Source organism: Panthera onca, chromosome D1, assembly GCF_046562875.1.
Source record: "Panthera onca isolate mPanOnc1 chromosome D1, mPanOnc1 haplotype 2, whole genome shotgun sequence".
Classification (NCBI taxonomy): domain Eukaryota; kingdom Metazoa; phylum Chordata; class Mammalia; order Carnivora; family Felidae; genus Panthera; species Panthera onca.
This window is the reverse complement of record NC_138348.1, coordinates 28,338,202-28,554,152: the sequence shown is the minus strand read 5'-3', so window position 1 is coordinate 28,554,152 and position 215,951 is coordinate 28,338,202. Positions and strand designations below refer to the sequence as shown.

The window sequence follows — 215,951 nt, the reverse complement described above, 5'->3', positions numbered from 1 at the left end:
CCTTGAAAGGAAGGTGGGGGAAAAAAAAAAGAAAGGAAGGAAGGTGGCAATTGCTTTGCACCTTGAAAGGGTCCAATAAAGAGAGGAGGATTAGTCTCCAGATGAAACCACGTGCTAAAGTGAGAATCCCATCCATTACACATCCATTTCACATACAGTGGAGATCATGACAGAATCTGGATGTCCAGAGTGGAGGTCTGTCAAAACCATCCCATCTTTTCATTCCACCATTAATAAAACTATCCCATCAAAAAATGAAACACCTGGTGCAAATGCTGGATGGGAGTTAGGAAAACAGGCATAAACTCAGAGTGTCTGGGGTAAACCAACCTATGTGCTCATCTTAATTTATAGGTATGTTACCTAATTCATAGGTAACAGAATGCTGCTGAATCTGTGTGCTCAAGAATATTATTTCACACCCTATAACCTTGAATGGATGCAGGACTGTCCTCTGGCAATACCAATAGAACCAAAAAAGCTCAGAAGAAAACTAAAATTCTTTACTCTGTAATATACCCTTGGGAGATGTCACAGAAGTTAGTGATAACCCATTAGCATGGTCTTGATAAATATTTTGTGGGTAGAGATTTCTATCGATACAGGATGTAAGATAACCAAAGGCTTAATGACGAATATCAACAAATGCAAACTGCCAAGACTCAACAGCCAATTTCCAGAGTTTCCACAACTTGTACATGTGAAAATTTCTTCCAGTGCAGGTTGAGGGTGATGGCATCCATGGCTGATGTGAGCAGAATCAGAGGGTTAGAGATGTAAAACAGCCATTTTAGACAAGGTAGATTTCATTGAACAGTTTAAGTGTGCCTAGTTGAATTCTATTTGGATTAGGCAAAAAGGAAATATTTCAAAGGGCCAAAAAATCAAGCAGAGTTTGCTTCATCAACACAGGTTCTGGGCCTCTCCACTAGGCTTCGAATTGGTTATTTAAAAGTAGAGGCCTCTGTAGTAACTGTAGAAATATCTAACTTCTACTCTTGAAAGATTGGAGTGTAGAGTCATTTTTCAGTTAGTTTAATTTAGAAAGATGTCAACTAAATCTTTTAACTTAATATCAGATACAGATTTCTATACTTGTGTAAGAACTTTATACGCTTTAAATCTTTATAGCAACCCCATGACATTGTGGTAATTAAATTAGTTAATACATGCAAAACATTTAGAACAGTGCCTGACACCTGGTAGAGACAATAAATGTAAGATGCTGGTATTAATTTTCTTTGGGGGAGAATTAGAAACAGGAAAAATTTCAGAAGTAGACAGTCTACTGAAAAATTTTCAAGCAACTTTTGAGACATCTGTTTAGGATTTTCCCATTCATTATTCATTTATTCAGCAAAGCATTTGTTCGGCACCTGGTCATTGTAACTATTCTGATTTTTTGAGGCTGCCTGTCATATAACCAATATAATTTAATCACGCCAACATATGATTAATACCATTCTATTGTTGCATCTAATTCTTTAACCAATCTTAACTGAATCAGATAAACCATATAGCAAAAATTTATGAAGAAAATAGCCTTTAAAATAGTTTGTAGATCAAATGAATTCATTCTGGTATTCAATTTTCAGACAATAATTGCCCTTCAGAAATGCCAGCAAGACACAAGAAGCTGTAAAGGCAGAGAAATGTGACCATTAACCGAACAGCCGGGTCAGTTATGATGTCATTAAATAAAACACACACTCACATAAGCAGAAGCCAAATAGACCATAAAACAGCTGATTCCTTTCCACGCAGAAAGACCAAATGCATCTATCTCAAGAATGAGGACTGTATATGCCAATTGAGTTGTATATTAGATATTTTCTGCAAGTTGAATGAGTGTAATCAGAAGCTCCCAGGATTTGATAAAACGTACACTTAAAGCATGTGGCAATATAAAATAACTTTAGCCAAAAAAAAAAAAAAAGCATCCACAAAGCATCAATTTAAAAAGCGTGATATTCCCAAATCTTTTTTAATATAATGGGCTAAATAAGATACATCTAAGTGAAAGAGGAACAGATACAATTAATAGTCATTTGATAATTTCTGGTTAAAGCTTTAAGGTTTATGTCCTTGTGATTTATTTAGAAAACAAATTATTCTGATAGCTGAACAAATCCTTTTACAACATTAAAGGAGGGTATAATACAGCTGGCAACCAAGAGAAAATTAAAAATAATTTTTATGCTAGAGAATATAATTTAGGGGCACCTGGGTGACTCTGTTGGTTAAGTATCCGACTCGATTTTAGCTCAGGTCATGATTTCTCAGGTATGGAATCAAGACCTTAGTCGGGCTCTGCAAAGGGAGTGGAGCCTGCTTGGGATTCTCTCTCTCCCTCCCTCTGATCCTCTCTCTCGCCTGGGCATGCTCCCTCTCTCACACTCTTGCTGTCTCTCTCTCTCTCAAAAAAAAAAAAAAAAAAAAAAAGGTAAAAAGGTTTGCTGATGAATGTTTTAGTTATGAGTCTCTGGGTAGCAAGCCTGAGAAAGTAGTTTAAGCAAGAAAAGTGATGGTGTGAAAAGTCCAAGGAAGAGGTGAACACCCAAGCAGGAATCAAGGCAGCTGAAGGAACTTGCCCTGGAGCACTGGCTGGACTCTTCAGGGGGAAGCCACTCAACACTTCAGCTCCAGTCATTCCCTATCTCCAGATTTTTTATATATTTTTAAATGTTTATCCATTTATTTTGAGAAAGAGTTCATATGAGCAGGGGAAGGGGCAGAGAGAGAATCCCAAGCAGGCTCTGTGCTGTCAGAACCCACGAACCATGAGATCATGACTAATGAGCTGAAATCAAGAGTCCAACACTTAACCAACTGAGCCACCCAGGCGCACTCCCCCTACCCCATATCTAGATTTCTATTCAAGTTTCAAACTTCTGTGAGACTGGCCTAGCTAGGGTCAGGTTTCTCCTCTTAAATAATCAGCCACTGCCATGGTATATGATAACATAGCACAGAAATGGCTGGTGGGACTGAGTTAGAGAAGCAGGAACCACTGTGAGCAGGAAGCCACTCCAGCTGGGGGCTGCCACACATTGCCTCCACCAGAGAAGTGGTGAGAACAGAAGTCAGACTGCAGGGCTCAAGGAGTGAATGGGAAATAAGAAAGTAGGCTTTTAAGAACTTGGCCATGATGGGACAGAGTATGAGAGATGGTAACCAGGTTGAGTGATTGGATTAAGAGAAGGTATCACCAATGGAACATTCTATATATATGTCCAGAGTTTCTCCTCTCTCCCATACACATAAGATTCTTAAAGTCCATCTATAATAGGTTCCCAATGTTCCTGAACATTGTTGAACAATAGTCAATGAAGGGAAAGAGCATGGAGTTTAGATATGGAAGAATTGGGCCCTGGGCTCTGCTGAGTTGATGTATGACTTTTGGGCAAGTCCTTAATATCTTCAAGCCTCACGTTTCTTATATGTAAAATGGGGATAATAACAATTGGGGGGGGGGGGAGGGAAGAACTGTTGAATAATCAAGTCACAAAATGTATGTAACTATTTTATAAACTTTAAAGAGCCAAAAAAATAATATTATGTAACATCCATAACAAACATGCAAATTTGAACTGACTCACATACATAAATTCCACTCTTGAAAATTCTATGCACTTGTTAGTCCAATAATATTTTTGTTTTGGAGAGCTTAGAATTTTGAAGCTGGAAAGGTCTATCATGATTATCTGATCAAACTCTGATTTTGTTGGTAAGAAACATGCTCGGAGAAGTTTAATAACTCATCCAAGGTCACACAGCTGGTAAGAGACAGGATGAGAATTTGACTCAAGCTTTCCTCAGTATGTGACTTCTTGCATTCGACTTATGTGTTGAAGTGTAACATACTTTTTCTGCTATATCATATGTGTTTGTTCAAATTATTTCCACTATAATGAAATCTATTTCTGTGGAAGTAAGAGAGAGATCTATATTGCATAGTCTCAAACGGGAAGAGAAATGTCTGTCAGATCACAGAGTCCTTGCCTTCCAAGCAAGTGGAAGAAATCACACTGGTATAGCTGAAGGAATGGCTAGTAAGGGCCAACGGCAGCCTGAAAATATGTAACCGGCTTGGGGGCACAGGTTTGAATCTTGGCAGGGTCAACATGTGAGCTTAACCTTTTAAGACAGATAAATTGAGTTCTTGGAATGTCCCTGTTTAGTGGGCTTGCAGGGGTCTTTGGATGAGCCCCTTGCTAAGTGAGGCTCCGTCTGCTTTGCATCAACTTTGCACAGTCTCAAGATAATCTCAGACTAGATCTCCATGAAGCCAAAGGCAGCAATAGGAAATTCAGTCTATCAGCTCTTTATTTGGCAGGGGAGAAACTGCTATATTGTCTATTGTAACATTATTTATCATAGTGAGGGTTGGAAACCGCCTGCATGCTCAAAAATTAGGAAATGTTTAAATGAATTATGGTCTATTTGTATGAAGGAATATTGTGCAGCCAATGAAATTATGCTTTCTTAGAATCTAAGCATCTTATACAGATAATTATAAAAGTGGTTTAATTTATATTTTTGACTCATGTTGGCACAGTATTGACTCAGCCTGGGTGAAATTTTATATAAATCCCTCTATAATGTTTTATAATTATTGCATCATCTACTCCGTCCTGTAGCCTCTTAACTATAACCACAACAGAAAACTTCTAGGTTCCAATGGGATTCCAATGGGTGTAGTTGTGTAACTCCAGAAGTGGGGTTTTAATTCTTTATAGTATACTGAAAGATGCCAAAACTCTTGAAAAGTGAAAAGTGCTACATAAATTTTAGGATTATATCTCTGTTAAATACTTTTTCCAGACTAATTAAATAATTAAGTACTTTTTCTACTAAGTACATATTTTTCTAGCCGAATACTTTTTCAGTGTCTTGTTCTGGCACTGTAACAACAGTACAGATAAATGCAGACAGGCTATGATCAAAAACGCTGTAATAACCAGTTTTAGAAAGTATATGGAGACATTGAAACCCTCAAACATTGCTTGGGGCAATGCAAAGTGGTGGGCCATTTTGGAAAACGGTTTGGCAGTTCGTCAAAATGTTAAACATAGAGTTACAATGTGACCCAGCAATTCTACTCCTAGGTATATACCTACAAAAATTAAAACGTATGTCCAGACAAAAAACTTGTGCACGAATGTTAATAGCAGCATTAATTCATCATAGCCCAAATGGGGAACAGTCCAAATTTCCATCTGAATAAAAACTGGTGAATGGATAGACAAAATGTAGTATATCCATACAATGGCATATTATTCACCTATAGAAAGGAATGAAGTACCAATGCATGCTACAACATAGATAAACCTTGAAAACGTTATGCTAAAAGAAGGAAGCTAGTCACAAAAGACAACATAGTGTACGATTCCATTTATATGAAACATCCATGATAGGCAAATTTATAGAGACGGAAAGTGGAGTACTGGTTGCCTAAGGATGGGGGGGGGGTGTTTGGTGGTGGGGAATAGGGATTGACCACTAATGGGGGCAGTTTCCTTTCAGAGGGGTAAAATGTTCTGATATAGATTATGGTGATGGTTACACAACTCTGTGAATATCCTAAAAACCCTTGAATTGCCTACTATAAATGGACAAATTGTAAGGTGTGTGAATTATAGCTCAATAAAGCTGTTAAAAAAATAAACTCAGATACTAAAGGGCTCTTGTCTGATTAGATGCAAGGTCCCACACATTGGGAAGTAGGGTATTGAAAGGTCTGAGATACCTGAAAGTTAAGATTTCAAGCAAACAGGAAAAAGCATATCTGAAGCCACCAACAAATTGGGGAAATATCCAATCTAAAAATTAGATCAGAAGTGCAATACATGTAGACTAATTTTTAAGACACCATCAAATGGTGGATCACAAAGTTGATGCAATTAAACAAGCTAAATGTAAACAAAAGCATTCTGTTTTATACCTCTCCCATAAAAATAATTTAAGTTATCACAAAAGTCAGTGGAAAACCATGATTTGCATGGTATTTAGTGATACTAGCTCTGTGATTTCCTTAGCCAATTGATCCTAATCTGCCTATCAGAAGCAGAGACAATTTTGATATATCTTTTGCTTTAGCCAGAGGGAGGAAGACATTCCCACATAATAATCACATCCTCATAGAAATTGAAAACGTATGTTCCAGCCATGGTGGTCCTACAAAAATATAAACCCATAAAGGGGTTCTTGATTCATTGTTGTCATTCATTTTGTTCACTGGAATAAGCAGAGTTTTGCCAGGCCACACAATGACTGATAGCTTTTTCATAAAAGGATATTTTATGAAATATTGAAATGTAGCCCATTTCTACCTGATAAATGCCTGGACCTGTAAACTTTGAACCCTCATTGGCCTTTGTTGCTTCTGACCTTGTTTAAATGATTAATGTTCTTTTAACAACTGCAGGCTGCAGGAGGCAGCATGCACTTACTGTGTGCAGATCCTTCATTCGAGGCAAAATCAAGTTGTTCAAACCTAAAAGTGCTCACAGTGTGCACTCTAGATGCAGTTGCATCATTTTTTACTTCAGTTGCCCTACTAGTATGCATTCTTCTGATACATATTTTTTATTTTAAAAAGTTGCAGAGGTCCCCTCAGTTTTTAAATTTCCCCGCCAAAATATGAACACGATGTTGACATAATTTATTCATCATTCCCAAACTAAAAGTGAATAGACAGTTAAGATTATTTTATCATGCATTTAAAAATATCATTGTGTTATCAATGCTTAGTAGAATTTTGTGCCATCTTACCATTATCCTCAAAGTTGGTGAGTTATATCATTACTGAGCTATCTGAAGTCTCAAACTCCTCAACTCCATCCACTGTTAATATTCATCACTTAAATATCAAAGATCTGCATTTGCCAGATATCAATGGAGTTCACTTTCAGAGACTCGATAAAAAATGGACTGGGTCTTTCTTAATTAACATCACTCTGGAAACGGTGAAGACATAACAAATTTTTCTCACTGGCTTTATACCAAAATTGAAAACAAAAGCAAAAAAAAAAAAAAAAAAAGTTCTTCTGGCTTACAAAATGTTTTATGAGCCCAATATTCCCTGAAAAGATTCTTAGGGAATAAATAAAATTAGAAGTCTTTAGCAGTTTGCTTGGCATACATCATTACTTCCAGTGGGTAAAAAATATTTGCAATTCTAAAATACATTTTCTTATGACTATAGTAATAAAGATCCTCCTTGTTTAGGGATAAAGGAGAATGAGAGGGTTACCCTGTTAAGGGGAGCAGCTATGTTTTAAAGAATTCATCTACCATGAAATCAATAGAGTATTACATCAGCACTACAAACATGACATTTCTTTTTTTCAAGTTTTTATTTAAATTCCAGTTAGCTAACATACAGTGTAATATTAGTTTCAGATGTAGAATTTAGTGCTTATCACTTATATATGACACCCGGTGCTCATCACAAGAGGTGCCCTCTTTAATCACCATCACCCATCCCCCCCCCCCCCCCGCCCCCCGACCTCCCCTCTGGTAACCATCAGTTTGTTCTCTATAGTTAGGAGTTTCAAACAAGACATTTCTTACCTTATTCAGGATCCACATCACTATCAGTAGGGGTTAGGGTTAGCAATTTACATAAAATATTACTAGAGGTAAGTTTTTTTTTTTTCTTAATGGCTTCAAGGTTAAAGTTGAAAATACCAACTTGAGGTTGTACAGAGATGTGGCCATGTTGAATGTCATTTCCACGTTTTCCAGTAAATCATTTCATTATCCATAATAATAATCTTCACCAGCTTTACAAAAAATTGCTTTGCTAAACTTAAAGGAAGTCTGATTTTAATTTGCTATCTACATCTACATTCTCATATTCTTTTTATAGATTTTTAACAAGTTATCAGTAGAATCTTCCTTCACTCAAACATAAGTGAAAGTTTTATCTATCTTGAGATATCACTAAAATAATTTATTGCAGGGGAAACAAAACCTTTTGTCTCAAAATATATTTCTTCCCGACAGCTGTGGTATTTCAGGGAAAGCACCAAAGCTATGATGGTCTGGACTGCAATCAACCGTTCTTAATAGGAAATTTTACAGACTTTTAATAAGATATCCTCAAATAATTTATGGGGAGAGGTTTTGAAGTGAAGAGGCATTGTTTGGCAATATGTTCTTCCTCTAATCTCAGGAAATTTAAATAAAAGAGTGCTCATTTCCTCTGAACTCAGCAGTTCTCCTTAAAAAAAAAAAAAAAGATTAAGAAAAACACCTGCTACAATAGTCCTAAAAGCGTGGCTTACTTGCTTCAAACAAAATTGTGCTAAAACAAACAAATAAACAAATACTTCAGTACTACTGGAGACTTCTCTTGTAGACTTCCTGGTCTATTACAGGTTAGGAATTTCCACAAGCAAATCCACAAGGCCAGGGTTGTTTGAAAATCATCAGAGAAGTGTCCCTTGTTTACTAAATGTCTAGAGTAATCCCTAGGTCAGCCTGCTCCCTTGGACCAATGGTTCCAATCTGTCCCAAATCATGGCCCCCACTGCCCAGTTGGTTTTGTTGCTGTTGTTTTTGTTTATTTGGTTGGTTTTGGTGTTACCTTGATGCTACTCTTAATTCTTCCCATTAAAGTCATACATTACATTTATCTTCTTTGATTTCCCACCATTTTGTTGGTTTTGTTTGGTTGATTTTGGCTTAAAATTTTGTTGTTTTCCCACTTAAAAATGGAAATTTGAAGTGTCTTTACCTGTCATTATAATGATAATTTCACCATCTTAGGATTTGCCAACATTCACTCTATTTGGTTCCTGCATGGGTTAGGAGATGGACTAGATCCATGTCCCTCATGCTTTAGTGTACACACAAGTCACTTAAGTATTCTGTTAGGAAGGTAGTTCTGCAAACTGGTGGTTACCAGAGGGGAGATGGGTAGGGGAATGGATGAAATAGGTAGAGGGGATTAAGGGTGCACTTATTCTAATAGGTGTATGGAATTGTTGAATCACTATATTGTATGCCTGAAACTAATATAACACTGTATGTTAATTATACTGGAATTTAAAAAATAAATGAAAATTTATTAATTACTTTCTTTAAAAAGGTAGTTCTCACTTAGTAGATCTAAAGCGGGGCATCTCTGACAAGTCCCCCCAGATGATGCTAATGCTACTGGCCCTTGATCCACACTTTGAGTAGCAAAGATGATATTAAAGGTCTCTTCCAACTTTAATGCCATATCCTGGGAGTTCCAGTGGGGTTCCTGGAAGGTCACTGAAGAGTCTATGAAATGACTCAAAATCCTGATCAGAAAATTTTTGAAAATTTGAAAGCCACATATATTGCCCTTCTTCAAGAAATCCAACCAAGAGAATAAAAATAAACCTACATTAGCAGATTAGCAGCAAGTGTGATGTTGAACTTATCTTTGTCTTGGGTCAAGAGAAAATTACTTTATTCGTTCTCTTGCTATCTCTGTCTCCTCCCCTCTCTCTTTTCTTCCAATAACCTTGACCTCCCTCCCACACATGCATTCAGTTGGGTAGCTCCTGTACTTACATAAAATTTGCTTTCATTCATCAGCCATCCTCCGGAAACTCACAACTATACTGTTAAAAGAAAAGAAGAAAAGATACCAAGATATGCCTCTGATAAGATATACACAAATTTACTCAAAGCATAGTTGTGTTCTCAAGGAAGGATGGGAGGAAATGTGGATTCATCATATATGCTCTTAAGATATCCTGAGGCTTTAGCCACTAATCCAAGAGACTTCTTTCTCCAAGACCAGCTCATTTTTATATCATTCATACTGTATATGTAGCTAGAGATGGATGATTCTTAAACTTTCAGCCAAGATATAAATCAAAATTCACCCCAAGCTTAAAAAGTCATTGACTAGCATAGAATCTATTGTTGTGGACTGGATTTCGTGGATTTTTCTTCTTTACTCTTTAGAGTAAGAGATATCTAATTTAGAAAAATGAAAGTGTCTCGGTTTTCTTTGTTTCTGTTTTCTGTATTTTTTAAAATTGTAGATCAAGGGTGATAACTTCAATTTTTCACTTAACTTTGTACATAAGTACCCAACTAAATGAAAGGAAAAACTTTAGGAACATTCATGCTATATTGGATAAATGTTAAGTGGAAAGAATTGTTAAATCTTTCAAGAAATTACCTTTTATAAAATTTACAAATGTATTTGTGTATGATAAACCTTAGAGGTCAGTTGTTTGAGCTATTCAGAGACCAAAACAACTAAGATCTGACATAAATTCAAAGGCTTTCATCAAAAGAGCAAAGCAAACAAACAAAACGTTGGAGGATGGGGCAAGGGACAAGGAAGGGAAGAGCAGGCAAGAACTGAAATGGCTGTCTCTCCTTGGGAAGATTTCTCTTTGGAGAACATTTAGATCTATGAGGGGGGAAGGAAATATCAGCTTAGCCAGTATAATCAACCCAAGGGATCAACAGTATAGCAGATTATGCAGACAGATGATCTTCAGTTTCAGTTATTTATTGCTGTGTAACAAGTGATCCTGATATTTAGTGGCTTAAAACAATAGCTCTTCTTAATGTATCTTGTAATTTTGTGCTCAGGTTTTTGAGAAAGGTTTGACTGTTCCATGTGGTGTCAACAGAAGTCACTTAGGGGTATTTATCTGGTGGATGGGCTCATCTGTAGGATCCAAGATGGCTTCACTCCCACATCTGGTGACTGATAGGAATGGCTGTAAGGCTAGGCTCAGCTGGCACTGTTAACCAGAATGACTTCATGAGGTTTCTCCAGCATGGCAGTTTGAGGGGTCAGACTTCTTACAAAAGCCAGTGTCCAAGTGAACAAGGTGGAATCTGCATGGTCTTTTATGACCCAGTTTTGGAAGTGTACTTTTTTTGTCAAGACAGTCATAAGCCTGCCTACTTTCAGAGAAAGGGAACATAAGCCCTAACTCTTGAAGGGAGAAGTGCCAAAGAATTTGTGACCATCTTTAAAAACTGCTACACCCTCAAATCCATGAAATACTTCTAGAAATGGTAGAGGTCAGTATTTAACTACTGGTTACCATAGTGAATGCAAACTCAAACAAATGTGCCTTTTTCTCAGTGTATGTATAAAAGGATGCATTTGAAATGAAAGCTGTATTTCCTTATTCACATTATATTCACGTGTATGAAGTCAATCTTCTGAAACTTTATTACTCATTTTGGCAATAACTCAGTTGCTATTTTTTTTAATATTTTACTTTTAAGTTTCCTCTACACCCATTCAGGGGCTTGAACTCCACAATCCTGAGATCAATAGTCACATGCTCTACCAAGTGAGCCGGCCAAGAACCTCACCAGTTACTATTTTTTACATTACCCATTACTGGTATTGTATTCTATTGCTGCCTACTGTGTAAAAAGCATGCAGATATTGGTATCCATTGTCAACTACAAGAAAATTAAATTGTAGCTCTTGATAATAATAATACACTATCAGTATATTATAAGGTATTTTTTACATTAGGGTTTTACTCAATTCTGAAAAACAGATAATCAATGGTTTGCAAAGTCTTCTTTTTTCTAATTGAAGTATAGTTGACATACAGTGTTACATTAGATTCAGGTACACAATATAGTGTCAATAAGTCTATACATTGTGATAAAATCTTTTGATATCTATGAATTAAGTATTATATGAGGACATAAATTATTATTGGTAGTAATGTGAAAATTAATAAAAGAAAATCTTGTTTGGAATGGGAGGCTGACAGGGGGAGCTCTCAGCCTCTCAATTGCAGACCCCACAAGAAGCCAGGGACCTTGCCTTGAATACTGCTTCACTACCCCAGCAGGAAGAAGAAAAGTCTTTTCCTCCTTGCCCTGGCAACAGCCCAGCCAATGAGAGACAGTCACAACTCAGCCAATGAAAAGCCATTATACTTTGAACTGCCAGTTTACTCCAATGGACCTTTTGTTTATAATAGTCCCTCCCCCTTTCCTCTATAAAAGGAGAGTTCTCGCCTTTGTTTTGCAGTCTTGCCTATGATTTTGTCGTGGCTTGCTTATGAGGAAATGTGTTTCTGTGCTATTCCCAAAGAAACCAATTTTTGCTAGTAAAATAATTAGCGGTTTTATTTTTTAAAGTTAATGGTAACAGTAGTCATAGTTTATTTAGTGGCTCTGTGCCAGATAATATTTTAGATCATTTACCTACAATTTCCAAATTGCTGCCCACAAATTTGTAAGTAGATTATTACAGTTTTATTAGTAGTAGTAACTAATAAGATAAATAAAATCCAGGGAAATATTTTTAAGGGAGTGATATAAAATGATATGTAAAACTTTTTTCAAGCTGCTCGTTATCTCACACTTTTAATTCTTCACTGTACACTTTCTCTGTATTGGCAACAGCTGAGATTTGCATGCAGTTAAAAAAAATTAAATTGGCAAGAATCTGAAAAACCAAGGGCCTGGCACAAGCTAACTTATCAGAGAAAGTGGCACCCTCACAGGATTTAATTTTTTTTTTTAACATTTATTCATTTTTGAGAGACAGAGCTGGAGCAGGGGAGGGGCAGAGAGAGAGGGAGACACAGAATCTGAAGAAGGATCCAGGCTATCAGCACAGAGCCCACGCAGGGCTCGGACCCACGAACCATGAGAGCATGACCTGAGCCAAGGTCAGATGCTTAACCGACTGAGCCACCCAGGCACCCCACCCTCACACCATTTTAAAGGTATGTCTTAAGCACCTGATTCTAATAGATAATGTATTCCTGAACAACCTCTCTTATTTGTAAGTTAATTAAATATAACTACACTTGGGGAATTACTGCTAATGGGTAGTGGTGATGGTTGCACAAACTTTTGGGGGGGAAAACCCCCCACTGAACTGTACATTTTAAAACGGTGAATTTTACAGCATGTGCATTGTGTTTCAACAAAAATATAAATATACTACTAACAATATATGATCCTTATAGAAAAATTAGGGAAAGGAATATTGTTAACAACTGAAAACCTTAAAAAAAACCCTTAATTAGCAAGTGAAGTTATTGTATACAAGATATTGTAGAGCCTAATCTAATTTATATTTCCTATCATTGTGTTGACAGCCCCAGTGGTGTATTAAATTCTGCAGGCAGGCAAAATGAATAGTGAGTTAATCTTTGCCACTTGTCCCCACTTACTATTACCATACCAGCCACACTCCCTAAACTGCTCATTAAAATGTCATGGAAAGAATGTGACCCATCCTTTTCAGCCTGGCTCTAAGAAGACTATTAGGGCTACCAAATCAATATGTAAACTCACTCCATTTGATCAGCTATCCAAAGTAATGTTTACTTTGTAATTCATTTGAAGCCAACCCACCAAAAAACCCCCACCAAACTGAAAATTGCTACTCATGGTTATGAGGGTTTGTTTGTTTGTTTGTTTATTTGATATGGACATCTTCTCCACTTAATTGGTTTTATCCCTTATTCAGGCTCACACTATGTGAAAAATGCAGTTTTCATTTGATCCTTTATTCTAAGAAAAGGACCCAAAATACTTGCCAATAACTAGTACTTAGTGAGCATGACAGTGGTACTAAAGTACTAAGATACTACACACAAAATGTCTTTTAAATTTCAGGTATAAATTGGTAAAGAAAAATTCTTGCATGAAGTCACCAAATACTAGGGTTGCAGGTACAATTCAACAGCCCCTACCATATTCTCCTGCAATAAAAATATTGTCCTGGATTTTTGCTCCTGGAGATCAGTATGATGGATTTGGCTCTGAAAATAGCCACTGTGCTGATTGGGCACAGAGAGAGTAGATCAAAGTCCTAACAGAGCAGAAAAGAGAGCGTCAGCAAACACCTCCCTCTGAGTTGCGGGGTGCAAGACACTCAAGCAGTGAAGTCATCTGGAGCATGTTGTCCTTGGCAGTGTCTCCTCTCCTGGGCTTCGCAGGCCCCTGTTGGCCCTGAGGGCCCTTGTGATGCCTGCAGCTCTCTGGTGCATCTTTCCACTCCAGCTGTCACCTCTGACCATGCCCTCTGCTCCCAAATTAGTCCTCCCATATCTCTCCATCAGAGCTCCTATTTCCTCCCTGATCTTTCCTCATAGATGTTAGAAAAATTATATGGAATATCACAAGATGATGCTTTGAAAACTGCAGAGCACTATAGAAAGGACTTTGTTATTATAACTCAGTATGGTGTATTTGTATATTAACAGAGGCTGCTTGTGGTGATACTTTGGCCCAAGGTAATGGTAGAATGGAAAATGGGAGGAATGTTTTGGGAGATAGGTTTCTCATCCATCCATCCATCCATCCATCCATCCATCCATTACATTGTATAGCTGTTATCTACTCTGTGATATTACTAAACATATAGGGTTTCTGAATTTCTCAATAGAGACTGAACTTTACATCTTTAATGCTAAATTTCTTATTGTATGTTTACAATCCATACGGCTGAGAAAATGTGAATCACTCACTTCACTGAGTTTCTATGTTTATCAAAAGCTTATCATTACACCAGGAGGTTCATTGTCCCAGGGGGTGCCTTCTACTCTGGCCATTTAAGTTGCCTAACCCCCCAGGCACCACACCTTAGCTCTTCCTGAAAAGAAGATACAAACAGCCTGCTGGACCCCCATGAGGACCTTTTCCCAGTTTCTTTCATCACTATGTTGTTCCTCTACAGTCTCAGATTCCTGGCTCTACACCCTTACTTCAGAATGTGCTACTCCCCTTTCTTGAAGACCCACCATGCTCTTTTCTGGCTTTTTGAACTTTGAATTTTCACTACATTCTAGACTCTGCTCCCTCTCCCAGTTTTGGTATCCCACTTAATTTCAGATGAGAACCTTCACCTGCATAGAATCTGACAGGGACCAGTTCAGTCTCCCAGCAAAGCGGTGGTTGAATTCCTACCTTCAACACTAGTAATTGCTGTGTAAGATAATAATTTGTTGTAGAATGGCTTACTTAGATTCAGTTTTGCTGGGACAAGCTGAGAAAATGATTCTTTTATTTTGTAAGACTACAAACCCCATTTAACCAACTTTAGATAATGCTAGAAACATGACATATTCTTGCATGTCTTAAATAGAATGTTTCTTCCATGGCATGGTATTCTATGCCTCACACTTAACTTCAGGAGCCATATTGTCATGTGCCATCAAAGGTTGCTGTGCATACAACAGTAGAAATGAAAATTACCCAAGTTTTTGTTTTGCTTTGTTTTGTTTCTGTTTTTACAAAAATGAGATACCTTCTGATGCTTCATAAATCAAGATAAATTTGGCCAGTTTAGACTTGGCCCAAAAATCTTTAAACAGGCAACATTTTTTTAAATTAAATTAAATTTTATTTATTTATTTTTTTGGAAATATTCGATTTCTTAAAAATTTTTTTTTAACATTTATTCATTGTTGAGAGACAGAGAGAGACAGAGCAAGAGCAGGGAAGGGGCAGAGAGAGAGGGAGACACAGAATCTTACACAGGCGCCAGGCTCTGAGCTGTCAGCACAGAGCCCAATGCGGGGCTCGAACCCACAGATTGCGAGATCATGACCTGAGCCAAAGTCAGACGCTTAACCAACTGAGCCACCCAGGTGCCCCACAACATTTTTTTTTGAAAGGGAGGACATTGCTCTTGGCATTGTACTTTATGTGTGTTTAGTTGGTATGGATTTATTTAAAGACATATACATGGAGGCTGGATCTGTAGACTTGTATTTTTTGGGGTTTTTTTTTGGTTTTTTAAATTTACAAATATTGATTTATTTATTCCACACGCGAAGCATAAGATGAACTTACTCTTATTATCCACTCTAAAAATAAGGGAACCAGGGGCACTTGGGTGGCTCAGTTGGTTAAACATCTGACTCTTGATCTCAGTTCAGATCTTGATCTCAGGGTCATGGGTTTGGGCCCTGCGTTGGGCTCCATGCTGACTTTTAAATGTAAATAAACTGATTTGAATTTAGGTATCACCAAACAGACATGCTCAGAAGAAATCTTTGTTCTATGGTGATCCATGTAATTTCTATTTCCAAAGGGTAAACATGGTAGTTAGCACTCGGCATCCATCCACCCTCCTTCTGGTAGTGTTCTTATATGGCAGAGGCTGGAAAGCTGAGGAGAAGGACACTTGTTAGAGTCACTTGAAGCTAGGCATATTATTTCCTAGGGTTGCCATAACAAATTACCACAAATTAGATGGCTTAAAACAACAGAAATGTATTTCTCACAGTTCTGGAGGCCAGAAGTCCAAACTCAAGGAGTTGGCAAAGCTGTGCTTCCTTGAGGCTTAGGGGAGAACCCCTCTTCCAGATTCTGATGGCTCCAGGCCTTCCTTGGTTTGTGGTGGCATCACTCACTCCCATCTCTGCCTTCATCTTCATGTGGCCATCTCTTCTCTCTGTGTCTTCTCCTCTCTGTCTCTTATAAGGACTTGTCATTGACTTCAGGGCCCATGCAGGATAATCTCAAGATTCTTAACATAATCATTTCTGCAAAAACCCTTTTTCCAAATAATGTAACATCCTCAAGTTCTGGGTGGACATATCTCTGGGGGAGCCCCCAGTCAATCCATTATGCAAGAGTTTCTGGATGTGAACTAGGTTAGATGCACTTTGTGGAAGTTGGAATGCAGAAGTGAGGAAGGGGCCATCTTTCCACTTCTTTGGCTGACGCTGTTGGTAATCACAGTTATGAACGTCTTAGGATTTACTGCAACAAATTGACAGGAGGCAGCCTTTAAATTTGTGAAGATCACGACAGTTGCTGTACAGTGGCTTCCTGATCTCTAGTGAGCAGCTCCAGCCTTGTATTCTTGAAGTCAACAAGAAGGAAGGTGATTCCCACTTTCCCAACTGGGGCAGAGGTAACAGTACTCCAGATGGGTCAGCTTTTTGGTGGTTGTTCTGGGAGTAATTCTGGGTGTCCAACCTATAGCCTTATATTAAATTACTTTCTGCTTCAAATAGTAATTTAGGCAACTAAACTCCACCAATACATTCCTGTTTGGTCAATACATTCCTACACACTTTTGGAAAAGAAGATTTTAATATTTAAAACAGTACCATTTGAGATTGAACCCCATACTATCTACTATCTTTAATGTCTGGGTCATGGTAACTAGACTACAAAGTCATTTGAACAGTGAAGCACAAGGCATTTTTTTTTTTAGGGCAGTGAACTAGTCTGTTTGATATAGTAGTGGTGAATAACTGATTCTTTTTAAAAAAATTTTTTAATGTTTTATTTATTTTTGAGAGACAGTGAGAGACAGAGCATAAGTGGGAGAGGGGTAGAGAGAGAGGGAGACACAGAATCTGAAGCAGGCTCCAGGCTCTGAGCTATCAGCACATAGCCCAATGTGGGGCTTGGACCCAAGAACCATGAAATCATGACCTGAGCTGAAGTTGGATGCTTAACTGACTGAGCCACCCAGGTGCCCTGTGAATAACTGATTCTATACATTTGCCAAACCCCATAGAACTTCACAACACAAAGAGTGAACCCTAATATATGCAAATTTTAAGACTCATTTAGGAAGCTAGGGGATCCTTCTGAAGAATGTGAGAAAATTATCAACTCTAATACAATTGTATGAAACAACCTCAACAAAGGAGTTGGGGAGAAACGTGCTGACCCCAGTAAACTCTGGAAGTGAGTGGTCTAGAAGATTAAAGGCCAAAAGACCTTTTTAAAAAACATCACTTAAGTGATTATTTTCCTTCTTCAGCTACATAAAATAGAGTCTTCTGTATAGAAGATACAAGAGAATCCCGGCCTTTTCTCATAAATAACCTGCATATTCTCAAAAATGTGAAATTTGTTCTAAGCTAATGCAAAAGATGTAAAATGGTGGCTCAAGGGCCAGATGCAGCCTACAGACACACTTTGTTCAGTCTGTGCAATGTTTTAAGAATACTGGAATTAGTTGTTTACATTTCAAAATCAGAAGATTGCATATAAAAATATGGATTTCTGGCTTTTTAAAAAACTTCATAAGCTCTAGCAAGACTAAGCCCATATTTGCATCTGACCATGTGCATGGTGACAATGGGCTGGAGCTAAGAAGATGTCCAGCTTCTTTACACAAACCTATTATCATTTCCCATGGTCATCACCACTCACTTATGCTACCTTGTGATGTAAGATGCCCCACTGACATCGGAGTTTGCAACTCCTGAGATAATGAAAAGATTGGGGGCAACCCTTTAAAATACTGTGAACAGGATTAAGTTTGTCCTTTCAGCTAACCTCATTTCCCCTTTCCACACTTTTCCCCATCTTTCAGCCTCTTTTCATCCCTACCTGCAAGGCTTCCTAACTGCCTCCTGTTCTCCCAGAGAAAAGTAATCTGACCATGTGTGACTTAACCTAGCACCCTTTGCATTTGCAGAGAAGAGAATCTAGAAAAGACTGATTTTAACTGAAAGCAGTTCATCTTTTTTTTTTTTAATGTTTTTATTTATTTTTGAGACAGAGAGAGATAGAGCATGAATAGGGGAGGGGCAGAGAGAGAGGGAGACACAGAATCCGAAGCAGGATCCAGGCTCTGAGCTGTCAGCACAGAGCCCGACGCGGGGCCTGAACTCACGGACTGTGAGATCATGACCTGAGCTGAAGTCGGAGGCTTAACCAACTGAGCCACCCAGGCGCCCCTAAAGCAGTTCATCTTTAATCACAATATTCTAGGCACCATGAGGCATATATTTGCCAAAGCCTTTACATCAGTGTTTTACCTTTTCATAAAAGAGATCTTGAGCACATTCTTTGTATTAAAGCTTGGGGGGGTATGTCAATTAGAATTGAGATTCTTTTGTGGTTTTTTAAACATGGACACAGTAGCAGTGAAACATAACAAGCTAGTGAGTCTGTAGTGTTGAAAACTACTCATTAAATTTATTGGTTCTTTGATGTCCCATTTATGGCAAACTCTCATGGTTATTTTGCCAAAGATGTCAAAGTCATCAAATCAAACACATCAAGTTGTGTTTTTTAATGGGGATTGATACACTTTTATGAAAGGGACTTTGTGGAATTTTAAAAGGACATCCATTTCCCTTCTTCCTAAATACAGTAACCTTGTGATGGCCCCTTGAGACTACTCACCACCAGCATGAATTTGCTGCTCTTTCATGAATTTCACAACCGATCCAACAAAATGTTCTGACTTTTTCACCTAAGTATCAAAAACTTTCAGTTAGGCAAGAGAAGAAAACATCATTATCAAAAGCCTTTCTCATACTTGATTCTCTGGAAACCACTGACCATATATAGGAAAAATAGCAGGCAGCCAAAGTTTATATTGGGGCATTCATCTTCCCTTTGTGATAAAAAGTTAGGCTGGTGACTCGGGAACTCGCTGCACGCTTCATTGGCAGAAATGCTCTCTTTCTGCTTGAAAGCGTGGGTACTTCAGAAGTGCCTCCCCTCCCCAGGATGAGTAAAAACAATATCATTTTCCCTGATAGCTGCTGAATTGAAGTGAAGCATTATCTATTTAAACTTTTGAAGCATGAAGCAAAATGCAGCCAGTATGCACCGTGTCCGTCCTAGAAACCATAAGTCAGAGGGAAGAGTTTACGAAGCGTTTGGTCAGCAGGGTGATTCCCACTTTCTCGTGTAAACCACACATGCAGTACCAGCCTCTGAACGCCCATTAAAACAAAAGCGATAGTTTTAGCTTCTTAGTTCCTACTACTGCACAATCCTATTACTTCTTCTTTCCTCACAAAAATATGTTTTGAATTATTCCACTGCTGATGGGTGATGAAAAGCTCTTTTATTGCTTGCTAACAGTCACTGTTATTACCAAGAAGTATGAGTCTGAAAGCCTTTGCTATCCCTGCCTCCCATCCTGCTGCCAGCCCCAAGGAACACCATGGGTTTGCCAAATCTCATCGTGTTAGCACCTAATTGCTCCTGTGAGTTCTACAGGCTCCTTAAACCTGGCCAGTGGCTACCTGCAATTAGACCTCCTGCCCTGGGGCCTCCAAACACCTCTCCAGAGCTGTATGTTTGAGTTGATGAAACAGATGTGGAAGGTGAAGTTTAACAACTGCCCTGTTAACTAGCCCTTTTACTTTCATCTAAACACAAGCCCTTCCCCAGATCCTAGAGGCCCCCTAAGGCTTGCAACTTTTCTGATTTTCTGTTACACTTCAAAATATATGGTCTTACTTCCTATCTCATTTTCGGACGAGGCTCTGTGTTTGTTTCCTATTGTTGCTCTAACAAATAACTGCAAAGTTAGCGGCTAAAAAAAAAAAAAAAAACAAAAAAACCACACACAGAAATTATTCTCACAATTCTGGAAGATCAGTGTCAGGAAGGCCAATTCTTTCTGGAGGCTCCAGGAAAGAATCTATTACTTGCCTTTTCCAGCTTCTGGTGGCTCCTGGCATTCTTTGGCTTATGGCCACATCACTCCCATCTCACTTTTGTTGTCGTTTAGCCGTTTTCTCTTCTGTAGTCAAATCTCCCTTTGTCTCCCTCTTGTAAGGACACTTGGGATTACAGTTAGGGCCTACCTAGATAATCTGGAATAATCTCCCATCTCAAGATCTTTAATTACAGCAACAAAGTTTCTTTTGTCATATAAAGTAACATGTAGAGGTTCCAGGGATTAGGACACTGGCATCTTTGGGGAAGCACACCCATTCAACTTACCATAGACCCCAAGTGTGAGTTAAAGACATTGTTATTATTTGCTTCTAGGTAGTATGTTTTCTTTCTAAATTTAGATGTTCTGACAATGCAGTGCTTGTCAAAGTCATAACTCTTTAAGGGGAAAAATCTTAAGGAAGCTTGTGCTGCTTTAAATGGGTGGTACTTTAAATATTCAAAGGGTTTTGGTATTTGGATCTACAAAATTGTTGTTGTTGTTTTTAAATTCAAAGAAGTCCTGGGGCACCTGGGTGGCTCAGTCGGTTGGGCGTCCGACTTCAGGCTCTGTGCCAACAACTCAGAGCCTGGAGCCTGCTTCAGATTCTGTGTCTCCCTCTCTCTCTGCCCCTCCCCTGCTCATGCTCTGTCTCTCTCTGTGTCAAAAATAAATTAAAACATCAAAAAAAATTTTTTAAAAAGATAACAACAACAAAATTCAAAGAAGTCCTATTCCCCAGACTGTGGTTTCTAAATACCATTTTCCTGCGAAGTGACTTAGAGGTCCTTGGAAAAATAGTTGATGCCAGGTCTAGGGGACAAAATCTTCTAGATGAGCCTGAAACATTTCAGAGAAAAGCTAGAAAAGACTCCTGGAAAGGAGTCAAGGGACATTTTGCCAACGATCCCACTGGCCCCTAATCACAATGGATTGAAATATATCAAAGATACATAAATCCATGAGTTTAAACTGTTAAAAAATATCTCCCTTGTCATCGTTGGAGGATCTAGGGAATCAACGTTCTGTTTTAAAATCTGGTAAATAAAAGCAAAGAAGGATTTGTCCTGCTTTTCTTATGTGAGCTATATCCTAAGGTAATCAAATAGTTGATCAGAGAAACATTCCCTTTATAGGATTATTTCATCTGATAAATAATGAAGGAATTTTAGAATTAGAAAAATCAGGGTAACCCCTAAGGAGTTAGTGAATTGTGCACCCCCTAAAGAATTAATGGATCTATGTAATGATGATCCTTGGTTGCTAACATCACGAAGACTAAAATAACCAAGTATAAATGCCTGCTGATAGAACATACTCATAAACCACTACTTATATCCCGCCAAAATGAATCTAATCAAAACTCTAGATCTAATAACCATTTCACTGGAAATGGAAGGACAAAAAAAAAACCCATGTTAACAATACTAGGTTAGATGTAATTTATAAAATCTACATGTGAGCTACTCTACAAAACCAAAATCACAAGATAAAAAACGATGGAGGGGATCCTGTAACTTGAGGGACTAGACTGCCATGTCGGTCAATCACAAGGTATAGAATCTAGTCGCATCCTTATTCAAGCACACTACAAAAATCAGACAATAATAAGGGAAGCTTGAACTCTGAATAGATATTTGGTGATGTTAAAAAATGATGATTAATATTTTAGGTGTGGTAAGTTTAAAAACGAAGTTCTTCTGGGGGTGCCTGGGTGTCTCAGTCAGTTAAGCAACTGACTCTTAATTTTGGCTCCGGTCATGATCTCACGGTTTCATGAACTGGAACCCTGCATTGGGCTCTGTGCACTGACCTCGAGGAAACAGAAAGATTCTCCCTGTCTCCCTCTGTCTCTCTGCCCTCCCCCGCTCACACTCTCTGTCTCTCTCAAAATAAATGAGTGAACTTCAAAATAAATTAATTAAAAATAAAAAAGAAGTTCTCATTTAGAGCTATATACTGAAATATTTATAGCCAAATGACAAGTGGGATTTGCTTTGAAGTAATCTGGGGTAGAGTGAAGACCAATGGATGAAACAAGATTGGTCACAAATTAATAACTGTTGAAACTGAATGATAGGTGTATAAGAATTCATCATATTCCTCTCTCCACTTTTGTGTAGGTGTGAATTTGTTCCATAATTGCCTTTTGGTTTTGAGGTAAAATCTTGCTTTTGCTCTTGGCTTTAACCTAACAACAATAGCAGTAGCAATAATACTAAACACAGATTATTTAGGGTATCTTATTTTAAGTTAAACACAGTCAAATGTCTTCAGCTATAGTTGCTTAGTAGTCCAAAACTCCCCATGGACTTGTTAGTAAGGAACATAAGTTCCAAGTTCAGACACTGGGGCACTGGCTAGCCATTCTATGCACCTAGCATCCTACATGAATTTTTCTTGAATGTCCCACTGTGTTTTGTTATATATCAAGGCTAGACACAAGATTTAAACATGCTATAAATCCTACCAAGTTCATAGATTGCTCTTATTACTTGTTCTCAAATATCTTGATAATATTCAAGGCTATAAATCTCATATTGGTTTCTGCCCTATTGCACCTTGCCACTTGAGAGAAAATTACAAGCAAAATTCAGCCTATCTTCTAAGGCAGACTTTTCTAGGGGGAAAGGATGAGAAATATACAAACTTTTAATAATAATACCATGGTTATTAGTCTGTAAATATCTTCTAACTAAAGAGTTAGCGATCTCTCAAAAGCTACACAATTCTCTCGGTAAACCAGGCTCAACACCTTGGAGTCATCATTGATGTATCCCATGTGCTCTTTTGGGTGGATGCTATATGCAGGGAACCATGCTTGGCACTGAGGATTCAGGGGAAATACAACACATTCCTGTCCATGAAGAAATCAGCCTGGTAGGTGGGAGAGAATGAACATGAATGAACATATCTGATAAATGCTCTGATGGAAGTCCTCAAGTTCTCCAGCTTTTGTGTGTCCTCTTTCCCTTCAGTTCCCAAAGTACTGTGCCTGAACCAGCATCCTGTGTGACTGTAGATGGCCTGGTCCCTTTCTAATGTTCAGGAGACGTTAGAGTTCAATGGTTAAGAGCACAGACCCAGCTGCCAAACTGCCTGGGCTTGAGTCCTAGTTCCACTGCTTCCTAGAAGTTTTGGAGGTATTAAGCTGCTCTGTCCCTCTGTTTCCTCATCCATAAACAAGGGTAATAACGTTGTTGCAAGGATTAAAGGAGTTAATGTCTATAGAAGTCTCAGAATAGTAGTACCTGGTATAATAAGCACCATATCCACTTAAGTGTCTTATCCACCTCTTCAGATTGCTATTTTTCCCATCCATCTATAGCACTTCCAGCAGTCATAACTGCTTCCCTTAATTCCACAAAACACTGCTAATAGGTAGTCTAGTGTTTATGAGAACATTGCTAGAACTTAGGGTCTGTTAATGATGCCCCTTTCTGGGAAGTCACTTACAGTACATCTCTCTGCTCAGTTGCCAGCCTGTTGTTAGGTTATAGCAGGCAGCTCTTCAACCTCAAGACAGATGTCCTCTATAGCCTGTCCTCAGCCCCCACCCAAGTCAAGAACCTCAACATCTCTCCCTTGGCCCCAGCAAATAAAAGCCCTGTTTAAATAATAATTTCTATAGCAACGCTCCCTGCTCAGTGAGACTATATTTTATATTATTCTGTAAAGTAAGCTACTCATCCTTAACGGCTCTACCACAAAGCAGGACTTGCTTTTACTTTTGTGAAACTTAAAAGGAACATAAGTTCCTTTCCTTGCAAGTAAACAAGGAATCTTCCCTTAAAGAAGAATTCTGCATGTGTATAAAATATTATAAGCACAGAGGACGTATCCTGCATGGAAATCCAAAAGGGCTTCCCAGAAGAGGTGATCTGTAAGCTTTAAATCATCTTTGTCTCAGTATTCTCCCCCAATACCTATGAGGGTAATGAATGTGGAGGGACTCAGAAGAAATATGGCAAGACGTAAGCAATGAGTATCTCAGGGGGAAGGACTTTGGGCAATTATTTTCTCCTTTATATTTGTATACTTCCCAAATTGCTATAATGCATGTGTTGCATTTGGTATAAGAGGACAAAATGGTATCTCATATCTGGTTTTTGCTTTCCCTTTCCATTGTCGCTACCAGCTCCGTGATCTGTCACTTTTCTCTGGGCTCTCCCCAGCTCAAGACCTAACAGTGGCTTCCTCCTACTTTCTCCTCAAGCCCACTTAACTCTGCAAGGCTTTCAAGATTGTCCATAATTCATCCTACCCTACCTGCCTCATATACTTCCCCACTACACCCTCTCATCACCCAAGGATATAATCCTACCTTTCAGCAGGAAAATGATCGCTTTTCCCCTGTTTCTGAGGGCTCTCAGGAAAATACCTCACAATGGCTAACAACCCTTTCTTGGGTAGATGGTAAGAAATAGAACTAAACACAAAGATGTTGGCCTGCATATCTTCTTTCTAGGAATTGTTACTGTTTACAAGAGTCCTAATTGCTACTATTAATAGCTGCATTTCATAGATGGGGTTAAGTAATTGGCCCATGGTCATAGACTAAAAGGTATGAGAGACTGGTTAGGACCCAGGTCAGCTGGATGCCAAAGCTACACTCTTTCCATTACACCACGCCTTTGGCAAGGAGGACTAGTCATACTTTCATCCACTAGCGGTTGTACACATTGATACATCGCTGTGGAACAAAAAAATTGTTTCTAGCCAAGCTAATTCACTCCTGTAGGTCTTTTAGCTTGTGGCTCATAATTTTGCACATTTCATTCTGTATTTTTATTGTTTCTTTTTAAATGTTTATTTACTTTGAGAGAGAAAGTGTGCATACATGAGCAGGGGAGGGGCAGGAGGAGAGGGAGTGAATACCAAGCAGGCTCTGTCTGTTAGCATGAAGCCCGACGTGGGACTTGATCTCACGAACTGCAAGAGCATGACCTGAGCTGAAATCCAGAGTCTGATGCTTAACCGACTGAGCCACCCAGGCGCCATGCTAATTGTTTTTTATGTATAAATCTTGTCTCCTTAACCAGATCATTGTTTTAAGGAGGTGGTGACCATGTGCTAAGCATATACTAAGTACATACTAAGAATTCACAGGGTAAGAACTTCATTTCAGTTGAAAGCTTGCTTTATCAAAATAGTATCTTGGGGCTCCTGGCTGACTCGGTCAGTAGAGCATGTGACTTTTGATCTCAGGGTTGTAAATTCGAGCCCCACATTGGGTGTAGAAATTATTTGAAAATAAAATCTTAAAAAAATAGTATCTTAAAGATTATATAATTCCTCACTAAAAACCTTGAGTAAAAGGATAATTTACCAATGAATCCCTTATTAAGCTATTTATTATATCATCCTATCTCCATCTGTCCCAATCTTTCTGCCACTCTTACAAAGATATATACATTGTCATTTTACAATCTACAAAAGAAAATACAGATGGAGATAAAAATTTTAAATGCTGTATATTTATGGAACAGTGGAGGCTAGCTGGAGATAAAAAAGATACCACTCTAAATGGGTGAAACCAACTCAAACTTGCATTCAAGAAGGAGCCTAAAGAGGGGTGCCTGGGTGGCTCAGTCAGTTGAGCGTCCAACTTCTGCTCAGGTCATGATCTCATGATTTGTGAGTTCAAGCCCCACGTGAGGCTCTGTGCTGACAGCTCAGAGCCTAGAGCCTGCTTCAGATTCTGTATCTCCCTCACTGTCTGCCCCTCCAGCACTCACGTTCTGTCTCTCTTTCTCAAAACCAAATCAACATTAAACAAAAATTATTTTAAAGAAAAAGAAGGCGCCTAAAGAAATAATTTAATATGCCTAGGATCTGTTTTTACCCAATAAATATCTGAGAAGGGAAAAGCACTTGGTAGACTGACCCAAGATATTTCTGTAACGAGGCTTACTGTGTTTGTTACCAAGTAACTCATAATTTTAAAAATGTCAAAATGTAATAATTTTTTTATTAGTGTTGCTGTTTAGAACAATAGGTTGCATGCTGCAACCAAATATGAAATAAAATTTCTACCTTGGTAAATAGTTTCCTGTTTCCTCTACCCATTTTGCCTCATAAGAGGGAGTGGAGTGACAGATGTGCTATGTTATTAGCAAATCATCATCTCCATTAAGACAAATTTCATGACTGCCTTTTCTTGTAGGGAGTCTCAACTCCTTCAATCTCTGCTCCCTTTCAGCATTTTCCTTTTGGATTGGATCATATTTTCATGTACTTGTTTTCATTTCCTAGAAGTATTACGTCCCTCCAGGTAGATTATATGCTCTCCAGGGTTGATTTTCTCTATATTCTATAACCCCCCTTAGCCCTTTGTAGTGGAGTGCTGAAATAGGCATTCAACAAATTAGAGCATTATTGGATTTTATTCTTGAAGGGAGACAGAAGTGGGGTCATCCCTCTGCTTTGCTCCTTAATTCTTTGGGCTTCTCTAAAACCACATTTCCAAACACAGCACAGCTGAAATAACAACAGCATCAGCTTGCATTTTTACAATACCATATACTTATCAAAGTGTTTTCACATCTCTTATCTATTTCTCACCCAAATCCTAGGAGGTAAGAAGAGCAGATATGGCTCATCTCACTTGATAGATGGTAAAACAGAGGAAGAGGGAGGTTAAGTGACTTGCCCAGACTCTCACCACTCCAGTACATCTGCCAGAATTATCTTTTTAAAAATAAATATAAACATGACATTCCCTTGCATAAAATCATCAACAGGACCCCGGCTGTCTACAGGGTAAAGTGCAAACTCCTTAGCGGGGCATGCGAGTCCCTTCACATCCTGGCCCCATGCTCCTCACCAGCTTCATCTTCCACTGCTTGGGCCGGGCACTCCACACTCCTCGAACCACCCAGAGCTGCCCCCCACACACATACACATCAGCAGCACTCAAGACTGCATGCCTTTGGACATGTGGCTTCCGCTGCCTGGATTGCCCTTTTGGGTTTAAACCTCTCACTACCACCTTCCAGCCTGAGAAATTCCTATTCAGTCCCCTACATGTAGGTCCAATGAGACCTCTTTTACAATTTTATTTCTGGCTTCCTTTCTGTTGGGTAAGTTGGCCACCCATTTACGAGTCACCAGCCCCTACCTGGTTGCTTCCTTTTATCCTACTCTATTTTTTTTTTCTTTTTATCCTCAAGAACTTGTTACCTTCAAGCATACTATGTGATTTGGTTATTTATTAAGTCTTTCTGTCTGTCTGCTTCTGCTAGAATGCACACTCCGCTAGGGCAGGGACCTTTGCTGATTTTCTTCACTGTTCTGTATCCCAAGCACCCAGAACAGAATCTGACACATATAAGTGCACAGGAGATTCTGAAAGCATTAATTAAGGGAACATTGTTCTGACACTGAGGCCACAGAGATGAAACACAGTCCCTAGTCTAGGAGAAAGAAAAGTGAACTTCAGCATTACAGTGTGCAGGCTGGGAAGTGCAGTGATGGTGGTATGTGCTGGGTGAGATGAGAACACAGATAAGGGGCAGCCAATGAAGCAGGGGCCTGGCAGGTGTAGATGAAAGCTGCAGACAGGAAAGGCTTAGGAAAGGCTTCATCCAGTGGGTGATACATAAAGAGAGCCTTGACAGCCACATGCAAGTTCACCAAGTTCAGAAGGAGGTGGGGAGAATCTTTGCAGTTGAGAAATTACAAGTCATTTTTTATAGCTTGATCTTAGGGTTCATATAGGAGTAGGATATAAGGCCAAAGAAGTAATAATTGTGGAGAAGAGACACAGAGCGTTCAAACATAAAGAACCCCATCTTTGCCTCACATTCAAATGCAACTAGGTTGTTTATACCTTCAAAACAACTATGTTTCAGAAGCACCCTTTTTCTGCAGCGAAAAATTGCCAGACATTATTAATTCTGAAGTTAATAGTTTAGAGAGGAAAATAGCCTGGAGTCTGGGCATTTCACCTCCATCTCCTGAGACTTTAAGAAGAAAATTCTAGAGTGTACACCTTGAAATATTAATCCTGCTCATTCACAGAGCTTCCGTATCAGCAGAAATTTGATATATTTTTCTTTATTAAGTCTTTTCTTTTGCCCTGTCAGAGTTTGAAAAGAATTTTTGTAGCTAGAGTATATCTAGTTACAGATGAGTTGTGGTGCTTGGCTTCATTTCAAGAGAGTAATATTTTTATTCTTTGAGTGGCTCAGTGTTTTAAAACATCCAATGAGTATCAAGCACTGTGCTAGGCCCTTTGCTACAAAGGCTAATAACGTAGGGTAACAACTTTTAAGGCGTTCATAGACTGGTAGGGATAGGTGGACTTACAATATTGTAGAGATCAAATATGGAAGTTTGTGTGAGATACAGAGGTCAGACAAAGAAGAGAGGGCTTTTTTTCTCTAGGGAGAGAGTGAGGGGAAGTGAGCATACAAGATTTCTCAAAAGAGATGATGCTTGATCAGTTTTGAAAGTTAGTGTGTGTTCATCAGTGGACATTGGACAATGGACATTCACGGCAAATGGAGAAGCATAAACAAAGGCTTGAGGATATGAAATAGGCTGGCAAGTTCAGGGAAATACAAACAGTTCAATATATCTGAACCTGGGCTGTGTGTGTGTGTGTGTGTGTGTAAGTTTTATAGTCAATGAGGCATATGATTCTTTATATGCCCTGGGAAGGACTTGGGGTTTCATTCAGTAGGCCAATGTTTCTCAAACTGTGATCCAAGGAATACCAGTCTTGGACTTTTCTGAGCTTCCTCATTAAAATGCAAATCCCTGGGCTCTAATGATTCAGAATCTTAAGAAGAATGATGGTTGATGTTGGAAAGACCCAAGAATCTGAAAACTCTCTAGGTGATTCCTATGTACAATAAAGTTTGAGGACTGCTATTATACGTATATTGATCATTCATTCTCATGGCATATGATACAGTGGGAGACATTCAAAGGTTATAAACAAAGGACAATCAGACTTGTTTTCAGAAAGATTTTGTTGTTGTTGTTGTTAAGTAGTATCATGGAAGATCCTAAACACAGGAGCTTACATGTACTAAGCATGTGAAATCAGTGACTCAAGCAGGCCAATTGTAACAACAGGGAATAGTAGGACCTGTGGCAAACCCAGGAACATAAACCTTGGTTAAAGGTTCAGCCAAGGTGCAGTTTCAGTCAGTTGTTGACAAGTAGGAATTTTAACCCAATGCTGTCAGACTGTTCACTTTTCAAATAAACTGGATCACCTGTATTTTAATGTAAAATCCCCTAGTGTTTAAATGGCAACTATATCACAATAAGGTCCTTAACTGCAAGGAGGTGAAACTGATTCTAGGTGAAAAGGAAGGAAATGTTTTTTTGAAAAAGATATTTAACACAGTAAAGCCACTTTGGAAAATACCTTGTGTTCCAACAAACCTCTTCCCTAGATATATACCTAACTGAAATGTGTAGGTATGTTTCCCAAAAGACACCTACTAGGATATTCATAGTAGCTCTATGAATCTAAGAAAAGATGGATATTACTCCAATGCCCACTAACACTAGAAAGGCTATTAGAGTGTAATATGTTTACACAATGGGATACTACGTACAGTGAAAATGAATGATCTGCAACCACGTGCAGCAATATGGATAAATCTTACAAACATAATGTTGAGGAAAGAAGCCAGAAACCAAGAGTACATATGGTGTGATTCCATTTATATTTAGCACAGAAACAGGCAAAACTAATCCATGCTGCCTCAAGTCAGAGTAGTGGTTACCCTTGGGAAAGAGTGTTGTTATTGGAGGGAACACAACAGGTTGAGGTTCTCAAAATATTGTCTTTTTATCTGATTCTGGATACACTGGTATGTTCAGTTTGTGAAGATTTATTGGGCCATACATGTATGATATGTGCAGGGGGGTCCCTAGCATATTTATTTTCCAACACCTTCCTCCTCTGCATGACAAAATAATTTTTAATAATGGTCATGAAATAAAACTAAAATAATAATGTCTATAAAAGAAACATAGACCATGAAACCTTTTGAAGTTAAATTTTATGTATGTTTGGGGGGGGTATATCGGTGTATATGCACATACACATTTTATATAAATTTTTAAATAATTGTGATACTGTGATTTATAATAAGAAATACATGTCTTGGTCTTCACCTTCCCTTCTGGCACAGAGCTCCTAAAACTCTAGGAATTTCCCTTGATTAGAGGGATAAAGGTATCTCTTGTTACATTAATGAGGTGGCCCAGTGGCTAAGGGCTGGTTGCTCAGAGAACAAACCAAGTGATTAGATTGGAACTTCAGTGCCTCCACCCCCCTCACCTTCTGGGAGAGGAGAGGGGCGGAGATTGAGTTAAATAACCAATGGCCAGTGGTGTAATCAATCTTGACTTTGTAATGAAGCTTCCAAAAAACCCCAAAAGGACTGTGTTCAGAGAGCTTCCGGGTTGATAAACACCCGGTGATGCTTGGAGAGTGTACCTTGCCCTATGCACGTCTTCATCTGGCTGCTCCTGAGTTATATTCTTTTATACTAAACCAGTGATGTGGTAAGTAAAATGTGTCTCTGAGTTCTGTGAACCTCTGTAGCAAATTGATCAAACCTGAGGAGGTGGCCCCTGGAAACTCCAGTCTTATGGCTGGTTCCTCAGCAGCATAGGTGGCAACTTGGACTTGGAATTGGCATCTGGGGCAGGGGAGGGCAGTCCTATGGGACTGAGCTCTTAACCTGAGGAATCTGATGCTGTCTCTGGGTAGGTGATTGGTGTCCAAGAATTGCTTGTTGGTATGGGGAAACCACACCCTCCACACACACACACACACACACACACACACACCACACCACACCCCACACCACACACACTGGAAATTGCTATCTGAATTCCATTAATAATTAATAATTTTTTCAAAAGAAATTTCAGTTTTAAAGATATTCAAATTCAGTAAAATACATTATGTATAAAGTAATATTTGTAAAGTAAAAATTTTTATGAAAGTATCCTGCAGTTCCCTTGGTTTTACAATTCAAATTTTGAATACAAAATAAAACTTGCAGTATTCATCTAGATTGACAAGATTGAAGTGATTTAAGTTCTGTTTCTTTGTCTTTACTATCACCACACTGTCAGTTGGTTTTTTTCAAACCCCTTACTTAAACACAGAAATATGTAGGACCCCAGGGGTTAGAAACACAATCTGAGTGGACAGCCAGCTCAAAAGATTTCAGAACTTTAAGAGTTACTTTTGAGATGTACACACATAGCTGAGTTCACATGTGTCAGGGTTCAACTGTATAATTGGATGACCTCCCAGTTAAATTCTTTATAGACTATAATGCCTATTAAAAGATAAGAAATGGGGATGCCTGGGTGACTTAGTCGATTAAGTGTCCGACTCTTGATTTCACTCAGGTAGTGATCTTTTTTTTTTTTTTTTTTTTTTTTTTTTTCAGGTAGTGATCTTGATTCGTGAAATCAAGTCCTGCTTCAGGCTCTGTGCTGACAGTGCAGAGCCTGCTTGGGGTTCTCTCTCTCTCCCCCTCTCCCTTCTCCCACACACACACGTGCTCCTGCTCTCTCTCTCTCTCTCAAAATAAATAAACATTAAAAAAGATAAGAAAAGTGTGCTAATTTGATTCTCATATATATGATATATACATATGATATATATTTATTTAATATATTAGCATCAGAATAATATGTGAATGTGTTTATATATAAATTAATAGTTATAAGTATATAAGATAGCATTGGTTTCCACAGGCTACTACATGTAAAATATATATTTTATATATTTAAAAATATTCTGTAGGCAGAATATTTATATATATATTTAATTGAGTAGTAACTGCACTGTTGTTTAAAACTTAACCATCATCTTGGGGCGCTTGGGTGGCGCAGTCGGTTAAGCGTCCGACTTCAGCCAGGTCACGATCTCGCGGTCCGTGAGTTCGAGCCCCGCGTCAGGCTCTGGGCTGATGGCTCGGAGCCTGGAGCCTGTTTCCGATTCTGTGTCTCCCTCTCTCTCTGCCCCTCCCCCGTTCATGCTCTGTCTCTCTCTGTCCCAAAAATAAATAAAAAACGTTGAAAAAAAAATAAAAAAATAAAACTTAACCATCAAAAGATTTTTTAAGAAAGGACTATTCTATCCTTGACATTATTTAGAAGTAATTGTGCATGGTGGTAACAAAAAGCAGAATCAGCTTTATTATTGTTTTTAAATGATCTACAGATGATGCACCTCCTTACTGTTTGCACCTGGGGGTAGATTGCTCCCACTACCCCACCCTTGGTGTGCCACCAAATATGTGTCCTTTCCTTATGCATATTACATTTCAATAAAAAAGTAAAAAGAAATCAAAGGGATATCTGGGGCAGCTGACAGAAATGTTGAGTGCACTGGACAAATGGGCTTGAGACACCCCAGACTACATGGCCCACCTGGCCTATCAAAGCCATTACTGCTGCTGCTGCCCCAGGGAACATATGAGGACATGCCACTGGCCAAGCTGCCCTGAAAGCTAGAGCCCTCGGCCGCCACCTTTGCCCAGCAAAGAGATTATGCACAGTTTTCTTCTTGAAGTTGCTCGTTTGCAAATATTAGCTTCAAGTGGGTCTATTTAACTGATGGAGCCTAAGGTCAAATGTTGGGGAATTTGTTTCCTGAATTCCCCCTCAGGGGAGATGGCAATCAGAAGGCTGGAAATCACAAGGATGTCCAAAAAGTGATAAATAGCCAAAAAATATGAGAAAGTCCACTACAACATATTTCTTAGCTATTTAATATCGATACATCCTTGTTCTATACTAAATAACAACACATGAACAATCACAATAAAATTCTCCTAAGGAATATAATGCAAATAATCTCTCATGCAAATAAACATGCTCCCTCTCTGTCCAAAAGGGATAGAATCTTAAAAAACAAACAAACAAACAAAAAACAGCAACAACAAAATTTCATCAAAGTACTGCATACAGTTCAGAATCTTAGTTCAGTTCCAGATGTGTCTCCTCAGGGCCCAGTGACCTTAGGACTAAAAGATATGGTGACTGCCTCCAATGCACTGAATATGCCATAGGGAAAGATCAGGATTTTGGTAACAACTTCATTTCAGGAAAGATGGGAATGGGAAACATACGGCAGTCAGAGCAAATATCAAACACTGTATCTGGCAGTGAGACTGAGGACTTTTTTGCCTTGGTGGTGGTAGAAGATCTTGGTTAGTACATCTAATAGACTCTGTTTCTGCCTTCTGGAGAAATCCTAGCCCATTATTATCCATGACATCATGTGAGAAGAGCTTTGGAAAGGACACCTTCCCTTGGGGTTTCACAGAACTTCATAGCACACTTCTGTCTAGTAGGTGTGAGTTTAAGGCCTGGGGTGGCCTTAGGGGCTCAACAATTAGAGGCTGTTGCCAGACAAGTCTGGAGTTTCTTTGGCAATATACTGTTGTGAAACGGTTTTCTTTGGGGTCCTTGCATCTGACACGTCTTGTATGCAGAAGCACCGATGGCCTTTACTTTTCAACTATCTCTTCAAGGATGTTTGTGTAGAAAACAGCCATGGAAGAAAGCAATAGTGTTTCCCTCCAGAACAAAGTTCAAGCATGCTTACAGTCCCCTATAAAATATTTGGGTTCCTTAGGCTTGGGGCTCCTTTCCTGTGACATGCACATCTGACCTGGGCCCATCCATTAGTCTGAATTTGTAATGCCCCCGATTTCGAATCCGAGAGACCACCAAGGAGCCGATACCGATGCAAACGCACGAGGGTTTATTTGCAAGCTCGAGCTTGGGCCCAAGTATACCCGACACAGCGGAGCAGGGACTTGGACCCTTAGGTTAAAAGGTATAACAGTTTTATAGGGGCCAGTGGCCAATGAGATTGTAACCCACACAGAAAGTTGCATAGTCATGTCAGTCCACACGCAGGTGGCCAGTTGAATTACAATTTACCCTATAGTAACTGTTTGAACTAGCCTATCACTCTGGTCAGAATTGGCGCGCAAGTTTGGCGGGCAAAAGGCAGGGTTTACATTCTTTGGTGGTTAGGGGTTCCGCATTCCTAAATGAGCTGGTTTCCAGTAAGGGTGTGCTCAGCGGCTTGACTAGGGTGGGGGAGTGTCTTAAGCAATAAGTAGGTCATATGGGGGTTATACATGAGATGGTGGGTGTAGCACAAAATGGAGTTAGTCTTGCTCTGCTTGTCCAGGGGTAGGGGATTTTTGATAAATTCCTTGGGTCCCACAAATTCACTCCTATCCTTTAGATCTTTGCTGAAAATGGCAAGACGTAACCAGAATATGTCAACATGAATTATAGCTACTCTTTTCTCTAACACAACAACAACATAAAATACCAGGGTTTATGTCCCAAGGAACAAAAGGAGAGAGTTCTCCATGAAGAATGTTTCGACATCATGTAATAAGGCTCCTGCTCTTTCTAGCCTGCAAAATCTGTGTCCGCATTGTCAAAGCCTTCTTTCTGTAAGCCATTACCATATTTTAGGTTCTCTTAGTTGAAGCACTCTACTTCTGATACCAAATCTGTTGGTATCTGTTGGGTTAGATTGGCTCCAAGTAATAAACTAAAATGGCCATATAATGGCTTAGACACATAAAGGGTGAATTTCACTCACGAAACTAGAAATCTAGAGGTAATTTTCCCAGGGCTGAAACAGTGGCTCCATAATGAATCAGAACCCCGGTTTCCTCTAGCTGTCTCACCCAGCCTTTTTGGCATGTGGAATTCATCCTTGACTTGTCACCTTGGGGTTGCAAAGTGGTTGCTCTGCTTTCAGCTACATGTCTATAACCAAGGTAGCAAGAAGGGGAAAAACAAAAAGATAAAGGCTCCTGCTAGTTAGGTATGCCTCCATTTAAAGAGCTTTTGAGGAAGTCCCACATAGTAACTTTCATCTCCTCTTATCAGCCGAAAGATGTCACATGCCCCCCTCCTCACCCCGAGCTGCACATAGTAGCTGGAAAACAAAATTCTGTAGGTGGCCATGATGTCATCTAAAGCAGGGTTCTGCTAGTAAAGTAAAAAGAGAAAACAAATATTGGATAAATTACCAGCAGTGTCTGCCACAGCAATTTATTGAAGAAAATTTAATGCTATATAGGACAAAATATATCTTAAGCTATATCTATTCTGCAGACTCTCTTGAGTACAATCTTATGAGTGGCAAGACAGTGAAATGGATATAGGGAGAAAGGAGATGCCTTCGATAATCTAGACAAGATATAATAAGGGTCTGACTAGAGATGTAAATAAAAAGGATAGAAAAGCTGTTCAGAATTGGGGGAGAGCATCCATCCCTAGGCCTGATGTTTCCTTCCAAGTGAAGAGAGCTCTACAAAGGGTCCCCTTTGACACTCTGGTCTCTGCATATCTTCATGTCCCTCTGCCCAATGAGGAGTGGAGTGATTTTTCTCTGATCAGTGCATGTGGAAAGAACAAGAGGCTCATTTCACATCTCCCGTTTTCCACTTGGGTGTGGGCCCCCTGTGACATGCAACATTGTGCTGGGAAATGGGAGGTTTCTTTCCCCACTGGTCCTGCATAGTAAGGAACCAGTCTATCACTGCTTATTTTTCCTCTTGGGCAAGCTGGCCACGAGAGCATAAGTTCAATGCTCCCCCGTGGTGTAAGTCTTAGCATGTCTGAGGCCTCCCTATTTGGCCTTGCCTGCAGCCAGGTGGGTAAATCTGCCTAATTCTAGAGTTAAGGTTTACCCAAAATATTTAGTTAACAGGTCAAAAGCCATAGGACCTGCCTCTATCAGGAATGAAGATGCTGTTTGGTCCCCTATCTGCCTCTCCTGTGCATTATTTATTTCTTTTTAAAAAACAACTCTGTTGATAAAATTCACATACCATATAATTCACCCATTTAAAGTATATATTTCAATGGGTTTTAGCATATATATTCACAGAGTTGTGCAGCCAATATCATAATTTGGGAACACTTCCATCACCCCACAAAGAAATATTTATCTTTAGTTATCACTCCCCATTCTCCCCCTACCCCTACCAAGGAGTCATACAATATGTGCTGTTTCTGGTTTCTTTCACTTAGCATAAGATTTTCAATGTATATTCATGTTGGAGCATGTATCAGTCATTCATTCCTTGTTACTGCCAAATAATGTTCCATTGTATAACACATTTGGTTTATCCATTCATCAGCTGATGATTGTTTGGCTATTATGAATGTTTTTGGTATTACAAATAATGCTGCCATGAACATTTGTAGACATGTTTTCATATGGACATACATTTTCAATTCTTGGCATACATACCTAGGAGTGGAATTGTTAAGTCATATGATAACTCTTTGTTTAGCCTTTTTTTTTTTTAATGAAATTGCCAGACTGTTTTCCAAAATGGCTGTGCCATTTTACATTCTCAGTGTATAAGAGTTCCAAATTCTCTATATCCTCATCAACCCTTGTTACTATCTTTTTTATCTTAGCCATTCTAGTGGATGTGCAAGGATGTCTCATTTTGGTTTTGATTTACATTTACCAGATGGATAATGAATGCTCTTTTGTTCACCTGGTTGGTGGTTACATGTGTATGTTCACTGGGATAATTCATCACAATGTGCACTTATGAATGGTATATTTTTCTGAGCATAATATACTTCAATTCATAAGTTTATTTAAAAGTACATATTCCACATCAGGTAAGGACTTCTTACATTTTGTTTTAAAAATGAAATCATAGCCAACCAACAAAAAAAGAAGAGATAAGAGCAGTGGGTTTTAAGTGAGAAAGACTCGGATAGGAATCCATGCTGGTTGATGCTGTGTCTCCTGGAAAAACTTCCTAACTCCTCTGGACCTCTGTTACTTCATCTTTAAATAATTTTGTTAATGATAATACTCCACAGGGTTGTGTTTAGTGTGGTTCATGTAGGAGCTCAAAATAATAAGGTTTTTCTGGAAACATAACACTTAATCGCTCATAAAGCTAATCTTACATTTGCATTGTTTGTAGCTGATAAACCTCTTGACTAGTGAGTGCATTTTCCCCCCTCTGGTATAGACATGTCTTTCTGAAGTCATCAAGAAACATAAATGATGAATGTGTTTTCCTTAGAAACAGATTTATGAAAGTTTCGATAATTGGCTATGTCATGTGAAGTGAAGAAGTTAACCTCATGAGTTTTCTCTTACTACAAACACTAATGGGAAGATTAATGTTTTCTAATGGTCAAAGTGTTTGAGATTTAAGGCATTTTATTTGTTTTATTGCTCAATCTAGAGCTCAGGTGCAATATGTTCCAGCAAGTCACCACTCAACTGGCTTAAAAGATTGTTTCACCTATAAAGTCACTATAATCATACATTGCATCACTAGCATAAAATTTAATTATTAGCTGTAAATCTCTGAGATCCTAAGTTGATAGTTGCTTTGTAAATTCAGTGTTACACCACAACAGCACTAGAAGAGATTCCAAGATTCCCACCATAAATACACATTATAAAAATTTGTTAACTTGCACTTATATAAACTTTTTAGTTACAAAATTATGGCTTTAGATTTTTTATTTTTCTCTCTGTGTCAATCAGGACTAGGTTCAGCTGCATGTAAGAGAAATCCAATATAATGGAGGATTAAATAAGTTGGAGGTTTATTTTTCTCTTAAGTAAAACAAGTCCAGAGGTAGGCAGTCATGAGCAGGCACCACATCTTCCTGATGTTATCGGGGATATGGACTCCTTGCATCTTTACTTTCCATCATCATGGCTTCCATCATTAAGGCCACATCATGGTTTTAGTTTGTTTACTGCAGCTCCCACCATCAAGTTCATGTTTTAGGCAGCAAGAAGGAGAAAGGGGTAAGGGTAAAAGAATCAGCTTCCAGGCCAGGTTTGCTCCTTTATTAGGGCTTTCCAAAAAGGTCTTCTCAAAATTCCCACTTATATCTCATTAGCTATCCCTAGCCATAATAAGGCTGATACGCTTAGTTGCATAAAAGGGTACATTGCAGCACCTATGCTATAGGGGGGAGGCCTTTACTACCAAAGAATAAGAAAATGGATAGCAGGTTGACAATAAGTAGTCTCTGCCACACTTCTTTTTATTTTTTTAACTCTTTTCCCTGTCTTTCTAGAATGTTATAATCCTCTATTTTTCATTCAAGACTAAAATTTAAAGCAAGTATCAGATTAGTTTAGTTAACTCCGTTTAGTTACCTTTTATTTTATTTTATTTTTTTTAATTTTTTTTTCAACGTTTTTTATTTATTTTTGGGACAGAGAGAGACAGAGCATGAACGGGGGAGGGGCAGAGAGAGAGGGAGACACAGAATCGGAAACAGGCTCCAGGCTCCGAGCCATCAGCCCAGAGCCTGACGCGGGGCTCGAACTCACAGACCGCGAGATCGTGACCTGGCTGAAGTCGGACGCTTAACCGACTGCGCCACCCAGGCACCCCCGTTTAGTTACCTTTTATAGTATCATTCACTAATGTAATAAATATTTATTGAATTTTCTTTGTATCTGACACTTTGATAAGTGAAGAGATGCAAGAATGAACACATCTCACCTCCTTAGAGGTCATTGTACATTGATTCAGTAAAAGGATGATGATTATTAATTTAAATGATGCCCATTTGAAACGGGTTACCCTTTATAATATATCATTACTATTTAGGTAATCAACTACATGTACTATTTTAACATAAAAAATATACTTTCCCTTATGAGATGAATAATTCCATAGTGTTGAGATTCCTGATACAGACTTGAAGAAAAATTTTAGGCATCAATATGCAAAGCATTCTCCTTACAGAAAAATTATAGTTTTGGCCCAATAATAAAATTTCAAGTGAAGATACTAATATGGCTATTGCAAATAGAATAATTAAAAATATAACTCAAACCATGCTTTCCAGAATGTTTAATCAGAAAGAACAAAGAGATGGCACTAGAGGGAAAGCAGATAAACAATAAAGAAAAATTATAAATAATTGGTTGTATTTTTTTAAGTAAAAAATAAGCTAGGAGAATATTGTCTTGCAGAAGATTGGAGTCTTGTTCAGCTTCTTGGCAATTCATTTTTTGAAAGTTCTTAAGTATGCTTTTAAGAAACTCTGAAGAATATGGTAATGCAAGCTGGTGAAGCCACTCTGGAAAACAGTATGGAGGTTCCTCAAAAAACTAAAAATAGAACTACCCTATGACCCAGCAATTGCACTACTAGGTATTTATCCAAGGGATACAGGTGTGCTGTTTTGAAGGGACACATGCACCCCCGTGTTTATAGCAGCACTACCAACAATAGCCAAAGTATGGAAAGAGCCCAAATGTCCATCGATGGATGAATGGATAAAGAAAATGTGGTATATATATATATACAATGGAGTATTACTCAGCAATCAAAAAGAATGAAATCTTGCCATTTGCAACTACGTGGATGGAACTGGAGGGTATTATGCTAAGTGAAATTAGTCAGAGAAAGACAAAAATCATATGACTTTACTCATATGAGGACTTTAAGAGACAAAACAGATGAACATAAGGGAAGGGAAACAAAAATAATATAAAAACAGGGAGGGTGACAAAGCATAAGAGACTCATAAATATGGAGAACAAACAGAGGGTTACTGGAGGGGTTGTGGGAGGGGGGATGGGCTAAGTGGGTAAGGGGCATTAAGGAATCTACTCCTGAAATCATTGTTGCACTATATGCTAACTAATTTGGATGAAAATTAAAAACAATAAAATTAAAAAAAAATTAAAGAAAGAGATGCAAACCAGAAAGAAAAAAAAAGAAAAAGAAACTCTGAAGAATATGATATAATAATAACATGTTGTTATCGTGGTGGTATAAATGACAACTCTTATTTTGTTGCCTTTGACACACTAGTGACTTGTATTTTATTTTGGGCATAGGATCAAGTTGAAATCAGCCAGCTGCAATTTGCACCGGCTGCAAATGTCTTCAATTTGCTCCAAATTTCTTTTTTTTTAAAAATTTTTTTTTTTTAACGTTTATTTATTTTTGAGACAGAGAGAGACAGAGCATGAACGGGGGAGGGGCAGAGAGAGAGGGAGACACAGAATTGGAAGCAGGCTCCAGGCTCTGAGCCATCAGCCCAGAGCCCGACGCGGGGCTCGAACTCACGGACCGTGAGATCGTGACCTGAGCTGAAGTCGGATGCTTAACCGACTGAGCCACCCAGGCGCCCCTCAAATTTCTTTACCTTAAGTATTTGGAACATATGGAACATGCCATAGATAGAAAAATAGACAATATTTCTTGTACCCCTTGTCTAAGTTAAGGAGACTTAGGTGAAAAAGAAAAAAAAAAAGTCCATAAATACTTATTTTATTGAACAAAAATAAAGCTAAAAAATTTTCAATTCCTTTAAAAATTAATTTGACCTGAGATATAATTTTTTAGGTTTATTTATTTATTTTGAGAGAGAGAGAGAGAAAGAGAAGAAGAAGAAGAAGAAGAAGAAGGAGGAGGAGGAGGAGGAGAAGAAGAAGAAGAAGAAGAAGAAGAAGAAGAAGAAGAAGAAGAAGAAGAAGAAGAAAGAGAGAGGATGAATGGGAGAGGGGCAGAGAGAGAGGGAGGGAGAGAATCCCAAGCAGGCTCCTCACTGTTGGTGCAGAGCCTGACACAGGGCTCCATCTTGCCACTGTGAGATCATGACCTGAGCTGAAATCAAGGGTCAGATGCTTAACTTACTGAGCCACCCAGGCACCCATGACCTGAGATATTATTTTTAAGTGACTATAAAGCATAGGAATATAAAATATATACTTTTCTCATGACGCTGGTTTTTATCACCCACTTGAAAGTAGTTCTCCTACCCAGTAGCTATTAGGAATGGAACCTAATTTCTTGTTTTGAAAATTAGCGGGCGGGGCGGGGGGGGGGCGGTGGGCACCTGGGTGGCTCAGTCGGTTAAGCGTCTGACTTCAGCTCAGGACATGATATCACAGTTCATGGGTTTGAGCCCCGTGCAGGGCTCTGTGCTGACAGCTCAGAGTCTGGAGCCCACTTCAGATTCTGTGTCTCCCTCTCTCTGCCCTTCCCCTGCTCACAATCTCTCTCTCTCTCTCTCTCTCTCTCTCTCTCTCTCTCTCAAAAATAAACAGTAAAAAATATATTTTGAAAATTAGGAGAAATGTTTAGAAAAAATGGATTTCAGGCTGAGGCACATAAGCATCCTATCCCCATTCAAGATAGTTTATTTTTATTCTTTCTGGTATCCCAAGTACCTAAACAGTACCTGGCACATAATTCAGATAAATATGTATGAATGAATGAGTGAGTGAAAGGTTAAAGTTTCAAATAATTTTGTCCATATCCTTCCACCATCTCCCTTTCAAGAACTTCCATTGAAAGGATGTTCTTTTACTTCACAAGGACTGTAGAATGAAGAAAAGTAACAAAAAAGATAAGACTTTTAAATGTTTGGTGAAATGGTACGTGTATTCTTAGTACTTCTTAGTCTGCATTCTTAGAACTTTGCTATAATAAGGTGTCTTTGGCAGGGAGGAACTCAGGTATTGTTCCTTCAGGACAAACCGATATCTACTGACTGCCTGCTGGGTGCTGGGCACTGAGGTGGCTACAAGGAATGCAGTGTAAACATGACACATAATTTCCCTGCCTTCAGGTTCAGTGTCTACATCATCAAGGATATTCCATGCAAGAATGAATCCTTTTAAGTTTGGTCTAGCCAAATGTTTTCTGCACTTCAGCCCTCCTTTTTTTTTTCTCCTTCACCTGCCGTTTTAAAATATTGAGATATAGGGGCGCCTGGGTGGCTCAGTCGGTTGGGCGGCCGACTTCGGCTCAGGTCATGATCTTGCGGTCCGTGGGTTCGGGCCCCACGTCGGGCTCTGTGCTGACGGCTCGGAGCCTGGAGCCTGTTTCAGATTCTGTGTCTCCCTCTCTCTGACCCTCCCCCGTTCATGCTCTGTCTCTGTCTCAAAAATAAATAAACGTTAAAAAATTTTTAAAAAAATATTGAGATATAATCATGATATCAGCAAACTGCACATTTTTCAAGTGTGCAACTTGGTAAATCTTGTATATGCTTACAACCATGACACAATCACTACAATCGAGAGAATGAACATAACCATAATCCCCCAAAGCTTCCTTATGCCCTTTGGTAATTCTTCTCTTCCTCTCCTTGCCTAGTCTGCCACACCCAGGCAATAATAATCTACAGTGCTGCCACTTTAGTTTGTGTTATCTAGAATTTTATATAAATGGAATCACATAGTCTGGCTTCTTTCATGTAGCACACTTATTCTTAGATTCATCCATGTTGTATATATCAATAGTTCATTTTTTTCTAATTGCAGAGTAGTTTTCTGTTACATCAATATATAATAATTTTTTTAATCTATTCAGCTGTTTAGGAACATTTATGTTGTTCCCCATTTTTGGTTGTTACATGTAATACTGCTGCCTTTTTGGAAACTAACTCCCCAAAAAGCTAAACATAGGGGCACCCAGGTGGCTCAGTCAGTAAGCATCCAGCTCAGGTTGTGATCTCATGGTTTGTGGGTTCAAGCCCTGCAGAGGGCTCTGTGCTGACAGCTTAGAGCCTGGAGCTGTTTTGAGTTCTGTGTCTCCCTCTCTCTGTCCTTCCCCCACTTGTACTCTCTCTCTCTCTCTCTCTCTCTCTCTCTCAAAAATACACATTTAAAAAATTAAAACAAAAAAAAACTAAACTAAATATAATTACCATATAACCTAGCGTTCCACTCCTAGGTATTTTCCCAAGACAGATACAAACATACATCCACAAATATTCTTGTGCATGAGTGTTCATAGAAGTATTATTCATAATGGCCAAAAAATGCAAACAACCTAAATATGCATCCCCTGATAAACAGAGAAACAAACTATGGTATATTCATAACAATGACATATTGTTAAACAATAAAAAGCAATGAATGACTGATACATACTACCACTTTGAAAGCATTATGCTAAAAGAAAGAAGCCAGATATATGGCACAGAAGGCCATATATCACATGATTCCATTTTTATGAAATGCCCAAAACAGACAAATTCAGAGACAGAGAATAGAGTGGTAGTTGCCAAGGGCAATTGTTCCAGCACCGTTTGCTTAAAAGACTAAAATGCCTTTGCATCTTTGTCAAAAGTCAATTGACCATGTGTGAGTCTGTTTCTATGTTCTCTATTCTTTTCCTTTCATCTATTTGTCTATCTTGATGTTAATACTACACTGTCTTGATTACTCTTACCATTCTGCATTCGTATCAGCAAGTCATTAGAGTTCAAGTTGCTGCTTCACATCCTTATAGAGCTTGGTATTTTCAGTTTTTTTCTTTTAACTAGCTATTATAGTAAGTATGTAGCAGTATCTCCTCATGTTTTTAATTTGCATTGAAATTGGGTTGTTCTTTTACTTATTGATCCTCCCATCATTAAAAAAAAATTAATTTCCCTTGTTTCCTAAAAAATTACCAGCTCTGGTGGGTTGCCTCTTTGTGTTTTCTTGCATTTTCAAGTAAGAGGATAATTTGCCCCAGAATAACGGAAGGCACTGGCTTGAATTCAGGACAAAACTTTGGAGTCACCTTGAATTTCTCTTTCTCTCACACCCCACATCTGATCTGTCATTAAATCTTACCAGTTTTATCACTAAAACATTTAGAATTCAGTTTCTCACCACCACTGCACCATTTTCTCTCACTCCACTTTCTGTAATAACTTCCTAACTGGCATCACCACTTTGACCCTGGTCCAACTTACCTCAAATTGCCATACACCTGCCAGAGTGATCCTTTACAAAAAACGTTAAGTTTGCTCAAAACATCTCAAAGGCTTGTCAATTCACTAAGAGTCAAAGCCAAAATTCTTGTTATGGCCAAGGAGACCATGACCTGGGCATGGCTATTTCATTTGTTCTCTCCTCTCCTCCGAGATCCAGCCCACCTGCCTGCTTGCCCCTACCTTGCATCCCTTCCTTGCCATTCTTATGAATGAAACGCTTTCCTGCAGGAAAGTTTCTTCATTCATACTTTGCTCATTTCCTTCAGTTCTCAATATGAATTGAGCAATTTTCTTCCATCACTCTATCTAAAAAGGCATGCACACACCTCGTTACACACACCACCCTTTTTCCCTACTTTGTTTTTTCTTCCCCTCCCCCTTCTACTTTTACCTTGTTGGTAGTGCTGGTTAACGTGTTACAGGAATTACGTATTTAGTAATAGTTAATACATTCAGTGCTCACTATGTTTTAAGTGCTTTATATATTAAGTTACTTAATCCTCACAACACCATAAGTACTTAATTGTTCTTTAATTTTTTTAATGTTTTGTTTATTTTGAGAGAGAGAGCACGAGCAGAGGAGAGGCGGAGAGAGGGGGGGAGAGAGAGAGAATCCCAAGCAGGTTCCACACTGTCAGTGCAGAGCCTGATGCAGGGCTCTAACTCAGGAACCTGAGCTGAAATCAGAAGTCAGATGCTTAACCTATTGAGTAAGACGCTTAACCTATTGAGCCATCCAGGAGCCGCAGTACTTAATTGTTCTCATTTTTCCAAAAGGAATCTGAAAACACATGTTTTCAAATGTTAAGCAATTGCCCCAAATCATACGTACGTGAAGTGGTGCAGCAGGGGATTCCATCCCTAGGAATTCTACTCTGGAGGCCATGAGGTAAAATACGATGCCATCCAGGGCTGCCTTTCTAATTACTTTGAAATGTTTACGTTCTGGGCACCCGCTGGAATGTAAGCTGCATGAGGGCGCTTCTTTTGGAAGCTACTGTTTATCCCCAGGTTAGAGAACACAGCCTGCTAGCAAGTCCCTCAATACGCTCTGAAAAGTGGGATAAATTTTAACTCGAAAAAAACTGTCGGGCTCAGCAAAAAAACTTAAAACTTGAAGCCTCTTTAGGACTGCCAAGAGCCAAGTCTTGGTGGCTGGAGGGAGCAAAACGCGAGGCACCCTTCAGTGAGGTCTGGGAGACTGGCTGGCAGAGGGGAGTGGCTGCAAAAGAACGACTATTTTGAGCACAAGTTTTATTGACCGAATAGATTTCAAAAAGGAGATGCGCTAAGGCGCAAGAGGGAGTTAACGCGAAGGGTAACAGGCGACACCATCCTAGAGGTTAGAAGCAAGGGCGCCGGGACGAAGACCGCGGAAGCGTGCCTATGAAACCCGCCCCAACGCGACTGCTTCGCCCCCAGAGTGCCGTGGGATTGGCCCCGTAGCCCCGCCCATTCGGGTGATCCCGCCTCATAAGATCAGCGCAGGGTAACCCGGAAGCGGTTGTGAGGCGCCTCAGCGCGCTGCAGTTCCCTTTTCCGGTCGGCGTGGTTTTGTGAGCGGAGCCACCGCGGTGCCTGGGCCTTCACCATGAGCGTCCCGGCCTTCATTGATATCAGTGAGGAAGATCAGGTGTGCTCCCGGGCCGCGACCGCCGTCAGGGTGGGGTTGGGGGAGTCCTCAAGGATGTGAGGGGCTGAGTCAGGGCTGAGTCGGGGCTGAGCCGGGACCAGGCGGGTGGGACGCCGCCCCGCGGTGTCGCCGCGGAGCTGAGAGCCGCACATCACATCACACACGCGAATAGGGAGGCCGTGAGGCAAGGCGCTAATTTGTGGCCTGGAGTAGCATTAGCACGCCGGCCGCCCGTTCCAGCGCTTGGCCCGAGACTTTACACCCAGCTAGCTTCCTGGTTGGCGTGGGGACATTTCCAATCCGAGTCACTTCTGACGACACTACCTTTTGACTGACTGGGAATGGTGTCTGCTTCCGCCTCCCAAATGCAGCCACATCCGGAGTGGGAGGTGGCGAATCTTTAGACAGCATAAGCAGTCTAGGGTAAAGTAATTTTGTACTAAAGGTGAAAATGGTTTTATTATGCGATCACAGAGGCACAGGTGACCCTACTTTTATACATAGGCCGTATCTTTCTTGTGCAGGAGTGAGAGTTATGAAAGCTGAAAATAGAACGTCAGTTTCACCCTCACATCTGGTGAACCATCCTAATATTTAAAAATTTCCTATTTCGGGCTTGGTCTTTTGTATGCATGACTTAACATTTCTCAGTTTTTTTCCATAACAAAAGTTAAACTTTAGTTGGTGGGAGTTAAAATATACATGAAACGTATTTTCACTAAGTTGAGTTTGTAGAACTGAAAACCGTATTCTGTGAAATCGCAAGTGTTTTGTATTTTTTGCTACTCCACTTAAATGGAAATTTCGTTTCCATAGAAGAAAACGCCATTACTGCCCTAAGATATCTCGTGGAATTACAGATGGGATTCCCACTCCCTCCCCCATGGTAAAAGCACATTCTCAGCCCTGAAGAGCAAAGAAAGGGGGAGAGGAGAAAAGACTAGGGAGGGAGTTGAGCACTTAGAAAGGAAAATGTAGAAGACCATGAAAAAAACCATATATGGATATTAATGGAGTGATATTAGCAACAAATTGGCTATTAGATTACCCATAAAAAGTATTTGATTTTAACATAGGAGGGAATTTGTAGCAGGGAACAGGAAGTTCTTGTCATTGCCCACATTTCAGTTTTAAAGTGTTTCTACTTAGGTTATGCTACTCTTGTAATACAACAGTTTGACACCAGCTATTCTTTTCAGGTAGCTAATGTGATTGCTTCAAAAATTTAACTTCAAATTCTATGTTTGATTAGAGTTCAGAAATGTAGTTCAGAATTTTGTCGTTCACTTGTACTTCTCTACAGCCACTTGGAGCCGGTGAGCATGACAGATAAAAACAATAAGCTGTTGATTGAACGATTCTTAGAAAAAATTTGCTTTGTATCAACAAAGCAGAAGCTGAACGAATGCTTTTTTTTTTTTTTTCTATTTTTTTGGACAGTTTCCTTCATAGAAAACATGTTCCCCAGTGGTGTTTTTGTGTTCTGTGGTGACATTTGTTTCATGAAATCTTGTTTATAATAGCAACTCACAGGTGAAGTTACTATGTTGTTATCTGAAAGGGTAGCACCATCAGACCTACAGATAAAATGTACTTTTCTTAGGCAGCCAAACATGTTTGTGGGCTCAGAAAATGTGATACCTATACATTTACTAATGGTATTCTTTCATCTCCCTGTTTCAGTTTTTCATTTTATTATTTTAAATACCGTCTACATTCATGTTTGGCTGCCATAAATACCAAGGCCTCAAAAGAACAACTTACTAAATATTATATGCATTAGAATAGAAAATGTCTGAATACCTGAATGCGAAACTGTAGTTCTGTTTTTTAGGTCCAGAGGTGCTCTCTGATCCAGATATGTATTTTGCATTCTAAAAGATTAGTTATAAAGTAGATCCAGTTTGAAAAGTATTATATTCGGGGCGCCTGGGTGGCTCAGTCGGTTAAGCAGCTGACTTCAGCTCAGGTCATGATCTCATGGTCCGTGAGTTTGAGCCCCACGTTGGGCTCTGTGCTGACAGCTCAGAGCCTGGAACCGGTTTCAGATTCTGTGTCTCCCTGTCTCTGACCCTCCCCCGTTCATGCTCTGTCTCAAAAATAAATAAACGTTAAAAAAAAAAAAAAAAAAAAGAAAAGTAGTATATTCAAGACATCATTCAAAGGCATCATGCTTTTATCTTTGTGTCTCCCAAAATGGTGGTCTCAGATAGGTTCTCAGACGTTTTATTGACACTTGATTACCTACTTGCCAAGGTAATGGCAAATGTCTACCTTTTTAAGATAGCTGTATTATGTAGCAATAAAATTGCATTTCTTTAAAACAAGTTGAATTTTTACCACGTCAGATTAATTCTCCTCCACATACAGAACCCTCCTCAAAACAGCTCCTCAAAAAAGAAGTTTTTTATGCACTGGAAGTTCAACAGCATATAGGTGATAGAGAAATTCTGAAGGTGATCCATGTGGGCCATAGTGGGTTTGTGTAGTCTCTTGGGTTTGTCGAAAATCTGTGGCTCCTGTGGGGTTGTGATGAGGGCTAAGGTGGGGGAGAGGCACTTCAGCATAATAATTTAAAGTCATCATTAAGTATAGTATTTACATCCCCTCCTCCCCTCCCCCCCCCCCCCCCCCCCCCGAAAAAGAATGGTTTGGGATTTTCCATTTTGGCATTGCCGGTTTTATAGATGTTTATCAGTCTTACTTGATTCAATAGGCTGCTGAACTTCGAGCTTATCTGAAATCTAAAGGAGCTGAAATTTCAGAAGAGAATGCAGAAGGTGGACTTCATGTAGATTTGGCTCAGATTATTGAGGCTTGTGATGTATGTCTGAAGGAAGATGATAAAGGTTTGTTTTTAATTTTTTGTAATATTTCTTACTGATCATAAAGGATCTACTTTTAAATTTTTCTTGTAAGTTGTATTTGTTGTAGAACTGTTAAGCCTTGTTTGTTTTTAATCTTCTCTTTGCATATACTTTCGGTTTATTTTAATCTGTATACTTATGAAGTCGGCTATATTGATAAAACATCTTTTTTACATCAGTTGTGTATTTTGAATGTTAGGTGCATACACTCAATACTGATAATTTCAGGGTGAACTGAAGAAAAATGAAGCTCTTCTTTCCTTTTTATAGGTTTATATTAATATCAAATTGGATAGGGGCACCTGGGTGGCTCTGTCAGTTAAGCATCCAGCTTTGGTTTGGATTATGATCTCAGGGTTTGTGAGTTCAAGCCCTGCGTTGGGCTCTGTGCTGACAGCTCAAAGCCTGGAGCCTTCTTCAGATCCTGGGTCTCCCTTTCTCTCTGCCCCTCCCCTACTTGTACTCTTGTCTCTCACAAAAATAAATAAAACGTTGAAAATTTTAAATATCAAATGGGATATAATTTCAAGTAATCTAAAAGACATTTACTTAATTGGCTAGTTCCCTGTTTATTGACATAAATGGGAAATTTTGAACATTGGGAATTTTGTGATCTTTAGTTAAGGTTTGAGATTAAACTTGGTATATAGTCAGTATCTTACACTCAAAAATCAATGACTCAGGAAGTTGACAGGTTTCATTTCTTAAATAATTTTCTGTTTATATGTAAAAGTTTTTTTCAGTTGGGAAAGCATTCTAGCCTAAGACCTAACCAATAACTTCTAAATTATTGAATATTTTGTCAATAAAAATTGACGCCATATATTTGACATGTAAATCAGTCTTCTACTGGTTGAAAACCAAACCTTACATAATAATTTCTTTTTTCTTTAATAAAATGTACAAATTGCTTTCTGGATGTTAGCTATATAACAGAATTGGTTTCATTTGAATTCACATATAATATATTTTTAGCATAATGCACATTATTGAACTGTTTTACAGTAGCCAGGTCCATCTTCCTAAAGTGTCTTATGTTTAATGGTCTTTGGTGTTTTAAAACACTGGAAATATATATTTAATTAGACATGTTAAGTATGATAGCATTGCTACTGTGTTATCCATACATGTATAGATGTTGAAAGTGTGATGAACAGCGTGGTATCGCTTCTATTGATCCTGGAACCGGACAAGCAAGAAGCTCTGATTGAAAGCCTATGTGAAAAGCTGGTCAAATTTCGGGAAGGTGAACGCCCGTCTCTGAGACTGCAACTGTAAGTTAAGAACTGAAAGAGGGTTGGTTTTTCAAGGGTCTCTTTTTATGTCACTATCATTTAATGGTTGAAAGCAAGAATTCTGGAACTTGGCTGTCAGCTGTGACTCTTAATTAGTGTAACCTTGGACAAGTCATTTAACCTTCTGGGCCCCATTTCCCTCCTTGTAATGTGAAGTATTAATAGTATTTGTCTTAGATTTGTCCTGAGAGCAAATAATCTCAGCTTAATCATCATAATTGCTGATCTCAAACACTGTTTTATTATTTGTTTGTTAACCAGGCTAAGCAACCTTTTCCATGGGATGGATAAGAATACTCCTGTAAGATATACAGTATATTGCAGCCTCATTAAAGTGGCAGCATCTTGTGGGGCCATCCAGTATATTCCAACTGAGCTGGATCAGGTAAGTTATTATGTGGAATACTTGTTCTGCATATATGAAGTATAGATTTAATTTATAGCTAAAGTAAATAGCAAATATGTATGTTCTGAAGTTATCTTTTAAATGGTGAAAGTATGTTCAGCTGTGTTCACTAAATTTCCTGCTTTTGTCAATCTTGTAGGTTAGAAAATGGATTTCTGATTGGAACCTCACCACTGAAAAGAAACATACCCTTTTAAGGCTCCTTTATGAGGCACTTGTGGATTGTAAGAAAAGGTACTCAGAATTGGTGTACTAACTTAAAACTTCACAGGCTATATAGCAGTCGAGGCTGTTTTTAAAAACAAGTAGGGTGATTTTGTTCTATTTTATTCTTCACAGAGTTGCTGTAAATGTATTTCTGTAAATTTCATCTAAGTTAAACATAACTGCAAAGTTTAAAAGTTTTTCCCGTCTTTCAGCTTTTTAAAAAGCAAAACTTGCTTTTGTTCCAAAAAATGGTACAGCTGTTCATCTGAAAGCTGTATATAACTTTAGACTAAGGTGTTTAATGATGCTTTGATGTCTTAGTATGGGATGTAGTGCTCCCACTTCTGTTTAATGATAGTGAGGGTTTATCAAAGTTTCCACAAAGTCTCTTAAATAAACAGTACTTCCGAGATCAAATTTTGCAATAGACTCTACTAAATGAGTACCTATTTAAATGGCTTCTGCAAGGTCTTGGGTTTCTAAGGCTTGTAATTCAGCCTAGCTAATTGCATGCCCAAAGTACTTATTCTATATACCCAGCTTTGGGATGCTTACCAAATGATAGGCTTGGCTCAGTTTTCAGAACTAATGTTGAAAGATAATCTTACTTTTTTGACTTAGCTTTTCAATTTCTCTTTTCACATAGTGGTTAAATACTTTTAGAAAAAGTAAACAGCCTTCCCTTTAGTTTTATTGCACAGTTTTTATACTGGCTTTTAGTGCTGGGTATTTAGTATATTAGAGAGGGTAAACAAGGTTTCTCTTATGTTAAGTAATGTAAACTTTTTGTAGTTTTTGTTAAATTTAACAATATAGAAGGAAATTTTTGTTGTGAAAGTTGGAAAGTCGTATAAAAGAAGAGAAGCAGGGGATCTTGCATTAATAGCCTGTTTCATTCTGATCAGTGACTACTGTCTGTTATATGTTCTCACACTTATGGCAGGATTCTAGCCTGTAGTCAGTAAAATGTTAAGAGTAAATAGTTAATAACAAACACCATTTCAAATGGAGAGAACATTAAAAGCTGTTAGAGAAAGTCTTTATTTTCATTCACATTTCAAATGTGCGGGCTGTGGAGCAAGACTACTAGGATTCAAGTCTTGGCTTTTCTACTTGTATGATTCTAAATAAATTACCTAATATCTCTGTACCTCAGTTTCCAGTTTCAAAGTGGAAATAGTAGAAGTACTTAACGTCTCGTGGGGTTGCTGAAAAGATAATAACATATCTAAAGTGCTTATTGAGGCAACACTCATTGAAAGTTGGATATTATTCTTCTCTCCTTTTCCTTTTTCAAGCTCACCTTTAAGAAGGTAGTCTTTTTTCTGGTAGAGTAATTTAAAATGATGAGTGTTAACAGTTTCCCTCTGAATGTCTAGCGCTTATCAGAGACGATGACTACTCACTGGATGATTTCTCTGATTGCTGTTCAGAAGGTCTTTAGTCTATTATATGTAGAAGGGAAGTGACTAAGGTTCTAAGGAATTCCAAACTTAATTTTCAGAGACATTGAAATAGGACATATATGCTCCACTAGACTTGTCCCAGCGTTAACATACTAGAGAATACCTGCAGCATTTGTCAGAGATGATCATTCTTTCCTTTTGAAACACTGTCTTCAGTTGGTTTTTGAGGCTTCCTTCCTTCTTCCTTCCCGCTCTTTATTGAAGTGTAGGTGACATACCATATATTAATTTCAGGTGTACAACATAGTGATTCTACATTTATCTACAAGGGGCTCCTCTCTCTTGATTCTTCTCTTCGTTCACAACTTGTTTATGGGTTCCTTCTTCTCTAAACATTAGGATAACTTATTCCTGGGACTTTTTCTTTTCAGTTACATTCATTCCCTGTGCATGTTGTTTCTGATTTTGCTGTGATTTTGGGGGAGGCTGAGTACCAAATGTATTTTGAGTGAAACAGTTTTTGTGTTGCTAGGTTGTTAACATTCAGAGCAAGGCATTTCACAACCCTGGCCTCACCTACTAATATGCTAGTGGTGTCTCCTAGTCCTTAGAACAGCTGTAGTAGCTCCCATGCACTTGCAAATGCTTTGGAGGGCACCTGGTGGAGAAAGCAGCTGTGGCCTGAGTGCTCTCATTCAGTTGCATGCCTTTATTTTTACTTTTTTTTTTAAGTTTGTTTATCCTGAGAGAGAGAATGTGGGGATGGGGCAGAGAGAGAGAGGGAGAGAGAATCCCAAGCAGGCTCTGTGCCTTCAGCGCAGAGCCTGATGCAGGGCTCAATCCCACAAACTATGAGATCATGACCTGAGCTGAAATCAGGAGCTGGATGCCTAACCAACTGAGCCGCCCAGGTGCCCGTACATGCCTTTAAATACTGTATATATACTGGTGATTTTCACATTTATCTCCTCTATTTCTTCTCTGAACTCCAGATATCTATTCCTGTTAACAGCTTCATTTAGATACCCAAAAGACATCTCAAACAACATCTGCAAAAGTGAGCTATTGATTTTTCTTTCTAAATCTGTTTTTATTTTCTCCAACTCAGGAAATGCCATTTCTGTACTTCCAGTTGCTCAAAACACAAAGCTGGAATTTCTTCATGATTCTTCTTTTTGTCTTATACTCCATATCTGATCCAATATCAAATCCTGTCAGCCCTGATAAATCTAAAGTCAGACCCACTTCTCACTACTTCCATTGTTACCTTATGGTCCAAGCTACCATTATTTCTTACTTAGATTATTGAAGTAGCCTCTCAAATGGTCTCTCTTTGGGGTCTTGTCCCCCTACAGCCTTTTCTTAATACAGCTGCCAGAAAGTTTTGTTTAAAAAAAATTTTTTTTTTTTAATGTTTGTTTATTTTTGAGAGAGAGAGAGACACACACACACACACACAGTGCAAGTAGGGGAGGGCCAGAGAGAGAGGGAGACACGGAGTCAGAAGCAGGCTTCAGGCTCTGTGCTGTCAGTACACAGCCCGATGCGGGGCTCAAACCCACAAACCATGAGATCATGACCTGAGCTGAAGTCTGGCGCTCAACTGACTGAGCCACCCAGGCGCCCCTCGTTTACTTTCTAAATTAGTCTTTATGTTCCTAAGTGAGACATTTTGAAGTGTAATCTTTTTATTTTCTCCAGTCTGTAACCATGATTTTGTGAAACACAACTTCCAGCACATTTTCTTCAGGGTACATTACAAAATTCATAGGCATGCAAAACCTTTCTGACCTGGGCTCCTATCTGCTGAGGTAATTTGGGGCTGGTGGCATGCTATTTTTGTATGGTGCATTGACATACAAAAACTGTGCTTTGTTGATAGGGATATTCCCTCCTTGCATTTACCCCCAGCACGGCCTTCTTCTTGGTTATCACACCCGAGACCTAGTGAACCTGTGTCAACTGCAGAAGCACCTTTCTCTTTTGTAGTCTGGACCAGGGGCTGGCACCTTTTTTTTTTATGGTCCCCAAGCTAAAAATGGTTTTTATAGTTTTAAAATGGTTAAGAAAGAAAACCAAAGGGAGAATAATATTTTATAACATATGAACATTATACAAAATTCAAATGCCAGTGTCCATAAAATTTTAATGGAACATAGCCATACTAACTCATTTACATATTTCTACAGTTGCTTTTGCAAAGACTTGAGTAGTTGCAGCAGAGACCATATAGCCTACAAAACCTAAAATATTTACTGTCTGTCCTTTCACAGAAAGTTTGCCTGCTCTTGGTCTAGACCTATACTCCACTTTGTTCCTCTGCCTAAAACACTACTGTCATATTTAGGTTAGGTGCCTTTCTTCTATAGCACCCTCTACTTTTATCATGGCATGTAACACCCTTTGTTGAAAGGTTTGTGAGGTTGTATACTCACTGAAGGCTAGGAACCTTATTTGTCAACCATTGTGTATTCCCCAGGTGTTTGGCACATTATGGGCATTGGATAGATAAATAGTACTCACCCTAAGGAAGGACAAGAGGATGGCCATTTTATTTAAACACAAAGTTTCTGTCACACTGCTCTTTTAAATTTTAAGATTTGGGTTTTGCCCAATACACGTAAAATGTAATTTTTTTTTCCTGCTTCTGAATTAGAATTCTTAGATTCACCTTGCCCTTTTATTTATATTGGTGGTTGATGAGTGCAAATCATGTAACATTTCTTGAGTCCTTATATGTCAGATACTATGTACTTTAAATGGATTATTTTATCTGATATTTGTGAAATTAGATTTCTTTAGCTGGTAAGATATATTAGATTGAAGTATACTGTGACTACTAAAACTGGAAAATGAAATGCACATGTGCTTATAGAGTGTCACAAAATAATGAACGAGTCGAATGCAATTTTTCTTTAAAATTTTCTTTGAATTCTTACAGTTCTTTCACTATATTTAAGATGCTGGTTACCATTTAACTACTTTTATATTTACATTTGTGTGACTTAATAAACCTTAGGTTTGTAGGAAGTTTTAAAATACCATTTAACTTTCAAAAAAATAAAAATACCATTTAACTTTTTAAAATAAATGATACAGCTCCTACTGATTGTACCCAAGTTGAATCCAGATGTGTGGAAGTGTTTTTAGAAAACAAAGAAAAAAAAAATGACTTTTCCCAATTAGCTTTCTATAACTGTCTGAAAATTCATCGGTTTAAAGGAAGAAATGAAGGGTGAAGATAAACATTTTCCAAGACTTCAAATTGAATGAATGCATTTTGTGCTTTTCACTGCAGTTAAAATTGCACAGTTTTAGGGATAATTTAATTGGAAGGCTATTTTTAGTAAAGTTACTTGAATATATGGTGTTGGCTCTACTACAGCTATGCTTTCCTAACAGTTTTGAGGGCATAAAACTTTTTTTCCACCTAGGGACTTTATACTGTACTTGGTCTTCCCTTTGCCTGAAAAATTATCTAACCCTCCACCTCCAGCACTTTTCATGGCCAATTATTTTATATCCTTTAGATTTCAGCTTCTGTATCAATCCTTCAGAGAGAGACTTTCCCTGTGTACTTTCCTGTCTCTGCTGTGTTGTTACTTTTACATCACCATTTATTTCCTTCATAGCACGTGTGTGTGTGTTCTATCAATTTATGTTTTTTTTCATCATGGTAAGTGTACTCTTCAATCCTCACCCCCTATTTTCACCCATCCTTCTACCCACCTCCCCTCTGGTAATCATCAGTTTGTCTGTAGTTAAGAGTCTGTTTCTTGGTTTCTCTCTCTCTTTCCCTTTGCTCATTTGTTTTGTTTCTTAAATTCTGCATGTACATGAGATCATATGGTATTTGTCTTTCTCTGACTTACTTTACATAGTATTATTATACTCTAGCTCTATCCATGTCATTGCAGATGGCAAGATTTCATTCTTTTTTATGGCTGAATAATGTTCGATTGTGTATTTATATAACACACAATCGAACAGTATTCTATTATACACACATATGTATATGTAATATATCGTACACACACATGCATACACATATATCTTCTTTATCCATTCATCAGTTGATGGACACGGGCTGCTTCCATAGTTTGTCTGTTGTAAATAATGCTGCTATAAATATCCAGGTGCATGTATCCTTTGAATTAATGTTTTTGTATTCTTTGGGTAGATACCCAGTAGTGCGATTGCTAGAACATAGGGTAGTTCTCTTTTTAACCTCTTGAGGAACCTCCATACCGTTTTTCCACAGTGACTGCTGCACCAAGTTTGCATTCCCATCAGCAGTGCACAAGGGTTCTTTTTTTCTCCACATCCTCGCCAACACTTGTTTTTTGGCTTTTTATTTTAGCCATTCTGATGGGTATGAGGTAACACTTCATTGTAGTTTTGATTTGCATTTCCCTGATGATGTGTGATACTGAGCATGTGTTGGTTGCCATCTGTATGTCTTCTTTGGAGAAAGCCTTTTACCATTTTTTAATGGGATTATTTGTTTTTTGGGTTGTCGAGTTGTATCAGTTCTTCATATATTTTGGATACTAACCATTTAAAAGATAGGTCATTTGCAAGTATCTTCTCCCATTCCATAGATTGTCTTTTCGTTTTGTTGATTGTTTCTTTTGCTGTTAAGAAGCTTTTTATTTTGATGTAGTCCCATCAGTTTATTTTTGTTTTTATTTCTCTTGCCTCAGGAGACGTATCTTAAAAAATGTTGCTACAGTCACTGTCAGAAATTCCTTCCAGCGGTCCCCTCTAGTATTAGGGTTTCAGGTCTCACATTTAGACTTTTAATCCAATTTGAGTTTATTTTTGTGTATGGTTTTAAGAAAGTGGTCCAGTTTCATTCTTTTGCATGTAGCTCTTTTCCACAACACCATTTGTTGAAGAGACTGTCTTTTTCCCTATTGGTTATTCTTTACTCCTTTGTTGAAGATTAATAGACCATATAATTGTGGGTTTATTTGGTTATTCTTTACTCCTTTGTTGAAGATTAATTGACCATATAATTGTGGGTTTATTTGTCAGTTTCTGTTTCATTGATCTATGTGTCTATGCCAGTACCATACGGTTTTATTTTTTTATCATTTTTTCCCAATACCATACTGTTTTAATTCTTACCACCTTGTAATATAACTTGAAATCTGGAATTGTGATACCTCTAGTTTCCTTTTAATTTTTTTTTTTTTTTTAACGTTTATTTTTGAGACAGAGAGACAGAGCATGAACGGGGGAGGGGCAGAGAGAGAGGGAGACACAGAATCGGAAGCAGGCTCCAGGCTCTGAGCCATCAGCCCAGAGCCCAACGCGGGGCTCGAACTCACGGACAGCGAGATCGTGACCTGAGCTGAAGTCGGACGCTTAACCGACTGAGCCACCCAGGCGCCCCACCTCTAGTTTCCTTTTAAAGATTGCTTTGGTTACTCAGGGTTTTTTGTGGTTCCATACAAATTGTAGAATTGTTCTAGTTCTGTAAAAAAAAATTTTTTCTGTAAAAAATGTTAGTATTTTGATAGGGATTACATTAAATGTGGGGATTGGTTTGGGTTGTATACATTTTAACAGTGTTTGTTCTTCTAACCCATGAGCATGTAATGTCTTTTCTATATCTTTGCATCATCTTGAATTTCTTTGTCAGTATTTTATAGTTTTCAGAATACAGATTTTTCACCTAACTTTATTCCTAGATATTTTAGTGTTTTTTGTATGATTGTAAATTGTTTTCTTAATTTCTCTTTCTGCTGCATCATTATTAGTATATATGAAAGCAATAGATATCTGTTCATTGATTTTGTTTCCTGTGGCTTTCCTGAATTTATTTATCCATCTGATAGTTTTTTCAGAGTCTTGTGTTTTCTATATATAGTGTCTGTCATCTGCAAATGAGTTTTAGTCCTTCCTTACCAATTTGGATCCCTTTTATTTTTTATGTTGTCTGATTACTGTGGCTAGGGCTTCTAGTACTATGTTGAATAAAAGTGGTGAGAGTGGACATCCTTGTCTTGTTCCTGGCCTTAAGGGAAAATCTCTCAGTTTAAGTATGATGTTGGCTGTGGGTTTTTCATATAAGGCCTTGATTATGTTGAGTTACGTTCCCTCTGGATCTGCTTTGCAGAGGGTTTTCATGATGAATGGATGTTGTATTTTGTTAAATGCTTTTTCTGCATCTGTTGAAATGATCATATGGTCCTTATCCTTTCTCTTATTGATGTGATGTATCAGATTGATTTGCAAATATGAACCACCCTTGCATTTCTGGAATGTATCCCACTTGATCATGGAGTATGAGTTTTTTGTTTGTTTATTTTGAGAAAGAGTATGTGCATGCATGCACACGTGACCAGGGGAGGGGTAGAGAGAGGAGTGAGAAGCTCAAGCAAGGTCTGCACTGTCAGCATAGAGCCCTGTGTGGGGCTCAATCTCACAACTGTGAAATCATGACCTGTGCTGAAATCAAGAGTCAGGCACTTAACTGAGCCACCCAGGCACCCCCGGAGTGTGATTTTTTTAAATGTATTGTTGGATTCAGTTTGCTAATACTTTGTTGAGGATTTTTGCATCTATAGTCATGAGCAATATTGGCCTGTAGTTTTCTTTTTTGTATATGTGATGTCTTTATTGGTTTTGGTATCAAGCCCATAGAATAAATTTGGAAGTTTTCCTTTTTCTATTTTTTGGAATAGCTTGAGAAGAATAGGTATTAATACTTCTTTAAATGTTCAGTAGAATTCACCTGGGCCTGGATTTTTTGGTTTTTTGGGAGTTTTAAAATTACTGGTTCAGTTTCATTTCTGGTGATTGGTCTTGTTCAAATTTTGTTTAGTTTTGGTAGGTTATATGTTTCTAGGAATTTATCCATTTCTTCAGTTATTCAATTTGTTGGCATGCAGGTTTTTATACTATTCTGTTACAGTTGTTTATTTCTGTGGTGTTGGTTGCTATGTCTCCTCTTAGTGATTTTGTTTGGATCCTCTCTTTTTTTTTTTTTTTTTTAATGTGTCTTGCTAGATATTTATCAATTTTGTTGATCTTTTCTGAAAACCAACTCCTGGTTTCATTAATCTGTTTTTTTAGTTTCTGTATCCTTTTTTTTTTTAAGTTTATTTATTTATTTTGAGAGAGCAAGTAGGAGAGGGGCAGAGAAAGGGGGAGAGAGAGAATCACAAGCAGGCTCCATGCTGTCTGTGCAGAGCCTGATGTGGGGCTTGAACTCGTGAACCGTGAGATCATGACCTGAGCCAAAATCAAGAGTTGGATGCTTAATCTGAGCCCACCAGGTGCCCCTATATCATTTATTTCTGCTCTGATCTTTATTATTTCCTTCCTTTTGCTGGGTTTGGGTTTTATTCTTTTTCTAGCTCCTTTAGTTATAAAATTAGCTTGTTTGAAATTTTTCTTGCTTTTGAGGTGGTAGGTCTGTTTTACTATAAACTTCTCTCTAAAACCACTTTTGCTGTATCCCAGAGATTTTGGACTGTTGTGTTTTCATTTTTGATTGTTTCCATGTAATTTTTGATTTCTTTGATTTCTTGGTTGACTGATTCATTGTTTAGTAGCATGTTATTTAGCCTCTATGTATTTGTGCTCTTCCCAGATTTTTTCTTACGGTTGATTTCTAGTTTCACAGTGTTGTGGTCAGAAAAAAATGCATGGCATGGCTTCGACTTCTTTTTAATTTAATTTGTTGAGACTTGTTTTGTGGTCTATTCTGTGATCTATTCTGGAGAATGTTTTGTGTGCACTTGAAAAGAATGTGTATTCTGCTGTTTTAGGATGGAATGTTCTGAATATGTCTGTTAAATCCATCTGGTCCAGTGTGTCATTCAAAGCCACTGTGTCCTTGTTGGTTTTCTGTTTGGATGATCTTTTCCTCGATGTAAGTGCAGTGTTGAAGTCCCCTGCTATCATTATTATTGTATTACTATCGATTCTTTCTTTTATGTTTATTATTAATGGTTTCATATATTTGGTTGCTTCCATGTTGGGTGCATACATATTAATAATTATTATATCCTCTTGTTGGAGTGTCCCATTTATGATTATGTAGTGTCCTTTGTGTCTTGTACAGTCTTTGTTTTTATTTTTTTTTTAATGTTTATTTATTTATTTACTTATTTATTTATTTAGAGAGGGAGAGACAGAGCTAGAGCAGGGGAGGGGCAGAGAGAGAGGGAAACAGAATCCGAAGCAGGCTCTAGGCTCTGAGCTGTCAGCACGTGGGGCTCGAGCTCGCAAACCATGAGATCATGACCTGAACCGTAGTCGGACGTTCAGCTGACTGAGCCACGCAGGCTCCCCCAGTCTTTGTTTTTAAAGACTTCTGTCTGGGGGTGCCTGGGTGGCTCAGTCGGTTGAGCGTCCGACTTCGGCTCAGGTCATGATCTCACGGTCCCATCCGTAAGTTCAAGCCCCGCGTCAGGCTCTGTGCTGACCGCTCAGAGCCTGGAGCCTGTTTCGGATTCTGTGTCTCCCTCTCTCTCTGACCCTCCCCCGTTCATGCTCTGTCTCTCTCTGTCTCAAAAATAAATAAATGTTAAAAAAAAAAAAAAATTAAAGACTTCTGTCTGATGCTACCTTGGTTTTCTCTTGACATCCATTTGCATGTTAAAGGTTTTTCCATCCCCTTTCAGTCTGCAAGCCCTTGTGATCTGAAATGAGTCTCTTATAGGCAGCATATAGATGGGTCCTGTTTTGTTTGTTTTTTTAATCCACTGTGTCACCTTGTGTCTTTTGATTGGCTTGTTTAGTCCATTTACATTCAAAGTAATTATTGATGAATATGTATATATTGCCAATTTGTTATTTTCTGGTGGTTTCTACAGATTTTCTCTGGTCCTTGTTCTTTCATGGTTTGTTGGCTTTCTTCAGTGATCTACTTGGATTCCTTTTTCTTTACTCTTTGCGTATCTGTTACTGTTTCTTTGTTGTTTGTTTGTTTTGTGGTTACCATCATAGCACTTGTAATTTTTCCTTAGTTTTTGGTCTTTCCTACCAGAAGGAAAGTTGCATGATTTTTCCCATAGAGAGAGGGACCATGTCTCTGGGGCACCATTGTATTTATCATCAGCATAGTACTTGGCACATAGTAAATATTTTTGAGTGAATGGATGACAGTAAGATATTCTGAAATTCCTAAAGCAGTATTTCTTTTTAGTGATGCTGCTTCAAAAGTCATGGTGGAATTGCTGGGAAGTTACACGGAGGACAACGCTTCCCAGGCTCGAGTTGATGCCCACAGGTAATGTTAAACACATTCTGATGGGGGCTGCCTGGAGCTTGGAGGTTGAGCATCCGTGTTTTTCATACAGCAGAAATCATGTTTGCGTCTCTCAGCGATCCAGAGCCATTTGGTACTGTGTGCTCTGTGGTGATTCCACCAGAGCTACCAAAATTCATGGTTTGGTATTGGAATAACCATAGATCGCATGTGGAATAGCCACATGGTGTTTTCTGTTTAGGGTATGGCTGGTATGGGTGTCATCACCCCAACCTGAGAAGTAGAATTTAACCTAAGGTTTACCTTAATATTAAGGTCTGTAGATGAGGAAAAGTTGGTGGCTTGCTAAAAGTTAGCCCATTGCTAATGAGAATAAGGGCTTCAAACAATCCTAGGTCTATTTAGTAGCAATAATAATAGGATCAGTTTCTTAAATCTAGAAAACGGAAATAGCTTTTTTATAGTGTGTGGCTTCACAGGGATCTGTGCATGATAGGTATTGCTAGAAAGTATAGTTTGTGGATGAGATCTCTAACTGAGGTTAAGACTGCCTACATTCAAATACTCCATCTCTTAATGAGTACTTATTGGGTAATTTCTTTCTGAGCCTGTTTCATCATTGATAAAATGGGCATGATAATACTGTCTGCCGGGGTGTTGTGAGGATCAAGTGAGGTAATGCATGTAAAGCACTTAACTCAGTGTCTGGCACATGGTAAGATGCCACTGCTGTTTTGCTTACTCTTTGATTACTTTGGCCATGCTTTCTCTCCAGCTACATTTTTGTCTGCAACTACTTTATTATTTTTTTTTGTTAAAACAGATATACCTGATAAATAGATTTATTGGCCGGTTTTAATCCCAATCCGGTAACTTTTTTATGCTGTGTGTATATTGAACTCTTAGATATTTTACTGAATTAAATATATTTTGCAGTCTGTTGGCAAAAAGTTCCTGAATCTCAGGACTGAGCTTGTATTTTTGTTTTATAATTAAGGTGTATTGTACGAGCATTGAAAGATCCAAATGCATTTCTTTTTGACCATCTTCTCACTTTAAAACCAGTCAAATTTTTGGAAGGCGAGCTTATTCATGATGTAAGTACTTTAATATGGAAAATATTCTTTTCTAAATGTAACATACTAAAGCGGAGCTCTTTTTCCTTGTATTCATGAGCATGACTGTTAGATCTGGGAAGACAATTGTTTATTCTTTTTATATCAGGAACAGAATGAAATTTAGGACCAGCCTTTTTTTCCAATCACTGAATGTACCTGTTCTTTCTCCCTTTCCTTCATCTCCTTACTTGCCTGTTATGAACTTAAATAATACAAATTTCTTCTTGTATGTGGTGTCAGCCAGCCCCAGTTAGGAGCATAAATCTGATATTTAAACACACATGAACACACTTTTCAAGTACAAGTATAAATAAAGACAGTTTGGGTTAGTTTCCATTTATACTATGCCTTTACTACTCAGGGTAAATCACTTAGAGCTCACTGAATTTACTGATTCTTTCATCTAAGTGTGTCTTAATGAAAGCAAATGGTTTAAATGGTAATTTTATCAAATAGATTGATATTTCTGCACTAAAAGAAGCATAGAGAGTTTTATTGCTGAGATTTAGTGCCTTAAAAATATCTTGAGTATAAATCTTGATTCTGTATTGAATATTATATCTTTATTTTCTGTCTGTAGCTTTTAACCATTTTTGTGAGTGCTAAGTTGGCATCGTATGTCAAATTTTATCAGAATAATAAAGACTTCATTGATTCACTTGGTAAGTTTTGGAGTTTATTCTTGGGAGGGGTATAAAGAAAAATGGGAACATGCTATTCTTGAGCTCACATATACAGTGAGATCCAGCAGATACGACTGTGGCCTTTTGTATAGATTATCCTAACCATGTATAATAGAACAGCAACAAACCTAGGTGGACAGTTTAAAAGATTACTCAGAATGAATTGGGAATTGGAAACCAAGGAGGTGTAAAGGGTAGCATTTGTGGTGGAAAGAACATGAAACTAGGAACCTGAGAACCTGGGCCTTTTTTTCTCTCCATAAGAACTTGTTGGACTTTAGGCCTTTCTTCTAGATCTACTAGACCAGCCTGCTTTGAGATAAAGTTCTAGCAAGAAGCAGGTGCTTAGAGGAGATTCAAATAGAAGTAGTTCCATTGATATATGTGTTTGTAAATGGTGGATGGGGATGGAGCAGAAAAGCAACTTCAGGGATCACCATTAGTTTGATCATAATGGCAACTTTTAGATGTACTCATTTTAATAGCTGACAAAATTTTGATGACTAAAGCTGCTTTATTTAAAATCAAATTATTTGTTTGTAAACGACCTTTTATTCCTTACATTTTGGGGGCTTTTTTTAAAAAGAAGCCATAGTTACATAATTGAAACAAATGGGTCCCCCCCCCCCCCCCCCGTCTAATATATTGTATGCTTGGTGCACACCACCCCCCCCCCATTAACAAATTCTAGAAGTGTATGGTATTGTTAGGCAGATCTAAGTGAAGCTGTAGATGGAATTGGAAATGAAGTTACATGATGGGAGAAACTTTCTTTAACTACAGCTTGTTGAAGACAGCATAGTCTTAGCTTTATATGATTTTAATCTTTGAGTTTTCTTTCTAGATAATCAGAGCTTAGTGTTTGGTAAGTTGAATTGAATCTTACCCTCACTGAGCAAATTCTATATACATTCAGTATTTTATTTCCTTCTGGAGCATGATTTTAACATACTAAAATTCAAAGAGAAAAATTAGAAAATCTGTAGTTGAACAGATTTATATTGTTTTAAAATGACCATTTTTTGGAGAGTGAAGTCAACTATGAAACTAAGGTACTTTGTTTTTCTACTAGGCAATAACCAGAATACTTTAGAGGTTGGTTATAGTTTCCATGTTAATATTGAATTGTTAGTTTCCTGGTTTGGGACATAGATGAAAAATACATTTATAATTTATTTTGATTATATTATTAGTCCTCAATTTGGTAATCATTAATTTCTATCCCTTGTACATTTTTCTGCAGTCATTGGAATTGGGGAAGATTGAATTATTCCGAACATAATAAGGCACTTGAAATACACCAAGATAAAGTAGATGCAAGTGTGTTTGTGTAGAATGCTTTGCCAGGTGCACTAGACCCAGAAAACCACATTCTGTCCCAGTTAATTTGTTTTGTGGCATGAAGCTATGTGATGGAATGTTAATGTCAGCAACCTCTTTATTTACGCACCAAGGAAAAAGGAGTAGTAATTAACACTTTGACACTCCCCCATTGATGTGTAATTGACTGTTTCAAAGGAGCACTGGTTCATAAGCTATTGCATGCATTAAAATTACGTTTTCTATATTGCAGCATTTTAAGACAAGGGTCAGTGACAATGCAGAAATTGCTCAATGATGCACATTTTTTTATTACTGCATTAAGGTTTTGACATATTAGTAATGAATAAATGTTTCCATAAAATTAGATTTTTTTATAACTTTAAAATTGAAATATGACACAGAACACTGTGACTTCCTCTTCAAAGGTAATGTTCTAGTTTCATGAAACAAAGCACAGCTTTCTACAAGTCTTTAACTCATACTTCACTGGCTTAATAGTTTTGATTTTGAGAACAAGAGTTCTAATGGCTTTAAGTTTGGGTCTTGTTTTAAAGTATCATCAATTTGATATGTTTTTAAATGCCAGTTTCCACGTGTAAGACAGATCAGGTTTTACATAATTCACTCTAGAAATAATCTTCATTTATCTGATAAATTTTTAAATATATGGCAAGCTTGTAACTACACAGAGGGTAGCAGAAAAGAGTTATTTATATGTATATTTATGTCAAAAGATTTTAGAAACTTTAGGAGTGTCTATCATTTTATCATACTAAAAGAGAACTGTGTGTACCCAGAGAACTGGGAATGTTAAAGAATTTTCTTGTACTTGAAAATATTTAGTAGTAGTTCTCTGTGATAGGAAGAACATAGAGTAACGTTTCTAATTTATGGTGCCAACTCGAAATCAAATTCTCCATTTTGCCGTTAGTTTCTTGAACACATATGCAAATTAGCGATCTTTTATTAGAAATTTGTAAAAGATACTTTAGGCAAAACATCTTATTAAATGTGTATTTTTGGTTTTACATGTATTACTAACATTTATTGCAAATCAGAATCTGGTTACGAATATCTGGATTCTACAGGTGGCATCAGTTTATCAAAAACACTTTGTTTTATTAACACTGACAACTTGGGCCAACAGTAAGCATTATCTTGTGTCAACTGAATTGCCCTAACATGTCTACATGTAATCCGGTGTTACACAGTTGCTACCTTCTTGCTTCAGAAAGTTAATCAGCATCTAATTTGCATTTGTTAATTAGGGTTAATGTGCACTAATTGATTTTTTGATGCTTGTAGATTTCCATTAAACCCGGTTAGCAATACTTACTTGGATACCTCATTCATTTGAGTTATGATGATCATGTTTTTGTTGAATCTGTGCCAGGTAGAAAGCCTGCATCATAATTACAGCTAATTAACAGATGATTATGTCCTATATTAATGGGCTTCCCTTGTCTTCTGCTAATATATGTTATAAATTTCAAGTTTATTTATGGAGTGCTTAGAACTTTTTTAACAATAGAAACTTGAGGCTCTTAATTATTAGAGGGTACATGATTGATCATTTGCTCAGTTTACATTATTTGAAATTTTAGAGAAAAGGAATGTGTAATTTTAGATTAATTTAGGAAGCTCGTTTTATATAATTAATAAATTAGCATCAAATCAGCAAAGTAGGATATTGTGTTATAATTCCGCTTTTTCCACTTAGGAGCAGGTAATAATTAGAATATTCAGGATTTGTAAATATTTATTTGCTTATTAGTTGTTTATGTTATAAGCGAATGTATTTTTTAAGCCTAGTACTGTCACTTTGACTATACGTTAGTCATTTAATCTCTTCGCTTTTCACATTTTCTTGTTTTTTAAAGTGAAAGCATCAGGACTAGGTAATTTGTTAAGTTTCCTTTTGGGTTTCGCAGTTGTTTGTGATCTGAATAATTGTAACAGCAGGTTTCATTAGAAATTATAAGGCAGAATTTGAATTATTTGTACAGTTTTCTACTTCAAGTATCCTTGTTAATGGTACTGTTCCATTTCATCTAGTACTAATCAGTGTAGCCTGTAATTGTTTTTTTTTTTTTTTAATTTTTTTTTTTTAATGTTTTTATTTATTTTTGAGACAGAGAGAGGCAGAGCATGAGCAGGGGAGGGGCAGAGAGAGAGGGAGACACAGAATCTGAAGCAGGCTCCAGGCTCTGCGCTATCAGCACAGAGCCCGACGCGGGGCTCGAACTCATGGACTGTGAGATCATGACCTGAGCTGAAGCCGGACGCTTAACCGACTGAGCCACCCAGGCGCCCCAGCCTGTAATTGTTAAATGATAAACACACTTTTGCAGTTTTGACTTAAGTGTTAAATCCAAAGTGACCTAAAGGGAAATGGAATGTTTTTGTAACTGAGTGTATATGAAAATATTTTAAGGCTTCATGTTTACTAGTAATACTGACAAAAAGTAGATAAGGAATCCTGTGTTTAAATAGAGAACAAAGAATAAAAATAAGTTTAAGTAAAAATGTTCTTATGAAATGAACTTTGTACATTTTATCTCCTAAAATGTAGAACTAAAACGTGTAAAATGTGCAGAACTTTAAGGGCTTAAAAAATACCATTTTATAGCTCATTCTTTTTTTTTTTTAATGTTTATTTTATTCTTGAGAGAGAGAAGACAGAGCATGAGCGGGGCAGGGGCAGAGAGAGAAGGAGATACAGAATCCTAAGCAGCTACAGGCTGTCCGCACAGAGCCCAACGCAGGGCTCAAACTCACGAGCCGTGAGATCATGACCTGGCCAAAGTCGGGCGCTTAACCAACTGAGCCACTCAGGTGCCCCTGTAGCCCATAACTTTGTTCCTATCCAAAGTTCTTAACTTTGAACCTATCACCTGTGGCAGTGTAGTAGTAAAGAAATGTGGTTCTAGAAAAATAATTGTAATATTCCACAATTTATTTATGGGGTCAGTTTATGGTTTGCAGATATAAGCAGCTTTGTCAGAATTACTCTGTAAGTGCTCTCACAGTGACTTCCACAAGAGTTTGATACAATAGTTGTGATTCTTCAGATCTTTAGTGTGGATATTCATCAGGCTTTACCCCTGTGTTATTCAGGTCTATTACATGAACAGAATATGGCAAAAATGAGACTGCTTACTTTTATGGGAATGGCAGTGGAAAATAAAGAAATTTCTTTTGATACAATGCAGCAAGAACTTCAGATTGGAGCCGATGATGTTGAAGCATTTGTTATTGATGGTAAGGCAGAACATTTTCATTTTTTTCCTAGAATTTCTCTTCTACCTTGCGGAATAGAAGAGTTTGTATCTTGAAACTGAGTCATATGCTAACAAAGCTAGAGTCTCTTACAGCAGATGTGTATGTTTTGCAGACTATTTTTGCAGCATGGTGAAAATTCACTGGAAATACAAATTGCTATGTGATTTTTGGTGTTCTGTCCCTTGAAATCATACAGAATAAAGGCCTTTAGGCAGTATACTACAGTGGTTAAGAGCCTAGATTTTAAGTATCAGACCTAGTTTGAGGGCCAAGTCTTCTGTGAAACAGAAAAGTAGGAGTTACTACGTAGTTGTGAGGATTAAATGAATGAATACAGGTAAAGCACTTAGCCCAATGCTTGGCACATAGTAAATGATCTGTAAATATTGATCATTATCAGTTTTTTACAAATGGCCAGAAATAATTGCATTATAAAGTGATTTAATTGTTAGAAATTTCTTTCTGGGCTTTTTAAATTTGAAAGTTAGGGGAATTGTACGGTCAGGATTAATAAAACGTACAGAAGTGTTGACATGGTTTCTTTTTAATGCTCTAAGTCTCAAATGGTCCAAAAAGAAGTAATATTAGGTAGGAAATTAGTATTCCCCCCCCATATGTGATTGTAGGGGAGAACACTTAGAATTTGTAATAAAAACTGTACGTGATATTCAGTGTAGATTTGCCTGCCCAGCAACCATAGGACAAATGCATGACCTTCCTCTTGGTTCCATCACATTGCTGTGCTTGTTATTAGATTGAAAGAGTCAGTTTGTAAAATATTTGAAAATTGTAAGGTTTTATTGTGGTTTACTTAGTTTTATATCTTAGCTGTTTTTCTTGGGAATTCTCCATATAACATATCATGTAAACCATCTTTTTTCAGCGGTAAGAACTAAAATGGTTTACTGCAAAATTGATCAAACCCAGAGGAAAGTAGTTGTGAGGTAAGACACTTAAGATTTTGCAGCATTTTGTAGAACAATTTAGTTTGTTCTCATTATTTCAACTTAAATGTTTAGAGAATGAAGGTGGTGTTCTTACCAGTTGACTGTAGTTAAATAGTTGCTATTTATCATAATTTTATTAAAGTTCAGACTGAATGTGATTAGCTTATTTAATGAAAGAGTCCTATTTTCCAGCACATTTCATTTAATGGCTCAGCATTGGCTAGAATACTAATGACTTTTGTGTCTGGTGTATGTAGTTCAGGAAAATAGAACGTTTAGCATCAATATGGTAAAGATTTTTAAAAAATAATTTAGAAGCGTAAGAGAATTAGAAGCTTATGCCTTTTATGTATATTTAACCTTGTTTTTGGCTAGATACAAGTGTGTAGTATTGTAAAAGAATGCCAGAAGGATAAAAGATTAACAACTTTGTTTTTAATTTTTCAATTTTTAGTCACAGTACACATCGGACATTTGGAAAACAGCAGTGGCAACAACTGTATGACACACTTAATGCCTGGAAACAAAACTTGAACAAAGTGAAAAACAGCCTTTTGAGTCTTTCTGATACATGAATTTTTATGCTATATAGAAAATTTTGTTCTTTTTGGAAAAAATCCAAATCATAGTAAAAAAAACTTCAATTTGACTACAGTCTGGACATTTATTGTCTTAAAAGAAATGTAAAAAGTCACAAATTTCAGAGAATACAAAGTAATAAGTTACAAAGGGTCACCACCTATCTTGTATAATACGGAAGTTGTGTTCTGCAAGGAAAGGGGTTGAAGGTGCAACAAGAGCTTTTTGGTAAAAGGATGTACAGAGGAGAGCACATTTTCTTAAGGGGAATTGGATGCTACCAAGCAATCTTAGCTACCTTAGATGAAGCATTTGCAAAAAAACATAATTTCATCACATGAAAAGAAATTGGAAAAGTGTGTATAACTGTAAAGCTTGAAGTGTAACATTCTGTTCTAGTCAAAACCATATGATTGATATTTCAATTAAGTCCATTCACTACTTGAAAGCATTTATCAAAGTCCTTTTACTCTGTCATTTTTTCCAGCATCTCTTCTGTTTTTCTTTTCTTAGGGTGGTTGTCATTTTCTAAGCTTAGGAACTTTTCGATTTCATTAACTTGATTTGTTTCCAGGCTCTGCCAGTCCTCTTCACCAGGAGATGATGCAGCCACATTGGTAGTATCTTTAATCTTGATTGCCTGAAAATGGCTTTGTGGCAGAGTTGATTTCAGAGGCTTTATTTTCACCTAGGAAAGACCAAACTTACTTTACTTAGTGTTGAAATTACTCATTTTTTAAAGTCACCAACAAGAGTTAAAATCCTTAAGGCTGTGCAATTACGACTATGTGATAAAGCCATCATTTTTCTTGGCTAATTTTCAGCAACTACCTTAATTTGGCACAAAAAAACAATAAAATGTGAATGTGGAGGCTTAGGTCTATGTAGTAGCTCCTTAAGATCTCTAATAGAGCCCAGTACTACCATGAACCTTTTCTAAAAGGTCTTAAGCTTACACTGAAAGAAGATACTTAAAACAATTACAGATAAAAATCTGTTTTGTCTGCTACTCCCCTTCCCTTCCCAAACATGTCTATGTTTTGTATCTTCTATCAAAACCAGGAGAAAATTAAAAATGCTAACAGAGGTAGACTGCCTTATAAAAACTGCCTTTTACTTCATGTTTCCTCTCATGCTTCAGAGCACCACTGTTGGACAAACAGGAAAGAACAGTGAGGTATTTGGAAGTTGGCATGTTTCCAAGGCACTGCATTGGATCATACTTCTAATACTGTGTTTAAAAATTATGTAAGTTTTTAATTGTAAGATTTTTTTTCTGGTAATTATTGGAAGTTTAGAAAATAGAGGAAAAAGTATAAAGAAATCAAATTCATTAGTAATCTATCCAGGGAGACCAGTCAACACATTTTGGTATTGTTTGCTACTATCTTTTTTCTATTTTTAGTGTATTTGATCATTCTATAGAATTTTAGATCTTGGTTTTTCCCTCGTGGGCTATTTCCTCAGTCTTTAAAATTTCTCATAAACCATTGTCAGTGGCTGCACAAAAATAAATTTGAGTTAATTTCCTGAAGAAAAATAAATCTTTGATGGTCTTCTTGGATTCCAGATAAAATCTTCTGATAAAAAGTCACATATTTTAGAAATGAAGAACAGGATAAGAATGACATTAAAATTACCTAAAATCCCAAGTACCATTAAACATTTTGATGTAAATATTCTGATCTCTCTTCTGTGTATATATACACTTTTAAAATCTGGATCATATTTCTGTCTTTTTCTGTTTTGTGTTAAAAATATTTTTAGTATTTTTCTCTGCTCTTAAAAACTTAACAACATCGCTCCATTATATTCCATGTTCCATAATTTAATATGTTGAACATTTAAGTTGGTGGGAAAAGCTCAGTTATAAATTAGGCTATAATGAATGTCATTTGTTCATAGATCTTTGTGAAGATCTTCGAGTACTGCCTTACATTAAAATCTCCCACTTTGACTGGAAAAGGTGGCATATGCATAACGTTTTCAAAGCAAGATTACAGAGTAATAATTCTTAAATGAGCTTAACTGTTTACATTTAACCTCCCTTTCCCAAGAGTTGCTCCTTCTGGATGGGTCTGTTTGGCTCCTGAGAATTCTACAGTCAGCCACCAGTCCCCTTGTAATCTTAGCCTTTGTTCCTTGCAGTGACGCTATGTCATAGTTTGATTGCCTATGTTTTTATGAAATAACATATGAAAACAAAAGTATCAGCACAGGACTGCCAGGAGACCACAGGCAAGTCATTTAAGTTTTGTGGCCTCACTCTTAGCACCATTTAGTTGCAAAATGCTACTGTAGAGTAACTGGTAATGGATAAAAAAAATGTACATAAATGTGTATTTCTGATAATGTCTTGAATGTAAAAGTGCCCAACATATGTCATTTAACTCACAGGGCCAAAATGACTGTAGGTCATCCATGCAATACAGAGAATAGATGCAGAGAAAGCAATCAAATTTAAATTTAGTTGCTGATGTTGAGATAAACTCACTGATGGTACCTAATTTTAACCTGTTCTTGCCATCACAGTGTGATGCAGTTTGGTGCATTTGTCATCAAGTATAAATTACCTGATTTTCGTTATTCTTTGACTTTTTATCTTGATGATGGAGAGGAAAAAGACATTTACACATAACTACTTTAGTTTCTTTCCCCTTAACTGCCTACTTGGTGGGAGGGGCAGGAGCAGGGATAGGCTGGAGAAGCAAGATGGAGCGTAAAGTTTACATTTAGCAAAACTTGTCCAAATTTGACTTACAGAGGTTTTGCAGCCTATAGCAGTAATTCTAGTTCCAGAGATGTTGCTACATATCTTTACTCCTTCCTTTCCTAAAAAATCATTACCTTTTTACCTCCTCTTTCTGCCTAAAAGATCTACTCTTAGGCCTAAAATTGCCCTGAGCCAGATTACTAGCCGCCTTTTTCAGCCTGGGCTCACTTTTTAAAATTTAAATAATTTAATTAAAAAAGGAAAGTAAGGGGCCCCTGGGTTGCTCAGTCAGTTGAGCATCCACCTCTTGATTTTGACTCAGGTCATGATCCCAGGGTTGCTGGATTGAGCCCTGAGTAGGGCTCCTCTCTAAGCATGGAGCCTGCTTAAGATTCTCTCTCTCTACCCCTCATGTGCACACTTTCCCTATTTAAAATAAAAAATAAAATACATTGTTAAAAGTTGTTACTTGTTAATGCTGTGTTAGTACTACAATTTTTAGTTTATAGGTGCTAAAGAGAAAGTTATTTAATATGTACTTCTAAAATTAAAAAAAAATACACGATGGTTTTAAAATCTGTCCCCATGTAGTTGATTTTTTTCTGTAAGTGATCTTGCCAAACCTTTTTACGTTATACTTTTTAGGGGTTAACACCTAGAATTGCCTGTTTTTTTAGATTTTGAACAATACAGCCTTTTTCATGCTAAAGTTTTGTACTCTGAGATAATAGTAACTTAAAAATTTTGCCCCAAAACTGGTCAGCTGTGCTTGCTTTTCATATGACAAATGGACTCTTGGAGCCATGTAATGTCTACAAATGTATATGCATACACACACATACATATTCCTATTTGATATTATATATTAAGGATATTTGATCCTTTCTCCTACTGTCTTCTAACCGAAGTAATTTAAAAGAAATTCCTTTGCAGTAGTTTCTCAAAATGATGTAATTACTTAAGCAGTGTCAAGAACAATTGAATTTAATTGATTGGATTATTTTAAGGCATCTTTTATTAAGAAAATTTTAAATGCTCAAATGCCACTACTCCTAAATTTAGGTGACTAAAAAAATAGAAGTAGATACATAATACACTACCTCACACTGTCCTTCCCCAAACAGGCTGGATTATATCTATTTGATTTATGCACTGTGACTTTTTCCTGCTGTTTTCCATCAACCTTAATTGTGAAAAATGGTGCCATGTTGCCCTCTTGATATTATTTTGGAGATCAGTTAGGTCTTAAAGCATCCAGATGCATACAGTTCTACACATATCTGTAGAATTAGCTCACTAAGGTCTGCTCAGCAATATTTTTAATTGACTTACGTGTTCTGTGGGAAAAGAAGAATCGTAAAAAGTCTTTGCAATTGCATTCCTCTCTTTGCTGGGCTCTCCCTTGGGATCTGGATGGATACTTGAGCTATTCAAAGTGTCAGCAACTCTGTTAATGCTGGTAGTATCTGGTTGACAAAGAGGAAATGGCAACAACTGAATTTTATTCTCCAGACACTCGTTTTAGTGACTGAACTTGTTTTTCTCTGATCCTATCTATGCTTTTGTATTTAAAAAGTAACTATTTCTATTTTGTTTTTATTTTTAACATTTTATAGTTTACATTGACTTTGCTGTTAATACACATAGGCATTTCATTTCAGAAAACATTTTTTATTGCTGCTTTCTAAAACCTGATTTCATGTTAAAATGTGTGAAATGGCATAAATACCTTCTAACATAACGTAACTCACATAAAACGTTATCCTTCTTCCACTGGTTATTGCATTGCCACAGAGGTAAACATTTATATGAAGTGAGCATCTTACAATTCAGATTAATGGGAAAAGTCTGAATCAACTAAAAGTCGTATTTATGAAATATATTTAAAGAAATGAGCCACAGTAAGAAGCCCAACAAAGGGCTGTCTAGTAGGGATCACTGGAATTTAATAAATAGGTAAAAATGATTTAGAGAGACATGTCAGCTTTGAAGGTTAAAAGACACTTGTATCTTTTATGAGTGGACATTTTACAAGCTGAATTTCTACAGAATTTTAGATCTCTCCCATTCCATCCTTATTGATATCACAGAGATTGAAGATTAGCCCCTTCACTAACAGCACTTGACTAATTGCAGCATTCAACAGATTCAAAATTAATGGAATCTGAAGTTACTACATTTTATTAGGAAAGTAGGAAGTTTTTACAGTTTTTGGTGTTTTCTGTTTTTCCCTACATTACTTCTCCATTTATGCTGGTAAACCTGATACACTTCATTTTGCTTTTAATTCCCAATTTTTCTTCAAAGTTCTATCAGTTGTCTTTTTAAAAGAAGCCTATTAGCTAGCTCTGAGGGCCATTCAGAGCTTTCCTTGTAATCTGCATTACTTTAATGGGTCTAAATGCATACTGTTAAACCAGCAAATAAATTAGTTTATATTTACAAATAATTCTGAGAATATCTTTAACAACCTCCGTAACTTTGATTGTGAGATTGCTGTTAGCAAAAGATTTTTTTTCATAATCTTAAACTATCGTTCAAATTACATTTGTACAGTACTTATACATGATATGTGGTATATTTCTATTTTTAAATATTTTTAGTGGGAAGAATTTCAGATACACAAAAAGAGTATGAACCTCGTACCATCACCCGGCTCCCAACACCCATCACTATTAAGTCATATGTAGTTCATCTACCTCTCCCCTATTTTTTTATTCTAGAATATTTTTATAAAGCAAGACTTGGACATAATGTTATTTCATGTGGTGGTTAGAATACACTATTCTCTGAAATAACGTTTGAATGTTTTAATATTGGTACATAATTAAGGGATTCCATTTAAAGTGTTTCAGTGACAAATATCAATGATCTGAAATGTATTAATGTTATACCTCAACAATACTTGTAAAATGAAGACAAAGCTGGATTCTAGTACTAGTGAAGGGACAGCTAAAAGAAAAATTAAGGAAAGCAGTAGAAAATTCGGGGAAGCAAGCGAGGGAAGGAAGTTTTTTCAGTATAGAATGAAAAGGAATAAACATGCCCACTGGCAGAAGCCTTAGGAACAACTTGACTCCAATTAGGTAGTTGTTCCTAATTTAAAATTAATGACCAGGGCCTGTGTTCATTTCTGCTGTTTCCAGTTCCTTGAGGACATTTTTTTTTTTTAATCTGCAATATGTGTGTGCACCTCAGTACCTGTTGATACTAGTGGCTCAGATTTAGGTGAAAAGTCCCACTTATGTTTAAGGAAAACCTTTCCCACTTTTACCTATATACATATATGGAGTATTCTGTATTTTAGGTTTAGGCAGTTTTTAAACGAAATGGTTTCATTTGAAACCTAATGGTTTGGAGACTATCAAGGATAAGGAGTAGAAATTCAAATTTTAAGAGAAAACCTAAACTTTTTTTTTTTTTTTTTTTTTTTTTTTTTTTTACCTGGGCCAGTATCCTTCCTGATATCATCAACATTTTTGCAAGGTGTCACTGAAACCATATTTTTGTTTTCTGATGGGCCTGTTGGTCTCTCCTGCAGCAACAAAGGAATGCTAGAGGTTGAAGTGCTCAGTGTTTGACTTTCAATTTGATTTACTTTTGACCAAGGACTGGGGTCTAAAAAATTCACATATACTGGAATTTTCTCAGTTTTTTTATCTGAAGTTGAAAGATCAAAGGCTGACCTTCCACTTCTGTTTACTAAATCTCCAGATGGCTTTATGTGAAATGAACATGATTCTTCCAGCTGTCCTTCACTGTAAATTTCTCCTGAAACGATGTCATTTAATGACTCTGTTTTCTCTGTATTATTTAACAATGTATGCTGTCTTTCATTAACATTCACAAAAAGGAAGAGGTCATTTTTTGTGGCTTCAGTTATCTGATTCTCATCAATCTGACTCTCTTTATTGGAAAACTGTATTTCTGTGGAAGTTTTTGTAGGAATAGCCGTTTTCATGTCTTTGGCTTGTGAAGTATGTACGTTCTCATTGTTAATCTGGAGATGGGAAATGGTGACACTGTTTTCTAAACATCCCAAACAGTTCTTTAGTTGACTAGTGTCCATATCGTTCAGATTTTTCCATACAGTTCTTTCCCTAGGGCTTGAGTTGGGTTTCACCAATGTAGGCATAATATTAACATTTTTATTTGCATTCTTAAGTACTTTCAAATTATCACTGAAAGCAGATGAAATGGGATGGTTAACTGCTGTATCAAAGGAAATATGTAGTTCTGGTTTCTCTGAGGTATCATTACAGATTTGCCGAAAAACTGAAGTTTGTTTAAATGGCAATACACTGCACTCACTTTTTTTACTTAACAGTTGCATTTGGTTTATTTTACATTGTTTATCATCTAACATAACATTACTTGAATCCTGCAAACTGTATTTCTGACACTGAACAGGATTTTTTACATTTAGAGATGAATCCAGATCTGCTCCGGTTTGGTCACTATTTGGAATTTCCTTCTCCGTGGCATTTTCTTGAATCCCTGGAAGCAATATGAATTGTTTGAATGGTTCATCTTCAGAACCATCTTTCTTTTGATTTGTATGGTGAGACATCTCATTTAAGATATTGTTAGATGATGTTCTGGTATTTTCAACCTCCAGGTGGATGTCTGCATAGTGAAGATCAGATCTTTCAGTTCTTTCTAGGTGTATCTTTTCTGTTTCTGTCGATCTATCTGCCATTAAACATGAATTGTTTGGTGACTTAAATTCTGTACAATCATTGTCTTTTTCCAAATGCACCTTGTCTTTTTTTTCTGAAGTAACTGCTTTTCTAAGGTCTGTAACATTTAAGGTTTGTCCTTGACTGATTAGTTCTTTTTCTATGCAGAGGGTTTTGCTTAGGGAGACTTCACTTTGATTTTCATCCTGAGGTATAGCAGGATCACTTTCATTCTTGGAGCTTTTTTCAAAAAGCTGTAAATCTGTCATGATGAGAATACAGTAAATTTTTATATTACACACTAAAGCCTGCTTTTATAAGACAAAATGTATGACCTATTTTTATAAAAACATATTTAGTCTTAAATATTTCATTGGCCATTACACAAAACACCAGTTTTACCTAAATGTTGAGTTATCTTTGTCATATATTTAGCATGCTAAATATTTTCGGCTCTCCTCATATTAAATTTTTATTTCATAACAACAAAAACATTTTTGGTTTAAAAAGGGGCAAGTAGGTTGAGGATATTACAAAATGGTTTTTAGTTCTCTAGTCTATTACACTTCCTTTTGAGCATACAGTACAATTCCATGTACACACAGCTGAGTCGATAAAAATGAATTTATCCTAACAAGTTAGACTCTAATTTCTATTACTACTGTCAAACAAAAATTTAACCAAGGAAGTCTGAAGATCTAACTGGCTTCATTAAATGATCCATTCAATCAGCATTCCACCTAGCAAATAGAAGCCCCACTGAGCTATAGAAAAGGAAAGGTTTTAAAAGAGAATGAGTGGAAAAAAGAAAATTATTACCAAAGAATCCATTGTTTTAGGCAAAGTCACTCTCCTAATGGGAAAGGGGCCTACCAGATTTCTTATTGCTGACCAGGAAATTCCAGGTTAACTGGTTAAAGGTTATATTCCTGGGGGTTGAAACCACAGTTTGCTTAGGTACTGAAGGCTTGCTGACATTGGGTTCTTAATACAAGTGATTCCATTTTAGGCCTGTGGTTTTCTTTTTATCACTATCTACGATCCAGAATTGCTAGCTGATTTCTTCAAGACTGTCAGTTGTCACTTGATCATTACCTTCTAAGTATTTAAAAATTTTTGGATACTTTTGGGCAAATGTTGAGAATACTTATTTTATTCATCTGGGTTTTAACCATAGATTTTAAATTTTCTGTATAGTTAAAATAACCTAGAATACAAAATTCAGGATTTGAAGGATTTTAGTCCATTCATTCTCTCTACAACATCTCCACCAAGTGGTTGTTCAGCCTAGGTTTGAACATGTTCATACAGTAAGTTTATGGTCTTTAAACAACTCTTTTTCAAGACAGACAAATTAGTAAATTACTTCAATGGTTACAGAAAGGTCTTTTGAACTAAGGAAAGTGTTCCAGGTCTGATTATCAGAAGGTTATGGGTAGCCCAGAGAACACACTCCCCAAGGCAGTGAAGGCAGAAACCATAATGCAAAACGCCATGGAGTAAGTGATTAGGGAAGACAGGAATGTAATTTTCCCCCAAAATACTGACTAAATGACATCTCAAAAGAAGCCTGTCTTAAGACCTACACAAATGAAAAAGTATTTCTTCAGATACAGTACAAGATCCTCAAAGACTATATATAACTGATGTTCCCCTAAATTCCATACATGGCCTAGCACAGCACTTTGACAGATCCTTTATTTGTAGGAGAAAAGGTGGGGGTGGGGCTCTCAATACATCAAATTAGAAAATAGAAATGTGTTAGGTTACCTTCTATTATTTCTATAAATGGGTCTTCTTTCTTCTCCTCTTCTCTGTAGTTAGTATCTGAACAAAAACTCATAGTGTCTGTCTTTATTTCTTGTCCAGAATTACATTTCTGTATGATAGTATTTTCTGGTTTTTCCATTGACATTTCACTGTTTTTAGTATTTACTTCTGGAAGATTCTAAAGTAACATGGAAAAAATACCTCTAATGTAAAAAACATTGTTAAAAAGTATAAGACATTTGAACAAATTTTGCTGGTAAAAGTGGAATCTGTTTCAAGTCAACCATTCAGCAATTTCTATTTAAAAGCCAAATTATTTTTTTTACTAAGTTTAATATACTACTTTTTAATTTTTTTTAATGTTTATTTTTGAGAGAGAGAGCACGTGTGCGGGAGCGCAAGAAAGCAGGGGAGGGGCAAACAGGGAGACACAGAATCTAGAGCAGGCTTCAGGCTCTGAATTGTCAGCACAGTGCGTGACGCAGGGCTTGAACTCACCAGCCTTAGAGATCATGACCTGAGCTGAAGTCAGACACTTACTTAACTGACTGAGCCACCCAGACGCCCCAATAACACTCTTTGTAACAAGATCACTTTAACTACATTTTGTATGGTCTATCATATTTAAACAAAATTGAGACCCTTTGATGTTTTCAAACATGCATTCCACATTATTATGAAATTTCACATATATAATAAAAGAACCACTCTTATTAAAAGCAAAGTAGTCATGGCAAGCAAATTGTTTTGAGTGTTTGGTATTTTTATGCATCTTTAAAATAATGAATCAATTCAACCCCCTGTATATTCAGCACTTGTTCCATGGAAGCACTGCACTAGGCTTTGGGATACAATGATGAACAACATAGTCCCTAGCTTCAAAAAACTCACAATCCAGTGGGGAAGATAGGAAAAGAAATAATGTAGATGGGAATAAGAAGGCACTCCAGGGAAAACATGGCATACACAGATGCTTAAAAGCAAGCAAGAGTATAGTCTTTACATGGAACTACTCATGATTTACTTCAGCTAGAGCTTGGACACTGGGAGAATGGAGAGAAATGAGGCTTGGGATGTTATGCCCAGGTCATTAAGGGCCAAATATAGGATGCTGAGGAGTTTTAGGAAGACAACTGAATGGTTTTAGACAAGTAACATCTGACTGGAAAGACCATTCTGGCTGCAGCATCAAGAATAATGTTTCAAACTCATTGATTAAAACCTGCAATGAGAAATAAATGTTTTACAACAGCAAGCACACCAAGTAATGTCTACTCTTAATGTGATGCATTATGTTTCATATGCACTTTATTTCATTTTTTAAAGAGTACTGGCCACAAATCACTAATTTCCATGACCACTAGTAGGCTGTGCATAGAAGTCTGAAAAATACTGAATTAAAGGGAGACAACATGAGACAGAGATGCATCAGAAGAGTGTCATAGTGTCACAGTCCATGTGATAGCAGTAAAGATGAAGAACTGAATAGATACAAGAAGTATTTACAAGCTAATCAATAGGACTTGATGAATGATAAGAAGGAGAGTCCAGATTGATTTTACAGAGTTCAGGTTACAGAATTCAGATTCACCATAGGTGAATGGATGTTATTTACTCAGCTAGAAAACAGGAGTTAGTAGCAGATTTGGAGGAAAATATCATGGGTTGTTTGAACCTGCTGAGTTTGAAGGGTTAGGAAGATATTAAAGTAGGGAAGTCTAATGAACATTTAGATACATGTATCTAGAGTTTATGAAAGAAAATTTACCTGGAAGTGTATATTTGAGAATCATGGATAGACAGATGGCAACAGAAGATGTACAAGTTGATGAAACTAATAAGAGTATATTTTGAGGGGGAAAAAGGGTATAGGATAAAATGCTAATGAAAACCATTGCAGGAAAAATCAGCAAAGGAGATTGACAAAAAACAATATGGTAGTTAGGAGAATAAATTCAATTCTGTTTATAAAGCATATAACTCATGGTTGCTTAATTAATGGTAAGAATATTATTTCCACTTTAAAGAGAAGCTTGAGAGGGAGAAACACAGAGGAGTAAAATATGGTAGAAGAAAAGGAGAACGGGTATTCAAGAAGGAGACCGTATCAATGTATTATCAAAAGGACTGAAAAATGTCCATTGGAAGTAGTGTCCATCCATTGGATGGGGTGGGAGGGGTGAAGCCAGATTGCCCTATGTTGAAGGATGAATAAATAGGAAGGAAGGAACTAAAGGGTATGAGTTTAGACCACTCTTTGAAGAAACTTGACTCTACAGGGGAAAACAGACTTGTATTTAGAGATGGACATAGGATCAAAAAGTTTTTTTGTGTGTACTTGTAAATGGGAATATATACACTAGTAACTCAAATGTAACTGACACACATGAAAATATGTTTAATAAAAATGTAAATAAAAACTGATAAAAGTAACAGGGCGCCTGGGTTGCTCAGTGGGTTAAGCATCTGACTCTTGATTTTGGCTTAGGTCATGATCTGACAGTTTGTGAGTCTGAGCCCTGCATTGGGCTCTGCACTGTCAGTGCTGAGCCTGCTTGGGATCCTCTTTCTGTCTCTCTGTCTCTCTCTCCCTTCTCCCCCCCTCCCCAAATAAATTAAAAACAATTTTTTTTAACTGATAAAAGTATTCGAGTTTGGGTACACAGGTACTTTTATATGTGGTTGGTGGGAGTATAAATTGGTATAATCTTTCTGGAAGGCAATATGTGTCAAAACTATAAGTAAACAAGCTCTTTGACCCAGCAAAACTGTTTCTGGAAATTTATCCTAACGAAATAATTGCAAAAGTACAGAAAATTTGTACAAGGATGTCCTACAGTAAAGGGCTGTATAAATTAATTATGGCACAGGAACTGTGATATGTCAATTTCAACTGACTTAGAAAGACATCCACTCTTTGAGTTAAAACAAGGCAGTTCCTCAAAATGTTTATTATAGAATTGCCATATGACTCAGCAAATCCACTCCTAGATATATACCCTCCAAAACTGAAAACAGAGACTCAGATGGTTGTACGTCAGTGTTCAAAAGAGTGTTATTCACAATAGCCAAAAGGTGAAAACCCAAGTGTCATTAACAGATGAATGAATAAACAAAACATCGTGTATCCATACAAGGGAATATTATTCTGCTGTAAAAGGAATAAAGTTCTAATACATGCTGCAACACGGGTCAACTCTGAGAACTTTATGCTAGGTGAAATAAGTCAGACAAAAAGGAAAAGTATTACACAATTACACTTACATAAAATATACAGAATAGGCAAATTCATAGAGTTGGAAAGTAAACTAGAGGTTATTAGGAGCTGGGGAGAGAGGGAAGTTGGGAGTCACTGGTTAATGGTTACACAGTTTCGGTTTGGGATGATGATAAAATCCTGGAAATGGTGAAGATTGCACAACTCTATACTTGTAATTAATGCCACTGAGTTGTAATTTTAAATGTCAACAGAAACAAATGACAGAGATGATGGATTTAGCAAACAAAATTTTAAACTATTATAAATGTTCAAGGATTTAAAGGACAACAACATGAATATAATAAAAAATATATACTCCCCCCCCCCACACACACAAAAGAAGTGGAAATTCTAGAGATGATATATACAGTATCTGAAATAAAAACTCACTGGATAGGCTTAACAACAGATTAAACAAAATAGAACAAAAGATAATTGGACTTCAGGACACAGAAAAAATAGAAAACCCCAATCGAAGAAGTGAGAGAAAAAAGACAAAAAGATGTGCAGTACCTGGTAACCTGTGGGATGTTTATCCTGCTAGTTTAACATGTGTAGTTGAAGTCCCATGAAAGGAAAGGAAGGGGACAGAAAAAAAATCTGAAGTAATGACCAAAAATCCTCTAAATTTAATGAAAACTATACAGATTCAAGAATTCATTCCACAAATCCCAAACAAAATAACCAAACCAAGGTACTACATCAGAGATAAAAAAAAAAAAAACACTTACAAAGAGGATGTGAATATAATAACTGTAGACTTCTTGCCAGATGCAACGTAAGCAAGAAAATAGTGCAACAGCATCTTCAAATTAATGAAAGAAAAGTATTGTCCATCTAGAATTTTATATCCAGTGAAAATACCCTTTAAAGATTAAGGAGAAATAAACATTTTTCCAGACAAAAGCTGTGAAAATTCCTCACCCAGATGCACCTGTGCACGCACACACAAACAGACACGTACACACACACACACACACACACACAATTAAAGGAAGTTCTTCAAACTTAAGCAATAGGATACCAGGTAGAAACCTGGATCTACAGAAGTGAATAAAGAGGGCCGGGAATGGCAAATATGAGTGAATATAAAAGATATTTTCTCTGATTTTTTGGGTGCCTGGCTGGCTTAGTGAAGCAGTGACTCTTGATCTCTCAGGGTCGTGGAGCCTACTTAATTAAAAAAAACAAAAAGACATTTTCTAATTCTTAATTTTCTTAACCAGGTAATTAACAATTAAAAATGAAATAACAGGGCTGTGTGGCTCAGTCGGTTAAGCATCTGACTTTGGCTCAGGTCATGATCTCACTATTCATGGGTTCAAGCCCCACATCAGGCTCTGTGTTGACAGCTCTGAGCTGGGAGCCTGCTTCAGATTCTGTCTCTCTCTCTCTCTGCCCCTCCCCTGCTCACACTCTGTCTCTCTCTCTCTCTCAACAATAAACATTAAAAAAAAATTGGGGCACCTGGGTGACTCGGTTAAGCGTCTGACTTTGGCTCAGGTCATGATCTCATGGTCCGTGAGTTCAAGCCCCGCATCAGGCTCTGCTGACAGGTCAGAGCCTGGAGCCTGCTGCTTCAGAATCTGCATCTCCTTCTCTCTCTGCCCCTCCCCAACTCGCATTCTGTCTCTGTCTCTTTCTCAAAAGTAAATAAACATGAAAAAACAATTTTTTAATTAAAAAAATAAAATTAAACTAAATAAAATAATATATGGTGGAGTTGGTAACATACATAAAAGTGTATTATAAAAATAACACAAAGACTGAGTAAAAGAAAATGAGAATACAGTATTGTAAACTTCTTACTAACCAAATAATTTAACATAATTTTGAAAACAGACTATGTTCAATTAAGCTCTAGAAAAGTAGTTGACAAACTATGGCCAGTGGGCCAAATCTGGCCTACTGTTTTTGGAAATATAATTTATTAGTACACAACCATGCCCATGCCTATTTATTTATGAACTTAATGCCACTGAACTGCACACATATAGTTTTAGTAAATTTTATGTATATTTTACCACAATAAATATATATATATATATATATATATATATATATATATATATATGAAACAGTTCTCAAAAAGAAAATATAAAAATTCCTCATGTTGATTTTTTTTTTTTAATGTTTATTCACTTTTTGAGAGAGAGTGTGAGCAGGGCAGGGGCAGAGAGAGAGAGGGAGACACAGAATCTGAAGCAGGCTCCAGGCTCTGAGCTGTCAGCACAGAGCCTGATGTGGGGCTCAAACTCACAAACTGTGAGATCATGAACTGAGCCGAAGTCGGACACTTAACCAACTGAGCCACTCAGGCACCCCAGACTTTCTCATGTTATTACTCAACATAAAGAAATTATGAATATTCCCACTGAAAAAGTAACAGGATGAAAAGGATATATAATGCAAACACTACCCATAAAAGATGGAACAGCTGCATTAATATTATACAAAATAGACTTCAAGATAAGAAATATTACTAGGATAAAGATGGATCAGTTAATCAAGAAATAACAATCATAAATGTATATACACCTAATAATAGAGCTTAAAAACACACAAAGTAAAAACTGACAGTACTAAAAATGGAAAGATAAATTCACAAAGATTTCAATAGTCTTCTCCCACTAATTGATAGAAGTACACAAAAAAGATCAGGACAGAAAAGACTTGAACATCATCATCAACCAGCCTGATCTGACATTTATAAAACATTCAACTGACAAATAACAGAATATGCATTCTTTTCAAGAGCACATGAAATATTCACCAAGATAGGCAATATGCTTGGCTAACAAGTCTTTTGAAAAAGGATATTTATATTTAAAAGGATATATTTATATTGAAAAGGATAAAAGTCTTACAGAAAATGCTCTCTGACTACAACTATATTATATTTGAAAACATTAACAGAAAGATACTTGGAACATTCTCAAATACTTGGAAATTAAACAACAGTTATAGATCATACCCATACCATGGTTCATACCCATTCCCACGGATCAAGGAAGACCTCACAAAAGGAATTTTAAAATATGAATAAGAATGATACCACTACAGGGGCACCTGGGTGGTTAAGTGTCCGACTCTTGGTTTCAACTCAGGTCATGAGGTCTCATGGTTTCATGAGTTCAAGCCCTGCATTGGGTTCTGCGCTGGCAGTCCAGAGCCTGCTTGGGATTCTCTCTCTCCCTCTCTCTCTCTGCCTCTCCCCCACTTGTGCTATCTTTGTCTCTCTCAAAATAAACCAATAAACTTAAAAAAAGTTAGAATGAAACCACTACATATCAGAATTTGTGGGACAAAGCTGTAACAATGTTTAGAGGATAGTTTATAGCTTTAAATGCTGATACTAGAAAAGAAGAAAGGCCAATAATCAATGATCTAAGTGTCCATGTTAAAGAGCTGAAAAAACCACATCAAATCCAAAGTAAGTAGAATGTAAGTAAGGCTCCATAATAAAGTTAACAGCAAAAGCCAATGAAATAGTAAATGAACAAACATGAGACGGATATCAATGAAGTCAAAACCTGGTTCTTTGGAAAGGCAAATAAAGCTGAGAGTCTAGCTAAATTGACGAGAGAGAGGAAGAAGAAGAGGAGATGGAATGGGAGGAAGGGAAAGGTGGGACGCACAAATGAAAGAGAGGACATCAGTATAGATCTGATAGAGAAAGGGAACAGTAAAGGAATATTATGAGCAACGCTTTGCCAATAAATTTGACAACTTAGATGAAAAGGACAAGTTCCTTGAAAGACAAAAATTACCAAAAATGATTGTTTTTTTTTTAAATTTTTTTTTCAACGTTTTTTATTTATTTTTGGGACAGAGAGAGACAGACCATGAACGGGGGAGGGGCAGAGAGAGAGGGAGACACAGAATCGGAAACAGGCTCCAGGCTCCGAGCCATCAGCCCAGAGCCTGACGCGGGGCTCGAACTCACGGACTGCAAGATCGTGACCTTAAAAATGATTGTGTTGTAAGTCTCCAAGACTACCCCCAGGTTCCATGATTTGCTAGGAAGACTCACAGGACTCAGTATACAGTTGTGTAGTAGGGTCTCCTCCCTAAGGAAAGGAAAGGAGAGGGAAGGGGAGGGAGAAGAAAGAAAGAAAGAAAAGAGAGAAAAGAAAGAAGAGAGAGAAAGGAAGAAAGAAAGAAAGAAAAAAGAAAGAAAAAAAGAAAGACCTCAAGGTATGCATACATGACAATATCCCTCATGACCTTGTAACCTAACACCACTTAATCAGACTACATGTTAATGTGTGACCATATATGGGAGACAAAGAAGTAAAAATATATAAAAAACTATGCCACTTGGCGTTCAAGGCTCAGTTCTTTGGGAATGAACCAAACTGAGAGGTGCCCACATGAATAAAGTTGCTTCCTGGAAAGAAAAGCCTCAGTGTCACAACTCTCTGTGTGAGAATCCTGCTACAATTGTACTAATGACTAAGACTTACTACAGCAAAAGAATACACAGCAAAAAAACATCACAAGGAAATATCAACGTGAAGTCTGGAGCAAACCAACAAATTCTATCTAATATTTAGTAAAGAAATAAAACCAATTCTACACAATACTCTTTCAGGAGGAGAGAACACATTCTAGCTCATGAAGCCAGTATTACTCTAATACAAAAACCAGACCAAAAGAATACAAAGAAAAAATAAGCAAAATATACAAATCAGTATTCCTAATCAATGCAAAATCCTTAATATACCATTAGCAAATCACATCCAGCCATATATAAAAATATAATACATATTTCAGGAAAGCATATGAGGGAGGGAGACACAGAATCTGAAGCAAGCTCTAGGCTCTGAGCTGTCAGCACAGACCCTGATGAGGGGCTTGAACTTACGAACAGTGAGATCATGACCTGAGCTGAAGTGGAATGCTTAACTGACTGAGCCAACCAGGTGGCCCAGGAATGCAAGGTTATTTTAACTTTGGAAATCAATTAATATAATTAATTGGTTAATATTAACATATTGACAGAATAAAGAAAAAATATGATTATCTCAACAGATACAGAAAAAGCATTTCTCAAAATTTAATACTGATTCATTATAAAAACTCAGCAAACTAGGAAGAAAAGGAAACTTCCTCAATCAGATAAAGAACACGTACAAAAAACCTATAGCTAACATTATATGAAATGGTGAAAGACTAAAAATTCTCCATCTGAGATAAAGCAAGTCCACTGTCATGACTTTTTTTTTTTTTTAGTGTTACTTATTTTGAGAGAGAGAAGAAGAGAGAGAGAGAGAGCACATGCATGAGTTGGGGAGGGGCAGAGAGAGAGGGAGAGAGAGAATCCCAAGTGGGCTCCAAGCTGTCAGCACAGAGCCCAACACAGGGCTCAATCCCACAAACCTGAGCCAAAATCAAGAGCTGGACGCTTAATGGGCTGAGTCACCGAGGCACCCCCACTGTCACCACTTCTATTCTACATTGTACTAGAAGGTCTTAACTACTGCAATAAATTGAGAAAAAAATAAAATTCATACAAAGCAGAAGGAAAGAAAAAAATATCCTTAAATTCACAGATGACATAATGTACGCAGAAAACCCAAAAATTAGGTTTGGGTTTATTGTAACTACCATTACAATAAATTTAAAAGGTAATAGGATACAAGGTCAATGCACAAAAATCAAATTTTACTTCTATATACTAGCAAGAAACAATTAGAAAATTGATTTTTAAAATACTGTTTATAATAGGATCCTAGAACATGAATTATTCAGGGATAAATTTCACCAAACATTTTAAAGATCTACACAATGAAAATGACAAAGCATTCCTGCGGGGTATTAAAGAATGTCTAAATAAATATAAACATATGCCATGTTCATGAATTGGAGGACTCAATAGTTAAGATGTCAATTTTTCACAAATTAATCTATAGATTCAACACAATACAAAGTCCCACAGACTTGTTTTTTAGAAAATGACAAACTGATTCTAAAAATTATATGGAAAGCAAAGAACTCAGAAGAGCCAAAACAATTTTGAAAAAAAAAAAATTGAAGGATTTGCACTACCACATTTTAAAACTTCTTACAAAGCTATACTAACAAAGGCAGGGTTGCATATTGACTTAATGATGAACATATAATCAATGGAACATAATAAGGCATTCAGAAATAGATCTATACATATATTAGATCAATTAACTTTCAAAGAACATACCAATGTAAAATGAGAGAAAAAAAATGTCTTTTCAAAAAATGTACATGTTGGAAAAAAAAAAAAAAATGTACATGTTGGAACTGGAAATCCATGTCCAAAAAAATGACCCTCAATCCTTATGTCATACTGTACACAAAAATTAACTGAAAATGTATTATAGACCACATGCTTATACTATTTTAAAATTTGAGACACTTAAAATATAAAGCAGGAATAAAACCATCAGTGATGGTCCTAATTTCTTTCAGTTTTGTAACCACAAAACACTTGAATTTTACCTGAAAGTTCTCGTTTTCCTCAAACTTCTTCTGATGACGTAATTCATTGTAATGTTCTTGTAACTTAATATGAGTTTCTTTAAGTGATGATAACTCATTTTTAATCTCATTAATTTCTCCAATAAGTTCTTCAACCTAATATAAAATTTAACCAAAAATAGTTGTATAAGTGTGTTTTATATGAGAATGTTTTATTAACACAAGTTTTTGGAAAAAGTAAAAAATAAAAAAGATGACAAAAGTAATTAATATCAAGAGCTACCATTTATTGAATTGTGCTGAGTACTTAATAAACATAATTTTATACTTATAAAAATCCCCAATTTACAGGTGAGAAATGTAAAGCTCATAGATGTTTAAGTAATTTGCCTAGATCAAGTGGATATAGTCAGGATCCAAACCCAAAGCTAAATCTAGGGTTTGTATTCTTAACTACTATATTAAACTACCTCTTGTTACAAATGAAAAAGTATTATTCTTAATCATAAAAGCTCTATAAAAGTTATGCCTTTATTGCTTTTTCGAAGTTTTATTTTATTGTTGCAAATTAGACATACAGATTTTAACTCTACTGAAGAGTACTGAGCATTAGTACAACAATAACTGACACTTCAGCCTAATATTTACATCTATAAACTGGGCTTTCACTAGCTATTTAAAATGTCATAATCTTTTTCTTGGGGGAATACTCTTTCATGGGAACCTCAAATATAAGACAAAGTAAGTGCCACTGAGTCCCTACAGAAGCTAACAGACATGAACTCACCTATTACTTTCCCTTCGTCTCATCTGTTGTTAACCTTTTAAAAATCTATCTGTGCAAGGTACTTCTCTTCCAAGGCTCAACTCTCCATGAGTTCTTTATCCCATCCTTTCCAATCTCCCTCAGAGCCTACCTCCAGCACTAATCTCCTCTCTGCTGCTTATTTACAATCCTTCCCAATATGCCAGCATGTTCTCCTCAGCCCACAAATATGCTCTTCTCACATTCCTAATTTATTTTTATCCTTGACCCATTTACTGTCTCTCTCACTTCTTAAAATAAAAATCCACACTTGCTACTTTCAAATTCTAACCTCCCATACTCCTTAACAACCTGACTTCTATCCTCATTGGTCTATAGATCCCTCCCCCCAGCCCCCGCTAGCAGATATCACCTGCAAATTAGCAAAAGGATTTTTCCCAAGTTTCATACCATTTAACAGCTCTGTAGCAGGACTACGTTGCCTACTTGTTCTTGGAACAGCCTCTTTTGTTTTCATGGTACTATTCTTCCTCTTTCCTCCAACGTTGCTCACTGTTCTTACCAGGCTCCCCGTCCCGCCCTGCCCCAACACACACCCACCCTACTCTTTCTTCCATAGGATTCGTCACAAGTCCTCCACTCCTTCCATAGATGATTAGAACCATACCTTCAAATTTCATCTTCATGCTAATAAATCTTAAGTCTGTATCTCATCTCCCAACCCCTCTCCTTAGATTCAAGTTTTCTAAATGCATGGTATGCATTTCAGGCTAGATGTCCTGCAGGCAGTATAAATTCAGCAGCTTCCAAATTAAACTCATTTTCATCTACAAATCTTCTTCTCCTTCCACCTTCCTTATGTCAATGACATTATCATTCTACTAGTTATACTAATCACAGAGTCATGTTTGACTCCTTTCCCCTTCTAATACTTGTATGTAAAATGTCACTTAACTCTGCCAATTCCACTTTTAAATGCTTTTCGCATCTACTCCTCTTCTCTGTTCTCACTACTGTTGTCCTCACTGACACCATCATAGGCTCAAGGTTAGATTATTTACAGTGTTCCTCTTACTGGCCTCTTTCCATAAAGCCATCTTCCATTCTGTTGCAAGAGTTATTTTCCTAAAAGATCTATGTCGCTTCTCTGCTTTAATATTCTCAATGGCTTCCCTTTACTTACAAAATTCAACCTCCTTAGTAAGGAGCCTTTTGAAAGATGATCTCAACCTATTTTCCAATGTCACATTTCACATATCCTATGCTTTATTCAAATCAGATTACTCATCACCCTTGAAGATACAGTTTCACACCTCCATGATTTTTCCCATTCTTTACTAAGTGGAATGCCAGCAGGATGGAAAGAGAAGTGTAGGAAATGGACACATATTGTGTGGTGAAACCCTATTTATCTTTCCAGGCCAAACTCTAGGTGTCATCTTTTCTCTAAAACTTTCTCCAACCTAGCTAAGTGATATGATTTATTTTGTACTTTCACAGTAATTTGTTAATACTACTTAAACTACTCCATGTTACTGTGGTTAATTTCATAGTTATCTGTCCCTTTTAGAGTGTGAGCTCTTTATTAATCTAAATTTATTTTGGGCATTTCTGAAAATCCAGTACCTGGAATGGTACCTAACACAGTAGATGCTCAACAAATGTTGTGAATTGAATTCCTTTTATAACCAACCCCTTCCACTAAGTATTTTCTGAACAACCTCATTGTCTTTTGTCTATGTATATCCATTAACTATATAACTAGTCAAATGCAAACAGATGCATACAACATGTTCTTTATAAATTTCAATGAATTTTAACTGTACTATCTAATAATAGTCACAAAGTTTTATTTGTACGGTATTTCTTTTACTGTTGTTGTTTTGGAGAGGGGTGGAAATAGCAGTTTATATGATTCCATCTTATTTTTGCCAGTATCTTTTTAAGTTTTTAAAAACCCATCTTGATACAATCCTCTAGCAACACCTGCACTGTCCTTCACTCAAGAATGGTGAAAAACTTACAAAGAGATAGAAATACAATTAAAGAGTAGATCTGACCTCCCACTCAAGAAAACTCTTATATAGAACCATAGCAGCTTTTTCTTATTTAACTATGTTTTGTTTAGTACTAAAGCATATGGAAGTGAAATGATTGTAGAAACTAAAGAATCTTAAGACAAAACCAATTTTATACAAATTTACAGATGGAGGCCTCACCTTATTGAAACTGCTTATTTTTTGGAATTCAATTGATTTTTCCCTGTGAGAAGGGCATGGTTATAGTTTCAGGGAAAAGGAATGTCTTATTTTCTTAGGGCAACTAATCTTTTTGCGGGGGGAGGGGTATGGTTGACATAGTTAAGTATATTCTCTTTTCACTTTACAGTTTTCCTTATCCCAACGGTATCATTTCCAAGGTTTCTAAACATCAGGAATAATAAGGAAGTGTTAAGATGAAATGTGAATTCGCTTAAGCTAAAATGAATGTTACTATGCTTCTTGCTTAACAGTAAACTTTACTTGTACAGAGAGCAAGCATTTTTTAGTATTCTGATACAACTAACTACAAATACTTTTTGAGATTTGGATAAACCTTATTAAATTCATCAGTGAAGACTTGATCTCTCCAAAATACAAATTAAGAGAACATGTTAGCTGCAAATGAATTGAAAAATCAAGAGTTACTTATATAACAATTTATATCAAAATCTATAAAATGTTTATCAACCTGGTACTCAGAGAGAGAGAGATATATATATATATATATATATATATATATATATATATATATATATATATGTATAAAATATATTACATTATTATAGTATTAGAAAAGTATAGTGTAATTAGTATAATAGTACAAAACATAATCTTTCTTTCCCAAAATATAGTTTCCATAAACTCATCATGACTTTCTATTGTGTGAATTCTTTTGAAAGAATTGAATGGAAATGAAAATACATATTAAAATAGAATCATCAGTTTTGGGGCCCACCAATATTTAAAGTGAACCTTTATATTTTACAATTTTAATTTATACCATTTCATACTTTTATTATCTACTTTACTAAAATGAAAATTTAGTGTAAAATAAATGGATGTGGTTTAAGGAAATATCTATGTTTATAACATATCAATTCTTTATGATAAAATGTTAATACTATAGAACTCAAATACTGTACACGTTCTAAACATGGTTTTAATACATCTCAACAAAACTGCTACTAATAATAGTACCTATATAATTATTTTAATAATTTACTAAAATACTATGCAATTATTTTATGAAAAGGTAATTAATTTTTCTCTGTCACATATGGGAAGTCATTCAAATTATATATATCAATATTTATATATATATAAATATACACACATGTATATGTGTGGTTTTTCAGGCATGAAAGCATTACAGGAAATTTTATTAAATTTAGCTTTTCAACAGCATTCACTTCTTGGAAATACAAGTGCAAGAAGAACATGTGTCTGATTTTATTCCTATATGATTTTTGCAATATTTTCTTAGTATTTAATAGTTATTTTAAATGTCTACAACTATTTAAAATATTTTAATATTTTACTATTTAATAAACCTACATGCTTTTTCCAAGTTCCCAGTGCTTTCTCATGCTCATTTTGAAGATTAAGGAACTTTTCTTCATTTTCTTTTACCTTCTCCCTTTGCAGCTCATTATCTCTTTCAAGGGTCTGCAATAAAATTAATTATCCAAAAAATAATCAATACCACATTAATGAATTTTGATGTGTTTTATGTTGCTTGGACCTTTGCTTCTAACATGCTGAAAGTGCCATACAGATCAGTGATAATGTGCTATCTCAACAATAATTTTCATAAATTAACAGAAAGGTGCTTATAGTTTAGTTAACAGGAAATAGGGGGAGGTTATGAAAAAGAAATGGCTATAAAAGGGTATAAAAACATTGCCATTATTCAGTTTCACTGCATAAGTTTTAATGTACTGAAAAAGTAATATAAAGTACAGCACTGAAAAATATGAAATGTAGCATAATCCAGCCCAACTCTACTACAAAATTTTAACTACCACAGAACATTTTTTCCATATCTATTTATTTTAGAAATTAACTAGCTAAAAAACCCTTAAATACAATTTTAATTTTTAATTTAAAATTAACACATTTTTAGTACAGCTTCAATATTTACCATATGAACTCATTACTTCATAAATTAACATTAATATAATCACTACACCCCCTCCAAAAAAACCTTTAAGACTAAAAAATACTGTTTTCTAAGACAAGGATTTGAAACGTATTAAATTATTGTCACCAATATTATTAGGTTTCTTCAATGTCTGCTGATAATCCAAGTAAACTTCTGTTAAAAAAAAATAGTTAAGAACTCTACCTACATGTCTAATACATCTGGAATTTTTAAGTTTATTTATCATTAGGAAAGCTATGTATGTTCAAAGTAAACATTTCAAGCCACACAAAGGATATAGAAAGAAAAGGTAAAGTATTCCTCTATCAGCTCTCCAATTCTCCTCCCCAGAGGTAACCACTCTAGCAGTTTTTTGCGTTGCCTTCCAGAAGTTGTCTCTAAGCATACTAGTACATAAAATATGTCTTTTCAAATACAGATGAGACCACACCATACATACTGTGTTCTTCTGCAATCTGTTTTTTCTTAAAAAATGAATATTTCTTGCTTACTTTCCATGCCATAAAGTACAGATCTATCTCATTTTAAAGGCTTCACAGTATTCTATTTAAATGGTATCCACCTGTTCTCAGTTGCATCTAGAGTATCAATACACAATGACATTATTATGCAAAATTATGGAAATAGCTAATAAAAAGCATTTTACAGTTTAAACATCAAAATTCTCCTTTAGCACATAAAGAGCATAACTGCACTTTAATAACTTTCAATGAATACCTATTTTGACTGCCTCTACCTCAGGCTACTGTAAATATATATATTTTTAAAGGTTTATTTTTTATTTTTGAGACAGAGAGAAAGAGAGTGTGTGCCTATATGCAGGGGAGGGGCAGAGAGGAGGGTACAGAGGATCTCAAATGGGCTCTGTGCTGACAGCGGAAAGCCCGATACAGGGTTCTAAGTCACAAACGGTGAGATCATGACCTGAGCCAGTCAGACATTTAACCGACTGAGCCACCCAGGAGCCCCGATAATGTAAATATTTTTATAGAAGTCATGTGTTCCTCTTAATTTACATGGAACATAATAATAGAACAGTTTCTGAATATTTACAATGCATATATTTAATAGATGCTTACTATTTTAACATTCTGACAAATACAGTATCTATATTGATAACTTTCAACCAGCTTTTTAATACTTCATTCTTAATATGAATATGTAGTTAAGGATCACTGGGCACTTGAAGAAAGTGATATTTTAGAAGATATACAAATCAAAGTTTAGAAGAGATGTGAGAGGAGATACTACAGTATCTATCCTAATAATAATAAATGACCAAGCGCATTATGTTCTTAAAACAGTGTATTACATATGTCAATCATTTCTTGTCCCGACCCATACCCTCATCTAAAAGAAACTACCTATATCAGATATTTTCTCGGTTTCCACTCTTTGGAGACTTTCCATTCTTTCATTACAATTTGGACCTATTGCTCTTTCAGTCCACTACACTGATCAGGTGATCACTGAGGATTTCCTTCTCTCTTCTGGGATGGGTCTCCAGTTTCCTAGATCCTATTGTTTCCTCTTTCCTGGTTTATTCTCTTGTCTTGGTAAAGAAACTTTCCATTACTTCTTGATAAGGGAGATACAGGATGCTTCTTTTGTTGAGGACTTAAATGTCTGAAAATATCTTTATTCTACCAATACATAGTGATTTGTTTGGCTGAATACAGTACAATTCTGCTTTAGAAATCAATTTCTCTCCAACCACTGAAGACATGGTTCTATTATCTTCTATCTTTCAGCACCGCCAGTGAGAAGTCTAAAGTCATTATGTTGCCATTCCTAGTCTTAATCCTTTGTATATGACCTACTTCTTTTTTCCACAAAGAGTTTTAGAATCTTCTAAGTGTGTATTCAATTTCATAATGATAGGTATTGGTGTTGAGCAAAACAAACTCAAATTCTTCAGTTCTAGGTTACATTCTAGTAATTACTTCTTTGGTCATCCCTTCTTCATTTTCTCTGTTCTCTCTCAAACTCACTAAATCTCAGGGACTGAACCCCTAATATTCTTTCCTTCCTGTTTTCCATCTTCTTGTCTTTTGGTTCTACTTTCTAGAAGATTATCTCAATATTATCCTCCAAACTTTGCACTATACTTTTTATGTCTCCTAAAATATTTATTTTAAGGGTTCTCTTTTATTCTATCAGTGTTTCTTTATAGACTCCTAATTCTTGTTTTGTGGATTAACAAATATATTTCTCTTTACTGAGTAAATTTTCTTAGTTTCTCCAAGTTTTTTTCTTTTGTTTTGTTTTCTTTTTTTTCCATCTCCCTGTTTGTTTTGCCTGATTTGCATGGTGGAGACTTTCTTCACTATGCCTAGTGATCCTTAACTGCATGTTCGTATTAAGAATGAAGTACTGGGGCGCCTGGGTGGCTTGGTCGGTTGGGCGTCCGACTTCAGCTTAGGTCATGATCTCACGGTCCGTGGGTTCGAGCCCCGCATCGGGCTCTGTGCTGACAGCTCAGAGCCTGGAGCCTGTTTCAGATTCTGTGTCTCCCTCTCTCTGTGACCTCCCCCGTTCATGCTCTGTCTCTGTCTCAAAAATAAATAAACGTTAAAAAAAAATTAAAAAAAAAAAAAAAAAGAATGAAGTACTAAAAAGCTGGTTGAAAGTTTTGCCAAATGATGGGCTTCACTGTAGGTTGATCTGGCCGAGCTAGTTCACTGGGAGAGCTTAACTGCAGTAGCTACAGTCTTTTCTCTTGAGCAAGTTAGTTTCCCAAGAAAGGAATCTTCCATTCTCCTGCCTGGAAGTGATAAGGCTAGCTGTCCTCTAAATGGGGAAACAGAGCAGGGAGGGATCAGATATCAGTATTTAGACTTCCCACTCTGTTCTCAATATAACAGTCTCAGTAGCATATTGGTACAGCATTTGGCACTTTTAAATATTCCCACCACGGGCAGATTCAAAACTACCATTAGTTTAACAAGCAGCTCACAAATGACAACAGCTCTGACAACCAGCAATCCCTACTATAAGCGGTCACCAGCAAACCACTGGATTTCCCAACCTGTTGTCCCTCAAACTCTCCAGTGTAAATCTCCAATCTTCTGTCAAGCAGGAGACAGGCAGTGCCTTTTTGGGCAAGGTAGGAAAGAGAATTTGGAGGTACGATAGCTTCTAGCTTCTTATATAGAAGCCTTTGGCTTCGGGTGCACACCAGTTTCTAGAGGCACACGATGCTTGCAATTCCTTAGCATTTTTGCACCTTTGCCTTGGGTTTCTACTTTCTTTCCTTTGCTAGGTAAATTACAAATTTTCCATCTGGTTCCAACTTTCTTTTTAAATTTTTTTTTTTTAACGTTTATTTATTTTTGAGACAGAGAGACACAGAGCATGAACGGGGGAGGGTCAGAGAGAGGGAGACACAGAATCTGAAACAGGCTCCAGGCTCTGAGCTGTCAGCACAGAGCCTGACACGGGGCTCGAACTCATGGACCGCGAGATCATGACCTGAGCTGAAGTCGGCCGCTTAACCGACTGAGCCACCCAGGCGCCCCTGGTTCCAACTTTCAAACCTTAATTTTTATTGTTTCCTTATATACTTGTCCTTGTGGATTTACTGTCATTTTATTTCAGTTTTAGAAGGAAATAGAAGTGAATGTGTGGGTTCAATTCAACATGTTTAACCAGAAGCCTGGATCTGGCAATATCTGAACTTACAAAGATTCTGAATTTATTCATTGTTAATCATTCATTAATTTAATAAAATTTAATGAGCTCCTACTCTGTGCCAGATACTCTTTTAGCTCTTATGCTAAATGCATGAAAATGTTACTGTTCTCATGGAATTTACTCTTTCAGAAAATTATTTGTTATTATTTGCACCTGGATTAACAAATCTGAAAAACATTTTGAAAAACTCGATATTGTGGAAAGTCAAAATAAACCATCTGTTAATATTTTACTATACCAAAAACTAAGTAACTTATTCTGGTTAATACTACGACTATAGGAGCAAACTAAGTAAACTATTCTTGTTAACGCTAGGCCTATAGCAGTATAACTAGACTCATATCTAGACTAAACTATGATTAAATTATAGTAGGAAATATTGTCTATCATGGGAATTCAGGTCTCTATGCTCCAAACTACTATTAAAAAATGAGACAGATGACAGCATGATTGCAGAGCACTGAAAAACAGTAGGCCATAATGAAGAGTAATGATCCCTTTTAATACAGGTGGAATTAGAATGCTCCTTGAGAAAACACTTGAGATATCTATGCAGCATAATCTGCAGCAACAGTTCAACATTAATATTTTGTTATACTATATATCAGTGGTTCTCCAACACCAGTCTGCAAACAAGTACTGACCCATGACAAAATGTCACTAGTTTATGGCAAAAAAAAAAAAAAAAGTCTTTATAAATCATCAAATGTCTTTTCCTATAAAAGATGATCTTTATTCTGAGATCATATCCTTAATATGTGGTGTAAAAATATTCTTTTTTATAAAATGAAAGTGATGGTAGATGGTGTTTATTTTTAATATTGTTACTTATAAAAATAAAAAGCTGACAATTCCATCCTGTTCTTACCAATACTTTGCATGAAATTTCTGTATGACATCTAGTTTCTCTACATACTATCAAGGCTCAAATAATAATGGTACTAGTTACAGAGAGAGGCACCTGGATTATCTAAGATATTAGCACTTATAGTTAAAAGATCTTGGAACTATAGTTAAGGTCATGATTAATTCAGTGTATATATATATAAAAATATATTAGTATATATTCACATGTTTCTTATACACACACACACACACACATACATATACACTTCACACCCAACAAAATTAAGCAACACAAAAACATTGCATTTAGAACTCATGAACAGCAATTTAAAAGTTGTAGTTTTCAAATAACTGATCTAACAAAAGTGGCAGCTCTCATTGATCTAGGAAGAATACATTAACAATGTAATGTAGAGATAGTGCTGGAGCAGAACTCGGACAAAAATTTAAATTGAAGATTGCCACTAATTAAGAAGCCTTGAACTATATTGCGTACACTTTCCGGACCTCTAGTTCATCATGAAATGAAATGATTGGATTGGCTGATTACTAATATTTTGTTCATCCTAAAAATCTGTTTCAACTCCTCTAAATGGACTAGAAAACAGTCCTGGTAACTGCTACTCATAAAGAATTTGGGTAAATTCTATCCCATGTTTCTTGCGATAAGGTTTAAAATACTAGAGAAAGTCCCAGCTATCTATCTGTAGATAAGTAAAGGAGGTGGGGGATACTTGCTTATAGCTGGACTTTCAGAGATTTTTCACTAGTCTTACTGGAAGAGGTAAAGAGGTTACGAGGAAGGAGGAGTTTGACTCTGGCATACCTCCTCCCTCTCTCTCTTCCAGGTCTAAATTGTTTTTGTTTTTGTTTTAAGTTAATTTATTTTGAGGAGGGAGAGGTGCAGAGAGAAAGAGAGAGAGAATCCCAACCAGGCTCCGTGCTGTCAGCTCAGAGTCCTGCAAGGGGGCTCAATCTCATGACTGTGAGATCATGACCTGAGCCAAAATTAAGAGTTGGATGCTTAACCGACTGAGCCACCCAGGCGTCCCTCCAGGTCTAAGTTTTATAATATTAGGGGCAGGCAAGAGAAATAAAAAAGCCAAAACTCTCTTTACATAATTAGTCATAGAACATCAATGATGAGGAGACAACTCTGGCATTGTTCAGGTTAAGTCTGGCTCCAGTCAATGATGATGAATTCAACATACTTTGTGGGGCCCAGTGCAAAATTTAAAAAGCACAGAAAAGGTGCTATTGAAGATACGAAAATACAAAACTTTTTCCTTCCTTCATGGTCACTCCCCCTTTCTCTCTCTCCCTATGAGCTTATCATGTCATCGTGCTTTTTACTTTCTATTTAATGTCATGGGCCCCTGGGCAAAGGGGTACTCATAGGGCAAATTCAGATCCTCACAGATGCCTGAGGGCCACACCATACAACTCAACACTAGTAGATCCACCAGCTACTGGGTTCTACCTCCTGCAAGCTGCTGGACCCATGTATGTCCTGGCTGGGGGTGAGGAAGTCAATCTTCCTGTCCCATGGGACCTCTGCCCCAACTCATGGCAGATGGGTAACCCCCAACAGATTGCAAATGCCAGGCAGGGATACATCTCAGTACCTGGATTGAGGACTCACCCCCTGCCAAGTCACCTAATGTGCCAAGGTATTGCCAACCTGAGACAGATGATGCTGCAGACATATGCAATGGACCCAGACCCTCCCTGCTATATTTAGCCCTCCACCAAACATAAAGAGCAACAGTAGAACACAAACCTCTCCCCAGGAACGTGACCACAACAGTGGTGGAACAGAAGCAGAGAGGATGAGGCCAGGCAGGGCCTAGCATACCAAAGTATGGCAGAACCAGCAGCCAAAAATTCATCCTGAGAGGCAGCAGGAGACACAGCAAAGCCTGAGCTGAGGCTCCAAGACTCCAGTGCATGCTCCATTTTCCCATCAGACTTAATTTACAAAACATAAATTTAAAGATGAAAATTTCAAGACAGTGAACACAGAACATTAAACCTGAAGCAAAAAGCCCTTCTGAGTATGGATCCCTATGCAACTGCACTGCTTATATACCCAGGAAGTTGGCCTTGGCCTCTGCTGATGGTGGTCTTTCCATGGGAAGTGATTGTAGTTTTCTCTTTTTTTTTTTTTTAAGCTTATTTTTAAGAGAGAGAGAGAGAGAGAGAGTGAGAGAGGAGGGGCAGAGAGAGAGAGAATGAGTGAGAGAGAGAGAGAGAGAGAGAGAGAGAGAGAGAGAGAATCCCAAGTAGGTTCTGCACAGGGCTGGAACCCACAAACCGTGAGATCATGACCTGAGCCCAAATCGAGTCAGATGCCCAACTGACTGAGCCACCCAGGTACCCTGTGATTGTAGTTTTCTTGAAAAATGTTCAGCTTTACCTTCATTTCCAAGATTTCCTTCAGAGGAACACAAATATCTTCCACTGGCCACCCCAGTGGAACATGTCCTCACCTCCTTCTCTTGACTTAGACATCCAATCACTTGGCCAGGGGGACACAGAGCAATTTCTGCCCTTCCACTAACCTCCATGTTCCTTCATGTGGAACCAAGAAACCACCAAATGTCTCTCTTCTGCACCCTTACTGGGCCATACAGTATTGGAACAAGCATAATACACTTCAAGCCCCATTGGTAAAGATCACTTCAAAAACTTTCCTCCTTGAAATTTCTGGAACATAACTGTGCACTAGTCTATATGCTCTTGGTATAATTCCAAACTTCAAAAAACATATGCCAGTTCTTCCACATGAACTTATCACATTTTATTCTACTGCCAACACCAGAGTGAACCTTCAAGTTTTTACAGCATCTCAAGCATCCATCCACAAAACAAGATGGCACTTTCCCCTTTTTGTACCCCAATCTTTACATGATTTTCACATAGACTCCTTCACTTAGCTTATTAGGGGAAATGTATGACCCCTCCCAACTAGGGATGTAATAGAAAAGCCTCTCTTATGGAACTGTTACTCCCAAAACATCAGTGACCATAATTTCTTCCTCTCTCCATTTTTTTTTTAAATATGGAAATAAGATGATGGTGTGATTGCTGTGATAACAGGGCCAGTTCTACCTAAACCCATGAAGAGGGGTCTGCCTCAATTTCTGGGAGTTCACTGACTGTTCTCTTAGAATATGGTGACACTTATCACCTTCTATTTTCAGTTTTGGTCTTTGCCACAATTCTAAGACAAAGAAAAAAAATCTCATCCAATCTGTTACAAAATTAAGTCAGATACTTGATAAAACTTAACACTTAACTAGTGACTTAAATTTAAAGAAATATATATATACACACATATATTCATTACTTTAGACATTGATACCAAGTTGGTGAAGAAGGCCGTATCTTACCCCTAAAATTCAAAATGATCCCAGATAAAGTTGGGCAGATAAATGCAACTAAACAGGTAAAGCTCATTAGATATAAATATACTATATCTATATCTATATATCTATATACAACCTCATTATTTTCTTTTAACACCTTCAACTCTGCTTCCAGTTCAGTATTAACTTCAGTTTGATGCTGAAGTAACTGCTGCATATGTTGGAAAGAAGTGATGATATCCTTTAAAAGAGTATAAATATATTAGTTGAAAAAATTTTATAGGTATGTTTCTAAATTCATTCTTAAAGTACTTTTTCTAATTTCTTAACTTATTATCTTTATAGTTTAATTTAAATACCATAACAAGATACTGAAATAAACTAATAGCATATTTTACTAACTTAATATCTAAAATAACTTGTATAATTTCTTACAAAGTACTATTTCCAAGAGTTCTTCAAATAATTAACAAAGTTTTTTGAAATGGACCATGGATTATGAGACACTACTGAAAAATGTGAAGAATTCAAAACAAAAATTATTGTTGGCTTGTCTTAAAAAAGGTAAACATATCACTACTAAAATGTCATACTGCCAATGGGCTAAAATGTCATGATATGCATTCATAATGAAATGGAAGAAAAGCAGAAAAGAAAAAAAAGAAACAGAACTTTTCTTTCATGGACATTTTTTTTAAATAGAAAAATTATAAATATCAAATAGATTTAAATGAGAGTATAACATCCTGTAAATGTATGCTCTAAGCATACACACATTTCAGTAATTACCTGCTAGGGTACCAATGGTCTAAACTATCAAGGAAAAAACTGATTTATTTTTATCCTTTTTATTAATTAAATATTGTAATATTTTCCCAACTTTATTAAGATATAATTGACACATAACATTGTGTAAACTTAAGTTGTATAACATGATGATCTGATACACGTATATAGTGCTAAATAATTACCATAAGATTAATTAACATCTCTACCACTTCACATAATTCCTATTTGTGTGTGTGTGTGGTGAGAACACTTAAGATCTACTCTCTTAACAACTTTCAAGTATGTAATACAGTACTGTTAACTAAAATCATCATGCTGTACATTAAACCCCAAGAACTTGCTCATACTATAATTGGAAGCTTGTCCCCTATGACAAACATCTTCCCATTTCTCTGATTTGTTTTTTAATGGGAGCATATGTGAGACCTGATTATAAAGGTTCACATGTATCCATTCAAATGACCCTGAGTGCTTACTATGTGCTAGCAACTGACCTACACATGATTCCATTTGTTACTGAACTTGTTTATTTCTCATGTTATATCAGTTTTAAAAATATTTACTGGCTTCCAAAATATCTTATGATTGCTTGCCTGTTTTTCTTCTTGAATATGTGTAATCTCTTCATTAATCTTCTTATTTAATTCCAATTCCTTTAAAAAATTGAGTAATTTTAAAGTTATGACATAAAATTCAGAGAATTCTACATTTAATTCAGTGCTCAACAAGTTTAGGAGTGTCATGACCCCTTACCACCCCAGAGTACCAACATTTGTTTGCTGGGGAAGTAGTGGTTCTAGTGAAATAAAGACTGTATTAGACACCCAATACAGGCTGGTGTACAAATTTATAAATATTAATGCTAAAAAAACTACAAAATTTCTGATCTCCAAAAGCTTTTCTGGAGACACCACTGTACCATAAGATTACCTGACACTACATTAAAGTGGAAATAAAATGGTTATAGACAAATTTTATTGTCTTAAATTCTTGCTGATAATGGCAAAAATTACCTAGAGTGAAAAATAATTCATAATACCTTTTTTTTACTAGATATATTAACTTTACAAAGGAATGCTTTTATATTATAATCCTGAAATTCTCATAAATTTTACAAAAACAATTATATAAACATGAATGCATTTAATTAAATACCATGTTGAATCTTTCTTGAAGTTCTTGAAATTTTTGTTCTTTAATTGTTAAATGGATGTTTTCTTCTCCTATCTCTTGTTGACATGTGACCTTGGACTTTATCAAGTCTGAGGTAACTTTTTTAAGTTCCTTAACATAAGAAATATAAACAGAAAATTCAGTATAAACATTTCATCACAGCAAGGTACTTTTCTGACAGTTTTGAAGACCATTTTAAACCTATCATTTAAGACAATATTACTGGTCCATCAAGGTCTATTTCCCCTAGTTCTGTTGCAAGATAATTAGCCAAGGTGGGAATGCTATTTTGTGGCTATGACCATAGACACAATGATACAAGGATAGAATGCAGGATTTTTTCCTCTTAAAAAGAGCACACAAACCAAATGAACTAACCAACCGGAAGTACGGTGTTTTTATTTATTACTTATTTAACAAAAATCTTCTGAGATAAAAAAAGGAAATAAAAGATTATCAGTTTCCAAGTTTGTTAGCATCTAATAAAAGTTTCTGTAAGAAATAATCACAATATAACGTGATGATTGCTAAACTATAGGAATGCACAGAAACATAAAGAAAGAAGGAGTTTGGTTGAGGGCATCAAGAAGGCACTATTAGGAAAAGCGGTTTCTGAATGGAGTCTTCAAAGATGAATTTGCAAAGAAGGCAAAAAAGGAGTACACATTCTAGACAAAAAGATTCTACACGTACAAACATGCAGAAACATAAAAGATCATGGTATTTTTCAGGGAACCAGAATAGGATATAGTTGGAGCTTATATGTTATGGGTAAGGGGGAGGGGTAGAGTATTTGTGATTGGGGCTAGAAATTTGACAAGATTCAAATTTTGAAAGGGATTTGTGGGCCAAGATAAAAAGTTTTAATTTTATCCTCTAGTCAATGAGGTAATAATTGAAGGATTTGGGGGCACCTGGGTGGCTCAGTCAGTTAAGTGTCTGACTCTTGATTTGGGCTCAGGTTATGATCTCAGGGTCATGAGATCTAGCCCCATGTTGGGCTCCATGATGGGCATGGAGCCTGCTTAAGATTCTCTCTCTCGCTCTCCCTTTGCCCCTCCTCCCTCTCAAAAAAAAAAAAAAATTGAAGGATTCTGAGTAGGAGAAAGACATAAGATTTGTAATTCAAAAAAATAACTCTAGCATCACTGCAGATTATTAGAATCGCAGGGGATATAAAAGAAGTCTTCATTTGTGAAGTTACATATCCATTGAGCTTAACAGATATCATCCAAACACATTATAATTCTGAAATACCAACTTCTGAATTGGTGTATAATTTATTATACTGCTGTTCTGTGTATACTCACTATATTAAAACACTCAAGAATGTGATTTTCACATTCTTAACTACACAGTATCTGAACTCCCTCTGAATTCTGGAGGAATTCTACAAGAGTCCACTGCCCACTAGAGAAGCCAGACATGGCAGATACTAGCTTTATGAGCATGAGGCCAGACTGTGCTAATCAGATACACCTGTCCTGGATATTGGATCAGAAACTAATACCACAAAGAACAAGAACTGTTGCAAATCCATCTGTTGGCAGTCTGCAGGGGCAATGCTAGTAACATCAAGTTTCCATGGGCAACAATGACACCACAGTAGCGTAGCAGCATCATTACAGTCAGTAGTGACAACATACAATACTCAGGACTGGAAGTTGATTTTATGGCATGCTCTTCAATACTGCATAGGTTCCCTTTCTGACCATTTTCTAAGTCTGAGATGACCAACATCTAAATTCCTTTGCTGGGGCAACTGGGTGGCTCAGTCGCTTGAGGAGCTGACTTTGGCTCAGGTCATGAGCTTGCACTTCGTGGGTTTGAGCCCCACATCAGACTCTGTGCTGACAACTCAGAGCCTGGAGCCTGATTTGGATTCTGTGTCTCCCTCTCTCTCTGCCCCTTCTCCACTCACTTGCACGCGCATGCTCTCTCTCTCTCCTCTCTCTCTCAAAAATAACCATTTAAAAAAGTTTTAAATTCTTTTGCTGACAAAATCAACTTACAGTTAAGAATCCTAATACACTTCAACTTTTAAAAGATGGCATGTAATGAAAAATGCTCACCATCACTCATCATCAGGGAAATACAAATCAAAACCATAATGAGATATCACCTCACACCTATCAGAATGGCTAAACTCAGGCAACAACAGATGTTGGCTAGGATGCAGAGAAAGAGGAGCCTTTTGCACTGCTGGTGGGAATGCAAACTGGTGCAGCCACTCTGGAAAACCGTATGGAGGTTACTCAAAAAAATAAAAATAGGACTGCCCTATGACCCAGCAATTGCACTACTAGGTATTTATCCAAAGGACACAAAAACACTGATTCAAAGGGATATGTGCACCCCAATGTTTACAGCAGCACTATTGACAATAGCCAAAGTATGGAAAATCCCAAATGTCCATTGACTGATGAATGGATAAAGAAGATGTGATACATACACACACACACACAATGGAGTGTTACTAGGTTATCAAAAAAAATGAAATCTTGCTATTTACAACAACATGGATGCAACTAGAGTGTACTATACTAAGCAAAGTAAAAGAAAGACAAATATATGATTTCACTCATATGTGGAATTTAAGAAACAAAACAAATGAACATAGGGGAAGGGAAGCAAAAATAAGATAAAAACAGAGAGGGAGACAAACCATAAGAGACTCTTAAATACAGAGAACAAACTAAGGTTGCTGGAGGGGTGTTGGATGGGGTGATGGGCTAAATAGGCGATGGGCATTAAGGAGGACACTTGTCGGGATGAGCAGTCAGTGTTGTATGTAAGTGATGAACCACTAAATTCTATGCCTGAAATCATTATTACACTATATGTTAAGTAACTTTGATTTAAATTAAAAAAAAAGAATTTGTTAAAAAAAAATTAAAAAACAAAAGACTGTAAGAACTGAATAAATAATAACAACTCTTCTGAAGGGAAAAAAAAGTTCATTAGGGTGGTAAGACTACAGGAAATTTTTATTTTCTTCATTGTACTGATTAGTATTTTTTTCAAAATAAACACATTTCTCACATATCAGAGTACAGTATATACATATATGTAGTATAATATAGTATATAATAGAATACAAAGCCATGGAAACAGGTGCAATCACTTAGAGTTATTAGTTAGAAGACAGAAGATGGCAAATGACTGAGTCCTAAAGAACTCCAACACTCATGGATTAGAGAAGAAGCTAATATTAGAAGGAAGTACAGTCAGCTGAGGTAGGTGGAAAATCAAGAGTGTAATATCAAGGAAGCTGAAAAAGGAACAGCAGAAAATAGTGCTGCCAAAACTTCCAGAGTTCTTCATGTTATAGCTTCAGCTGCCCAGAGAAAACTTCACCCAATCATAACTCAATACCTAGTTCAAAATCCAGAAGAAAGGATTAACTGGTCTTAGTTCACATGTCCCTTTTAGATATGTGCACTGCCTAAAATGACTGCTAAAGTAAAACATGGGTCAAGAGGGGCGCCTGGGTGGCTCAGTCGGTTGGGCGGCCGACTTTGGCTCAGGTCATGATCTCGCGGTCCGTGAGCTCGAGCCCCACGTCGGGCTCTGTGCTGACAGCTCAGAGCCTGGAGCCTGTTTTGGATTCTGTGTCTCCCTCTCTCTGACCCTCCCCTGTTCATGCTCTGTCTCTGTCTCAAAAATAAATAAATGTTTATAAATAAATAAAAAAAAATTTTTTTTAAAACATGGGTCAAGAGACAGGACTTCATGCTTAGAAAAGCAGGCAAATTAATGGCTGGTACAAAGAGAACAATCAGCATATACTGAATAATGAAAGAAGTCTGAACAAAGAAGGCAGGCCTTGAAGAATGAGTAATATACTGGATTTTCTCCATTTGTCTCTCCTGACTCACTCTCCACCCTTTCCCCATACTGCTCTGTCCCCTGTGTGCTGATATCTGTGGATGTAGCAGTTTTTCTTGCTTCTGGCTGGGTTCAATCTCTGGAAGGCACCAGTAAATCAGTATCCTGGGAAGACAGACAGATAGAGGTATTTCCCCAGTTTTCTCCCTATATGGCCACGAAATGACAATAGCTCTGTACCTTTGCCAAAGGTCACAGCTTCTGAATTCAGCTTTCTTCTACAGCTGTGCCTATAGCTCTCTCCAGGTTCCCAGTAGCTGCTTCCTTCCCTTTCCCCTGGGGTTTATGTGGTATAATCATTCCCCCACTGCTTCTATCGCTGTGGTGATTCATTATCCCTGTTGGTTCCCCTGAACCCTGCCCATAACTTTGTAAACAGCTTCTTCATCAAACTTTTCTCTTTTACCTATTCCAATGTGCCATCTGTTTCCTGACTCAATCCTGTTTAATACAAGTAAACTGAGAGAAGGCATTTCGAGTGTGGACAGGAGAAATGGAGGGGAGCAAAGGCAAAAAAAGAAAGGCATAGTGAGGAATTATAATAATTGCAACAAAGATTTTTGCATTAAATAGAACAGAAGATGCTTAATAAATAGTAGGAAACAATGCTGAAGATGTAGAATGTGGCCAGACTTTGGAAGTTCTGGAAGGTCAATTAAAGAAGTATGGGACTAAATCATATGTTGTACACTTATACTTACATAATGTTATATGTCAATTTGTCTCAATAAAGTAGAAAAAATTTGGGACTTGATTCATTAGGCAAAAGAGAAGTTATTCAATCTATCGTTCCTTCTATATATACTAAATATCTAGCATGTCCAGCACATAGAAGCAATGCATTACACTAGTAACCTAATAAAGTTAGTTTGACAACAAAAGTGAATAAAAACCAGATAAAAGAACTTTGGCTAAGGGGCTGTTTTATTAATCCAGGCATGAGATGATAAATGTCTATATTACTGAGAAATGGAGAATGGAATATATGAGATATTTTAAGATATAATTGAGTAGACAAAGGGAATGAAGGGAAAAAATTATTCCAGAATATCTAGGTGAAGCTAGGAGAAATGAAAATAAAAACCATAAAATGTGGAAGAGAAAGCATGAAAATGGAAAAGAAATGGGAAGTCTACTTCACTGATGAAATAGATGAAAATGTATTTAAGACAAGAAACAAGAGGTTAACGATCTGAGACTATCAAGCAAGCGAAAAAAGCACAAATCACTAAGCCTGAGCCAGAGGTTATTATTTATATTGATATCTTTATATCTATATATAGATATAGATATAAAAGTCTTTCATTCATGTTTTTTTTTTCAAATTATAAAAGGCTACCCATGATAAATTCCCCGAAATGAAGTTCCAATGTCCTAGCAATGGTTCATCTTCACTGTCAGCAAGAAGATTTCCTTTGAAAGGAGAGTTGTATGAATTTGGGGGATGGCCGGGGCAGAGAGGAGGGATGTTGAGAATGAAGAATAAATCCAATATGTACTCTGCTGACCCTGAATTTACAATAAGTCATAGAAGGAGATGACCCTTCAGGTAGCTGAAAATATAGAACTGATATTAAGGGAAATGTGAGGCTGGAAACGTAAAGTCATCTGCATGAAGTGAATCACTGAATCACAGAATATGAGCTAACTCAAAGAGATAATACGAGAAAAGAATAACAGAGACCTTAAGATAGAACTTTGGAGGAATGGAAGAAAAATGATGATCAGGGAGCCAAAGGCATTTGTAAAGAACTTTAAAGGGCACCTGGGTGGCTCAGTTGGTTGACTGTCCAACTCTTGATTTCAGCTCAGGTCATAATCCCAGGGTCATGAGACTAAACCCCACATTGGGCTCTGAGCTGAGCATGGAGCCTGCTTAAAATTCTCTCTCTCCCTCTGCCCTTCTCCCCAGCTTGCATTCTCTCTAAAATAAAAATAAATAAATAATTCTTTTAAAAAAGACACTTAAAAAGTGAGTTTATCACACAGATGATATAAAATGAACCCATTTTACATTTTAGACATCCAATATTTTGCAAAACACAATATTCTGTAATTAAAACACAAAGTGTCAGCAGTATCAATTAGGATGCTTTGGTTACAGGTATCAGAAAACCATATTTAAACCATCAAATACTAAGGACATTTATTCTTCCACATAACAGGGAGTCCAAAGTTGAGCAGGTTCTTCACTTTTATTCAACATAGTACTGGAAGTCCTAGTCCCAGCAATTATACAACAAAAAGAAATAAAAGGGATCCAAATTTGTAAGGAAGAAATAAAACTCTCACCATTTGCAGATGACATGATGCTATACATAGAAAATCCTAAAGACTCTACCAAAAAACTACTAGAACTGATAAATGAATTCAGTAAGGTCACAGGATACAAAACAAAAACAGACACAGAAATCTGCTGCATTCCTATACACTAATAATAAAGCAGCAGAACGTGAAATAAAGAAAACAATCCCATCTAGGTGCATCTGGGTGGCTCAGCTGGTTGAGCATCCAACTTCAGGTCATGATCTTGCAGTTTATGGGTTCAAGCCCCACATTGGGCCCTGTGCTGATAGCTCAGAGCCTGGAGCCTGCTTCAGATTCTGTGTCTCCCTCTGCCGCACCCCTGCTCACACTCTGCCTCTTTCTCTCTCAAAAAAATAAATGTTTAAAAAAAAAAAAAAAAAAAAGAACAATCCCATCTACAATTATACCAAACACAGGGGCACCTGAGTGGCTCAGTTGGTTAAGCGCCTGAGTCTCGATTTCAGCTCAGGTCATGATCCCAGGGTGGTGGGATGAAGCCCATGTTGGGTTCTGCACTGACAGTGCAGAGCCTGCTTGGGATTCTCTCCCCCTCTCTCTGCTACTCCCCCACTCCTGTCTGTCTGTCTGTCTCTCTCTCAATAAATAACAACTTTAAAAAAATAGACACATAGATCAATGGAACAGAACAGAAAACCCAGAAATAATTATATGGTTAAGGGGCTCTTGGGTGGCTCAGTCAGTTAAGCGTCTGACTTCGGCTCAGGTCATGATCTCACAGTTCGTGGGTCCAAACCCCATGTTGGACTCTGCACTGAAGGCTCAGAACCTAGAGCCTGCTTTGGATTCTCTGTCCCCCTCTCTCTCTCTCTGCCCCTCCCCCACTTGTTCTCTCTCTCTCAAAAATAAATATTAAAAAAATAAAAAATATATGGTCAAGTAATATTTGACAAAGCAGGAAAGAACATCCAATGAGAAAAGTCTCTTCAAAAAATGGTGCTGAGAAAACTGGACAGATACATGCAAAAGAATGCAACTGGACCACTTTCTTACACCATACACAAAAATAAAATCAAAATGGATTAAAGACCTAAATGTGAGACCTGAAACCATAAAAATCCTAGAAGAGACCACAGGCAGTAATGTCTCTGACATCAGTTTTAGCAACATTTTTCTAGATATATCCCCTGAGGCAAGGGAAATAAAAGCAAAAATAAACTATCGGAACTACATCAAAATAAAAAGCTTCTGCACAGCAAAGGAAACAATCAACAAAATTAAAAGCCAACCTACAGAATGGGAGAAAATATTTGCAAGTGACATAATTGATAAAGGGTGAGTATCCAAAATATATAAAGAACTTATAAAACTCAACACTCAAAAACCAAATAATCCAATTAAAAAATAGGCAGAAGACATGAACAGACATTTCTCTGAAGAGAAATTTAGATGGCAAACAGACACATAAAAAGATATTCAATATCTCTCATCATCAGGGAAATGCAAATCAAAACTACAATGAGCTATCACCTCAGGCCTGTCAGAATGGCTAAAATCAAAAACTCAAGAAACAACAAGTGTTGGCGAGGATATGCAGAAAAGAGAACAGTAACCATTGTTGGTGGGAAAGCAAACTGGTGCAGCCACTGTGGAAAAGAGGCGGGGGGTGGGGGGAGGGAGGGGGAGAGAGAGAAAGAGAGAGAGAGAAACTAAGAAACAGACTCTTAACTATAGAGAACTGATGGTTACCAGAGGAGAGTTGGATGGGGGGATGAGGATGGGGATAGGTGATGGGGGATTAAAGAATGCACGTATGATGAGCACTAAGTAATGTGTATAACTGCTGAATCACTATATTCCTGAAATATGACACTGTGTAGTTAACTGGAATTAAAATTAAAAACTTATTTAAAAAAATTAAAAAACTAAAAGTTGGGCAGGTTCTTGTGTTGGTTGATTCAGGGACTCAATGACTAGGATATTTATTAAAGACTAGGTATTATCAAAGACTAGGATATTTTTATTTCTCCACTTTCCATTCCTGGGACTGTCCTCATTGTTCCACTGTTGAGACTATAGGAAGAGGCCAATATAGGTACTGCATAGCAACTGTGTCTTCCTGGAACCCCTGAAGAGTAAGAAAATTTTTCTTTGAACCACTTCCTGCTGGCCAGAACTAGATCACAAGCTCATTCGTGAACCAAACACTGGCATGGAAAATGGAGAGTATATTAAGTGCCTTAGAGACAGACTGATCATATAAGGTGGACTGGATATTGGGGGAATTGTCACAATGTCCACTACAAGAAAAATTTCAGCTACATTGTAAAATATACAGGTTGTTTAGACTATTACTTACTACAAACATTACATAGTACAATAGAGGATAAATGGAGAGTATTTTTTTACAAGCTGATTGACCTTAAGTAATTCACCTACTCCCTTGAGGTTTTGGTTCCCTTTCCAAAAAAAGGGGAGATTGGATCCAGTTAATGGTTTTTAAATTGTGCTCTGAGAAGTCCTAGAGGTTCCATGGAGACCCTTCATGGCTACTAATAGAGGAGAAAGAGCCCCTGGTATATGTCCAGTGTTCCTCCAATGCTTCCTTCAATCACAACAGCTCTACCTTATTTATCTTAATATTATTGATCTTCCACATCTCGCACTGAGGGTTCTGCAGCTCAAATAACGACAAAAACCAGATTAGATGATCCATATGATTCCATGAAATTTAGAGATGATCTGAAGAAGATAGTCTGGAGAGAACCAGATGTTATAGAAATAGAAAATAGTTCAAGTGTGAAGGGAGAAAGAACAGTTGATGAGTCAGAAGGAATTTCAGACTTTATTATCTGATAAAGGAACTTAGAGGCGAATGATGCTGTGTTTCAGTGGTCTTGAAAGGCTATCCAAATAAACCACCTATAGTTTGTAGTACAAAAAAGCTGGATCCGTCAAAACTGTCTTAATCCTTACCAAGTAACAATAATCCCATAAATTTCTATGGTGTGTTGGACTTTCTGAAGTGTTTTACCATGCATTTATTGTTTTATATTTATTTCACATATATAAAATAAGAAAGGCAGAAATCATTATGCTCATATTTAAAAACGAGAAAATAAAAGGGGGAAAGAGAAAAGCAACACCCATCCATATACATCTGGGTCAAGTACCTCTTTGAAATGACTATAGTTGAAAGGTATAGTTTTTTTTTTAATTTTATTTTAACGTTTATTTATTTTTGAGACAGGAAGAGACAGAGCATGAACAGGGGAGGGTCAGAGAGAGGGCGACACAGAATCTGAAGCAGGCTCCAGGCTCTGAGCTGTCAGCACAGAGCCCAACCTGGGGCTAGAACTCATGGATCGCAAGATCATGACCTGAGCCGAAGTCAGCCGCTTAACCGACTGAGCCACCCAGGCGCCCCGAAAGGTATAGTTTTAAAGAAAAAGATAATATGATGAATAAAGATAAATAGAATAAATGAGAAATATTATGCAGGGTATTATGTGTTGGCAGGAGGAGACAAATGGACTGGGTGAGGTAGTGAGGACTGAAGGACTAGAGGTAAAGAGAACAACTTTGAGAGTGTAATAGTACAGATGATAGAAAACAATGCTCTGACTGGAGAAAGAGGAGGGCCAAATGAAAGAGCCCAAAGGAAGCAGTATTTAATGATAAAGTTTCAAGGTAAGGACATACAGGTGTATAGATCTTTATAGTCAAGGCATATAAGGAGCTGGTATTTCAGGAGTATTAATAGTTAACAATTTCCTCTTTTAACAAATATATGATTTCTAACGGGGAATAAGAAAGCGAAGAAACTTATGTGAATAAATTGCTTATACTGCCATTACTATCAGTAAAATGGTTCTAATTGTACATTCTGTAGCCAAACAGGTTCCAATCCTGGCTTTAGGTAACTTATTTAACTTCCTTCTGTATCAAGTTCCTCATCTGTAAACTGGGAATATAATTTTTTAAAAACTAACAAAGTGCCTGGTATGTAATACTCCATGCAATGTGTACGTTGAGTAGCTACTCTGTGCTAGACACTGTTACCTATTATTACTACTAAGGTGAATCTAAAGGATTCTAGGATTATTTTCTCTACTTTAAAAATAGTCTGAATTCTTAATAATGGTATAATTAAATATCTTTTTATTTATTTAAAGAATTAAGGTTCCTTCTTTCACAGCTAAAAACAATAAGAATTTTCCTGTAGACCATGAGCTCCTCAAGGAAAGGTGCCATGTTTTATACTTATCCCATAGCAGCTTAATACATTCAGGAATCTAAAGGGAACTAAACAGGGGCACCTGGGTGGCTCAGTCAGTTAACTACCTGACTTCAGCTCAGGTCATTATCTCGTGGTCCATGATTTCAAGCCCTGTATCAGGCTCTGTGCTGACAGCTCAGAGCCTGGAGCCTGTTTTGGATTCTGTGTCTCTCTCTCTCTCTCTCTCTCTCTCTCTCTCTCTGACCCTCCCCCACTGTGCTCTCTCAAAAATGAATAAATGTTAAAAAAAATTTTTTTAAATAAATAAAAGGAACTAAACATTATAATGACTCTAATAAGAAAAAAGTGATGAACATGATTATGAAAAAATTGTGACTTATCTTTACCTAAAATAAGATTTAATGAAATCAAATGGGATCAGATGGGATTGAGCCCTGCATCAGGCTCCTGGAGCCTTTAGCCTGCTTAAGATTCTTGTTCTCTCTCCCTCTGCCCCAGTGTATTTTTTTGGCTAGAAAATAACCTTGACTGCTGTAATCAACAGCCCTAAATTTGTGACCTTAAAATAGGTTAATTCTTCACTATAAGTACAGATCCAAGAATACGCTAGAAAACAACAATTACAGAAATAAGATGGTATAATAAAACATTACTCTAGAACTAGAGGGTCTTTGACTTAACAAACTTATTGAACAAAACAATGTATTGCTCTTATTATTTCCACCCTGGATAAACATTTAAAAACAAGGGTTGGGAGCTAAACTGACTATGGTTACTGAAGGGTATTAAAAAAAAAAATCTAGTAATTTCAGCAATTAATTTAATTTCTTAAAAATTTATGGGATGCCTGAGTTAAGCATCTGACTTCGGCTCAGGTCATAATCTCACAGTTTGTGAGTTCAAGTCCCGCATCGGGCTTTGCACTGACAGCTCACAGCCTGGAGCCTGCTTCGGATTCTGTGTCTTCCTTTCTCTCTCTCTGCCCCTCCCCCACTTGTGCTCGCTTGCTCACTATCAAAAATAAATAAACATTTAAAAAAATTAGGAGATTAATTCAAAGGAAAATATCTGTTAGAGGACCTTAAAGTTTTAATCTCAATTCAGATTTACAGGATATTTGGCTAATTTTTATATTGTTACTCAGTATTTAGTCAAATATCATCTGAATGTTAAAAGCAAATCTTTTGGGGCATCTAAGTGGCTCAGTCGGTTAAGCACCCAACTCTTAATTTCCACTCGTGTCATGATCCCAGGGTCATGAGATCAAACCCCAGGTCAGGCTCCCTGTCAAGTGTGGAGCCTGCCTGAGATTCCCTCTCCCTCCCTCTGCCCCTCTCCCTGCTTGCACCCTCCCTCTCTCTCTGAAATAAAAATTAAATAAAATTAAATAAATACAAAATAAAAACAAATCTTTTGTGCTCAATTGATTCTTTTTAAAAAAGCCACCAATAATACTGGATTTAAAATAAGGTACATCTTTACAAAATGGTGTTTTTAAAAACTTGCTTTCAAGCTGCTTTTTTTGGTGCACTAAAATGATAATTTTTAAAATTTGAAACAATTTTTTAACTTTTAATTTTTTATATTGTATTTTCCTAAAGCAAGACACACTTATAAGAAGTAAACAAACATTCTAATAACTTAGAAAGTAAATTATTGGATGCCTTTTAATGCTAGTTTCACACTAATGATCTAGTCTAGTTTTACTCCTAAGACACAACGTTCTACTGATAAAAGTATAATTAAACTGAAGTGTATGTCACTAAAACTTATATTCACATGAAGTGGCTTACAATTATCTGAATTAATAAAGGAAAATCCTTTTTCTACAAATTATTTCTTCTGTCAAGGTTATAAAGTGCAACAAACTCCTATGGCTTTCTACGCTTTTCAACTGAAAACATAGAGCTGTTGTAATTAGCTAAGTTTTATAGGAGATACTCTAAAATGCATCAATTCCTATTACAATAATTGTTCTGAAACAAGAAAGTGGGAAAGGGGAGGGTAAGAGTGAAAATTCAGTATATGGCTGACAAAAGTAAAAGCTAATCATTTCTTATGTCTTTCTTTTTCTTATATTAATTACTTAATCTTAAGAACATAATAAATTAAAATCAGAGACCTCCACGAAACGATTTTCCACTGAAAATATGCTTTTGATTTTATAGCCTTTATAGCTTTTAAATATCCTGAACTTTTAGTACATTGTCTGTTTTCTAACCATTTTATTCAAAGCTGTTAGCACAGCGAATAAACAGCACAAGCTTTGATCTCATTAAATTACAACTTATAGTTCCTAGAGTCATAAATATTGTGCTCTTTTTTCCTTTACCCCTCCTTTTCTGGTACAGGGTAGTCTGTTAAATATCACTATCTCCTTGAGTGCTCTGACGTTTACTCAGACAAATACCAGAGGTTATGAATGCTGCTCATAGATAGTATCAGGAATTCTTCATGATTGCCATAATAGTGAACCCAGCATTCAAAACTGTAATATCTAGTTTAATCTAACAGCTAAGTTTGGTCTATTTAACTTTGCTTCCCCCCCCAAAAAAAAATCCATCTCGTCACAAACCAATAGCTTAACTGTTCTAAATAAAATCATAAAACAGAATAAAAAAATAAAAATTATCTTTGGGAAAATGATTAAAAGTTTTAAGTGAGTGATATAGCCAATGTTACCAGACTTGATTAGCTTCTGAAAAAGAAAATAAAAAATGAAAAAGCTTTTCTGAAAGTTAAAAATTAAGACTACATAAAAAATACAAAATTCTTATACCTAGAATGTCTGAAATATTACAAATGGCTATTAAAATGTATTTTTAAATTTTTACTCTTTCAGCTACTCAGACTTAAAACTCTCAATGTACAAAAATCCTCTCACTTTACCCGTTTGTACACTCTCTCTTCCAAGAACTAGTAGGTACAACAGCATGGTCACTGACTGTAATGCTCTCTAGAGAGATAGGCCACCACTGCAGGACACATCAGTACATTTAGTTAGCCCTGGTAGGGCTCCAAGACCTGGGAAAAATGGGTAAGTGTGCTCATGAGCAACACTATTCTACCTGTGCAAAGAAAGAGACATTCTCTTTAACCTAATCCGCCAATGGTTTTACAAGAGCCTCGTCTCCATCTACAGGCCAGTCTTAAACTATATGTTAGAAATATATTATTATTATGCTATAATGAAACATTTGTCCTTATTTAATGAAAAAAACGCATATAACTTAATACAGAAACTTATGAGGTATAATGTAGTAATGTAAATAATGTAAAAACTGAACAAAAGCATATGAATATTTTAATATAATCACTAAATTAATGTGATTAATCAATTAACTCAGTGAGAAAAATATTAAAATATAAATGAATCAAAGAGACATCACCAAAAATGTGCTTATGCACAAGTAGTCAGTATTTAGTTATTTATATTTATTTGCATTCGCAATTAATATTGACAAAAATGAATGGTCCTTTTAACAATCCTCTGATTTGAGACTACAAATTTTTAAATTACATATTTTCTCCTTATATTAAAAAAGCCATCTTTAATATTCTAGGATGTGACTGAAAATAAATGTTCTTTACATAAAAACTGTCTAGTTTTCTAGATAGACTTAAAACTTTCAAGGGCTAGGAACATACGCTTCTAATGTTTTATACTGAGCTACACTATGCGCTTCCTTTCTGATGCTTCAGGTATAAGGATAGAATCCAGGGAATATAAAACCATTTTCTTGGCTTATAAGAAAGTTGTAAGACCAAAGAACTAGATACAATAGTGTTACAAATATTAATGGCCCTTGGGCTCTGACTTAGCATTTAGAATCCACTTCAATCTTTATTTTAAGTAATCCTGCTTTCCTTGAAATGATGCTAAAACAGAAAGTAACAAAATTTCCTGATTTCTTGAGTTATGCTTTAAACTATATGTTATTTATCTCACAGCACAAAACACTCCTCTTCAAAACTTAGGTCTGTCACTCTAGGCTTAGTTTTAATTTCAGTAAAATTAAAACTAAGTCCGTCAGTAAAAACGGAGGGCTTCTTATTTCCAGTCAAACAAGTAAGGAGTTTAAACTTCGTCCCGACAACTTTATCCTGACAACAAATAAAAGCTGAACAAACTGAAAATCAACAACTCTTCTTAGATCTGTCAGAGAAATGAGGTCATAAAGGAAACAGCTACCTCAATGATTGGAGAGACAGACGGGTGAATATGGAGAATTATAAACTACCAGAGCAGAAATCCACAAACAGAAACCTCTGCAAGAACTAATGCCAGTACAGGAAAAGCTGAACTGTGACTGACTGACTACCAGAGGCCCAGTGTGGAAAACCCTGAGAGTTAAAACAAAAAAAAATTTAGGGGGACACAGTCATGGGGGAACCCCCCGCCCAAACACTTTTATGAATTTCACTTCCAAGTCTTCTCACAGTGAATATCAGAAAAAAATAATTCCTCCTGCTTCCAGGAGGAGGAGGGGAGAAGGAACCATTGTGAAATATGCCAGGGCATTCTGTTCTTCTAACAAGGGCTGACCTCAGGAGAAGCTACTGGACCTGAGCCTAAACTACCTAGGGAAAGGGTAATATCCAAATCCAGCCCCCTCCAACCATCCTGTACCACTCGAGAGAAAAAACTGAGAAGTACTGTGAAGTTCACAGTCCAGTAAACTGTATAGACCACTGCATCCAAAAACAGCAGATTACAAATCCTTCTCAAGCTTACATAGAACATTCACCAGTCTGGACTGTAAAACACACCTTCAAAAATTTAAAAGACAAAAATTATATAATGTCTGCTCTTAGACTACAATAAAATTAAACTAGAAATCAATAAATGGTAGCTTGAAAATACTTGGAGCTTAAACAGCACACTTCTGAATAACACATGGGTCAAAGAAGAAATCTCAGGAGAAATTTTAAAATATTTTAAGCTAAACGAAAATACAACTAAACAAAATTTGTGGAATGCAATGGAAGCAATGGTTACAGGGAAGTGGATAGCACTGAATGCAGATGTTAGAAAAGAAAAAATACCAAAATGTGGAAGGAACCGAAGTGTCCAATGACAGATGAATGGATAAAGATGTGATATATATACACAACGGAATATTAGTCAGCCATAAAAAGGATAACACCTTGCCATGTGCAAAAACACAATGGGCCTAGAAGGTATTATGCTAAGAGAAATATGTCAAAAGAGAAAGATAAATACCAGAAGATTTCACGTATATGTGGAATCTAAAAAAATAAATAAATAAAAAGCAGAAACAGACCCATAAATACTGAGAACAAACTAATGGTCACCAGAGGAGTCGGGTTAGGGTATGGACAAAATAGATGAAGGGGAGTAGGGGATGCAGGCTTCCAGTTTTGGAATAAATAAGTCACGGGGATAAAACAAACGGCATAGCGAATATAGTCCATGGTCTTGTAGTAGCAATGTATGGTGACAGAGAGTAGCTACAGTTGTGGTGAGCAGAGCACAGTGTATAGACTTATTGAATCACTATGTTTTATACCTGAAACTAATGTAACATTATATGTCAAATACAATTTTATTTAAAAAAGAAAAAGAAAAAATCTAAAACATCTAAACTTTAAACTTAGGAAACTAGAAAAAGCAAAGTAAAATCAAAGTAAACAGAATAAGTAATAAAAATTAGAGAGAAATAAATGAAAATGAAAATGAAAACAATACATCAATAGAGAAAATCAAGGAAACCAAAGGCTGATTCTTTGAAACAATCAATAAAATTGATAAACCTCCAACCAGGTTAAGAAAAAAAAGGGACACAAATTACTAATATCAGAAATGAAAAATTGGACGTAACTATAGATCCCATGGACATTAAAGGGAAAAAAAATTTTAAATACTATAAACAACTCTATGCTCACAAGTTTGATAACCTAGATGAAATGGACTAATTCCTTGACACAATCTGCCAAAACTCACACAAGAAGAAATAGACAATCTAAATAGACCTAAATCCATTAAAGAAATTGCATCAATAAGAATCTTACAACAGAAAGGACCATGCCCAAATGGGTTCACTGGTGAATTCTACCAAACATTTAAAGAGGAAGTTATACCAATTCTGTATAATCTCTTTCAAAATATGGATATAGAAAGAATACTTTGAACTCATTCTACAAGGCCAGCATTATTCTAATAACAAAACAAGAATAGGACATTATAAGAAAACTACAGACTAGTATTTTTCATGAGCATAGATACAAAAATCCTCAACAAAATAACAGTAAATTAAATCCAACATTATATAAAAATAATTATATACCATGACCAAGTGGGATTTATCACAGTTATGCAAGGCTGGTTCAACATTCAAAAATTAATGTAATCCAGTATATCAACAAGCAAAAGAAAAAAATCACATGATATCAATAGATGTGGAAAAAGCATTTGATAAAATCCAACACCTACTTATGATAATAACTCTTAACAAACTGGGAATAGAGGGTAACCTCCTTGATAAAGAACTAGGAATAGAGGGGAACCAACTTGCTAAAGAACATCTAAAAAAAATCCTACAGATAACATCATACTTAATGATGAGAAACTTCACACTTTCCCACTAAGATTATGAACAAGCCAAGGATATCCCCTCTTACTAAAACTTTTCAACACCATACTGGAAGCCCTAGCTAGTACAATAAGAAAAGGAAATTAAAAAAAAAAAAAAAAAAAAAAAAAAAGGTACACAGATTTAAGGAAGAAATAAAACTATCTTTGTTCACAGATGACATAATTGACTATGTAGAAAATGTGAAAGAATCAACAAAAACCTCCTGGAACTAATAAGTGATTATAATAAGGTTGTAGGATATAACATTAATATACAAAAGTCAATCACTTTCTGTACTGGAAAAACCTACAGTTCTTCCCTCTGGTACAGGGAAAAACCCAGTTCTTCCTCCTGTGTTTTTTTCCTGTGTGTCTCCTTTACACAGAACACTTCACTTCTGATGCTTCTGGTCACCAAGGGTTTGAGGGTGTTCCCCCCCTGCCCGGCCCCAGGCAATTCTCTGCAACATCAATTGAGTGTCCTACAATTTAATTCACTTCTGACACTATCTACTTGAAGGCTGTGTCAGATCCTGTAAGTGAAGAGCTCAGTCCCATAAGACAGCTCCCATCCCACTTCAGATGCCAATCTCAAGGCCAGGTGTTTCTGACTAATTGACTATAAATAGAGGTCCCACTATCCCCTCTTAGGTTCCATTAATTTGCCACACCAGCTCACAGAACTCAGAGAAATACTTAAGTTTACCAGTTTATTAACAGATGTGATAAAGGATATAGATGAATAGCCAGATAAAGATATCCAAAGTGCAAGATCTGGGAGGGTCCCAAGCATAGGGGATTCTGCCCTGGTGGAGTTGAGGTGTGTCACCCTCCCTCTGAGATGGGCACTACTGGGATTTTATGGAGACTTCCTCATGAAGGCATGATCAATTGCTAATGCCATTTCCAGCCCCTCTTCCCTTTTTGGTGTAGAGGGAGGTAGGAAAGAAGCAGGGCTGAAAATTTTAAGCTTCTAATCATGGCTTGCTCTTTCTGGTCACCAGCCCCCATTCAGGAGCCCATCCAGAGTAACATTATTAGAACAAATGATGCACCTAGTGCTTTTATCACTTAGGAATTTATAAGGGTTTTAGCAGCCCAGTGTCAGGGGCAGGGTGAAAGACCAAATATTAGAACAAGAGATGTTTTGGGGCACCTGGATGGCTCAGTCGGTTAAGTGTTCAACTCTTGATCTCAACTCAGGTGTTGATCTCAGGGTCATGAGTTCTAGCCCCACACTGGGTTCCATGCTGGGTGTGAAGCCAACTTAAATTATATAGATAGATAGATAGATAGATAGATAGATAGATAGATAGAGACAGAGAAATAGATGATATAGATACAGATATATCTTAAAACAAGAGATGTTGTTAGTGCTTTTATCACTTAGGAAATCACGAGTGATTGAAAATGGGAGTAGATAATATTTTCTATGATCTCACAATTTGCTATACACTAGCAATGAACAAATATAATTTGAAAATAAAAACATGTTACCATTTACATTAGTACCCCCCAAAATTAAATCTTTAGGTAAGAATCTAACAAACTATATAAAAGATCTATGTGAGAAGAAATACAAAACTCTGATGAAAGATATCAAAGAAGAACTAAACAAATGGAGAGATATTCCACATTCATGAATAGGGAAACCCAGTATTTTCAAGATGTCAGTTCTTCCTAACTTGATCTTAGATTCATTACAATCTAAATCAAAACCTCAGCAAGTTACTTTGTGAGTGTCAGCAAAGTGATTCTATGGAGAGACAAAAGACCCAGAATAGCTAATTCAAAATAAAGTCAAGGACCTTCAGTGCCCAACTCTAGGACTTACTATAAAGCTACAGTAATCAATACAGTGTGGTATTGGTGAAAGAATGGACAATTAGATCAGTGGAACAGAAATGAGAGCCCAGGAAAAAACCCACTGATAGTTGACATGGAAGCAAAAGTAATCTTTTCAACAAATAGTGATGGAACAACTGGACATTCACATGCAAAAAAAAAAAAAAAAAAACAAACAAAAAAAAAACCACATCAACAAAAGCACAACTATAGACCAAGACCTTAGATCCTTCACAAATTAACTCAAATGGATCACAGACCAAAATGTAAAATGCAAAACTATAAAGCTGCTAGAAAATAAGACAGATAGGGAAAATCCAGCTGACACTGTGTATGGCAATGACTTTTTAAGTACAATGCCAAAGTTAAAATCCACATACTCAAAAAATTGATAAGTGCACTTCATTAAAATTAAAACCTTCTGCTCTCTCTTCTGCTTTGGATATTTATCTCCAAAATATCAAGAACATGAGAAGTCAAACCACAGACTGGAAGAAAATATTTTATTTATTTATTTATTTATTTATTTTTAATGTTTATTTTTGAGAGAAACAGTGCAAACAGGGGACAGGCAGAGAAAGAGAGGGAGATACAGAATCTGAAGCAGGCTCCAGGCTCCAAGCGGTCACCACAGTGCCCCATGTGGGGTTTGAACCCATGAACCGTGAGATTCAGACACTTAACAACTGAGCTACCCAGGTGTCCCTGGGAGAAAGCACTTTAAAAAGATACATCTGATAAGACTGTTATCCAAATTATACACAGAACTACTAAAAGCCAACAATAAATGAACAACCAAATTAAAAAATGGATAAAAGGTCTGAACAGCCACCTCACCAAAGAAGATATACAGATGGGAGGTAAACGTATAAAAAGATGCTCAACATCATATGTCATTAGGGAATTATAAATAAGAACAACAGAGAGATACCACCACACAACCACGTAGAATGTGCAATTGCTGGTGGACATGCAAAATGATACAGTCACTTTGGAATATGGTTTGGCAGTTTCTACAAAATGAAACATACTCTTATCATACAATCCAAACAATCATGCTCCTTTGTATTAATCCAAAAAAGTTTTAAACACGTGCACACAAAATCTGTACACAGATATTTATAGTAGCTTTATTCATAACTGCCAAAACTTGCAAGCAACCAAAATGTCCTTCAACAGGAGGATGGATAGAGTTTGCGGTACATCTAGCCAATGGAATATTATTCAGTGCTAAAAAAAATAAAAATTAAAAAAATAAAAGAGCTACCACGCCATGAAAAGACATTAGACAAAACTTAATGCACACTACTAATAAAGCCAATCTGAAAAGACTACATTCTATATGATTCCAACTCTATAACAGTTTGGAAAAGGCAACACTATGGTGATAGTAGGAAGATTAGTGGTTGCCAAGGGTTATAGGAAGGGACATATGAAAAAACAGAGCACAGAGGATTTTCAGGGCAGTAAAACTACTCTGTATGATACTACAATGGTGGTTACAGGTCATTAAACATTTGTCCAAATCCAGATAAAGTACAAAACCAAGAGTGAATCCTGATGTAAATAATGGAATTTGGATGATACTGATGTGTCAATGTAGGTGCATCAATTGTAACAAATGCACCATTCTGGTACAGAATGTTGACAGTGAGAGAGACTGTACATGTGTGGGTCAAGGAGTATATGAGAACTCTCTATACTTTCCATTAAATTTTGCTATGAAGCTAAAAATGCTCTAAAAAAAATAAAGTTCATTTTATTTTTTTTAGAGAGACAGAGCATGTGCAAAGCAGCAGGAGAAGAGCAGAGAGAGAGGGAGAGAATTGCAAGCAGGCTCCACACTCAGCACGGAGCCCAGGGCAGGGCTCAAGCTTACAACCATGAAATCATGACCTGATCTGAAATTAAGAGTCAAGCTTAACAGGCTGAGCCACCCAGGCACCCCTTTAAAAAATAAAGTTTATTAATTTAAATCAATAAATAAAAATAGTGAAATTCAATGTATACATATAGCTATAAATGCTTGGGGTATTTTTCTTCCCTTTTAAAAGCAGAATCCATTTAAAACCGAGATGAAACACTGACCCAGGGGCACCAGTCGGTTGAGCGTCTGACTTCTGCCCAGGTAATGATCTCATGGTTTGTGAGTTCAAGCCCCACGTTGGGCTCTGTGCTGACAGCTTGGAGCCTGGAGCTTGCTTCGCATTCTGTGTCTCCCTGTCTCTCTGGCTCTCCCCAGCTCATGCTCACACTCTATCTCCGTCAAAAATAAATAAACTTAAAAAAACAACAACAACAACACTGACCCAAAATTTAAAATTTCCTCAAAAGTAATGAAGTATCTGGATAATATCATCCATATTCATATTATTGAGTCCAAAATATGTACTGCAAAAATGATTTATTGAGGTTTGGGGTATAATCCTTGTAAAAAAGAAATTTCTTTGTACTAAATCAACCAATCAGCTTATACAGAAACTGAATTGGGGAGCTTGGCCTCACTAATGTTAACACTCTGACCAAGTGTATAATCAGTATCCCAACAAGAAACAGATGGTACACATAAATCAGGATAATTTGAAGATGATTTATTCACAAAACTGTAGACACAATATAAAGGAGCCATAAAATATGGCGCAAGTTCTAGGGGCCAGCAGCAATGGAGATGTCACTACACTGGACCCAAAAAACAACAAAAAGGTAAGTTACTGGAACCCAGAAAGAGAGCATTACACAGAGTAGGCCAGTTTAAGAGAACTAGTGATATACTGAGGGACAAGGCCACACTAAAGTTACCTCACATAGAGGGAATTCCCTCTAATTCATTCTCTTTCCTCCTATCTCCTGTCCAGGCTGCTTTCCACTGGCCTAACTCAACAGGAAGCCAGAAGATATGGGAACACTGATGCAATGCACATAGGTAAGCCTTACAAGGAGAAAAGGATGGATACATCTGAATCTGGAGGGACAAATGGAAGGTATTTTGCACATTGATAAATAATTACAAAGTGTAACTTACTAGTAAATATTTAAGTGACACTCAGTAAAAGTTTAGAGCATTTACCGAGCGTCAGTAAAGATAGGTATCTCTCTCTGTCTGTCTCTCTCTCTCTCTACACACACACACACACACACACACACACACAAAATATAATACTCTCAGGGATAGGGAGGTGGTCCAAAGTGGCATTATTTCAGATGGGGCTTTGAAGGCAGTAGGGAAAGGAAACAAGAGGTCATTTGCTGAGAAAATAAGAATAAGACCTTCCTACTTCTCCCTCCTCTCATACCAGTCTTACCTTGTATGAGTGAAGGTATTTTTAGTTGCAAATAATGGAAAATTAAACTGGTCCAAACCAAACTAACTTAAATAATAATGGGGATTTATTGATTCACATAACTGAAAAGTCTAGAGGTACAGAATGGTAGGGTTGGTGGATCCAAGGACTCAAAAATGTCATCAAAGAACACGTTTCTTTACTTCACACCAGTCTGACATCCACATTGTCAGGTTCCTCCTTTTTGGTTTCTCATGTAGAGAAATGACTGAGAGCCACAGTGAGGGTTACATTCTTATTGGTTTATAGCCACTAGCTAAGGTCATCTGTCCACTACTGAGCCAATGACTGTGATATGAGGAATAAAATATGTTTATGGCTTTATGCCAATTTAGAGTTCAATGTTCAAGTACTCCTTCACTCATGATACTCCAGCCATACCAGACTTCTCCAGTCCTTCACATATACTAAACTCTTTCCTATACCTAATCCTAGCCAAAAGTCTGAGAAGCTATTACTAAAAATCTTCCCTGTCTCAGGGCTTTTGCATATGCTATTCTCCTTGCCTGAAACATTTTTCTTTTCTCTCCCCTACCCCTTTACCACCAACATAATAAATTCACCTATTATAATGTCATCACATCCTTTACTTTTTCTTCATATCATTTATAACAGTTTTAAATTGATCTGTGTGATTATGTATTTTGTGTCTAATTCCTCCATTGGACTATAAACCTCAAAAAAGCAGCAAAATGTGTTATTTTCTTCAGACTTGTACCCGTAGTGCTACATTACATAGACCTGACACAATCAAATACTAAAGAATGAATGAATAAATGGTGCTGAGATTGACATATAGTAAATGTTTATTGGCTACTCATGTCACCATAAAAATGCATGCAACTGGTGAGAGTCAAACAATATTTTTTTAAGTTTATTTACTTTGAGAGAGAGAGCATGAACAGGGGAAGGGCAGAGAGAGAGAGGGCAAGAGAATCCCAAACAGGCTCTGCACTGTCAGTGCGGCCCCAATGCAGGCCTTGAACTCACTCACAAACTGCAGGACTGGAGCTCACAAATCATGAGATCATGACCTGAGATGAAACCAACTGATGCTTAATCAGCTGAGCCACCCAGCCGCCCCAAGGAACAATATTTTGAATGGTTTAGAACAAACTCATTCATTACATTTACAGGAATCATAACTCATAGTTTATGAATCCATATTTAAAACATTTTATTTTTCTTACATCAAAAAATATCTACCCAACTTTTTCTAGTAATATTTCATAAAACTAATTATTTTACACTGTAATTCTAATACTATGAAACTGTATCAATCATACCTTCTTTAAACTGCATATTTCAGATTCTTGTTTTTTATTTAAAGCTGAAAGTCTGTTGTTTAATTGTATTGCTTCCTGTACTGCAATATGAAAAACATTTAGAAAATATTATATTCAACATACATTTTAAGGAAAGTATCACTACAATGGACAGGGAAAGCAGCCTCAATGCAATATATATAATTATTGTTGAACATAAATAATATTTATTAAAATGTTATTTACTATTACCAGTAGCAGATAATTTCAATTTCCTCATTATAAGTAAGCCCTTTTAATCACTCCTATTAAAACTATAAGTTTAGGGGCTCAGTCGGTTGAGCTTCCTACTTCGGCTCAGGTCACAATCTCACCGTCTGTGAGTTCGAGCCCCGCGTCGGGCTCTGTGCTGACAGCTCAGAGCCTGGAGCCTGCTTTGGATTCTGTGTCTCCCTCTCTCTCTAACCCTCCCCTGCTCATGCTCTGTCTCTGTCTCAAAAATAAAATAAAACATTAAAAAAAATTTTTTTTTAATTAAAAAAAAATAAGTTTAAATAAGGTAACACCTACCATTTTGTTCTAATTTTCCATGATTCTCTTTTACCAATCCAAATTGACCTGTTATTGTGGCATAATATTTCTCAATTTCATTCAGTTGCTTCTGATGATCTTCTTTAGCCAGAAGATGTAACTGGATTTTTTGTTCCTATTTTGAAGTTATTTTAAATGTTATAAACCTATAATACACCCACACATAAAAATGTACTGTTTTTAGTAACTATTGTTATGAAATAGGCCATGAAAAAGTGCTGAGAACACAACAAGGAGGAAATGTTAGGAGATATTTCTAAACCTGTGTAAAATTAAAGCACATTTTTTTTTCTTGTAACAAAATGGTCACTTAAATTTATGCTGCCCCTATTTACAATTTCTTTTTTAAAAAGCAACTGGTTTCACTTATAGAAAAGATAATCAGTCCAAGCCAGCACTAAGCAAAATCACGAGAATATTAATACTCTTTATAATTAAGGAAAAGAATTTGTTTTTCTAAATTTGGGGGCATAATTATGAGTGCATTATCAAAACTCAACTATTTTTAATTTTAATGAGTATAGCACCTTCTCACTGCATTAAAAAATTGAATGATGAGGAGAGTCTGGGTGGTTCAGTTGGTTGAGTGTCTGACTCTTGGATTTGGTTCAGGTCATGATCTCAGTTCATGAGTTTGAGTCCCACGTAGGGCTCGTGCTGATGGTATGTGACCTGCTTGGGATTCTCTATCTGCCTCTCTCTCTCTCTCTCTCAAAACTAAACTTAAAAAATTGAATGATGAGGATAATATCTATCAGAGGCAGGGAGGCAATACAGTATAGTAGAAAGTCTACTTAGCTGAGAGACACAATTGGCAAAAATTGGACCCAAGGTATAATATGGGCCTTTACTACTTTCAGCTAAAGATTGTTTTGTCACACTTAGAAATATGACTTTAAATTTTAAAAAGAGGGATTGCCTGGCTGGCTGGCTCAGTCAGTAGAGCATATGCCTCTTAATCTCAGAGTTGTGAGTTCAAGCCCCACATTGGGTGTGGAGTCTACTAAAAAAAAAAAAAAAAAAGGTCATTAATAAATTTTAAAAAGAAATATAAGGTTAACAGAATGAATAACATTTTTTAAAGGTTTTGATCTTGACTTGGTACTAGTAGACTCACTGATTGGTTTCACAACTTTCCTTCATTTATGTCACATGCTTCAGCACCTATGATGATAAGCAGTGATAAAAACCAGTGTATGTCTATGGACGACACTCAGTAATTGTTTTATGAGTGAATTGTTGTTGTCCTCTGGGGCTCCAACAGTGAAAATTTGTTAGATATACCTGGCCAGTAGCTGTTTTCCCTATCCAATATTATCACAATTTCAAGTATTTACTTCAAATATTTCTTCCTCATTATAATCTAGGAGGATTAAAATTTGCAGGTTCTCTTCTCCCCTAGTCAAGTGAAGGGCATATTGCTCAAAATAAACCAACTGATTTCTACCTTTTTGGAATCTGAAACTCGAGCAAAAAGGACTATAAAACTAAAGTTTGGCAGTGATCCTATCCAGCTGATAAGACTTCTGTCCTGGGTTCCTACATCCTGCTTCACAAACTCTGGAATTTCCCTGATCCCTGCTCTTTCTCAAACCCATTCTTCACTCTCTGATTGATTATGAATGCCTCCACTAAATTCTCTTTCGCATAAAATAAAGAGCCATTTCCTACTGCTTTAAAATCAAAGTACAGGCAGTATAGTAGTCAAAAGCTAGTTGGCCTGTGTTTAAATCCTGCCTCTGTAATTTAGTTGCTGTGTGACCTTGGGAAATCTACCCTATCTTTAAAATAAAGATTCTAAAAGTATCTCCCAGAGAGGGTTGCTGTGAGGATAAAATGAAATAATACAAATAAAACACAAAGAACAACGCCTGTCACTGAATAAGTACAATATGTTTTGTTATTACTCCTTAACCAATAAAAGTGCCTTCAATAGTTTTATTTGGAATAATATTAGCCCTCATATTAATAGAGAATACATACATAAGTTGTACCTAACTATATTATCTTGGCAAATTTGATAATAATCTTAACTTTTTCAAAGATACCTTTTAATGATTTAAAAAAATTTTTTTTAAATGTTTATTTATTTTTGAGAGAGACAGAGACAGAATGCAAGTAGGTTAGGGGCAGAGAGAGAGGGAGACACAGAATCTGAAGCAGGCTCCAGGCTCTGAGCTGTCAGCACTGAGTCCAATGCGGGGCTCAAACTCATGAGCTGTGACATCATGACCTGAGCAGAAGTCAGATGCTCAACCGACTGAGCCACCCAGGCACCCCACTTTTTAATGATTTTAAGCAAAGTGATAATATCATTGGTAATGATCACAACGGATCAATTGAAAGTTTCTTATGCACTTCTATGGGCTCTTCAAATTCACTATGGAGTCATCTGAATTAATCACATAGCATTTATTAACGCAAAAAGCTGACAAGTATACTTACCCCAGAGATCTTATGTCTATCTGGGTAGTTACTATGATTAATAACTAAATAATGAACGATAATAAACCAAATTCCATTACTCTAAAATATCACTTAATTGGGGCCCCTGGGTGGTTCAGTCAGTTAAGCATCTGACTTTGGCTCAGGTCATGATCTCATGGTTTGTGAGTTCGAGCCCTGCATTGGGCTCTGTGCTGACAGCTCAGAGCCTGGAGCCTGCTAAAGATTCTGTGTATCCCTCTCTCTCTGCCCCTCCCCCACTTGGGATCTGTTTCTTCTCTCTCTCTCTCTCTCTCAAAAAAAAATAAACATTAAAAAAAATTTTTTTTAAAGACACCACTTAATTCTCTAATGTAGAGAATTATATTTGCTTTCAGAAGATGGGTAGAAACCTAATACAATTTCACTAAAATTAGTCTAAAAGCATTATTTTAATTCAAGGAATTTTTCTTTAAGTTTTTACTTTAATTTCAGTTAGTTAACATACAGTGTAACATTAGTTTCAGGTGTACAATACAGTCACTCAACAATTCCATACATCACCTGATGCTCATCACAAGTGCATGCCTTAATCCATATCACTATTTCACCCATCCGCCCTACCCACCTCCCATCTTGTAACCATCAATTTGTTCTCTATAGTTAAGAGTCAGTTTTTTGGTTTGTCTTTTTCCTATGTTCATTTTATTTCTTAAATTCCACATATGAGTGAAATCATACAGTATTTGTCTTTTTCTGGCTTATTTTGCTTAGCATTATATTCCCTAGCTCCATTCATGTTGTTGGAAATGGTAAGATTTCATTCTTTCCTACGACTGAATAATATTCCACTGTGTGTATACACACAGACACATAAATATATACACACACACATTTTTTTCTTTATCCATTCACCTATTGGTGGACATTTGGGTTACTTCCATAATTTGGCTATTATAAATAATGCTGCTATAAATATACAGGTGCATATTTCCCCTTGACTTTGGGGGATAAATAGCCAGTAGTGCAATTGCTGGGTCATACAGTAGTTCTCTTTTTAACTTTTGAGGAACCTCTGTACTCTTTTCCACAGTGGCTGCACCAGTTTGCATTCCCACCAACAGTGCATGAGTGTTCCCTTTTCACCACATCCTCACCAACACTTGTTTCCTTTGTTTTTGATTTTAGCCATTCTGACAGGTGTGAGTTGATATCACTGTAACTAGCATTTCTCTGATGATGAGTGATGCTGAGCATCTTTTCATGTGTCTGTTGGCCTTCTAAATATCCTCTTTGGAGAAATGTCTGTTCATGTCTTCTGCCCATTTTTTAATTGGATTATTTGGCTTTTGAGTATTGAGATTTAGAAGTTCTTTATGAATTTTGGATACTCACCCTTTATCAGATGTATCATTTGCAAATATCTTCTCCCATTCTGTAGGATGCCTTTTAGTTTTGTTGATTGTTTCCTTTGTTGTGCAGAAGTACTTTTATTTTGATGTAGTCCCAATAGTTTATTTTTGCTTTTATTTCTCTTGCCTCAGGAGACAGATCTAAAAAAAATGTTGCTACAGCTGGTATCAGAGAAATTACTGCCTGTGGTCTCCTCTAGGATTCTTATGGTTTCAAGTCTCACATTCAAGTCTTTAATCCATTTTGAATTTATTTTTGTGTATGGTGTAAGAAAGTGATTCATTTCTTTCTTTTACATGTTGTACAGATTTCGGAACACCATTTGCTGAAGAAACTGTCCTTTTCCCATTTTCCCTGCTTTTATGCCAGTAACATACTGTTTTGAGTACTACTGCTTTGTAATAAAACTTAAAGTCTGGAATTGTGATGCCTCCGGCTTTTTCTTTTTCAAAATTGCTTTGGCTATTCAGGGTTTTCTGTGGTTCCATACACGTTTATAATTATTTGTTCTAGTTCTGTGAAAAATGCTGTTGGTATTTTGATAGGGTTACATTAAATCTGTAGACTTCTTTGGATAGTATAGACATTTTAATAAAATTTGTTCTGGGGTATCTGGGTGGCTCAGTTGGTTAAGTAAGTATCTGACTTTGGCTCAGGTCATGATTTCATTGTTCATGGGTTCGAGCCCTGCATTGGACTCTGCACTGACAGCTCAGAGCCTGGAGCCTGCTCTCTATTCTGTGTCTCCCACCCTCCCTCCCTCAAAAATAAGTAAACGTTACGTATTTCTTCTTTTAATCCATGACCACGGAAATGTTTTTCCATTTCTTTGTGTCATCTTCAATTCCATTCATCAGTGTTTTATAGTTTTCAGAGTATAAGTCTTTCATCTCTTTGGTTGGGTTTGTTCCTAGGGATCTTACTATTATTTGTGCAATTGTAAATGGGGTTGTTTTCTTAATTTCTTTCTGCTGCTTCATTATTGGTATATAGAAATGCAACACACATTGATTTTCTATTTTGTGACTTTACTGAATTCATTTATCAGTTCTAGCAGATTTTTGGTGGAGTCTTTCAAGTTTCTACATATGGTACCCTGTCATATGCAAATAGTGACGGTTTTACTCCTTCCTTACCAATCTGGATGCCTTTTCTTTTTGTTGTCTGACTGCTGTGGCTAGGACATCCCACACTATGTTGAAGCAAAGTAGTGAGAGTGGACATCCTTGTCTTGTTCTTGACCTTAGGGGGAAAGCTCTCAGTTTTTCCCCATTGAGGATGATGTTAGCTGTGGGCTTTTCATATATGGTCTTTACTATGTTTAGATATCTCTTTAAGCCTAACTGTTGAAGTTTTTTTTTTTTTTTTTATCATGAATGGATATTATACTTTGTCAAATGCTTTTTCTGCATCTATTGAAATGGTCATTATCCTTTCTCTTACTGATGTATCATGTTGATTGATTTGCAAATATTAAACCACCCTTGCAATGCAGGAATAAATCCCACTTGATCATGGTGAATGATTTTTTTTAATGTATTGTTGAATTCAGTTTGCTAATATTTCATTGATTTTTGCATCTGTGTTCATGAGGGATATTGACCTGTAGTCATCTTTTTTTGTGGTGTCTTTATCTGGTTTTGGTATCAGAATAAGGCTGGCTTCATAGAATGAATCTGAAAGTATTCCTTCCTTTTCTATTTTCTGAAATAGTTTGAAAATAGGTATTAACTTTTCTCTAAATATTTGGTAGAATTCACCTGTGAAGCCATCTAGTGCTGGACTTTTGTTTGTTCAGAGTTTAATTACTTATTCATTTGCTGGTTATTAATCTATTCAAATTTTCTATTTCTGATTTAAATGTTTTGGTAGTTTATATGTTTCTATGAATTTGTCCATTTCTTCTAGGGTGGCACATAGTTTTTCATAATATCTAATTGTATTTCTGCGGTGTTGGTTGTCACTTCTCATCTCATTTGTGGTTTTATGAGTCCTTTCTCTTTTTTTCTTGATAGGTCTAGCTAGAGGTCTATCAATTTTATTGATTCTTTTCACAGAACCAGTTTCTGATTTCATTGATCTGTTTTATTGTTTTTTGTTTGTTTTTAGTTTCTAGATCATTTATTTCTGTTCTAAAATTTATTATTTCCTTCATTCTGCTGGTTTCAGGTTTTGTTTGTTCTTTTTCTAGCTTCTTTAGGTATGAGGTTAGGTTGTTTGAGATTTTTGTTTCTTGAGGTAGTCCTGTATTGCTATAAACTTCCCTCTTGGAACTGCTTTTGCTGCATCCAAAAGGTTTCTGACCATTGTATTTTCATTTTCATTTGTTTCCATGTACTTTTTAATTTCTTATTGACCCATTAATTGTTTAGTATCATGGTATTTAACCTCCATGTATTTGTGGTCTTTCCAGATTTTTTTCTTGTGGTTGACTTTTAGTTTCATAGCATTGTTGACCAGGAATTTTTCAATTTTTCAGTTTAGATCTATTTTTATATAGCCTTTATGACTACTGTCCACTACATAATATAGGTTTCCTCAATCTTTCAGTTAAAAAGTCATAATAGGCTGTCAATGCCTGCAAAAATTAACAATCCTGATAACTAAAACTAGAGCAAAGATTAAAGTGATTTCATAGGTTTTCTCTACATAAAATAATTTGTGATATACTCTAATCCAACATCCTTTGCTTGAAGCCAAAGTCAATTCAAGTAAAATGCAGTTTCATTTGTTTGCATGACGTAATTTCCAAATATATTAGCCTATTCAGTTGCTGTGATAAATACTATAAAGACTTTCAAATTACATGAGCACCTACAGCTCATTAGCCCACACAGGCCCATATGGGACTGTTCATATGAACCTAGTTGGCTGCTCTGATTTAGTTTTGATAATCAGATGAAGAAACCAGTTGTCAAGTTTGTCACTGATTGCATGCCAGCAAATAGCTTAAATTCTTTGGGAAGCAACAACAAAAACAGATTGGTGACACTTGCATGAGAAACCCAAGAATAGAATTACTCTGTTTAAAGACTAATATAAATAACTTTATAGTCTTATTATTAAAACTTTAGGGGCGCCTGGGTGGCTCAGTCGGTTAAGCATCCAACTTCGGCTGAGGTCATGATCTTGCGGTTTGTGAGTTCAAGCCCCGTGTCGGGCTCTGTGCTGACAGCTCAGAACCTGAAGCCTGTTTCAGATTCTGTGTCTCCCTCTCTCTCTGACCCTCCCCTGTTCATTCTCTGTCTCTCTCTGTCTCAAAAATAAATAAGCATTAAAAAAAAAAATTAAAAAAAAAAACTTTAATGTTACACATGATATAATAAAGATAATTTTATTGAGATGATTAAGAAATAGTTAAGAACATACTGTTTTTGTTTTTTGGGTTTTTTTTAACTCTGTGAATTGATTCAAGCTATTTTCTTCTTTAACACAATTTTACTACTAAATTCAAGGACTGTGTCCCTAAGAAAATGTTAGGATTCACTGCTTTCCAAATACAAACTTAAATTTTAACAAACTTAATCTATGAATATCAAGATTAGAGGAAAAAAAGACAGCTCCTGCATAATTAAGAGCATGTGTGCGTGTGTGGTCTAAAAGATTACTTTGAAGCCTCAAGACATTTAAAATAGGAATAATTAAAAAATAGTATTTATACAACTGTCTTTACTAATTACAACTTTTTACAACTATATTTACTAATTAAAAGCATAATTGCTCATTTTCCCCCTTTCTTATTTCCTTATGAAGACCAACTTGAAAACCTTTATAAAAACAATTTCCCTTAAAATAATTAACTTTAAGTTAATTTTAGGGAAAAAGATAAAAACACAGAAATAAACTTCATACATTCTTCAAAACTATTTTGCAACTTACCTTTCAATTTCTTCAATATGAACCCAAAATAAATCAATTTGGGGTTATAAAACTCATTTTTTAAACATTTTAAAAGATATTTTTACCTTTTTTAGTCACAAAGAGAAGGTATATACTACTTTAAAAAACTAACTTAGGGGTGCCTGGGTGGCTCAGTCAGTTGAGCGTCTGACTTCAGCTCAGGTCACGATATCACAGTTTGTGAGTTCAAGCCCCGCATCGGGCTCTGTGCTGACAGCTCAGAGCTTAGAGCCTGCTTCGGATTCTGTGTCTCCTCTCTCTGTCCCTCCCCTGCTCATGCTGTCTCTCTCTCTCTCTCAAAAATAAATAAACATGAAAAAAAAAACTAACTTAAAGTTACAATAATACTTTGTGTGTACAGATATACATAATATTTATAATTTTTCCAGATAAGTCTTCATTCTAAAAACATTCTACTATGAAAGAAAAAAATGTAGTAATTTTAAATCATATGAAACCTTCAGTATGTAAACTATAATTTAATAAAGAAAAAGAAATCTTTCTTATAAGTCTTTTCTTTAAAGGAAAGCAATACACAAAAAAATAAAACATAAATAAGAGCCAGCTAGGTAAGTTCTTACTTCATTTACTAAGTCCTATTAGCTACTCGTTATACAACATAGTCACCTAACGATAAGAACACAACCGGAAAGATTTTCACCAATGATCAAATTACAATAACAGTTAATTTGATGTTCTACAGTTTACTTTTATTATTTTTTGTTGCATTCTTTCTATTCGTAATGATCAATGTGACCACTTGCTCCACAGAAGGCTAGGGTACTTGTAGAGATAGGTAAATCTTTCAATTCATAATTGTGTTAATTTATCTAGAGACATATCACCACCTCTACCACCTATACACAAATCAACTTATTGAATTCCTAAAAGAAATTACCACAGAGTTAAGTTACATAAAAGAAAAATGATTTGAATAAAATAAGATTAAGTTAATTACCAAATACAGTACTTTGAATACAGGTCATCTGAATCATATAAAAATAATGTAAAAAGAATAATGTAAGAATGCTTATAAAAAAAGATTATTTTAAACTCTTTAATCAATTATCTAAAATACATTTAATACTCTGCCAGAATGGACATAAAATATTAAATGTATGTATCAATATATAAAATTACTTTAATGCAAAATTATTTAATGCTTTGAACTGTTAGAAAATAACATTATAACTATAACTCAAATATCATTTTAAAAGGTTCTTAAGAGGTTGTCATTCATATTCACAAAATACTCAGAAATTACTAAAAACTTGTTTCCATTTTTTCTAAGACTATAAGTATCTGATGAAATTTTCAAGTGGAATAAAATAAATACATTTTATGTTGCCTTTGATCTTTAACTTGTAGCCTTATCTCCCAGGTCAGAGTGCACATTATTCAATTTCACTATATTTTGTGTAAAACCACTGTAGCGTTGAAGATGACTTTCAGTACAAATGTCATGGTACTTAAAGCTAAACTGGAATCTAGTTTTTCAGCTTCTTAATTAAAATCATAGTTTAAAATAGTCTGACAATATTATCTTTATTCTTTCCAGTTGAACAGCGACAGAATTTTCACATCTTTTATTCAATCAAGCTTAGCAATCTTTCTATGCTTTTTTTTTATTTTCTAACACACCAAAAACATTTTCAAGAAGCAAAACAGTTACTTTATTTTTCTGTATTTAATAAGGAGTGATATCTCATTTCTTACTTCTCATATATATAATATATAAACCTTACTCAAAAATTACTTTACTTGCCTTACAGTCTGCTCCAAAGATGACAACTGAAATAGCATAAGCCTACCCAAAAGCCCTCAGAAGATTTCAGTGGATATGGGAGAATTTTGCTTAATCAAAAATACAGGAAAAAAGTCCTTCTGAATCAAAGAGGGATAGAGAGAGTATCAACTAAATATTCCATAAAATACTATGCTGTAAAAATACAAATATGAATTTTTAATATATAGAAGAGAAATATGTGAAAAACACTTGTTGAAGAGTAAAGAATGAGTACCATAGCCCAAGTGTTGTATTCAAATGTTACTTCATATTATTTTTTCAGGCAATCGTTAATAATTATGTTTGTATAAATATCTAGAAAAAATAATAAAATAAGAGGTTTTGTTATTCTTATTTCCTTGTTGTTTGATATTGAAATAAGACCTCTATTAGTAATCTGGGACTGGGTTAAATTTATTTTATAATATATAAACAATTTATGTAATCTGGAAATAAATTTGTGAAATACATTAATTTAAGCTATATTTGAAATTGTAATTCAGTTCTTTAAATGGGATATTAATATCCAATTGCAAATACTTTTTTTTACTATAAATGCCACACTTATATTGACAAAAATACAACACATATGATGTGCTAATCTGGAGAGTGGGTGTATATTCTATAATTTCCTTACCATTTCACTTACTTTCTTCTGTAAAGAATATTTAGAAACCTTGAAAAAACAAAGAGAAAATTCATTATAAATCTTTATCTATTTTAAATTCTGCCTGAAATTAAAATTGTATGCCATTGGGTGCCTAGGTGGCTCAGTCAGTTAAGTGTCTGACTCTTGATTTTGGCTTAGGTCATGATCTCACAGTTGGTGAGATCAAGCCCCATGACAGGCTCTACACTGACAGTGCAGAGCCTGCTTGGAATTCTCTCTCTCCCTCTGTCCCTCCCCCACTCATACATCACTCTCTCTCTCTCAAAATAAATAAGTAAACTTTAAAAAAAATAAATAAATAAAACCGTATGCTATAAAATGTGGTGTTCATTTCCCATGCAGTATTTTTTTCTTAGGACATTTTTTTCAAGATGATATTTACCATAGCTTTCTTCCTTAAAACAAAACCAATACATTCATTAATTATTCAACACATATTTATGGAGCACTTACTATATACAAGCCACTTTCCTAGCACTCTGGGATACAGCACTGAACAAGACAAAGTCCCTACCCTTTAGAATTTGTCTAGTGGGGGTAATGGTGAGATAGTCAATAAAATATAAGTAAAAAGTACAGAAGTTAGAGAGTGACAACTCTGAAGAAAAATAAAGCAAGCAGGATAGCAACAGCATTTCTAGGAGAGTTTCCTTTTTAGTATCAGATCTTTGTTGAAAATCTGATAAAATGGAAAAGCATAGGGAAAAAGCTGTTTTAAAAAAAATCATCTCAGAAACCAGAAATAACAATCATTAATACTTTGGTACTTCAGTTATTTTGCTATGCATTTACACCTTAAAAGAGGGTGAGTGGGGAGTGGAATAACAATATATGAACTATTTTGTAGCCCATTTTTTCCTAATATATAACAAACACCTTTCTATGAGTTAATCTACAACACAACTTTTTAATGGTTACATAGTATTCCACTTTACCAAATCACTCTCATTTTTGTAGGTTTACCCAGTTTACAGTTTTATGACACTACTATAAGATAAACATGCTTGTACTAAGAACTGTAGTTATGTATTTTAGCACAATAAATTCCAATAAGCAGAATTCCTAATATTTGTTCCTTTTTATAGACTTTTAACAATTCTTACATAGTCCTCTAGAATGTCTGACCAAGCTAAATTCCAACCAGCTGTGTATGAGTACTCATTTTCTTAAACTGTTTATATTTGTTAAATTTTAAGCAAAAATAAATTACTTCACATTTCCTATGAAATCAATTTTTTAGCATGCTGCCTTGAATAAGCTGATAATTTTATTTCTTTTTTTTTTGGAAGAGGTTATGTGTGATTTATTTCTTCAACAAATATTGAATGCATACTATAAGTAAATAATTAATGTACACACAGGGGGTATAATATTGAACCCCCCCAAAAAAATCTCATCCAGCTTAAATTCTGGATATTGTAGAAAATAAGCAATATAAATAAGTTAAAATATAAGTTCTATTAAATATTGATAAGCAGTAAAGAAAAATAATAAATCAAGGAAAGAGATTACATGAGATACGCAAGAAAATTCTTTCTAGGTTGACATCTTTTGAGTCCAGATTTGACAGGAATGAGGAAGAGTATTTCGGCAAGTGCAAAGGCCTTAAGGTGGGGAAAACATCTGGTGTGTTCAAACCACAAGAAAGTGTGGCTGGAAGTGAATAAGCAAAGAGAAGAACAGCAATAGAGGAGTTCAGAGAAAAGTAAGAGTGGGGAGAGGGCCAATTCATTGTAGGTCTTGTAATGCAGGATATAGACTTAGGTTTTTATATTAAATGAGACAGGAAGACACTGAAAAGTTCTAAGCACAAGTATAACATAGCCTGACTTACTTTTTTAAAGGATCAGTCTGAGTGTTAACACTAACACGGAACAAAAGTGGAAGCAGGAAAACCAGTTAATAAGCCACTGTGATAATCCAGATGAAAGAAGATAATGAAAGAGGACTAGGGTTTTAATAATGGATGTAGTAAGACGTCGCCAGAACTGGATATAATCTGAGTGAAATATTAACAAATCTGCAACAGGAAAAAAAAGGAGTCATAAGGGCCGCCTGGCTGGCTCAGTCAGTTGAGCATCCAACTTCGGCTCAGGTTATGATCTCACAGCTCGTGAGTTCAAGCCCTGAGTCGGCTTCTGTACTGACAGCTTGGAGCCTGTAGCCCACTTCGGATTCTGTGTCTCCCTCTCTCTCTGCCCCTAACCCACTCATATTCTGTCTCTGTCTCTCTCAAAAATAAAGAGTAAAAAAAAAAAAAAAAAATTAAAAAAAAAAGGAGACATAATTACTAAGGAAATAAAAGAAAAAGAAGTTAGTTTTTAGGAGTGGAATATTTTCTATCATTTATTTATTTATTTTTAAATGTTTATTTTTGATAGAGAGAGAATGCGAGCAGGGGAGGGGCAGAGGGAGAGGAGACACAAAATCCAAAGCAGGCTCCAGGCTCTGAGCTGTCAGCACAGAACCTGATATGGGGCTTGAACTCACAGACAGGGAGATCATGACCTGAGCCGAAGCTGGATGCTTAACTGACTGAGCCACCCAGGCACCCTGGTAGGGGAATATTTTCTAAAACAAAAAAATCATGTTTATGATTTTGAACATACCATGTTTCATGTCAATCTAGGCTGGAGATACATATTTGAAAGTCTTGAACATACGTCCCATTTGAAAGACATGAGATGGGATGAGATCAGAGTATTTTTTAAGGCATTCCAACAAAAGAACAGTAAAAGGATAGAAGTCATCTGGAAAGATAAGAGAGAAACACTTTCACTCTAACCCTGAATTTCATATCTGCTAATGTGATAATTTTATATGCAACTTAACTGAAACAAAAGACTATTTCTGAGTGTATCTGTGAGGGTGTTTCTGGATGAGATCAGCATTTGAAGCAATGGAATCATTAGACTATCGCACTTCTCTGCTTCCATAATTGGGTGACTCAATTCCTCATAATAAATTTCTCCCAATATATATATGCTATTGGCTCTGTTTCACTGAAGAACCCTAACACAGCTACCATCTGCTAAAGATAAAAGCCATACATCTAGAGCAAATTTACAAAATTCTTTCTGGTCACTATTCTTCAAACATTAATTCTTTCTGAATCATGATTCATAGCTCTATTTTATCAACATCTCTAGAGCACTTTCCACCTTAAAAAGCTACCACATAGTTGTGTTCCAATAAAACATAAGTAGAATTTGAAAGCAATATAATTAGGCTGACATGAAATCTTTTTATGCAGGCTACATATATATATATGATTTTTTTCATGTTAAAATTACACTGAATTGGGGGCGCCTGGGTGGCTCAGCCAGTTAAGCATCCAACCTCAGCCCAGGTCATGATCTCACGGTTTGCGAGTTCGAGCCCCACATCAGGCTCTGTCTGTGCTGACAGCTCAGAGCCTGGAGCCTGCTTCAGATTCTGTGTCTCCCTCTCTCTGCCCTTCCCCTGCTTGTGCTCTGTCTCTCTCTCTCTCAAGAATAAATAAACATTAAAAATAGTTTTTTTTTAAATTACACTGAACTGGATTATAGTATCAGATACAGACACCTTTCTAATACAGGAACTATACTGACACTAATTATTAACTACAGAAGCCAATTTCAAAGACAGAGTACAAATGTTTTGCTATTATAGTTATCCCTTACTTTATAGAAAATATCATGAAAAACTGACTGTAAAGTACCTTTCTTTACAGCACACCTTATTTTCCCATTAATTTTCCATTAACTGGCTTTATGTTACTTGGGAATAAAGTCCCTCAAAACTATGTTAAAAAGTATTTAACCTTTTCCCTTTTCCTGAACAATTCAGTCCTAAGTCAATGGGGGTAGAGTAGGGCAAGGTAGGTATCCATGGGAAAGGGGTGAACAGGTCGTAGTAGCACCATTCCAGAACACGGTATCAGGCCTGAATGGGGAAGACAATCCCAACTGAGGGAAATCTATTGTGAGGAATCAGAAGCTGAGTAGGGTACTATTTGTAGATGACATGATACTATATACAGAAAGCCCTAAAGGCACCTGGCTGGCTCAGTCCAAAGACCATGTGACTCTTGATCTCGGGGTCACAAGTTCGAGCCCCATGTTGGGTGCAGAGATTACTGAAGAAAAAAAAAGAAATAAAAGAAAACCCAAAACACTCCGCCAAAAAACTACTAGAACTGATAAGTGAATTCAAGATGACACAAATAAACAGAAGGACATTCCACGATTATGAATTGGAAAAACAAATATTGTTAAAATGCCTATACTACCCAAAGCAACCTACACATTTAATGCCACCCTATCAAAATAACATCATCATTTTTCACAGAGGTAGAACAATTCTAAAATTTATATTGAACCACAAAAGACCCTGATAGCCAAAGCAATTTTGAAAAAGAAGAGCAAAGCTGGGAGTATCACAATTCTGGACTTCAAGTTATATTACACAGCTGTAGTAATCAAAGCAGTATGGTACTGGCATAAAAACAGACACATACATCAGAAAAACAAAACAGAAAACCCAGAAATAAACCCACAATTACATGGTCAATTAATCTTCAACAAAGCAGGAAAGAATACCCAATGGAAAAAGGACAGTCTCCTCAACAAACAGTGTTGAGAAAACTGGACCACTTTCTTACACCAATATACAAAAATAAACTCAAAATGGATTAAAGACTTAAATGTGAGACCTAAAGCCATAAAAATCCTAGAAGAGACCACAGGCAGTAATGTCTCTGACATCAGCTATAGCAACATTTTTCTAGATATGTCTCCTGAGACAAGTGAAACAAAAGCAAAAACAAACTGTTAGAACTACATCAAAATAAAAAGATTCCGCACAGCAAAGGAAACAATCAACAAAACTAAAAGGCAACCTACAGAATGGGAGAAGATATTTGCAAATGACACATCTGATAAAGGGTGAGTATCCAAAACATAAAAAGAACTTATAAAACACCCAAAAACCAAATAATCCAATTTAAAAATGGGCAGAAGACATGAACAGACATTTCTCCAAGGAGGATATTTCGATGGCCAACAGACACGTGAAAAGATGCTCACCATCACTCATCATAAGGGAAATGCAAATCAAAATTACAATGAGATTATCAACTCACACCTGTCAGAATGGCTAAAATAAAAAACACAAGACACCAAGTGCTGGTGAGGATGTGACGAAAAAGGAACACTCATGCGCTATTGGTGGGAATGCAAACTGGTGCGGTCACTGTGGAAAATAGTATGGAGGTTCCTCAAAAGTTAAAAACAGAACTACTATGTGATCCAGCAATCACACTACTAGGTATTTACCCAAAAAATACAAAAACACTAATTCAAAGGGATACATATAATAGCCAAAATATGAAAGGAACCCAAGTGTTGTATATATGTGTAAGTGGGATATAATTCAACCATAAAAAAAAAATGAAACCTTGCCGTTTGCAATGGCATGGATGGAGCTAGAGTATAATGCTAAGCAAAATGAGTCAGTCAGAGGAAGACAAATACTATATGATTTCAATCACGTGGAATTTAATAAACAAAACAAATAAGCAAAGGCAAAAGAGAGAGAGACAGAGAGAGAAAGAAACCAAGAAACAGACTCTTAACTACAGAGAACTGATGGTTATCAGAGAGGAAATGCGGGGCTGGGGGGGGGGGGGCAGGGAGAGATGGGCAAAAAAGGGGATAGGGATTAAGAAGTGCACTTGTTGTAAAGAGCACTGAGTGAAGTACAGAATTGTTGAATAACAATATTATACCCCTGAAACTAATATAACACTTTATGTTAACTAAGCTGGAATGAAAATAAAATAAAATTTAAAAAGAAGCTGAGGAGGGTGAGGAGGGCAACACTGAAAAAGGGCAACCCAGCTCAAGGGGTCAGAGTCCAAGTAGGGAAAAGAAGGCATTCATTTAGGAAGGAAGGCACGGCAAAATGGTAAACTGGTTTACACAGGGTAGTTTATTGAACAAGTAAATACGTTAAGGATAAAGAATGTCATATTTCTCACTGTAAGAGGAAAGAAATGTACACATACAGGGAGAAAATAAATGAAAATTAACCTTGTGGTTTTGTATTAAAATTAGAGATAATATGAATTCATGGTTTTTTATATACCTAGGTTGTTAGAGAAATAAACATTATAAGTTATAAATAAACACAAATATAAATGATATCTGTGTGTATGTAAATACATACATAGATCTCTGTCCACCAAGAAAATCTGAAAGCAGTGACATATCAATAGTAACAAGTGTAATAGTGCCCAGATCTTTGCTTCTACATATTATTTTCCACTAAAAGGAACCATAGCAACATAGAAAATGGAAAAATGGCTCATTCCAGTGTGAGGTCAGATAAATTATAAAATGATCCTGGCATATTTGTTTTTATCTAAAAGCAGGAAAATGCTGAAAGAATGAAGGCATATCCAAAAGACTCAGTAATCAGCTTTATAGACTCCCAGTAGCCAAATCAAGGGTAATTTGAGCAACGAAATAAATGACAGTCATAGATTTTAATCCACTAAATAAAATAAAAACTATGAGTCTATACTGATATAAATAAATGAATATATTAAAAGTTTGGTGAGAAAGAGAATATTTACATAATTTCAAAGTACCTCCCTATGAAATACTGATTACAAAGAGGAAAAGAGTACCTTTCCAGTGAAGAAATTTGTCAGATACTACCTTAAACAAATAAACAAAGTTAATATCATCAATAGGGAAATTAAAATTATGAACTGATAGGATTCAATTATAAGAACAATACATTTCTTTGTATATTACCACCAAAGATATATAACTGATCTAATCATGAGGAAACATCATTATAAACACAAATGAAGGGACACTCTACAAAACAACTGGTCTTTAATCTTCAAGAGTATCAAAGTCATAAAAATCACACAAAGACTGAGGAACCAGTCTAGATAGAAGAGATTAAAGAGGTATGACAAATAAATGCAACACAAGATTCTAAACTAGATCTTTTTGCTATAAAACACATTATTAGGACAACTAGTAAAACCTTACTGGGGCCTGAGAGATTATAGTTATGTGTTAATGTTAACTTGCTGATTTTGATGATGTTGTTAGGGTTTTTTAGAAGAATGTCCTTGATTGTAGGACAGATAAACTACAGGTTTGGGGGCAAAAGGGTATTAGATTGGCAAAATACTCTTAAATAATTGAAAAAAAAAAAGTTCTTTGTATTGTATTTTCAACACCTCTGTAAGTTTATGACTCTCCAAACTACAAAAGTACCCAAATGTCTAAGAAATCCTTATGGATAAATGTACACACTACTATAATTTAATTCCCTTTTGTCACTGTGGTTAGGTAAGGCCTAATAAAATTGTGTTTCCAATAGTACAAATAATACATTATGTGTTAAATATACCCTCAGTTCTGTAGGAATAATTACTATCCTAATTTATAAAATTCAGTAAGTTTAAAATTTAGTGAAATAACATGACATCATAGAGCTATAGACCTGAAAACGTGACAGGTCATTACTCCCAACCCAACTTTTACCACCTTCTATCTATGTTCTCTTATTCATGTCTCTTTTGGGTGGATGAATGAATACCTCTCCCAAAATTCCTTATTCCTGACATCCAGAGCAAATAATGTAGATATGCTACTGGTTCATGAAGTGAACTTATTTGAGAAATTCTGATATATTTCAATTTCTTCATTTTACCTGAAGGAAAATTGAGGCTCAGAAAGACAAAGTGTCTTACCACAGGATCATGTAATAAGTCATTAATAGGAAAAAATAATTTACTTAAAATCTATAGATAGAAAATTCCACAAAATCAGGAAAATATATGTATAAAATGAAGTTCAATAGACACAGAAATCATTTTTATTAAAAAAAAATTTTTTTTTAACGTTTTTATTCATTTTTGAGACAGAGAGAGACAGAGCATGAATGGGGGAGGGTCAGAGAGGGAGACACAGAATCTGAAACAGGCTCCGGGCTCTGAGCTGTCAGCACAGGGGCCCGATGCGGGGCTCGAACTCACGGACCGCGAGATCGTGACCTGAGCCGAAGTCGGCGCTCAACCGACTGAGCCACCCAGGGGCCCCCAGAAATCATTTTTAAAAGAACTAAAAAAATTGTAGAGATGGAAAATGCAATTAATGAAATGAAAAAAAAAAAATGCAACAGAGAGCTTCAAGGGCACATTGAATCAAATAGAAGAAAGAACCACTGAACTTGAAGACATCATTTGAAATTATTCAATCAGAGAAGAAAACCAATTGAAAGAGGGTGAAGAAAGCCAACAAAATTTACAAAACAGCATCAAAGGAATCAATATAAGCATTACTGGAGTCCCAGAAGGAGAAAAGAGAAAGGGGCAGAAAGCTTATATAAAGAAATAATGGCTGGGGCATCTGGGTGGCTGTTGGTTGAGCTTCCGACTTCGGCTCAGGTCATGATCTCATGATCTGTGAGCTCGAGTCCCGCATCAGGCTCTGTGCTGACAGCTCAGAGCCTGGAGCCTGCTTCAGATTCTGTGTCTCCCTCTCTCTGACCCTCCCCCGTTCATGCTCTGTCTCTGTCTCAAAAATAAATAAGAACATTAAAAAAAAAATGGCTGAAAACTTCCCAAATCTTGGGAGGGAAATGGATCCCGATTCATGAGACTCAGAGGACTATATACAATGAACCCAAAGAATACAATAAGACACATTATAATCACGTTGTCTAGGTCAAAGAGAGAATTCTGACAGTAGCAAGAGAAAAGCAACTTGTCACATTTAAGGGAACTCCAATAAGATTATCTATAGACTTCTCGGCAGAAACATTACAGGCCAGGAGAGAGTGGGAGGATATATTCTAAGTACCAAAAGAAAAATCTGCCAACCAAGAATATTATACCTAGCAAGAAAACTATACCTAGTTTTTAAACTATCATTTAAAAACTGAAGGAAAGATAAAGTCTTTCCAAAACAGACTAAGGAATCAGTTACCACTTGACCTGCCTTATAAAAAAAAATATTTAAGGAAGTTCTTCAAATTGAAACAAAAACATGCCAAGCAGCAATGCAAAAGCATATGGAAGAATAATTCTCATTTGTAAAGGTAAACATATAGACAAATACAGAATAATTGAAGACTGATATGTTAGTACATAAATTATATGTACTTAAAACCCTTATATAAAAGTTACAAAAATTAAAATTTGTTCATGAATACACAATATAAAAAGAAGCAAACCCTGGTCTATAAGAACACAAAGTTCAGGGGTAGTCAAAGTGTAGTGTTTTCGTATGCAATTAAAGTTGTTACCAACTTAAAGCAACTATAACTACAAAATATTTTATGTAAGTCTTCATATAAGCATAAGAATAAAAACCTACAATATATAGACAAAAGATAAAGAGAAAAAAATCAAAATCACTACAGAAACATCACATAACAAAGGAAGATGAGAAGAAGAGATACACAAAACAACTACAAAACAGACAGAAAACAATTTATAAAATGACATCAGTAATTCTACACCTAGCAATAATTACTTTAAATGTCAATGGATTAAACTTTCCAACCAAAAGACATAGAGTGATTGAATGGTTTCAAAAAATGAACATGATCAAGTGATATATGGCAGTCCCCACTTATCTGTGATTTCACTTCCCATGGTTTCAATTACCCACAGTCAAATGCAGTTGGGAGCAGACGATTCCCTTCTGATGTGTCATTAGAAGGTTAATAGGAGCCCAACACTATGTCACTGATTCCCACATCATTCACCTCACTTCATCTCATCCCATAGGCATTTTATCATCTCACATCATCACAAGAAAAGTGAGTTTAGTACAATAAGACATTTTGAGAGAGGAAAAAAAAAGGGAAAGAAAGAAATCATATTCACATAACATTTATATTATTATAATTATTTTATATTATTAGTTATTTTTGGTAATCTCTTACTGTGCCTAATTTACTTGATTATAGGTATTTATGTGTAGAAAAAGAACATAGTATATTTAGGGTTCAGTACTCTCCATGGTTTCAGGACTCCACTGGGGGTCTAGAAACATACCCTCCATAGATAAAGGGAGACTACTATACTACTTACAAGAGACTCACTTTAGATTTAAGGACACAAATAAGCTGACAGTACAGAGATGAAAGAAATACCAGACAGAAACCAAAAATAAAGCAGGGGTGGGCTATATTTATATCATACAAAATAGACTTTAAGTCAAAAACTGTCTCTGGAGACAAAAAAAGGTCATTATATAATGCTAAATGGTCAGTCAATTCAACAAGAAGCTTTAACGATTATATATGCACTCAGCATCAGAGCACCTAAATACATAAAGCAAATATCAACAGACCTGAAGAGAGAAATTGACAGAAATACAATAATAGTAGGAGACTTTACTACCTCACTTACGATAATGTACAGAACATCCAGACAGAAAATCTATCATGCAACAGTTGACTTAAACCTCACTATGGGTCAAATGGACCTAACAGATATACACAGAACTTTTCACCCTACAGCAGAATATACATTCTTCTCAAGTACACATGAAACATTCTCAGGATAGATCATGTTGGGTCACAAAATAAGTCTTAACAAATTTAAGAAGATCAAAATCATACCAAATATCTTTTCTACCCACAGTGGAATGAAACAAGAATCAACAACAGTAAGCAAACAGGAAATTCACAACTATGTGGAAACTAAACACTCTTGAACAATCATGTCAAAAAAAAAAGAATTTAAAAGTATCTTAAGATATGCAAAAACAATAACACAACATACCAAAACTTATGGGATGCAGCAAAAGCAGTACTAATGGGTGTTTTTATAATATAAATGCCTACCTTGAAAAAAGAAATATTTCAAATAAACAATCTAATTTTACATCTCAAAGAACTAGAAAAAGCAAGAACCCCAAAACCAGCAAAAGAAAATAATACATATTAGAACAGAAATAAATAATAAATAGAAAAACAATCAGAAAAAAAATCACCAAACTAAGAGTTATTCTTTTGGAAGGATAAATTAAACAAAAAGAGAGGAGATCCAAATCAATAAAATCAGAAATGGAAGGAGACATCACAATGGATGACTCATAAATAAAAAGAAACAACCACACATCAACAAACTGGATAACCTAGAAGAAATGGATAAATTCTTAGAAACACACAGTCTAACAAAACTGAAGAAAGAGGAAACAGAAAGCGTAAATATAGTGGTAACTAAGAAGGAAATTGAATCAGTAATTAAAAATCTACCAAGATGGGGCGCCTGGGTGGCGCAGTCAGTTAAGCGTCCGACTTCAGCCAGGTCACGATCTCGCAGTCCGTGAGTTCGAGCCCCGCGTCAGGCTCTGGGCTGATGGCTCGGAGCCTGGAGCCTGTTTCCGATTCTGTGTCTCCCTCTCTCTCTGACCCTCCCCCGTTCATGCTCTGTCTCTCTCTGTCCCAAAAATTAAAAAAAAAAAAAATAAATAAATCTACCAAGAAAGAAAATCCCCAAACCAGATAGCTTCATGGATGAATTCTACCAAACATCTGAAGAATTAATACACCAACCCTTAAGTTCTTCCAAAATACAGAAAAGGAGGGAATACTTCCTAACTCATTTTATGAGGTCCACATCACTCTTATAACAAAGTCAAAGACAACACAAGAAAAGAAAACTATAGGCCAATATACCTGATGAACACAGATGCAAAAATCTTCAATAAAATTCTAGCAAACCAAATAACAGCATGTTAAAGTTTCATACACCATGACCAAGTGGGATTTATCCCTGAGCTGCCAGATGGTCCAGCATATGCAAATCATTCAATGTGATATATCACATTAACAACAACAACAAAAAAAACCCACATGTTCATCTCAATATGATATAGAAAATGCATTTGACAAAATTTAACACCCATCCATGATAAAAACTCTCAATAAAATAGGTACACAAGGTAACACCTAAACACAATAAAGGCCTACAAAAAGTCCACAGTAAACATCATAATCAATTCAGTATAAGGCATGGATGCTCACTCTTACTACTTCTATTCAAAACAGTGCTGAAGTCCTAGCTAGAGCAATTAGACAAGAAAAAGAAATAAAAGGCATCCAAATCAGAAAGAAGTGAAATTATCCATTTGAAGATGACATGATCAGATATGTAGAAAACCCTAAAGACTCAACAAAAACACTCTTAGAATAAATGAATACAGTAAAGTTGTAGGACACAAAATCAACATACAAAAATCAGCCATATTTCTAACACAAATAACAAACTATCCAAAAAGGAAATTAAGAAAACTATCTCATTCACAGTAATTAAAAATTTTTTCAGGAATAAATTTAACCAAAGAAGTAAAATGTTTGTACACTGAATATTATAAAACATTGATGAAAGAAATTTAAAAAGACAGGTAAGAAGAAAAACATCCTATGTTCATGGATAGAAGAATTAATATTTAAAATGTCCCTATTACCCAAAATGATCTACCAATTCAATGGAATCCCCATCAAAATCACAATGTTGATCTCTACAGACATAGAATAATCCTAAAATTCATACAAACCACGAAAGGCCCTAAAACCAGAAAATCATAGCTGAAGCAATCCTGAGCAAGATGAACAAAGCTAGAGGCATCATGCTTCCTGATTTCAAAATCCATTTCAAAGCTATAGTAATCCAAACAGTATGATACTGCTACAAAAACACACATACTGGTTAATGGATCAGAATAGAGAGAATAGAAATCCATGCAACTACAGCTAACTCATCTTCAACAAGGGTACCAAGAATATATAATGGGGAAAAGATATTCCTCAAAAAATGGTACTGGAAAAACTGGATATCCACATGCAGAAAAATGAAATCAGACCCTTATCTTGCATCATATACAAAATTTCATACTATATACAAAAATCAACTCAAAAGGGATTAAAGACTTAAACATAAGACCTGAAACCATAAAACTACCAGAAGAAAAACCACAGGAGAAGAACTTCTTGGCATTAGTCTAGGCAGTGATTTTTTTTTAATTTTTTTTTTTTTAACATTTATTTATTTGTGAGACTGAGAGAGACAGAGCATGAGCAGGGGAGGGTCAGAGAGAGAGGGAGACACAGAATCCAAAACAGGCTCCAGGCTCTGAGCTGTCAGCCCAGAGCCTGATGCGGGGCTCGAACTCATGGACCGCGAGATCATGACCTGAGCCAAAGTCGGACGCCCAACCGACTGAGCCACCCAGGTGCCCCGGCAGTGATTTTTTGAATATGACACCAAAAGCACAAACAACAAAAGCAAAAACAGACTACTGGAATTACATGAAACTAAAAAGCTTCTGCAATCAAAGGAAATAATCAACAGACTGAAAACTCAACCTACAGAATGGGAGAAACATTTGCAAACCATGTATCTGACTGGGGTTAACATCCAAAATGTATCAGGAGCTTGTACACTCCCCAGCAACAAAACAAAACCAATTTAAAAGACAGGCTAAGGACATGAAAGATTTTTCTAGAAGACTAATGGCCAACACATATATGAAAAGGTACTCAACATCACTACTCATCAGGGAAATACAAGGTCAAACCCAATGAGGTATCACCTTACACCTATTAGAATGGCATGATCAGAAAGACAAGAGATAACAAGGTTTGTGAGAATGTGAAGAAAAGGGAAACTTTGTCCTACTTTAATCAACTAAAGAAAGAAAGTGTATCATATGTTTAAACAAATCCACACTATGGTGTGAATTACCTGATTAAGGTAGTGACCATCAGGATCCTTCCATCATAAAAACGTATTTTACTCTTTGTAATTAATGTTATCTATAAGGTGATACTTTTTTTTCCCAATATATGAAGTTTATTGTCAAATTGGTTTCCATACAACACCCAGTGCTCATCCCAAAAGGTGCCCTCCTCAATACCCATCGCCCACCCTCCCCTCCCTCCCACCCCCCATCAACCCTCAGTTTTTTCTCAGTTTTTAAGAGTCTCTTGTGCTTTGGCTCTCTTCCACTCTAACCTCTTTTTTTTTTTTTTCCTTCCCCTCCCCCATGGGTTTCCGTTAAGTTTCTCAGGATCCACATAAGAGTGAAACAATATGGTATCTGTCTTTCTCTGTATGGCTTATTTCACTTAGCATCACACTCTCCAGTTCCATCCACATTGCTACAAAGGACCATATTTCATTCTTTCTCATTGCCATGTAGTACTCCATTGTGTATATAAACCACAATTTCTTTATCCATTCATCAGTTGATGGACATTTAGGCTCTTTCCATAATTTGTCTATTGTTGAGAGTGCTGCTATAAACATTGGGGTACAAGTGCCCTATAGGGTGATACTTCAAAACCAGGTATTTTCTCCCCCAACAATCTTCGTTTTTCCTTGTCTCTCATTTTATTGCTTATCTTTCCCCCCTAGAATGGAAACCATAAAAGCAAAATTTTTGTCCCTTTTTATTCATTGTTATATCTCCAGGGCTTAGAACACTGCTTGGCATACTGTACACCTTCAATAAATATATTTAATGAATCATCATTAGTTGATAATTGATGAGTTGATTACCATCAGTTGATATCATCTATATTCTGTATGAGGCTGTGAACAACCTAAAGGCAAATGTGATGTTTTTGTCATCTCAGTATTGGCAGAAAATAAGCACAGTACTGAGAAAGTAATGATGACTTGCTTAATGCTATTTTATTTTAACTTTTAAGGACCACAGATAATCAGTTTTAATATATAGGCCTGACTTGGTTTTTTCATCTACAGAGTGTTAAAAATAACACACGTCTATTTAATTATATTATAGTAAGAAATAATGAAGTTATTTTAATGTTTCTTTTTCATTTTTTACATTTTTATTTGAGAGAGAGAGAGCAAACACAACTGGGGATGGGGGGGAGAGAGAAAGAGAGAGAGAGAGAAAGAGAAAGAGAGAGAGAGAGAGAGAGAGAGAGAGAGAGAGAGAGAGATATTAAGCAGGCTCCACACTTTGCATGGAGCCTGACATGGGCTCAATCCCACAGCCCCGGCCGGGATCATGACCTGAGCAGAAATCAAGAGTTAGACACTCAACCCATGAGCCACCCAGGTGCCCCTAATATTTCTTTTTAAAATAAAAGATGAGGAAAAATCCTAATTTGAAATTCAAGGCTTTCAGGAAAAAATTACCGTTGTATACGAACTTTTACCAGCTTTGTTTTGCTAATTTACATGTTTAGTGGACATTTTACTAATACAAAGCTAAAATACCAAACTATTTTTTAAAGCAATGCTCAGTTACTTTACCTGTAATGCTTTTAATGTTTCTTTCAATCCTTCTATTTCTTTCTCTTTTATTTCTGTAGCAAGTTGATATTTTCCCTTTAAGTAAAAAAAAAAAAACCTATATTTCAGTATTTTCCAGTGTAAATGAAATATTATTAATGGGGAAAATACAAAAGCTCAAGAACCAAAACCTCTACTTTAAAACTAACACCTCGCAGGCTTTAAACCTGGATCTGCACCAAAATTTACATTTCTAATGACTTCAAAATATCACGAAATTACCATAAGGCCTTTACAAGATGACAAATATCATGAAATGAAAAATCATAACAAATCATTTTATCAGTAGAGCATTCCTGAGAATTTATGGACACTATATAATTATTTAATTCATATAGCTAGAATAAATATATCCTAATTAATAAGATACATACAAGTATATTTGTCTTATAAAGATATAGGAGAATTTTTTAAAAGGTGTTTATAAATAGTATGTTCATTGATATAATAAAAACATATATTAACTATTAAGTAGGGAAAATATTTAATGCCAGGTGAGTTTCTTCTTTTCCAGTTGCATCTGGTCTGCATCCAGATGAAAATCATTTTAATTTTTTTTAAATAGGTAATTACATTGATAAAGCACTAAAAATATGGTTAACAGAAACACTGCAATAGAGCATAAAGAGCATTAATTCGGAGGCTGAAGAGATATGGGTTCTAGTCTCAACTTTGCCACTTTAAAATGGGAGCTTCAGCAAGTTCTTTAATCTTGCTAGGTTTCAGTATTATCAACTGTAAACTAACAGGTAACATGAGTTCCTTGGGTCTTTCTGTTTCTAAGATTTCAAAGAATTAACATTCTCCATTTGTCTATTATTAATGTTTTTCATTATGGTGCACAATAATGAATGCATTTAACTATGGTTTAAATTATTAAAAAATTAATAAGTACCTTTTCTTCTTCCAAGGCACACATCTTCATTTTCAACTGATAAACAATTTTAAAAATTAAAATACAGGTAAGTAAACAGTTAACAGTGATTTACACTGGTCAGTGAGACTACAAAAATATTTTACACATCTATATTGTTTGAACTTAATACAATGTGAATGTGCTACTTTCACACATGAGAAAATAATGAAATATATAAAAGGCGGCAAAAAGCCAGTCACCAAAAGAAATGAACAATTTAATCAAATTGATTAGAGACATCAATCACCCTTGAAAATTTAGTTTTTCCTTCCAGAAGTTTTTTTTCTTTGATGTTTCAATATTTTGCCATCTACTCATAAATAATGACATGCAACATTTTCTGAAGGCACACTTTTATGAAATGACTATCATTTGAATTGGCATTGACATATTTTCTGAAATTTTTTAAAAGATGCATGTAGCAGTCTAATAAATAAATAGGGATATTCTAAAACAGAGGAACCAAAGTCAACATGACAAAGAAAACTAATTAAATATCCCAAGCAACACAAGGATACCAGGCAAGACTGTCAAGAAATACAATTTTCCTTGGAATTTCTCCATCTCATTTTCCATATCCCTTACAGTGCTCATTCAAGAATCAAGAAATGGAGAGTGGTAGGTAGGGGAGAAGAGGAGAAAAAACAAACAAAAACATAGGAGAAAAAGAACTCAAGAGCACTTTTAAACTACCATTCAGATATCTGGATATTCTTATCTTGCCCAAAGTCCCCTGTGATAAGTAAGAGAGACACAAACTTGCCTTCTCCTAGAGAATACTATGTGGTATATTTGGCTTAGTCTTCAAATAAAACTTCCATAACTTTGGTGAGGCCATCTCAGACTAAAAGGAAGAAAGTTTATCGTCTGCTTAAACAAAACCACACTACAGTGTGAATTACAAATAACTTTGGTCAACTAGTGACTTACTTTATACAGGATGTATTTCTTTTTATGCATTTCTCTTTCTAAATACACACACACTTAAATAAAGACAAAAGAGAGGGAAGGAAAAAGGGGGAAAATGGTGATGCTAGAATGGCTATAAGGAAAAACACTTCCTGAGAATATTTTCCATGAGCACATTTGAAGTAGTAGAGCTATAAAACTCAAAACAACTGAAGGAGTTGCTATTCATTTTTTAAAAATCTTTTACATACGTACATACATACATATGTATGTATGTACATATGTATGTATATGTTTTTCTCTGCTCTTTCTTAGATGCTGATAGTATTTATGGAGATTTCGGTGCATAATAGTCACATCTGCTCATCTTTCACATCGCTCTACGTGCATCTCATTCTATTTCTGGCCTGGATACAGGAAGAAAGCAAAAAAGGTAAGATCCTAGGATACTCTAACCAAAGAGAAAGGGAAGAATGGAGAGAAAGAAGAAGAGCACACAAAAACTAACCTAATTTACTTAGGACAGATGAAAACATATCTCCAAAGAAAACAATTTTCTAAGTTGTTTCCTTAACTAGCTCTTTCTAACTACATTACTCTTTATTGTCGGTTGTGATTCAAAATGACTTTATTTCCTGCTTCCATTAGTACTCTTTTGTCTTCAGTGAGTATGCAGAACAACTTAGCATAATATTCATATGGGAGCACAGGAGATGAAATATTTGAAACTGGTGTTTGTCTATCCTTTACCTGCTTTTTAAAAGCTGCCATTGCTTCTTTGTGTTGCTTTGCTAATGTTTCCTTTTGATTCTGAAGAGTTTCCTATTTTAAAAATTATGAAAAGTTAAAACATAAATTTGAGCAACTGAAAGTTTTAACTTTTAATTGAATTCACAATTTAAATAAAAGTTAAACATATTTATTGTATGTATTATTGTATGCTCTTGAAATGCAACTTTAATCCAAGTCTATGATTTTTTACCTGTCATGGAATCAGCATACAATAATTTTGCTTCCAGTTGCTTTTCATGATAAAACGCATTGATTTAAAATTGTTTAAACAACTCTAAACATGGCTGACTCCAAAGCTTTCTTCAAGAAAATACCTTTCATCAAAAGTTATTAAAATTAATAGTATACAATTAGTCTATAATCCTTTAGAGTTCCCAAAGAAACCCATTTTATTATCTAGGCACAAATGTTCACATGACGACATAATTCTTTAAATTCACCAAAATAATTTTTTATAAAATCAAAACTACTACAGGGCATTTTTTTAAAATACACATATATGATTCCATTTCTTTTTTTTCCTTCTCTCCCTCCTTTTTTGATAGAAGTTGTGTTCTGTCCTTTAGATTCAAGATGACTTCAAACTTTCTTTTTCTATGTTATTGAATAATTCTCATAATTTAAAGCCATTAGATCTAAAAGTGGGAACCACTTCAAATGTTTCTGTTATTTGACTCCGTGTTTCTAAATATATGTTGATTTATCTACTTAAAAATTTTATCTACTGACTTCCTATTATGATAGGTGGGAGTTTAGCTTTCTTGTACAACCATTACCTAACATCTGCTCCCTCTATTCTTCCAACAGTTACTAAAAATTGTGACTTCACTTTTCAGTAATTATACTATCATGACTGTGCAATTTTTATTCAGTGCTCAGCCATATAATATACCATAATTACATTTCTATCTAACACAGCTTTTTATTTTTCTAAAGTTAGCAATTACTTTAAAATATTTTAATTATTGGGGCGCCTGGGTGGCTCAGTCGGTTAAGCGTCCGACTTCGGCTCAGGTCACGATCTCGCGGTATGTGAGTTCAACCCCCGCGTCGGGCTCTGTGCTGACTGCTCAGAGCCTGGAGCCTGTTTCAGATTCTGTGTCTCCCTCTCTCTCTGACCCTCCCCCGTTCATGCTGTCTCTCTCTGTCTCAAAAATAAATAAATGTTAAAAAAACATTTAAAAAAAATATATTTTAATTATTGGGGCACCTGGCCGGCTTAGTCAGAAGAACATGTGACTTCTGTTTACATACTAGATTCCTTTCTCCAATGCTAATGGGAGTGGTGACCTACAGGAGAAAATAATATGTCTCACTTGAGAATCCAAGGGTAACAGTTGTAGGCTAAAACAGTAGGGAGTATCTCTGGATTATTAGAGATATTCACTATCTGAGTAGCTCTTCAGCTTTGGGGTCATGAGTTTGGGCCCCACACTGGGTATAGAGATTACTAAAAAAAAAAAAAAAATTAAAATTAAAAAAATATTTTAATTTTTATAGGCTAAATTTTAAAAATAATACTGCCAGTTCCCAGATGTGTACCAATGATTCATATTCTCAAATGAAAAAGTAAATTGAATGGAAAAAGCAAAGTGAGAAGATCCCAAGAATGGCTTAGGAAATCACAAACTGCACAGGAAACCAGACAGGTTTAGACAAGCTGTAGATGTTGGACAAAATCTTTCAGAGGCTGTTGGCCAGTTTTCTGTGAAAATAATTTACACTCTAAAGCACTCCCGCAAGCAAGGAAAGAATTTATTGAAGACCTCAGGGACAGTTCGTTGAGGAGTACATTCTGAAGTACATGTGACCTCTAGCTTTCTCCTCACTTTTTTGTGAACAGCCTTAAATCTGGAAATAGGAGATTTAATGCGCAACCAAAACTAGAATGGGAAATAGCCCCATCACTAGATCTCCAAATCCAGCTGTTCAAAAAGCCTTACAACAAAAGCAAAATGAACTGGAAATCTTATAGATAAAACAGCTTAATGTTCCCACTTCAGTCATCAAGCACTGAAGGAGTGAGCATTTTGGTAAAGACACTTGTAGATATTTATTATAATCGGAAAGGCCACTGGGGAAAAAACTCTCCTGAACTAGCTAAGAAAATGAAGGGGGAAAAAAATCAAGTGGACAAATCAATGATACTGCTCTGAGGGAAAATCATGTATCCAACTTCCCATTTTATCCTCAAACTTGCAAAGAGAAATTTCTCTAAATATTAAAAGAAACCTTGCAAACATTTTACTCATACCATCAATCCTGCCATCATCACATAATCTCTTCCTCAGAGTCAATGAACTACTCAGATAGTGAATATCTCTAATAATCCAGAGATATTCCCTACTGCTTTAGCCTACAACTGTTATCCTTGGATTCTCAAGTGAGACATATTATTTTCTCCTTTATGTCACCACACCCATTAGCATCGGAGAACGGAATCTAGTATGTAAACTAGAATTGCAAAATTAAATTCTTGCCTGATTTTTTTTTTTAGATCTCTGAGGATTTTTCTATTTGTAATCAGATTACAGCTATATTTGAATATTGACTACTGGTATCTTTGACATGATCAAACCAAATTAAGATCTCTATGAAGTGGCACTCTTTGTGGGCAAAATGTCTTACTGATATTAGCAGCAAACCTCCACCTAACTTTACATAATATCTCTAAAACCAGAAGTTAAGAATTAAAATGAATAGTCCAAAACCTAAGAGAACGGATAAATCACACTTTATGCCAGTCTTTGAACATTGTTGTTTTCCAGTCAAGAAACTCAATGGGTGAAGATAAAGATCTGTTCAAGACAAATAAATAAAATAACCGTAGCCCCAATTCTTTGCAGTAGTAAGCCCAGATACTATTTTATCTTCAGTGCTACCCGACTTTACATACTTTACCACTATAAATACACATTTTGCTTTCTATAGTGTCCCTTTAGATCAAGATGGTGTGACTATTTTGTCTTGGGAAAGTCAACAATTTATCTAGATAGCTATGCCTCAAGGGTTTACTGAAGAAGCTTAAGGAACTTAAATTTCTCTGTAACTCTACTCTTATACAATATATGGGCAAGTTTTCATTATTCTAAAGATGAGAAGAGCTCTAAAAGTAACTCCATTTAACTACTTACTGCTTTAGCTCAAAAAGGACATGCAAATTCCAAAGAAAGTTTAGAATTTTGTCAGAATAAAATACATTATTTAGGGTATGATTTATCCAGTGGGGATAAATCTATCATTCCTGATAAATAAGAAGGTGATTACTAACAGACAATTAAGTTTTCTGGATTTCATTAGCCACTATAGATACTGGGTTCCAAACATTTCTGAAACTGACATCTCTCTATATAATTTAAGTCCTCAATAATGGAACCTCTCCCTTAGGAATGGGAAAGGATGGACAGGAGACAGTAAGTCAAAGGCATAAGAAGAAATAAAGGTCTCAGTAAAGGTAAATACACGGGCAATTTAAAAAGCTAGTTTTATTATAACTTTGGTTTGCAAATCCACACTTTGCTTTCTACATAATTTAAGTGACGAATGCATTTTTAAGATTATTAATTTATGGTGACACTGCTGCTGTTCTTGCTTTGGCTCATGCTGCTGTCATCCAGTGCAGCCATGCAGCCCCTACCCAGCTGCCACCTCCAGGAGCTGCTGCACTGCGTGGGCAACCAAACCGCTGGGCGAGAGGCAGTAGGGCCCCCGGACCTTCAGGGCCAGCTGCTGCACCTCCTGCAGGCCAATGGTAACCATGCAGCCAGCATCTTGACCAAGGGCTGCCGTGCAAGCACAGAGCCAGCCGGGCGCTCCTGCCCCTGGTACAGTTGTCCCGCAGCAGCTGCCCTGTCTGTAGCGCCCAGGGCAGTCTCGGGTCTGAGCCCTTGCTCAGGCCCCGTCCTAGCCCGGCCCTCTTCCTCCTGCCTGCCCAGTGTCAGCCCCTAAAATAAGGGCAAAAAAGACAAGTCTCTGTTAGTGTGAAAAAAAAATTGTTTTTAATTTATGCTATGAGGCACACAATATATAAAGATGTAGTATCAACAACTGGATAGAGCTGTAAAGAAGCAGAGTTCTTTTATGTTGTTGAAGTTAGGCTGATATAAATTCAAATTAGAATGTTGATGATAGATGCTAACTATAATTCCCATGGTAATCAAAAAGGAAACGGCGACAGAATATACACAAAAGGAAATGAGAATTAAATTTAAATGTTTTACTACAACAAATAAACACAAAAGGTAACAGTAATGCAAGAAATGAGGGACAAAAAAGCTGTAAGGCAATTAAAAAACAAATACCAAAATGAAAGAAAGCAGTCACTCCTTATCAGGAATTACTTAAATGTACATAGATTAAATTCTCCAATCAAAAACCAAATATTGGCAGAATGAATAAACAACATAACTCAACTATAAGAGATTCACTTTATATCCAAAGACACAAACAGGTTACAAGTAAAAGTATGCAAAAAGATATTCCAAGCAAATAACCAAACAACAAAACAAAAAGACACAATGGAAAATAGACTTCAAAAAAGGGTGGGGTGCCTGGGTGGCTCAGTGGGTTAATCCTCTGACTTCAGCCCAGGCCATGATCTCATGGTTCATGAGTTAGAGCCCCACATCCGGCTCACTGTTGTCAGCACAGAGCCCTCTTTGGATTCTCTGTCCCCCTCTTTCTCTGCCCCTCCTCCATGCACACACACACGTTCTCTCTCTCTCAAAATAAAAAAAAAAAAAAACATTAAAAAATTTTTCAAAAGGTGACAAAAGACAAAGGATATTTTATATTCATAAAACCTTCAATACAACAAGAAGATATAACAATTACAAACACACACCTAATGACAAACCTATAAAAATAGGCAAAAATGGACAGAATTGAAGGGAGAAACAGACAATTCTACAATAATAGTTGGAAATGTCAATAACACATTCTCAATAATGGATAGGACAACCAGACAGAAGTAAAGGAATAGAGGACTTAAACAACAGAGTAATCCAACTAGAGCTAACAAATATAAAAAACACCCTACCCCAAAACAACAGAATACATATTCTTCTCAAGCGCACATGGGACATTTTCCAGGATTGATCATGTTAGGCCACAAATTAAGTCTCAACACATTTGAAAAGATATATATCATGCAAAGTGTCTTCTCTGACCACAATGGGATGAAGAAATCAATAGAAGAAGGAAACTTGGAAAAATCTGTAAATTTGTGGAAGTTAAACAACAAACTCTTAACCAATGGATTAAAGAAAAGCTCACAAAGGAAATTAGAAAATATTTACAGATGAATGAAAACAAAAATGCAACATACCAAAAGTTATGGGATGCAGCAAAATCAGTGCTTACAGGGAAATTTATAGCTATAAATGTTTACATTAAAAAAAAAAAGGAAAGATCTCAAATCAACAATCTAACTTTATACCTTAAGGAACTACACAGAAAGAACAAATTAAACTCAAAGGTAGTGGAAGGAAGAAAATAATAAACATCAGAGCAGAGATAAATAGAAAAAAGAATAGAGAAATAGAGAAAAGCAGTAAAACCAAAATTGGTTCTTTGAAAAGATCAAACTGACAAACCTTTAGCTAGATGGACCAAGAAAAGACTCAAATTACTAAAATCAGAAATGAAAGTGGGGACATCATTATTGATTCTGGAGAACTAGGCAGGTATATGAGAGTGCTGTGAACTGTACACCAAGAAAGTGGATAACCTAGATAATACGGACAATTCATAGAAATGCAAAACCTACCAACACCAAATAACAAAGAAAAAATCTGTATAGGCCTTTAACTAGTATGGAGAGTGACTCAGTCATCAAAAATATCCCAAGAAATAAAAGTTCTGTACTTAATAGCTTCACAGTGAATTCTATCAAACATTTTAAAAAGAACTAACAGGAATTCTCTAACTTTTCCAAAATTTAAATAGGAGGGAACACTTCCTAACTCATGCTTTGAGACCAGTCTTACCTTGATACCAAAGCCAGATGAAGACACATCAAGAACACTACAGACCAATATCCCTGATGAACATTGATGCAAAAATTCTCAACAAAACACTAGCAAAACAAATTCAGCAGCATATTAAAAGTATCATACACCATGACCAAGTGACTTATCCATGGGATACAAGGATGGTTCAACATATGAAAATCAATCAATGTAATACACACCACATTAACAGAATGAAGGGGGTAGCACATGACCATCACAAAACTGAACACCCTTTCATGATAAAAACAGTCAACAAACTACGAACAGAAGGTAATGACCTCAACATAAGCTATATATGAAAAACTCATACTCAATGAGTATGAAAAACATCATACTCAATGGTGAAAGACTGAGAGCTTTTCCTTTAAGATCAGGAACAAGGCAAGGATGCCTGCTTTCACAACTATGTTCAACACAGTACTGTAAGTCCTAGCCAAAACAATGAGGCAAGAAAAAGAAATAAAAGACATCCAAATTGGAAAGGAAAAATTAAAATTATCTGTTTGCTGATGATATGATCTTAAACATAGAAAACCCTAAAGATTCCACAAAAAGAAATGCTAGAATAAATGGGTTTAGCAAACTAGCAAAACCTACCAAGAGACAAAGTTACACAGAAATCAGTTATATTTCTACATACTAACAATAAATGAGCTGAAAACAAAATTAAGAAAATAATTCCATTTACAATAGCACCAAAAAACAAACAAACAAAAAAAACCCTTAGGAATTAACCAAAGAAATAAAAGATGTATAAAATGAAAGCTACAAAACACTGCTGAAAGAAACTACAGAAGACACAAATATATGGAAACAAATCCTATGCTCATGGATTAGAAAACTTCATACTGTGAAGATGTCAATACTACCCAAAGTTATCTACAGATTCAGTGCAACCCTACCAAAGTCCAAATGACATTGTTTGCAGAAATGGAAAAATCCATCCTAAAATTCATATGAAATCTCAAGGGACCCCAAATAGTCAATCTCAGAAAAGAATAAAGCTGGGGGACTCAAACTTCCTGATTTTAAAACTTTCTAGGATTCTCAAGTAATCAAAACAGTGTGGTACTGGCATAATGACAGACACATCCACCAACAGAAGAGAATAAAGAGCCCACAGATAAATCCTTATGTACATGGTTAAATGACTATTCAGTCTTGGAAAGGACAATGGGGCTGGGAAAACTGGATATACATATGTAAAAGAATGGAGTTGGACCCTTACCTAACACTGCACATAAAAATTAACTCAAAATGGATCAAAGACCTAAATGTAAGACCTAAAACCATAAAACTCTTAGAAAAAAACATAGGGCAAAATCTTTTGGACATGATGCCAAAGGCACAAGCAACACACACAAAAAAGACAAATTGGACTCCATGAAAAATTTAAAATCTTGTGCATCAAAAGATACTATTAACAAAGTAAAAAGGCAACCCATGGAAGAAAGGATGTGCAAATCATATTTCTGATATTAATATTCAAAATATATAGAGAACTCCTAGAATGTAACAGCAAAAAACAAACCCTATTCAAAATGGGCAAGAATAGACTTTCTTCAAAGAAAATATGTGAATGGCCAAAAGCACATGAAAATATGCTCAACATCACTAATTATTAAGGAAATGCAAAGCAAAACCATAATAATATACTACCTCATACCCATCAGGATGGCTATTACCAAAACACAGGAAACAAGTGCTGGCAAGAATGGGAGGAATTAGAACCGTTGGGCATAATTGTGAGAATTTAAAATGGTACAGCTGCTGTGGAAAACATTATGGATGGTCCTGAAAAAACTAGAAATATTATTGCCATATGATCCAACAATTCTACTTCATAGCATATAGCCAAAAGAAATTAAAGTAGGGACTCAAACAAATATTTCTGTATCCATGTTCATAACAGCATTATTCACAAAAGCTAAAACGTGAAAACAAACCAAGTGTTCATCTATGGAAGAATGGATAGGCAAAATGTGGCATATACATACAATGGAATATTATTTCCGCCTTAAAAAGGAAGAAAATTCTGGGGCATCTGGGTGGCTCAGCTGGCTAAGCATCTGATTCTTTGGTTCGGCTCAGGTCATGATCTCACAGTTCTTGGGTTTGAGTGCCATACTGTCAGTGCTGAGCTTGCTTGGGATTCATTCTCATTCTCATTCTCATTCTCTCTCTCTCTCTCTCTCTCTCTCACTCTCTCTTCCCCTCCTGTGTGCTTGTGCTCCCTCTGTCTCCCAAAATAAATAAATTAAAAAAAAAAAAAAAAGGAAGAAAATTCTGACATATACTACAACATGGATGAACCTTGAGGACATTAATGCTAAGTGAAATAAGCTAGTCACAAAAAGATAAATACTGTATGATTTCACTTATTTAAGAAACTTAGAATAGTCAAAATCATACAGAGTATAATGGTATTTGCCAGGAACTGGGGAGAAGTGAAGGATGGGGAGTTTAATGAATGAGTATAGAGTTTCAGTTTTACAAAGTAAAAAGAGTCATCTGTAGATGAATGGTGATGATGGCAGGACATTAAAAATATATTTAATACCACTAAACTGTATAATGGTTAAGATGGCAAATTTTATGTGTATTTTACCACAATAAAAAATATTGGGAGAAAAAGATCTTCCTGAAGCCACTTGGGCCTACACCCCAATAACCTGTTATATATCCCAATTCTTAAATTTTTTTTTTTTTTCAATGTTTTTAATTTATTTTTGGGACAGAGAGAGACAGAGCATGAAAGGGGGAGGGGCAGAGAGAGAGGGAGACACAGAATCGGAAACAGGCTCCAGGCTCTGAGCCATCAGCCCAGAGCCCGACGCGGGGCTCAAACTCACGGACCGCGAGATCGTGACCTGGCTGAAGTCGGAGGCTTAACCGACTGCGCCACCCAGGCGCCCCTGTTATATATCCCAATTCTGACTTACCCCTTTTGAGACATACTAAGACTGTCAAGGTAATGTTCTCACTGCAATGAGTTCTAATAAAAACAGTTTTATTTTATTAGGAATACAACAAGGAACTTCTTTTTTTATTATTTTTGAGAGAGAGAGAGAGAGAGCGCGCAAGTGGGGTTGGAAGAGAGAGAGAGAAGGTAAGAGAAGTTCCCAGGCAGCCCCCCCAGCCCTCCCCTCACCCCCCCCCCCCCCATGCTCACAGCAGGGGCTCAAACCAACTAACTGTGAGACCATGATGATCGGCTGAAATCGAGTTGGATGCTGAACTGACTGAACCACTCAGGCATTTCTAATTTATACTGCCAACAAGAATATATATATGAAAGTTCCTATTTTCTACAACTTTGTAAAGTAAGGTAGGAATTTGGCTTTATTTTTCTTCAGAAAAAAGCAGTTCTAATACCATTTCTTGAATTATCTATTTTCCCCTCACTAATTTGCAATGCCACCTCAGTCACTAATTTATCCTATGATCTGGATCTATTCTGAGATTCTATTATGTTCCAAGGAATACCTATCCAAGTACACAATTAAAGTAGCCAAGTAATATCTATCCACGTAGACAATTAAAGTAGCACCAAGCTCCTTTAATTATTATTATAGTTTATAATAATATATTTAAGAATCTAGCATAGCTACTTCATCCTGTTCTCTTTTAAAAACTTCCCAGACACTCCTATATGTTTATTCCCACATAAACCTTAGAATCAACTTAACTACCACAAATACACTCTTGCATGTTTAAATTGGATTGTATTAAACCTACTAACTTAAGGACTTGGATAACTTTATATTGTTGACTCTCTCTACCCAAAAGCAAGATATGACTTTACATTTTGAAATCAGCATGGAGTTTGTTTGTATTTGATGTTTATCTGTTTTTTTCTCTCCACAGACCAGTTTCAGGCCTGTGCCTCATAATATCCAACTCTAGTTTTACTCCCAAATTCTACACACCTGTGGGTCTGTCTGGTTTCAAATTCCCACCATTTCCAATTTGAGCTATCCTCTGTCACTTGAATTCTGATTCTGATATGCTACCTCCAAATTCCTGTTTCAATATTGCCAAACAGTGAAAAGAGGGGGCCATCAAAATTAAGATTTCAATTTTTAGCTATTAAGATTACTTTGGTGGAAACATATGAGAAGCACTATCAAAACTGCTTCTATATACATCGGCTAAAAGAGAATTAGATTTGATACTGTTTTTTAATATTTAGTTATAGCATGTAACGACAGCCTGTGAAAATAAAGTACTATTCTGAGGTTTTCTTAAAAAACATTTTGACTCCTCTATAATACATGTGTTTCTCGGGTATTAAATAGATCATAGTAGATTTTAGCAATATCATCAGAAAGCCTGAAAATAACTTTCATTCGCAGTGTTCTGGAGGCTCAAATATTATTAAAACAATTTTAATGAGAATTCTCTTGAGACTTTTTTTTTTTAATTTTGAGAAGGAGGGAGAGAGAGAGAATCCCAAGCTGGCAGCACAGAGCCCAACATGGGGCTCAATCCCACAAACTGTGAGATCATGACCTGAGCCAAGATCAAGAGTCGAATGCTTAACTGACTGAGCCACCCAGGCACCCCTGAGACTTTGTTTAAAATGATGCACAATCCCCCAAATATGTTTAGGAAATTTAAAAATTAATTTTGCTATTAAGGTAAATACATTTTTAAAGATGTTAAAAACACTAATCTGAAATAAAAATTAAAAATACTTACCTTTTGCCATTTAAGTTCTTGTGTCTCCACAATAATTTTACCAATCTGCTCTTCATACTGAGTTTCTGTTTCCTAAATCAAAAAGAAAAATGCTAGGAAAATTAGGACTTTAAAACTTTTCATTTCAGCTCTTTCTAGAGAGATAAAAAAAAGAGCATCATCCCACACTTAAAATATCCTCCCACGTCTGGACAAACTGCAAATTAAATAGACAAGCCTATCAGAGAACTGAGGCTCCAGATCATTCAATTAATCCAAGCTCTGGATAACTCTCTCCTGCAGGAAGAACAGAACTAAAGCATTTACTTACCTGGGATGTAAACCACTGAGTAGTGATAAGAAAATTCAGCTACAAGCTCTTCATAAATTGCTAAAGGCAAAATGTGTACTAGTTTAAGAATGTGAATTCCCAGGGACCCCAGAAATAAAGAGGTGTTATATCTTTTATCAGGTTTTTGTTCCAGGAAGCCCACCAGGTGGTTACAAGGAAGGATGGGAAGAATCCAACAACCTGAGAAGCTCTGCCCTGTGGTACTAGCTGGGGAAGAGAAGAGCAGTCACAACCCATCTTCCCTATTTCCCCTACAGAGCAAGAATCTTAATCTGCAAGGGAAAGACAATAACTATATCTAAGAACACTAGTGGAAACCCTCTGCAGCTGGTAAAGGGGAGTAAGAGCCACTATTGAAAACTCCACCTAGACAGCCCTGTCTTCCTCATCTCCCATAAGGAAAAAAAGCCTAATTTACAGAAGGAGGGACAATAAAAACTACAGTAGGAGAGCACCTGTGGAAAACCATTGTAGCTGGAAATAGGCTAGGAAAATAAGAAAACAGCTCTATCATTGGGGTAGGAGCAGGAATACGTGGGGGGTCCAGCATTAAAAACAAAGGAGGGATCAGAACCCCTGTGAAGACCTCACCCTGAGACGCAGAACCTAAGAACTGAAGCTTAATAAAATCAGAGAATTCCCCTACTCCCCCACCTGCAGCCACCATCTGAAGAACAAGCATCAAATAAAAAGAACAGGGAGATCAGATGGGAGGGCTGCAAAGACAGATTCTCTCTGGGAAGCAGCACAAAAGGAAGACCCAAAGCCAAGCAGGAAGTAGTTATTTAGAAAAATTCTCTGATTTTGTTTAAAATCACGTAGTAATACTCATGAATTAGCCTACCCCATAAACACAAGGTATCACAAGAGAAAAAGTGCCTGTAGTGTTGAAGATATGCCCCGACACAGAGAGAAAGCACTTCTGTAAAAACTGGGAGTTTTTTACTTTTGGTTTCAGGCATTTAAGGAAATCTCCACCAAACAAAGCATGAGCTGATCATTAAGTTAGGAGCACAATGGCCTCAATGGTCACACATGACAGAAACAGCAGACTTTACAAAATTATTTCAGAAAAGTCACTAAACCAACAATAAGCAGCAACCGTAGGGAGGGGAAAATATCTGATTTTCAGAGCTGCCACATATTCAAAATGTCTATGTCCAGTTCTCAACAAAAAATGCAAGGGACGCAAAGAAACAGGAAAGTGTGATCCCTATACAAGCAAATAAAAAGTTAAAAAGAACGGTCTCTGAGCAAGACAAAGACTTTACATCAACAATTTAAATACGCTCTAAGAGCTAAAAGAAACCGCGTACAAAGATACTGCAACATTAAAAAGTTAATAAGGAAATGCTACAAACAAGCTTATGCTCATAAATTTGACAACTTACAGAAATGGATCAATTCTTCAAACCTCAATATAGACAATCTATATAGCCCTATAACCACTAGTTAAAAAGCTCCCAAAAAATAAATGTCCAGGCCCACATGGTTTCATTACTAGAGAATTCCACCAAATACATAAAGAATTAACACAACTTTTACACAGTCTTCCAGAAAAATAAAAGAGGAAGAAACACACCTCAACTCATTTTATAATGCCTGTTTACTATGACACCAAAACTAGACAAAGACAGTACAAAAACAGAAAACTAAAACCAATACTTCTCACAAGTTTTGATGAAAAAATCTCAGTAACATATTAGCAAACAGAATCCAACAATGTATAAAATGTTATACACCACGACCAAGTAGAATTTGTTCCAAATATACAAGGCTGATTCAATATCAATAGTAAGTTCATGTTTTTCACCATGTCAATATCCTACAGAAGAAAAATCACATGACCACATCAATTGTCACAGAAAAGGCAACTGATGAAACCCAACACTCATTCATAATAAAAACTCTCAGTTAGGAACAGAGAGAATTATCTCAATTTGATAAAGAGTATTCATAAAAACATTACACTGAACATCATATTCAATGATAAAAGACTGGATGGATGGATAGACAAGGAAAGGGAAAGAGGAAAGAGAGGCAAAGAGAGAAGGAGAGAAAAAAAAAAGAAAGAAGGGAGGAAACAATCAGAAGTAAAATTGTCTCTATTTATAAATAACATAATTGTATACAAAGAAAACCAAGGAATCCATAAAATATCTCCCAGAACTGATAACTGAATTCAACAAGGTCTCAGGATACAAGAGCAACACCTAAAGTATCAATCACGTTTCTATACACTAACAATAAAAATACAGAAAACAAAATTTAAAACACAACACAACTTATAATCACTCCAGAGAAAATGAAATACATAGGTGTGTACTTAAAGAACATGTTCAGGATCTGTATGCTGATAGATACAACAACATGGATGAATGAGAAGCCTTACCTAAAAGAGTACATACTGTATGATTCCATTTACATGAAATGTTAGGGGGAAAAAAACTAATTGACTGTGGGAAAAAATCAAAAGAATGTTGCCTCTTGGGGAGGAAGTAAGGGTAGAACTGGCCTAAGTAGGGGCATGAAGGAATTTTCTGAATGGATAGAAACATTTTATATCTTCATAAGGGTTTACATTATCAGATGTATGCATCTCACCAAACGTACAGTTAAGATTTGTGTCTTCAATTGTATGTAAATTTAAAGGGGGAAAAAGCTGTAAACAAATATTGAACTCCACTTAATGATATGCAGTCTGAAGTACTTGGAAGAACACCAATGTGTGCAATTTACTCTGAAATCACAAAGAGTGAAGTTGAAAGAGGGATAAATTGATGGATAGATAGGTGACAAAGCAAGTAAAGTAATATGTTAATGGTGTTTGAGTGTTCACTGTCAAATTCTTTCAGTTTTGCTGTATGCTGGACAATTTCCACAATGAAATGTTTCAGAGAAATCAAAGAGAATGTTAACATATAAAATACATGTTTTTGTTATGAAATATTTTCCTTATGACTCTCTTACTTTTTTTTTTATTTTACACAAACACACTTACTCATGCTATGGTATTCAAAGATAGGCTTTCACAAAAGTTGTCTCATTTATTTAAAATGCTTTCAGCAGCAAGGAGCAACAACAAACCCCAACTCACAATGGCTTACCTCATATGACAATGACTTTAAATGCAGAGTGCTTCTAAAACTGACTTTCAGTGGTTCAACAATATCATTTAGGACTACGATTGTGCTCATCTTTTCATCTTGCCATTATCTAAGTGATTTTCCTTAGGCTTTACATTCCGTGGCTGCTTTAACTGAAAGCATTATGGACAGAAAGGACATTAACCCGCAGTAGAAAAAGTGTAATCTCTTAATAAAAGAGTAACAGGCGGGGCACCTGGGTGGCTCAGTCGGTTGAGCGTCTGACTTCAGCTTGGGTCATGATCTCACAGTTTGTGGGTTCGAGCCCTGAGTCGGGCTCTGTGCTGTCAGCTTGGAGCCTGAATCCTACTTTGGATTCTGTGTCTCCTCTCTCTGCCCCTCCCCCACTTGTGCTGTGTCTCTCTCTGTCTCTCAAAAATAAATAAATGTAAAAAAGAAAAATTAAAAAAAAAAAAGAATAACGGGGGCGCCTGGGTGGTTCAGTTGGTTAAACATCCAACTTCGTCTCAGGGCACGATCTCCTGGTTTATGAGTTCAAACCCTGCATCTGGCTCTGTGCTAACAGCTCAGAGCCTGGAGCCTGCTTTGAATTCTGTGTCTCCCTCTCTCTCTTTGCTCCTACACCACTAGTGCTCTGTCTCTCAAAAATAAACATTAAAAAAAATAAAAAAATAAACTTTTCCCAGAAACTTTCAACACATCTTCTAATATCTCATTGGCCATAACCTGGTCACATGCCCACTCCTAAACCAGTCATTGGCAAGGGGAATACACTGGACCTTTATGTGTAGTTAAGATCAGTCAGGATCTACCTGACTCACATTGGTGAAAGGTGGACCCTAAGACACAATCACAGTTCTTCCAACATGGAATAAGGAAGGGAATATATACCAATAGGGTATGCAGTGCAATAAACAAAGTGATGAGAAAATAGAAGCTCCTGCAAAATATGTTATCTATGGTCAGAACATACTGAAAAATAAAATAAGTATATACACATTTGTTTGGAGATGGGGTTCCTATTACATGTGTATCTTCCCAAAGCAGCTGGATTGAAAATGTGCAAGATACTGCTTTCTTCATGTGGGCCTGGTTATACACTTCTCTCTTAGTGGCTAAATGGGTTCTGTCATCTTACTGTGATTTAGATATTGTTCTAAGCACTTTTTATATCTTGATTAACTTAATCTTAGTTATAATTTTCTGAAGTAAGTACTCTTATTATCACCATTTTATAGAAGAGGAAACTGGGTTAGCAAGAGAATAAGTAATTTGCCTAAATTCACATAGCAGGTAAACACCAGAGTCAGTATTTGAACCTATATGATTTGTCTCCAGAGTCTCTTAAACATACCACTTTATTACCTTTAAGAGACTGTGGGTACTGTTGGACAGCAGAATTTAATCTTCACGTCATACAGAAGTTAGCAAGACACTCAAGATCATATTACGTATTTTATTTTTAAGTTTATTTATTTTGAGAGAGAGAACACACAAGCAGGAAGGGCAGAGGGGAGAGGGAGAGGGAGAGGGAGGGAGGGAGAGAGGGAAAGAGGGAAAGAGAGAGAGAGAGAGAGAGAGAGAGAGAGAGAGAGAGAGAGAATCCCAAGCAGGCTCCACACCAGCAGTGCAGAGCCCAACACAGGGCTCAAACTCACAAACTGTGAGATCATGACCTGAGCTGAAACAAGAGTCAGGTGGCTTAACTGAGCCACCCAGGTACCCCCATATTACCTATTTTATTTGGTAAAACATTATTAATTTGGTAGAACATTTCAAAATAACAACCAGAGATATTTGTTGAATGGAAAAGCAAAAAATTTAAGAATTCCTACAAATATTCTCATATTAAATATTTTCTATTTCTTTGTAATAGAAATCTCTGTAATAGGCTAAGTTGAATAATATGAAAACAGTAGCTTAAATTCTGATTAGGAAAGAAATTTTGTAAAATATGAACTTTTAAGCTATTCCATGCCTATTAGTGATATTTATCTCGAATACTTTTTAGCTAATCAAAGAGAGATTAGTATTTTATTAAACAACATGAGAAACTGAACAGGGCAATTTCGTAGGAGGTGGATTATGAGTCTGAAAACGAGAATAAAAGTACCCAGTTACAGTTTGGGCTGCTTGGACATGTGCCTGCTGTATGTACTATGTCCCTAAATCTGTTCAGGGTCAAGAATTGAAGAGGCCTGACCAATACAGAGCACATCTTGTAAAACTACAGCCTGAAGCAAGCACTTTAAAAAAACATGACACTTTCTAAAGGTTATAAAGAGTAAATAAACCATCAAATTACTCCTCTTTTATTGTTTTTATAAAAACACTTAAATCCTTGTAGTCCTAAGGCAGATAATAAAAAATAAACACTTTTAAGGTTCTATATTCTTGGATACTTTATTGAAGTTACAGATGGGATTTTCTTACCAAATTTAATACATTTTTCTCATTGACGGTAAGAATTTTTATTAATAACTTTTGAGAGCTGCTTAAAGAATAAAAGATACAAATGAAAAGTTCCAATAAAAAGATACTTTTTAATTATAAAGCATGAAGTTAAGTTAGAATCCTAATAGAGTAAAAGTGTATTATAATGTTACCTTTCAGTATTGTAGATAACACCCATTTTATCAGTTTTCCATGTGGTGTAGAGATATATATTCTACAAATCATTATAATTACAAACAGGTATGATTCTATTCACAACATAACTAATTTTATGGGGCACTAAAATGCTACTTAATGTTATTTACCACACACTATGCCATTAATTATACCCAGTTTTCCTTTACAATTTCCTTAGCAAATCATTGCTATTTTAGAAAACCCAAATTTCCACTGCCTTTTATTTATTGCTAATATAAACTTCTAAGCTTTCCTTCTGTTCAGATATCTAATATATTTAATGTGTGCTTTCTCTCAACTCCCATACTTTCTTCAAAATTCTATTACATACATAATATATACTATGTGAGACTATAGTAATTAATTTGCATGGTATGTCATGATGATTAAATTTTAAGTTCTCTTAGGGCAAGACTGAGTAGAGGTTTTTCAAAGGTTATCAAATGAATGCATATTTTAAAAGTGAAAGTTCTAGATAGAGATCTGTTTATCCTCATTGTATAGATGATTTGGCCTAGAAATATATTTTGTTCTGGGGCGCTTGAGTGGCTCAGTTGGCTAAGCATCTGGCTCTTGATTTTGGCTCAGGTCAGATCTCATGGTTCATGAGTTGGAGCCCCACACTGGGCTCCACACTGATAAGGCAGAGCCTGTTTGGGATTCTCTCTCCCCCTCTCTCTCTCTGCCCCTCCCCTACTCTCTCTCTCTTTCTCTCTCCTTTCTCTCTCAAAATAAATACATTTAAGAAAAGAAATAATTTTGTTTCAAAACTTTCAACTCACTTCCTATTTTTAGAATCTAATAGATTTCATATTAAAGTCTAGATTTCTAGTTTCTCTTCAACAATTAGAAGAAATGATAGTACAGAGCCCATTTTTCTATATGGCAACACATTTTGGGAGCTGAACGACAAATATAGGTTAAACTGAAGACAGAGCCTCTCTATTTCAACACAATTCCTGCCCTATTGGTATCACATATCAACTATCTTAAAGGAAGCTGAATTTGTGACCCCTCATCTCTATAATCTGGTAAAAGAATCACAAGAATTGTTGTCTAACTTCTAAAAAACATACATTATGGATTCAATATAAATTTATCTGTTGACTCAGATTATTTATTTAAAGATTATTATTTTATGGGCACCTGGGTGGCTAAGTAAGTTAAGTGTCTGACTCTTGGTTTTGGCTCAGGTCATAATCTCATGGTTTGTGGGATCAAGCCCCGCATAAAGCCTGCTTGGGATTTTCTCCCTCTCTCTCTCTCTGCTCCCCACCCCCAAAATAAATAAACTTAAAAAAAAGATCATTAGTTTAAAACATTCGAACTTTTAAAAAATATCATCACCAATTTAGATCCATATGTAAAAAAAATGAGTAACTTTGTTAATTACAGCATAGTTAGGTACTTAAATACAGTTTAGTGGAGTAAGAAAGTCTCTTTCTTTGACTTTATTTTATTATCTATTGTATTTTGCTTCTTTAAAGAAACTTTACTGTGGCACCTGGGAGGCTCAGTCAGTTAAGCGTCCCACTCTTGATTTTGGCTTAGGTCATGAACTCAGAGTTTTGTGAGTTCGAACCCTGCATCTCTGCTTGGTATTCTCCCTCTCTTTCTGCCCCCCACCCATGGCACTCTTTCTCTTTCTCAAAATAAATAAATAAACTTAAAAAAATAAAGAAACTTTACTATCTAACCCTTTATGGTATGGCCTAATTTTATGTTTACTGCATTATTCACTCCAGTTAATTTATTATATATATTAAAGAAAGAGCTTTAGACAAGGAGTAGAGAGGTCAGAGTACTAGTCTCTTAAAAGCTCTGGGTTTTAGGTTGGAGTAGAAGCTATCTCAAGTCACTTCCACCTCTAAAATTCTATAATTTCATGATCCTGAAAAAAAGACTAATCATTAAGAATATACCTCTAATATCATAGAGAGAAGAAAGTACAGAAAGATGACCCTGACAATCACCATTTATCAGATCACTAGAGGCTGAGAAATTGAGGCAGATTCACCAGCAGTCTTATGGGGACTGACTGAATTAGTGTTCAGGACCCACCAAGAAGGAGTGATTCCGGAAAATACCCTATGATTTTACTTGGAAGCCCAAGGAACTACACTCTTAGAACAGAAGAGAGAAATAAACTATCACTCACAAGGAAACAACTTCCAATAAGCTCAGTCTCTGATGGGTAAAATGATCTGGCCCATCCTAATTTCCAAAAGCAAAAATGAAACTCTGTAGATGAAGATGACATCATCCAAAGCCTCAAATTTTCTTTGCAATATTTCATGTTCAAATGAAGTCATTCAATCAAAATTTACCCTACATCCCAGGAGGTAAAATAAATGACCAAGAGAAAAAAAAGACATAATAGACCTCTGTAAGAGGTCCAGATATTGGAGTACACACAGACTTTAAAATATATAAAACTAATATGCTAAATAAATTATACGACAAAATTAATTTCTGCACAGGAATGAAAATTATAAAAGAAAAACCAAATAGAAATTTCAGAATTGAAAAATACAAGTGCAATTAAGAACTCAATAAACGGACTTTATCAGTAGATTAAATAAACTGAAGAGATTAGTAAATTGACAGAAGAAAATAACCAGACTGAGGGTACCTGGGTGGCTCAGTCAGTTAAGCGTCCAACTTCAGCTCAGGTCGTGATCTTGCGGTTCATGAGTTTGAGCCCTGCATCAGGCTCTGTGCTGACAGCTCAGAGCCTGGAGCCTGCTTCGGATTCTGTGTGTGTGTGTCTCTCTCTCTCTGCCCCTCCCACGCTCATACTGTGTCTCTCTCAAAAATAAAAACATTTAAAAAAAAAAAAAAAAAAGACTGCAACATGGACGGAAAAGGAAAAAGAAAAATATAGACAAAACACTCAATAATGACATAGGAGATTTGAACAAGATTGACAAAGTTGCCCAAATTCATATTCATAGAACACTGCATGAAAGAAAAAAAGAGTATGTGTTGTTTTCAAGTTCATTTATGCTGGCATATTTACCAAAATTGATTATATGCTTGGCTAGAAAGCAAAACTCCACAAATATTAAGTGACTGAGATTATATAAAGAACATATTATCTGGTATAACAAAATTATGCTTGAATCAATTGTTTAAAGTTAACAAAAAAGAAAATATTTGTAAAAGAAGTAGTATATTTCTAAATAAATCATGAGTCAAAGAAGAAATTACAATGGAAATAAGAAAATAATTTGAACTGAGTGATAATGAACATAAAATATATAAAAATATGTGGGATTTAACTAAAGCCATATGCCAAGAGAGAAGGTTTTAGCCTTAAGTGCTTTATGTTAAAGAAAAAATGTTTAAATTAACTAAATATCCATCTCCAAAAGTTCAAAACAGAATAGCAAATTAGAGACACCTAATGTCTAGAGACACCAAATTAGAGCCACTAAGCCTGAGTGGCTTAGTAGGTTGAGCGCCCAACTCTTCAGTTCAGGTCGTAATCCCAGGGTCATGGGATCAAGTCCCACATTGGGCTCCATGCTGAATGTGAAGCCTGCTTAAGATTCATTCATTTATTCATTCATTCATTCATTCATTCATTCATTCATTCCCTCTCTCTCCCTCCCACCCCTCTCCCCCACTTGCTCTCGCTCTCTAAAAAAAAAAAAAGAAAGAAATTAGATAAGGAAAGAGCAAATATTAATAAAAGACAAATATGCAATAGAGAAAATCAGCAATGCCAAAATTTAATTCCTTCAAAAGACTAACACAACTGATAAACCCTTAGAAAGACTGACCCCAAATTCCTACTCATTCATAATCTCTGCATGAGTTACTCCTTCCATGACGCTTTTCTCATTACCCACTTAGTAAAGTTAGCTATGTCCTTATCCATACTCTCCATATAGTATATTGTGCACTCCTTGCTTATAAAGTTTTATAATCTCTAAAACCTGGCACAGTAAATTCATAGTAAATGTTAAATGAATGACCAAATACAGTCTTACATGCTTAATATCTCTTTAAAATAAAAAAAGAACCCTTAATTTGTACTACAGTGTTTCTTGACTTTCAGTGTTTCAAAGTCTGAATTTTTTTTACAAAATTTTTATTTTGAAATAATTTTAGATTTACAGAAGACTTATAAAGAAAGTAGAGTTTATATATACCCTTTACCCTGCTTCCATAACATTAAAATCTTACATAAGTAAAGGTAAGAAAATAACATTGTTACAATACCATTAATTAGACTACAGAGTTTATTCAGATTTCACTAGAGTTTATTCATTTTTCCACCAATTGTTCCAGGACAATATGGGACACTATGTTGCATTTAATCATCATGTCTCCTTAAGCTTTTCTTGTCTATGATAATTTCTCAGTTCCTTTTTTTTTTTTTAAGACTTTGACACTTTGACAAGTATTATTGAGATACCTTGTAGAATGTCCCCCACATGGGGTTTGTCTGATATTTTTCTCATTATTAGAATACATTTGGGGGAAGAATAGTATAGAGGTAAAGTTTCCTTCTCATCATATCATGAATATTTGATATTCACACAAATTGTTGACACCACATGAATTATTTCTAAAGACATTAACTTTAATCACTTAGTTAAGGTGGTATCTGTCACGTTTCTGCACAGTAACTTATTTTCCCTTTGTATCATCTAGTCATTAGGACTTAGTGCAAGCAAAACAGGGAAAATTAAACTACACTTCCTTGAAGGACAATTATCAAACAATTTGTGAACAAGTATAAAACCACCACACTAGGGGTTAGATCAGGAAGATAGTGAGGTTGGAGGATCCTGAGCTCATTTCATCCCAACCCACACAATGATAACAACTACATCTGACCAACTAACTCTGAAAACAACCTGAAGACTGGCAGAAGAGACCTTCCACAGCTAATCACAGAAAGAAGCCACATTAAAAAGTAGAAGAGGTGGAGACACAGATGGGAACAAACCCTCAGCAAGACTAACCACAAATGGAAGGGACACTACAGGCATGGAGAAGCAAGAGGATCAGACCTCATACCAGGCACCCCAAGCACTGGGGACCTACACTGGGAAGATGAGTCCCCATAACACCTGGCTTTGAAAACAAGGCAGGTGCTTAACTACAGAAGCTTTTAAAATCAGTGGGGCTTAACTCTGGGTACTTTAAAATCAGTAGGCTTACCTCCAAGAAAGCCAGAGGGCAATAGGAAACTGAGTGTCTACCCTTAAAGAGCCAGTGTAATGAATAACTTGCCCAAAACACAGCACAGAAGTAGCATAAAAAGCACATGGCGTATAAGTGAAGAAGATTTATTTACTAATCTCAGGATGTACACTGAGGGACAGAGATCTTCAGGAGCTTCTGCAAGAACAAAAATGCTCATGGGCACTATTTCCCTTTCCCTCCCTCAGTCTAGATAGCCAGTCACTTTTGAAAACCAGCACTATCACTCTCCACCTATCTTGCTAGAATGCCCCCCCCCCTTCCTCTGAGGACTCACCCAATCCAACTCACCCTACTCAAGAGACATCCCTCCAAAGCAGCTCCTGACCTGCCACACCCTGAAAGCAGCCCTGGCAGGGACTTGCACCACTCCAAAGTGACTCCTGCCCTGGAGAGATGGGAAGACAACTACACACACCTTTGTATCTGTAGTTATAGCAGCTAAGCCTTTTAGCTGGCTGTGCAGGGAGAAAGTCCTGCCATTCTGAGTGCCCACAGCTGTGGCAGAGAGACTAATTGCCAACAACTAGCCTGACCGCTGCTCCTGCCACCCCTACAAGCCTGGGACAGCTTCAGACATGTCCCTCAATAGTGTAGGGACCAGGAGCACCTGGCTGGTTCACTTGGTACAGCATCTGACTCTTGATCTCAACGTCTTGAGTTTGAGCTCCACAATGGGAATAGAAATTACTTAAAAAACAAAAAAAAACAAAAAATGAAAAACAGTGCAGGAACCGAACCTACCTAGTGTACTCACAGTGAGCAAAACAGGTCACTACAGCCAACTGGACTAAAGACAAATGCAACTCAGCCACAACAGTAGGGCAAATGTAGCCCACATAGGAAACACCCTAGGAATGACTGTTCTGGTGAACAGTGGGCATTGTGCTAGAGGGTACCACAGGACCTTTTCTACACAAGGCCACTAAATTCAAGACCTGGAGATGTATCTGAACCCCCTAATACACAGAAACAAATACAGAGAGTTAGACAAAATGAGGAAACAGAAGAGTATGTCCCAAATGAAAGAATAGGATAAATGACAGCAAAAGAGCTAAATGAAATTGAGATAAGCAATATCCCTGATAAAGAATTCAAAGTAATGGTCTTAAAGATATTATTAGACTTGAGAAAAGAGTGGATAAACTCACTGAGAACTTTAATAAAGAGAAAATATAAAAAGAATCAGAGAGGAAGAATTCAGTAGCTGAAATTAAAAAAAAAAAAAACACTACAGGGAATCAACAACCGATCAGAGGATGCAAAATAAAGAATCAGCAATCTGAAGACAAGGTAATAAAAAGCAACCAGGCTGAAGAGCAAAAAGAAAAAATAAAAAAATGAGAATAGATTAAGAGAACTCACAACGTTATCAAGTGTAAGAACATCTGCATTATAGGGATCCCAGAAAGAGAAGAGAGAGAATGAGGAGAAGAAATAATAGCTGAAAACTTTCTGAACTGGGGAAGGAAACAGACATCCACATCCAGGAATTACAGACAGATTCTAACAAGATTAACCCAAAGAGGTCCATACAGAGATATGTCAATAATTAAAATGGCAAAAGATAATGATAAAGAATTTTAAAAGCAGCAAGAGAAAAGAAAATAGATATATAAAAGAGAAACCCCACAAGGCTATCAAATGATTTTTTAGCAGAAACTTAGCAGGCCAGAAGGAATTGGCATGATATATTCAAAATGCTGAAAGGAAAAAACCTCCAAGCAAGATTTCTCTACCCATCAAGATTGTCATTCAGAATAGAAGGAGAAACCAGCCTTCTAAGAAATGTTTAAGAAATACTTAAGAGTGGGGAAAGAAAGGTCATAGCTTAGAAGAAAATTACAAAAGAAAAAATTTTCAAACATATGATAAGGTAATAGGATTAATCACGTATAAAACTAGTACGAAGGTTAAAACACAAAAGTAGTAAAATCAATTATATCTACAAAAATCAAAGGGATACAAAGGATAAAAAGATGTAAAATATGACATACATAAAATGTGGAGGAGGTAGTAGAATTCAGTACTTTTAGAGTGTGTTCAAACTTAAGTGACCATCAACTTACTGTAAACTGCTATACACATAAGATGTTATATATGAACTTAATGGCAACCACAAGTCAAAAAATCTATAATTATAATAGATACACACACACACAAAAAGAAAGTAATCCAAGTAAAACACTAAAGAAAGCCATCAAATGACATGGGAAGAGAGCAAGAGAAAAAGAAAGGAACAAAGAACTATAAAAAACAACCAGAAAACAATGACCAAAATAGCAATATATAGACAAGTATCAGTAATTACGTTAAATGTAACTGGACTAAATGACCCAGTCAAAAGATGTAGAGGTGACCGAACAGATTAAAAAACAAGACCCATTTATATGCTGCCTAAAAGAGACTCACTTCAGACCTAAAGATACATACAGACCAACAGTGAAGGGCTGAAAAAGCATAGTACATGCAAATGGAGGGGGAAAAAGGGTCAGTGTAGCAATACCTGTATCAGAAAAAATAAACCTTTTTTTAATGTTTATTTTTGGGACACAGAAAGACAGAGTGGGGGAGGGGCAGACAGCGAAGGAGACACAGAATCTGAAGCAGGCTCCAGGCTCTGAGCTGTCAGCAGAGCCTGATGTGGGACTTGAACCCACAAAGCGTGAGATCATGACCTGGGCCAAAGTCGGATGTTCAACCAACTGAGCCACCCAGGCGCCCCTCAGACAAAATAGACTTTAAAACAAAGACTGTAGCAGGGGAGTCACACATTATGCCACAAGTCTCAATAATTTAAAAAAGACTGAAATCATATCAAGCATCCTTTCCGAGCATAATATTATGAAACTAGAAATCAATTATAAGAAAATATCTGGGGGCACCTGGGTGGCTCAGTCGGTTGAGTGCCTGACTCTTGATTCCTACAACAAAAGAGGCAAGAATATACAATGGAGAAAAGACAGTCTCTCCAGCAAATAGTGCTGGGAAAACTGGACAACTATACACAAAAGAATGAAACTGGACCACTTTCTAACACCATACACAAAAATAAACCCAAAATGGATTGAAGACCTAAATGTGAGATATGAAACCAGAAAACTCTTAGAAGAAAACATAGGCAATAATCTCTTTGATATAAGTCTTAGCAACATCTTTCTAGATATGTCTCCTCAGATAAGGGAAAAAAGCAAACTAAACTATTGAGACTACACTACAATAATACGCTTCTGCATAGTAAAGGAAAATCAACAATATTAAAAGGCAACCTACTGAATGAGAAATGATATCTGCAAATAATATATCTAATAAGTGGTTAATATTCAAAAGATATAAATAATTATATTAATTTGTATAGTGACAGATAGTGGCTACACATGTAGTGAGCAAAGCATAAACTTGTCAAATCACTGTTAGACACCTGAAACTAGTGTAACATTAATTACATATATAATCCATATATTTATAGATTTATTTTAAAAGAATGTATATAACCCAAAGCCAAAAAGAACACAAATAACTCAACTAAAAAATGGGCAGAGGACCTGAATAGTCATTTTTCCAAAGAAGACATGCAAATGATCAACAGATACATGAAAAGCTGCTCAACATCACTAATCATCAGAGAAACACAATCCAAAACCACAATGAGACATCACCCTACACTTGTCAGAATGCCTAGGATCAAAAAGACAAGAAATAACAAGTACTGGTGAGGATGTGGAGAAAAAGGAACCCTTGTGCACTGTTGGTGGGAATGTAAATTGGTGCAGCCACTATGGTAAACAGTATGGAGATTCCTCAAAAAATTAAAAATAGAAATACCATAAGATCTAGTAATTCTATTACTGGGTACTTACCCAAAGGAAAAAAAAAAACACTAATTCAAAAAGACAGATGCACCACTATATTTACAATAGCCAAGATATAGAAGCAACCCAAGTGTCCACTAATAGGAAGATAAAGAAGATGTAAAAAAAAAAAAAAAATTAAAAAATAAATAAAGAAAGCAGCAACTTATTACTCAACACATCTCCAGAGGTAAGGGAAACAAAAGCAAAAGTGAACTATTGGGACCTCATCAGAATAAAAAGTTCTGCACAGCGAAGGAAACAATCAGCAAAACTAAAAGGCAACCAAGAGAATGGGAAAAGGTATTTGCAAATGACATGTCAGATAAAGGGTTAGTATCCAAAATCTATAAAGAACTTACCAAACTCAACACCCAAAAAACAAATCATCCAATGAAGAAATGGGCAAAAGACATGAACAGCCACTTCTCCAAAGAAGACATCCAGATGGCCAACCAACACATGAAAAAATGCACAACATCACTCTTCATCAGGGAAACACAAATCAAAACCACAATGAGATACCACCTCACGTGGTCAGAATGGCTAACATTAACAACTCAGGCAACAACAGATGTTGTCCAGTATGCAGAGAAAGAGAAACACTTTTGCACTTTTGCAAACTGGTACAGCCACTCTGGAAAACAGTATGGAGGTTCCTCAAAAAATTAAAAATAGAACTACCTTACAACCCAGCAATTGCACTAGTAGGTATTTATCCAAGGGTACAGGTATGCTGTTTCAAAGGGGCACATGCACCATGTGTTTACAGCAGCACTATCAACAATAGTCAAAGTATGGAAAGAGCCCAAATGTCCATCGATGGATGAACGTATGAATGGATGAATGGATAAAGAAGATGTGGTGTGTGTGTGCGTGTGTGTGTGTGTGTGTGTGTGTGTATATATAATGGAGTATTACTCGGCAACCAAAAAGAATGAAATCTTGCCATTTGCAACTACGTAGATGGAACTAGAGGGTATTATACTAAGCAAAATTAGTCAGAGAAAGACAGATATCATATGACTTCACTCATATGAGGACTTCAAGACACAAAACAGATGAACATAAGGGAAGGGAAGCAAAAATAATATAAAAACATGGAGGGGGACAAAACATAAGAGACTCTTAAATATGGAGAACAGAGGGTTACTGGAGGGGTTGTGGGAGGGTGGATGGGTTAAATGGGTAAAGGGAATTAAGGAATCTACTCCTGAAATCTTTGTTGCATTATATGCTTAGATGTAAATTTAAAAAATAAATAAATAAAAATGAAAAAATAAAGATTTGATATGAATATACAATAGACTACTACTCAGCCATAAAAAAAAGAATGAGATCATTTGGGACCGCGTGAATGGGTTTGAGGGTATTATGCTAAGTGAAGTAATTCAGATACCAAAAGACAAGTACCATAGAATTTCAGTTATATGTGGAATCTAAAAAACAAAACAAATGAACAAAGAAATAAACAAATAGACTCTTAAATACAGAGAACAAACTGGTGTTTTCCACAGGGGAAATGGGTGGAGGGATAGATGAAATAAAAGGAATTAAGATGTATTAAACTTCCAGGTATAAAATAAGTCATGAAGATGAAAAGTATAGCATGAGGAAGATAGTCAACAATATTGTAATAACATAGTATGATGACAGATGGGGACAACACTTGATTGTGGTGAGCAATGAGTAACATACAAGACTGTTGAATCAGTATATTGTATACCTGAAACCAATATAACATTGTATGTTAATTATACTTCAATTTAAAAAAAAGTAAAAAAAAAAAAACAGTAGGGGCACCTGGGTGGCTCAATTGGTTGAGCGTTCAGCTCAGGTCATGATCTCACAGTTCCTGAGTTCAAGCCCTGCATGGAGAAGGCTGCTGTCAGCACAAAGCCCGCTTTGGATCCTCTGCCCCCCTCTCTCTCTGCCCCTCCTTTTCTCTCTCTCTCTCTCTCTCTAAAAAATAAATAAAACCTTGGGGAAAAAAAAACAGTTAACTTACCAAATCATTTGGGGAAGATATTGTGTGACTATACAACTATTCTGTTTCACCTATAAGTTTCATCCACTAATTTTAGCCTTCATCAGTGGATCCTGCCTGCAGCAATTATTACTGTAATGTTCTTTTTCTTATTTTTTTATTGTTTACTTACTTTTGAGAGAGAGATAGAGAAAGAGAGGGAGGGGCAGAAAGAGAGGGGGACAGAGGATCCAAAGATGGCTTTGTGCTAACAGCAGTGATCTCCATGTGGGGCTTGAATTCAGGAACTGTGAGCTGAAGTCGGATGCCTAACCGACTAAGCCACCCAGGTGCCGCTATTACTGTAATGTTCTAAGGGCAATTTTCTATCTCTCTCCTTTCTCCTATGTTAATTGTAATCTCCCGTAAAGAAGATTTATTGTCTCCCCCATTTATTTCAATCATTTATTTCTATTCGTAGGAAATAATGGATATTTAGTTTATTCTTTGGGTTATAATCCAATACTATTCTTATTTATTTCATTGCCCAAATTGTTCCAGCTTTGTCCATGGGGAGCTCTTTCAGGCTGGCCTCTGTATCCTTCTGACATGTTATTTCATACTTTGCAGCACTACAAGATGCCCAACCCTAGAATAACCATTTCTCCAAGAAGTCCTGGTTGCTTTTATTAATGATATTTAGAACCAAGATCCGGGCACTATATATAGTTGCTGATACTGAGTTGTCACTATTTTTAGGCCTTTCCAGCAGAATATACTAACCCATGTACATATGTATGTCTATAATTCTGTATGTTTCTATCTGCATATAATGAAATCATAAGTTCATAGTGAGACCTCCAACTCTAATCTAGCACCACAGAGCTCATTCTAGCCTCTCCTCTTGCTTATATGTAACTTCTTCAACAGAGAAAAACATTCTACCTAGCCCTCATTACAGTTTGCCAATTTGTTCAACCCTAGCATACCTGTAGTTTCAGTCTTACTCCCACAAGAAACAAATTTACCAACTAGAGACAGTGTTTATGTACCTTTTTGGTTTTATCCTTATAGTATCTAGTCAAAATACAGTTTCTCAAAGTTACTTAAGTCAACTTCTTTTCTCACCCATTTCTTTCCCTGAAATGATGTCATATGTTAGTGAAACAGTTACATATATTTTCACATTCCATCTGCATTCCATCTGCATTCCATCTTGGAATTCTTCTGAATCCTGACTGAATTTTTGCATACTGTATAGTATTTATGCATACTGTATAGTATCACTGTTTGCGGTGTTAGTTTTACAGGTTTTGACAGATGTGTGGAGTAATGTTTCCACCACCACTTTACCATACAGAATGGTCTATCACTTCTCTTCTCTTATGCATTCCATTTATAGTCAATCCCTATCAACACCTGGTAACCACTGATTTGTTTTCATCCCTATAGTTTTGTCTCTTCCAGAATGTCATATAAATGCACTGGATAATACAACAGCTTCTTGAATCTGGCTTCTTCCACTTAGAAAAAAATCATTTAAAATGTAATTCACTTAAGATTCACACTTTCATTTTGAAGATATTTTGGAAGAATAGAATTCTACGTTGTTAGGTATTCTTTTAGCACTTTAAATTCTCATTTGTCTTTTGGGCAGAATGATTTTTATTGAGAAGTCCACTACCAATTGTATTACTGTGCCTTTGAAACTAATGGATATTTTACCACTTTGGGCTGCCTTTAAGATTTTCCATTTGGTTTTTCAGTAGTCCTATGATACATCTGGGAGTGATTTCCTTTGTATTCATCACACTTGGGTTTTACAGAGTTTTCTAAATCTGCAGGTGGCATTTTACTATTATCTACTATCATCCAGTTCTCTAATCTTCTCTTCTGCTGTGTCTAAGGAGCTGTTAAATCTATGGGGTTCTTAATTTGGAGTATTGTATATTTTACTTACAGAATTTCCATTTGATTATTTTTTTTTTAAGATTCCAAGCCTCAGATAAAATTCTCCATCTCTTACCTTTTTTTCTCAATTCTAATTTCTTCAATGTATTAATTATAATATAAATTTCCTTTTCTATTTAAAATGCCCATTTTCTATTTAAATTCTAATATCCAAATCACATATTGTTTTTTATTGTCTGGTTTTTATATTGGTTTTAAAAGATAACATACTATCTCATGGCATGCCAAATACTTTATATAATGATAAAAAATTTTATTTTTTTATTTATTTAAAAAATTTTTAATGTTTTATTTATTCTTGAGAGAGAGAGAGCATGAGCGAGGGAGGGGCACAGTGAGAGAGGGACACAGAATCCGAAGCAGACTCCAGGCTCTGAGCTGTCAGCACAGAGCCCGACATGGGGCTCGAACTCACAAACTATGAAATCATGACTTGAACCGAAGTCAGACGCTCAACTGACTGAGCTACCCAGGCGCCCTGATAAAAAAAAAAATTTTAATGTTTATTTATTTTTGAGAGAGAGGGAGAGTGTGTGAGTGGAGGAGAAGTAGACAGAGAGGGAGACACAGAACCTGAAGCAGGCTCCAGGCTCTGAGCTATCAGCAGAGAGCCCGACGCGGGATTTGAACTCACATACCATGAGATCATGACCCGAGCTGAAGTTGGGTTAACCAACTGAGCCACCCAGGCACCCCTATTATGTTATTTCTTTTACTGTAAAACAGCCTCAAATTACACAATGGGTACAAGAACACTATAAAGAACTTTTACTCTTCTGAAATAACCATAGTTAATGGTTAAATATATATCCTTCCAGAACTGCTTTCTGTGACTATACATTTACTTTTATTTTTAAAAAAACAACTTGCATTTTTCACTTAATGATATACAAGCAGCCCTCAAAATTCCAATACACACAAATTTCAGTTGCCTTATTTGGTCAAACACCACCAGTTCCCCAGCAACATGGTTCAAATTTCAGTTGAACAAGACTGTGAGTAATTGCACAAACTTCACTGCTAACTCTTCAATCCACAAACTGCTTCTAAATAACAGATCATGATCCGTGATCAATCATGTCACTTATCTCACAGTCTGTCAATGACTAGTCATGTGTGTCTGTCAGTCTATGCCAAGACAGTAAAGCATGTAAGGTGTTTTCCTTTCTTGTCTCCTAGTGATAAATCCACATAACATTTTATAAAAACAGATAATCCAAAAAGGGAATTAGCCAAAAAAACGGAAGTGCAGAAAAAGAAAAAATAACATTGGAAGTAAAATTCAAATAAAATATAAATGGAGTTACAGAATAGCTACATTGTCAGTCCATCAATGGGATATATTAATAAACTTACAATTATAATATAGTTACATATCTAATAAAGGAATGTGATTCATATTACCCTGTAAGTTTTATTATAATTTGAGCAAAAATATAATATGGTATGTTTTAGATTTTTAAAACATACTGTAAAATTCACACTTAATACTTTCAATAGAAGAGAATACTCTGAAAGAGAAACATGAAGTAGAAGTGGGGAAAATACACATAAGTTAATTCTGACTGCAGTGATATCTTATATATTAATTATTAACCTTTGGTTATGTAAGACTACTTTGGTTTCATAGAGTTTATTCTTAATACTTTTCATTTGGGTTGTGAATGTTCATTTCTCGCTAATTTTTCAAAATAAAATTAGATTTGTCAACCCAGTAATATTCTCCAAAAAAAGCAGTTTAAAACATTTTTAAAAATTAACATTTTATTTATCTTTTATTTCTCCATGGAAAGGTGAAATTTTATGGTACTATATATGTACCTTTAGAAAATCTCTATGGTCAATTGGCCAGTTTGCAATACTATTTTCGTGCTCCTTTCATTTTGGTAGACACAAAATTCAATACGATCATATACCTCTCTGTTTTTACTTTGACTTCAGTCTTATTGAGAAAGACTATCTGATAGATACCTGAGCTGAATTCCATTTTTGTGCTTTTATATTTTACTGAATGATTAGCTGTAATTATTTCATGTGAAAAAAATATTCAAATTTAAATGTAGAATATGTGTCAACCGTTTGTGGAATTTTTCTTAAGTTTAAATATGTTCCTCTGGAAAGCTTTTTTTAATAAAATTATTTCATACATCATTGCATATCCATTCAAATATATATATTATACATTCTAAATACTGGAATAAAAATCAGATTGCTATAAGAGGAGGGGGAGGACAAGGAGGAATTGAAGGAGGAGAAGGAGGAGGAGGAGGAAGAGGAGGGGGAGGAGGAGGAAGAGGAGGGGGAGGAGGAGGAAGAGGAGGGGGAGGAGGAGGAGGAGGAGAAGGAGAATAGCTGACCATAATAATGTTAACACTACTGCCATTTGAGAGACCCTAGAAACGAAGCCAGAGGAACAAAGATAGACATATCAACATAAATGAAAATTGACTGTGGAAGGGAACTGAGTGTGATAAAAAGGATGAAGATGTCCCAGAATTAGTAATGCCAGCAAAAATAGCACATTGAAGGAGTTCTCAAAGATATGTGACAATGTTGAAAATGCAAAAGGTAAAAGATGGGAAGCTGATCCAAACCTGAACAGGAGTATTATAATTTGCAAAGGCAGAGAAATAATGCTAACTCCATATTGTGAGTGACACAGCAATAAGGTAAGCACTGTCCAAGTTATCATGATCAGTTTTTCACAAAGAAATAAAACACTTTAATCCTCAATGTATCTAATGTTTTAAATTATAGTATACTAAATATTTTTTTCATTTTTCTTTATTTATAATAGAAGAGAGTATATAATGTTTCCAAAAATATTTTTAAGTCACAGAACAATCACAAATTTTAATTTTTTTTTTAAGAAAAAATTTTTGCTTGCTGAGTCATTTTTATGGTCCTACACTACCATGTACCATCTACATCTCCCATGTTAGTGCATATGTACCTACCTTACTCTTTTTAAGAGCTACATAATATTCTACATATCTGATTCAGTCACTAATTCTGCATATCAAACCCTAAAACCTAGTGATTTAAAATAACAATTTATTGGGGTGCCTGGGTGGCTCAGTCAGTTAAGCATCTGACTCTTGGTTCTGGCTCAGGTCATCATCTTGCAGTTTGTGAGTTCAAGCCCTACATCGGGCTCCGTGCTCATGGTACAGAGCCTGCTTGGGATTCTTTCTCCCTCCCTTTCTGCCCCTCCCCTGCTCACTCATTCTCTCTCTCAATTGCAAAATAAATACATAAACTTAAAAAAATTTTTTAAATAACAATTTATTAAGCCTAACAATTCTATACATTGACTGAGTTCAGACAGTTCTTCCGCTTCACGTAATACGGATCAGGTTACTCATGCAGAGGCATTCACTTGGTAGCTTGGCTGGGGCTGCAATGATCATAATGTTCTCCCACTCCAGTGTCTCTCCTCATGTACCTTCCATCATTAAATAATCTGTTCTGAGTTTACGGCATGGCAACTGACTTCCAAAAGGGTATCTTCCAAGAGAACAAGCTCTAATGTACTCATCGAGCCTCTGGTTTGTTTCATGCTTATGAATGTATCGTTTGCCAAAGCAAGTCACATGACCAGGACTAAGATAATATGGGAGTAATCTACTCAAGGGTATGAATACCAAGAAGTATCATTTATTGAAAGTCACTAATGTAATAGTATCACTTATTTACCCTCTGTTAGTAGACATTTATACTGTTTATAATTTTTCCCATTAAAACACTATAGGATATTATCATTGTAAAAAATCTTTACCCAATTATGCCCACACAAGATATTATCCTAGATAAAAGTATAAATTCTTCATACTTAACAATCAGGAAATTCTACATTTTAAATTTAGAGAGAAGTTAATTTCTATTTATCATATGTACTAATTCATATCAGTAAAGAAAGGATAGAATAATACTCCTAAAAAATCTTGCCAACACTGGGGATTGTTCACCTTTTTTATGTATTTTCACTAATTTGCATTTATTTTATTAATAGTAAAGTGAAGCATATTTTTGTATATTTTATGATTATTTATGTTTTCACTCTTTATTTTTCTATTGTGGTATTTTTGATTTATACGTTTGTAAGTAAGATATTGATCCTTTCTTCAATTTTGCATGATGCTAATATCTTGTCTCAACCACTGGTTTTTAAACTTTGTTTATGGCAGATTTTATCCCATAGAAGCTAATAATTTGTATGTCATCATATCTAGCCATTTTTTCTTTCAGGTAAGCTAATCTCTATTCCTTAGACTACAAAATTTATGTCTTATATTTTCTAGCATACATATACTTTTCTTGGCATTTTACTTTTTCTCCTAAAAGTTATTTTTGCATGTGAAGTATTATGAATTATCCAAATGTCATTTATTGACTGACTATCCTTCTTTTCTCCCACTTGATTTATTCTTTAACTGATTTACTTATTCCTACAACAGCATCACATTTTTAATTATTATAGTAGAGCATGTTTTAAATATCTAATAAAGCAAGTAGCACTTCATTCTTTTGAAAAGGTTCTTGTCTATACTCATACTTTTTTATTTTTCCAGTTTCATTGAGATATAACTGACATATAATGATGTATCAGCTTAAGGTGTACAAGGCAATGATCTACATATATATCATACATTTTTCTTATGTATATAACTTTAGAATCATCCTGTCAAATTCTGAAAAACATCCCACTGGGTTTTGATTGACATTACTTTAAATTTTTAGATGCTATCTTTATCTGTTCAATCTGCTAAAACAAAATACCACAGACTGGGTGCTTATAAAAAACAGAAATTTATTTCTCACAGTACTGGAACCTAGAAGTCTGAGATCTGGGTGCCCACATGATCAGGTTCTGTTTCTGATGAGAGGTGCTCCCCCGTTCATAACCTCACATTGTATAAGGGGCTAGGGAACTCTGTTAGGGCACTAGCCCCATTTATGAAGGCTCTATCCCTCCTGACTTAATCACCTCACAAAGACCCTACCTCCTAATACCCTCATACTGGACATTAGGTTTCAACATTTGAATTTTGGAGGACACAAATATTCAGACCATAGCAGATTCTTTTTTTTTTTTTAATGTTTGTTTATTTTTGAGAGTGGGAGTAGGGGCAGAGAGAGATGGAGACACAGAATCTGAAGCAGGCTCTAGGCTCTGAGCTATCAGCACAGAGCCTGACATAGAGCTCAAGCCCACAAGCCATGAGACCATGACCTAAGCAGACGTCAGACGTTCAACCAACTGAACACCCAGGCTCCCATAGCAGATTCTTTGAAGGAACCACAGAAATGAAAAATATAATTATTGAAATTTAAAACTCTAGGGGCGCCTGGGTGGCTCAGTAGGTTAAGCGTCCGACTTCAGCTCAGGTCACGATCTCGCGGTCTGCGAGTTCGAGCCCCGCGTCGGGCTCTGGGCTGATGGCTCAGAGCCTGGAGCCTGCTTCCGATTCTGTGCCTCCCTCTCTCTCTGCCCCTCCCCCGTTCATGCTCTGTCTCAAAAATAAATAAACGTTAAAAAAAAAAATTAAAAAAAAAAAAGAAATTTAAAACTCTAAGCAATTAGCTAGCAAGTAAAAACATCTGAAGAGATAATTAGGAAACAACAAAATGAATTACACAGAATGCAATAGAGAGGCAAATAGATAAAAAATATAAAAGAGTTAAGAATCATAAAAGATAAAATGATGTGGTCCAGTATGCTATCTAATGGGAGTTCCAGAAGAAGACAACAGAAGATAGGGGAGAGTCAGTACTCAAAAAGATCATGGGTGAAAATTTTCCTAAGATTCAGGAACCAAAATGAGTCTCACAAAATGTAAATAAATTCTCACCTAGACTCATTAAAACTGGAGCCAAATAAAGGGGAAAAGAAGCTCTAATGAGCAAATAGAAAGAAACAGAGGGGCAATTAAATGAACATCAACTTTCTCAACTACGACAAAAGAATTCAATAATCTCTTTAAAATACTGATAGAACATAAATGGCAATCTACAAATCCATGGCAAAATAAAGACATTTGAGGGAGAAAGGAAAGAGAAAAGAAAGCCTTGAGTTTACTATTAACAGACCTGTCAGTATTAAAACTAATTAGAAAAATGTAGATTAGCTGGGCCAGTTTCTGGAATACACAGAAGACAGCATCAACATTTTTACCAGGATAAAGCTTCAGAGACAGTTAAAACCTAAAATTATTCTTTCTTTACAGCTATTTGCAATATCAAATTGAAGATAATTTATGATTGCATATTTTCTCTCTACTATTTGGGATGATACAAACCCTATTTCTATTGATTTGCTGATTATCCTGAAAACTTTAATATGCCTACATAACTAAACAAAGTCTACAGCTGGTCAATGTTTTATTTCCTAAACAATACAAGGACCTAACAATCAATTCCATCCAAGCGCATTAATAATTGTAGTTCAGTATTTTAGTTCTCCCTTTTTTAGCTTTACAAATTAAATACAATTATTACCTTTAATTGCATATTTTTTGCTTTCTTTTTAAAATGCTAAACAAAAATATTTCTTCAGACTACCATGGGGAAATATTAAAATTTTTCAATGAAGACTGAAGAGAGCAGAGAGGGCATGTGAGGTAATCAACATCCCACAAATAGTTCCCAAATAAGATCTCTTGCTTAGTATGTCATACATGCCTGCCAACATTTTGTACAAAAATATTCCCATAGCTTTATTCATAACAGCCAACTAGTAACCACCTAAGTAACCATCAACAGATGGACCAACTGTATTACATTTATACAACGGAATAGTATTCTGCTATAAAAAGGAAAATCTACTGATATGTACAACACAAATTCATCTTTAAAATATACTGTGAATAAAAATAAAATAAATAAAATATTATACTGCATAAAATAAGCCTTATACATAAGAACATACATTATAATGATTCCTTTTACATGAATTTCTGGAACAGAGATAAACTAATCCATGGTGGAAAAAACTGGAACAACAGTTGACTCTGGATGGATAAGGATGAGGAATAAGTGACAAAGGACATGAAGCAACTTTCTGGGGGAGTTAGTAATGTTCTATATCTTGACAAAGAATCAGATGCCATTTGTTAAAACTCATGAAATGGTGCAGTTAAGCACTATACACTTCATTGCACAGTTGACCTTTGAACATGAAGGTTAGGGGCACCAACCCCCAGCACAGTTGAAAATCTACATATAACTTTCCACTACCCCAAAACGACTACTGATAGTCTACTACTGACCAAAGCCTTACCAATAACATAAACACTTTATTAACACATATTTTGTTTGTTACATGTATTATATACTGTATTCTTCCAATAGTTAGCTAGAGAATAAAATGTTAAGAAATTTATAAGACAAATATGTTTACAGCATTGTACTGTATTTATTGAAAAAAAAACTGCATATAAGTGTACTTGTGCAGTTCAAATCCATGTTCAAGGGTCAACTGTATATACACCTTATATTAAAAGAAAAATACATAAATGCTGAACTTCAGTTAATGATATACATACTAAAGTATACTCATTTCAAACTTGCATGGAAATGCATCAAAAAAATAAGACCAATGATAGAAGAATATATATGAGACCAAGAGTAGAATCTGGGCAATGAGTGTATTAGATTCCCATTACTGCTGTAACAAACTACAGCATATTTTTTGGCTTAAAACAGCGCATATTTATTCTATTACAATTTGGGAAATCAGAAGTCTGATATGTTTTTTTTTTAATTTTTTTAAATGTTTATTTATTTTTGAGACAGAGAGAGACACAGCATGAACGGGGGAGGGTCAGAGAGAGAGGGAGACACAGAATCCGAAGCAGGCTCCAGGCTCTGAGCTGTCAGCACAGAGCCCGACGCGGGGCTCGAACTCACAGACTGTGAGATCATGACCTGAGCCGAAGTCGGACACTTAACCGACTGAGCCACCCAGGCGCCCCAGAAGTCTGATATGTTCTTAACTAAAATCAAGATGTTGTCTGGACTGCAGAGCTTCTGAAGTCTCCACAGAAAAATTCCTTGCCTCTTCCATCTTCCACCTGCATTCCTTGACTCATGGCTTCCTTCTGCCATCTTCCAAAGTAGCAGCATAACACCTTCAAATCTCTTTCTGACCATGCCCCTACTTCTGTCATCACATCTTTTTCTCTGATATTGATTATCCTGCTTCTTATTCTAAACCTTTGTGAAGACATTGGGTCCACCTGAATAATCTAGCGCAATCCCTCCATCTCAAAATTCATAATTTTATCACATCTGCAAAATCCCTTTTGCCATGTAAGGTCACATATTCAAAGGTTCTCAGGATTAGGATGTGGACATCAGTGGGATACCATTATTCTACCTACCATGGTGGGTATATGGGTGTTTACTATGCAATTCTTTCACCATTTATGTATTTTTGAAATTTTCCTAATAAAATATGAGGGAAAAGTTAAAATCCAGCAATAGGGATAAAGTGTTGCCACCATACTAAATCAACATGTATCTTCTTCCAATAAAAAGGAGGAATTTTTCCCCTTCTTACAAATAAAGTTCTTTCAATAAAGAATGTTATTAAAAGTCGTATTTACTGGGGTGCCTAGGTGGCTCACTTGGTTGAGCATCAACTTTGGCTCAGGTCATGATCTTAATGGTTCCTGAGTTTGAGTCCCGCATCAGGCTCACTGCTATCAGCATGGAGCCTGCTTCGGATCCTCTGTCCCCATCTCTGACCCTCCCCCCCACCCTCTCTCTCAAAAATAAGTAAAACATTTTTTTAAAGTAGTATTTAGTTCTGCATTTAGCTACTAAAAACACCATTTCTATTGCTACACTGAAATTTTCAAAAGATTTTTAAGGGAAGTTTATTTTTTTTTAAATGGAAATAGAAACAGACCAAATATAATGCTTAGAACACAGTAAAACATGAATATGAGGTTTTAAATTGTTACCTAGAGTTGCTTTAACTTAGAAAAGATACCACTTTAAGCTATTTTTACAAAAATCACTTTTTAATGCTTATCCAACACACCCTTTTTAAGCAGGATTTCTTCTTTATTAAATAGGCTTTTGTTATATAGATAATAAATAGCTTTTATATAGGATGATCATGATAATTAAATTTTCTTAATATAACAAATTTCAATATTTTTAAATCCTAGAACAAAGTTCACATAATAAAAATGTTGTTTCAGATCTTTTCTCACAGCTCATTTTCAAGAAATCACCAAATTCTATTGATTCTCCTTCCTGTCTCTCCTGTTCTACCTTCACAGTTATATATAAATCCTAATGACCTCATCCCTAGATTATAATAATTTTATAATTTATTTTCTTCTCTCCAAAATTGTATCAACTCCAATCTATCTTACAGAGAGTTAACAACATATGCTTCAAATTTAGACACAAAGAGTCTCAGAAATGTAATGCTTTTAAGGAGTTTTGAACAATACATATCTGCTGAAACCAAACATCTTTTACAATTTTATGCAGATATGCATGTGTCCCTTGGAAACAGCACTCCTGTACCCTTTGGGTAAATACCTACTAGTGCAATTGCTGGATCCTAGAGTAGTTCTATTTTTAGTTTTTTGAGGAACCTCCATACTGTTCTCCAGAGTGACTTCACAAGTTTGCATTCCCACCAGCAGCGCAAGAGGGTTCCCCTTTCTCCACATCCTTGCCAGCACCTGTTGTTTCTTGTGTTGTTAATTTTAGCCATTCTGGCAGGTGTACAGCGGTAGCTCATCGTGGTTTTGATTTGTATTTCCCTAATGAGGACTAATGTTGAACATCTTTTCATGTGTCTGGTAGACATCTGATGTCTTCTTTGGAAAAATATTTATTCATGTCTTCTGCCCATTTCTTAACAGGGTTGTTTGTTTTTCAGGTGTTAAGTTTGGTAAGTTCTTTATAAATTTTGGATACTAACCCTTTATCAGATATGTCCTTTGCCAATATCTTCATGAGCTGTATTGTGAGATCTTGGGGTGCCTGGGTGGCTCAGTTGGTTAAGGATCCAAATCTTGATTTTGGCTCAAGTCATGATCTCACAGTTCGTTAGTTCGAACCCCACACTGGGCTCTGCACTGCGAGTGCAGAGCCTGCTTGGGATTCTATCTCCCTCCCTCTGTCCCTCCCATGATTGTGCGTGTGCTCACTCTCTCTCTCTCAAAATAAATAAACTTTAAAAAAAGAACCGTAAGATCATGACCTAAGAAGAAATCAGGAGTCAGATGCTTAACCAACTGAGCCACCCAGGAGCCTCAATCCTACTTCTGAAACCAACAGTGTACTGTATATTAACTAAAAGATAAATAATAAAAAAAATTCTAAAGCATTATAAAAATGAGCTTACCCTTCTCATACGTAATTCTTCTAATGCTTCCAGCAAACTTGTTTTGAAATCTAGTAGCTGAATAGAAAACATGGTCTCTGAAGAACTTTGAAGAGCAAAGGCAGAGGATGATGAATCAGTCTTAAAATGATTCTCCATATTAACATTTACTTCCTGTAATATAAAAAGGTTTTAACTGAAAAAATCATTTATCTAGGTTTTTCAAGTAAAAGTACATTTACCATAAAGATATAACCACCTGTATCCCATAATACTTCAGGTTTAGCACTGAATAACAGTTTTGTCATCAATACTATTCTAATCTCTTTTTTTTAATTTTTTTTTAATGTTTATTTATTTTTGAGACAGAGCATGAACAGGGGAGGGTCAGAGAGAGAGAAAGACATAGAATCTGAAGAGGCTCCAGGCTCTGAGCCGTCAGCACAGAGCCCGATGCGGGGCTCAAACTCACGGACCGTGAGATCATGACCTGAGCCGAAGTCGGACGCCCAACCGACTGAGCCACCCAGGCGCCCCAATACTATTCTAATCTTGACACCACTTGTGTTTTGTGATGCATCCATAGTTTCTGTGGCTGAGGCTTTTTATGTTACCTTAGTACCTGCACAAACTAAATTTTCTTCCCCTAAACACCACATCTTAAAAGCTGGATTCCTAAATTGCAGGCAAGGTGTGACCCTTCAGTAACTGCTTCATACCAAGGCTGCCAGACCATGTGCTTCCTAACTTTGCCTTGATATATCGCATTTTGTAAGGATGCTATGAATACTAATAGTATTTCAATCTTTAAACCCTACAGAGTTGAAAGAGAAAGAATGAAGTAACTGCCTTTTACTAAAAGCCAAGACTTAAATATCTTTCTCAGTATGAGTCAGGCTACAAGAAACTTCTCTTTTCAACTTTTCATAATAATAAATATCAATTCACAGGTAGTTGGAAAGAAATGTACAGGGTGCCCATACACCACTCAGCCTCTTCCAATGTTAAGATCTTGCATATTAATAGTACACTATAAAAACTGTATATCTGACTTTGGTACAATACACAGAACTTATAAAATTCTTCCACCTATACATTCACTCATTTGTGTGTGGGTGTGTGTATAATTCTGTGCAAGTTTATGTATAGCTTCATGTAGCTACCACTACAATCAAAATATAGTACTGTACCATCAACAGTAGCTCCCTCATGCAGCTTGTTTCCATACCCACTACACTACTCTGTTCTCTATTTCTATAATTGTTTATTTCAACAGCATTATACACAAAATGGAATCCTACATCACGTAACCTATTAAGATTGAATTTTTTTCAGGGGTGCCTCACTGGCTCAGTCAGTAGGGTATGTGACTCGGTCTCAGGGTTGTGAGTTCAAGCCCTACGTTGGGTGTAAAGATTACTTTGAAAAATCAATGAATCAATCAATCTCATCTAATTTAAAAAAAAAAGACTAGATTTTGTTCACTCATGATAATTACCTTGAGGTTCATCCAAGCTGTTGTATCAACAGTTCACTCCTTATATTGCTGAGTAATATTCCATAGTATGGACATACTATGGTTTAACCATGCACTCACTGAAAGACATCTGAGTCATTTTCACTTTGGGCTTTTATGAATAAAGCTACCATGAACATTCATATACAAGTTTCTACGTAAGTTTTCATTTCTTAGAGATAAATGTCCAAGAGAACAATTGCTGGGCTGAATGAATACAGTCCACTTTTAGTTGTGAAAGAAACTACCAAACTATTTTCCAGAATGGTAATACCGTTTTACAGTCTCACTGGCAATGTATCAGTGATCCAGCTTCTCCAAATCCCCACCAGTGTTTGGTGTAATCACTATTTTTTTTATCCTAGCCATTCTGATAGGTATTATATTAGTAAGCATTATCTAAAGAAACAGAGCCAGTAGGATGTATATGTACAGAGAGAGAGAAAAAAAAAATTCATTTTAAGGAACTGGCTCATGTGAGTGGGAGTCCAGCAAACCTGAAATCCTCTGGGCAGGACAGTAGGCTGAAGACCCAAATAAGAGATGATATTTCAACTTGACCAAAGGCAGTCTCAAAGCAGACTTCCTTTAGGAACATGAGTTTTTCCTCTTAAGAACTTCTACTATTTGGATAGGAACACCCACATTATGGAGGATAATCTGCTTTACTGAAAGTCTACTGATTTAAATGCTGATCTCATCTAAAAATTACCTTCACAACAATGTCTAAACAGGTGTTTGACCAAATACATTTGATCAATATATTTTTTTGTATTTTTTTAAAATTAACTTACCCTAGGGCACCTGGGTGGCTCAGTTGGATAAGTGTCAGACTCTTGATTTCAGCTCAGGTGATGCTCTCATGGTTCATGAGTTCAAGCCTTGTGTCAGGCTCTAAGCTGACAGTGAAAAATCTGCTTGGGATTCTCTCTCTCTCTCTCTCTCTCTCTCTCTCTGTCTGCCCCTCCCCTACTCTCTCTCTCAAAATAAACATTTAAAAATAATAAAATAAAATAAAATAAAATAAAATAAAATAAAATAAAATAAAATAAAACTGGCTTACCCTTCATAGCCTAGCCAACTTGACACATAAAATTAACCATCACAGGTGTGCATGCAAGAAACTTTCTAAAAGGGAAATTTCCATTCCTGAAAACGATGGGCTACATTAGTTGGATAAACCCTCCAGCTAAAAACAATTACAATTTTAATAAAATATTTTTAAACCTTCCTAAAAGTATCAAAGACCTAGCAAAATAGTAAAAAATTATAAAGCCAAATTCTAAATTCTAAAAAGACCATGAGCCAAGAACTAAGCTGAACAGAGAAAGCCATGTTCATCCTGTGGGTATCTGCCAAATTGAGTAAAATTAAATAACAACACTGATGACCTCTGGTGTGAGAGACAGGGAGTGCAAACCTAGGGTCTGACAAAGTATGAAGTCTAATAAGAGACCTATTATAGTAAACAGAATTCAGAAGAGTTAAACTCACTTAAGGTTGAAGCAAAAATAACCACCTTCTATAGGATAGCTGCCCAGGTGCCAAGTAGATAAAGCATAAAAGAGAAGAAAGGGAGGCGGAGATATGAAGAAAGTAAAAACTGTCTCATCCCAGAAAGATGCCATTAACTTAATTTCAGATAAGTCTGTTAACAAAGGTGGTTTCATAGGACTGTGAAAGAAACCTCAACTTATGAATAGGATCTCAAATGTTTTCAAACTGGTAGTGCCCATAAGAATCTAGCAGAAGCAAATAAAAATTCTTTCTAGAGAAATGTAACTTTATTGTAGGTACTCAAGAAATCTTTAAAAATTATTTTTCAAGGACAATGAGCAGCACATAAAGATAATCAGGCATAGGACACAACACTGCATTAGGAGAACAGGCAGAAAAACATTGATAATAGAAACACACACACACACATACTGCAGATTTTTCCATTATCACACAAAAGAACTTTAAAACAGCTATGGTTACTATGTTTAAAGAAATAAAGTCAAGGTTGAAACTATTTGCGAAGAAGAGCAGATTTTTAAAATATCCCAGTATAATCTCTAGATAGAAAAAGTATATAATCAAAAAAAAAAAAAAAAAAAAAAAAAAAAAAAAAAAAAAGAAAAAGTATATAATCGACAACTGATAACTCAATATGTTTGGCAAAGACCGTACATAGCTGAAGAGAGATTTAGTGTACTATAAAAAAGATTAAATACAATATCAAGGATGCAGCAAGAAAATATAAAAATGGAAACTACAGAAAAAAAGGTTAAAAAAGAATATAAAGTCAGAGGGTGTAACAGTTCCAGAAAGAAGAAGAGAGAAATAAAGAGACATAAACTATATTCTGAAGAAATAACAGCTGAGAATTTTCCAGAACTAAAGTAAACACCAAGTTTCAGATCAAGAAGCTCAGTGAATCCAAAAATACTTCATTTGATTTAATCCTGACTGAAAAGAAAACAGCATATGGGATGCACTGAGAAACTGAAGAGAAAGGAGTCACCAACATCTTTGGTTCATGCGAGTCTCCATCCTTTAATACTGTTTTATTCTTTTTTATGCTTGCTTTCTAGTTCACTCCCAATCTTTACAGATCACCCCTAATGCTTTTGATATGCATCCTTAAATCTATAGTTATCCTTTTAACACACATGGTGTTATGTGTGTATTTAATTCACATAAATTCTATTATGCTATACAGGAAAAAAAAAGAATTGTAGTGAATCCAAAATGTATTTTAAAAACCCATATCTACAGATATCACAGTCAAGTGACAGAAAAAAATATGAAAAAAAGAAAATATATGAAAAAAATCTTAAAAGATTACAACTAAATCTCAAAGGACTTAAAGCATATAGATATTACCAAAACAAGGAAGCAAAGAAAATATGAGAATGAAAAATTACAGGCCAATATAGTTCACAAAGTAAATCCTAATAATACATACACAAAATACACAAAATACACAAAATAATAGCATACTGAAAGTGACAACAGATAAAAATAATATATCATAACCATGTTGGGTTTCTCGCAGAAATCTAAAGTGTAACATTAAAAATCAATCATTATAATTCTCTACATTAAGATGGTAAAAGAAAAACAATTACATGATAATAAAGAAAAAGCATGTGAAAATACACAACTGCTCAAAATATTAAAAAAGAAAACTCTCAGGGAGTTCCTGGCTGGCTCAGTCAGTAGAGCACGTGGCTCTTGATTTCAGGGTCATGAGTTCCAGCCCCATACTGGGTGTGCAGAGACTGCTTAAAGAAATAAACTTAAAAAAATAAAAAGCTCTCAGAAAACAATAAGCAAAAGAGAGCTTCCTTAATTTGGTCAGCAGAATCTATAAAAAAAATGTTCAGCAACATCATACTTAACAGTGAAAAGTTGAAAGCATTCACCCTGAGATCAGGAATAAGGCAATTTTCAACATTTTATTAAAGGTAACACAATAAGAAAAAGAAATAAAAAGTACATAGACCAAAAAGCAAGAAATAAAACTATAATTAATTAATGAAATAATTGAGAATACAGGATATCTTTTTAAAACTACAGATTAAGGGGTGCCTGGGTGGCTCAGTCAATTAAGCACCCAACTCTGGGTTTCAGCTTGGGTCATGATCTCATAGTTCATGAGTTCGAGCCCCACATTGGACTCTGTGCTGGCAGTGTGGGGTCTACTTGGGATCCTCAATCTCTCTCTTTCTCTCTCTCTCTCTCCCTCTCCCTCTCTCTCTACCCCTCCCCTGCTCACATCTCTCTCAAAATGAATAAATAAACTTAAAAAATAAATAAAACTACGGATTAAGTATTAGAATTAATAAGAGGATTTAACAAACCAGAAAGAAACAGAAACAATATACAATAAGTCAACTATATTCATATACACTAAGAAAAAAGCTTGGAAATAAAATTTAAAATAACATTTGTGGGGCACCTGGGTGGCTCAGTCAACTGAGCATCTGGCTTTTGATTTCAGCTCAGGTCATGGTCTCATGGTTCATGAGATCGAGCTCCGCATCAAGCTGTGTGCTGCCAACACAGAGCCTGCTTGGGATTCTCTCTCTCCCTCTCCCCCTTCCCCTACTCACGCATGTACTTGCTCACTCTCTTTCTCAAATAAACATTTTTTTTCAAAATCAAATCAATCAATAAAAAACATTTGCAACACTATAGCATTTATAACACTAGAGCAATCAAGACAGTGTGAAGATAATGCAGGAGAAGGAAACAGACCTATGAAATGCAACAGGAACATATATACAGGGGTCTGGGTTCCTGTTGCATTTCACAGGTTGCATTTCAATTACATAATACTGAATGGTGAAAAGCTGAAAGTTTTTCCATTAAGATTAGGAACAAGACAAGGTTGCCAACTCTCACCTTTTATTCAACATAGTATTGGAAGTCCTACCCAGAACAATTAGGCAAGAAAAAGAAATAACAGGTATCCAGATAGGAAAGGAAGAAGTAAAACTGTCACTATTTGCAGATGACACATATATATAAAACCCTAAAGACACGACCAAAACATCATTAGAACTAATAATTCAGTAAATTTGTAGGATATAAAATCAACGTACAAAAATCCGTTGCATTTCTATATGCTATAACCATCTACTAGAAAGAGAAATTAGGGGGCACCTGGGTGGCTCAGTCAGTTAAGCGTCCGACTTCGACTCAGGTCATGATCTCACAGTTCATGAGTTTGAGCCGGGTGTCAAGCTCTATTCTAACAGCTCAGAGCCTTGAGCCTGTTTCAGATTCTGTGTCTCCCTCTCTCTCTGCTCCTCCCGGCTCGCTCTCTCTCTCTCTCTCTCTCAAAAATAAATAAGCAAAAAATAAATAAATAAATAAATAAATAAAAAGAGAGAGAGAGAGAAAGAGAAATTTTAAAAATCTCATTTACATTTCATCAAAAAGAATAAAACACTTAGGAATAAATTTAACCAAGGAGGCAAACCTGTACACTGTGTATCTGTACACTGAAAACTATATGACACTGATGAAAGTAACTGAAGAACACACAAATAAAAGCAAAGATATTCCATGCTCATGGATTGAAAGAATTATTATTAAAATTTCCATACTACCCAAAACGATCTACAGATTTAACACAACCCCTATCAAAACTTCAGTAGCATTTTTCACAGATAGAACAAACAACCCTAAAATCTGTGGAACCACAGAGACCCCAAATAGCCAGAGAAATCCAGAAAAAGAAGAACAAAGCTAGAGGTATCACACTTCTTGATTTCAAACTATACCACAAAGTTATAATAACTGGGGTGCCTGGGTGGCTCAGTTGGTTAAGTGTACAACTCTTGATTTTGGGTCAGGTCATGATCTCACAGTTCATGGGACTGAGCCCCAAATCAGGCTCTGAGCTGACAGCGCAGAGCTTGCTTGGTATTCTGTTGCTCTCTCCCTCTCTGCTCATACTCACTCTGTGTCAAATGAACATTTTTTTAAAAGCTATAATAAAACAGTATGGTATTGGCATAAAAACAGACATACAGCTCTCTAAAGTTGAGTCAGTTTCTTAGTTTGCCTCCCTCTTTTTTTTTTTTAAACAGACATATAGGTCAATGGAACAGAATAGAGAATCCACTCAGATACGGTCAATCAATTTATGACAAAGGAACCAAGAAAATACAATAACAACAGTCTCTTTATTAAATGGTGCTGGAAAACCTGGACAGCCACATGCAAAAGAATGAACCTGGACCACTATACCACCATACACAAAAATTAAAATAGATTAAAGACTTGAACATAAGATCTGAAATGATAAAACTCCTTGAAGAAAACAGGTGGTAAGTTCCTTGATGTGAGTCTTGGCAATAATGATTTTTGGATTTGACACCAAAAGCAAATAAAAACAAATGGGAATGTATCAAACTAAAAAGCTTCTGCACAGCAAAGGAAACCGTCAACAAAATGAAAAGGCAATTTATCAAATGGGAGAAAAGATTTGCAAGTAATATCTGATAAGGGATTACTATCTAAAATATATTTAAGGGGCGCCTGGGTGGCTCAGTCGGTAAAGCGTCCGACTTCGGCTCAGGTCACGATCTCGCGGTATGTGAGTTCGAGCCCCGCATCGGGCTCTGTGCTGACTGCTCAGAGCCTGGAGCCCGTTTCAGATTCTGTGTCTCCCTCTCTCTCTGACCCTCCCCCGTTCATGCTCTGTCTCTCTCTGTCTCAAAAATAAATAAATGTTAAAAAAAAAATTTTTTTTTTAATATATTTAAAAACTCATACAACTCACTAGAAAAAAAAAACAATATAATTTAAAAAATTTTTTTCAGCACAAAGCCTGACGCAGGGCTCGAACTCATGAACTGTGAGATCATGACCTGAGCTGAAGTCAGACGCTTAGCGACTGAGCCACTCAGGCACCCCAGAAACAATCCAATTTTTAAAAAATGGGCAAAGGATCTGAATAGACATTATTCCAAAGAAGACACACACATGGCCAACAAGTACATGAAAAGATGCTCAATATCACCAATCATCAGAGAAATGGGTATCAAAACCAAAATGAGATTATCACCCCACATTTGTTAGAATAGCTAAAATCAAAAAAACAAGAAATAACAAGCGTTGATGAGGATGTGAAGAAAAGGGAACTTTTGGGCACTATCAGTAGGAATGTAAACTGGTGCAGCCACTATGGAAAACAGTATGGAGGGACCTCAAAAACTAAAAATAGAACTATGAAATGATCCAACAATTTCACTTGAGTATTTATCCAAAGAAAATGAAAACACTAACTCAAAAAGATGTATGCATCCCATGTTCACTGCAGCAGTATATACAACAGCCAAGACATGAAAACATTGTAAGTATCCATCAACAGATGAATGGATAAAGAAAACAGTATGTTTTTCAGCCATAAAACAAAGAAGGAAATCTTGTCATTTGCAATATCATGGATGGACCTTGAGGATGTTAGGTTAAGCTGAAATAAATTAGACATAGAAAGACAAATACCATATGATCTCACTTATATGTGGAATCTAACCAACAACAAACAACAAAAAACAGAGATACAAAGAACAGATTAGTGGCTGCCAGATATGGGGGTGGGGGTAGGTGAAATGGGTGAAGGAGGACAAAAGGTATAAACTTCCAGTTATAAAATAAATACATCACAGAGATGTAATATACAGCATGGTGACTATAGTTAATAATACTGTATTATCTATTTGAAAGTTGCTAAGACTTGGGAATGCAAGCTGGTGCAGCCACTCTGGAAAACAGTATGGAGGTTCCTCAAAAAACTAAAAATAGAACTACCCTATGACCCAGCAATTGCACTACTAGGCATTTATCCAAGGGATACAGGTGTGCTGTTTCGAAGGGACACATGCACTCCCATGTTTATAGCAGCACTATCAACAATAGCCAAAGTATGGAAAGAGCCCAAACATCCATCGATGGATGAATGGATAAAGAAAATGTGGTATATATATACAATGGAGTATTACTCGGCAATCAAAACGAATGAAATCTTGCCATTTGCAACTATGTGGATGGAACTAGAGGAGATTATGCTAAGTAAAATTAGTCAGTCAGAGAAAGACAAATATCATATGACTTCATTCATATGAGGACTTTAAGATACAAAACAGATGAACATAAGGGAAGGAAAGCAAAAATAATACAAAAACCGGGAGGGGGACAAAAATATAAGACTCTTAAATATGGAGAACAAACAGAGGGTTACTGGAGGGGTTGTGGGAGGGGGGATGGGCTAAATGGGTAAGGGGCATTAAGGAATGTACTGAAATCATTGCTTCACTATATACTAACTAATTCGGACGTAAACTTTAAAAAATAAAAAATAAAGTAAAAAAAACCAAGATTTTCTTCTGAATATTTTTTATTAGAGAATTACGATAATATAAATGATTGATTTCACTGTTGATTAATGGGTACACTGCTAAGGAATATAAACATTGCTGATTAACTTACCCATAAATAATATATAGTGCAATATATTAAATTACCCACAAAAATAGGGAAATAATAAATCTTAGCATTTAACATTATAAAAATATAACTCAATATTAATTTCAAGATATGTTAATAAGATGGACTTGGTAGTGAAAAAAAAGGAAATTCCAGCTTTTCCAGAATAGCTGAGCTCAGCCCCATGCAAACCCACCAACTGGATAAACGTGTATCAAAGAGCCTATATGAAACAAGTAGATAAACACCCCTAGTCAATCCACATAATTATGAGGAATAATCAATTATTGTTGTTTTAAGTCACCAAGTTTGGGTTGGTTTGTTATTCGGCAATAGGTAAGGTAACTAACAGAAATCAATATTGGAAATGGAACGATGCCAAACAGTGATTTGATAGTTCTGCATGTTATGCTACATTCACCACAAGTGTACTTACCATCTGTCACCATACAATGCTATTACAATACCACTGACTCTATTTCCAATACCATGGCTTTCATCCCCATGACTTACTCATTCCATAACTGGAAGCCTGTACCTCTCATTCCCCTTTACTCATTCTGCCCATTCCTCCATGTTCCTCTCCTCTAGCAATATTAGTTTGTTCCTTGCAATATCTTTGCTTCTGCTTTTTTTGTTTTGTTCATTCTTGTTTGTTCTAATGGTACTGGTAGAAGCACTGCCAGCTTAGACTAAAAAGGACTGAGATAATTCAAAATGAAGAGGATTCTAGGCCACCAAAGTTCTACTTGTAGGAAACAAGACTGAAGCAACTACTCAGTTGCAGATCATTCCTTATTTCGTTTGCTTGTTTACATTTATTTACTTATTTAATTTTTTTTAATGTTTATTTTTGAGAGAGAGAGAGAGAGACAGAGCATGAGCAGGGGAGGGGCAGAGAGGCAGAGAGAAAGAGAATCTGAAGCAAGCTCTGTGCTGTCAGTGCAGAGCCAGATGCGGGGCTCAAACTCACAAACATAGATCACGACCCAAGCTGAAATCAAGAGTCAGATGTTCAACCAACTCCGCCACCCAGGCGCCCCATCAGAGACCATTTCTTAAGGAAAATAAAGAACCTTTATAAGAGCTGAGCTAAGAATCTAGAGGTAGAGCCAAGAAGAAAACAATGGACTAGCAGAACACCTGGAGGGAGCAGAATGGCGAATGCTCTACTGTCTCCATGAAGAACAACTCTACTGCCTTCCTTTACACTACACACAATACTTCACTTCTAGTCATCAAATGCATGGAGGGTGAGGGAGAACCCACACCAAGCTTTTCTGTGACACCAGCTGGGTGACCTACATTTCAACTTAATTCTGACACTATCTACCTGGAGATAATATCGGATCAGATCCCAGAGGTTAAGGGTTCAGTTCTACAAGACTTGCCCCCATCATGACTTCAAATGCCAAATGCAAGTGCAGATTGCCACCTGTACCTCTAAATGACTGGCTACAAATTGGAGGTTTCCATGACCCCCTCCTCAGGTTTGATTAATTTGCTAGAGCAGCTCACAGAACCCAGAAAAACGACTTACTTACTAGATTACCAGTTTATTACAAAGGATATTAAAAGTTACAAATGAACACCCAGATGAAGAGATACATAAGGAGAAACCTAGAAGAGTTCTAAGCACAGGAACTTCTGTTCTTATAGAGACTGGAGTGCACCATCCTCTTGGCACAGACATGCATTCTTGTTCACCAACCCAGAAGTTCTCCAAACCCCTGCAGTTCAGGGATTTTTTTTTTTTTTTTTGAGTCTTCATTACATAGACATACTGATTACATCATTGGCCATTAGTGACCAAGTCAAGCTCCAGTCCCTCTCCTTTCCTAGAGGTCTGATAAGAGGGGGAACCTGAAAGTTCCAACTGTCTAATATCATGGTTGGCTCCCCTGGCAACCAGCCCCCATTCTTAGGAGCTTTCCAAAATTCACTTCATTAACATAAACTCAGTTGTGGTTGGAAGGGCTTGTTATGAATAACAAGACATTTCTTTTGCCTTTATGGCTCTAGAGCTATTTTCAGAAACAGAAGACAAAAGACCAAATACCAACAAAAGATGTTCCCATTGTTCCTATTGCTTAGAAAATTCCAAAGGTTTTAGGAGTTCTGTGCCAAAAATGAGATGAACATCAAGTTTTTAAAAAAAAAAAATTTTTTTAACATTTATCTATTTTTGAGAGACAGAGAGAGAGTGCAAGCCGGGGAGGGGCAGAGAGAGAGACACAGAATCTGAAGCAGGCTCCAGGCTCTAAGCTGTCAGCACAGAGCCTGATGCAGGGCTTGAACCCATGAACCGCAAGATCATGACCTGAGCCAAAGTTGAATGCTCAACCAGCTGAGCACCCAGGTGCCCATAAATACATTCTTATTATAAACCACAATATCATAGAGACCTAATCAGGGAACATTCCATGCCCATCATAACATAACATGCCTACATGCATTTCAGAATTGCTATGTACTAATGACTACTAAATGCTCTTTCTCCTCTTTTTAAATGAAAGTCTATCATGGTTATCCTATCCCTGTCTCATCACCGTATATTGGATTGGGAGGCAGATGATTTGTTTTTTAATCGGCAGGTCTCTGAATCAAGAGGAGCTGTATCTGAGAAGCTGCAGCCCAGGAACCTCAAACCACACTTATACCTGGTAAAGATAAAATGATTCTGGACACTGAGCCTGATACTGTTTTGGAGTGAGATTTTTGCAGGTCTCTGGAGGGGGTGAGCATATTTTGCTTGTGTGAAAAATATAAAACAGGTAAACTGTGCTAAACTGCTTAATGGACACAAATTCTTCCCATCATGCCCATTTGAAATGTGATACGGTCACTTCTTCCTTCCAGAGGTGGAATCTATTTCCCCACAAGGGATTGCCTTAGGATTCACTTTAACCAACAGACCTTGAAATCTTTGCTCTCTCAGAATGCTGCTCTGCACCTGCCTTGCTTTGCCTTGCCATGCCAGGAAGAAGCACAAAACGAAAACCTACATGGAAACAGAGAGGCCCAATCCTCCACAATCTACAAGCTGAACGCAACTGCAAGAGTAAGCCTAGACAAGACCAGCAAAAAAAACAAAAAAAAAAACAAAAAAAAAAAAACCATAAAAGCTACAAAATTATAAGAAATAATCATTGTTTTAAGCAATTAATTTTGGAGGTGATTTGCTATGCAACCACATATTCAATATTTTTTGCTATAACACTTAAAAATTTTTAATATTTTATTTATTTTTGAGAGAGAGAAAGAGTATGAGCAGGAGAGGAGCAGAGACAGAGGGAGATACAGGATCCAAAGCAGGCTCCAGGCTCCTAGCTGTTAGCACAGAACCCGATGTGGGACTCAAACCCATGAATCACGAGATCATAACCTGAGCCGAAGTCAGACACTTAACTGACTGAGCCACCCAAGCACCCCTGTTTTAACATCTTAATTCTGCATTGTCTCTTTTCTACAAGTTTCTTTTTTCTATTTCATTTTCGTCCCTTTCATGTTTTTCTCAAATGTCTGCTGATCCCTAGCTGTTCACATTTAAAAGTAACACAAATTTTTTTAATAAAAATAAAAGTATTGTGTGGTCAGCATCAGAAAAGAAAAAAACGCAGGGAGACAAAAAAAAAAAAAAAAATAAGACTACCAAATGCAGTGTGTGAACTTTGGTTCCTACAGTGAAAAACAGAATAACTATAAAAAAGAACATCTGAGAGACAACTGGGGAAATTGGAATGTTGAGTGTAGTAGATAATCTTCCTAGGTCAGTATTAGATTTCTTGGATAACTATGAAAGAGAATGTCCCTGTTCTTGTTTTAAAGGAGATCTATGCTAAGCATTTCAGACTAAAGTATCAGGATGCTTGAAAATTACTTTCAACGGCTTCAGAAAATAGAGGTATATAGAGATGGAGATACAACATATGTAGCAAATTTTTAATAACTGGTGAATTTAGGTAAAGGGTAGAAAGGTGTTGATTCTTCCATTATTTGAATTCTAAAGTTGGAAATATGTCAAGATAAAATATTAGGGAAAACAGAAGGACACTACAATAAAAAAGACAGATATTAACAAGTGTTGGCAAGGATGTGAGAAACTGGAATTTTCATAAACTCCTGGTAGGAATTCAAAACGGTACAGCCGTTTTGGAAAACAGTTTAGCAGTTCCTTAAAAGGTTAAACACAGAATTACCATATATATGATCCAGCAATTCCACTCCTAGATACTCAAAAGAACACTGTACATGAGTGGTCATAGAAGTATTATTCATAATAGCTAAAACATAATCAAAATGCCCATTAGCTGATGAATGGATAAACAAAATGTGGTACATCCATAAAATGGATGTCAATCAGCAATAAAAAGGAATGAAGTATTGATACATGCTACAATATGGATGAACCTTGAAAATATTATACTAAATGAAAGAAGCCAGTCACAATGGGTCACATACTGTATTATTCCATTTATATGACATGTTCAGAATAAGCAAATCCATAGAAAGTAGATTAGTGGTTTCTTGGGGCTGTGGGGTAGGGAGATTGGAGAGGAACAGGGAGTAACTGCTAATAAATTTGGGGTTTCTTTTTCAGGTAATGAAAATATTCTAAAATTAATTGGGGTGATGGTTGCACAACTCTGAATATACTAAAAACCATTAAATTATACATTTTGAGTGAATGAACTGTATAGTGTGTGAACTATACCTTCATGAAGCTGTTACATTTAAAAATGGAATAATATGCTAGAAAGCTGACTGGAAGCTCTGGGGGAGGGCTTATTGACTAATAGCCTTCACAACCAGGTGATCAAATGGCAAGACAGTCTTTTCCTTAGGGGACTGCCTGCCCACCATCAATATGTAGACATCTTTTCTCTCAGGCCTTTCATCTTCTCGAGAGAAAAACTCTCCATTCTCCTGTCTTGGAGTGCAAGAGAAGAGGGTATTGGATTTTATCTGGCACATCCATTCTGATAGAAGTGTGGCAAATAGGAGGTAAGAGTTCCACAGTTCAGCAGGTAGATTTACTCAATATTTATTTGCAAGCCCTTGACTCACCCCTGTTCTCCACTGTGTCTGGTGTACTCCTGACTAGAACTGCCATGGTCCAGTGTTTTACAGAAAATTTTAAATTTCCCATATTCTGTGGGGAAAGAGACGTAGGGAAGTTCAAGTAATCTACATATAGATTTTCAAATCTTCTTTTTTATGCCCAAGCCTTATTCCTGTTTTTCAGACTATTTGGTATTTCCAAGTGCTCAGTATATTTCCAAACTTTAAAGTCAATCACTAGTCTTCTATTTGCTTTCTGACAGACACAGCTGAATCATCTCCCATTCTCTTATCCCCGTGAGTCAATACTCTTTTTATGCATTTTAATGACAGTGAGAAAAACAAATGTATGTGGTTAATCCATCATGTTTAGAAGCCTTAAACAAGATTTCAAAACCCACCTCCTATGTAATTATATAAATTCTACTGTGCATGGAACAATGTTAGTCCTAGAAATAAAAAAGATGAATTGCACAGAGTAGATGATTAAAGAAACTTTATAGTTGGGTTCCCAGCATACTGCAGAGCACTATGCAAGTTTCTCAGGATATGAGCTTACAACCTGGTTGGAAAGACAGGCACAGAAACTAACAGTGTCAAAAACAGAAGCATATACAAAACACCCATGCAAGTGATTCTATTGACAGGACTTAGAAAGAATGTTACAGAAAAGATAGTATCTATGCTAGACCTTAAATATTGTCTGGCAAAGACTACAGAGGGAAAATAACGTAAGATGATAATTATGTGTTTCCATTGTTTATCAACTTACCAATAGAAATGTCTATCAGATAGTGCAAATCTAGATGATCTGCTACTCAGTTTTGGGAGCCAGTATTGCTATTTTATTCATTCTTATCCCCCATTATGTCTGGCACATAATGGTACTAAACAAATCTTCTATCAGTCAAAAACATAGCAAATTTATTCCAGCTTTAATGCATATGTACTTGCTGTTCCTTCTTGAAGGAATGTTCTATATCCACATTTACACAGAATTTCCTTCATGTTTTTCAGGTCTCAGGTCAAATGTTACCTCTTCAATAATGACATCCCAATACTCTTCAGTATATCATCCTGTTTTATTTTCTTCACATCACTTACCATTAACCAAAATTATCTGTTAATTATCTGTTAACTTTATTATATCTTCTCCTTTAAAAAATAAGCTTTGTGAGAATCTCATCTGTACTGGCCAGGGTATATCTTCAGCACCTAGGACAGGGCCTGATAATAAAGTAATATCAGAGATTACATAAATATTTATTGAATACTGAATGAACTTAACTCATTTCCCTAGTTCTTGAAGGTATTTAGTGACTTGCTATAAGCACATAATCATTCAAAGAGCAACAGACTGATAATCAGTTGATATTAACATATCTATTCATAGGTAGTCATGTGATTGTGGACAAACTGACCTTTCTGGATCTACTTTCTTACTTTATCTCTAAATTTACTTCCAGCTACAAAGTTCTATGTGGTGACTACCATGTGAACAATTTCCAACACATCTTCAGTCATCTCAAAAGCACTCATTTTTTTAACCTCTGATTTAACAAATCAAAATTTGTACTTTTTCTCCCTCAAATATTTTAAACTCCAATTCTGTCAGTAGTACCACATATTTTATTGAAATCTCCATGATAGGGGTGCCTGGGTGGCTCAGTTGGTTAAGTGTCTGAATTTGGCTCAGGTCATGATCTCACAGTACATAAGTTCAAGCCCCACATCGGGCTCTGTACTGACAGCTCAGAGATTCTGTGTCTCCCTCTCTCTCTGCTCTTCCCCTGCTTGCTCTCTCTCTCTCAAAAATAAACATTAAAAAGATTAAAATTAAAATAAATAAATCTCCATGATAAACATTCACAAAATCTTTGATCTCTTTCTCTCTCACTCTTTCACTCCCCTTCATTCCCTAAATCTAATCTCTAAATGGACCTGCTTGTTCTTCCTTCTAATTGGCCCTTAGATTCATTCTGCATCACTACTCCTACTGCTATCAATCTAGTCAGACCCTCATTACCTCAGACATGAGTTATAATCACTTTTTGCTGTTATCCTTTTATTTAATCTTCTCCCCCACTTCAATCTAACCTGCGTATTTTCTCCAAAATTATTTTTCTTTTTTTTCTCGATCAATATTACTTTTTATTTTTTTTAATTTTTTAATTTTTTTAATTTTTTATTTTATTTTTTTTCAATATATAAAATTTTCCAAAATTGTTTTTCAAAATAGCACTTAAATTTCATTAATCTCCAAATTCAAGAGGGCTCCTCTTGTCTACAAACTAAGTCTAAATGCATCTGCCTGATTTTTAAGTGTTCTCCACTTTCTCGTTTCATTCTCCTTTTCAACTTTCATCTTCTGCACACAGTAGAGGTCCCAACAGAGGACCAAGATGTTCTCTACTATAATTTTCTTATTGTCTCCTACCTAATCCATGCTCATTCCCACCTCTAAACCTAGAATAAATTTTCAACTCCCCCCTTATCTAAATTCTATCCATTTTTTTTTTAATTTTTTTTAATGTTTATTTATTTTTGAGGGAGAGAGACAGAGCACAAGCCAGGAAGGGGCAGAGAGAGAGGGAGACACAGAATCTGAAGCAGGCTCCAGGCTCTGAGCTATCACCACAGAGCCCAACATGGGGCTGGAACCCATGAACCACAAGATCATGACCTGAGCCAAAGTCAATGCCTAACTGACTGAGCCACCCAGGAACCCCAATTGTGTCCATGTTTTATGCCCAATTCAAAACCCCTTTTCTCCAAGAATCCTTCCCTGACCACTCTGAACCATTCTGACCCCTCCATTCTCTAAGTTCCTGTTGTGTGCTTAAATTCAACACCACAAAGTTTAATAAGAATTCCCCAGTTGTTCTATCTGTGTCCAATCTGCCTCTTCAAATGGGATGTTTTTTAAGTGCAAGAACTATTCCACACTTCTTTCATTTACTATTCTGTAGCATTTAGTACAATTCTAGGCACAAAGTAAGAACTCAGTGAATTAAATGGCAATCAGAAGAGCTCATTTTTACACAATTTCTTACATATTACAAAGCAATTTCACCCGTATTTTCCACTTGATCCTTAAATTGCTTCTCTGAGGTATTCAGGACTAGACTTAAGTAAAAACTTGACCGCTCTGACAACTATGAAACCTTGGAGGAAAAAGACTAATTTTTCTGAGATGCAGTTTCCTAATTTGATGATAAATTTCAAGTTTATCCCAAAAAGATAAGCTCATATTTTAAGAGATCATCACTGTTGAAAGCTTGAAACATATTTTTATATGAGTTAACAACCCCAATCAGTTAAATTAATAAATGTGAATATAGGAAAAATCTATAACTATCTGATTTCAATTTCTACACTACTGCAACTTTTAAAAATATTATACATAATATGTTTTAAATACTATAAACATTTTACCAAAAAGCTGTACTTCTTTAAATACATCTTATCTATTATTTACATCCTAACACATCTCAAGAGATTTAAGGTACTGATTTCAAGAAGCTTGCTACACTCTGGAGTGCCTGTGTGGCTCACTCTAGTTAAGAATCCAACTTCAGCTCACATCATGATCTAGTGGTTCAAAAGTTCAAGCCCCACATCAGGCTCTGCACTAGTAGTGAGGAGCCTGCCTGTGATTCTCTCTCTCCCTCTCTCTCTGCCCCTCATCCACTTGCATTCATGCTCTCTCTCAAAATAAGTAAATGAACTTAAAAAATATTTTTTAACTTAAAAAAAGAGGCTTGCTACATTTTTATTTGTGATTTTTATTACTAGAGAAGGCTAAATTATTTCCATCAGAATACTCCTTCTATTTTACATGGGGAGTCCATGTCAAAATGTTATTCATTTATTGGAAATACACTTTAGTTACTCAGTTCATTGCTAAACATAACATTATTTATCTTAAATACTCAACGCTCAAAATCATTAGCCAAATATCTATAAATTTGGGAATAGTATCTCTATGTTAAAAGCAGAAAGTTATATTACCTGTTTAATAATCACTAGTGTTAAACAACAAGAGTAATGAAATAAATCACTGGTTCTCAAAGTGTGGTCCCTGGATCAACCATATCAGCAACACCTGAGGACTTTCAGAAATGCAAATTCCAGGGCCTCAGGTCTATTGAATCAAGAACTGAGGACAGGACCCAATAATCCTGCTTTAATAAGTCCACTACGTGTGAGAACCACTGATATAAATTAACCTAAGCAAGCCATAATTACTTGGTCACTGAATATTTTCTAAATAGATAGGAAATTTAGGTCCTATCTAGGAAAATATTTTTTTTTGCTTCCTTGTTTTAAGTTATCAAATGATGATTTAAAGGACTATATAAAATGTTGAGTGCCATAATCAGGCCTCAACAATGAAAAGGAGAAATGTGGTGACTAGTCTAATCTTTTACATTAAAAATCAGAGAAAATTAATGCTAAATACCCAAAATATGCAAATATTCCCAAAATCTGAATCAGGGCATACGACTAAAAAGATTTAATTGTTTCCCCATTCGGTACACTTAAAACTTATGATCAGAGTCAGAAGTGTTGTAGAAGAAGCAAAATAAGGAAAGAATATGGGAATCAATCCCAGGGTCCTAAGTTTATAAATATTCTGTTCTAACCCAGAGATTTCCAACTAGTGCACTAGGACAGTGTCCTATGAATAAATTACTGGTTTGAGAGTAATTATTACTCTTCTCAGTTGTGCAGAAGGCTGGGCACAGCATGGGAAAGCCAAACACCCACAACCAGGATTAATTTTGTCCACATGCTCCTCTACACTGTACAAATACTGTGCTATCATTTTCCAATTACTCCATGATGTGGGCTGAAAAAAGTAGGAAGCACACTTCCAACCATTTCTGCTAACTCAGGGAGTAAAATAACTTCAGTTGCAGTTACAGAAAACACTACTCAAATTGGCTGTAAAAAGAAAAGGAGAGGTGCCTGGGTGGCTCAGCCAGTTGAGCATCCTGACTTAAACTCAGGTCATGATCTCATGGTTCGTGGGTTCGAGCCCCGTGTCAGGCTCCATGCTGACAGCTCAGAGCCAGGAGCCTGTTTCAGATTCTGGGTCTCCTTCTCTGTCTGCTCCTCCCCCATTCACGCACTGTCTCACTCTGTCTCTCAAAAATAAATAAATGTAAAAAAAAATGTAAAAAGAAAAGGAAATTTACTGGCTTTTCTGATGTAATGGTCTAGAATTAGGTTTGGCTGCAGGCAAGCAATGTAACCAGCACTGAGATTGTTATTACCTTGTTAATTTTTGCCTGTTAACTTGATATTGGCTACATTCTCAATAGGCTATCACTTCATAATGCCCAAACGGTTGTAAGCAGCTACCAAAGCTACATACTTCCTTGTTCCTTCTTCCCCCAAGAAAAAAAGAATCTGTGTCCTGATAAAAGTCCGGAGGTTACCAATTTGGGGCTGCATGGGTTACCTTTCCACCCCTGAACCAATTACTGAGCTGGGGATTGATGGAAGCACAGTTCAACAAGCTCCATCTCTGGAGCTGGAGGTGAAGTCAGTCCAGGTTAATCTCACAAACATCACATGCCTGAGAAAGTGAGGATTATATAGGGAAATATCAAGTATTGTTAGCAGAAAAAAGGAAGAATGTATGTGGGTCAATAGAAACAGCTTTCCATGATAGCTTACCACACATCTCTAAATGGGCTAAAATACACGATAAAACTGATTGCTTTTTTTTCTTTACATGCTAGTAATCTAAAAAAAAAAAAAGTATATTAAAATAACGTATTTACCTATCAAATTAGCACACGTTTAAAAAAAACTATCCAGTACTAGTAAAGGAATGGTGAAACAGGCATTCAATCAATTCTGGTAGAAATATAAATGGAAACAATCCTTTGAAAAACAATTTAGAATGTCTCAAGAGTCATAAACTATACAGATATATACTTCACTTCTGAAAATCTATTCAAAAGAAAAAACTCCTAAATGCAGAAAAATTTTCACATTAACATATTTACTACTACTTGTTAATAAAAACAAGACAGAATAAAAACAAACAACCTAAATGTCCAGGAATAAGAAATCATAATCAATTTAAGGTATCACTACCTGGTGAAATATATGCAGCCACTTAAAATGAAAATAATAGGGGGTGCCTGGGTGGCTCAGTCAGTTGGGTGTCGGACGTTGGCATGGGTCGTGGTCTCATGGCTCTGTG

The 215,951-nt window shown here is 36.2% G+C and overlaps 2 protein-coding genes across 2 annotated transcripts; one reads left to right on the top strand and one right to left on the bottom strand.

Moving 5' to 3' along the window:
* The first annotated feature begins 45,655 nt into the window (after positions 1–45,655).
* On the top strand, positions 45,656–69,197 carry EIF3M (eukaryotic translation initiation factor 3 subunit M). Its single transcript, XM_078433354.1, has 11 exons — positions 45,656–45,788; positions 48,505–48,637; positions 49,791–49,929; positions 50,212–50,335; positions 50,496–50,590; positions 61,133–61,216; positions 62,193–62,292; positions 62,894–62,975; positions 67,437–67,580; positions 68,485–68,545; positions 69,003–69,197. The coding sequence occupies exons 1-11, from the start codon at positions 45,747–45,749 to the stop codon at positions 69,121–69,123; spliced, it is 1,125 nt and encodes a 374-aa protein (XP_078289480.1). The 5' UTR covers positions 45,656–45,746; the 3' UTR covers positions 69,124–69,197.
* Positions 69,198–69,323: 126 nt separating this feature from the next.
* On the bottom strand, positions 69,324–195,341 carry CCDC73 (coiled-coil domain containing 73). Its single transcript, XM_060606293.3, has 17 exons — positions 195,190–195,341; positions 165,744–165,815; positions 154,990–155,061; positions 153,310–153,345; positions 152,376–152,450; positions 137,033–137,071; positions 126,852–126,987; positions 126,303–126,382; positions 102,825–102,953; positions 102,263–102,322; positions 101,017–101,121; positions 92,367–92,477; positions 88,026–88,160; positions 78,290–78,467; positions 75,285–76,781; positions 73,173–73,306; positions 69,324–69,815 (listed from the first exon to the last, which is right to left on the bottom strand). The coding sequence occupies exons 1-17, from the start codon at positions 195,325–195,327 to the stop codon at positions 69,594–69,596; spliced, it is 3,219 nt and encodes a 1,072-aa protein (XP_060462276.1). The 5' UTR covers positions 195,328–195,341; the 3' UTR covers positions 69,324–69,593.
* Positions 195,342–215,951: the final 20,610 nt, after the last annotated feature.

What these genes read in the sequence shown, in the direction of transcription:
- EIF3M (XM_078433354.1), top strand. Translation starts at nt 45,747, where the DNA reads ATGAGCGTCCCGGCCTTCATTGATATCAGTGAGGAAGATCAG. An exon ending in AGACTTCATTGATTCACTTG is followed by an intron (nt 62,976 to 67,436) that starts GTAAGTTTTGGA and finishes TGTGTTATTCAG; the next exon opens with GTCTATTACATGAACAGAAT. An exon ending in CAGAGGAAAGTAGTTGTGAG is followed by an intron (nt 68,546 to 69,002) that starts GTAAGACACTTA and finishes TTCAATTTTTAG; the next exon opens with TCACAGTACACATCGGACAT.
- CCDC73 (XM_060606293.3), bottom strand. Translation starts at nt 195,327, where the DNA reads ATGGAGAATCATTTTAAGACTGATTCATCATCCTCTGCCTTTGCTCTT. An exon ending in AAACATTAAAAGCATTACAG is followed by an intron (nt 137,072 to 152,375) that starts GTAAAGTAACTG and finishes TGTTTTTTCAAG; the next exon opens with GTTTCTAAATATTCTTTACA. An exon ending in AGGAAAACGAGAACTTTCAG is followed by an intron (nt 78,468 to 88,025) that starts GTAAAATTCAAG and finishes ATGTTACTTTAG; the next exon opens with AATCTTCCAGAAGTAAATAC.